Source organism: Zalophus californianus, chromosome 7 (assembly GCF_009762305.2).
Source record: "Zalophus californianus isolate mZalCal1 chromosome 7, mZalCal1.pri.v2, whole genome shotgun sequence".
Lineage (NCBI taxonomy): Eukaryota > Metazoa > Chordata > Mammalia > Carnivora > Otariidae > Zalophus > Zalophus californianus.
The window spans coordinates 126,721,028-126,938,736 of record NC_045601.1 but is presented as its reverse complement, the minus strand read 5'-3'; the positions used below and the strand labels follow the sequence as shown (position 1 = coordinate 126,938,736).

The 217,709-nt window shown below is 47.9% G+C and overlaps 1 protein-coding gene across 13 annotated transcripts; it reads right to left on the bottom strand.

The window, feature by feature from the left end:
* Window positions 1-16,465: 16,465 nt before the first annotated feature.
* On the bottom strand, window positions 16,466-193,304 carry RREB1 (ras responsive element binding protein 1). Of its 13 annotated transcripts, XR_003521361.2 has the most exons (14): window positions 146,502-146,841; window positions 85,663-85,782; window positions 82,190-82,314; window positions 81,347-81,559; window positions 76,275-76,364; window positions 74,838-75,001; window positions 52,793-52,937; window positions 52,108-52,241; window positions 37,809-37,998; window positions 33,873-36,771; window positions 27,143-27,307; window positions 21,296-22,126; window positions 18,662-20,010; window positions 16,466-18,437 (listed from the first exon to the last, which is right to left on the bottom strand). XR_003521361.2 is itself a non-coding variant. In XM_027601651.2 (13 exons), exons 4-13 carry the CDS (start codon window positions 81,515-81,517, stop codon window positions 19,493-19,495), a joined length of 5,307 nt encoding a protein of 1,768 aa, XP_027457452.2. In that variant the 5' UTR covers window positions 81,518-81,559; window positions 82,190-82,314; window positions 85,663-85,782; window positions 193,166-193,304; the 3' UTR covers window positions 16,466-19,492. The 13 variants fall into 13 exon arrangements, 12 of the variants coding, with proteins under 12 accessions (XP_027457452.2, XP_027457454.2, XP_027457448.2 ...); XM_027601651.2 differs by lacking the exon at window positions 146,502-146,841 and adding an exon at window positions 193,166-193,304 and having other exon boundaries at window positions 16,466-20,010; XM_027601653.2 differs by having other exon boundaries at window positions 16,466-20,010; window positions 146,498-146,841.
* Between the last annotated feature and the right edge of the window lie 24,405 nt (window positions 193,305-217,709).

The following is a 217,709-nucleotide window of genomic DNA, read 5'->3' as shown; positions in this document are numbered from 1 at the left end:
GAATCGCAGACTCGTTGTAGGGTCCCGTCCACGCCAGCCGGGCCTGTCGCGGTAATCCTGCGGACTCGCCCTCCGGGGCTGGGGCTGAGAAGGGGCAGGGAGGGAACGGGAGGCTCCAGGAGGAGACGCTCTTTGAGCTGAGCTTTCAAGGACAGAGTGCGGACTTTGGAGAGAAGAGGATGAAGGCAAGAAGGACGTTACAGACCAGGGAGCCAAGCAGATGGTGTTTAAGGAACAGAAGAGAGATGGCAAAGAAGCCGATGAAAGCTGTCCAGCAGAGAGAGGACACAGACATCCACGTGCATAGACAGTCGCACAGAGAAAATGCCTCGCAATCGCCCAGAACATCCCCCACGCCTAACGCAGAATCCCAGGGAGCTGGCCCAGGAATCTGCATTCTGAACCCAGCGCTACAAGTGAATTCAAAGTTTGAGACTCGCCGTCAGGGGGTGGGGGCTGAGCCTCTGCTAAGTGATCAGTTCCGGTGTCAAGTGGCTAATTGTCACACTTGGAGCAGGTCAGAACCCCCCGGAGGGCCCGTTAACACATGGATGGCTAACCCCAGCCTGAGATCCTGGGCCGGCAGGTCTGGGGTGGGGCCTGGGTATTTGCCTTGTTTGGCATATGTTCCCAGATGGGAGATGGGGGTGCTGCTGGACAGCCAGTCTGAAGAGAGACCCCTCTGACACAGTTCCGAGAACTCAGCCAGGCTGAAGGAAACCCACGGGCCCTTCTGAGGCTCTGAGGAGTCAAGACAGTCACGAGATTTGGAGCATTCACATTTGATCAGATGCGTCTTCTTCTTTTTTAGAGAGAGAGAGAAAACACGAGCAGGAGGGGCAGAGGGAGAGAGAGAGGGAATCCCAAGCAGACTCCCCAACTAAGCATGGAGGCCGACGCGGGGCTCGATCTCATGACCTGAGTCGAAATCAAGAGTCAGACACTCAGTAGACTGCGCCACTCAGGCGCCCTTTCAGATGCGCCTTCTTATCTGTACTCCCATCCTCGGTTCCCCTGTGACAGAAACTTGCTTGGGCATGTGACAGACACCCCGGCCTCACTGATGGTGGGGTGAGCCTGAGCAGCCCAACGGTCCCAGCGGGGCATCCTGGGGTCTGGCGCTCAGGGTCATGCCGTCACCCAAGCTGGCCCCGCGGAGGCCCACGGCTCTGAGGCCACCTGGAAGCATTTCCAGGGACCCATGGGATACCTAGATTCCTACGACCAGAAGCGGTTCAAGTTTCCCCAAGGTCCCAGGTAAAATCCCCACGGGCCCCTTGGAAGGGCTGTCGGGAGCAACCGTGTCAAACTGCTTCCTATTAGAGATGCCAAATGCCTTATTGAAGGCCACAGCTCGGGCGATGAGCTTCTCCTTACGACCTCACTGTCCCCCACAGGGCTCCTGCCATTTAAATGGGCACGTAGGCTGTCAGCCTCCATCCCACCGTGAGGCACCCAGAGTTGAAAACTTTATTTAAAAGATTTACTTATTTATTTTGAGAGAGAGTGCATCACGCGTGCATCGTGTGAGCGGGGGTGGGGGGTGGGGGTGGGGGGAAGGCGGGGGAGGAGCAGAAGGAGAGAGAGAATCTCAAGCAGACTCTCCGCTCCTGCAGAGCCTGATGTAGGCTTCATCCCGGGACCCCGAGATCACGACCTGAGCCGAGACCAAGAGTCAGACACTCAACCGACGGCGCCCCTCAGGCGCCCGGAAAACCTCATTTAAATGAACCAATGTTCCCACCCACCCCAAAGAGAGCTCAAGTCACAGGCATCTAGTCCTAGGCCAGGGGAATCTCTGGCTTTTCCAAACAAACACAGAAAAGGAGAACACTTTCTTCATTCTCTGAATTCTAAAAAGATAGGTTTAATGAGAGGTGAGGGAAAGACAGTGTGACAAAGGCAGACCGAGCTTGGCAAACAGAGGGCCATGTGCTCTGTGCTCACCCATGGGGCCCAATCTTGGGAATGTGGGCTTTGTGGTCTCCTGTGGTGACCATCAAGGTAACTATTCTCGCAGGAATGCTGGTAGGAGCCCTCATACTTCTTGAGAACTTAGCGCGTACCTGACCCTCTGCTGCGTGCTTTGCAGGCAGGAGCCCCTCCGCGCCATTTCCTCCCCCCTCCTCAAACCCTGTCACGACCCGCTTGTCGGTGGTGTCAGGCACGCGCAGAGAAGTGATCTAGGGCAGTGTATTTGCCTCCTAGGGCGGCCAAAACAAACACCACAGGCTGAAGTTTCTTTGCTCGCAGCTCTGGAGGCTGGACGTCCAAGATCAAGTGCCATCAGGGCTGGTTTCTCCTGAGGCTTCTCTCCTTGTCTTGCGGGCGACCGCCTTCTCCCTGGGTCCTCTCATGGCCTTCCTTCTGTACACCCTCTCCTTCACGTCCGTGGGTCCAGATTTCCTCTTCTGATAAGGACACCAGTCAGATTGGATTAGGACCCACCCTCAGGGCCTCATTTTACTTCAGCGACCTCTTCCAAGGCCCCGTCACAGTCTGAGGTACAAGGGGATACGAATGAACATACGAATCTGAGGGGGGATGCCATTCAGCTCATGACAGGCAGTATTTCCTTTACCATAATCTTGACTATATATGTGATTAAGAGCTTTGAATAATGTAAGAAGCTCCATCTCTCGAGCTTAAGCTGCCCTTCGTTACCTCACGGTCCAGTTTATTTTATCTTCAGATAAATAGGTCATATCTGCAGCCTCCAGACTCCTGAAAACATGTGAAGCCCCTTCCATTTTAAGAATTCGAAGTAGCTTCCTGGTGAGCCTCTCTCTAGTATCATCAAAAACTGAATTCCGGGCCCAGAATTTCCTGGCGGTCACCACCACTGTGGTGTCAGAATGTGGAGGATCTTGTCCAACACCACTCAGGACACCAGAGACCCATGACTCCCATCGGCAAATGTTCCACGCACACCCGCTGGGCCTCAGGAACCTGCGCCTCCCACGGACAGTTCAGGCGTGGGAAGGAGAAGGGCTCACACCGCCTCCCAAAGAGGTGACGGGAAGTCTGGCAGAGTCTGCGACCAGCAGGAGCTGCCGACAGAGGGACTGCACCCCCAACTGCAATCCCACTCCCCGACACAGGGTCCCTGCTCCCTTTGAGAACATGGAAAACCCTAAAATGAATAGATAATGGAAGATTTTATATAACATGTAGAAAGAGGCATTTAGGTCAGTTTAAAGGAACCATGAGTCCTTTTCTCTATAATCAGAAGTAACATTAAATCCTCCCACCACCGCTCCCCCAGCTCTTTGAAATACCTATGGCTCCCATTGTCCGCACTGGGAAGACTGGATATGGGAGACTGTGGGGTCTATCTCCTTGAAGGCCTTAAGTACTCAAAGAGGCCTGAGGAGTATCATTTTAGGGGGCTTGTACTTATTTGAAGCTCTGTATGCACCTTACATTCTGAGACACAGGCATGTTATACCCATTTTTGAGGTAAGACATCAAGGTCCAGAGGATCCCAATCAAATGCAGGTACCAGGGCTGTTTGGTTCCAAATCCCATAAGCTTTGCACTGTATCTCACTGCAGGATACCCGGAGATGAGTGGGTCCCAGCCTTCTGCACATCAGAAAGTTCCAGGGAGCCTTTAAGATTCCCAGTGTTGGGGCCCCTGGGTGGCTCAGTCCATTGAGCGCCTGTCTTTGGCTCAGGTCATGATCTCAGGGTCCTGTCTGGCTCTGTGCTCAGTGGGGAGCCTGCTTCTCCCTCTCCCTCTCTCACTCACTCTCAAATAAATAAAAAAATCTTTAAAAAGTAAGATTCCCAGTGTTTAGCCCCACCCCCAGGGACTGATTCAACCCGCCTGGGGTGGGTGCCCCGTCACCCAGAGTCTAAACAGTCCCCAGGGAATTCGAATGAGTAGCCAAGGCAGAGAACAACTGCCTTCCAACAAAAGCACGAGGGAACGTCAAAGCTACGAGATGCGCAGTCCATGAGATGAGCGGGAAGTCTTTAACTGAACACTTGCGTGTCTACCCCGCCTGGGGGAAAAACCCCGGTCCTGGCATGGGCCTGCGTGAGAGATGAGGCCAAACCTTCTGTACCCCCTTCCACTGCCCAGACCACACAGCCCCTCAAGACGGCGAATCAGGGCTTGGCTTCCATCTCTGAAAGTACAGCCATGGACTAGCTCACATGTGCAGGGCGCTGGCCTGAATTTTGGAAAGGACACAAAAAAAGAATACTTGTTCCTGTCCTCTTCTTTCTGCCTGGCTGAGGAGGCAGAGGAAAAAAAAAAAAAAAAAGAAAGGGCGTTAAAAAAAAAAAAAAAGGACAAATATATTCCATCATACGATCAGAACCCAGCCAGTGATCTTCCCAGAAAGGCTGAGTAGTCTGGGAGGGCCTCCAGGAGGGGGCGAGCCTGAGGAGCGGAACTCCATTGGAAGTCGTCAGGGAGCGTGGCCATCTAAGGGCGCGGTGGCGCAGGAGACCCGGTGGGTTGGGGTGTCACTCTCGCAGCTCCTGGGGCCATCGGAGGCGTGGGGGGCAGGGAAGCCGCTGGAGGAAGATTCGCTGCGTGTGTACCCACTTTGCTTGGTCGGAGGGTCCCCTCCGGAGGGCCCTCCAGAGCCACGCGCTGGGCCCGAGTGACGGGTGGGGCCTGGGCAGGAAAAGACCGGTGTCGCTCTCAAGGGCCTGGGGAATCTGGGTCTCTCCCTGCCACCTCTTGAATTCCCAGGCGAGCAGATCTGATTACTGGCCTGGCAGGTTCAGCGCCGGACCCTGGATCGGTCAGGGCCAGGGACGCAAGCCAGAACAGGGCCAGGCCCTGGGTATTTGAAGGCAGAGTCAGCATGAGAAAGCCAGCTGCCTCGGGAAGGTCTCCCCGCCCAGGGAGACGGGAAGACCCAGCAGCCTGGGTCACTGCCCCGAGCGCCCCTGTTCCTGGACGCTCGAAGATGGGTAAACGGCCGCGAGACTTGTCTCGGACTGAGCCACATTCTGTGTTGAAAGGTGAAGCAGCATGCTCTGTGCTCACCGGAGTCCCCGTGGATCGGCCCTCCTCCCGGGCCCTGTCACCTGGTCTCCCCAAGGCTGCTCTGCAACCCCCGGCGCGCGCCCCCATTCCCATGCCACCCCTGCCCTCCACTTTGCCCTTTGTAAACACTCTCTGGCTTCCTGGAAACAAGGAGGCCTTCTAACCAGAATTTCTCAACTTCCTCCTCTCCCTGGTGGGGCCAGTGGTCTGCATTTTCCTCTCTCCCTGGGTCCCCATCTGTTCTTTAGAACTAGGTCATCCAGCCTGACTGCGCTTTGAATCCCTTCCCTTTGTCCGTCCTCCTGGGCCTTGGTCAACCACTAGCCACTTTCTTGCCTTATCGGTGACACTAACCCCCCACTGCCCCAAACACAGACCCTTTTCCTTTATCCTTAAGTCTCCCCAGGCCCCTGCCATCCCCTCTGGTGACCCTCTTAGCTCACTGCTTCCCCGGTCCCCAAGCCCCCTGTCTTCACACCTGCATCTCCCCTGGGCCCCAGCTCCCGCCCTGGGGCTTCAGCCTCCACCCACCTCCTGCAGGGTGGTGGGAAGAGGCTGGCTACCAGCCCTCCCCTTCCAGGACTGGGCATGGTCACCCTCCTTCCCATCTTTTAGGCAGTGATATTCTCACCTCTGCTTCTCTGAGCTTCCCTAGTGCTGTGTCTCTTTCTGGGTCTCTCTCCCTCTCTTTCTTCCTGTCCTCGTTTGTGATCCCATTCAGGACCGGAGCTGCAGCTCGTGAATGGGACTCGAATCTCCGTCCGGCTCAGACCAGCCGGGGAGACGAAATCCTGGTTGGCTGGCCCGACTAGCAGCTGGGTCTGCTAAGCTGTCGAATACCAGGGTGAGCTGCGGCCAGGGCCACTGTTGTGGCCACCTTGGGGACCCTCGGTGACAACAAAAGCAACGTGAAGAAAGCAGACCGGGGACAGAATAGGAGACTGCCCTTCGGTGAGTGAATCGGACTCCAGCCCTTGTGAATCTGGATCTGGCCGTGCGTACGGGCACTTGCCCCTAGGCTTTTCAGCGGTGGGGGCTGACGCGGTCCCACTTTTGCGTAAGCTGGTCTCGCTGGATTGTTGTCACTTGCTGTCAAAGTAGGCACCTCAAGCTAGACTGAGGCCACTTGGTCCAGGACCCACCAGGCCGGATCCTCCTCGTCTGGCCTCCCTGGCTTCACTCCTGGCACCGTGTCCTCTGTCTGCCACCTCTGACATGCCGACTCCTCCCCTCTTGAGCATCCCTCGCATGTGGTGCCAGGTTTCATCTCTGCATTGTTTCAGTAATTTCCTCGCTGGCTTCCCTGTCCCGGCTCAACCCTCCGCTCTGCAGCTTGGATGTTTCTAGAGCACAGCCCAGAGACACCAACTGGGATGCACGACGGCCTTCACCAATCTGCCTTTGACCAGAATCTAGGTCCGTTATCCAAACCCCGCTCATTCCTGCATTCATTCCCCGTGTGGTTTATCACTGTCCTCGCTGTGGGTCAGGGAGCCAGTAGCTAGTGGCTACCAGTCAGCCAGTAGCCCACCCCCCTCTGGCGGGCCCCGCAGCCTGCATTCAGGGCTCCCTGCACTGTCCCCGGGCCTCCCTGGCTGCCTCACCCACCTCCACACCCTGTCTGCTGAAAGCCCCCCAAGTGCCAGTCTGTGGGACGTCTGGGTCCCCAGCCAGAAGTGTCCCCCCTGCCTCTGAGCACCCATAGTGCCCTGCGCTCCAGCACCGTTTGACAACACCGTTCTTTTCCGAGGGCCACTTGCCTACATCTTTCCCTCCTAGACTTCTGGAGAGCAGGGTCTGTGTCTCCCTTACCTTGGGATCTCCTGCCAGTACCTGCCCCTCCTGCGTACTCGCAGGTACTTGCTGAGTGAACGAAGGAATGGCCATGCCTGAGCACGATGCCTCCGGAAGTCCAGCTCCCCTCCCCACCCCCATTAAACAAGAAACTTAAAAAAAAAAAAAACAAGACAAGACAATGCCGGGGAGGGAGGGTTGAGTAGGTGGAACGCAGAGGTTTTCTCAGGCAGCGAAACCACCCTGGATGATACCATCACGGTGGGTATGTGTCCTTATACATTCGCCCACACCCACAGAATGCACAACCCCAGGAGCGAGTTTTAGGGTCAACGATGGACTCTGGGTGATGATGACTGGTCAGGTAGGTTCCTCCTCTGTAACAACTTCCAGTTCGGGGGCGCCTGGGTGTTAAGCGTCTGCCTTGGGCTCGGGTCATGATCCCGGGGTCCTGAGATCGAGCCCCGCTTCGGGCTCCCTGCTCGGCGGGAAGCCTGCTTCTCCCTCTCTTGCTGCTCACCCTGCTTGCGTGCTCTCTCCCTCTGACAAATGAATAAATAAAATCTTAAACCAAAAAAAAAAACACCTTCCAGCTCTGGCTGGGTGTGGATGCTGGGGGAGACTGGGAGTGTGGGAACCGAGGGCGTATATGGCAAATCTCTGCACCTTCCTGTTTTGCTGTGAACCTAAAACTGCTCTGAAAAATAGTCTTATTTTAAATTTAGTGATTCATCGTTTACATATAACACCCAGTGTTCGTCATAACAAGTGCCCTCCTTAAAAAAAAAAAAAAATGAAGTCTTAAAAAAAAGATAGCCTATAACAGGGAAATTGGCATGGTGTAATTCAGTTTCAATAAAAAAATTATTTTTTAAAATATCTCCTTTTGTATTTACTCCCATATCCTCCTCCATCCGCTTCTGCTCACACCCTCCCTGGCTTTTGCTTTCACTATTCCTTTCACACTGACAGGGCCCGTCTCTGACTCCGGGGCGAAACCTCCCCTTCTCCCTTCCCTCAGCTCACAGACCAGCCTCACCTCTCCCCTGCAGCATCCAAACTCTGGCAGTCAGCACTTATCTCAGGTGAAGGGAGGCTGGGCTGCCGCCCTCGTACCAGTGAGCCAAGAAAGAAAGGCAGGTGGGAATGATCCAGAAGATTCTGGAAGGATATGGGCAAGGCAGGGGCGGGGCAGTTCTGTTGACTCGTAAGGGCCGCTTGTGGGTCGCAGAGCTGGGTCCACACTGCACAATTCAGAGTTCTGTGCTTTCACCAAGAGCTCGGGGCAGGGCTTGGCACGGACCTCATGTGGTGAGCATGGGAAGGCCAACCCACCATTAGCGCTGGCTTGATGGAGCCTCACTGGTTCTGATCATGAAACTTGATACCACTCTCAGGAGAGCAGCAAATACAACTGTGTGCAGACCAGGACGAGCAACTAAGCCCTGGGCTTGAGGTTAGTGGGGGGATGGCAGGCCCCAGGAACTCCGTGGCCAGGCCTGAGACACCAAGAGGGTGCAGGGACCCATGGAAACACCCAGGCTGGGTTCTGGACCTCCAAGACAAGAGAATGCAGCAGTGTCCCGTTACCAGTAGGGCCACTAGGCAGTACTTAGGAGCTTAGGAGGGGTGACCTCTGGGCTGGGGGTCTGAAGCCAGGGCCGCTTCCTGGGAGCGCATCCAGCCCAGTCACACTGCTCAGTGCTCAGAGTCCAGCGCTCTGAGGCGCCATTTTGAAATTCTTTATGATTTTACCTTTGAACTGGGCTTTGGGAGTGAAGTCCGATGAGACAATGGAGCATGCACTAGGGGCTTGGGGGCTTGGAGGCTTGGCTCATGTGTGGTCCTGCTTTCCTCTGCCTCCTACCTTCCTGGAATGGGGTCTCGGCTGCCTGCCTCCCCCACTTCCCAGGTGGAGGCCTGGGCGCAGATGCAGGAAAGGTCGATGTGTATGCTCCTCCTGCTGGGGTGCTGGGGTGTGCGTGCGGTCTCAGGCGCCTGTGGGGATGGATTCTCCCCTGCCTGACAGTGCGGCCTTAAATAGCAACTAGGAAACACCATGGAGGCGGTGGGCAGGGGAGAAAAGGAAAATGGTCCTTTCCCGCTTCTTGAAGCAGGGCTCTACATTTTCATTTTGCACCAAATCCCCCTTCTCAGCCGCCAGCCCCGGCTGACAAAGAAGCAGGTACCAGAAGACAGGGAGGCCCAAGTTTCCAGGCAGGTGAGTCAGGTGGACGTACCTGTTCCCAGGACACGGCGCCAAGGCCGAACCCTGGTACAGCTTCTTAGCGGTTCCCTTCCTGGGGACTGGGCTATGGCCCCAGGCTGGGCTGGGGTCCCTGTGCCCATTCGGGCCGGTGAGGAGCTACACAGGCTAGAAAAAGAGGCCCATCGGGGGTGCTCGAAGGAAGGTTCCAGCGCATTTCCTAGATTTCAAGAGCGCATATTTGCAGTCTGCCTTAATGTGAGCCTGAGGGGCAGCCAGAGCCTGGGACTGTCTTTGAGTTCTGGAGCCCTGATTTTCAAACTTTCCTAGGCTTCAGAATCCACTGGGGATTTGCTAAAAATGCATATGGCCGGGTCCCACCTCCTGAGATCCTGAACCAGTAGGTCGGACATTGAATTTTTAACGAGCAATCCAGAAATTTCTCCTTAGTGGTTGGGTAATGCGGGTGGGGGGGACCCACACTGAGGTGCCTGGCAGGAGGGAGAAGAAAGCATCCGTCTGTCCGTCTGTCCGTTCGGGAGGGTCTGCCCCAGCAGACACCTCATGGTGCAGAGAATAGGCGTCCCCGCAGAGCCCGGCCCAAAGGGCCCGACCCTGACCCTACGTCCTGGTGGCGTTTGCTTTTCGGTGAAAGAGAGGGAAGAGGTAGAAACGCGCAGAGTGACCGTGAGGACACCGGATGGCACCCACGTCACGTCTGTGTTCCTGCCGTTCGGGGGACACTGCGCACCATCACAGCACCCCACGACAGCCGTGATCTCTCTTAGGGTTTTTCTGGCGGGTGATGGCATCCTAACAAGGCCACCAACGAGCTGGCCGGCCTGGGCAGCTCATTTCAGCCCCTGTCTCGGCTCTGAGACGGCAAGGACTGCTTTTCCTCCCCAGCTCCCTGGGTGTGGGTGACGACGAGGGAGAAAACCACAGGAACACCGCAGTGTGCAAACAGCTGCATAAACGCATCCCGGACGGGAAGGAAAAACAAGTGGGGCCCCCTAAAACGGCAGTATTCAATGAATACAAAGAGTATCTAAGCAGCGAGATGACTGCTTTAATTTTTTCTTCCTATTGTCCTGTGCTCCCCAATTTTTTGCACTGAGCAGCCATTGTTTTGATTTCGAAGCCCCAGCTGGGAGCTGCCCAGGGGGACGCGGACAGGGGGCTGGAGAGCAGCCAGCCGCCGCCCCCCCCCCCCCCCCAGCCTCCTGGGCCCACAGCATCAGTTCCTGCCCCGACAGCCAGGCCGGCTCCAGGCAGGGTAGAGCGAGGAGCAGACGCGTCCCTGCCGCCTTTGGCTGTGGCTTCTTTCCCCTAAAAGTAAAACGGGAAAGGATAGCCCGCTGGTTTCTTAGGACCCTGATATTGGCAGCCTAGAATCCGAGGGGACTGTTCTGTTGTTGCTAAAGAGCAACCTTCAATTTTCAGTTTAAAATAAACCCGGTCGCCCTTCCCGGTTCGCGGCCTCCCGGGGAGTTGCTGGGGGGGGGGGTGGGGGGCGGTGGGCGGACGCAGAGGTGGGGGTTGGTGCTGGGAAAGGAGAGGCCCCGGGCTGCTTGGCGCCCAGGCCGGGAGCGGGGAGCTGGCTGGCCGGGGTATGTAGGAGTCTTCTTGCTTCTTTGGCCCCTTCAAGGAGCCGTGGGCATCCGAGTAGGGCAGAAATGCAGAAACTCCAGAGCAGATTTTGGGGTGGCTTGCGTGTTCAGGCTTATGTGTGACCCCACCACACGGTGGAAGCAGGGACTGGGAGAATTGAGGCCAGAAGGGTCCAGAATCCAAACACTCGAAATCCTATCTGGGCTTCGCCCCCCTCCTCCTGAGATGGTTTCTTGCTTTTGAGCATGAGCCTCCGGCTGTGTCTGCAGTGGCGGGCAGGGCCATCTTCTTGGGGACCCAGCTTCGGGCTCTGGCCAGGCCGCTCACACTTCAGTGTGCACCCAATTCCCCGGGACTCTCGCCGCCAGGCGGAGGCTGACTCCGGGGTCTGTGGGCCCGAGGGGCTCCTTGTTGCGAGGTAGCGAGGGATCGACCTCACCGCAGGTCTGAGGTCCGCACTCTGCCCCCAGCAGGCCTGGGGGGGAGGCAGACCCCAGCCTTCACTGCAGTGGAGGGAAAGCTGTGAGGGGGGCCCTTCCTAAGGTGCTGTGTGGTGTGAAGGAGGAGCTCGAGGTGACTCCCTCCCAGCAACGCCACTGGGGGGACGTCTGCTGCACACCAAGGCCCGGTGGCGTCCCGGGCCACTGTGAGGCCTGCGGCGTGGAGTGGCCCGGTGACTGCACCACAGAACTTTCTGAGCCCATTAGGCTGGTTGGACGAAGTTGGGCCCCCATCGGGCCCCCATGTTTCCCCAGCCCCGGGCAGCAGAGCAGGGTGGCCCAGGGGCAGGTGGGGGGCCCCCAGGACTCTCTCTGGGGCCCTTCCTTTTCCTTCAGTCAAACCTGAGAAGGCCATTGGCTGAGAGAGCAAGAGACGTGCGTGCTCTGGGGCCCTGGGCTGACTTGGGACCCTGGGGACTGAGTGTGTGCAGAGCGGGTCAGGGATCGGGCCTGCCCTCCAGAGAGCTCCTTCCCTGCTTGTCCGCCTCCCCTCCCTCCAGGGAGCCAGCAGGGGCTCGAAGCTCGGTCATCCCCCGCAAAACCCTTGGCAGGCTGCTCCCCGCAACATCTGTGGAATGAAGGTGCCCTGCGGACGTTCCGCCCCCTTGCCTCCCCCGCGAGTGACGCAGCGCTCTTGTGAGGAGCAGCGGTAAGGAGAGGCTCGGATTCTCCTGCTATGCTTACTTGGTGGCAGGTGCCGTTCCGAGCTCTTCTAGTCTGCACGGCAATCCCACGAGGCAGGTCATTATTCTTATCCCCCTCTTAGGGATGGGGAAACTGAGGCACGTGGTCATTCACTAGGCCTAAGAGACAGAGCTGGGATTTGCACACCAGCTGGCTTGCCCTGCGACCCGGCTCTTGGCCATTTCTCTTCCCTGCCTCTCTGACATGGGGCAGACAACTAGCTCTGTCTTTAGGCAGAGGGGTCTGACCTCTGGGACCCCTCCTCCAGGGGCTGGGGGCTTCCCTCCCCCTGCTACCTGGATAAATTCAATGTAGGCAGGCTTGTCCCCCGTCCGAGCTCCCACTTAGCGGGCTCTCGGGACCACGTGTGTTGATGAAATTCTCTCTCAAACATGAGATGTTCTTTCCACTTCTCTGAGGTCCCTAGAGGGGTCACATTCACAGAGACAGTAAAACGGTGGTTGCCAGGGGCTGGGGGAGGGGAGGGGGGAGTTGGGGTTTGATCGGGGACCGTTTCAGTCTGGGAAGATGCAACGTGCTGAGGCGGATGATGGTGGTGTTTGCACGATGATGCGAACGCACTTAATACCCCTGACCCGTGTGCTTGGAAAAGGAGAAGAAAGTACATTTTCTGTTTTGTTTTATCACACACACAGTAACGCGCGCTCTTCTAGCTTGAGATCCGGGGTAAAAGGCAAGTACCCCTTGATGTCATTCCTGGCGGGGGGAGAGGAGACAGCAACAAAGTGCCCTGCTTGGACCCAAATCCTCAAGGCACAGAGGGGCTGATGGTCGCCCCGCGGGTCAGGAGCACCGACCTCAGAGTCAAGTGCGTCAAGGTCAAGCCCAGACAGACCCACTGGGCAGAGCCGGTCAGGGATCGGGCCTGCCCTCCAGAGGGCTCCTTCCCTCCTCCAGGAGTGGCCAAATCAGATAATCAGATACCACAGGAGGGAGCGACCGGCACCAGGGGCGAGCGATGCATTCTCGTGCGTCTGTGACCGCGGACTCAGTCTCTCCCTGGAGAGCCATCAGAACGCGAGGGCATGGCCGTTTGGATTAGTGTCCCCTCGGCCCATCAAAGCTGGTTTTGCTCGGGCAGAGCCACGGGGCTACAGTCAGAGCTTGACATCCTAAGGCCCCCCTCCCCGTTGGGGAACCGGCCCACCGAGGACAGCTGAGGACCCCGCGTCTGGTGCCCCCGCCTTTTGGCACGGCCTCCCGTTCTTTCCTTGCTCAGGATGGCAGCGTGCCCCGCGGGGTACAGGCAGGAAGGGCGCTGGGCCGGGGGAGGGTGAGCGGCGGGTGTCGGGGTGCCGGGGGCGCACCCGGAAATCATGCTGGCCAGGAGGCCGCAGTCTTTTTGGGGACCCACCACAGAAACACCTGTGTGGTCCTGGTCACAGGGATAGGAAAATCTGCTTCCCAGAAATGGGGTGCTTATGCGGGGTGGACGGAAAGAATTAAGGACTTTTTTTCTTTTTTCTTCATTTCCTCTACCAAGGTTAATTTTCAGGACTGAAGCCCCCTCTTTTATTTTTACAATTAATTTTTTAAATTTAATTCCAGTACAGTTAGCATATAATGTATGTTAGTTTCAGGTGTACGACGTGGCGATTCAGTACTTGCGTGCATCAGCCGGTGCCCACCATGACAAGTGGGCTCCTCCATCCTTAGCACCCAGCCCCCACCCACCTCCCCTCTGATAACCACCTGTTTGTTCTCTGGAGTTAAGAGTCTGTGTCTTGGCTTGCCTCTCTCTCTCTTCTTTTTCCTTTGCTCGTTTGTTGTTTCTTAAATTCCACATATGAGTGAAATTGTATGGTATTTGTCTTTCTCTGACTTATTTTGCTTAGTATGATATACTCTCTAGTTCTATCCATTTTGTTTTAAGTGGAAAGCTTTCTTCCTTTCTTATGGCTGAATACTATTCCGATATGTCTTCTTTATCGATTTATCTGTCGATGGACACTTGTGAAGCCTCCTCTTTTAAAAGTGAATGCTGGGGGCGCCTGGGTGGCTCAGTCAGTTAAGCGTCTGTCTTCGGCTTGGGTCACGATCCCAGGGTCTTGAGATCGAGCCCCGCATTGTGATCCCTGCTCAGTGGGGAGCCTTCTTCTCCCTCTCCTTCTGCCCCAGCCCCCACTCATGCTCGCTCACTCTCTCTCAAATAAATGAAATCTTTATTTAAAAAAAGTGAATTCTGAACATCTGGACATCACAGCTAAGCTCTGAGCCCATGTGTTCTGGGTGGACGCTCCAAGCTTTGACTTCTTTGTTAGCTGTTGGATCTGATGGGTCGTGCAATGCTCCCCTCGAAAATATACCCTGACCCCAACCTCTTTTCAATGTTTCCACCTCACCACTCTGCTCCAAGCTGCTACCATGTCTGGCCTACATCAGTGTGACTGCCTCTTGATGGCCACCCTGTGTCCACCCTTGGCCCATCATCCCACAGTCCACATGCCGCCCAAAAGCCCCGCTGCCCTCGTCCCCCGCTGCCCCACCCCCTGCTCATCCCACACCAGTCACAGGGCTTCTGCAGGGCCCGGCAGCCTCCCCCAACGCCTTGCTCTCCAGGGGCCCTACCCAGACACCTGCGTGGGTGACTTTCTTGCTGTTTGCTGTCCTGAGACCTCCCTGGTCACCATCGCCTCCTGGCCCCAACCCCCATGACCTCCTCTTCCCCTCAGACTTGCATTAACTCTGCATCCTCCTCGGCTAGTCTGTGTATTGTCTGCCACTGTTTAAACCCAAGTTCCACACGGAAAGAGATGTTTTGTTCCTGCTGTATTCCCCGTGCCCAGGACAGTGCATACGGTGGCTGCCCAGGAAACAGCTTTGTTGAATAAATGAATAATCAATGTTCACCGGATCCCGGGGAGGGACGGACAGCTAAAACACTCAGGCCTCAGCCACGTTTGGACAGCTACAAAAGTGAAACTGATTTTATTTTATTTTTAAGGATTTTATTTATTTATTTGGAAGAGAGCAATAGAGAGCACAACTGGGGTGGGGGGGGGAGCTGCAGAGAGAGAGGGAGAAGCAGGCTTCCCGCCGAGCAGGGAGCCCGATGCGGGACTCGATCCCAGGACCCTGAGATCATGACCTGAGCCGAAGGCAGACGCCTAACCGACTGAGCCACCCACGCGCCCCTCTGAAACTGATTGTAAACTAAGTTCCTTTCATTCCCCCTTCCAATAGGGAAAGTAAACGTCCAGAAGAGGGTTGAAACACGAGGAGCTGGGCCTCTGGTGACAACAGCCTTTGGTATGTACCTGAGGGCTACCTGTGCTGGACCGGGATTCTCCAAAGACACAACACAAGAGAAAACCCACACCCAACTTTTTCCCTAATGAACAGACTATGGTTAAGTGAAACTCATTATATAAATTTCTGTGGGAGCCAAAAAATAAACTCTGTAAAAAATGTCCAGTCTGCACATGCTAACTCCCTTCCTTTTCCAGAACAGTGGCCTGGAAAACTGGCCACCACCCGGGACATGGGCTTTGTGGGTCTGTGCAGAGATCCAGCCAGCGTGGAGCCGGGAGCCAGGCACGTAAGCCTGGAGCAGGCTCAGCCCCGGGACAGAGATGGGACTGCCACCCTGTGAGGGGACGAGGGCACCAGGGGACGCTGGAGATGCGTGTGCCGTGAGCGCTCCCAAGGGGCCGGAGCGGGCTCTCCAGGGCCACGGTGGAGGCAGCCGTCCAGACACGCTCCTGAAGCAACAGGCGCCAACTCTTGATAAATCCCACCTTTTCACCTCCTATGTGCCTTCTCCCAAAGCAACTCGGACCCAGGGGCTTGTGTTCCACGCACGGCCGTCGGTGGGTGGTAGGTGGAAGCATATCCCACAGGGCCGAGCCCTTGGGTCTGTTCTTGTCGCACTCCCCAGGGGCTGCCCCCTTGTTCTTCACACGGAGCTGGTGCAACCCAAATCCCACTGGGAAAATGACTCCCCCCACGGTGGTGGGGGAGGGGGGGCTGTAAACGCTGCTCATTGGTGGCCAGTGGCACCCAGCCCCCGCGACTGGGGAGGCTTGTCTAGTTATGCTCTGATCATTCCCAAGTTATAAGCAAGTTGTTATTTAATCCAAGTTCAGGACCCCCGGTTAACATTGTGGCCAGTGTCCTGGGGCTGGTGAGGGAGGGCTGTGTGTGCATGGGGCAGGGGGGGCCTCCCAACAGAGGACCCTGGAAGCCTTACAGACTGGAGCACTGTAACTCGTCTTGCCGTGACCTGGCACTTAGACCGACAGCACGGTTGATGCATTTGAAGCCCTGTCTACAGTTACCTCGCCTTGAACCCAGCTTCCTCCGGAGATGCTTTTTGAGTCCTGGCTTAGAAGATTCGGGTATCTGCCCATCTGTAACTTTACAATGCCAGACCGCCCCTCTGCGTGGGTTCTCCCACGCCCAGGGGCAATGCAACCCCTTCTAACCGGTCGGAGGAGGAAAAGGCAGAGTGGACGTCCCAGGAGGCGCTGCCCAGAAAACACAATCCCTGGCTTCGGTGGTGGCTAGAGCAGTAGACTCGTCACCTCCCGAGTTGCGGAGCAGGCATGCGGTCCGCCCACCCCCCCTCCCCATGCTCCTGGACGCCAGCGGCCTGGCCCCTGCGGGCTGAGGTGCGGGGGGCGCGGACAAGCTGGTGGGATGACAGCAAATCACAGGACGGCTGGCTGCCCGGCAATCTTGCCATTTTTAAAATACAACATTTATTGCTTAGATGGTTTGATACAGAACAGCTTTTCTTCTCATTTTGAATTTGGAAGTACTATACAACTGAATACAAAGAGGAACCAAAAGTACCAAAACCAAACTTGTGATTCTGTTCATGTGGCATAAACCGGTTTTGTACATAACACGTAGCAGCAGTTAAGTTCCCTTTAGAAAAATATGAATTCTACACGTTTATTATTGTTTCCTGTTTAATGCATGGGCTGAAATCACTGGGATCAACTTCCTTCTTGAAGAAAGAGAGAACAGAGACAAAGAGGGTGGAAGAAGGTACGATGCATCTTTTCTGAAACTGGCATCTGACTGTCACGTAGCTTCCCCCCGGGCTGTGTGGAAGACAGCCCCGGGGTTTCTATTTTGTGTTCACAGCCAGGAGGTTCATGTAGTGATTGAATCTCAGCATTGTGTCCATAAATCAAAGAGAAAAACAAGAGAAACACTTGCACCTCAAAAAAACTTTTCAGAAGATCCATATATATATATATATGGATATATATATATATATACTATTTTTTTTTTTTTTTGTAAAAGCCCTGAGAGGAGAAAGAGAATCAAACAAAATGTATAGAAACAAATTAGCTGGACATGCAAACTAAACTATGATTCACCCAGAGTTTAAACAAATCACAAATTTCACAGTTTAATATTGGGGGAGGGGGGAGGCAGAACGACAAACAAATAATACATTTCTCAACCTCACTAATAAAATGTGGCAAGACCTTATCGACTACGAGGGTACAGATGGAGGCTAAATAAAGCTTTAAATCAATAGTGATTATGGCAAGCTATGGCCCCTGGCCGCACGGCCGGGCCCATTCCTGCTACATCTCACCACGCGCTAAGTCATGGCTTCTCTCCACAGAGTCGCGACGTTTAATGTGGAGAGCTGCAGAGAAAAACAAAACACAAGATACCCCAAATAATAACAACAAAAATAACAATAACAATCGTCATAAAAAAAAAAAATGAAGGGATGCACGAACTGGTTTTTTAACTAAGCAAACCACACTGGGTATATAAAGTGATAACAGGGGATCATTGGTTCTGATTTGTATTTGTCTAGAGTAAATCAAACCTCGGGTTCAGACATCCCCAATACAGTTAGAAGTCATAGATACCTCAACCTTTTTCCTTTCACATGCAAAGAGATCACGTGTTGTTATCCCAAAAGAATAGAGATCTTCCTTTGAAGTCTGGGCAGTTGGGGTTTTGGCCACAAGAAATCGAGAGATTGGTAAGGAAGTGGGGAGAAAAGGGTCTGTGTGTGTGTCTGTGTTGGTGAGTGTGGGCAGAGGGGGGAGATTCGGCGGGGGGGGGGGGCCGGAAGGGGCTGGGATGCGGGGAGGAGGGGTGGCCAGGGGAAGGCGAGCGAGTCTGGCCGGTGGAGCAGCACGGGAGGCCCCTGGCAGCGCAAGGCTCGGGCGCCCCAGAGGTCTCGGCTGACGGACAGGACGCTGAACGCGAGCTCAGCTACAGTAGGGAAATGTTTCTTGTTGCTGCTGGTGGCTACAGTGAGGGAATTCTATCACCTGCATGGGATGCTCATGGAAAAAAACAAAAAACAAAACCTGCCTTTTCGCACCCAGGGGTTCAGGCTACTTCAGGAACACTAGAAACAGCATGTTTCGCTGCAAACACCAACCCCACGTCACAGGAAGGTAAATACAAATCTGTTTTTCATCTTCCAATCTTGCGTGTGCAGTTTTATCACCAGTAGTAGTAGTACTTCCTCGCTTTGCAAACGACAGTAGCACAGGCGGGTAAGGCTTGGGCCGGGTTTGGCAGGAGGACCGGGGAGGGACAGGTCTCCTCGCTGCCTGGCTTCCTCAGAAGCCCCGGGTGCGTGAACCCTTGCTCTCCCCTCTCTGAGCTGCTCCGGCCCCCGCTGGAATCTGCAGTCGCGGAAGAAAGCTTGTCTAAGTACAGTAGAAGAGCTACCACCCGGGAGGGGGGAGGGGGGCAAGGAAAGCTGCGGGCAGATGCCCACACGGGGACCCGGGGGCAGCCCAGGTCTCCCTGGACAAATATTGCCCATTTGTTTCTGCTGACTGCAGAGACCAGCAAACTGATGAACTAATAATAATAATAATAATAATAATATTAATAATACATATACCAAAAGGGGGGAAATCAGATACAGGACATCTGTGCATGTTCTCCATAGGTTAAAGTTGCCAGCGTTAACTCTTCTCTGGAAGTTAAGAATGGATGTCTCGAAACTTGAACAGTAATAACCATGTCTAACGCTGAAAACACGTACAAGGTTGAAGCTCGAATCTTTCTTGGTTTTGGCTGGCACCAAATTGGAAACCTTCATCAACCACATCCCACCATACCGAGGACCAAATTACAGCTCCGCCATGTAGCAAACAGAACAAGAAAAAGGTCTATTTGAGAAAAAAAAAGAACATCTTATCCATATTTCCTCTGGTAATTTACATGAAATTCACATCATTTTCTTCCAGTTATTGGCTATGGGTATGCAAGGGCATATTTTTTTTTTCCTTCTGTTTCCAGCTCACAGAACATACGTTACTATCACAGATTCGCAAGAACAAGCTCACACACACCAATACAGAAGGTAACATTAATGCTTAAATGAAAAGGTCCTCTCCAAATAATTCATTAAAATATTCGCTTTGTTTTTCAAAAAGTCATTTTGGGGAAACACAACACCCAGGCTGACACCGAAGGACTGGTGAGTACTTAAGGCACTGGAGGTGTGCGTGCCGCATCTCCTGCACAGAGATGTAAGGCTATGGCACCGGGCAAGGCGGCCCCCTCCTGCTCATGTCTCTCTCATTTTCTCTCTCTCTCTCTCACTCCCCGACAGCTGAAGGGCACTGGGGAAACCTCATGAAATATAGATTCAGGACACTCTGCTCTGCTGGCTTTCGTCTGTGTGCTGGGGTGGGGGGGGCGGGGCGGGGAGACACACGACGGGCTGTCATTCCATTCCCAGGAGTGGCGAGGCACCGTCCGCGGCCAGGATAGGGTGGGCGGGCCTCTTGCCTTGCAGCTCTGGCAGGTCCTGCACGACGGCCGCCGGGCTCTCCGGGTCGGGGTCACCCTGAGACGCCTGCTCCTTGGGGCTGCCCGCTGGAGCGGCCTTGGGAGCACTCCTGCCAGCTTCAGCCTGGCCGGCACCCGCCGTCCGCCCTGCCGCCCGCTCCTCCCTGCGGCCAGGCTCCTTGGTGGCGTTGGCCAGGCTCTCCTTCCGGCTCCGGGTGACAGCCACGTGGTTGCTGGCTGGTGGAGCTGAGTCGGCCTCATTTTCCGAGACGGGGTTGTTGCCGCTGTGGGTGGACTCGCTCCCACTGTCCTCCTCACCCCGCTCCTCCTTGTCACTGTCCTTCCCGTGCTGCTTGGCGTGCCTGGCTTTCTGGTGGACGCGCTGATGGCGAACCAGGCTGTGCTTCAGGGTGAAGGTTCGCTCGCAGGTCTGACACTTGTATGGCCTTTCTCCTGGAGCGACGGGAGAAAGACGTCGAGTCTGTTAACAGTAAGGCCATCAGCCTCCAGCTCTCCGTGCTACACGAGAGCAGGAAGTAGCAGGGGCCAGGACCGCTGCCCCTAAACCCCTCCCCCCCCGACTCAGGGGAAACCCTCCTGTTTGTCTGAAGGGGCAAAATAAGGAAGCAGAAATGCAAGGGGCCGGCCTCGGCTTCTCTCTCCCTTCTGTCTCTCCAACTAGGTTGTTCACGTCCTGATGCAGGTACCAGGGTCCCCAGGTGGAAGCCTCACGGACACCCAGACTGGCCCGAAAAGAACCTCAGGGGAGGACAGCAGCTTGCTGTCCTCAAGCCACAAGTCTGCGGCTTGTGCAGGACAGTGGCACCTCCTCAAAGGCACCAGATACTCTGTGTTCGGACACGGAGCAACTGGGCCTTTCCCTCCTGCTCACAAGTACTGGGCTGAGAGCCGCTGAGAGCACCACCTGCCAGGAGCCCTGGAATCTCTCTCTGCTGGGAGCCAAGCTCGGAGTCCTCCGAATCCCCACGCGGCAGGGCGAGGAGCGTGCGGGGACAATGTGTGCACCATGGCTGCCACAGGAGGAACACCGAGACCAAGATGTAGGCCCCAGGCGGGTTTAGTTTTTGGAGGGAGCGGGTGGGACAGGTTTAATCTTTTCGCTTTATGAATACATCCAGGTCTCCTCCTTTCTACCAAGCAATGGCCCCTGCTTCAGGGTTTGTAGGTGGTGAGTTCCAGAAGGGGTTGAGGACATGCGTGGAACATGGCCACCCTGACATGCCCGCGTAGCTCCTGTGCAGTGACATCAGCTGGGCTGCCGCAGAGCCGGGAAAGGCCAAGCCCCTTGCTGTGCGCATGTGCAGCCAGCTTTCCGCCTGCCCCGCTCCCCAGGCCACACCCCCGAGTCCTTCCCAGGCTCACCGCGGGCCCCAAATGCCCAGCCCCCATACGTGCTTCTAGATGCTTCTATGGGACAAGGCAGCCCTCATCCCCGTTCTAGAGCTAGGAAGATGGTGGCTTACAGGGCTGACCAAAATGCTCTCAAAACGCCCACTGCTGAGGGGCCGCCCCGCCGTGACCCTGCCGGGAGCTAGGATGTTCCAACTGCGAAGAGAACCACCGGTTAAACTCCTAGTTCACCCGGCCTCACGGGCCCCCATGCACGCTCAGACCAGGGCCTCGGCCTCACTGCCTGGGGTGTGGGGGACGCGCCTCCTCCAGGCCGCGGTGGCCCAAGGGAGCCCGCGCCAGCGGAGCGGCCCCCCGCGCCCCTTACCTGTGTGGGACCTCATGTGCCGAGTCAGGTCCTGCAGGGACCAGAACCTCTTGTTGCACACGCTGCACACCTTCTTCCTCTTGTCTGCCTTGCTGGCCGCGCTTCTCGGGGAGTCCGTCTTTGGCTTCTTGTCGTCGTCACTCTTCTCCGAGGACTTCTTCTCGGCCACGCTCTCCCCGTCCGAGGCGCCCTCCGCCTCCTCGCCCGGCCTCTCCCCTGACGCCTCCGACGACGACGACGCCACCCCCTCCGCCGGGGGCTCCTCCGAGGGCTGGGCCGGCTTCTCCTCCGGCTCGGGCGCGGGGGCCCCGGTGGGGCCGGGCAGCGGGCCCTCGGCCCCTCCTCCGCTGGCACCCGGGCCGTCCTCCCGGGGCTCCTCGCGGCCGTGGGCCTTCCTGTGGCGGCTCAGGGTCCCCTGGAACTTGAAGCTCTTGCCGCAGACGTCGCAGGCGTGCTTCTGGTCCTGCGGGGAGGGGCCCCCGCTGCCCGCGGCGCCCGCGTCGCCCTCGGCCAGCTTGAAGCCCATCAGCCTGCTGGCGAGGTTGAGGTCCAGGCTCTTGTTGCTGACGGTGTCTTCCTCGGGGCCGTCCGCGTCCTCGTCCCTCTCCTCCACACCGCGCTTGTCCTCACGCTCCGGGCTCTCCCCGGCTCCCTGCTCGGCCCCGTCCCCAGGGGGCGCGGCCGCTGCCCGCGGCACGTCGTCTGCGGGGAGCTCCTCCTGGACCTGGCCAGGCGCAGGGGCGCCCTCGGCCGTCGGCTGCTCTTTCTCGCGGGAGGTGAGGTCCAGCACTTCGCCCCCCGCCGCTGGCGTGTCTGCGTCCGACTGGCTGTCTGCGGGAGCGAGCACAGGGGCACAAGCTGAGGCCCGACGCCACCCAATTCACCCCTTCCAAGAGCCCCACTGGGACTCTCGGCTGGACCCGGCCCCCAAGCCTGTATGCCAAGCCCAGCGAGGATGCCCCTCCCCGCGCCACCCCCATGCCCCCCTTGTTCCCACTCGCATCCCTGGAAGGCCTGGTGAACCTAGGGTTACTTCACGAAAGGCAAAAGGACCCTCCACATACACACAGGTTGGGGTTAAGGGACCAGCTGCTCTCGCAGCTCTGGCCCTTCCCTTCCACTGCCCCCTCCCCCCACCCCGCCCCCATTGGTGCCCTCCACTGCCACACACAGGGATGCTCAGGCCCCAGGAAGGTGTGAGCGACTCAGGGCAGCACAGACAGAAGGATCGGCGAGAGAGGAGAGTTGGTGCATTCCAGAGACTCGCAGCACTAGGGAGGTTGAGGAAGCGGAGCTGTCAAAGTTATTTTTCCAGTGCAAAGAGATTATATAAACATGCAACATACACAGGACCACTCCCGGAACATAGTACCTGATGAGCATCTCACAGAAAATGGCCCCAAGCATGTATTCTGTGCTATGGTACACGCGCTCCCGCCTGCCGGCTAACTCCCAGGTAGAGTTCCGAGGCGGAGAAGGAGATGCATGCACACCTGTAGGCCTCCCTCGCTGCTGTGAGGACCCCACGCAGTGAGTGGAAACATCTCCTAGCTCTTCGTTTGTTCCTACCTGTCCACCCTCCGTAGCAAAACCAAATGTGGAAAGTCTACCAGTTTTTAATGACCTTAATTAAGGGACAGCACCAAGGCAGCACCAACAACGCCGAACTTATCAGGAGCACCGTCTTCTCTCCACTCAGGTTGAATGAGGACTTAACGACTTCTTCATTATGTGCTAAGACCATGAAGCTGTCTGCTGAGACCTATTTAATTATCGATCCAGTGGCCAATTTATTACTACAGGGACTCAGAAATTCCTCCGACAACCAGGCCGACAAAATCCATGGTTTTGTGGCACCCAGGTCAGATGCACCTCCCTCCTTACGCCGGATCTCTGATTACCGTGCCTGAGCCAGTGGATTCTGGCACCTAAGCCGGCCCCTCGAGTATGTGACCAGACATATCACCATGTCCACCTGTGCCCATCAGTCTGAGTCACCTGATCGATTCAGGGAGCTGGTCCTACCCTTGCCATGGCCACACCTGTCTGGGGCTTTTGGCTCACCTAACAACCATCTACACTTCCACTGACATCATTTCATTGGTTTTATTCTGATTGTGCCTTTTAAGACAGGCACTACTTGAGTATCTCAAGAAGTTTCAGAAAGAAACAAATACTTATGGTGTGAATATAAAATGTATCAATAAATGATTTTTATACATTATCCACAAGTTTAAAGGACTCCTGAGATATACACACCAACGTCTAGGCTTTATTCTACAAAAAAACTGTACACTCGTTTTCTTGATTCATCCCAAAAGGGAGCGTCTATTAAATGAATTCTGGTATAAAGTCTTTAAGTATAGAACGCTCAGTTTCTTTAAAAAAAAAAGTCTTGATCTCTGATTACTTCCTATTTGTCCCAGTATATTCTAGGCTGTTTCTCTTCATTACTTAGCTTTATTATTACAGTTTATTATAGCTTTCACCAAAGAACATGGGTTTTCAAGTTCATGGTAGAACATATTTAAGATGATCTTAAAAAAAAAAAGTCGTGATGAATTCTGGAACCAAACCGAAGTAACTATGCTAATCTCAGATTGTTCTCCCTCTTGGGCCCTTCCTTAGTTAGTTAGCGTGGGTGATGGAGAGCTCACCCTAAATCCTGTGAAAGGCCGACTCACTTCCTCTGGTGAGCAAAAGGGGGCTTTGGGTGTGCTCTACCAAACCTCCACTAGGGGGAGTGTTTTAACAGGGCAGCCCGTGCCCTTCAAGTTCTAGCAACTCCAACTGATTTTTATTAAGTGATCCTTGGCAACAGCAGACTTGGCCTCTTCTCATTTCCTGAATATCCAGCTTCTAACACCAGGTCCTATTTTGATCCCCTCCTTCTTCAACCGCCTACACCTTCAAACGCAGGTAGCAGAACAGATGGCTTTTCTAAGCAATGCCACCTACCTTAAGTGGTAATTCTCTGTCCCTACCGGTCCCCTCATTTGTGAGGCTAAACCTAAGAAAACTGCATGAGGAAGCAGGGATCCTGCGTGTACTAGGAGATAATAAACCCACAGCTCCTCCTACAGGGCAAGAGACTTTCATGTCAGCTCGACGATGAAATATCTACTGCTTCCTAGCAATTCCATGTTCCTTAGCTGATGTGACCAACCACCAATCTAAACACCCAATCGGCCTGGCCAAGGGCACAGCTGGTGAGGAAGCTCCTGTCTGAGTTTCGCCTCCCCAGAGCATTTCCTGTGGTGCCGGGCTTCTGGCTGGTAAGGGTGGCCGCCCGTAAGGAGCAGAATAAAACGTCCGTGTTTCTGCTGACTTAGAAAGTCATGTGCAGGCGCCCACAAATACGAAGGCTCCCACAGGCATCACCTGAAGAAGAACCACGAGTATCCCCCAAAGACAAAGTGGGCTAGGGAACCTCTCTGCCCACGAGAAAGTGAACAGAGAGCTTTAGTTCCAGGACCGATGTGCCCCTTTAAGCCAGAGCTGTCCCTGTTAGGATTCCTTGAGTGGGTGGGTGGGTGCGGGGGAAATCGAGGGTGTATTTTCTTTAAAGAACTTATATGATTAAAAAAGTCAGACTTATGTTATAAAACATGTTTAGGGACTTGAAGCTGGGCATATAAACCTAGAAAACCCCTCAAGAACTTCCTTGGTCATTTCCTGTTTTTTTTTTTTTTTTAAGGTCTTCCTCTAAAGCCTCACTTTTAACTTCATGGGAGGGAGCCCCGAAAGCAAGCTTCACCCCACACCCCTGCCATGCTCACTTGGGTTTGCAACTCTCCTTGAAATCACTGAACTCCACCTCCCTGACCCCTTCGTCCCCCCCCCTCTTTCTTACTATGTATGGATTGTGACCACAACGAAACCAAACATTTATTTTCTCTTTGCTGGTTTCACATTACAGCTTTCAGTGAATTTTCTTTTTCCAGAGGCTTTGTCCCTTAAAGAAACCCTACACAACGTCCAGGGCAGGGCAGAGGTAGGGCTCTGACGGGATGTGGCAAAACAGAACTCATGTAACTACAAATTTAAAAAATACACCCAACAATGTAAAATTTGGTGCTGAAGCTAAGATATATAGTCTGATTAGCTTTGGGCCTGCAGGCTCCTACAGCTGTGCCCCCCCCCCCAGCCCCCACCATGGCCGCAGGAGGCCTGGGTTCTGGGCTCACCCACAGGCTCAAGAAGCTGAATGCAAAATGTGCATCTAGCACTTGGTTCTTACTTGCCTGCCATCTTGGGAAACCGGCGGCTCCCCTTGACCTCAATTATCCACTGCTTTCCCTCTTTGGGGACCACTATGGGTAGAATCACATAGCTGCTTTCTCAAACCAGGCTTCGAGAAAATGTTTGGGGCTACCAGGTGACACAGCAGTCAGCTGTTAAACATTAAGAACGATCGTTTGCAGCAAATTCGAGCTCGCCAGCATCGCTGTGGGTTTCCTGGGGATGGAAGAGCTGATCTCTGACTCATGGGGATCCAAGGTTCCGGATCTTTCTCTACCCAAAGATCCCAGCCAATTATGTAGAAATGGAAGCTGCGGGGAGGAGGTGGCAAACTGCCTTACGTTTTTATGCCCTTAGAGGGTTTGATCTTAACCAAAGAGCCTGGGCAGTTCAGGGGCTGGCTTGTTTCACTAGGGCTTGGGGGAAGGCATAGGGAAAAAGCAGAGGGTCTGGATCAATTCCTGTTCCTAGAAATGCTACCCATTCAGATGTGCCCCTCTCCCCCTGTAACTTAGATAACGACAAGGGGGCGGGGGCGGGGGCGGGGGGGGCGGCTCCCAGACAGCAAAGCTTCCCACCCCCACCCACATCTGAGGGAGAGAAGCACAAGCACACAGTTACACCCCTGGACAAACGCCTCTGGGGAGAACCTCTCTGGCTTTGACCAATGGGGGAAATGTAAAGCTTTTGAGATCTGCGGGACTGAATCCACACCTGTTACTAACCCATGGCCAACTAACTAGTCATGTATGTAGGTAACTTGCAGCAGCCAATTTTCTGATCTGTTTGGGGGGGGTGGTGTGGGAAGCACAGAACCCTAGCACTTGGGAGATGCTGGGATGTACTGAATAGAGGACAGGAGTGAATACAGAAGCTGTAAGGGGAAAAAAAAAGGTGGCAGGAGACGCACTGAGCAGCCGTTAATTGCTCTGTAGGGGCTGGAGGAAGGAAGCGCGTATCAGCACATGAGAATAATACCCGGATTCAGGTCAAGCAGAGATGTGATTAAAGAAAGGACATGCAGAGTGCTTTTTCAAACAAGACGAGGTTTTCTACTGGGAAGAGAGTTGCTGAAGGGAAAAACACCCCCTCCCCACACACCCCTCCCCTGTGGAGGGCTGGGCATCAGTACTTCCTGAAATACCCTGACATCGGAGGGAGCCCATCCCTGCTCTGTAGGATGCTGCAGAGGCTGGGCTTTGAGAAAACAACACCCCAAACCAGTGGGGTTTCATATCCTTTTTAGATGTGATCCTACTGAGAGCTGGAGCTGCACCCCCAACCGCATCTCCCACCTCCAGAAGGGCCCCCGCAGCACGAACAGGGGTCTGCTGGGAGGGCCCCAGATCTGCCCTAGCAGCTCAGGAAAGCAATCTAGGAACACTGTCGGTGTTTCCCCAAGCCCCATCCTGCTGCATGCATGCTCCCGGTCCTCGGCAGGGCCCACTTCTACGGACCGCCTGCCGAGTCCGACAGAGAAATGGGAGAGGCAGCTGGCCGCGCTTGCACACACGGCTGGGGTTCGCTACCACGCTAGCAGAGCTCTCTCTCGGAGTTGCCCTCCTCTGTCCCTCTCCTCCTCTCCGTCACCCGGAAGCACACTACCTGTGCTATCATGGGGTCCAACATCACTCTCTTTTGACTGGGGGATAAGCCCGTTTCTTCTCAGGGAACAGTTGGTAACTCCATGTTTGCGCAACTGGTGGCGTTCACAGTTAGATTTGGTAGAAAAGAAGGCATCGCATTTTTGACAAGGGAAGGGTTTCTGACCTGAAGCAGGAAAAAAAATATATATTTATCTGGCTTTCTACTGCAATGAAAAAGAAAGTCGCTTTCCATTCATTCTCCTGGGATAATTGGCATTTGCTTCCCCACCCCTTCCTTTCACACACACACACACACACACACACACACACACACACACACACACACACATTAAAAAAAAATACCGGTAACATCAACAACTCAAATGATATCTTCCCTTATCCTGAGTGAAGTGGGATGCTAAAAGTTAACAGTGAAACCAGGACGTTTAAAACAACAGTATTACAATTAAAAATCTTAATAACAGTAACAAAAAAAAAAGAGCGAGTAAAGGGATTTTGGAGCACAGTAAGGAAACACCTACAGTCTGTCACAGAGAAGCCACCTCTTGGTCATTTCTGGCATGGCAAGGACTTCCGACGCCGGGAAATCAAACCAGCATCTTGAAGCCCGGGACATCCCCGGGAGCCGTTCCCCTCTCCCTGGCCCACGGTGGACCCGAAGCAGAGAAACGCGCCTCCTGTCCGACCCGTTGACAGTCCTACGGTGACCTTTGCCCGTGCTCACTGTGGTCCTAGCGGGCTAGACGGAGGCGGCCTGCTCCTTGCCTTAAAGGTTCTTTGTTCCCCTTGCTCTACGCCCTTGCTAGTAGTACGTAGTGACCCACACAGGCCCGAGTCTGTTAGGGGATCAGGTGCTCTGGGCCCCAGACCTGCCTGTGGAGAGAAGTGGCTGAGCAGGCCTTACCTCCACCCCACTCCACCATGGGGTAACTCCTGAGAGAGGAGTTCTCCGCTCTGCGTTGCCCTGTCTTAACCTTCCATTTTGATCTTTTTTTCCATAAAGACAGTATGTCAAAACGCAGACTAGGCTCCCCTGTAACTTGTCCTGTGTTTGCGTGGCCAGAGGTGCAGGGAAAGCCAGGGCGCGGAGGGAGGGAGGAGGAAAGAGGGGGGGGGCAAGGGAAGGGGTCAGGTGAGCTGGAGCTCTGGAGAGAGAAGGTGGCAGTAAATCATTTACTCCATCACTGGGTTCTTCTGTTCTCTCCCAAGTGCTAAGGTCCCGGTTTCTGGTTTTACAGGGTCACAGACTTTGTGTACTAACAAACGCAACGGCCAAGCTGCAGCCTGGCCTCGTAACCTTGGGACGGCCACAATCAAACGCCCGTGTCAGGAACTGGCTGCAAAGTCAACCAGCACAACGCCCTCGGAACACCAACCCCGGGGGCCCTTCAGCCTGGGGGGCTGGGGGGACGACCCATGGATGCCCCATCTCGTGCAGGTGACCAGCCCAGGCACTCACTGCGAGCGGAACCCCTGGGCCAGGTGCCCGGAGCGGGTGGGGCTCAGCACAAGGAGAAGGGAGCAGGAACACTGTGCACCGCACAACTCCAGGGGGCGCCATTCACACCGAGCACGCTGGGGCATAGCCCAGCACCGCCAGCATCACTGCCCCACTGAGTTCCAGCATCAGCAGCCATCAAAGCGAGGGGCCATCCCTTCCCTGAGCTGCAGGACCCTTTCAGGTGATGCTTCGACATCAGCGGTGGAACTTTCTAAAAATACAGATGCCTGGAACCAGCAAAGACCATGGAATGAGACATCCAGAAGCCCTGTGTGTGTGCTCTTAAGGAGCCCCACATGGGGCCTACAGGATCAAGTGCAGAGCAGAACCCACTGACTGCTTTCAAGTTTCCCTCCACAAAGCTCAGGGAGTGTTTTCTGCTAAGTTATACAAATGACATTAAAAAAAAAAAAACACGCTTTTGCATGAAGACTGGTTGTGCTTCTTTTGTTTTGTCTTTGGCATACGCTTCAAATTATTCTTGCTTTTCACTGAAAACTGAACATAATCTTTCATAAAATTATTTGGTCTTTATTTTAAGTATGAAAAATAACATCTTACCGTCCAAGATCAAATATCATAGCGTCTCTGAGTCAGGCCAGACTGAGAGGGAGAGACCCAGCTGGGAGTGAAACCAGTCAGAAGCTGGAATGATGAGGAACTGTAGGAGTCTTGATTTTAAATAAAACCACCAGTTCCTTACTTCTTCCCATTACATGGTTCACTCTGTGATTTTACAGCTGGGTTTGGGCAGCCAGGCTCACGCCCCACAATGAAGATTCAGATTCTTGTGCTAAATTCAGATGACCCAACGATGTCAGAAGGTTCTCAAAGTGACAACAGGAACCTCTCAAAGATGCCCCTCTCACTGCGAAAGCCTTACACTTACGCATTCACTCAATCGTTTATTTTGACTGCTGTCTGACAAACAAATCTTATATTGTGAAGAGCGGTATGCTCTCTGGAGTACATGGACCCAGAAAAACATGAGCCCCTCCAATATTTTTTTCATCAGACGGGTTTCCCCAAAACTTGTCGACTGGTAATCTACAGGGTAAGTATCACATGGTTTCATTTGTTTGGGTGACTGCCACAAGCCACCGCTCTGGTGGGAGCGTTTCTAAAGGTACCTGTAGCCACAAGGAGTGCCCTTTGCACCAAAGACGGCCTCCCTCCACCTGCAACAGGAGCCGTGAAAACCATCAGCCAGCCAGTTTCCCTCCCAGAGAGCAGGCAGGAAAAGAGAGAAACCCTATACTATGTGACGCTATCTGGCAGGCACGGGGACCATCGGGAGAAGACTGACCAGCAAGAGTAAGTGGGATCCCTCGGCTCCCCATCTGCAGACAGCTTCCTGCTCTCCGCTTGTGACAGAGGTGCATGCAGGGCTGGCTGAGTGAAGATGGCCAAGGCTGCCCCTTCAGAAAGGCAGAAGGAGCCAACCAGCACTGGTGTCCAAAGCACTTTCCGCGCGGAGGCCTGCACATCGTACCGATTTCAACTCACGCGGACTGCCTGTGAGCAGCAGGTGGGACAGGCCGAGTGCAGAGGACCTCAGCCCTGCAGAGAACAGGCGCTAAAACCAACGGGGAGAATCCCAAAGTGTCAGAGCTGGCGGTGGGGAAGGTGGGAGGCTCAGCCATCCCAGGGTCCTGACCCGTTCATTGGAGGAGGAAGGTGAGGAGGAGCAAACACGGGCTGACTGCATTTTCTGTATTCTCTTGTGGCCTCAGGCTTGTGGCCTAAATGAGGGGGAAAAGGGAGGGACAGTGGACTGTCCTCTCCCAAAGGGGCAACGCCACTCAGGCAGAGGAGCCAAGGAACCAGGAACCGTCCCTGCTCCCCAGGACACAGGCTAGAAGGAGAGTGCAAGGAGGGAGCTCAGCCGTGCACAGAGAGCTCACCAGGGAAGATGAAATAGGATGGCAGACGCCAGCTTCCTCCTGAGCCGCGATCCCGAGAACCTGAGCCACGGGGCCCTCGGCCGCAGCAAGCCCCACCGGTCTCCCTAATGCTGCCCCTCCAGGAGACCACGTACGGATGTTACGATCCCTCTGTGCATTTGCTAAGAGGTCAGGAGGAGGCGGACTCTTGAGACACAGATGCGGTTTGCCTAACGGCGATCTAAACCTGCACACCGCTCGAAGCTTTGGGCTGGAACACAGCTAGAGTTTAACACTACTGCCCCCAGCCCCCCAAAAAAGAGGAAAAAAAGAAAGCCTCTTTTCTGTAGAATGCTTTTTCTTTATGGGGCCGTTTCAGAGGCGTGTTTAACTCCGTCTTATTCCAAGGTTTCTGGAGGGAGCATGTCCCAGAAAGCCAGGCAACCAAACACAGCTGGGGGATTCTTCAACAGCAGAGTGTCTACCAGGAAAACATCAGTCTGTGGGAAGAGCGGGTGGGTCAGATGGTTTCCCAGGCTCCGTCCAGCTGGGATACGCGATGAATGGAAAATGTCCTAACACGGCACCAGGCGCAGCCAAGTGCTCTATGAAACTATGCACCAGAGGTGAGGCTGAGACTGTCCCTGCGAGCTGAAGCAGGACGGCAAAGGCAAGGAGCTCACAAAGCCCAGGGGGCACCAGCTTATACAGCGCCTATGCGTGCGGCTAGTACCGTCCCACGGCCCTTAGGGCTGATTACTAGGATTCGGGTCCGTATCTGTGTTCCCCTCCTCTCCAACCCCTTGCCAGTCCTCTGCACCGGAACATGGCAGAACATGTCAGGATGACAGGGGCAGGCACACACTCTCTACGTGTCAGCACAGAAGCAGCCACACACCCTGACCGTGGGGCAGCCGCAGCGAACGTGACCCTGGCTCTGAACTCAGGCTCAACCAACTCATGATCCACCCCCAGGACTACTGGCTGTTACTCATTTCCTTGCTTCAAGATGTGAACAACATCGCCCTCATGGGACAGTCATGAAGACTAGCTCTGGAAGGTCTCTCCACCAACCCTGAGTGCTCCCCTCAAGTCAAGGCCGGCAACCCTCAGCAGGAGGGCATGGCAGTGAGAACACGGTCGGACAGGGTGTCATGGACGGGGCTGCAGCAGACACAGCCACCCAGGGTCTAGGAACGGCTTAGGGAGAAGGTGCAGAACATGTTGATATTTACGCCCACCCTGCCCTACTCCATCTTCGACAGACCTCCCCCATTTTCCTTGCCTGGTTTCAGAAGCTACGAGACTTTAAACTGACTAGGACATTTTGGCATTCAAAAGCCAGGCGACTGAAAGGATGCATTCAGAAGTGGGAGCTTCTGGCAGGCACGTGCAAGACATGGGCACAACCCTGGAAAGGAAATACCAGCCACTCCGGTCCTCCTAGGGAGACTGGTGGTTTGCTAGGAAGAGAAAGTCCAGGAGTAACTGGCCTCACCCTCGGACAATGTGCACGCTCTCTACTAAGCACAGGACTCCCAGCTGCGGGGAGGGTGGTGGGGGTGGCGTCAGGGGCGTGCAGAGAGTAGGGCATGGCAAGAGCCATGCTCCTCGTCAGATCCAGCCATCTGCTTTCTGGAAAGTGGTAACAGAAGTACTCACTTCTCCAAGGGCTCTGCAGCTGACAAGCAAGTGCCCCCCAAAAAAGGGTAGCAAGAGCCTGTTGTGCAGGGCACCTCCTGTTTACGATGCATTTTCTTTTCTGAACTGCTTTCTTCAGAGAACTGTGACTACTTTGTCAGGCTTACAGGATTTCAAATGAAAAGGACAGTGTGAAAATGTAGCATATACTTCACAAATCTAGAAATTCTTTCAGTAGTGGAGTCCTTTGTGGACAGGCGCTCCTGGCTTGCTGCCACCTGAGTCCTGGATTCGAGGCCCCACCAGCCCAGGGAGAACCCCCCCCCCCCCCCCCCCCCCCCCACTTGCTCTCCCCTCCCTGTTTCCCAGGGACTGCTCGGGGACCAACCTCCCTCACTAGTAGAAACAGCCTGCCATGGGCTCTTGGAAGCTTCTGTGATGATCACCCCTTCCGAATGAAGCCTTTCCACCTGGGTACAGAGCGTGGCTCACACCTCATTCCCAGGACCTCCCCCTCGCCAGTCCTAAGCCTTGTAAGCCAGATTTAGCAACTAAAAACACTTCAGTCTGAATTTCAGATAAATAAATGACAATTCAGTATTAGTCTATCCCCACTACTGCATGGAAAAATACCTACACTAAAAGTTATTTGCTTTTTATCTGAAATTTAAATTTAACTAGCATCCAGGATTTTATCTGGTAATCCTGTATCATACAATTCTCTATTGGGTTTTAGGTCCTACCCATTAGTATTCGGGTGGTAATCTCCAAAAGGCTAAGGCTCTCACCCAATTTACCTTCAGTTCAATGATATAAACCCTGTATAAATATTCAGTAAATTAGAATTAAGAGGAGAGTGTATGGTCATGTGACTATGCAAAGTACCTGGCATAAAATTACTTAAAATGTACCCTCTTCAACTTCTCTTTAAAAATCAACATATAGAAACTAACACTTGAAAAATACTTGGGGCTATCTTTTTGGCAATTTAAGTCCAAACATTGGACTTAGAACATGATTATATCTGGGTGTTTCTCCGGAACAGCTGCTGATTTTAGTATAAATAAATTAAAAAAAAAAATTCTACCCACTATTTGTCACTGATTTTCCCCATAATTGGGAAGCTGGGATTGCCTTAGCGAAATGAAAGAGAACTGTGAAATTTGCAATATTCCCTTTAAGGATATATGGAGTCAAAAGAACTTCATGGAACATTCAACATATTAAAAGCTGCTCTGCAGAATGGGGGATGCAGTTTCTCCTGCCAAAGCAGCAAGTCCACCGTGGCCGATCCCTTAATACCAACTTCTACTTTTCCCTCACTGCCTCCTGTGGGTCACCAGGTAATCTTGCTACATCCTGAAGGGATGAGGTGGATGAAAGTCCGTGATCCAACGGGCGCAGGACCCTTCGCACCCCTAAACACCTACATGTAACACCTGCCTGCACCAGCAGCCCTTCGGGGGCCCAGACAGCGGGAACAGGTGATTTTGGTGACAAGGGTGCACAGGGAAGAACTCCCGGCCCCACCAGGCAAGCCCCCTGCTTCTGAGACTGAGGGAGAAGCTGAAAGTGGGGTCGTGGGGAAAGGGTTCTACGCTTCCGAGCCTGCTCCCCGTCCCGCTCCCCGCCCCTCCCCGGGCCAGAAAGGCCACAGGCTCCCCTCCGGGAAGTAGCACTCCTAGCATGGCGGGCCCTCTTACCAGTGTGTGTGAGCATGTGCCTCTGGAGGGAGCTGGCCCAGGGGAAGACCCGGGGGCAGTGGGGACAGTTGATCTTCTGCAGGCAGTTGGCGTAGGAGTTCCGCTTGGCCCTCAGCAGCTTGTCTTCAGGAGGGCTGCCCTGCTCTTCGTCACTGGGCCCGTGGGGGTCCGCGGGGGCTCCGGCCACTTCATCCTGAGCATCATCCTCTGTAGTCTGTAGAAACGGACTGAACTTGTTGGTGTCCGTCGTGGCGAGCATCTTCTCGATGCTGGCAAACTCCCCACTGGAGTCCAGGTCCACCCCACTGCTGCTGGAGCGGGGCCGGCTCCTCATGCCCTTTTTCCGGCCCCTCTTCTTGGACAAGCTCACTGGTCCCTGCTCGGTGGGTGAGGCTGCCTCCGGGCTGTTGGCAGGAGGGGATGGGTCGCTGGATTCTTTTGGGCTGGTGGTGTTGGCGGGGGCGGCGGCAGCCCTGGGGACCGCGCTTCCTAAGCTGTCTGGAGCTGTGCTGTTACTGCCAGTGCTTGTGGGCCCCGGGTCGGCCACCTTAGCTTTCAGCAAGGTGGGGGCCGAGGACACGGATGAGATGATCTGGGCGATGGAGGCCAGTGGGGGCAGCTCTTCGGTCACGGGGGGCTTTGGCAAGAGCAGCGGGGGCTTGGGGCGCAGCGGCCGCAACACCGCTGGGCTGCTGATGAGGGTGGAATTGCCCAAGATGGGGGAGCTGTTGACCAGAGCTGACGAGTAGATGGGGACAGCAAGCTGAACAGAGCCCTGCAGGGGCTGAGCGTGGGCTTCCAGAGTGGTGGCTGTGGAGGCCCCGGGTTTTTCCAGGATCCCGCTGGGCCCCAAGGTCACTGGCAGGGTAGGGCATGGCAGAGGACAGGGAGAGGGCTGCTCGCCTCTCCCTGGTTCCTGCTCAGGCTTCTTGGCTTCGCCGGGAGCAGTCGCATCTTTGTCTCCTTTCCTGAAGTTCTTGGGGATGGACAGGTCAATGGGCTCCATGGAGCAGTCATAGGGCGCCGAGGAGGAGGGGCTCAGGAAGGAGGGGACATTCTCCTGCTTCACCTGGACGAGGGCCAGGCCCTTCTGGGAAAAGTCCAGGGGCTCGTTGAAGTCCACCGTGAAGTTGCTGGCGGGCTCCAACTTGACGGAGACGTGGGGAGGCAGAGGCTGGGGGGGAGCCCCGTGAAGAAAGCCGTTCTGCGGCTCCAGGAAGGGGGCCAGGGGTTTACGTTCGCCAAAGGTCCCGCCACCATCCTCGATCCTCCCCGAAGCCTCGGCAGCCGCGTCGGCGGGGCTCAGGCCATCGGCCGCCAGGACGTAGCTCTCGATGTCGTGCTCGGGCACGTGCAGGTGCTGCTTCAGGATGTGGTGGATGCAGTTGCGCTTGGCCGAGAAGGCGGCGCTGCACTCCTTGCACTCGAAGGGCTTGCGGCCCTTGGGGCAGCCGCCCAGGCCACGGCCGCAGTGCGTGCGCATGTGGATGCGCAGCGCACGGTAGTGCTTCAGGTCCTCGCCGCACAGCCGGCACACCGTGTCCGGGGAGCAGAAGGCGTCCACCATCTCGGCAGCACTGCTGGTCACGTACTCAATGTTCTTCTCGATGTCCTTGCGGGTGGCCTTGAGGTGCTTCTTGCGCAGGTGCCGCTCGCAGTTGGCCTTGACGGTGAAGGGGTAGTGGCAGATCTTGCAGATGTAGGGCCGCTCGCCGCTGTGCGTGCGCAGGTGGCGGATGAGCGCAGCCTTGTCGGCGGCGATGTAGTCGCAGATGTTGCACTGGTAGGGCGAGATGCCCAGGTGGGAGCGCACGTGGGCGCGCAGCACTCCGGAGAAGGCGAACACCTGGTTGCAGAAGCGGCAGGGGTAGAGCACCTTGCGCATGGCTGGCGTCTTCTTGCCGCCGGGCCCGGTCATGATGGCCTTGAGGTCCCCCTCCGTTATCTCCTGCTTGATCTTGGCCTCCATGCTCAGGGGCAGCAGGGCCTCGATGATGCTGTCTTGCTCCAGCTGCGTCTTCATCTCGGCCTGGCCCGGCAGGTCCACCCGCGGCTGCTGCAGGAAGAGCTGCGTGGCGGTGTCTGGCTGGGCTCCGGCCGGGGACGGCAGCAGGTGGGCACTGGAGGCTGCCTCCATGGGGCCTTTGAGGAGCTTCAGGGGCGGCGGGGGGAGGCTGGGGCTGATGCAGCCCGGGGAGGCCTGTTGGGCATTTAGGAGAGGCGGGGGCGTGGACGTGGCCACCACCGTCCGCGGGGTGACCAGGGGCTTTGGCTTCAGAGGGGGCATATGTTTGAAGATGGCCTGCAGAGGGGCAGCAGGGGCCTTGGAGAGAGGCGGAAGACTGATCTGAGGGGGAGCGGAGGCTGCCATCTTCAGAATCTGCTGGATGTCGGCCAGCTCGATGGCCGACTCGCCAGAGATGGGCTTGACCACAATACTACTGTCGGGCTGGATGATGAAGCCCTTCTGGAAGGGCTGCAGGGACAGGTGCTTCATGCTGTCCTTGGTAGCCGGGAGGACCGTGAGAGAGCCGCCCAAGGAAGCAGCTTCGAAAGGAGACAGACTCAGCATGTTGGTGCAGCCGGGGTCCTGAGGTAGCTGACACTTGAGTGTCTGGAGCTGTATTGCTTGGTTGTCATCCGGCAAGGGCTCCTCGGCGGGGGCAGGCCTGGCGTCTTTGGTGTGCTGCAGGCCCAGCAAGGCCAGGAAGACCTTCTGGTCCAGGGCGTCCCCGGGCAGGGTCTTGGCCTGCAGCCTTTCCCGTCCCTGGTCTGTGGCGACGTGGGTCTGCCTGTGCAGGGCGAGCGAGGAGAGCATGGGGAACGCCTTGTCACATGTATCGCAGATGAAACGGTGCTGCTCACTGATGCACCTTCGTAGGTTTGTCTCACACCAGGCCTGCATGGAAGCCGGGTTGGCAAGAGCAAGGGCATAAAGAGGATTTAAAAACAATCACTACCCTGAGATGCAGAAAGTATCTGTTGTATAAGCTGCCCCAGTCCCCAGCCTTGGCCTCCCCCCCTGCTTGCTAATTCCTGTTCTGGACTGAATCAGGAAAACCCCCCAAAGCATCTCAAGTGTCATCTTGCTTGATGAATGACATCAATCCCTAGGGTATCTCCAAGAAGCAATGAAATATGGTTAAGTAACAACAGCACAAAGATAGGATTAATTCTCTTTTTAAAAATGGCGTCCTGGAAAACTAATGGGCTGGGGACTTCCTACCACCAGTGGAGAACTGCCTACCTTCGTTGATTGTGGGAGAAAGGGCATTGCCTGGGAAGGGGCGTGAGGCAGCGCCACCTGGGGGGAGGGTTATGTGAGTGCATACATGTGGGTACATACGTATGTGTGTGTACACCTATGGAATAATTCACTGAACTTCAGGATTCTGTGCCTCAAGAGTTTCCCTGTTGATATCCTCTATCTCAATTTTGAAAAAAAAAATAGTTTCAAATAGTTTTGGCACATGTTTTATAGGCAGAGAACAAATATGGTTCAGGTTAATAATGACCCCAAACATTTTTAATAGAAACTACAACATTGGAAAATATTTACCTGTAATATGAATATTAAAGAAATACTCAAAAAAATACAAATTCAATTCAGATAGGGCTGGCGTAGGGGTGGTGAGCAATTCACAACCTTAAATCCAAACGCCCCAAGAATGGGCAAAAAGCACAGGTAAGCTAGACACATACTCATGTTAATAAGAAATTCAACACAAAATAAAAGCCCGCCTATCCCTCTCAGCTTAATGACCCAATGAAGATTGAAAAGATCAAGCTGAATTTCAAGAGAAAAGGTTGTGATTAAAAAAAAGACAAAACCCAACTGACAACATTTTAAGGAAGGGAAGCCTCAGGGTGAGGGGGTCTAGTCCAATGACGTGGCCCATGGAGGTGGCTGCTGGGTCCACAGGCTGAGCAAAATACCTGAGAAATTCGAGGAAATTTCCTACAGGAGAAGTCAGTGAATCCTAAGTCATGGAAGCCAGCAGGGATGGAAGGGTTGTTCTGAATGAAAGGCCTTCCCATGGAGTCCCTGGGAAGTTGTTTGTGGACAAGTGCGTTGTGGCGCAGCAATCCTCGATGTGTTCGAAAGGTTACGCAGCAAATGTCACATCTGGCAGGAAAAAGGAAGAGGATATAAGGGAGCAGCCAAGTCAGAGTTTCCACTTGTCCAGTAGCGCGCTACACTTTGTTGTTGCTTCAACTGAAATAAAAATGATAGGACATCAAGAAGCCACTCTGTTCGTAGTTAGCACCAAGAAAACTCTTCGTTTAAAAAAAAGTTATATTTTACCAATTTCTGGGTATCCTCATCTTTGCAGACAGAACAGGTGTGTCCAGTAAGTTTAGCCGGGAACCTAAAGCCATGGTTGCAGGCTTACTTTGTCTTACCTGAATTATGCAGCACACAGCGATCATTTCAAAGGTTTTGCTCCCACCCTTGGCTCAATGGATTCTAATTATCATAAATGTTTAAAAGTCAAATAGCACGTATTTACACAGAATCTAGAGCATCCCTGATCTCTAATGGGGATGAAATGATAGTCAAATTTCTCCAAGTGAATTAGTAGCACATGACAGTGACTATGTATTCAATTCTGATATTATTACCATCCGTTATCTGAAAAACAACCGTGGCTCCTAGACTAGGAGCAAGGCATCCTGCAGGGGCACAGAGCTCGCCCTAGTAAGCGGGTGGGTATCCTGACTTTCATCCTACAGATAAAAACACCGAGGCTCAAAAACCTTACGCAACATGGCCGAGGTCACACAGCCAGTACAGAAGGACAGATAGAACATGAAACCCGTTCGCCCTCCCGCCCACACCTGTTACGACGCTGTCACCTTTCCCTTGAAAGACTCCCACGGATGCAGTCCATCTAAAGATCAGCACCCTCCACCTCAGAGATGACCTACACCTTAAGCGTCACACTGGGTCACACAGATGTGAAACAAATGCATTTTATCATTATTATTTACTTATTCTTTTTTAGAGGGGGACAGAGAGAGAGAGAGCGAGTGAGAGGGAGGATGGGGAGCAGATGGAGGATGGGGAGTGGGGGGGGGAGAGAGGGAAAGGAGGGGGTGGAGGGAGAGGGAGAGAGAGAAAATCTTAAGCAGGTTCCACGCCCAGCACAGAGCCTGACGCAGGGCTTGATCTCGCAATCCTGAGATCAGGACCTGAGCTGAAATCGAGACCCAGATGCTTAAGTGACTGAGCCACACACGTGCCCCCAAATGCATTTTATGATGCTTCCTCCACTCTTTTGTACCAGTGTCACCTTCTGGGTCTCCACTGAGAACCATCCTAACGACCATCCGATCATTACGGTATCATCAATAGCCCCTAGACCTGTACTGCATACAGTACCCACGGGAGCCACATGTGGCTATTTAAATTAATTAAAATTTCCTCAGTCACATTACTCTCATTTCAACAGCGGCCTCAGGTAGTGCAGATCTAACACATTTCTAGGTTTCTATGACCGCAGAAAGTTGTTAGACAGGACTGTGGGCCTAGAACCTTTCCAAGTATTTGCATGTACCAACGCATTTGTTTCTCACAAAACCCCTAAAGCAGGTGCTAGTAGTGCTCTACAGGGAAGGAACGTGGGACACCGAGGGGCAGAGCAACCTGCCGGGATTTACACTGCACACACCTTAATGAAAACTTTCTTAGCTCTGAAATTCTTCTCTGTTAATAAAGAGATAATAAATCACCCATGAGGCAGCTGAGCTCATCTTCCTCTCGCGCTGAAACAAAGAAGTACCAAGTACGTGCAACTCTGCTGTCCTTACTGCGCTGTGGCAGGCCATGGCAAGCGAGGTCCTGCTGTATGGCCACCTCTCCTATCTCCAGGGCCACCCCGGCCGCATTTCGCCATCGAGATTCCTGCCATTGTTCCATTAAATTTGGAATACCGGGTTCCCGCGAGCCGCTCAAAACACAAAACTCTGAGGGAACGGTGCTTCGGCTCACCAAGCATGACAAGGGCTCCAGGGAAGGCAGGGTCACAGAGAACCCAGGCTGCCTTTAGGTGCTGACAGTGCTCACGGCCGCGGGCCCACACAGCGCTACTTCTTGCACCCACCCCCCTCCCCCGCAATCCCTCACATGCACACGGCTCATGTTCAGGGGGGCTGGAGGGTGGCCCCCCCAACCACAGGGAACCCTGGCCAAAGCACCCAGAGGACTAGGCCACAAGGAAGCAGCCTGGCTGCAGCTGCTCCAGTGTGCCACGCCGCACATGTGGAGGGGCTGTGACCCCTGGGGCCCCACGGCACCTCTGTCCTGCCGTCCTGGAAATGACGCTTTCCTCTTCTACCGTGGTGACTCCAGTCCCCCCAGACTCAAGTTCAACTGCACACTCCTCGCCGTCACCACCCCCATCACCACCCCAGTGGTCAGCTGGAAGCTCTCCCCTGAGCTGGAGAGAAATGTCTGGACTGGGGACATTTAATGCCGACCAGACGTCGGGTGATAGTAAGAAATCACTGTTACCTACTTAAGTTGTGGTAATATTTTGGTTGTGGTTTTTTTTTTTTTTTGTAAATCCCTTTCCTTTACAGATACGTAATGAAATGTTGGTTAAGTGAAATATGATGCCTGGGACTTGTTTTCAAATTATCTGGGATGGGGGAAGAGATGAAACACCATGGGCTGGGAATTCCTGAAACTGGGAGACGGGTGCATGAGGGTTCATCACACTGTGCTCTCTACTTGTGCGTATGTTTAACATGATCCTAATACATGTAAAAGAGAGAACCACCTAAAGAAGAAAAAAAAAAGAGGGAGAGAAACACCTAATTAAAAATGGCTAATGAGAGTGGGCTGACTTTTCGTCTCTTTTTCTGAGCTTCAACAACAACCAAAGCACTATTTGTGGCACATGCAGGTGGGGGGGGGTTCGATTTATTAAAAACCCCAGAAGAGACTTACACTGAGTCTCACTCTGGCATGGGTGAAGGGAAGGAGCCCATTTCTCCAGCAAACCTATGGGACAATTGGAGCCTCTGGGAAAAAGGTGGAGGGGCTGGGGCGGGAGGGAGGCGCGGGGCCCAGGGCTCAGGAAGGCTCCACAGCTGGGATTTACATGCAGGCAGAGCGAGCCATACTAGGCGGGCTGGGCGGTCAAGCCTGTGGCCTCCATCTGGCGTAGCCCTTTGTGAACTGGAGATGGTTCTGATTTCCTCTCTCCCTGCCTCTTCCCCTCTGTCCAGGCTTGGCCAGAAGCAAGTGAGGCTTGGGAAGCCATGGGAAACGGGAGCTGGTCTGTGCCTTTCCTGGAAGGTGAGAACAAGAGGAGGTAACAAAGTCGAGGGCAGGTGCCAAGGGCTGCCGCTCGTGGGCACTCGGCACCTGACGTCCGCACTTGCTCTTTCCAAATTAAGAGCGAGCACCGACTCCATACATTTTGCGCAGAACATTTGCAGAGTGTTTTAAATTCATCTTCACCCGTGCCGGACACTGTCCTGGATGCTGCGATATCACAACAAATACCTGAACTCATTCATCCTAACAACCCTGTGAGAGCGCTAGTTAAGAGTCAGTGTGTGCGCGATCGATCGCACACAGGGGCTGGCCCTGGCTCCCCGCTCAGCTTTCCCTGTGAAGACTGCAGCAGAGGGACTCACAGTCAAAGTCAGGTAAAGGGCTCGAGTGGGGCGTGCATTAAAAAGAAGTCACGCGTCCGTGAACTATTTTATCTAACCTAAAACGTATACAGTCGATCCTCATTACAGGCAGATTCCGTATCTGTCAATTTGCCGACTTGCTACAATGTACTTGAAAAGCCGTGTCACTACTCGCAGGGCACCTGAGGACCCGCACTGAGAGGGGAAAGAGCTGAGTTGCCCGCCGTGCGCGTTCCCGGCTACAGCCGTTCCGCCGTCTTGCCCCAGCCCCTACTGTAAACAAGTGTTCCTCCCACGGTCCACTTAGTGCCACAGTTCTCGCATTTCTGTGCTCTTTGTGGGTGGTTCCGTGGTCTGAGATGGGCTCCAAGCACAGCGCCAAAGCGCTGCCTCCCATGCGTGAGCTCGAAGAGCTGTGATGTGCCTGATGGTGGAACGTGCATATGTCCCACAAGCTTCGTTCAGGCACGAGTTAACAGTGCTGGGGGCTGGGAGTTCCCGGTCCTCGAGTCGGTGCTATTTATTAAGTACGATTTCTTTAAGCAGAAACAAACATAAAACCAGGGTCTGTTATTGATTAGTTGATGAAAAGGTAAGCAGAGGCTCTCAAGCAACTAACCTTGTGTTTCCTCTAGGAGCCACGGTTTAATATTCACTAATTCTGTGTTGGCTGCAATCTTTGAGAACAGAATGACTGGGAATAACGGTAAGCGACTGCACATTCACTCCCCAAGGGCTTACGCTGGAATCTCACTGCACTGAGAGAAGATCCAGGTCTGGGTCACTGCATGGATCATACTTTTTTTTTTTTTTTTTTTTAAGATTTTTATTTGAGCAAGAGAGCACAAGCAGGGGGAGCAGCAGGCAGAGCGAGAAGCAGACTCCCCGCTGAGCAGGGAGCTCGATGCGGGGCTCGATCCCAGGACCCCAAGATCATCACCTGAGCCGAAGGCAGACACTTAACCAACTGAGGCACCCAGGTGCCCCTGGGAAGAAAAGTTCTCTTATTTTTCTCCTGTACCCTAGAGACCTTTTGAACACCTTTCCTGAGTCTATTGCACAGCCTGTTGGCTATGAATACTCAATGTGAGGGGTGTCACAAGTGGGTTTTCTAAAAGGGAGGACAGGGTCTCATAATATGGCAATTAGAGCTGACTGCAGCGTGAATTTTTAATGACACCGAGTTTTCTTCACTTCTAACAGGTCTATCCGCCCCCTTCCCCCATTCTCTCGATCACCTTCAAGCCCCTCCCGTTTCTGGCATCTAGGACAGTTTCACACATAATAGGTGCTCAGTAAACACAAGGCTGAATTAACCAGCACAAACCACAAGCTCCGTGTCTCCCATGGAAGGCAGCTGGGGAGCGGTGTGGGACACGCTCGGGGACCAGAGACAGTGGGAGAGGAAGTGGAGGTTGTGCAATCTTGGATAACTTATTTCATCTGTATTGTGATTGCCTGCGGGACAAAATTTCCCACACAGGCCTGACACAGGAATCGCTCCCTCCATGACCTTCTAGTATACTATAGCGAGAATGAAGTGACCGGTCCTCAAATCTGTGGACACCTGATATCCCAGGCCTGGGAGAGCTCTTCCCCATCCTCCTCTGAGCCTCTGACTGCTCTCTCCTCTGTAACATGGGGATTGTCAAGAGTTACTGTCAGTGAAAGAGAATAAAATGCCTGGAAAACTGCAAGGTGCTACTCCAAACTTAACCATGACCATATACTGCTGGGAACAAAACCACCAGGAATAGCCCGTTTCCTGGCCATGATAGCAAACATGAAAATGCAGGGAAAATGAATTTTAATTTCAAAAGGATGTGTTCTCTCTCTTCATTCTCAAGAACTTTACCACTGTCCCCACTGCTTCTGTTTAATCCTTGAGACTCATGGGAGAAATGCATGTTCTTCCTGGTCACCCTCTGTCCTGCACCACCTGCTTCCCCCCCACCCACCCCTGCCACCACCCCTGCTCCTGGGGCCACAGCTCAGAAGAGAAGTGCATGCCATCCCAGCCTGCACATGCACTCAGAGCCTTCTAATAAAATTTAAATAAGGCCCAGAGCCACAACTTCACGCCTCTCCAATTCATGGGATTCAATCGATGCGCTCCTATTTCACTTCTGAAAAGATACAGAATGTCATCTCATAAGCTGCTCAAAAGTGGCAGAGGGGGAAAAAACACACAAAAAACCAAAAACAAAACAAAAAAAACCCTGCTTTGAAACCAGAAGCACATTGTGGGGATGGTTAAAAGGAAGAAAATGAAACCCCACAGAAAAACATTGCTTGCCATCTCCCGCTCGGCACCTGTTGGCAGACCTTAAATAAAACCAGTGTGGAAAACCGTCACACAGAAACATTTGGACAGGCCTTTGTCAGCCAGAGACACTCTGGTTCAACCAGCCTTCCCAAGGCCCCAGGAAGAACACTCTGCAACTGTTTCTAAAGAGCTCTTCAGGGACAATGGAGACCATTGTCACTCCGTGGGCAAAGCTGCTCGCTGCGGGCTCTGATCTGCGGGTGTTTGCTAACCTCCCTTGGGCTTGTCAGTCTTCATGAAGACCATAACCATGGGTCGGGTGGGCCCCACAACCCTCCCCTCACATCCCCGGCTTGTGGGATGTCTCCATCCTGCCCTGGACGCCACTCCAGGAACTCACGGACGGTACCACTGCAGAACATGCCGAAGGAGCAGGACTGTACTTTGGAAGTCGTAGGACCGCGGAGCACTGGAGGACGATTTCATCTTGCGTGTGATTTGGACAGTGTGCCAGAGGGAAAGCTTACAAACTCAAGAGATTGCTTTCTGATACCGCAGCAATGCAAGAGGAGGGCAACTTTTCCAAATGGAGAACTTCAATGTCAGTAAGATCAACGCATTTGGGGGAAAGTGTAAGTAGTGAATCCTAGTCACAGGATTTACAGATGCCAATAGAATTCTTCTAAAAACAAAACTTTTTTTCTTTTTACATCACATACTGAAATAAATTACTTAAGGAAAACAAAAACTCATCAGTGGGAAACACTCCAAAGACAAGGTGAGGTTACGTATCAAACAGGGATGAATGCTAATATGGACATTCGGCCCATCCTCAACTTACAAACACACACCTGTGTATGTGTGAACTCCCAAATCACTCTGCTCACAGAAATAGTGTTTCTGGACTCCAAGACAGTTCACCAGAGCCTGGTTCACCCAGAAAACACCTGAATTCCAGCACATGTCAGCAAATGCTTCTATCAGAAAGAAAACTTAATTGAGAATCCTGGAGATCATACCATTCCCCACTCCCCACCATGTGACATCCCAGCCTCCCGCAGGGCTGCTCGGTCATGGTGGCTCCTATTACCGGGGCTGGGGCTCTGCAGTTGTGGTAGGGGTGGGTGGGAAGGCAGGAGGTATAGTTTCGGGGCATGCAGTCAGGGCTGTCCTAACAGCAGAAGGCCGAAGCAGCTGTCTGCAGCTTATCTGCTCCGCGCCCCCCCCGCCCCGCCTCCCTTAGCACCACTTGCACTGTCACCGAAGGGGTATGGGTAGGTGTGAAGCACAGATAGGAGAGGGCCAGGGTGGGGGGTCTTAGGGGAGGGAAATACCTCCCAGCAGTATGCAGGGGGGTGAGCCAAGTTTCCACTGTGGCCCCTGGGGGCTGGAGGGACACACCACGAACACAGAGAGCCTTCAATATATCAACTTTATCCACAGCCCTTCCTGTCCTGCAGAAATTAAGCAAATAAGCAAAATCACACAGCAGACTGGCCCTAGATTTGACGTGGGCTGGCCTGGTAGAGAAGCCCAATTCTCACAGGTGAAGTGACCTGCATGGGTCCCGAAGCCACAGCGCTGTCAGCCTCTGCCTCCAGCTGTCACAGGCCCGTGGACTGTGCGGCACGGGCTGGAAGAAGCCAACTCCAGCAGGTCAAGGAGATAATTCTCCTTCCTTAGCTGAGGGCTCTGTCCTTTCAATTCTCAAAGGACTTGAGTGACAATGAATGATCTTATCCATCCCAGATCCACTAGTCTTAAAAAAGACAAAAGTTAAAATTTTAAAGTCATGAATTGAAGATGGACACCTCCCACAGCGCACCTGTGACAATGAGACAGGGCACCATGATAACAGTTCTTTTATAAGCCATGCCCTTGTGAGAAGATGCTGCATCCTTCTGACTGATTTCTTCAAAGAAAACTATATAACCCTGATCTGGGGTAGAAATGTGATAAATGTGCTCTTACGGTCTGAGCAGTCTGTGTAGGGGGTGAGGGTCCAAGAGGAAGCCTGACACAAAGCCAGCAGTTTGAAGGCTCATAGGAGAGCGAACAGTTACCCTATCAGGAATAACTGTCACCATCCGGGACACCAGCCCTGAAATAAAGAATGTGTCCCCACCAACCAGAGTGGGTTTTCCAAATAGCCTTCCCAAAGTGCCTACGATGGGAAGGAAGCCTACAAACACATCCAAGACTGAGAGTCAAGCCAAGGTAAATTTGAAGGCAAAGTTACTAGCAGTGGGGTTTACCGAAGTGGAGAGCAAGACCACCAAGAAGCTTTAAAACAAAAAACAGAAACCTTGCAGCTAAACGAATTTGGGGATTAGCTCCTCCCAGTGCTCACTACAGTAATACTGTATTCATCTGGTGACCTCAGCTCTCCAGAACAGGAAGAAAACTCTGAAGTCCACAGAAAAGCTTAAGAGCAGGTCGAAGAGATAACCAGCGCCTCCCCACCAGGTGCCTCACCTTTATGGCAATATCACATCCACCATGATGGCAGTTAAGGGGCAGGGGACCTCCATCAAGAAAGGGTTTTTATATAAAGTGTGTGTGTGTGTGTGTGTGTGTGTGTGTGTGTGTGTGTATGTATGTATTTTTTCCCCCTATGCTAAACATATTTAATTTTTGAAAGGCTGCTCTGGCAAATTTCAAACATTAGGAAACATTTCTTTAGAAACTCCAGTTTCCCCAACCATCCAAGGAAAATGATGCGTGGCTCTGCTCTTTAAAGCTAGCCAGTCCCTTCAAGCTTCTAACTATCCAGAGTTCACAGCTGGATTACAAGGATTACAAAATGCGGTAGGTAGGACTCAAACCAAATTTAAATAGTCATTCAGCTTCCCGACCTTTACAAAAGCAGAACTAGATGAAAGGGGTGCTCTATGACAATGAGGACTCAAGGGCAGACTGCTTTCATGTTCTCTTGTCAAATACACAGTACCTGGTAGAAGGCCCTGAATGTGATGCCTCAGTTTCCTTGGAATGGGCTACCCATCCAAGGACTGGACTGCCCCCTTCCTCCTCACCACAGTCCGCAAATGCATTTTCCAGACAGGGAACCAGCCTCGGCTGGCCCGGGGGCCAGGGACACGCTAGGCGGCAGGCTGGGATGGAGCTGGCCGACTTAACTCCCACTCCGTGACGCCCCAGCTCCTTCTCCAACCCAGGGCACATTCTTAATGGCCAGACACTGGACAGTGGCTCACCTGGGAGCCTTCCCTGCCCCTCACATTCTCTGGGCAGCCAGAGGGCCCGGCCCCTGTCATCAGAACCTGGGAGATACCTTGCCGAGAAAGCTGAGCTCACCCTGGCTATTTCCTTGAGATACTGAATTTCTTGCCCATTACAGTGTTTTAATCGAGACACTGACATTCCTTTTTTAAAGGGATTTCATGCTTCATTTTTTCCTGCTCTGTCTCCAGAGGCAAAAAGGGGTAAGTGCAAACAACCTCTCCTCAGAGCCCCACCCGGTTCAGACATTCCTGCCCTGGTGCCCACCCTCCCCACCCTCCCCTCCCATCCCAGCCAGAGAACTGACATCCAACAGCTGCACTAATCTCTCCCAGTTGCTGGGAGCAACAGTGAGGGCCCTGTGACAGGGCTCTGGCCGGTGGCGGGCGGCAGCTTGCCCTCCCCACGCCCAGGAATCTACCAGACTGCACACCGCGTCCCGACACCCTGCCCGGACTGTTCAACCAACCAGTGTGGCGTGAAGTCAGGGCAGATCTGAAGCACTTCACGGCGGGCAGGCTGGGGTGAGCGCAGAAGCTGGTGGCCGCCTTGGCTCTCAATAGCCCGAGTCCCAGAGAGGCCCCTCGGGCAGAGGGGAGAAGGGGCATCCTGACAAAGGTGCCTCCAACTTCCATGGTGGCCTGGCAGGTGGGGGGGCATCTGTCCCCCCTCCCCCGTCAGCCTCCAGCACCATTTCAAACCTGCCTCCACCTGGCCAAGCCACCGACCCCTGAGACTCTTAAATACAAGATGCTGATGACTGTTTTTTTATACTCTTTCCTTACATTTAAGTGTGGGACCAATGCCATGCCATGTGAATTAGTCTGAGGGGCTCCCTGCAGGTGATGGGGGTGCGTACGGGGAGGGTGGTACAGCGAAGGGAGCCAAACATTCCTTGGAACACTCGAGAATCCAGAAGAAGGAAGGTTCTGGCACCTTGCTCCACCACCCGGACGAGGGGGTGGCTTTCAGCCGGGCCTGCACGCCTGTAACAGCATTTACCCTCACCGTGCAGGTGTAGGACAGGCCTACCCCCAGCAGGGAGGGTGTACCTCCCAGAGCTCACTCGTGTTCCCCGAGGACTAATTCCTGACCTAGATTCCAGACAACCTTGCTCAGACGGAGGAGAGCCTCCACCTGGAGGAAACTGTGAAGTACCACCCTGTCCTGTGGAAAACTCAAGGGAAGCTTTACCCTACCCGCTCGGGCTCCCTCTGCTTTGACCACAGGCAACCTGTGCCCTTCCTGGTCCCGAATTTATCCCTTTCGCCTTGTTTTATAACTGCCCATTTCCTTGTTTTCTGACTCGAGGGCCCCATCTCCAACATCACTGTTTTTTTCCTTCAAGTCTGGTCAAGTGCTGGGCACACCATCAGCACTCAATCATTTGGATACATTTTAACTGAAATAATTTAAATCTATTACCCGCCCTTCTTGCATCAAGAAGCCATGCGAGACTGGACAATAACTTTTGCTAAAGGCTGCCCTCAGCAGCAGTGCCAGAGCCACGGTAACCAGACGGTTGTCACCCCTCCAGGCCCAGCCCCCCGCGAGCCTGAGACAAGTCATTCACACCCAAGCCCGGGGGCCTCACACGCCAGGCTGCTTGCTGCCCCGGCGCCCTCCCTGCCGCAGACGGGCTTGTCTGGGCCTGCGCCTGGGTGATGGGCTCTGCACACCTGAACCGTGGCTGGCTCGAACTCAGAAGGGCCGTGATTGTACCCCACACCCCAAACTGCAAAGACTCTGTATGCAGCCAGGAATGCAGAACACATCACTGACAGTTTTTATACCGATTATGTGTTGACACTGTATTTTGGTATTAGTGCTATAATGAGCGAAAAAGCATGATCAATCTCGCCTATTTCTTTTTACTTTTTAAAACGTGACCACTAGAAAATTTAAAACACTCTGTCCATCACATCTGATTCCAAATGCCAGCTCTCCGCCAGCCCCCCTTGTGTAGGGGGCTGTGGATTTACCGCAGGTCATGTCACGGCACAAGCATCGCCCAGCGCTGAGGGCTAGAGCTGCTCCAAGCGTCTCCCTGCCTTCCTTTTGCTCTGCGCTAACATACGCTTCGTGAACTCGAAACAGGAACGGGGAACAGCCTCAGCATTTACACCAGTTTGGACTTCTCTAACACTTTTTATTAAGGGACAACAGGCACCTTGCCAGCTTTGGGGATTGGGGGGTGGGGTGTGTGTCAGGGCAGGAGAGCGAGAAGCCAACAGCTGTTTTGAGTTACAAACTTTCTGTTTAAACTGGTAGCATCCCACTGTGGTTCTGCTGCCGCTGGGGTTTGCAAATGGAGTCGGTGTCTATTTTAGCTCTGGGTTAACAAGCAGTCTCTCCCACCAGCTACTGTCACAGTTCACTGTCCGGCTGGGCCCTGCTGGCTCCTGCCTGCCCCCACGGCCTCTTCTGATAGCAGGCTATTACATGGAACAGCAGAGCAGAGAGGAGAAGAGGGAAATTAACTATGTTCTATAATCAAGTCCCTTTGGTTTCCAGATGCAAGCCCCACCCCACATTGCAACAGCCCCTAGGCAGGGGACGGCTGGCTCACCCCCCACAAAAGATGTGCTGCGGGCACAGCATCCAGGGGCTCCAGTGGGGTGGAAGGCTGCCAAAAGGGGCTGAGTCCCCAGCAGGCTACAAAGCTCCTCCCGGAGACCCCTCACCAGACAGAAGGCACTATTCCTGAGTGGGCAAGGGAATCAGGCTGGACTTGAGGTTCAACTTCCTGGTGCATCTGCCTTGTCACAGCCTTGGGGACATGGTAAGTGAATTACCCACTGAAGTGTGCAGAATGGGACAACCGGCGTCCGATGCACAGCCCATCCCTGCCTCGGCATAGCAAGCCCAGCCTGTCCCTGGGGCAGGTGCTCGTCCGGGAGTCCCCGCTCCAGGGGAGCCCATACCCTCATCCAGGCCACCACGTAAGAAGGGGACACTTGGGCTTCCTCTCTCACTGCTATATGCGGTGTTGTGCAAACGTGTGCACCAGCTGCCCAAAAATCTCTCGCCAGAGTCAAATTATTTTCCCTGTAGGATAGGACTCTCTAGAGGGGGACAAATGGGTTGTTCCTAAGATGGTATTGGATCCTAAAGTATGAAGTGAAATAAAACACACAGTGGAGTTCCAAGATGGGCAGCGCGTTCGCTCTCTGTAGCGCCCGGTCGCGTGGCTGTTTGGAAGGAATGCGGGACAGGGGCTGGGGTCCCACGTGCACTTGCTGGCTCTGCCCATGACTCACCATGTGAAGCCTCACCTCTGTTTGCTTGGGTCCTCAGTTGAGAAAGCTATTTCAATATTCACCACCCACCACAAGCCCACATCCTGGGGATGCTGTGGACGTTCCCGAAACCATGAACGTTCCCGAACCTCTCAGGACTAGAGGGTCTGCAAAAGGAAGAGCCAAGTGCTTTTTCCTGGTGGACAGAAGGCCAGCTGTTAAGAGACCAACCCCTAGACTATAAGGCCTGAAAAGGAACACGGGGATTATGTGGTCCAGCTCCCCTTCAAGGGTCACAGACAGCCGACCGAGGTCCCATATGAGCAGGACTTCTGACCACCAGCCCATACCCTCTCCTACGCAGCCAGTGGGCAATTTCGAGATGGGGTGTTATGAAAAGACATTTTGTAGCACTTAAATGGCTCAGCAGTTTAAACTCTTCATAAATTCTTTCCCCTAACGAAAACTGTCAAGCTGATGTGATGAAGTATAATGTTATCTGACACGGCTTTAAGTTAATGTACGGTGAGGCTTTTCCCTTGACACAAAAGTCTTCAGCTGGCTCAGACCTCTTCACTCCCCAGTCACAACCCAACACGTGTCCTGAGGAAGGAAAGCTGGTCCATACATCCGCAAGTCCAACAGGTATCCAGACTCCTACTCCCAAGCTGCCTCCAGAAAGCCTATGCTGCAGGTGTGCATGTGCTCGGCCCTGCTCTGGGAGAAGCTTCAGCCACGCCTTGCAGGACACGACCTTCCCATCATGTTGCTCCCCTGTGGCACCTGGTTGTTCTAAGTGCTTAAAAACCATGGCAGGAACATTTTAAAAGTGGCAGGTCTGGGGTGCCTGGGTGGCTCAGTCGTTAAGCGTCTCCCTTTGGCTCAGGTCATGATCCCGGGGTCCTGGGATCGAGCCCCGCATGGGGCTCCCTGCTCCGCGGGAAGCCTGCTTCTTCCTCTCCCACTCCCCCTGCTTGTGTTCCCTCTCACTGTGTCTCTCTCTGTCAAATAAATAGAATCTTTTAAAAAAAAAGAAGTGGCAAGTCCACTGCAAACGTCCTAAGCCTGTCTGCATGAAGAACACAGAACTTGCTGCCTGATGAGAAAGTTTTGCGAGAAGATGGGGAAGGAAAGCCGAGGGTGCCCCATCCGCAGCCCCGCCCTGAGCACTGCTGGGGAGTCTGAGCAGCGTCCACCATCTCTGCCTGGATAGGGAAGGCCCAGCAAACCCGGAGCCAGCAACCTAGACCAGCAGAACAATCAGCTCTCAACGTTTGCCTGTGATGGGCATCACATGGGGTCGAGTGTCTCGCACGAAGTAGAACTCTTCTTACCCCAAAAGGTTTTTTTTTTTAGGTTTCTGTGCTACCAGTCCCATCCAGTCGAAACGATGGTGAGTAGCTGGTATGCCCTTCCGTCCCCAACACACACTTGTGCACAGCTAACAATCATCGCTAACAAGCGACACGTCTTGTGTAACAGAAAATGTGCATGCTGCTCGGAAGCCCCCCGTCATGGGAGACGCCCTGTGCACGGGGCACTCAGGGCAACTGCTCTGGGGGCCTCGCCAGCAGCGAAAAGGAAGCACAGCGAACCTCGGTGAGCACATCCTGTGGCTCCGGCCACTTTCCTCCTTCTCCTGCCACTTGTCAGCCTGGCTTCCCCGCATCATCCTCCTTTCTTAGCTGCCTGGCTTGTCACCAAACCCAAGGCGAATTCCTTTAGCTCAGTTTGGAGGACCAGGGGGGTGGGGATTGGGGGGCGGTGAGGATCTGTCCTAAGTCCGAGGACCCAGGAATGAAAAAGAGCTTTCCAGAGGACAGGTGCGTTCCCTTTCTCTTACCTTAGTGGATTATCTGAGTGGGTCTCCATGTGGGTCTCCAATCCATACTTGCAAACAAACTCCTTGAAGCATATGGGGCAGTGAAACACTTCATCGACCTTCTCCAAGTCACCTGACTGCCCATCTTCCACCATCTTGGGGGAAAAGAAAAAAGTGAATTCATGAAGGAGGTCTCCCACACGAGTTTGCTTCAGAAGAGAAGCCAATACTCAATATGGATCTACAGGGAGGCCTCCCTCCTGAGGATTAAGGAGGCCACTGACCAGTCTTTCATCCATGCAACAAATCCTCACCGAATGCTTCCATCCATCCACCTTCAACCCAATCATCCCTTTAATCCACGCTTATGGAGCACCTAGTATCTGACAGGGACAGAGAATAATAGGAGTCCCTAAGACGTAGGAAGCTTCCACTCCAGGTGGAGAAACCAAAAAGCACAGAGCCAATGCAACAAGCCCCTCATTTCATGGGGCTCAGCGAGGGGGGCCCACAGAGATGTGCACACAGGTCCGCTTTCCTGCAGACACCTTGCAAAAACAGTGTGGGGAAAACACAGGTTAAAAGCTTAGGATGGATGCCTGTCAAGTCCCCAGACTGTGAGTATAAAGACTAGAGGTATTTCTGCCAGGAGTCCCGTGGTTAGGCACATCGGCGTGCGGGGGGTTTGGGGGGAGGTGGCGAGAACCTTTTTAGCAGGTGCTGGGTCTTCCTTCTCGGACTCGGCATCATGACTTAGTTTCCTCTTGGAGGACAGCCGCCGGCGCTTCAGTGGGGATGGGGGTGCCGCAGCTGTAGCACTGTTAGGATCCTTCTCATGAATCTTCATATGTCTGGAGAGAACACACATACACACACACACAATGTGATTTGGCAAAAAACTGAGTTGGTTGATTTCTTTTACATTTTTTGTATTATACGTGTAGGTGTTGGTACTTGAATTTTCTTTAAGATAGACGGTAGGATTTATACAGTGATTGCTCTCCTTTTAAAGCCTTCTCTGATCTCCCTGAAGCCCTCCATAAAGCTCTCACAAGCGCTATCCAAAAATGTTGCTCAATGCTTTGCTGTGTTGGAAGACATTCATGAACTTCACTGACACTAACGAGATGAAAAAAACCATCTGATTGCCTCTTCTACTTATTCAGACAAAAGGTACTATTTCAGAACACACGATTCTATAAAGAACTCCCAGATACGGCCGGTTCACATATCAAGTAATCACTCTGCCTTTACCCCCAGAACCCATCTCGCAAATGCCAGCAGTATGTGTTCCTTCTCCTCTGCTTTCGAAGGCATGCTGAGGGTCAAATCTGAGAAGTGCTAACCCAGCAAATGTCTGGAGTGAACCTAAAACGCTTTCCATGTTGTGCATGGTATTACGCGGATTCATAGACAGTGAGGGTAGCTGAGGCAACGGAATGAACAGGTTGCACGTTGTGACCCTGACGGCTGCAGGGTCAGGAACACACGTGTGAGAAAGCATTACATAGAGTCACTCTGCCTGCCCCGAAAAGAAAGCTTTATGGGTGACCTCACTTAGGTGGCCTTACTTTATCAAGTTCTAAGGAAACACCCTAAGAACACGGTCCCAAGGCCCATAAGGAGAGAGAGAGAGAGATTACAGAAAGACAGTCAGTCTCAATTTCCTTCCTTTGTGACATAAAGGGTTTGGTTTTCCTAATGACAATCGTCATCACCATCATCATCTTTGACTGGGGTTAAACTGTGCCAGATGTAGGAAAGAAGTCTCAGCCTTTTAGAAAGAGCTCTTTCACTGGATTATCTCACTGGGGAAGCACTTAGGAATGGGGAAAGACGGTGAGGCTTCCAGAAAGAGTCCCGTCAGACTTCCAGAAAGAAGCGCAGCTCAGTTCAGCTCCTTCTTTAGAGGCCCCCCGGGCCGGGGATGACAAGGCTAAGAAGCCTGCGAACCACAAGCTGGGGCAGAAATTCAGGCGCGTGGGCCAGTGGTGCAAAGAGATGGCTGAGATAAAGCCTTCCCCCGCCAACAACCCTGCCCCATGCTACCCATGGGTGTGTGGGGGTGAGACCCTGGGTGTCTCCTGTTCTGTTCTACATACTTTAGGAGGCGGAGGGCCCCCACACTAGCCCTGACCATCTCTTCCCTGGCCCACAGAATGTCAGCCCAGCCATCCACCAGCACGCTGGATGTGGCCTAGCCCTGGAGGAGATGGGCCTCAGGCCAAACCTCTGTTCTCTGGGTTGGAGGGCTCGGGGTGGGGAGTGCGGGGGCGGGGGGAGGGTCAGTGTGGTGGAGCAGGAAGATCGAAAGGGAGCAAACGCAAAAGAACCACAGACAACCACCATGCCCATGTCCACCTAATTTCTTGCTGAGATTATCCAGATGGATGCTTTATTATTACTTCTTGGTCACCTGAAGCCCCAGGAAAGTTCCTGGGAACCAAGCGCCTCGTTCTAAATATCCCCTTCTATTCCAAGCTAACTGAGATTTAGAGACTACTATCAGTGTTTAGACGAAAAAAGGAAAATGCTAGCAAGTTTCTTTTGATATTTACTGTATCACATATTCCAGTTTTAGAAATGTAAAAAAAAAAAAAAAAATGTTTAAAGCACCTAAGAACTGAGGAAGTACGCAAAGTACTATGGGATGTAAATTAACACCAAACCCTGTCAATAAATCATTCAAAAATTAAGTTAAAGATGAATACCTTCTCTACAGCCGATAGGTGACTCGAGCCCATGAACATGAGGCCACAAATAACCTCAGAGAATACTGGAAATCTGAGACTGACAACCAACCCTAAGCAGCTCACTAGCTCACTTCAAGCTACGCCTTTTCTATCATAGGATCCGCATTTTTACAAAGCGATGCTTTTATTATCTAGTTCTGGAATGTGTGACCGAAGCTGTTTCCACAGAGCAGAGGATGAGGAAGGACAACAGTGAGCACACAGAGAGAACCTGGTGGGAAGTTTACAGATTCTCATTTCTACTCTGCAGACGAGGCCACGCCAAGTGTGGAGAGGCTGACACGCCCGGGGCCTACACGGCCACGACAGACCCAGGTGTGCCCACTGCGGAGCCTGGGCTTTCCCCCCAGGCTGCTTCCTAAGGCCAAGCCTTTGATCTACGTTCTGGAACCTCAGGGCTCCAGCCTGACCTTGGACACTTCCTCTCTGAGTGACTGTAGTCCAAGGCCTAGCACTTGGTACCAAGCTCTAGCCAGACATCAAGAGAATGAAAGAGATCATTCCCCGCCCCCAGTCCTGCCTCTTATTCTGAAAAACTGGGGCTGCCCTTGAGCTGCATCGTTGCTAAAGGCAGGAAAAGAAGACCAGATCAAAGCAGTCTCAAAGGGCTTGGTGGCGAGCTCGTCAACCCACTCCAGTTCTCTGACTGAGGGCTTTGGAGCCTCAGGTTCAAAGCTCCAGCGTGCTCCCTTCTGGGGTTCAATCTCTGGTTGCTGGCCAAGACACAGGGAGTTTCCAATCTCTTCGGCAACATGGTGACCAACAGCTGCAGGCTCATGAACTCAACTCAGTCAAGAGTTCAGCTGCCAGGGTCTGGGAGCCTCAGCCGTTTCTTAAGTTGGATGTGATCTGTAGTTGAGATTCCGTCTAACCTGACCCCTTCCCTTCTTCCCGGGGCTCCAACAGTAGGAGTGACAACATTAACTGTCCACTTCCTCCCGAACGCTCACAGGAAGTGGGGCGTGTCACCAAAATGAGCCAGTAATGGCCTCTTCCTCACAGAGTGTGGCCCAAAGCAGACAGGGGGGCTGGCGGGGAGGGCAATTCTAGGTCTCTTCTTTAGAAGGCTTGGGTCTGTTTTTCTCTCAGGTTTTATTTCAAGGACAAATGCTTCTCGTTTCCATGTACCCTAAGAACCAGTAAACTACGAGCCTCAGAACTGGCAGGGAGTTGAGATGCTAGCCAGCCTCCCCCTCAGCACACCAGACAGATTGGCATTTCATGATGCTTCAACACTTTTCCATTTGCAACGATGCTAAATATTAAAACCATCTTTCCCATGCTGAGCCAAAAATCCCATCCTTCCTTTAAATGTCTATCTGTCCTCGGGGGCAACGTCGAATCAAGTCTACATTCTCTCCTAGACGGCAGCTCTTCAATTAATTCAAGAGGACTACTGTGTTTCTTGAAAGTTTCTCTTCCCCAAACTGGACAACTCCGGCTCCTCCAGCCAGACCCCCGCAGGCTCTGCTCTCAATGCTGCTGAATTATACTGGTCACTCCTAACCTTGGGATGTGCCCCGGTGTGATATCCTTTCTGCCATGCTGGATCAGAAGCAGCAGCAATCTGGGTGTGGCCTGAGGGTGCAAGGCACAGGACCGGGGCGACCACCTCTGCAGGTGGTGTAAACAGAGCTGGGGTTCCCGCGTGTGTGTTCAACAGTGATGTCACACCCTCAGTTCCAACTAAGATCCCCGTGACTTCTTCACTCCAACTGCCATCGAGCCCCATCTCCTCTACTCTACACTTGAGCACTTTCCAACTTTTCATCTGCCAGACTGGCAGGGATGAGAAATGAGCAGAGTTGGTGTGGCTCTCACACTGGTGATGGGAGTAAAAATGGTAATGACCTTTCTGCAATGCGGCTGAGCAACAGGGAGCAGAATTTTAAGTATGTGTGCCCTTTACCCCAGTAATTCCACTTCCAGAAATTTGTCTTGAAGATTAAGAGTTGAACAAATGTGCAAGCATTTACGCACAAGGACTGAGGTACCTTTATAACTCAGGGATGGATAACACTGCAAAAAACACCCGCGACAAAGCATTTTCAACCGGCTGGTCTTAATATTTTAAACTGATACCTCCCTGATTTCCCTCTGGCCCCGCTACCGTGCCTTCTCTACCCCACAGCCAGACTGAGCTTCTAAAACACAGCTCACCTCATACCACTGCCCCGCTCACAGGCCTCTCTGACAGTTCCCTTCCTAGAACTGAATCTGGCCTCGGCCTATTTCTCAGGCCTCATTTGTTGGCGCCCTATCCTGATCTCAAGGCCCTTGCTGACATACTGGTTCTCTCTGGGAGAGAGGACCCAGGGCTGGTACACTTGCTGTTCCTTCTGGCTCGGCTCCTCTACCTCAGGACCCCTAGGGCTGGTGCCGGCCATTCAAGCTCCACGGCAAGTGTCCCACCGCACTCACGCAGAGGCTCCCAAGCCCACCACCCTGCTTTACCTTCCTCACAGAACATACCAGAAACTGAAAATACTGTGTATTTCAATTATTTGTCTCCTCGGCCTCAATCAAAAATAAGTTTCATCACGGCCCTGTCTCTCTCGTTCTCTGCACAGGCCCTTGGTGGCACATACTAGGTAGCGGATAAATATCTGCCAAATGGCTGAATGGCCGGACAGATGAATGCATGAAGGACATGCAGAAAACGTGTCCACTTGCACTATCACTCCAACCATGTCCTCAGCCTCCAAGAAACCTCATAATTAATGCCCTTACTAGGGTTTAATGTGAGCAAACTCGATAGATTGTAAACAGTGCTGTGGTAAAGGCGCTTTAATGAAAAACACCAAAGGATGAAAACTGAGGACCCATGTGAATTTCTCCTGTTATTGGTACGAATCTGTGTTCATGCATTCAAAACTCCACCTACATTCACAGTAAGCTGCTTTTGGCACAAAATTCTAGAATTTTCCTTCAGAGGCATGTCACTTCAATCGTAGAAATCCTACCACACCATGGTCTAAGGAAGGAATGTTATCAGAACTCTTTGAGGATTCAAGTGAAGTTTTCTCCCATTTGTAACACCAGGGCTGGGGGTGGGGCGGGGTGGGGGGGAAGAGGTTTCTATGGTAATGAACAAAAACAAATATTGCAGATGTTTTTTAAAGTAGGAAAAAAAAAATCTAAATTCGAGTATTTTTTAGTACTGATAGGGGCCTGCTTTGAATTTTGGCATGGATGCTGGTTTTCAACTCAAATTTTCCTCTTGTAAATGTAATCCTTTATTTTCTAAAATGTAAAAAGACCCAGTTTAGCTATGGTGGGCTGTTCGTAAGAATACCGAACGCATCACAGCTAAACAAATACATCTTGTACAAGAGCTGAACGCTAATCTAGTAACTCAGCAGAGACAGACCAATTCCTAAGGCATACCCCTTTCTTCCTCCCTGAACTGCCTCACCTCCAGCTCTCCAAATACAGGACCTTTCTGCTCACCTTTCTTCGGTATGTAAGTCTACAGATTTGGAAATGAAGGTAAACTCTTTACCACTCGAGCACTGGCTTGCTCAGAGAAGCAAGTGGGGATTTGGTTAGATGACAAAGCAAATTTGGGTGGGACGATGGTGTAATAAAAAGACCATGTGATGGCAGTGAAGTCTTGCGGGCGATCTTGAGCACTGAGACAGTGTAGATATATTCCAGTTCTACCATTCAGCACCCAGGGAGATACCACAAGTTACCCAGACTACCTCACCTTCAGTTTCCACATGTGTAAAATGGGGACCAAACTGCCAGTCTCAAGCCATGGTCCTCAGACCAGAAGCAATGGCACCAGCCAGGAGCTTGTCACAAACGCCAGTTCCTAGGCCTGCAGACTCAGAGACTCGGGGCCAGGGCCCAGCACCCCAGGTTTCCACAAGCCCTCCAGGTGACACTCATGTGTGCTCAGGTGTGAGAACCGGTAGATCACAGTTCACTTCTTCAACTCTTCATCCTGGTCACAGGTTCGGTGAACCACCTGACAGGAATGTCACCATTTTGGGGATAGAGCATTACACCATTCCCAGGCTCACACTGCATTATACCTGCAGACCGTGTACAAGTTTATCGGGCATAAATACATAACCAAAATAGTGACGAAATTTAACATCCTAAAAATTATTTCGGGGGTCAAATCCTTTGGACAACTCTCAACAAGTTTAAAGGATCACCCACCGGAAGGTGTCCTCGTGGCACGTCTCAAACACCGTTCACGTTCTTCCATAGCTACTTTACCCCATTTACCTGAGAAGGTCAAAGTTCAGGCAAGATCTAGACCCTTCTGGTATATTTGCTAACTTCTGCTTAATTTTTTCATAGGTTTTATTAACCCAGGAGCTGAATAATTTGATCCTCTGAGCGAACAGCATCATAAGGAAGGTCACTCTTTCAGCACATAGGACACAAAACATACACAAACAGAACTCAGCCCTGCTTGGGGGGTGGGGTGTGCGCCAAACTGAAGCCGACAGGCTCCAACAGGTTTCTGCAGCCTGATGATAGATCTATCCCCATTCCTACCGGTGCTCGCTTTGCTTTTCCAACAAAGTCTTGTGATAGCCGAAAGAGGGGATGAATCAGACTAACAAGCATCACTGCTCCACAACCTACATTTTGGGCCAAAGAAAAGTCAGCCTCCAGAAAGATTCCTGTCGGTCTCTGTAACAGATGGCCAGGGCAGGGGTTTGAGGGTGGAGAGCTGTGAGTGATGCCTGCAAGTCCATCCGGGCCTGTGTCAGCACCTGAGGGGCGGGGAGGGCAGTGAAGACAGAGGTGGACGAGGGGCCAGGGAGGGGCTGGTAAGGTTTCAAGCATCCGACTCCCAGGGTGGTTGCACCTCTGAGCTCAGAGCCACCTTCTAGTAATTCGGGTGTTGTTCAGGCTCAGTCATGCCGATCCAGAAGGCAAGTCACACCAGCTGTGCCTGGGTGTGGAGGAAAGTCTGACAGCGATGGATGGAAGCAGCCTCGCTGACTGAAAACAGCACTCTCAGAAAACTCCAGAAGTCAGCCTCCGGTGGGGCATGTGCCTCAGAGAGGTGTTTCCCCACTGTCCTCAGGCTGGCTGTGGGGACACCTACTGCAGGCTGCTCCCAGAGCTCTCAGGATGCTTCTGCTCAAGTGCTCCCATACTGCGTGCACGCGTGCACGCACGCACACACAACACACACCCGCAGCCAGCGACACTCCACGTCCGAGGACGTGGGTGGCGTGACCTGCAGATGCTACAACAGAGGGAGGTTTGCACCTGAGTCCTCATGCGAGCTTTACTCCTCCTGCAGTTGCCTCCGCTCGGGGGCAAAAAGATGAGTGTGCTGACTTCAAAGACCATATCCCCTGTCAGCTTTTCTCCACAAACTCCTCTTCCCCTGCAAGAAGTGGGGAGACGCATCCCAAGGGCACGGAACGTCTCTCCTCCTGTGGACTGCAGCCTGGCACGCCAGTGATGCCGGTGTAGGCATAAATGGGAACAGTATGGAAAGTCAAGGAACCTTAACTGAAAGTAGGAGATACCAGGAGTCCGGGTTCACGTTGCTCATGACAGTTGCCTGTGAAGTTTCTACCTCTCCACTGCTCCTCAGCCCACAGCTGACTCAGGGGTACAGTCCTGGCTGACCCCCATTTCTGCTCTGCTGTCTCTGGGCTCCCCTGCAGTGGTGAAGGCACTTTCTTCTCCATCCTGCTCTCATGCAAAATCCTAGTACAAACACTTCCTCCCGGATGGACAGAGCTGGGTTATGATGCCTAAAGAGTAGGTTTCCCTCGAAGGCCACTATCTCTCCGCCATCCTTCAGGGAGGAGAAAGGCAACCTTCTGGTTACTACAATCCTTTCCCCCTACCTTCCACACTGATACTGGAAGCCGCTGACCTCAGAACAGAATCGAGGTACGACATTCTCCAGTTATTGACGGTTTACTTGGAAAACAGAGGGCCCTTCACGGCTCATTCTAAAGCTCCTTCCCCTAGCATTCAAATACACTGTAGGGGAGCTTGGCAGTTGGCCCATGTCAATAAATATCAACCTTTGCAAAATCCTTATTCTAGACCCTGTTCCTAAACAGGTTCTTTGGATCAGTACACCTTAAACCCCCTTGTACTTTTCCTTTCCTTTGCCTGCCCTTGTTTTGCTAAAATAATTTATTTGTTAGAACATTCTCTATATGTTATTTGGCTCCCTGGATTCCTGTGTATAATACCCACAAAGACACACAGTACATATTTCCATATAAAATCACCGATTCCTAAAAAACAAACAAAAGACCTCAGAGGCTAAATGTGCTGACCTCTCTCTCACCCAGAGAGAACTCTCATTCACGCAGAGCTGAAACTGGCCTGCCTGGGCTGTCCCTGTGTTAAACCAGGAAACGGTAAGTAGAAAGTTACCACTTTCCCACCTGATGGTCCCTTAGATCTTTTAGGGCAGCCACCACGTTGTAATGGACTCTTCCCCTTGTCTGGGCTAACCACCCTCCATTTCTCAACCCTCCTAGACAGCCCAAGGTCCCAATCCCAGGAGAGACTCCCTATCTGCGGCCTTTGGTGATGGAGCCCATCTGAAGTTGACATTCCTGGAGTGCAGCCTGGAGCCATTAGCTCTGAGGGAAGCAATCACCACCCACCCCCACCCCACCCCGCAGATGATGCCTTTCTGCAGCGAACGGCTAAAAATCTACAGTCAAGCCAATCCCCAGTCCTGACCGTCATGGTAGACTTGAAAGGTGGTCACCAGACCCTTCTCTCACTTCAGCCCCGAAGGGAGTTAGCTTTAGCTTTCTTTCTTAAAGATGGTAGCACCTAGCTATTCACATCCGTTTTCTTTTTGCAGAGGAGGAAGAGATGACTATCTCCATAATAAGGCAGTACCAACTCACTGCTGGCTAATCCTCAGCCTCTTCCAAAAGAGGAACAGGAAATGCTTAGGCTGAGCTGTTCACGATGGCCCGCCACATGCCACAGAGGGAAATGGAAGGTGTGGGTGGTGGGTACAGAGAAGGAGCATGGGGAAAAGGCAAGTCACCACCACTATGGGGACACCATATTGTATTCTTCAGGGGCCAGGGGGAAACAGCCGAGAAGGAAAGGGGGACCAAGATCACGTTGTGTCCAATGTGAGAGGGAAAGAAAAGATGAACATAAATGAACCCAAGGAGAACGATCACCTGCAAAACCCAGCTAGGCAAGAGAGCCCCTTCTCCGTGAAGGCATTGGTTCCTGATCACCTTGCATCTCCAATGGGATGAATGTGGTACACACGGGCCTCTGCTTGCCAGAGATGACCCAAAACGCCAAACGACGTGCTGCAAGGGAGAGTGGAACACCGCTCTACTCACAGGAGCCCAGCTTCCAGTAACCTGTGACATCGCACACCTCCATTTTCCCGCCTGTAAAACTGCAACAGTCCTCTCGAGTGAGCTCGGTTATATAAGCACGAAGAGTAAGAATTAAGTGCTGACACTACACACCAATACCTATTATGCAACCAAATCTCTCGTGTAAGGAAATACAAAATCTCTCCTGACTGAAGACCAACAAGCTATCAAACCTAAGCCCCGAAGGCAGCCAAGGAGAAAGGCCCTTTGGCACACACTCATGCCCAGGGCAGGTGAGCGGGGATTCGGTGTGATAAATTCCTATGCTAAGCTGTGCTGCTTGTTCACTTTTTAGTGGGGGGTGGGGTTCGGTGGGAGACAGAATTTGCTGCTAATCACCTTCCTTAACAAATGAGAAAAACGTTGACAGTGAGTGGGCACGTTTCGATGTTTGCTAGCACCGGCTTGTTCAGCCCAAACAGGTTGGACAGGTTGAATATTTAAACAAAGGTGGAAAAATGCAAGGTATAAAGCACGAGGTGCAGAGCTGCAGGTTGAAGTCTGTGATCTAACGATGGCAGGCAGGCCCGCTCTCCTCCCCCCGCTCCCTCCTCACTTTGCTACTTTGATATTATAGAACTAAGTGGGAAGCATGCTCAGGATCTGTTCGTAGCTGTTGGGACATCAGCAGAGGGCAGGGTGGGAGAGGAGCAGGGCACGCGGCGGGGTCCGGAGCAGAGGCGGGCCCTTCGCTCCTCATTCGACCCCCAGCAAACACATACCTTACCTTCGGTGACCTCATCTCTAGCTCTCACAATTGCCAGGCCGTTCAAGTGTGGGCAAGCACGGATGCTCCAGAATTTGATGCCATTCACCACTTTTACCTGGTGCAACTGAGCTTTCAAAATATTTCAAGGAGATAGGTCAAAAATCCCACGGTGCCTGCATTCAAAGGAAACTTCTTTTGCGTCTGCTCAAATCTCCAAAACCAAATACCACCTCTGCCAAAATAGGAGCAAACCTAAATTATGAACATTAGCATCCAGCTGGCTGAACGATGGTGAACTCCTTAATTATGAAGCGGATCATAAATTTAAGAAATGGGGACAAGATAAAAAAGGTTTTCACATCCCCGCACTTGCAGACTTTTGGTCTGCCCTCTTCGGTACAACCGAACTTGACCTGGTCCTCAGGAGAAAAACGCTGACTAAAAAGTGAGCACCAGCCGCGAGTACTTTTTTCAAATATCCTTTCAAAAAAATAAGCTACGCTCATTGTTAAGGGGTATTAGAAAAGAAAAAACAAACACAAAGTAGAAAGGAAAATGTTTTAGAGAATGTCAGTCAAACATAAAACAGGCTTTGCAAGGGACGGTCAATTGAAATGGGTCTACTTTCAGCTTTGCTATTTTCTTAGGTTTTTTACTTTATTTGAAGAATAAAATTCTGTGACAAATCACTCTGGCCTGCAGTGGTAGCCTTCTGCTATTTGCAGATTTCCAAAATGTAAAAGAATTCTGAAAAGAACCACAGACTCTCATCAAGTAGTATAAATGCAAATACACACACACCCCAGAAAAACACCACAAAACAAGCAATCCCCCCCCGCAAAAGAAGGGTTCACATAATCATGGGGATTTGCACAATTCAGAAAAGAAAATTCAGGCCTATGACACACAGCTGGCTCTCCAAAATACCCCTCTCAGACTGTCAGGTTCTTAGATGGCAGCTTGTGGTACCCTCCTAGTTGAAGGTCACAGTCTCTTTTCTTGGTTTGGTAAACACACATGCTTATGAGCATGCAGAAGGAACTGGGGGGGGGGGGGCGGGTTAAGTTTCCTAAGAGAGAAGAGAAAGGAAGGGAACCACAATTTGTCGAACATTTATGTGAGCCAGGGGCTTGGGTATTTATTACAGCATTTAATACTCATGATAACAAACTCGAGAGCAGAACATCGCCCCATTAAAGATGAAGAAACAGAGGTGCTCTCTGCCATTCTGCGGAGCATCCTTTATCGACACCAGCCAGAGAGGAAGGAAGAGCTCTCAGAGGACACACAGAGAGGATGCCTTTATACAAACCACTACTGTATTTAAAATAAAGGCACACAGGTTTCACTTTCAGCTGATGAGATGTAAAGAAAAAGGCTGAGGGCATTTAAATATAATCACACAATAAACTTACCTGCTGAAAGCTTAATAATGCTACCGGGGGAAACTGGGAAGTCAGACAATTTGCTGTGATACATAGATTTGTCAATGTTGACGCTCAAGGGGAAAATCTTGGGCCTCTTAATGATGTGGACTCTCAAAGAAAATGAAAAGCATATTAAGAGGCATGATCAGGGAATGGGGTGTTACATTTATGTGATTTTTTCTTTTCTAGTTAAAAAGAAAAATGTTGCAACCCGGTTCAAGAAAAGCTTTCCAGACTATACTCAAAGCAGGTCTGATTATTTCAGTACCCATAGTACTAAGACAGATGAAAACTGCCTCGATACCCAAGTACTACCATCATGAAACCGCCAGATAGTCACCGAACACCACCAAATGTAAGTGGTCCTGTGTCCAGCACAGATCACACTTCCCATTATGCTGGACTGTGCACACACCATTAAACTCTCCGCAAACCCCTCAACCACCTTTGTAGAGAGCTACACGCATGGTCACAGAACATTTATCATCTTCTAAGTGGGACTGAATGTGTTAAGATTTCTAAACATCCCCTGAAGAGATTTTCTTCTGATTTGTCTTTCCCTCAAGGGAAAGATACTTAATGGTAAATAACGGAAACGTCATTACATAATCATTTTTCCCCCCTTCTTTCCTTCATTTTAGAGAAGGGGGGAGGGGCAGAAAGAGACTCTTAGGCAGGCTCCACGCCCAGCGTGGAGCCCGACACAGGGCTTGATCCCACAACCCCGAGAGATCACAACTTGAGCCAAAATCAAGGGTTGGATGCTCAACTGACTGAGCCACCCAGGTGCCCCATTTCCTACTTTTTAATAGAAAAAAATTTCACATAGTCCTGAGTAGGGTGACCCCCAGATTTTTATCCTACAAATTATTTCTTCCCATGGGACCAGATACCTTTCTTCTTTCATAGGAATAGGTCAGGGAAGTGCACACCTGGTGATTAAGACTTCTTTCAAGATTTGACTAGCTGAACCTCTGAGTGCCCACCTCCACTCTGGAGAAACAGCAAGTCCCAAAACTAGTTCTAGGGTGTCCTCAGAAACTCATTATTACCATGACCGAAGTTCACAGGGCCCTTCCTCTTGCTGGGCTCTGAGGGTAAAGAAGTGACTGTCCCCTTCCAAGACACTGTCCTACCCCTGCTCCTTCTGTCCTTAAATGCTGGCCACCTGTTCAGATACCCAAGTTCACTTGTGCATGCCAAGGGCTGGCTCCGCCTAAGCATCTGAGAGTAGTGTGCTAAATTCAGAGCCTCTGTGGTCTCATTTGTCATGGAGCAGGTCACATTTCTGCGCAGCAAACGTTTTCTTCCAGCATCATGGGAACACATAAGCCTCTGTTCCTGAAGACTGTCCATTATCCAGTGGTATCCTTGGGGTCTATGTCTCCTGTACTTAGCAACAGCAAAAGTCATGCCTGCTGCAGTAGGAAAGCAAGCCGGTGCCAAAACAACTAGATGACGTTCCGGGGATTTCCCTGCCTCATGTTCGTCCTTCCACGCAACAGCCAACAGGACCACATAACCCTGCTCTTTGGAGAATGAATGGCGAAGCCAGTTAGGAAAGCCTGCTCCTGCCAGGGTCTTCAGCGTGTCTGAAACGGAATGCGTACTCCACAGCTCTCTTTGTAGCTTGAAGGTCTATAGTTTGTAAAATCAGGAGCAAAGTGGAAATTAATTTCCTATTTTCCCAAGGCAGTTACGGTCTGGCAAAAGAAAGACACCCATCTCAGAGTAAGATTTCTTCCAAAGGAGATCTGTTTCAATCTACTCTTTCAAATATCATCACTTCTTCATAGCTCTGAAGTCCAGCGCTTTCTGGAAAGTTTTGCAAATTGCAAAGCTCAATGCCCTTTTTCCTACATTGAGCTCTCCCAGCAGGCGTGCTCTGGCTCAGTTTCCCAAGTTTGTTTTGGAAGACAAGCACCGCTCAATCCAAATTTTCAACGTGGGAGCAACTGATAAAGAGTTCTGGGAAGTTAAAAGCTGGAGCCACGGTGATATTTCCGTGATACATGTTTTGCACTTGATGCAGCCTATTATTCTGCCTGGGAACTCGGCTGTGGTCAGAGCAGTTTGGGATGAAGGATTTCCAAACCTCAAAAACACAAGAGTCCGCACACAGGGAAGTGGCAGCTTGAACAACTGTACCAGATCTGGTAACAGATCGAGAAAACCTTTTTGCTTGGGTGCTGAGGGTCCTCTCCTACGACTAAGATAAAGGAAACTCTACAAAAAAGATTTGAGTTGCCTTATAAACAGAGATAACTACTGCATCCTCATGAGATGACTAACGGGCCCAAGGAAAGAGACAGAGTTGCTTCATAAAGTGGGTGGTGACAGAGTACCTCATTGTCAGTTAAGAACCACCTGAAAATGAAAAAGATCTAGTTCCTGGGGTCTGGGTTGCAAGATGTATGCAGCAACAGGAGTGTGGGGCGAAGCCCAGATCCGCCCCCTACAACATGCTGCTCGACAGTAAATACCAGGAAGGCAAGGCTTATCTGGAAGAATGTGCACACCCAGAGATACACATCACCTCTGCACGTGCAGATGTCCTTCAGAGCAGCAGCGCTGAGCAGGAGGCCCAAGGAAGGTGACCTACGTGTTCCTAAGTGACACTGTGTGCCGGACCAGCCTTGCGGAATCAACCCTTGGGGAAATGGCTCTAGAAAGCCACACCACAGGGAATCATGTACTAGCAGGGGAGAAAGGGACGATCAGAACCTGACACGGGCACACAAAGGGAGGGCCTGGAACACGTTGTCAACAAGACAGAATGGGACACGGGGGTGGTGTGCATGCCCAGGACGCACGGGGTCTCTGATCACCCCACCAGTGAGCTCCTGGCTCTCCTTGATCCCAGCCAGGGCCACAGACCTGGGGAAGCAGCAGCAGCGGAAGGAAAATGAGAAAGGAGGAGAAAGAGAAGAACTTCCGTCTTGAGCGGCAAACTCACAGTCAACCGACTTCCTTCCATGCTCTAAAAACCCAGTGAGGATGCAGCTCATTAGAACTTGGGTTTTCACAGTTCTTTTTAAAAAATTCCTGCACATACACGTCCCAGGGCTCTGGCCCCTGATTAATGAAACACAGGTATGTGCTTAGGAGAGATCACAGCTCACCATTCGAGTCTCAGGTTCTGGAACAGATCCACCGGGACAAATAAATCTAACTCCAGGGGCGCCTGTGGCTCAGTCGGTTAAGCGTCTGCCTTCGGCTCAGGGTCCTGGGATCGAGCCCCACGTCGGGCTCCTTGCTCAGCAGGGAGCCTGCTTCTCCTTCTCCCTCTGCCTGCCTCTCTGCCTACTTGTGCTTTCTCTCTCTGTCAAATAAATAAATAAAATCTTAAAAAAAAAAAAATCTCACTCCACTCTCTCCAGCACATTTTTGTATGTGCTTTCACATTTTTATAATTTTTTTTCAAAAGTATAGTTTCACCAAGAAATGGAGGTGGTAATGATTGTAAATGCTTAACAAAAATTGAATGCTCTTTTAAGTCATTATTTGCAATTTTCTGCAGAAAAGGCAAAGTCAGTGTAGTGTGATAAAAGCAAAACTCCTAATGGTTATTCTGATTACCAGATTTAGTATAGTAAAAAGAAAACAAAAGTAAAAGCAACCTCTTGATTTATTTTCTGGTATTACAGGAATGTTTACTTGGTATACTGTCCCTCAGTGGCATATACCATAGTAATCCTGGTGACCGCTGATTTAAGAAACGTTCTCCTAAGTGCTTCGCATGTTTTAATTCATGAATCCCCGCAATGCTGCCACAACACTGGTCAGGTACCACTTCTTTCTACAGATGGAAGTAACCGAGACACAGAGAGGTCAAACAACTTCTTTAGGGTCACATAGCTAGGAGTGGAACACGGCTCACCGATTATCACAAGGGTGCTTTCAGGGCTAACAATACAAACTCAGAAACACCCCCTACCTAGGACATTTCCAAGGTATACTGTTATCCTTCGGAGTGCTTTCACAAAAATTACTGCATTGGGGTACAAGTCCTCAGGGAGGTTTCACTATGCCGTTTTGTGACACGACAGACTAAGAGATCAGAATCAGGACTAGAACTTGGGCCCTCAACAATCAGTCCTTTTTCTCTAAATCAACGTGACTCACAATAAATAAAATCAGTACAAAACCCAAAATTAGCACAAACATCCCTCAGGCGTGCTTTAAAAAAATATATATTTACAATAACAATTTACAAACAACTCCAATATACACTGTTCACAAATAAGAAATGTACCTTAGGATAATATCAAGGGCTGTGGTATAAAAAATTGAAGATCATTTCTAAATCTATCCGTGTATACCTGAACAACACACCATCGTAAATCTAATAAAAAGTTATCCCATGATCACCAAATATAGTGTATTACGCTAGTGAGTTGGCTGCAATAGTTCAACATGGAAAATACAGTTGACCCTTGAATACCATGGGTGTGAACTACGCAGGTCCACTTGTACATAAAACTTTTTTTGATACAGGAAAGTACTGTAAACATATTTTCCTTATGACTTCCTTAATGACAGTTTTTTCTATAGCTTACTTTATTCTAAAAATACAGCATGTAATACATACAACATGTAAGATATATGTTAATCAACATATACGTTTATGTGCTCAGTAAGGTTTCCAGTCAACAGTAGGCTATTAGTTAAATTTTAGGGGAGTCAAAAGCTTTCTGTGATTTTCGACCGCCCAGTAGTCGGTGCCCTTAACCCCTGCATTGTTCAAGGGTCCACTGTAATGCTCTACAGCAACATGGGAATTGTTTTTTGGGGGGAGGGGGTGTGAAAGAGCGCTTTTTTCTAATATACAAAGTGGCATGAGCGCTATATCAATCATTTTGCAGACAGTAGTTAAAGGCATGGTCTCTAAGCCCGAGAGCCAACGTTCAAATCTCGGCCTTCTCTGTTGCTTTGATCCTAAGCAAGTTTCCTCATCTGCAAAATGGGATAATGATTCCACAAACCTTAGAGGCAGAGCACATAAAAATAAAATGGAGGTCAATAAGGAAATAGGAAATGTGAACGACATATAAACTAGCTCAACCTAAAAGCGCCTCTAGAGAACATGCCAACCAACAGCAGCAGAACACACACGGGACGTCCTCCAGGACAGACCATATGCTAGCCCATAAAACGAGTCTCCATAAATTTCAAAGGACTGAAATCATACAAGGTATGTTCTCCAACTACAATGGAATGATATTGGAAATCAACAGCAGCAAGAAATTTGGGAATTCACAAATATGCGGAAACAGCAATATAGTCCAAAATAACCAGCAGGCCAAAGAAGTCACACGGGAAATAAGAAAATACTTTGAGATGAATGAACAAGAAAACACAACGTACAAAAATTTATGGGACTTAAGCAAATGCCTAAAAAGAGATTTATAGCTGTAAACGTCTGTGGTACAAAAGAAGTTCTCAAATCAATATCCTCATCTTCTGCCTTAAAACACTGGAAACAGAACAGCAAACTAACCCTAAAGCAAGTAGAAGGAGGGAAATAATAATGTACAGAGTGGGAAATTAATGAAATAGCAGAAAAGCCAACAGAGGAAAACCTACAAAACCAAAAACTTTTCTTTGAAAGTATCAATAAAATTGACAAGTGTTTAGCTAGACTGCCTGAGGAAAAAAATAAAGAAGACTCAAACGATTAACATCAGGAATGAAAGAGGGGACATTACTACTCACCTTGAGACAGAAAGGACTAGAAGGGGAAACTATGAACAACCTGTAAGCCAACCAATTAGATAATTTATATAAAATGGCCAAATTCCTAGAACAGACACAAATGACTGAAATGAGCTCAATAAGAAACAGAAATATGAAGAGACCTATCACAGGAGACTGAATTAGTACTTAAAAACATCTCAGAAAGAAAAGCCCGGGTGGTTTCGTTGGTGAATTCTACCAAATACATAAAGAATTAACACCAACCAACTCTTCCAAAACACAGAGGTGGACGGACCACTTCCCAACTCACTCTATGAGGCTAGCAGAATTACTCTGGCGTGAAAACCAGACAAGGACTCAGAAGAAAACTACGGACCAGTATCTCTTAGGAAGATAGGCAAACTCTTTAATGAAATACTAGCAAACCATATCTATCAACATCTGAAGGTGATTGTACAATGTGACCAAGTGGGATTCATCCTAGGAATGAGGTTGGTTTAACGTCCAAAACAGAACGGAGGACAGGACCAAACAACCGGACCATCTCGGTAAGTGCCAAAAAAAGCATTCGACACAACCTGACCCCCTTTCTCGATGAAAACACTCAGCAGACTGGGACTAAAAAGAACTTCCTCAAACTGATAAAGGATATTTAGGAAAAAGCCATAACTACCATCATCCCTTAATGAGGGAAGACGGAATGCTTTCTTCTAATATCAGAAATAAGACCAGAGTGTCTGTTCTCTTCGCTTCTATTTAACACTGTGCTAGAAGGGCTGGCCAGGGCTCGCAGGCAGAAAAAAAAATTTAAAAAAGGCATTCAGATTAGTTTCAAAGGAAGAGGCACAACTGTCTCTATTTGCAGACGACATGATCGTGTACGTAGAAAATCCTAAGGAATCCACGAAATAACTGTTAGAATGAATAAACAGGTCAGCAAGGCTGCAGGAAACAAGGTCAACACAAAATAGGAGTTGTATTTCTATATACCAGCAACAAACAATCAAAAAAATAGTTCCACTTCCAATGCCACCCAAAAGAATAAGACATCAGGGAATAAATTATCAAAATAAATATAAAACTTGGGGCACCTGGGTGGCTCAGTTGGTCGAGCACCCAACTCTATTTCAGCTCAGGTCATGATCCCGGGGTCGTGGGATGGAGCCCCACGTCGGGCTCCGTGCTCAGCATGGAGTCTGCCTGAGATTCTCTCTCCTTCTCCTGCCTCTCCGCCGGTTCTATTCTCTCTCTCAAGTAAATAAATCAATCTTTAAAAAGCCTTCTGCCACTCTCCTCTAAATAAATAACTTACACTTTGAAAATGAAAATGATTTAAAACACGCTTGAAAGTAATCCATTAAGATTTAACGGACATAAATGGACAATATCTCACGTTCAAAGATTTTATACTGGTAAGGTGGCAAGAGCCCCAAATTGATTTATGTACTTTATAATCCCTATAATTATACCAGCTGCCTTTCTTGCAGAAATTGACAAGCTGATCCTAAAATTCATATGGAAATGCAAACAACCCAGAGTAGCCAAAACAATCTAGAAAAGGACCTCCGTTGGAGGATTCACACCTCCCAGTTCAAAACTTAGCCAAAAAGCTGTAGTAAGTCAATATAACACGAGGCTGGAGGATGAACATACAGATCAATGGAACAGAATGAGTAGAGAAATTAATCCCTGCATTTACGGTCAATTGAATTTTGAGAAGAATGGCCGGACAATTCAATGGGGGAAAGAAAAGTCTTTTCAACAAAGTGCCGAAGACTGAAGCTGGACCCCTTCCTTACGCGAGACCCAAATGTTAACTCAAAACGGATCATAAACTTAAATGTAAGAACTACAATTATAAAACTCATGGGATTCCACTTCACACCTAATAGGATGGCTGTCATGAAAAAGACAGGCGGGAGCAGGTGTTGGCAAGATGTGGAAACACTCGAACCCTCCTACACTGCTGGTGGGGCTGTAAGATGATGCAGCCGCTTTGGAGAACAGTCTGGCAGGTCCTCAGAATGTTAAACACGGAGTTACCACATGACCCAGCCATTCCACTCTGAAGTATCCACCCAAGAGAAATGAAAACATGTGTCTACACAAAAAGATGGACCAGAACGTTCACAGGAACGTTATGCATAATAGCCAAAGAGTGGAAAGGACTCACATGTCCACCAACTGATGAAAGAGATACGTAAAATATGGTAGATCCATACAATGGACTATTATGTGACAGTAAAAAAGAATGGGGTGCTGATACATGCTACAACACAGATGCATCTTGAAAACATAACGTAAGTAAAGAAACTGGTCACAGAGTAAGACCATGGTGGAGGACAGGCAAATCCAGAACAGGAAGTAGATTAGTGTTTCCCTAGGGCTGGAAGTGGGAAGTAATGAGAAAGGACTGCTTGATGGGTGTGGGGTTTCTTTCTGGGGTGATGAAAATCACTTAACACTGAATGAAGGTCATGATAGCTGCAGAACTATATGCATATACTAAAACCCACTGACCTGGACACTTCAAATGGGTGAAATCTATGGCATATGACCTATGTCTCATAAAGGTGCAAAAAAAACCCCCCAAAGTGTTGAGTCCAGTGCCTGATGCAGAGTACACTGTGGCTTTAGCTATGGTTGTCTGTAAGATGCACTGTCTGCCACCTCACTGTAGAAGGAGCAACTATGTCCTTTACGGATGTGCTGGACACGTGTCCTAGTCAATCACAGACGCTCTCCCAAAATGGACATGTTCCCAATCAGGAGTGACTGGGCCCAAAACCAAAGATGTCTCATGGAGGATCACAAGCAGGGAGTGCTCAGGGCCAGAGCAGCCCCAAGGAGGGTACATCTCACTAATGTGCCCCATTGCCCTCTCCGAGTTGGAGCTCGCCCACGGGGAGTTCCACGGAGCACAAGTCTCAGGAAGAGAAAGCAGCGAAACCACCGAAGAAGGGAATAGGCCATGCCTCCAGGACCAGATTCTGAGAGGGCAAATATGTAAGGGATGAAGGACTTTTTGGAAGGGCAGGGAGGGGGCGCTGAGAGAAGGACCAGGCAAAACAAAACAAAACAAAATGGCAAACAGAAAGTAAAATGAAGGTACTACCGGGCTGATCATGCTGGTTAAAAAAGCAAAAAGCTAGAGTGTAAGATAGGATATTAAACCATGGTGATGGCATTTATTTACTTACTTCTTTGTGCCCCAAAACACTCCGAGGAAGAGGTGAGGGGCAAAGAGGACTGAAATGTATACGCAAAGAAAAAAAAGTAAACTACTTTGTAAAAAAAATCTCGAACATACTGATACCTTTCGTAAAGTCACCCTGTACCTTACTTCCAGGAGTTCAGACTGAGAAATCCACAGGCTTTAGATGATTGCGGCATTACTTAGAAACGCAAACATTAACGATAGATAACATTTACGGAGTGCTTACCGTGGGCCTCGACTGTGTGCAAAACTCATTATCCTCTAACCCTCATCCCTCTCCAATGAAGTGGATACTACTCAAAAATCTCGTTCCAGGGAGGAAGAAAACGAGGCACAAAGGTTAAGTAACTTGCTCAAGAACGGAAAACTTACAAGTGGCAGAGTTGAGATTTGACATGAGGTTCCTAATTCCAAGAGCCTGAGATTTGCCACTATTCCAGTGTGTCCCAGCTATACCCTCAGCGGTTCACAAAACAGTTTTAGGTGGAATAAACTGACCGACCCCATTTTACTATTGCTAGATAGTAAAGTAACTATATAAAGTTTTCTTTTGAAAGGAATATGTTAAAAAAAAAAAAATAGGTTAGTCAAAAAGAAAGCAGCATAACACCTGGAAGGGAATATAGAAAATATAGGGGCGCCTGGGGGGCTCAGATGGTTAAGCATCTGCCTTCGGCTCAGGTCATGGTCCCAGGGTCCTGGAATCGAACCCTACATCGGGCTCCTGGCTCAGCAGGGAGCCTGCTTCTCCCTCTCCCCCTGCTCATGCTTTCTCTATCTCTGTGTCTCAAATGAATAAATAAAATCTTAAAAAAAAAAAAAAAATGGAAAGTCACTTTCCAAGGTGAAAATTTTTGAGTCCCTTTAAAAATCCTCCCTAGAGTCCCAACGTTCTTGAAATGTTTATGGAAAAAATAAAATGAGCATTAAAAAAAAAGTCTTTTTGTTCTAACCCCGCAAAACCTATGTAATTTTTCTATAAAGTATATTTTCTGTTTGTTTGTCCCGCAAAAGTTTAATATGCCCACCACTGAGCTCTCTCTCGCACTTTGGAGTGAGCTGCTTTTTCCCTCAGGAAGTAAATTCCTGGCATTTATCAGATCTTCTTTTTCTTCATTTTATCCTATCTTATCCTGCAGTTCCGAGACCAGGCCACCTAACTATTTATTCAAAGGCCCCAGAAACTTTTTGCAAGGAGAAGGGCTGCAGGGAATCTGGTAGGCATATGCAAACAGTTTTTCAGAGGCAAGGGTTACTATGCTACTCCTTGAGGCTTCCTCTGTATCTGATAAGCTGCCCACCTCTGGCACCCAAACAAAGAAACTCCACCTGGCAGAGAGGGAAGGACTCTGTGTTTCGCCCTGAAGATCCCCAAAGGCCAAAGACCTCGCCCAGGTACTTCTGTTTCCCATGGCTAGACATGTCCAATACACCACAGAGAGCATGCAGGAGCCACCAAAACCATCTCTGACTCCTCCAAAGAGCGCACAGATGCCAAGAGCTCTCAGGCCTTTAGGCAAGTCCCCTGATGGCCTCGAGGTCACTGTGCTTTCTGTCAAGCTCCAGATGGCAGCCCTCACCCACCTGTGCATGTTCCCATTGGTGGTGAATGACTGGCCGCACACGGTACATTTGTACGGCCTCTCGCCAGAGTGCACCAGCATGTGGCGGTCCAGGGAGCTGGCCGAACTCAGCGACTTCCCACAGATGCTGCACGAATGGTCTGCCCCTCCAGTGTCCGTGTTATGCTGGGGAAAGCGATCATCACAGGGGTCACTTAGGAGGATGGGTCAAAACTTGGCTATTATAAAATGCAAAGTCAGAGCTTTTTACAAACAAACAAAACCCCAAACAAAACCAAAACAAGAAAACAGTATGGCTTCTCTGATATTTTCTTCTGTCATTTTAAGTATCTTCCCAAATGTCAAAAATCTGTCAGGAACACGGGCAAACAACTATTTTGTATGATCTTCTTCCTCTTTCGTGTTCCAGTTTTGAAAAACACGTGTGCAAGGCTGAGAGAGAGGTGGAGCCTTTGCAGGTCTTTCTTGGAGAAACACAGAGATTAACTGAGCACATATATTCACAGGAGCAGAAGGACCCTCGACTACGAAGCTACCGTGAAATATGGTCTTCACATTAAGGCCACGTCCATTCTTCTAGTTCGCTGACTCAGTCCTGCTGTCAGAGAAAGAGAACTGAAACCTGCACAGTGTGGAGTTCTGGCCTCTGGAAGATGTTAAAAGAACGAACATTTCTATCCAAACCCAAGTTACTAAATGATGGTATTCCTCAGTACCATGTTATGATTTTAATATTGTCAATCCTTCTCACTCATGTGCAGAATTTAAGAAACAAAACAAATGAGCAAAGGGAACAAAGAGAGAGAGAAAGAGAGAGAGAGACAAACCAAGAAATAGACTCTTAACTCTAGAGAACAAACTGAAGGTTATCAGGGGGAGGTAGGTGGGAAATGGGGAGAATACAGGATGGGGATTAAGGAAATGATGAAAAGAAAAAAATTTAAAAAATTACCCATTCCCACTCCAAATATACATATACATACATTCAATCCTTCATTGTTCTAGATTCAACTATACTTTGTGACGACGCAGCAGGCAAGAGAAGAGAATAAATGTCCTAATATAGAAGCCCAAAGAAATCCCAAATTCCCTATAATGTAAGTTTATAGCCATATAAGGGATAGGGGGCTCCATCTACGATCTCACTGTACTGTGAAGAAACTTGGTTCAAACTGACAAGTCACATATGACAAAAGGTCTTCTGTTGTATGTGGTCAGTTCGCGAGATGTTGGCTGAAGTCTGAAAAGGTATTCTGTGTTGACCTGGGATTCTGGTCAGAGTAACGTGGACACACAAGACTTACTTCATAACTGCCCCTCAAGATGGTTCAAACAGTAAATCTAAATGGAGTAACAGACACAATTCATCTGCTGAGATCAAACTACCCTGTCTTAACGAAGAATGATTTCAAACAGAAAGAGAAAATCGGCAGCAAACCTGACGGATGTGCATGGTTAGCTGGTGCTGTGTAGTGCAAATCTTTTCACACAGGGGACAGTTATAGGAAGACTTCTCCTCTTTCGTTTCCTGAAAAGACATAATACAAGGGAAAATCAAGTTCAATGCAGAGTTAAGCCAGTGTCTCTTGTTTCTGATGTAAGCACCTGTGTCTCAAGAGCCAGAGCAATAAATCAGCTGAGAACATGGGCTCCAGAGCCTGTCTGGGTACGAGCTTGGGTAAGTCACGGTCCTGTCTGCCCTGTTTCCTCAGGTGTCAAATGGGAAAAATAACAGCATCTACCACATTGCCCTGTGATGAGGATTCAATCAATTAACACACACAAAGCACTGGCATAGTGCCTGGTACAGGGTAAATACTCAATAAATATTAGTGTTTTTATCAAACACTATTGCATTAATCATCAGTGAGGACAAAAGAAAAAAAAAAATCAAGGCTCAAATCACAGCAGAGCTAGAAATGGAATACATTTCTCCCCAAGCCCTATCTAGGCGGCTCCAGTCACAATTTTCTACCTGGTCTTGAGTGCCCCAAGCACAGTTTTCCTAACAAAACCCCATCCACCCAACAAGGCAAGGCTTCAGTGCCTAGCTGTGCGGCCAAGAGGCATCAATGGGACCCTCTTACTTGCTGTCTGCACCGGCCTGACACCACTCACAAGTAGTAAGAATAAGAATGCTGGCCTTTTCCAAACCGTGACAGGGAATGACAACCCAAAATAAAGACTTCCACAGGGGGTGACAAAAGAACCAGCTCATGACTTAGTGAGGTGGCTCATTTTATGTTCCCTCAAAACACACGGGACAGGCTTCCTTCAAGCAACAGATTTTTACCTTTGTAAGGAAAGGGATGCGCTCCTTCATCACTAGCCATATGCTATGGGCTCCTCTTTCCAGATAACTCATGAAGAGTCGCCCTCCTCACCCATACGGTCCCTAAGCACCGCAGTCTGTGTGTCCTCATCCCCAAAACCAACAGGATCAAGGCTTGGACACCTGTCCCAGGAATCTGAAATTGAGATGCTTAGAGACTGAGATCAGGGGGTTTCCCACTGATCAGCAGAATCACCCGGGCAGCTTTTCTGAACTAGAATTCTAAACCAGATTCATGACCTGCTGAATCAAATTGGGGGTGGGGGGTTGTACCCCAGAAATCAACTTGTTTCATAAGCTCCCCAGGAGTTGCTCATATGTACCCAGGTTTGGGGGTGACTAAGCTACCACACCTGAACTGGAAGTTCGTGTAGGGGCGCCTGGGAGGTTCAGTCGGTTAAGCGTCTACCTTTGGCTCAGGTGATGATCTGAGGGTCCTGGGATGGAGCCCAGAGTCAGGCTATCCGCTCAGTGGGGAGCCTGCTTCTCCCTCTGCCCCTCCCCCTGCTTGTGGCGCGCTCTCTCTCTCTCTCTCAAATGAATAAATAAAGAAAAAAATCTTTAAAAAAGAAAGAAAGTTCCTGTAGCCCTAGGCCTGGGCTGAGCACTGTGGCAAGCCCAAGCCATGAGAATGCAGCTGGGGAGGACATCAGTCCTCACGCAAGTGCGAGACCAGGGAGCCAGAGAGAGGGGACGGCACCATCTCTAAGGCTGGACCCTTAGGCCTCCTTCAACAGACCTCTTTTTACTTATACTCATTTGAATGAGTTTTTGTTCTTTGCCAATAAAACCCATCCTTGAACACTTAACTATGTGCTCAACTCGACCCGTGGAAATGTCAGGTTTTTCACAACCACTATTACAGATCCCATTTTCTGGATGAGGAAACAGGTACAGAGAGGCAAGCAACATGTCCCAAAGGAGAGAACCGTGAAGTAGCAGACCCAGGAGTCCAACTCAGGCCAGCTATGCCATATAGGCCACTATGCTCTGGAAGGCTGAACAAAAAAAAAAGGATGAACCCCAAGGCATAGACAGGAAACACCCTTGTGGCTGGCTCGTGAGACATGATGAAAATACAAGTCATCCTGAAGACTATAAAAACAAATGGCACCATACGGCAGACGGGGTGGAGCGGATGCATGAGGATGTCTAGGATGGCATCTCCTTGGCCAAGTCTAACAGGCCTCATTTTAAGCGCTACAAATGCTTTTCTCACGGGTGGCACTGGGGCCGAGGATGAGGTATGCTACCAGTTTTTTCGTTCTCAAATTAAAAAAAAAAAGACAGATAGGAGGTCTAAGGAAGTTGATTAACCCAGAGACAGTGGAAAAGCACCACCACAGTCTCATCCAGTCACCCATGCCCTTCCGTCCTCCCAGGGGCATGAGGTGCATGAAGTCACTCGTCCTCGGTCCATCCGACTCCCATCAGAATGGAGCTGGCCAAGAAGCACCAAACAGAAACACCAGAAACAGAAGTATTCACAACAAAAATAAGAGCACTCACTATAATAATGAAGGAGGTCTTGTAGCTGGGCCAAAACGCAGTCTCTGGGGTATTTTTGTTCAATTATTAGATTAGTAATAATATATATTAAAAAAGATTTTTTTAAAGAAAAATTCACTGGTAAGATGTCAATAAATGTTAAAAAGCCAGGCATCGGTGTGGCCAGCCTCCTGAGGCAGCAGATATTTTAAAAAACCATCTTGTGGGGATGCCTGGGTGGCTCAGTTGGTTAAGCATCTGCCTTCGGCTCAGGTCATGATCCCAGAGTCCTGGGATCAAGCCCTGCATCGGGCTCCCTGCTCAGTGGGGAGTCTTCTGCTTCTCCCTCTCCTTGCCGCTCCCCACTCCCCTGTCGTGCTATCTCAAATAAACAAATAAAATCCTAAAAAAACAAAAAAGCAACAAACAGCCACTTTGCGTTCGCTTCGAGGTAGATACTAGACATACTGAGTAGCTCCCTGGACTCTCTGGCACTGAGTCCAGGGTTTATCACGAACCGGAACCCAAACCTTCTCTGAGGCTTGGCAGTGGCACGCAGCAGACCCTAAAGCAGATCTACAGAATCCACAACAGTCTGGGAGAAATAAATCTCTGGACTCAGATTTAATTTTTGCAAACCAGCCCAAGAGAAAAGAGAACAGCCCTGCCGGAGAACTGTGAATCCAGTTCTTGCAGCTGAGCCGGTGGAAGGAGCAGACTTCCTGAGCTGACAGATAAAATTAGCAGCTAATGTGATAACTAACCATTCCATAATGAAACAATCTGGCACCCTTGTCGGCGTCCTGCTGTGGCTAATCTGTCCTGGAACTCAGTGCTAGCGCTGATGGGACTTTGCTCTCCAGGCTCCCGCTCTCAGCCTTCCCCGTCTGCTCACAGGTAAGGATGATGCATTCCCTCTCCCCAACTGTGCTCTGGTGTTTTTAATGCACTGTCTTCCTACAGTCCCTGTGGCCCAAACCTCCCTGTCAAACACTAAGCCAGTGCCCCAAAGGAACCCGGGAGGACATGGGAAGTAGATGAGAAAGGCTCAGGTACACTTGCACCATTTGCCCGCAGAGTCCCCTCCATTTACCATGCAGGGAAGGAGGTGCTACTGGTCATGCTCTGTGGTTCTCCCCACGGTCTCTGAACCACCGGGAAGGGATCAGAGCCTGGACCTGGGTCAACCCAACCTATGCCGGGGAAACTCTGAGCTCGTCACTACCCACGCCACTTTCTCTTGGTCAAACCCAGGAAGGATGAGGAGACAGTGACCTTACATATCTTGTTCATCCCAAAATGCCTGGCACCTGGAGCAGTACCTGGCCAGAAGTATATATTGTGAAATGGGTGGGTGGATGGAAAGATGGACAGATAGATGGATGGACGGACAGTCACATGAGAGTGGAAATAAACCTTTTCTTCCCAGAGCTAGCGCTCCTTCTTGACTCAGGCCACAGTCATACAGGCTGAGTATTTTCTCAGGTACCCATAGGAAGAGAGGCAGGCAGAGACAAGGGAAAAAAGAGAGAAAAAGGTATCAATGCTCCGACCCTACATCATCACTGAACCCTGCCAAGTCTTCAGCTGTGAGGAAGACGTGAGCGAATGGACCCTTCTCCTACGCTGCCAGAGGAATTTTAGGCTGGTATGACTTCCTGGAGGACAGGTTGTGTCAAAAGCCTTGATTAATGTTCTAAGAATTTATAGAAAACCATCATAGATGGTGCTCAGACAATTCTGTCTAAGGACGGTCACTGGAGAATTATTAACAAAATAGAAAATGAATTCACAAAAGCCCAACAGGTTTACTTTCTGGTCCATCCCTGGTAATGGAGACTAACTCGGAAAACTGCCTCTTCCCCCGAGGATTTGGTATAAACCCGTTAAGTTCAACCAAAAATTCAATGTGGAGTCATCAGTTGGGATTACATAAATTCAGGGAAGAAATGAGAACTACTCACCTTCTGCCTTACTCCTTGAGTTTCGCTGAATGTGTTGCTAACAGAAGAGCGACAACTTTTCACATGCCCCAAGGGTACGTTAATCAAAAGATCCATCTTACTTCCCAATGCAGGAAACACGGACTTTTGTTAAGACATTAATTAGTCCTTCCAATCCTGGCCCACCCCCTTCCTCTTTCCCACTCCTCCTGATCCGATGCCCACTAAAAATTCAAGAGGACTAAATCACACCTCAAGGGGAATTTTCTGGAACCAAATTCTGTGCTTTGTCAAGGATGGAAAGTGGAATGGGAGATCCAGGAAAACTAGTACTTATTTGCTACCTAATCTGAAGACAGTTAAAAAAAAAAAAAAATCGAGGAGATGGCTTTGAAAACCCAATTAACCAGCTGTGTAAAGAAACGAACTACATCACAGTAGAGGAGTAAGTCAAGTTCTTTGTCTTGGCCATCACACGAAGAAAGCTTGCAATCGAATCACATTATAGGGCAGAGAATAAGGATGCTTCCACCAATACTGACACCACAGCGGAGAAAATTTTCTCCATGAAAGGAAACTGACATAAGCCCTGAAAAGTTCACTCTCAAAGCCTCTCGGTATGTGTTTAGCTCTGAACACGTCCGAGGTTTTCGCTTAGGAAGCTGGGGCTCAAGCGAACATCCTTCTCCCGCTGTTCTCAGAGACTGAAGCCACCAGATGTCACCAGCTAAGTACACAAAAGCTTACCTGGTTCCTTCTGCCAATCCGATTTGGTCCTGGAGGCTTCGTGGGGGACTTGGTGCTCTGGGGGCTCCCGCCATTCTCGGCGACCTTCCCTACACTCATTACCGCTGACATCATGGTGTTGACGGAAGACAAGTCTGAACCTTCCAAGCCAATGGGCGAACTTGACGTCATTGGGTCAAAGGTTTAAGCTTCTAAGAAGCCTCTGTCATAGAACTGAAAATCGGAAATCGCTGCAGTTGGTCACTGTGAGGTTTAGCGTCTGTCAGAGCCAGGGAGCATGGCCATGGCTACCATAACCGTGAGTCAGGTCAAAACACCTAAAACCCTCCTTCTTCGGTTCAAGCTGACACTCGTGCCCAAAATGACTTAAGCTTTCATGTGAATGAGGTGTTGTCATGCCAGAGACTGATAACCTCGCTTCCTTTCTGAGCGGATGCATGACACAACCCCCGAAACCAGCAGACACAGGTCTCTTGGCTTTTCCTATTCTCTCATTAGGCAGAGCGGGAAAGGCTAACCTAACAATTAGGAAAGCCCGGGGAGCTGACATTTGGCCAGCCCCCTCCTCATAACCCTAACTCATTTACTACTACATGAATGTTCCAGACTTAACTAATGAGGAGGATCATCAGGTCTCACTTAACTCCACTGCTTACAATACGGTGATTTTACCGGGGAGCTCGGAGCCCGAACTGTAGAAGACAACTGAGAAGCCAATCCTATCAGATTTATAACCAAATTTCAATTCAACATAAAAAAGACTGTTGCTTAAAATATACAAGTAGGTAATGCACCTATACCCCAGAAAGTGGACAGAAGAACCCAGCCCCGACTGCCGATTACCTCCATTTTCTGCCCCAACTGATACACTATGAGACTTTCCCCTGCTATAGCTATCATCCACGTGGAGTAGGAAAGGAGTCTGCGTTCGCTTCTTCTTTTTTCTTCTCTCGTATCACTTGTTGACACTGGAAGGGAAGCAAAGGCAAAAAGATTCAGTGAATGTCTTTTTACTTCGGGAAGAAAAAACCGAAACCATGTATTTGTCATAATCTCAGGCCACTCTATTCAGGAGAATACACAAAAGGGAGGCGATTTTAAGTCATCCTTCCAAAACCACATTCTGTGGTTGTTTTTTCAACCTTTAACTGATGTTCCCTACAGGCTGTCACCCTCACTCCCAACAGCCAAAACGATTTTGTGGTATTTTACTTTCTGGGGTTCACCCACACTGAATTTTCCTTCATACCCCATACCCCAGCCCCCACAAGCAATCAGACTCCCTCTTGACCCGCCCCCCCTTCCTGCCTCTACCTAAAACTGACCGAAGATAAGGCAGGAAAGGAACTCACAGAAGTCTCATAGTCTAGAAGGTATTAGGTCAGACCTAAAAAGAAACTTGGTGACGTGAACAGAATGACCAAATGGAACACCATGGCTCATGGACATACAGCCTTTTCTTGTTCCATACCTGACCACGGCTATAGGTATGGCCAGAAATAAGTCTGCAGGTTAAACTACTTCCCTCATTTGATCTGGGAAGATATTCCAGAGCCAGAGCCCTGCCTATAAGCCACATATCCTGTTATCCCACAGCGTGCCTCAACTGGACTTGTAGTCAAAGATCAGGCTCCTTATCTCAGCAGCCAAGTGAAGGCTTAGAAACACCACCAGAAAGAACATGATTTCTTGTGGTTTCCTCCTCCAACTTCAGGGGATGTGACCTAGGATATGACAGATGGTAACACCCAGAGCAGCTACAAATGTGTCCAGCAGCACAGCAGGAAGAACCTGGGGATATAACTTTATTAAGTGATGTTGCCATCAGCTGAGAAGTCTCGAGCTAAAATCTTACCAAAAGAGCCAAAGAGAGTCTCAGGAACAGTACTTTTCTAGCCAAGGGACAAAATGTGCCTTCCTTGTGGATAGACATTTTGAAGATAGGGTGGTAACGGGTTTCCAAATGGTAAGTAAAAGGACTAGCTGCAGAAACATGCAAATGAAGATAACTTGACTGAGCCGTACCCCACACATCTTTCCCACAAAGGGAGAAGAGCTACATCCAAAATGAAAGAAAAAACCAAACGGCTGCCCTGTGACGTTTCGCCATGCAAGGAGGCCATTAAAAAATGTGCTTCAAACTTCCTGTTTTTAACGGTCTTTGAAAATCTGGGAGATTCCTGTCTAGGAAAAACAAGCCCATACATGTAAGCGTGCATACACACACGCACACATGATTTCTTTCTTGCTGCATTTCTAAAAGTATCATCAGTTCCCTAGAACTGTTGTAATCAATCAGCATATAATTATCTGTTTGACTCAAATAAATGGATACCTTCAATCCTAAAACCACCTAGTTCTTTCAAATGTATTTCCTCCATAGTTTTATGTACAGCAAATTATAAAATAGCCGACCATAATTCTTTATTGTAATTATGTCAGTAAAAAGAAAGTTAACCTTTCTAGTGGTTTACAGGAAGAGTTTGGAAGATAATCTTGCTTTTGTCCTAATACTACACTTAGGAAAGAAAAATGTCGTGGTTTACTGAAATCTGGGAATAGGTTAAACACCTCTAGGACTAAATGTAAAATCGTAAGTTGTGAAAATTATACTCTAATTCTATCATTGAGTTGGGAAAGAAAATGGACAGCGAAGACAGAGTCAACATGAAAATTAAAATTATAAATATAAAATCAAAAAATATATTCATATAACAGAGCCAGATTACTAGTAAGAATTTTCATTACCGTCATTATAACATCAGAGATTCTTGCAAACACCCAAGTGTCTTCAATATACGATACCTAACCATAGTCATGGTACTAAACAACATAAGGGCTGAACGTTGCAAAGGCTTATCCCAGTTGGAAAAGAAGAAAAGCCATGCAAACTTGTTTCCCATTTTGTCTGGACAGGAAAACATCTGCTACATTTACTTCCTTCTTGGGGATGGAAGTGTAAAGCATGACACTACCAAGATCATCGACATTTACTTCCTTTACCTAGTTTACATGTAAGTAGCAATATATTTTTTTAATAGAGACTTTTCATCTCTGATCAGAAAGTGCAGTTAGCAAAAAGAACCCGCCAGCTACACTGAAAAGAAGAGCACAGTTATTAGACACATCCCTGAAAAGCTGTTTTCGGAGCAACCCTCCAGCCACAAGGAGCTAAAGGTTTTTACTCCTGTTTGCTCTTCCATCTTATACTTGAGTTCTTTCTCCCTTTGGGAGGATGGAACAGGGAAGAAGGAAAGGACCTAGTGTAAAATAAGGCAGCTCATTGTTGGGGCGCCTGGGTGGCTCAGTCGTTAAGCTAGACGCTTAGCTTTGGCTCAGGTCATGATCACGGGGTCCTGGGATCGAACCCCACATTGGGCACCCTGCTCTGTGGGAAGTCTGCTTCTCCCTCTCCCACTCCCCCTGCTTGTGTTCCTTCTCTCGCTGTGTCTCTGTCAAATAAATAAATTTAAAAAAACTCTTAAAAAAAAAAAAGGTAGCTCATTGTTCCAGATTATGGAAAAAAAAAAAAATCCACCTTAGCATTAAGGCACATCTATCTGTGCACTAATTTAACCAGAGGCCCGTTGGCCAGTGTTAGTTAATTCTATCTACGCTGGACTATACCGGGGCAATAAGCCAAACTAACAAACCTAAAACTTTGAGGTTTGACCTCAGGGATGAAAGAGAAGTTGCACAGCTTAAGGTCCATTTACAAAGCATGTTTTTCTTTATGGATATTAATAGTCTTGGTATCTTCATTCTTTCCTTTGCTCCCTGATACCATCCTACACATCAGCCCCACTACTGGGGGACAGCAAATAACAACAACAATAAAATGATGACAATAAACAAAATAAAAATCACTGGCCCCATTCTAATACAGTGTGCTCCAACTGGAACCAGAGAGGACTGGGAGCCCAGGTAAGTTCCCAAATCATGGATAAGAAAAGAAGTTGTCATCTTCATTGACATGGCCAAGTGGACTTGCCTGGAGTTCCAGTTTTTAACAGAAACAGTCTGAATTTGGTGGTGGGGGGGGCAGGGAACAGGGGTGTCTGAAACACTGCTTCCTGTGAGACCAACACTTGACCCTCTTTGGGATTTCTCATCCCACACTTCAGACCCGCTGGATCAGGAAGGGCTAGCAATTCAGGGCTACAATTTCACTGTGGTTTTGCATCAGAGCCTCAGGAGGATCAGGGGGAAAAGAAAGGGCAACTCAGAGGGAATGTGGGGAAGGGAGGGAAAGGGAAAGGAAGACTCAACACTCGAAGTTACTGTGACTCCAGGGAAGTCAATCAAGTTTAACTGACCTGTTTTCGTCGTCTTATCAAGCTGGCCCTCCTTACTGAGGGGCTGGCGCAGCTGGAGCCCAGACGTGGGCAGGGTCACACATCAAAGCTACCACCTCTGGAGCACAGAGTTGGAGCAACCTGCGCAAATGAGAAAAGGTGACGTGAAGGGGGAGTCAAGACCAGAAATGATCCCGTCTCTGTATCTTTTTCTCCACTTAACACTGGGAGTCACAAGTTAAGGACAACGGAACGTTTCCCATTCCCGCCTGCGTGCATAAGCAAGCTTCCAGCTCCCAGGCAGATTCCTCCCAGAGCTGCTCATCAGCATGTGAGCCAGGGCCACCGGAGTCCAGTGTGCCTCGGACAGACAGGAACCCCCCGAAGCACACCCCACGTGTCGGGTGCATTGGGGCGCCACACTGCATGAGAGCAGCTCGGACCGCTGGCCCCAGGCGGAGCTCTGGGCATCTCAGGGCACGTTACCAGCGCTATGGATGCACTTCCGGTTTCAAGGGCAGCCAAGAAGAAGACAGCACTAAGTGCTATCAACAACGGAGGGGAAAGAAGACAGTTGGAGAGAGTAAACAACATGGAACCAAACAGTCCCTTAATGTGAAGGACAGCTGAGTAGACCTTCTCCCGAGTGACGGGGGAAGTGCCCACGATCGTTCAGAGAGGACCAAGCACGCATCTTCTCCTTTACTGTAGGGAGGATACAGAAAACTTCTCAATTGACACACGCCCCCCCACCAAGGGTTGGAGCAAGTCCGCTCTGGGGGGGCCAAGGGCCTCCAATGCCTGCCCTGGGAGAAAGCTGGCCGTCCTGGAATGCAGTCTTCCCCAGCCTTTCCCAGAGCTGCAGCGTTCAGCCACATTCTCTCCGTTTCTGAAAACGGCATCCCCCTAGCTGAACCGAGGAGTGCCCACGTGGGAGACCGGAGGACGTAAATCAAACCGCCACACAGACAAAGCCTGTCAAGAAACACTTGGCTTGGCCCATTTTCTCATTTTTATCCCCTTTCGGAGCGTCTGGAGGAAAGCTGCTCAATCGGGTCACACGCCCAGTTATCATCTTGAATGTTATGTTACTCGCTTTGTCGGCGCCCAGTTCCGGAGCACCTCGGGCAGGCAAGCCCCCTGCTGGACTGGTGAGCTGGGGGGAGAAAGTGCCACCAACGGAGATTTCCGACGTGTGAACACTACACCTCACTGTCTCAATTCTCCATCTTTTCTCTTTTGCCCTTTCTCCTTTTGCAAGGTTCTTTGGATTTTGAGCCAAGAAACAAGGAGTGACTCATAGGGATAGCCCCTGGAAGGGATGGAGACCCTGTAAGCCTTGAGTAATCCTTGTTACTACCCCAGTAATTCTCAACGGTTTGGTGCGGGCAAGAACCTCCTTAAGGGTCTGATTAAAAAAAAAAAAAAAAAATTATGGACCATTCCACAGGAAAATGCACATACGCTACCTACCCCCAACATTTCCCTTCAGCATCAAGAGTTCAGGGACCCCAGAAACTCATCCTGGAGCTAAGCAGGATAAGAATCCTGTTTTTATTTGACATATAACCCACCTTCCTTTAAACTATGAATCAAGTCAAGCTTATTAAAAGTCCCATGAGGTTTTAGAAATGCACAAAACATCCTTTCAGATCATCCCCGCCCAAACTTAAAGATGCCTAGGGTGAAGTGAAACACTGTGGAAGAAAAAAAAAAAAAAAAAACCCACAAAAAACAAGCCAGATTTCCCTCTGTTGTTATTCATTTCTTAATTCACAGAAAATTTTAAACAATTTTTTAAAAGATTTTATTTATTTGAGAGAGAGAGTGAGAAAGAACATGAGTGGGGGGGAGGGGCGGAAGGAGAGAGAGAGAAGCGGACTCCTCGCTGAGCAGGGAGCCCGACAAGGGGCCAGATCCCAGGACCCTGAAATCATGACTGGCTGAGCCAAAGTCAGACGCTTAACCGAGTGAGCCACCCAGGTGCCCCTCATAGCAAACTGTAATAGGCAGAACGTCTAGAGAGGGACAGCTCCATTGTTATTTTCTAGAAACTACCACAATCACCAAATAAATAAAGTGAATTATAGTTCTATATATAATTATTAAAACCACACATCAGAGAGACGAGTCTCTGGAATTTAAACTTTCCAGAATATAATAACTAAGACTCTCATTAACATTTGAACTTGTTCCCTCCCCTCATTTAAAAAGTCCACCAAGTAATCTCCTCAGTACACACAGGGAACCAGAGTGGGAGAACACCAACTCGACACACTTGACCCTGAAACTTCCATCTTCTGATCTTGGATGGAAAGGATTTGAATATTGAGGATGCCCCGCAATTAAAGCTGAGTAACAAGAGTCACTACCCTGTCTGTTTGGGGTTCTACCAGGTCTGAGGGATTCATAGAACTCAGCAAGTGGAAAAGTACAGCACAGTTCTTGGAAGAAAATTCAAGATACCCCTTACCTCTAGCACCATTGCCTCAGGGGGCTGGGAGGGGGGAGAGAAGAAGAAGGAAAAAGGGGGAAAAAAAAAAAGACCAGGTCAGGAGAGGCTGGGTCCTAGAAGGTGACTCCTGCAGGGCAATGTGAGAAGCACAGCCTGGGAATTTGGAGGGGTGGGTCTTGGGACTCCCCCCGGGAGGATGCTGAACTTCTGAGTTTGCATTCCCACACAGGCTCTGCCCAGATCCAATGGAAGCAGGATGACTGGAGAGGGCAGAGGTCCATCTGTGAGGATGAGGGGGCAGGGAAGGCCAGCCTCCAGCCCCTGGCCCCTGAGGAGATAAGGGACAATGCTATGTAAAGCCAGAAAGAAAAGATTAAGGAGCCTGTCTCCAGGTCCAACGAGATAGCAAAGGGGAGATGAAAGATAAAAAGGAAGATGGTCTAGAAACAAAGCTTCTCAGCTTCTGAAAACCCAAAGGATTCTTCAGTGAAATCTAAAATCTGTCCTAAAGGCCTGCAGGACAGATGGGGGTAAGTTAGATACCTAGGATGACAGCGGAGGCCCGCGGATGCTGTAACAGGGAACTTTACAACACCGGGCCTGGGAGAGCCATGCTGCTGAGCCTAACAGACGGCCACAAATACTTGGGATGGTTGACCCGCTGACTGGAACTGCCTAGTGAACAGTCTAGCTGGCCTGTTCGGGCCAACCCAGGACAGGCTCAGAGAGTCTGAGTTAAGAGGAGTTCAGCGATTAAAGTGCTCTAGCTCCTAGGGAGCTTTACAAGCAGCAAAGACGTCTCTCTTAGAATGGGCTAAGTCAGAAAGGAAAACACTCTTCCCTCAGTCTTAGCTAGGCTGGGGACAAAAGGAACCAGACTAGATGTCGCACCACGGCGATGCCCGTTCTCCCTGGCCTGCAAAGCTCGGGGCAAACCCGTTTCCTCTAACCAGGACGGCCTCGAATATGCTGTGAAGGCTGACAGCTGTGATGGTGGTTCTGAGCTCCAGCAAGCTGATGTGTTTCCTGGCGATGGGCTCCGTCTATGCCTTGCACAGGGTGGCAAGCCAGGCAAGTCACCATTACCCCCTCACTGGCATGGACTTTGGTCGGACGAGGCCTTGGAGTGTCCCATGGAACACTCGAGCGGGCTGGGCTGAACGGGGCACCGTAAGCTGCTCTGGTCAGTTCTGCATCCTCCCTGCCGCGTGAGGTGGGACGGCTAAGACCAGGGATGTGGGCCCTCCCATTGGAGGAGAGGCAGGGAGAGGCCTCCACATCCCTTCTGAGGTCTGCCTCCAAAATATCCCCCCCACCCCCTTTCACCCCCTCAAGACGACAGGAAGTAGTGAGATCCCTCAGGGGCCACTTTGCACACAAAGCCTCCGTCGTTCCCACTGAGAATTCCTGAAGCTCTCTGTTGTAAAACTCTTGACTCTGCAATATTAATACTAACACAACTAATGATGTCGATGGCAGCTACTGAGTTTTGACTGTCACCTGCCACACGTTAAGGGCAGTATCTCACTGAATCCTCCTAGCCACACCCGAGGAGCACTGGTCCCACTGTACAGATGAGGAAACTAAGGTGCAGGGGGGTTAAGCAACCTGTCCCCAAGATCACGGTGGTAGAGAAAAGTGAATCCAGCTTCTAAATGCTGCTCAGTTTCTTCTGGACAAAATCTGCAACCCTGGCACAGGGCTTGGGAGAACAGATGCACTCCCTCAATCACATTTCTCTGACTTGCCACAATCATATTCGGAGTCACTTCTGCCCTTCCAGACTGCTCGGCACCTGGCCTCGCATTTCTGCCTTCTTCTGGGCAGGGAAAGGAGCTCTCTCCTACACCTTCACCTCCACCTTCCCCTCTCTGGCAGGATGCACGGCTGGGCTCCCACCTCAGACTAAAAAGTTCACTGCACAGGGCAAGAGTTTGCAAGCACTCACTGCCCCTTGCTGTGCAAAGGGATGGGGGGTGGGGGCCTCCACATTCTACACCCTTGAATTCTACAAGGAGAAGGAAACTGGAAGGAAGCCACCAGGCTCCGCCTGAAATCCTGAACAGCCCGGTTCTGCCCGAGTGGCTGGATCCAACTGATCCACCAATGTGAGCTCAGAGGCCATCTATGTCCTCTAGGTCATTTCTGCTTCCGTGCAAATAGAAATGCAGGCCTGGAGTGAGAGTTCTGACAGGAAGCCTACACTTTCAGGTCCTGCGGTTCCAACAAGGTGTTTGTGGGCGGGGGGAAGTAGTGAGGCAGGGCAGGAGATGGGGAACACAGAGGGTTGGGAGGGAGTAGGCAGACCTGCACAGAGCAAAAACGAAGTAAACACCATGCGAAGGAAATATCCAGTCAGTGAGAAGTTAACTACTACTGACCCTCCCACACAGGCCACCCAAAGTGTAATCCCCATGTGGTGGCATCACAGACCTTTGCTAGAAATGCAGATTTTCTATATACGTAAGGTCATCATGCTGTACACCTTAAACTTACACAGTACTCATATCAAGGATATTGCAGTAAGACCAAAAGGAAAAAAGAAATACAGATGCTCGGGCCCCACTCCAGAACGACTACGTCAGTCTGTATGTTAGCTCTCAGGGGATTCTGATGCAGCCTTGAGAACCAGCGTTCATCTCTACAGAGAATTCTGGAAGAAGGCTGACACAAAACCAAGGATCTCCCTGAGAAACTTTCCTTCTGTGAGGATCTGGAAGGAGTCACTGTTTTAATCACAGCCCCAGAGCAAAAATCAAGGTTCTAGAAATTCTGATCTCAGTTCTAATTTTAGCTGTATTCACCACTATGAATGAATGAATGAGTGAAAAGACAGGAAGGAAGGAATGTACGGGTGCGTGGTGGGGGTTAATCTATGCAGGGCCTATTTTAGCTGCTCGGGAATGGGGACACGTCAGATGTGAACTTCAGACAAGGCAGGGCCAGCCTGCAGTGCTCCGGAAGCTAAACCACTCAGCCTGGCCTCAGGGAAACTCTGGACCCTTGAAGATTCAACTCTGGACCCTCCAAGCCATCTCTCTAGCAAATGGCATTCGCCAAGCTGTCACTCCCAGGAAGGGTGCTATGGGATGTTCTCCACGGTCAAGCCCTGCAGCCAGGACTTCTGGTGGTCCTGGACACCCCACGGGCCCCGAAATTTCTCTGCTGCTCATGGGCAGTATGAGTGCCCCGAAGGGGGCAGGTGAAAAGAATGGTCAGGGAGGATAGCCCCGAGGGAAGGCAACCCTAAAGCAGCCCTACTGTCCTCAGAACGAGCTCACAGTCTCCTGCAATGTGTCTCTTAATGGGACCCTCGGATGGAGAGGGACAAAGGGAGCCGAGATCATTCCTCCAGCCAAGGGCGGCTGCCCCTCACTGACAGGTTTCAGGTGCCCCCGGTGGATACCAGGAATACCACAGGCTGCGGACCAAGGAAGGTTCACCGCCCTCAGGTAAAGGAACATTTCAGTATTCAGTAAAGTACGGTGAGGGGGCACGGACGGAGAGGAGCGGCTCAGGGGAGTGGCAGGTTCCATGCTGGAAGCAGTTTCTTTCGTAAAAACACAAATCACTTGGACATTTTGATGGTTAGAGGACACAGGCTTTCAGCAGGGAGGCGAGCACTGGCTAGGAAGGCAGGGTTCTTGCTTACCAAACTTAACCGCCGAAGTCAGATTAAATTTACTATTTGAAATACGAACCACTGGAAAGATGGACCGATTTTCTGGAACATGCTAGTTTTTGAAACATTCCGTGGGACGCTACTCTTCTTCCGGTATTTCTCCACAGGGTTCTTGGCTTCTTCAGAGGGAGGAAGTGGGGCAAAGTCCGGCTTCGAAGTTTCTGGGTCAGTCATTAAGACTGTGGAGAAGAGGGCTCCACGCCTTGCCGCTCTTCTCCCGGAGGGAAGCGCGTCTTACTAGCAGGATCCAACTACCGCCAGACTCTCGAAGCCAAGTGACAGCTGCCACGCGGCAGCCATTTGCTCCCCAGTGCCCCGGCCTTCCGGGAGGGGGCCCCGGGGGCTCGCGGGGCACGGCCCCGTCCCTCTCTCTCCAGGTGAGCTGGGCTTTTCCTAAACTGGCCACCGGGATCTGGTATTTCATAATCTTCTTGCCCAACGTAGCAGAAATGTGCCTGGTTCCCTACTCTGCCTGAGGAAGCGGGTGAGAATGAGGTGGGCAGCCAGGGGGGCCTAACTAAGGGAGCACTCAAGCTGGGCAGAGGCTCAGAGGAACCCCTGGGTAGCGTCACCAACCCCTGGGTAGCGTCACCTACCCCCGGGGCACGAGAGGTTCTTCTAGCCTAAGCCAGAAGATGTCTCCCTGCCGGAGACTGAATGAAGCCCCCACCCTACCCCACCCTAAGATCGTGGCCCAGCTGGCTTATCAGGAAAGGGCGGGGAGAGGCCTCCACATCCCACCTTGACTGAGGAATTTAAAAACAGAAGACTATTGCTGTAAGAGAAAACAAGATTTATCTAAGGGTATGTCAGAGGTCCAGTGTACATCCGATTACATGTCTTTCAGAGTACCTCCTTCCCTATTAACTAGGGGGCATTAACCCTTTTTGTAACATAGACTCTACTGGAAAATGTGCTAGGTACTTTACATATATTTAATCCTTCCCCAAACCTTGTAAGGCAATGATGAGGTTATTTGCTAGCTATTAAGCAGCTCCTAAGGGGCAGGGCTGGGATTCTAGCCCAGGGTTGTCAACCCCAAAATTCTTATACCTTCCTCTGCACCACAACGATGATCATGGAAAAACCATTCAGAGAAGGGCCATGAGCACTGGGAAACCAAGTCAGGGGGAAAACAAGAAATGGCTGAAGGAACCGGACATGTTCAGTCCAACCAAGAGAAAGAACGTGAGACACCTTGAAGGCCTTGCACGTGGGGGCGGGGGAAATGCACGTACACTCTTCTCACGTGTCCACCACAGCTCGAACGACATTTGCACAAAGAAGCAGGTCTGGGACCCCATAATCCTTTATACAGAGCTCTGAACAACTAGCGCGGCCCACAGATGGAACGAGGCCCCAATAATGTAACGAGCCTGCTGTCCCTGGAAGTATGCAAGCAAAGGCTGAATAACCACGACTTCAGTTTTGCAGCGGGTGAGAGACCCTATCAGATCATCCTTTTGACTTTCAGATTTCTGTACATGGAAGAGGTGGAGCAACTTTAAGTCCCTGAACCTCAGCTCACATCCGGAAAAGGAAGCTAGCCATACTGCTCTCACGGTACAGAAATCAATCAAGGGAATATGTACTAGGACACTTTGCAGGGGGTACAGCGCCCGCCAACACCAGCTATCTATGGATGTTACGCCGTTTAGCTCCAAACGTCTCAGCTTCCCTAACCCCTGCGCCAACTCCCCCCAACTCCTAGATTCATCCATGGGCTCCCCCCTACCACCAACACTGTCACAGCTGGGGTCAGTTTGAGGATCTTTAAAAATTTCCATTCCAGCCCCCAAGTTTACGGCGGAAAGATACTTCAGCTTATCACGAATGCAATCTCAGTAACAATAAGGGGCAGAGAGAGCAGTGCTCCTGGACTCCTAACGTTGTAGGGAGAGCAGGAAATAAAACCCCTCCAGCTTCATTCAGTTCGTTGCCGAAACAAATCCTGGGCAGCTCTGCATTTGCTTAATCAAGGAAGCTGGCACCGCGGGCTCCCACCGGGCCCTGGCGCACTCTTCCCCAGTTCTTCTGCACCTCTTCCCTCCCAGCTGTGCAACCTGAATGCAGAGCAGCTGACACCCAGCCACTGGCCCCAGACCCTCCTCTGAAGTGGGTCTGGGTGCCTGTAATCACATTTACAGCATGGAGGAGGAGGAGGCTGGAGTAAAGTTCAGTAGCCGTTTGCAGAGAGTTTTAGGCAATATCCTGCAACTCTTTCACAGGCCCTGAGGTTGCGGGGCTGCCCTTTCAGACATGCTTGGGTAAAGGAGCTGCAGAAACAGGATTCTCCACTTTCCCTCCCCCGGAGTAGGGGCTGGATGCACGCTAAGCAACCCCCAGGGCAGATGGGGAACCTCGGATCTGGGCTTCAAATTCCCAGAATTCGGGGCCGTTTCCTGCGGACAGCCCTTATAAAACCAGAATTGCTTTGTGGGAGACGAAAGCGTTGTTCCAAAATGCTTCAAAGAAGGCAGTGGAAGGAAATCACGTCTTTCCTCACCCACTGGAAAAGTGGTCGGCTGTGGTCAACATTTCACAGTGGGTGATCAGACATTACCAACCGTCAGCTGAGAATGACTGTACTGTGCCCAAGCTACCGGGCGCTCCGTGGCCTGCCCCTCTATGCCCTCTAACGGATGACGTTTTCCCCTTACTTTTGCCTCTAAGAAAAGTATTCACCCCTCTATCCATGAAGAAAAACAAATATAAGCAGTTGATAAGTGTTTATCGCCAGCCAACCAGTCAAAAACATTAGCAAATAAGTGGTTTTTCTTTAAGTATGCTGAGCCCAAACCAAGAAGCTACTCGGTGGCAGGATGGGGCGCCAGAACCCCAGCCCCAGCCTTAAGGAGCGGCCCAGCAGAGGCACCTCGGGAGGCCGGCTTCCATGTGGGGAGATGAGCAGGGGTCCTGGAGGAAGTCGGAGCCCCACAGGCCCCCTTGGTGTTCCTGCCTGGGCCGCCAGGAGGGTGATTAGTTCCCGACAACTGCACTCCCTGGGGTGTCTAATTGTGCTGCTGTGGCCCCAGCACAAAGGGCTGAGCCCCACAGCCCAGCGGGCTCCAAAACAAGCATAAAGTGCCCCAAGCACACTGCACACACGGGGCACTGAGCATGCCCAGGCTCTTCAGTGTGGACTCGCACGACAAGCCCCACCCTGACCCCTAGGAACCTGCTGCAAGCCCCTAAACTTCCCTCCCAAAGAGCAGGAAGGACAATCTCAAAGGGGGAGATCAGCACCAGCTGAATGAGCACTCAGCCAGCACCAGCAGTGAGCCTAAGAGGAGATCCAGCGGCGAGAAATCAAAGACACGGTCCTGAATCGTGGGGCCTCGCTGGCAGACTGGGGCACGCAGCGTGCAGGGACATTCTGCACATCTGCTCGGTCCCAGAAGGGCCTGACGCGTCCCTCGAGTCCCCATGGGTGAGACAGCCCCTACAGGGAAAATTTCTGGAGCACAAAGTTTAGAGACCCCAGTGCATGCCCAATTGACTTAAGCAGTATACAGCACAAACATCCCCAGTCAAGTGGGGATTTCAGCTGAAAAAAGACTGGCCTCTACCCATATTTTGGCACAAAATTGTTTGTGTGCTATGAAACCCCGTCCTGTTTCTCGAATAGAGTTCTTCAGCCCACTTGCAGTCATAAAGCTGAGGATCCCTCCGCTCACCCACTTCATTTTACTTGAATGCCTGTGATAAAGGCACCCTCGTGTTGTTCAAAAAGAACATCCCTACTCTTTCCTTTTATCTTCCCTTAACAGTTTGCCATCCAGTGATAGGAGGGGCCTCACCTCCAACAGTCCGCCCTTTTATCTCCCGCTGACCACGCAACAACATGAAGCCAAGGGCTGGATTTCCTGCAGCGCCCTCCGAGGGGCTGTTTGACTTGTTTAAAATATTACTGGCCTCCAGAACCTTGGAACAATGCCTGAGCAACACCTACCCAGCAGCCATTTCAGCTCCAACCTTGAAAGCCTCCGAGTCCAATGTACCAGGACTCCCCGTGCCTCGGTGTGGGAGGCTTACTGCTTCCAAGAAAGAGAACTCACTTTCCAGGCTCACGTATGTATTTGCTTCTTGTCTGCAGCAAATGTAAGAGCCACCTTTGTCAAAAGTCCAGAAACCCGGGCACCTGGGTGGCTCAGTTGGTTAAGCGACTGCCTTCAGCTCAGGTCATGATCCTGGAGTCCCAGGATCGAGTCCCGCATCAGGCTCCCTGCTCAGCGGGAGTCTGCTTCTCCCTCTGACCTTCTTCCCTCTCATGCTCTCTCTCTACCATTCTCTCTCTCTCTCAATAAAAAAAAATCTTTAAAAAAAAAGTCCAGAAACCCTAGGTGTTACTTATGGTAGTTCAAGTTAAACTCTGAATTTACACTGTTAATATTATAATAATTGAGTGGCTTTTAATCCCATCCTTTTGCCACTGGAACAGAGAGCGGTATGTCACGTACTTCCCTGCATAAGCCTGGGATACACAGCACCCCTCGTCTGTAGCATGAGGACAGGCCATGACCTCTAATGTCCTTCCAGGCCTAACTCTGCGTATGAGACTCAGCTCTGCTGGGAGGCATAGGTCCTGGCTCAAAAGCACTTCCACCTGCTGCAGCAGAACGCCATGAGCATTCCTGTGAACGTCCAAGGTTGGCCATGGCAGCAAACTCCCATTTCGTAGCCGACTGAGGCAGTGGTGGGACCGCATGCCACTTATGGGATGGGACAACCAGAAGGAGTTCACCCATCAGAGAGCACACAGGACTCTGACTCCCTGCCATTCGAGGCCGGGGGTTCCACTTTCTTGGCATCACACCAGCATATGTGAGGTTAATGGTTTCAGAGAATGGTAAGATCGGATGTTTCAAATAGTCCACCGGAGTTCCTGGAGTATAGGAAAAGTCTTTACAAAATCAACTAAAAAGAAGAAAAACTTCCTTGCCTAAGTACCCCTTAGCCCCTCACAATCTCCCAGGGAAGGGGGTTAGGGATGCAGGGTCAGGGAGGGAGGCTGTGGAGTGATGACAGTAAGCAAGGCCTGGGGAGACTGGTGGCCAATGAGTGACGGAAGCCAGGCTATACGCTACATTTTCAACACAAATTTCTGTGCCATCACTCCAAGACGGAGCCAGTATTTTTCGGATCTCTCTTTATGAGGCCCGGATAATAAACAAGAGCGTGCTCTTAATAAAGCAGCTCAGCCACGCGGTCCCCATGCAAAATGCAAGAGGTTGCACTCTGTGTGCCCCCCCCCCCCCCACTGCCATGGGGCTCGGCCCTGTCGCTGGCCAGTCGGAGAACAGGTGCCAGCTCCCTGGCTCGGCCCCACGGGCCAAACAGCAGGCGCTCCGCGACGTCCTCCATTTCCTCCCAGCCATGAAGTCAGAACAACCTGTACAGACAAAGAGAAGCGAAAACTTGCGAAACAAGGGCATCCACCCTGCTCACGGAATATGCCCGAGGAAACTTCCTCAGAGACCTTTTCAGATGCTGCATTACGATTCTGGAAAGAAAACGCAGTCCCCCACACCCAGGCTTGCACATGTTCACACAAACCCAATTTCATGCTCTGCCGGACCCGCAACTACAATGCAGAAGTCAAAACAGAACTCCGGAGCGTGGCCCCGGTGGCCTAACAACAGATCTGGAATTGTAACTGACACTTTTCCATAAACTCTTCTAGAGGCCAGTGACATCCTGGCATGTTCCCAATCTGGAAACAGAGTTTTCCTAAGGTGGGGAGGGGAGAAAGGCCTAAGAGATTATACAACCATCTGCTACCTGACTACAGGAAAAATGCTGTTTGCAAGACAGAGATGTGGGGGAAAAAAACCTCTACTGTCTCTTTACTCCTTGTAGTTAACCCCTAACGTTATGCTCTGGCCAAGGCAAGAATAATCTTTTTAGGGTTTCACCCACAAGAAGCTACTGTGATTTTTTTTTTTTTTTTTTTTACCCTATCAGCCGAGATTCATTCAATAGGACTGGAGTTTGGAAGACAAATATGCAAAGTAATTCCAGTTCTACCTGACATAAACATCTCGAAAGTACCGTGCTACTGGTGCGAATCATTTATTCTATACAACCCAAATTTGTAGTCAAATGTGATTATTCGCATTAGGCAAATGCTCCTTTAAATTTTTTTAGCTTGGAGAAAGAGAAAACCAAGGGACGCATTAATCCGTCAAAGTTGCCAGGCTCAGAACTTTCACAGCTTCTCCATTCTTTATCATTTCTATGGCTTCAGCCACCAGACAGGTTTCACTTTAAAAAAAGGAGTCTCCTTAGTCTCCTGGGGTCTGACTTCCAGGCCTACCCCTTGCTGCTTTCCGTGACCTCAAGCCAAAGTCCAGGAGAGTACACAGAAAATGTGGGTTCTCTGCAAAGGGTACATTCATTGTTGAAGATGTTCCATACTCTCTTTGTGCCCTCGATGTAGAGTGAGATTTGGTATCAGTCTGGAAAACCTGAAATAGGCTGGTGGTCATTCTCATATGTTAAGTCTATGAAGCTCCCAAATGTGAGAACCACCAGGAGCTGTATGACAGAGCCCCCGGCCTAGAGATGGAGGAGACAGGGCACAAGGAGATAAATTCCAATCCAAGGGAAAGCGAATCATGAGCCAAGGACTTTAGGGCTGCAAGGTTCCCGAGGCATAAGTCATCAAGTGTGAGGGCAGTAGGGCAAAAGCAAACATAAGCTTAAAGATCTGGCTTTCAGAAGACAGGGCGTCCCAGTAAGAAGGAAATGCATGGAGACCCAGGAGGTCGGGATGGTCCATGGTGTCATGAAAGCACTCGCTGCTACAAGCCTACATTTGCACCCTTCTCGAGCAAAAGGAAAAGCAGACGATTTGCTGAGATACTCACAATGCTGAATGCATTCTTTTCTGAGGTCCAGGTGCCTCCTTTTAAAATGAGACAATAAGGGTAGGAGATGACTGAGACTGGTTATTAATGGTGATTTCTTTTTGGCAAAAGGAAAAAAAAAAAAAAAAAAGGCCATCCCCCGTGTCTACCCGCAAAAGTTTTGCCTTGAGTTTCTGGCCCCTGAAAACAAAACTCTTGGGAGCCATCACACTACATGGACCACTGCATCATTTGACAGGAGTGAAAGTGGAATGGGGGAGAGGGCAAAGATGCGGTGGCAAAACTGTGCTGGTGTCAAAGTTCCATCTACGGGGGATGGGCTTCATCCTGTGGCTATGAGAACCCACTGAAGGTCCACCCCCTCTTTAAAAAAAATCCTGAGATGAAATAATCATCTCCGTATTTTTGAAAGCTCTTGACAGTAGTTTAAGAAACAGATAATTAGAGGCGCGTAACCTGGTCAGGAGGCCACTGCCATACAAGGGACAGACAGGAGGAGCGTGGGATCCAGGAAGACATCACCAAGGGCCGGACCCAGCCGTGGACGGAAGATGAGGACGAGGGAGACGCTGGGCTTCCTGCACTGGCGACAGACAGGGTGGCAAGGCAGTTAACGGAGATGCAGAAAAAATTCCCAGTACAAGGAGAGCATAAAGAGAGCACGGCAGGAAGGGACTGATTCTCCAGTAGCAGGATGAAGAGAAAAGTTCGGCTCCAGAGAAAACCTCGCATGTTCAGAGCCAGGAAAGGAGGAGATGGGGAAAAAAGAAGGTTCTGGAACAGGTGGGAAAGGAGGGCAGGGGGCTGCCAGGCACAGGAAGACGAAACATTCATGCTTGAATGGAATACATAACATATGTAGCCCTTAAATAGAAGTATTCATTGTCAAACTGACTCTGCTAATGAACACTGACATAAGCTGCTGATGTTGGGGGAAGGGCATAAAGAGCCTTAACTCCCAGGTTACAAGTCTACACAAAACTGTACCACATGTAAAACAAGAGAATAACAAAATCCATCCTCCTCTCTCTTTCAAAGAGCCCAGCGTATAAAACTCACATGTTAGATACTGGGAAAAATGTTCTATGGAACTGACAGGATCTAGAACAGTGAAGTCCAGGTGAAAGTTCTCCAACGATGAAAATGGCCTCTGTCTGCACGGCCCAATATGGTAACCGCTAAGCACACGTGGCCACTGAGCGCTTGAACGGAGACTAATGTTAACTAAGGAACTCCGTTTTAAATTTTACTTAAGTTTAATTTAAATTTAAATAGCCACATGTGGCTACCAGCTGTTGTACTGGACAGCGTAGGTTTATGGTATTTTTTTTTTCCTCCAGTAATCTTGGGTTACTAGATTATTGTCCTTCATTTGTTTGCTTCCTGGGGTTTTTAAGCCCTAGAGCAGGAATAATGATGATCTGGTATGGTTTTACCTGCAGGCATGAGAAGGGAGTGAGCTGATCCCAGAAGTAATACACTTTGCTATGAGTTTTCATTCTTCCCGGTATTTATCTGAGTTTCAATGCATAAAGGGAAATCACCCATGAAACCAACAACAGAGGGACATCTCCTAAGCCAGATGGACTTCTCGGTGAGTCATCACCACCCTGCCCCATCCAGCCCAAATCTGCTCAGACCTGGTCCCACCTCCAACACGAAGGTCAATGTGTACAAACATGGGAAAATGGTACAAAATTAGATCAAGTTTAAAAAGCAAGTTAGAGGGACGCCTGGGTGGCTCAGTTGGTTGAGCGACTGCCTTTGGCTCAGGTCATGATCCTGGAGTCCCAGGATCGAGTCCCACATCGGGCTCCCTGCGCGGCGGGGAGTCTGCTTCTCCCTCTGACCCTTCCCCCTCTCATGTGCTCTCTCTCTCTCTCTCTCTCAAATAAATAAATAAAATCTTTAAAAAAATAAAAACTAGGGCGCCTGGGTGGCTCAGTTGGTTAAGCGACTGCCTCCGGCTCAGGTCATGATCCTGGAGTCCCGGGATCGAGTCCCACATCGGGCTCCCTGCTCAGCAGGGAGTCTGCTTCTCCCTCTGACCCTCTTCCCTCTCTTGCTCTCTATCTCTCATTCTCTCTCTCTCAAATAAATAAATAAAATCTTTAAAAAAAATAAATAAAAAATAAAAAAATAAAAACTAAAATAAAAAGCAAGTTAGTACCTTTGAGCATTCTATGTCATGATCGTGTATTTATGGATGAAGTCTGGAAGATGCCACCAGAAATGAGATATGGGTCATGGGAATATGGTGATTTTTTTAAAAGAAAGCTGTAACTTAGTATCATTATAAACTTGATTTTTCTAACTAAAAAATTTTTTTTAAATATGCAAAGAAATAACCAGACAGCATTCCTTCTTAAGATATTAAACTCTTCCGCTGCCTCAATTTATAGATCTTTAGTCATAGCCCAGTGCCTGGAGCACAGTAGGGCCTCTGTTCAGTTCTAAGTAATTGCACGGGCTGATTAAGGGGTGAGATGCTCAGGCTGATAAGCCCTATCCTACAGACAAGTACAAGATTCATACCCTTGAAGGACGCGTGATGGAATGAGCACTGGGCGTTATAAGACACCGATGAATCACTGAATCTTCTGAAACTAATAGTACAGTATCTGTTAACGAAATGGAATTTAAAAAAAAATTTAAAAAGATTCATACCTTAAAACTGTATATAAAATCTGTGGTGTTCGTTTTTGGGGAAGAGTCCATAAATTTGATCCGATTTTCAAATGTTCCTTTTTCTTGTGAAGATGAGATCAGTCATGTAATACATGGCAGTGACTTCATAAAAGTGAGTGCAATCAATCCCCCAAATGATCTCCCAATGCCTACTACAAACATCTATAATTTTAGAACAGAATTCATCCTACGGAAGGGGGGTGGGGGAGAGATCACAGGGATCCCCATTTCTGTCACCGCATTTATGTGGGGTTTTGTTCTGTCCCCCGGCAGTGACTCCAGGAATAGCTCCTGGATCCAAGTTAGTTCCCTGATGCGGACCATTATGTTAAAACTTTCTGAGTGCCTGTTACCACCCCCTCAAGGCCATCAAAGGCACTGAGGAGGTTTTCTGTAAGATCCACGGAGAGGTGTAAATGTGGCCCAAACACTAGCAATTCCTGGGACTCTCAAAGGGGTCCCAGAATAGAGGGTGGTCTCGGGGAGGATGTTTGTGCTGCAATTAACAAAAGGTAATGGCATTAGTGAGCCTTTTAAATAGAAGCCAAGAATTAAAACTGAGTCCCTCTATGCAACAAATAGTCCTTACTTAAATTGCAAGGCATAAATAAAATAAAGTGGCTATAAATGGGAGGATTATATCAACTATAAAATTCAGGAGTCACAACCGGGGGAGTGGGAAAAGTGACTGATGAAACGGTATGGGGCGAACGGGGGCTGGCTTGGTCCTTGTTTCCTCGTGTAGCCTTTGAAGGTGAAAACTAACCAATTTTTCCCCCTGCCCTTCAAGCTATCAGAGGTTAAAACGAAACGAAACAAACTTGTCTGAAAAAATTAACCAATGGGTGATGGCAGCTCCCATCACCCTTCAAGTGATTTGGAGGGAATAATATTCCACCCGAGGCCCTCAAATACTGTGTGATAAAAATGGTTACACCTCAACTGCTAACTATGGTTCTCCCACTAGACTTGGGGTGTGTGTGGGGGGGTGTTCTAGAAGTTCACCGCCTGGCTAAGGGAAAGCAGCAGCGATGAGAAGGTAAGAGAATTAGGTGTTGTCTAGGCCATACTAACTTTAAGTCCAGGGGAAACACTGGCGAGCATGAGCGGAGGGGTGTGAGAGGTGAAAGTGAGGCTGCAAGGAGCCCAGATGCCGAAGGGACCCCCAGGAGCCCCAGGAGCCTCAGGGCCAGGTCCTGCTGGCAGAGGGTGCGTGGGGGTGAGGTGCAGGGAGCTAGGGCAGCGGGGCTGTGGGCTCGGTGTAGGCAGAGAAGATGATGTCAGTTTTCAGAGAACCTGTTGGAACATGGAATGGGACTGCAGGGGAGGGAGGCCTGACTAGAACCGGGAACAAAGGAAACACAGAGGTAGGCAGGCTGAATATACAATAGAGGAGCAGAGGGGGCCGGGGAGTGGGGGTGCCATGGGCTAGATTTCCTGCCGCCCTGGGATGGTGACTGGGAAGAAGGTTTTGGGGGGTGAAGGCGGTTGGGCTAAGTGCTTTTTTAGACAGCTGGAAAGTGAAGAAATGACAGCAATCAGAAGGGCAGGTCTGGGTACTACGGGATGAGCACAGAGGTGAGAATGGGGGGCGGTATGGGCGCACACGGGGTCCGCCCCTTCACAGAGAGGCGGGGCCCGCGCTGAGTGAGGGGAGCAGAGAGGGTCCAGGGTTCCGCCACAGAGACAGGAAAAGGGGCTGGCAAGAATGAGGTCCCCAGGAAGGAGCAGGGTGTGGTGTCCAAATAAATGTGGAAGCAGCAGCCCTGAAGGCACAGGGCCCTTCAGAGCCTGGGAAGATGAAAGATCAGAGAAAGGAACCATTTGAGGGGGTGCTCAAGGACGCGCACAGCTGGAAGAGCTTAATCTTGGGCACACAGTAGGCACTCAAATATTTTACTGATTAGTCATCTCAAGATCTCAAGGAAACAGGCAGGGGGGCATATGCTGTGAGGAGGAGGAAGAGAAAAGGGGAATTGATGGTTTAAGGAGCAAAGGGCCCCAGGGAGCTGGTGGGAGGGAGTGCAGTGGCAGAGATAAATAAAGGCCTCCCCAGCAGCCAGCCCAGCCGCAGGGGACAGCCAGGGACAATGACGCTGAACAGAGCGGGGGGGGGGGGGGGGGGGGGGGGGGGGGGGGGGGGGGGGTGCGGGGGGTGGCGGCTCTCAGTCAGCTTAGGTATTTTACAACCACGTGATCGTGATCTGGAGGTGCTCTGGAGGAAGAATGGGCTCAGGGGACAAACCCCAGCCTCCCACTCAGGGTAAGTCTGGCATCCTGTTTCCCACTCTGGACAGCTGGCTAAAGAGAAGGAAGGAAAACCGTGTTCTTCCAAATGGTGGCATCTTTTATCCCAGCCATTTGAGGCAAGCCTGTCAGGTTTCTCCCAACAGATGCCCAATCCACACACACAGCTGCTCTTCTGAACAGTAAACAAGTGGGATTCTACCTACAAATACCAAGGGCACCAGGTCTCCGTGGGGAGAGAGAACATTTTCTAAACGCTCAACCCAAAATGGCTTTCATGGTTTTTCTCCCCGCCCCCCCCCCCCAGGCTGAACTTCTAACCCAGATGCGCCTCAGTGCGGAATGCAGCTGGGAAATCGCAAGGGACCCACAGAAGTTGAGCCCTCCACCAACACAGGGGTCCCCCCGTCCTTCTCCCAGGGTAAGCTAGTCTGGGCAAATCTGCGCGCAGGGTCCTGTGATTCAATTAGGGTGAGTTCAGTTGCTCTTTTTAGGTCAGTTCTTTCTTCTTTTGTTTAGATCTGACTCAAGATTTACTTCAATTATCTACACCTCTGTTAGAGTACCTAAGCAAACTGAACCATCTAAAGTGAAGGAGAGGGAAAGGAAGGAACAAGGAACGGGCTCTTTAATAAAACCACATATGCAAAACAGCCCCCCCATCTCTGTTCTGTACAGTACCAAACTCCTAGACAAGCAACTGTTTCTCAAAGGAAGATTCTAGACGCTTCAGTCTGAATGTGAAAAACCCCGTGGTTAAGCCCTGGCTTGCAGAAAACTAAAAATTTCAGCAATTCTGGAATGAAATGTTATGTTCAGAGCTATACAAAGCGTAGCAGCTGTTCCCAGCCAACACGAAAACCGAAAGGGGTGATGCTATCTTTATCCTCTACCTAGAGTCAAAGCTGGTACTGGCCTGGGCAGGGCTGCCAAGGAGCCGGCTCGGTTCTAGCCTGCTGAGCACAGGAGACAAAAAAGGCAAGGAAGTGCAGGGGCCAGCAAAGTACACAACAAGACAAACAACAGACCCACCTGGAAGAGAAAATGCAGTTAATCATTAACAACTTTGAAAGGATGCAAGGAAACAGTGCCCGCTTGGGAAGCAGTTCTCAATGACATCTGGAAAATCCTTTTTCATCAGTTCAAAATGCGAAAGATTAGATCCATCTAACTCTTCCCTGAATCTCCCAGGTGGAAGGAGGAGGACCCTTTCATCAGTTTTCTGGGGAAGGAAAAACACGCTTTCCTCTATTAAAACCCAAGTCCCGATCATGAAAATGTAACAGAAAGCTCTTCGGACCACCCCGTGGAGCGAAGCCTCAGAGAAGCATCTCAGAGAGATGATGATGGAAAAGGGCCCGAGGAGAATCTCTCCTACGCCCGAAGCTTATGCAAGGGTTAGCTGGAGAAAATGTTCTCGTGGTGCGACCGGGCTACCTCACTGAGAAGACACTTCCCAGTTGTTGTTCTTGCCCCAACAACCCCGTTCTGTCATTGTCGAGTTTTAAATGGCTGGGCACCTGCTGCCCAGCCATGCATCTCCAGCACTGGCCCATGCTGCCGGCAGCCCGCCACGCGCACAAACCACCAACGACCGAAGCTGCTGCTCAGGGGGCTTCACACTTGTAATGGGAACCGCCACCGACACGCCACACTTCCTGTTAATTCTGACACACTGTCTCCAAGAAAAAGAGAAGAGCCACCGCAGGGCCTGGTGGGTTACCACCCGGAGATCAGCCAGCAGAACTGCAGGGCGGTTAAGGAGTGGACTCACCAGCCACATTTCCTGGGTTCAAATCCCGCCTCTTCCGCTTGCCGGCCGTGGTATGTGGCTTGACCTTGTGACACTGCCCTGAGACGGTTATGGAACCTCCCTCTGCCTCAGTCTCCTCATCTGATGGTTGTTGTGAAGAACGTCTGAGTTCTATCTGCTAAGTGCTTAAACAGGGTCTGTGGACATATCCTGCCAACTCTCTAGGTGCTTGCTATTATCATATAGGCGCTCACCCCTGAGCATAGGTTTACTGCACAAATACACTAACTAGCAAGGCCACATCGGCATGCCAAGGTTGATGCACTAATTATCAGTTCAACAGGTGCCAAAGACATTCCATTCATGCAGGGCAATGGTCCTCAAACTTGAGCATGAACCTACAGAGCTTATTGTCACAGAGGTCTGGGGACCCTCTCTAGAATTTCTGATTCATGAGGTCTGGGGTGGGGCCCAAGTTTCTGCATTTCGAACGAGTTCACAGGTGAGGCTGATGCTGCTACCCTGGGGATCACACTTGGGAGAGCTACCACTCGGAGGCACAGTTAACTTCTTCTGCTCCACGTTTCAGGGCCTAAGCCTTACCTAGTTTATGTATGTGCACAGTAAGCTTTAAGGAGATAAAGTAAGAAAGGAGAGTGGCAAACACGCCTGTAGCAAAGAAGCGTCCCGCTCAGAGAACGGCCATGCACTCATCCATGTTGCCCGGCACCCCTACACCTCTGCGGGGCATGTAGCTGAGCCCATGACAAGTTCTGGCCAATGGGCTGTGAGCCAAGATGCCGCGCATCCCTTCCAGGCTGAAGCTCTTTAATACTGCCGTGTGACCCGAGAGCTCTTGCCTTCCCAGGGCCGCCAGGGCAGCTAGAAGATGAGCGCGGCCTGGATCTGCCAGGAAGCTGCTAGACCTGCGCCAATCTCACATGAACAAGAAATGACGGCTCACGGGTTGAGCCACTGAGATTTTAAGGTTGTTTCATGCTTCAGCACAGCTGAGCCTAACCTAAGACAAATCGTTATGAAAAGAACGTCCACATCTGGCTTAAGTACCACCTATCAAACACAGATGTGAGGTCTTTTATAATAAAGTCAGTTAGCTAGGATTTCTACCTTATTGTCCTTCACTACAATTCATCAAAATAGGGGAGTTTTGTTTTGTTTTGTTTTTTTTAACCTCCCATTTGGGATCTCTTTCTCACTAAATTTAAAAATTCTTCATCGCAACATGATTATGTAACAGTTGCCAACAATTTAGAAAGCTAACTATGCTAACAAGTACTGAAAATGTGGACAGTAAATACACTGGAGGATTCAGATCAAGAGCCCCATGAAACAAATATGCACACACTCACACTCCTGGAATCCCTTGATTCTAAAAGGCAGGCCAAGAGGAAAGGGTTTCAATTTTATTTATTAAATCATGTGTGAACTGATAATGTATTTTGCCCAAATGAAAGATGGTGATCTCTTTAAGGTAAAAGCATCACCATTTAACCACAAAACAACTCTTAAAAGAAAAAAAAAAATCATTTCTAGTCAACCTAGGAAAATGAGCAATTTAACAGGCAAATTAAGGAGCTGCCCACAATATACAACCTTTTGGACAATGTGGAATCAAACATAAAAATTCTCATCTCCTAAAAATGCCAGACACGCACACAACCGAAACAAAGCGTAATCTAGAACTCAACAACGAGAGCTAGAACATTTACGAAATACACAAACTTAAAAAAAAAAATTGGGGAGAGAGAATTTAAAAATGGGTAATAGAATCACATGAGCCCTTCCTGGTCCAAAGAGCAAAAAAAACCAGCACTTCTCTGGAGGGTCCTCTGTGAGGACAAGCTCAGCTGGGTGGGATCTAAAACTGGTCTCAAAGGTGGGGGGACTTCTGGCTAGAATTCTCCCTCACTCTTTCTACAGAGGGCAGGAGAACCACCCCTCTGGGTGTACACACACACACACATTTTAAAACTCATCCTGAAGGAGCTCAGTGGCTCTCTGCTCCCTACTTAGCACAGGCGAGGCCAAGCTGGAGATGAACAGATCCTGCTTCTTCTGGTCTTCTCAAGTTCCCAGGCCCCTAGAGTGCCTCATTCTTGGGGTGTGGCACATTCCATCTCTTTAGGTACTTCCATGTGGCCAAAATGGGGGGTGGGGGGTGGGGGGAGGAGGTAAACACTCATGTAATACATTTGGTCACATATTATAACTCGGCTTTAAAATCAGAGTTGAGGGTGCCTGGGTGGCTCAGTCGGTTAAGCAACTGCCTTCGGCTCAGGTCATGATCCCGGAGTCCTGGGATCGAGTCCCACATCGGGCTCCCGGCTCAGCGGGGAGCCTGCTTCTCCCTCTGACCTTCTCCCCTCTCATGCTGTTTCTCTCTCTCTCTCTCTCAAATAAATAAATAAAATTTAAAAAAAAATAAAATAAAATCAGAGTTGAAAATAATAAAAAGTCCCCAACACTCAAAGCTATTCGGCAAACTGTTGGGTTTTTTGGTGAATGGATTTTTCTTTCTTTTTTCATTTCTTTCAGAAGATATGAAAAAGTCATTTTAAAAAATAAAAACCTGAAAACTTAAACATCCCTTTAAAAAAAAAATTGTATGACACATTACCTTTAAGACATTAGAGAAACTGAGAAAGTCTCACATTGACCCTAAAACGGTTACTTCTTCACTTTTCATTAAGGAGCCAACACTGGGGGACACTCCATTAGGACATCAGAGAGAACAGGAATAACGTGCAGTTTGAGGATAGATGGATTTATTAACAATCACAGAGCTAAAGGAAGTCAGCATCACATCTTGCTAGTACTCTCCTGGAAGACCCCTGGAAACCCCTATTAATTTTGATTTTATGACGTTCCTACCGTGTCCTCAAATCAGAGTTACTGCGTGCACGTCTATGAGAGAAACATAATAGGAACAGCCCCGTTTAGAAAATGAAAGCCATATAAAAGCGATCTCATGTGATTTTTGGAGTCTAACTTGCTCAGTTTCTTTCTTCCACAGTCAGGCTTGAGCTGAGAGAATCAAGCTCCAAGTCAGTTCCTGTGGTGTTTATAAACCTTATGCTGCGTACAGCCAGAAGCCCCTTTCCATTTACTTAAGAGGTTTGTGGCTGCAGACTTCTACACATTGTCCCTGTGTGAGGACATGTGAGTGTTATTTGCTTTTAACAAGATGGTTCTCTCCAGCCTGCCGCCCCAGCCTGGCGGCCACCTCCCCCTCCACACAGGGAACTGCAGGGTGCTCACCAGCAAAGCTGTTCCCCTCTGCTCTCACTGCTGTTGCCTCTCCAGCTTGGCACCCCAAGAAATCTTGGGCTTTACAAATGCGCATCCCTGCAATGTGCAACTTTTATGAGCACCTAGGCCATGACCCAACCCAGTGTTGGCTAAAGGACTCCCAAACCAGCACAGCCCCTGCACCCCGAAGTTCCCTCTCTCCACAGACTCCTCGGCAGGGAAACTGCTGCTTGCTGCTCCTGGGGGCTGGTCTGCTGATCATATGACTGCTCAAATCCCTCCGATAAAAGCAGGCATTGTCCACTTTTCCTTGAAATCTCGAAATCCTGGATAAGACCAGCAATCAAGTTTCATTTCAATCCTCCAACAACCTGAAATCAATTGATCAAATTCTCCTCTTTGGGTCTCACCACTGCGTCCCCCATAAATAACTCAATGTCCAACAAAAGCCATTTTAGTCAGCCAGCTTTTAAAGCAGACACAGCCCCCCCTCCAGCATTTACTTGAAATAAAAGATTAGGATTACGTGAAGGGGAAACACTTTTAAATAAACAATGAGCATTATGGGCTGAGATGCTAGTAACTGCCCAAATTTCTGTGCTCTGGGGGCGTCAGAGTATTAACTGAGAGCTGCCCCCTTCCTTCTTCCGTTCAGCCTCCAGACCCACAGATGAGTTCTGGGAGCCCGTGATTCATGGAGGCTCATTTCAAGGCAACCAGCAGCTGTTCCAATCTAGGCCTGGAGGTTTCCCTCCCTGGTGCCTCCAGCTCCTCAGTCCCAACCTCGCCACAGTTGTCCTTGAGGCCCGCCCACTCAGAGGATGCTGTGAGCACATCATCTCCAACTAAGCCGTGCAGGGAGCTCCGCCTCGCTTCACAGGTTCAATCACACAGAACAAGACACCAGCCCTTCTACCTTGTGCCACACCCCTCCTGCTCGGTCTCCACCCAAAAAGTCAGCACAAAGACCTGCTCCTTGCTTCCGGGGAAGTAATGGCTTTTACTTTTCCATCTGCTGTGAGCAGATCTCACATCCAGAGAACTAATTCTTATTATATGAAGTTCACGTACATGTTATTTCCCTTCCCTGACAGAGTCACAAACGTCTACCCGTAAGAGAATACTTTCCACCTTCAGCGTGGCAATCAGGAAGTATAGTTTCCATGGATACTCAGAAGACCAAGTTACAAAACTAATTACATTTTCAAAGGGAATAATTTCTCTTAGCAAAACAAAACTCACGAAGCCTATCTGATCCAGAAGCAGAAAAGGTTATACCAACCTTACTCATGTTAACTGTACTACAGCAAATCTAAATGCACAAAAGACTTAAATCTACTACTATTAGAAGCTAACTTAAATGCACTTAGGAGTATGATTATTAAAACTTAGGCCCCAGCAACACATCATATACAGATAAAAATCAAAATGCTTGAGAACCATTACAAGGTAATTAGCTGCCCTGGGGGCTTTTGAATCCTGGGATTTCCATGAAAATGTCCCCCAAATTCTTAACAATACCAAGAGAGATTTTTGGTGTACCACCATGGAGTGCCACACAGTAGTCTCCATCTGCAAAATGGCACTACAGAGAGGAAGGAAATTAACAAATAACCTAAAAGACAGAATCATCACTGGCAATTTAGTTTTTCAAATTAGGATTATTCCTCCTGGCCAAAAGAGCCATGCAGACACTGCTCTAGCTGACACGATCATTTCTGAGCACAGACATGAACTATGGAAGAATAATGAATAAAATGAAAGCAGACTCATAAAAACAGACAAAAAGTCATTGGAACTCCTTTTTTACAGAAACTACCAGTCTCCCTGGGTACCTAGGACTTCTCTGGCACACACCAGATAGAGGGTTCTTTTCTTATCATCAGCTTTTAAAAAATCCATGATATTTTCTGTATTATTTCAGCTAAAAATACAGAAGAACACTTCACATTAAGAATACAGATGAATAATTCCATCTTATATATACACCACATTTTCTTCATCCATTGTTCCGGAGATGGACATTTAGGTTGTTTCTCTTACTATTATAAATAACTGCAATAAACATGGAACTGTAACAACAACAAAAAATACAGATGAACAAGCTAGTAATGGTATTTGGGCATCATCTGATTCTGCTAATGCATCGCGCCCCTCCCGCCCCCGCCAACATTTAGGCAAAATAAATACTATTTTAGTACATCCATGAATATACTAGAAGGCTTATCCTAACACTTCATGTTAACTCATAAAGGAGCTGCATATCACTGAGGGGAGCTAGAGGGGGAAGTATTCAGAAATTAATTTTCCATATAAAACTCCTGGGTGTAAATCACTCTGAAGTATCTTTCAAACTTCCCCATCTCCTTAGGCAGAGCATGGTGAATCAACGTTATGATTAATCTAACTTTTTTGGGCGATGACTCAGGATCATTACAGTGAACAACCATTACACAAGGTGTCTTCGGAAACTAGCGTAACATCCCCCCTATTTCATTTCTGCCCCTGTACCGCACGGCCTCAGTCGGCCATGCTTTTTTCTTAACTGAAATTTTCATTGAGATAATCATGGATGCGCACGCAGTTATAAGAAATAACACAGAAGACTCTCCTCTGTTTGCGATGCCCAGTTTCCCCCAAGGGTAACCAGCCATGCTGTTTGAATTCTTCTGCTCATTTGCTGACATCCTTTCTTGGGGCTGTCAATGGGTTTCCTTCTGATGGCTTTTCTCCACCCCCAAGCACCAACTTTGGCCTCTAATTTGCTGTTGACTTGAAAATGGGAGAAAATGGGAGACAAGGTGGTCAGGGCCATATTTACATTAGGAATAAATAATGCTAAGGTGCAGACCTAGAGGATCAACACGATTCAAGGAGAGGAGTGTTAGTACCAAGACTTCTTACACCTGCATGGCTTTGAAAGTTTTATTTTGCATAACCCATTCCCCCACCAACCTTGTTCTCCCTCTCTCACATGCTGAATATTCTGGACTTTAAGAATGCCAAATAAGTGACCTCCACACAAGTGATATACTACTTTTAAGTTGACTGAATACTAGCTAGCTAATCAATTGCTGTTTCCCTCTGGGCAACTGGTACTCTGGAAGAACCTGTGTCTTACTCTGAACATTATCTACCAAGCACTGTTAATAGTTTGAAGTAAATACACACAGCCTTAAAAAATTTTTTTTTAATTTTTTTCTGGACTCACTGATATTTTTAAGGAAGTTTTAATTTATCAGTCACTTGTCCAATTCAATTGTAGAAGCTAAAGGAATAAAGTTCTAAAAAAAGATAGGATAAAGAGCATAATAAATGTGCTTTAGAGACTTCAGTAAATAAGAAAACTGTCACTTTGTTCCTGTACTGCATTAGGAACTTCTCAAACAAAGAGGCTTGATGGAGACAGACAGAAAGGGGCTTATCAGCTTAAGAAACGGGAAGGATGGTACAATTAACTGTCACACAGTCAGATATAATTCACTATGATGAAGCCAATGACAGAAAACAAGGCAAAGAAAGTGCCCATCTTGTCTCTTTATGCAGAATATCCAAATATCCCAGCATGGCAAAACACCTTTCTTTCCAGGGTTATCTATACACGTGGCCGGAGAAGAAAAGCAACAGCCTTTGGGGGAAAGGGGGGGGAAAGAAGGAAAAGAAAAGAAGAGGAAGAGGTATCTTATCTGAACCACAAATGCCTCCCACTGTTCCCTTCCAACAAGCTGAAGGGCTGTGTCCTAGGTATTCCAAGGGGAAAAAACAAACCCACTGCATTTCTTTCTTCTTCCCGGCTCCTCTCTGCTCTGCCCCACAGACCCGGCCCTGCCAAGTGGGAAACGGCTGCCCTGAGGTCTGTGGAGAACTGCGTGCTCTCTGCCCTGGAGATCCGAAGGTGGAACACAGGAGGACAGCGCAGGGAGGATCCGGACAGGAAGCAGGAGGGCTCCACAGCACCTTCTCCGCGGGCCGCCAAGTAACCCGGTACAGGGGAGAGCCCCCCCCCGCGGGCCGCCAAGTAACCCGGTACAGGGGAGAGCCCCCCCCTCCGCGGGCCGCCAAGTAACCCGGTACAGGGGAGAGCCCCCCCCTTCCGCGGGCCGCCAAGTAACCCGGTACAGGGGAGAGCCCCCCCCTCCGCGGGCCGCCAAGTAACCCGGTACAGGGGAGAGCCCCCCCCCCTCCGCGGGCCGCCAAGTAACCCGGTACAGGGGAGAGCCCCCCCCCCCACGGTGTTACAAGATGCTCCAAAAACAAACCGCTGAAGGCCGGCACCCATAAAACACAAAACGTGTGTGGTGTTAAAGATACTAAGGAAAGGCAGGTTTTTGTGCTTAAACAGATGTACAAAGCGAATTCTGTTTCTCATGTGACAGTACAGTTTCTTCAGTGTTCAGGGTGCCAGACACAGGAGGATCAGAAACATGTTTCAAACAGTGTGAAGAAGGAAAAAAAATCCCCCTTCCTCCTCTCTCCAAAAAAGAAAAAGAAAAAGAAAAAGAAAGAGAAAGAAAAGAAAAAAAGAAAGAAAAAGAAGAAAGAAAGAAAGAAAAAGAAGAAAGAAAGGAAAGAAAGGAAAGAAAGGAAAGAAAGAAAGAAAAAGAAAAAGCCACGCCACTCCAGAAATAGCCTGAGCCTGCTTCTAAGTGCCCGGGGATCTGTGCATTAGGAGAGGTTCCCCGGCGATGTGTGTTATAGTGAGCTCAAGCATGACTATATATGGTATGTTTACGGAGGGATTAGATACAAACACCACGCAGAACTTATATCAGACCAGAGCTGGCCTTGCAAGAGCTCGGCTTCTCTGCATTTATGGCCACGAGCGATCCCATCCCCTAAATCCAAGCAAACTTCAGATGCTTCCAGAAGCAATGTCTCATGACTTCCTGGCACTCAGAGCACAGGGTCCCTCCCTCGCTGCCCTCCACATCTCCCACATCTCCATTCCGACCTCACCCCCCCCCCCCCCGGGCCCCATGGTCCCCCACAGGCCGCCCACCCTGCTGTCCCACAGAGGCATAAATGCATACAGAAGAATGTGTCCGCTGAATGGGGCCTATGTTACATGGCGAAGGGCACAGACAAGCGCGCCATCGATTTCTCAAAAAATGGCTGGCATGGCTGAGGCCTCTCCCACAGGCTCCTCATTTCCACAAAGTATTTTCATCACATCAAATGTTCTGCCCCGGAGAGGGAAACCCAGACGCTGATGTGGGGAGGGGTCAGGGCGGGGGGGGGGGAGTAGGGGATAATCTGAAGATGTTTTAAAGTCCTGGGAGAGAAAAGGGAGAACGGGATTGGAACGAGAGAGAGAGAGAGAGAGAGAGAGAGAGAGAGAGAGAGAGAGAGAGAAGAGGGGGGAGAGAGAGGGAGGAAGGCTTCATCACTGGCTTTAACAGTCTTGCCCAACCTGTTCTGCGGTATGTTCTGTTAACTCCTTTCTGGCAAATGGATGCAAACAGCAACCCCTTTCTTTCCTCTTCTTTTCCCCACAGCCATACTGTAATTTAAGGCAGACGTGCAGGGAAAAGTCCCAAAGAAAAAAGCTAAAGCCATTACTGACTGGACTGAAGCCTATAATTTTTATCATACACGGTGACACCTTCACTACCAGCTCCTTGGGCCGTCATCTTCCTGGATACTACCAGCTTTTCAGCCCTCCCCACCTCCTACCCCTCTCCTCTTCCCCTCAAAAATACAAAAGTCGAGGCGGGGTCCTTGACAACCCGTAAGCGGAGGCTGGGGTGAGCTAGGCCCAGATGTCATGCACCTGAACAAAGCCCTATGTAAGAAGGAAGCATCACCTCCTTGGTTTTCCCTCTTCTTGTTTTATGCTTGACACTGGGCATTTACAGGGTTAACAGACAGCCTGCAGACCAGAAATTTACCTGCTTAGCAACAGAAGCATCAGCTAAGCCACACTGGTTGTTTTGACACAGGAAAAGCAGTTTCTACCTGGTGAAAATACCTGGTGATGTTTCAAATGCCATTTTAAGCAACACACATTAATCATAGGAGAGGAGCAGTCAAGAAACCGTGGTACAGGCAGAAAAGTCCAATGAAGTTTACCCAGCTTAAGGGTGCAGGTCAAAATCAAGCCTGAAAACTGCAGGACAGCGTATGGAAAGCGCTCTAAAAGTTAAGAGCAGACTCAGGGTTGACAGAACTGCTTTTGGAAGCAGTAAAACCTGGGCTCACTTTCCCCAGAACTTGTCACTGCTTAGTCTTTACATCAAGGGACCATAAGGACTCTTCCGGTGGGGGACTTAATCTTCACAAAGGGAAAGATCTCCCCCCTCTAAATAGTGAGATGGAAAGGAAAGCATGAGTCTCACAAAAGAGTACACTGTTTCCCTCAAACATGTTTGTAGGTCTCAATTTTAACAAAAACACAAACACGATCCTGGGCCTCCAGAACCTCTTCAAAAGACAACAACTGAACATATTCCTTAAAACCTGAACATCTACTTTAAAATTCAACTACAGAAAGCTTCTTCATTTTCAGCAAATGACTTTCAATTTTGGGAGCTCCAGGATGCAGAGGCTTATAGAGCTGGTTGTTGTAGGATGTTTGCTGTTTTAACAGAAATTTGTCTCCTGAGCCAGAGCAGGGCCTAACAGCAGTCAGAAGTAACAGTTTGGCCCCAGTTGTTAACTATGTAAAGCACAGCAAAAAAATGTCAATACACACTTCTAACTAAAATACAATTCAATAAAATATAAAGGCATAAGATCAATGTATCTATATACACAGTATAACACATATATAATTATAGGGCCAAAGAATCTATATATGTGAGAGAAACAAAGCAAAAATGAAAACTTTAACATTAATGGTATCATTTTTGGATGGGACCCAGTTTCAAGAGGAGAAAAGAACGATAAACAATTATTTGTAAAGATGATATTCCAATACTCCAAAAACCACGTTGGAGAGTTTGTGGTTTTGACAGCTTCTCTTAAATTCTCAATTGAAGGGCGCCTGGGTGGCTCAGTTGGTTAAGCGACTGCCTTCGGCTCAGGTCATGATCCTGGAGTCCCTGGATCGAGTCCCACATCGGCTCCCTGCTCAGCAGGGAGTCTGCTTCTCCCTCTGACCCTCTTCCCTCTCGTGCTCTCTATCTCTCATTCTCTCTCTCTCAAATAAATAAAATCTTTAAAAAAAAAAAATTCTCAATTGAAGACAATTCCTGATGACAAAGAGACTGTGTAAAAAGCTTAAAAAGAAGGAACTAAAATGACCTAGGAAAAACCTAAACTTTCTAACTTCAATGCAATCTAAAATTTCAAGGTGACGTGGTTCTTTGAGATTATTTTTAAAAAAGCATATATGCAAAACCAAGCCACAAAAATAACCTCCTCCTTTAATAAAGTGAAACACTTGCACTTATTCAGTATCCCTATACTAACAGTCTGAGCAAATTAAACCTTATTTCTGAAACTTAGGTAAGTTGGGTCAAAAAAATGGTACTGTGGACAAAATGGTGGTATTTAAAGCAAAAATCGGGCTTACGCAGAAACCAAAAAAAAAAAAAAAAAGAGGAAAGAAAAGAGGGGGGGGAAGGCCGCAGTGATGCACTCTGATCACGGGCAGGGCGGGCTGCAAGTCCAGTTGTATCTAACAGTTGTGCTCCAAACAACAAATGGTGCATTCATGAACTGCGTAAGCAGAAGCTGTTCAGAGGCTGTAAAGTCTGCACATGAAATGATGAGCGGCCGACTCTCCTGTTGTTCCACAGTTAAAAGACTGAAGAAGGATTGAATTCAGTTAGAGGCACAGGCTGTGCCTTCAGCTGTGGCAAAATGGTGAGCAAGAGGATCTAGATAAAAAGTCCCAAAGTACCATTTACTCTCTTCTAAAAAGAGTTGGGCCTAATGATAATTGAGTAAACACCTCTACATAAGATGATCTACCAGAGCTGTGGGGGCGTGGAGGGGGGTGGAGGGAGGATGAGTAGAAACCAGACCGTACATCCTCCTGCACCCTTTTTAAAAGAAAATATTCAGCATCGACAAAATCCACAGCCTCAGACCAAGGGATTAAACGTCCAGAGCCTATTACCTGTGACACTGCCTCTCCGTGGCCTTAACAAAAGAAACATCTGGTACCAGCTACTCAGCATCCTGATAATTGTCAGAGTGCCAAGTTCTTAAAAAATTAATTAGTAGCATTTACACCTGCCAGTGCAGACGGCCTATCAGGGTTCTAACACAGGTACAATACCTGCCTTAATAGGAAACTCAGGGATGCAACAAGCAAGCATCGGATGGGAGAATTTCAAGGTTTATATATCATTTCCTATTTTTATATTTTTTTAAATTCCCAGTGGCTCAAATGTATTCAGTTGTCTCATCAGCCATAAATATAAAAGTAACCTGTTTATAAATACAGTTTTGAATGTTAATTATGAGGGGAATTCATTAGAATCAGCTGGGAAGATATTCGCAAGGCCAAGCCCCAGCCTTACCCCAGACCTCTGACGGGTGAGCCGTGGCATGTGTGTTAGGGAAAAGTTTTCCCTCCGGTTTAAGAATCACTGTGTTGGATGCTGCAGCCCAGGGAAGAGGGATCACCGAGGACAACACGCCAAAAACGAAGACAAGTCTCCAAGTGGAGAGACTGAGCAATGTGAGTCACCAGGTACGGCTCGTGGTGTGGGGGCAGCGAGCCGGCCACTTTGGGTTCTGCCCAGCCACATGACACGAAGGAGCAGGCAGAGCCATGTGCATCACCCACTGTGCCAGCTCAGGGCACACTCAGCAGGGCGCCTTGGCAGCAGGCGGCCTTCACCCATCAGAAGCAAGGCTGATGGTCTCCAAACCACCTGTTGTCGTCAGCGGTCATGCACTTGCAGTACAGAACATCAAGAAACTGCATCCCAGCTGAATGGCCTCATTATCATCGACAGGCTGATTATGAAGGGAGGAGGAGGAGGAGAGAGGGGCTCTCAGGAGAGGGCAGTAACTGAGTTTTAAAACCTGAAGCCACTTGTCCCCTGCTTGCTTGCATTCTGCCCCTCCGCCTCCATTCTCAGAAGGCAGGTCACATTGGAGAGAGAACAGTTGCCCAACACTCAGCGGGAAAGGACAGAAAAGGACCAGGAGCCGTCCTGCTTCCAGGCTCGGCGAACGTTCTCCCCTCTCCTGTCTCCTCCACACGCTCCTTCTCCCAGTTCCAAGGTCCGCTACCTATAATGTCTGCACACCTCCTCTCTGTAAAGACAGGCTGCAGGTAATTTTCGAGCTACATGCTGCTTTCATTTACAAAGAGCCATCAGGTATACCAAGTGTGTTAACGGGGGCTTGTTCTGGGAAGTAAGTAGAAAATGCAAGTGGGCAAGCTCACGCCTATGCATAACTTCTGAAAATTTAAAGCGGTTACAGGCTAAATGGCCTCAAATTAAACAAAAAAAAAAAAGGGGGGGAGGACTTCGCACAGAGAGCACACACTTTCTAACCTCTTCCTGAGAGGAATTCACTTTTCAAAAAACGAGCTCAATTACTACACGGCCTCTTTGAAGGTCTCTGGTTGTTCATTAAATTGCTGCTTGGGCCGTCGCGGGCCGAGGAGAACGCGTCAAGGTCTTCTTGGAAGCGACGCCGGCACCGCCCACCGGGAAGGCCGGGCCGAGCCCCGCCCCCCGCCGGCCGCCCGGCCAATCGGTGCCCGCCGCCCTGACTGACGGCCGCGCGGCCCGCTCACAGGGCCGCCCAGCGCGGGCGCCGAGGTGGGGCGGGCGGCCCGAGAGGGCCCGGGCTGGACCCGCGCCCCCGCCGGGTCACCCCCGCCGGCCCCCGTCTGCTTCCCACTCGCTGCACTCGGCGGGGAAGGGCACGGGCGGGTCCCCCGGGACGACAGCGGACGCGCTTTCAGCCGTGCGAACACCCTTCGGCTTAGACGGCTTCTCCGGCGCACAAAGGCTCGTCCGCCGAGGGAAGGGGCGGCGTGCCCAGGCCGCCTTCCGCCCGCGCGTTCTCCCAGGCCCCTCCCCGGCCCCCAGCCGGCCGCCCACCCGCTCCGCCGCCGCCCGCCGCGGGAGCGCAGCCGACACCCGGCCGCACGAACTCGGGTGTGCGGCCGGCGGGGGGCGGGCGGCTCGGGTGTTCTCCCCGCAGCCCTACCCTGCACGGGGCTCTGCCGTCGCGGTCCGGGCGGACGCAGCGGCGACCGTGCCGCGACGCAGCCGGACACGATGCCCCCGGGGCCAACTTTACTAGGCTGCTTCCATGCACGCTACACTTGAAGGGCCAGGAAGACAATTTTTATTGTCAGTAATTTAAAAAAAACATTCATGTCCTTTAGAAAAGCACAAGTCACGTTCCTGCTTTTGAAAAGGACGCAGGGAAGCAAAAGTTGTATAATATTACATGATTTCTGTAAAGAATATGTTTAGTCTCTATTTGGCAGTATTTCATCCTAGCGCTTGGTTTATGACTTAATGTGCTAACTCCAGGAACGAAACTGGTTATCTATCTGAGGGCAATCAATCCCAAATAATCTTTGAGAAAGGAAAAAAGAAACCCCCATAAAATCGAAAGAGATCTTAAGAATCACCGTGATAAATGTTATAGTACTTCACTGCTGGGACCTTGAAACTTTCATCCTAGAAGGCAGTCCTGAATCAAGCCGAGATTTTTTTCTTTCTTTCTTTTTTTTTTTTAATCAAAGTAAAAACAATGTTTTAAAATCATTTGCCTGCTGTTCAGGGGGAGCATCTGAAGAAATCTGTTTTAACCCTAGTACTAGAAACACTAGGCAAAGTAGCCTCGTCTTAGGCCCACATAACTAGAGGATATTTAAAATATGAAACTGGAGGTCTTCTCCCTAAATTCTCAATAATTTCTAAAAATTCAACATCCATGTGACCTTGGACTCTCTCATTTTCATCTGTCTCTTGCAGTACACTCTCTTTGCTAACCATTCAGCACACTGCAAGTCCTGATAAAAGTAGTTAATGTTTACTGAAACCTGTGCATGAACTGTACTAAACCCGATAGGAGTGAAAAGGCAAAGTTCTGTTAACAGCATCCATGTACAATAAAACAAAAAAAGAGGGGGTGGGGGGACCAAGAAGGGAGGAATCATTTTCTTTTCCTTCTCATTTGTACTAGAAATGTCTCACTGATGAGTAAGTCAATTATATACCACCAAAGATGCTTTTAATCTATTACCTTCTTGGAAAATTTCTGACACAAATAAACTTCAACTATTTAACATTTTTCTTTTCTTTTTTTTTTCTTACAGAACCTAAAAATGAACCCACCTCTTTGTATCTCATATTCTCTTACTTGTTTCTGAAGGCCTACCTACCTGGTCAATAACCAGTTTTTCTTATACTCTTATTCATCTGAATAGCTGCTTATGGATTACACCTAAAGAACTATTTCATGCAAACATAAAGTTAACATTTCCACGGTTATCATCTAAAATATTTTTTCTTCCCTTGACTCTACTTTTCCAAATGTAAAAACAGTTCGTTTCATTTCTTTCTGATCAGACCTTTAATTCTAACATTCTTACCATGACATCTGCTCTAAGGACAGAGTTCAATATCAAAACTTAACTGATCTTTTTTAACTTACTGATAATCTTTTTCTCACATTTCCACGTTATCCCTTTTTTCTCCCATTAACCCAGTTAAAATAATATTTCAACTTACACACATACACACAGACTGTATCCAGAAACAGGATGCTCTCAGGTGTTTAAAGCCAACTTTCTCTCTCCCCCATCCCCCCCTTGCTTAAAGGGCAGCAATAGAACCAGTCACCTTGGAAACAAACATCACCCAGTGTTTGCAGAACAAACAATGGTACCTTTTCAGCCAGTACCAGGCAGGCAGGCCAAAGGGGCAGCGAGCAATTCTGGGCCGGACAGGAGTGTTAACATATTGCATTCATTCAGTGCACGAAAAAGTAGTTCAGGACTGAAAATGAAGTGCTCTCCAACGTGTGAACTTTTGGCTACAAACTACAGACGAAGCAAGTAGGGTTTAAAGTCAAATAAGGCTACCCCTAGTTAGAAAAAAAATCTTTTCATTATTTTTGGAATTGTTTTACATAGCTCATGAATAAGGTAAACTAAACTCTTGTCACTGAGAATTACCTTCTCCAGCAACCAGGAAGAAGTTGCTTAAAATCTTTTCAAAGAGCACATTTCATCTAATTATTCCTACAAAACCAACCTTTTAATATGCCACCATATATTGGTTTTTTTTAAAACGCATACTGCTTGGCACCACGACCCACTAATTAATTTCTAGTATTGACAAAGATCTGGCCATGTGCTAGAAAATTAAATGTCTTTTTTTTTTTTTTTAAAACAAAACGGTGCCAAACAGATCTACAAATCTATAAGGGCCCTGGATAACGTTTTGACCTTGGGAGAACAACAGTTACTAAACTTTCATTTACCGAAGACTGACAAAAGCGAATCATTCGGGGGTAAGCTGAAGTGTTAGAGGAGATTCTGTTGTTACTGCTTTTAAAAAGCTCCACTGCATAGTGAACATGGACAACAAAAAATACACAAGTGTTCTTCAGATCCTCCAGAATGAAATTTTTAAATGTTAAAGTAACAGTTTCCTCCTTATTCTGGGTGTGTGCCGGAGTTTTCCTTCCCACCAATTAAGAGAGAAGGCTGGGCCCAACTGAATTATTTGGACAGGAGTTTGATGTCAGTTAAATACCGCAGTAACTGGCATTTTCTATCACCTCCAGACTAAGGGACAAATGCCTAATTAACATGGACCAACATGCAGCTTAAACTGGAAAAGTGCCTGTCCTTTTTCTTTCTCTTCTTTTTTCTCCGAGATTTAGGTCTTTAACATCCTTGAGTTAAAGTGCACAAAGGGTGTCTAATGCCATCTGACTGAGGTGTAAAAGTCTAATTAACTAATGCTTTTTTTTTTGCGGCGACAGTAAATCAGTGAACATTATTAATCTTCCGGACTGGGCCCTGAGTGAGTGAAGAGGGCTATTGAAAGGGAACTAAACGGTTATACTGGGTGCCCTCGAAAATGAAGAGGAACCCTGCAAGTGATGACTGATAATCCTAAAAACTACTGAGAAATGCTTGAAAATACCACCGCTGGGCGTAGCACCAGGCCCTGGGCTCTTAAAAACCGAAGCTGTGGCCCCGGGGCCCCGGGAGAGGAAGGGGAGGAGTCAGGCAGGCAGCAGAGAGAAGCGCCTCGCCTCCAATCTTCTCCTTCCCGCGAAAGCAGAACCCGAACCTTCCACTCCTCTATTGGATACTGCACCTTTGCAAGGAAATGTTTTTTAGCGGGCCAAGCAAAAATCATTACCTGGAGTAGTCTGGGCAAATGACTCCCACAGTTTGGCCAAGTTAAGGCTAGTTTTCAACGAATCCGTAAAACAGCAGCTCTCTTAGCATTTGGGCCTCTCAGTTTTATTGCCCAGTCAACATCCCCCAAAAATGTACATGCACATCATACTCACATTTGCAAACCATAGAGGTATCGAATGCGATCGCTGAATGCCAAAATGTGAAGAGGAAAAGCCAACAGCCGGACAAGAACGTCTGCACCAGAGCCCGGGCTGCTCGGTCTACACACGGGACACTAACTGCCTGCAGCCCCTCCACCTCTGCTCTGCTTTCCAACTTACTGTGCCCTGCCTGCACCCCATTCTAGAAGGCCCTGCGGCTCCTTCCCTGGTGGCCCAGCGGGCAGCAGGAGGCAAGGCCCCGAGGAAGGCGCTTTCTCTGTCCCCCACCTGCCCTTGCCAAGTCCCAGGCTTGCCCAGAAAGCCCTGGGGACAGGGCTGAGCCCCTCTCATCCCCAAATCCAGAGGAGGGCGGCCATCCAGGGTGATGCCCCCAGCCGCGGGCGGCTTCCTCCCATCTTCTCGAAGACATTTCAAAAAGGGGCAGAATTGGGAAAGGAAGTGAAAGGAGGCCCAGGCGCTACGGTGGCTCTATCTACCCCCCTCCCTAGTATTTCTATCAAGTTTCTGTTTCACTGCCCCTTTGTCTACGGGGTATGGGCACCTTTTTAATGAAATTCTGTGGGAAACACAACAGGTTTGATCAATGACGTGTAGTTACAAGCTACCTGATAATAAAGCACTCTTGACAACATCAGGTTCAGAACTCAATTCATTTTGAATAAAGATACGTATGCTCTGTTCATAGAGTTAAATGTCTTTAGAGACTGTTACTCACTACTTGGTGCACTCTTATGCCTAAAAAATCATCTCTCCTCCTGGTCAAAAAGTAAGATAAGTTGAGAGAAAACATTACTTCTGCATTCCTAAACTGACTATGCATTTGTAACCCCTCCTCAAATAACATCTCTTACGAAAGGCTTAGTTACTATTCTCTCCGTATTGCCAAGTCATTGAAACCTGAAGCAAACTACTTCAATATAAACTCAACTAAAATCCTTACGTTATCATTTACAACTTTTTTTTTTTTTACGATCGTTCCTAACAGCTATAAAACAAAGACAAGAGAAGGTGCTGATGGCAGTCCCCTTTCCAATCCAACCTCTCTTAGAATCAGAATGGTAAAATTGCTTTGGAATTCTGGAAATTATGTTTGGAGGGTTTTTTCCCTGGAAACCTTTGTGAGGTCATTGTTCATCAAAAGTAACCACCGCGTCCTGGGGAAGCCTCACTGTGGCTGCGTGCACCTGTCACTGAATTCAGGCGACTCTAGCCACATGCCACCTCAAGTCCACCTAAGGAAAGTAATTCTTCCTGCCTCCTTTGTAAAAATCCAGTTTTATTATCTGCAGAAAACCCACACCATACAAGTCTTTTCTGGGAAGTCACCAACGCTGCTCTTTCCCAGGCTCAGAGGATGTGGGCTGGTTGTACATCCTCTTTTGCGAAGACACTCCTGAGGATTCCCTGGAGCAACCTGAAAAGGCTATATAAGCTTGAAATGAAGATTCCACTCAACATTTTTTGAAAATGCACAGATAGCACATAAACCTGAAACAATACCTGCTCCTGGCCCTAACTCCTAGAAAAACCTCGGGATGATTTTCCTCCTGATCAGACAGCAACATCAGGAAGGATGCAGCTGCTTCCACCTGCATTTGGGGGGTGAAGCAGGCAAGGACTTTGCTGTCAGAACCCAAGAATAGTGTTTTAAGAGGCGTCACCACTGAACAATTACTAAGCCACTAACACCCTCATTTTAAAGAGAAGAAAACGGAACCTCAGGAGCATGGAGACAGGTTTTTGAGGAAGGTCTCACTCCACTGGCAGGTCCTCCGGATGCTGCTTGGCCTTCAAGAAGCTTTCAGGATATGCAGAATTTCCCTAGTTTTATGGTCCTTCTCCTGGATATGAAAGGACAATGACGTCTAGCCTCACAAAGCCTTCTCTGTTTGCTTCTATTGATTAAAAAGAAAGAAAACACTGCCTGGGAGCATCATTAAGTCACCTCCTAAGCATATGTATGATAAACGAAAGAGATTCTGCCCATTTTACAGATGGAGAAACCGAGGTATACAGTGTCCCCTCTTTCCTTCAACCATAATCAAGCCTGGGCTGGGTGTAGAACCTGACTAGTCACCTAGCCGACAAATCCAGCCCTCTCTCTGATAGATCATCTGAAATTAATTAAAAGGGCTACAGGAGATATGCCATAAGGTCTGCTGAAGTATTTCGGATTCAATTTACTCCTCCAACAACATTCCTTCCTTTGAAATAATGACAACTAGGCTGGGTTGGCACCTCCAGAAGCTTCAGGAGTGAGCAGGTGGAATGAAATGCATCCTCCTAACCTGCCATAGAATGGCCCCCAGATCTTTCACCTACAGTTTTTCCTGGAGTTGGGGACGTGCCCTTCAGGACTGATCGAACTATTAATTTCCTAACCTGAGACCTTAGAGTTATTCATATGTAGGCTCTATCTTCCTCTAGGGCAGGTGCCTCCAGGGAGCTATTTCAGGGGGTCCACTTATTCATATGCTCATCAAGCATCTACAAACCAAGTAAATCATGTATGTACTATTATTTGGTAAGGGTATGAAGATTGTAATTAAGATAAACTAAGAAAAATTCCACGAACCCTGTTGTTTTTAGGAATTTTTTTTTAAGAGTCTCTCTTTTTTTAAGATTTTATTTATTAATTTGAGAGGGGGAGAGGGAGGGAGAGAGAGAGAGAGAGAGAGAGACAGAAGAGAGTGCACAAGCAGGGGGAGACAGAGAGGGAGAAGCAGAGTCCCTGCTGAGCTGGAGTCAATCCCAGGACCCTGAGATCATGACCTGAGCCGAAGGCAGATGCTTACCCATCTGAGCCACCCAGGCGCCCCTGTTTTTTAGGAATTTTTTGTCAGAGCCCGCCAACAGAATCTATAATTAAAATTATGCTTGCTCTAGAAAAAGTTTTTACACTAAAACAGGTCCTTATATTGGAAAAAACTGGGAATAACTGCTCTAAAATATCCAAATAACATGACATCGATGAAAGCAAAATACCCAGTTAAAAATACAACCACAGGTAAATTACATGTCACATCATATGGAACATTCATAATACAATGTCCTATACAGGATGGAAAACATCTTCTTCTCAAGACATTTTGACCCTTTAGAAGGATTTTTTTAACTGCTCATTGTTTTTCTTTTTTTAAAAAAGATTTTATTTATTTATTTGAGATAGAGAGAATGAGAGAGAGAGCACCTGAGAGGGGGGAGGGTCAGAGGGAGAAGCAGACTCCCCGCCAAGCAGGGAGCCCCATGCGGGACTCGATCCAGGGACTCCAGGATCATGACCCAAGCCGAAGGCAGCCGCTTAACCAACTGAACCACCCAGGTGCCCTGCTCAATGTTTTTCATCCTTGGACTAATCTGTTTAGAGTAATGACAAATCAGACACTAATAAAAAAATAAATATACTTTGTTCTGTTTAGTGTTCTCCTCTTTAGAATAAATCAATTTCTGATTAATTTACAGTAAAAATTTTTAATCCCAGATTGGTTTCATTTAACCTAGGAAGATACCCTTCCCTCCTTTCACAAGGTGAATGCCCAGGGAATGCTAAATAATGAAAACATTAGCCTTTGGCCCTCCCACCAAATTATGCCACATCAGAATAATGTGATTTTCATGTCAAAGGATATTTAAATACATCAGCAAATACTGATCATATCACATTAAATCTTTAATAGATTGGTGGTATAAAAGGCATGTGCAAAACTGGGCTTCTTACTGTCCACAAATGTAATGAATCCCATTTTTATGGTATGTGTATGCATCCACATCAGCCATCTAGAAGGACATATACTAAAGTTATTTCTGACTCATGAAAATAAATAATTTTACTTTCTTTTCCTTTGCATTTTACTAGATTTTTCCTTTTTGTTCATTTAGACGTTTCTATGATGACTAGGAGTTAAATGGGCAACAAAATAACACAAATCTAATGGAGAAAATCAATTTTTTAAGATTTAGGAATATTTCCTTTGCAATCTGAGTGACAGGATGCCAGGAAGTTTTATGTTCTTTACACTCCCTCGCATTATTTACAGTAAATACAAACATTTTATAAATGAGAAATGTTTACATAGTACTGTGATTCTGATTCACTGGCTCTTGATCGATCTTCTCACTAACATCTTTAGCAGGAGTAATGGCGGCTCCTACATAAGTGCTCAGACAATCCCACCGAGGACAAATCTCTGGGAGTCCAGACCTGGTGGGGTTGCTGATGTTGTAAAGAACCTAACACGCAAGCCCGAGTTCCCCCCCAGCCCTGCCCCTGTATCTCTCCAGGCCTCAGGTTCCTCACCTGTAAATTAAGGGGGTGCAAGGGAAATAACTGGACAATGATCCCTCAGGCCCCTTCCATCTAGTACAACATTCTGACTGGAAACAAAGCAGACACCAATATAATTGAATCAACTCTTGCTAGTCATAGCCCCTTGCCTGGGATAGATTTAAACTGATTTCACCAATTTTTTTACTTGTTATGGCTTCACAGAGAGTACAGCAGAGCTAGGAACATTCGATTAATAAAATTAAAAGTTTCAGGGGCTAGCAAATTTTCAGCTTTGCTGATGTGCATAGCAACCCTGCCCCAGATGAAGCCATATGCAGAAGAGCGACCGGAAACACAGCAAATGCAAAGCCACTCATCCCATATTTACTCTGTGCCAGATACTGGGTAAGTATTTATAGTGTTTCATATCATGCCCTATGATCCCGTGACATAGATCCGATTACTCCCTAAAATTTTACGTGTGTCAAAAAGATCTGTTAAACAAAAGATCTGTAGTGTGAAGAGCAAAAGTTGTTAACTGTGGTGTGTGCCTAGGGGCAAGTCACACAAATCTCTGCTTCACTGCCTCCCCCTATAATATGCTAACAGAACCCCTGCCTGGTTCATTCATTCATTCGCGGAGTATTGACTGAGCACCCAGACGTGCCAGGCACTGTGGTCGGTGCTTGGCATCATGAATGGAGAAAACGGACACAAAGGACCAAAAAATCCTCATGGAGCTTAGACTCTAGTATAAGGAAAACACAACCTATGTGCCTAAAACTCTAGTGGGGTATGTGATACACACTAGCTCCCTCTCTTTCCCTTTTAGAAATGCAGAGTGTTAGAAAACAAATCCAATAGAGGCGATCAGTTTTAAGTCGGCCCCAAAGGAGGAATTTCTACTTAAATACATAAGAGCAAAGATTAAGAGCACATGTACTGGGCGACACTAGCCGGGGCTCAAATTCTGACTCTGTCACTTAGGGCTGGAGTGACCCCAGGCAAGTGATTTAAATGCTCTCAGCCTCAGCTTCCCCATCTGTAAAATGGAGACAACAATGACCTCACAAGGTCAACACAGATTAAATGAGACAAAGCACCAAAAGCTGGGGAGCGCAGAGCGTCCTGTATACCAAGGGTACCTGGTATGATCAGGACTCTCTCCTCAAACCCCATCTTCTGTACCTGCAAGCTGTGAATAAAGATACCAGCGTGGTGCGGCCGTTGTTGAGGACTATGGAGACAATGCATGAAAACCAGTTACCCCACTGGCAGCACGGGACAACGGTACATATCTGCTTCTTCAAAATGACTAGGGACACAAATGAATGGGAAGGGGGCAAGAATGAATGGCATCCCCACGGCCAGAGCTCAAAGGGGAGGCCACATCCAGGTGGGAGCCAGGAGGAGCACTTTGCTCCGAACACCGGTGCGGAGTGTGTCCCTGGGGGGGGGGGGGGGGCTGTGACAGGGACAGCTCCACCAAAACTGCGTCACGGGGGTGGCATCCGGCGTGTGTGGCTGACACAGGCCCTGGCTCCCGGCTGCCTCTCTTTTAGAGACCTCCAGCCTCACCCGAGGCCTGAAGAGCAAAGGAAAAGCTGGAAAGGGCTTTAGACTTGGCAGGTTGGCCAGGAAGGGTAAAAATGATATGGGGGAATCATCAGTAAAGCTGCACCATCCAGACGGCCTTTCCTCCCCCGAGTCAGGGCAGGTGAGAGCATCCCTCTCAGACAACACCACTTTCCCTCTGTCACCAGGAACCACGGAAGATGGCCAGAGACTGGAAAACCGGGTTGGCGGGGTGGGGTTGGCAGACTGGCTCAGGTCCCGGGGGCCACAGGCACACAGGCATTCACAGTGCTCCGGGCCAGATGCCCACACACCACAGCTCGGGACACCCATGTGCCAAGAAAGCCTTCCGGCCCCACCTTCAGTAAACCAGCGCTAGTAACATACATACCAATATGCCAACATTATAAAGATGATACAGAATTTCAGCGAACAAGCCCTCAAGAGGGACAGAGTAGACCGGAGGAATCTGAAGCGAACCGTTCTAACAAACCAGGTCTCCTGCTGCCCTGGGCACCCTTCCTTCCACCCATCACCCTCCTGAGGGCAGCCCATCTGGAGTTGGTAACTTGGAAGTCAAATATTAAGCCAGAGTATGTGATTCAGCTTTTAAACAAATCTATGGGTGTCAAAATAAAACCTCCCTGTCTGTATACATCATGCCAGCGGCGGTAGGCACTGCAGAGATCCTGTGCACCACTTGGTGCAGCCTGTACCAGTTGACATGGGATGCGCTCTCTGCCTTGGGCCACAAGGGAACAGTGAAGTGAGCCACACAGCCACCCAACACACAGACACGGCCATGCTCCCCCTTCTGAGGATGTCTCCGAAGTCCAGTCCAACCTGTCATTTCTCTGCTCAAAACCTTAGGACTCCCTCCCCCATATGGAAGGAAAGCTCCAATTCTGCCCTGCCCCACCCCACCCCAGATAGCCCCCCAACTCTACCATCTTCCAGTACGTGGTCCTCAACCCCAAATTATCACCCGAAACTCCAAACCCCACCTGCCCTTTCCTGCCTGGACCTCAGCCCACACTTTGGCTTCTTCTGTTGGCCTTCAGCTTTCCGTGGGTACTCGGCCTGGGGTCCACACTGAAGTGCGAATTCCTTTCACAATGTAAACCAAAGGCAAGAACCACCATGCTCCACCATGCCTCAACCTAGTGCCCTACACGCAGGGAGTTGGCTCAATTAGGGATATTTCAGGCAAATTTTGAGGCGTTCAAATATCCTGTTCCGCTCAAATCCAAGCAAACTGTTCAGGAATCAAGACAAATGCATCAAATCAAGGTTCAGAAATGCTGGCTAGGAGCTCTCCAGGTACCAAGGTGTAATGCGATTTTGTGTAACAAATGAATGTCCCTTAAGACGGTGCAGACGGGCCAGGACAGAAAGCTTCCCAGCAGTCGGACATTAGCTGCATGACCTCAGAAACAGGAACACCACTAGGCCTCAGCATCCTGTCCCTAAAAAGAGGGGAATACTACCTCCTCCTCATCCATGGAGGAATGCACGCGACCACCCGGCACAAGGCTCGGGGCTGACCCAGGGCACTCCCTCCGGAACCAGCACTCTGACTGTCACACAAGCACAAGGAAGGTGCCTCCCACCCCGCTCCCCTGCTGATCCCCCAGAGCCCCACTAGAGCGGACCAGCACCCCACTTCCTCCAGCTCACATCTAGTGCAAATGAGAGACCATGTTCAGAAACAAAACCAAACACAGGAGGTGGTCCACAGCTCACAGCATCGTGACCTAGAAAATCAGTTTTAGGTGACAGAAATTATTAACGTTAAGGTCTGTGCTGTGTCCCACCTCCCGAATCGACGGGGCCTCCTCACATTCTTCTCAGCCCTCTTAACTTCCTCAGTCCAGGAGTACTGGCTTTGAAATGTATCAAGCCACACATACAAAATTGGACATGTCCTCCCCAGAGGGCGGAAGACTTTGAAACCTACGAATAAAGGCAATATCGTGTCCTTACTACAGTGAATAAACCACTGATGGTCTTTGGGGCCTGCTATCTGACTTCCACACACACGCGCGCGCGCACGCATGCACAGGCGGTTGGGGGGTGTTAAGCCCTGGGCATCCAGGGCTCCCCTTCCTGGCTGACGTCATCCTCAGACAGGGGGCTGGAATCTGGGCAGGGGGCGGGGAGCAGGAGTGGCAAGCCGCTACCTGTGTGAGTGCGCATGCTCCCGTGAGCAGGAGGACCCCCCTGGTCCACTCTGCTTAGGCGGCTTCCGCCTTAGGAGCAGACAGTTTCCAACAGCGGCTCTCAGCCCCCGAAACCCTCACCCCCAGGTCATCCGGGACTGCACAGTAGCGAGCCCTCAGCCTGCTCCCTCTCCCAGGCTATTCACTCCCAGCTGACAAACTGGTGATTATAGTTACAGCCTCAACAGTCCCCCCTGACTCCCAGGGTCTAGTTCCACTACCTGATAAGCTTAAATAAGCACCTGTGAGTAAAACACAACTGAGGGAGCTGACACATCACTGGCCTGGGTTCTATCTGCTGAAACAGGGACCCCACCACTCTCCGATCCTTTCAGCCTTCAGAGGGCAGCCCGCACCACACCCTGGGCAGAAAAATCTCTCGGAGGGGTGAAAGGGGGTGGGGGCGGGGATAAATTATTCTATTAAACGCGGCACCAAATTCCAAGTTAATTCTGCGCTTCGCAGGACATGTCTCCTCCACTGCCCCTTTCTAAAGGGTTAGCAGTCTTCTTTCTCCGAGACAAGTTGCTCACATCACAGCCCCGCTTCGAAGCATGTGACGGCTCACCACTGCCCACACACCTTAGCCCGTCTATTTTTCCAGAAATCTCATCTCAACACCTGTCTCATGCCTAACTCAGCTCAACACCCCCAACCCTCTCCTCCAGCCACGCTCCACTTCCTGCCCTACCCCGGCCCCAAAGAAACCCCGTACTTCTGTACTCTGGGGGGCTGGGACTGAACACGGTTCTTCTGCCTATAAGTCAGTCCTTCCCCCCCAACCCCCTTGGTTCTCCGCATGGCCAGCCCTTCACATCTGAAGACATCACTTCCTCTTTCCCCCACCACTTCCCACTCCCGGGTGCTCTGCCTGCCCCGGGGCCCCTGCCGGCTGGGATGCACTGGTGAGTGTTAGAGTGTGTTTTACTCATCCTTGCACCCCCAGAGCCTAGTACCCGGGGAAAGTGTCCCAGAAGGGATTCCCATTCCCGAGGCAGGGAAGCTGATGGTGGTATCCTACAGAGGAGAAAAGGTGCACAGAATGCTGGTCTCCCAATCCAGAGTTCTTGTCACTACTCTTCTCCTGAAGCTCAAATTGCCATGGGCAAAATGAGGAGGAGGGTGAGGATGGTAGCAGTAAACAGACGATAGCTCGGTTATAACTGAGCCCGTGGCACACAAGGCTGAAATTTCCTATTTGTTACCAATTTCAAAACAATCCTTCTCCACAGACCCACCGGAAACAGGAAACAAACCATCAAGTGCTCGTTGCAATTCAAGATCTCCCCGTTCCCATAACTTGCTCAGGCACCCCCCAAAAAGGGCAGGATCAATGCACAATGGTGACCTCCATCCCAAAAACATCCAGAGGGAGACAGGACATCCTTCTATCACTGCCCTCCAGTCCACAGGGCTCCCACTGCTTAAAAAGCAAAGCAACAAAAGAACAATACCTCCCAATGGCTGGCTACCTCCCTTCAATATGGACAAATTTTAGGATCAGGTCAATAATTAGATCAACTGCCACACCCACTTCACTAGTTACCACAGATCCCCAGGCCTCTTAGGTCGCTGGTCCTGAACCCCAACACCTTGAAGCAAAATACTGAATTTATATATTAAGTGACAACCCATTATAACAGAAAACAACAAGGGACCTGTTTTCAAGGCACTGGCCCTTGAAATAAAAACCCAAAGCAACACAACTGATTATAGAGCTGACGGTTTCCAGGCTCTTCCAAAGTGGCCCACATACTACTCTTACCTTGAAGCAGAGCTCCAGCACTTTCAGTGAGGTTGAAAGTGGGTGTCCACAAAAAAGAGCCTGAGAGACAGGCACGCACCCCACTATCCACCACATGGAGGACCAGCCGAAGCCCCAAGTCCAAGCCCGGGACTCTTTTCATTTTGGGGGCATCCCTCACCATGTGAAAGACAACCTCCGATCCACTGGAACCTCTCTGCTAGAAACCTGGGGGAAGTTTTATCTTCCAGAAAGGTCTGTTCAGGGCTACACCCCTGGGTCTTTGCTACAGTGCCAGCCCGAGGCTCTGGGGACAGCCACTTCCCTCCAGCTGATCTGTGAACCAACACCACCTCTGCAAGCCTCTCACTCCAGCAATCACACATCTCCCCTCCTGATCTTCCACTGAAGTCATGGTCTATCAAACTCATCTCGTCAAATGCTGGATAACCCACTATTCCCAGAAGCCAGCAACCCTGTCGCATGCCTGTTCTTACACACGCTTCCTCGACGGGCACCAAAGAGCTCTGCACATGGCAGGTTTCAGGGGATATTTACTTGATGGATATATTTTGTCATCATGGGAGGCTGTTGAGCAGTGGCTACAAGCGTGGGTTCTGGACTCAGGCTGCCCAGTTTGATCCCCACTAGCTGGTGGCCACTCTGGGTCTCCATTTCCTCATCCGCAAATGAGGGTAACTGACCTACATCATCAGGTCAAAGAGTCTTTGTGAGGCATGAATGAGATGATCCGTGTCAAGAATTGAGGATAACGGTTACTGTACATGCTCAATAAAGGTTAGATGTTGTCACTGCGGCTCCCAGTACCCACGCTGAGTGTTTTCCCACATGAAAAGCCTAACCATCAAAAAAGGGTGAAAATTAAAAGTGGAAGGACTTGAAATTTTTGTTATCAGATTGGAGTCATCGATTAAGTCTGGCAAGGGCAGAAGAGAAACTGAAAGACTTAACTTCTGGTTTAGCTGATTTAAAGCAAACACAGGCAGGGCCCTGACTAGTGATGTTTCTCACCAAAGGTGGTCTCTAAACACAAATGTGGTCTGCTGAACTTATTTAAATGCACCCGAGGTAGACTCCTCTGTACTATGAATGACCACATCCCAGTTCCTGCTGTCTAAGGGTGCACTGAGCTTTATGCAGCTTTCTGGAGAGACACGAGCTATTAGCAGACCCCCCAGGGATGGCCAGCTATCGGAGCGCTTCCAAACTTCCAGGGACTATCAAGATGACAATGACCTAAAGCTGCCAGGCCGCTCTGATCACATTCTCCAAATATAATGATTCGACCACACTCCCTCCCCCAGACATATACACCGCCCCCCCCCCCCGCTTTTTCTTGAGGATACCACAGCATGGATCGTGAACGCACACCCTCTACTCTCTGGTGGACTGATAAAGAGCAAGCTTCAACCCACACGCCATGATCATCACCCACGTCAACATCGAGCACCACTCAGAAAAGGAAACAAGAACAACAATGAAAATGAGAAGAGGTGTAACCACCTGGGTTCTCGGTGCTTAGGGTGCTTACTGCCATGAAGCGACCACGTGCGCCTGGGACTCACCCACCTCCAAGGCAGAGCGACCACTTCCGTGCAGCACCTATTCCAACGCCACATTCTTCCCAAGACAACAATGGCCCTGCCTTCACAACGAACGGGCATGTCACAGATGGCCTGGAGAACATCCCGCGGCCTGGCCTTCCTTCTAGTGGTGTGAAACTCTCTGAAGAAAGCTCATTAAAATGCCAAAGCATGTATTTCTTTATTAACTTGTTTCACTAACCTCTTCAGGAGCTTTACATAAAATATATTAAACTTTCATCCACTTAATCTTAACACAGCAGATGGTCTAATATAGCCAGAAGGTGGCCACATAGGGGACATTCCAACACCCCAACACCTAGGGAACCTAACACCACCGAGCCCTTCAACGAGGGGCAGCCGGATGCAAATACACAACTGTTTGAAGAAAAATAAATTGCCCAAGAGGTAGTGTGCGTGGTCACCACTGTCTGCAGTTACGGAAGGGTTATCCAAAAGTGAGATTATGTGTGTCTGTCACCAGATATCGGCCACTGGATATACTACTGACAGCTATTTTGGATATCCATCACAAGGCCACTATCTAGTAAGCTGTATTTGCAACAAATTTCTTGTGAGACCCCCCAAATCCACACCTCACCGTGAGGCTTTAAGACTGAGTTGTTTGCATAGTACCTGAAGATTCCAAATTTCAAAAAACCTTGCTTACACCCAGCTTTTAAAGTTTTCAGCATCTCCTGACCAACCTATATCAATTAGAAAGAAGTGGGACAGGGCAAGGTCTTTGTGGAGTTTTCTTTCTCTTTTTTTTTTTTTTAAACCCTAACTGCTTCATCTTATCAAATACAGGGCTGGGATAAAGTGTGGTGTCTGTTCTAATGGGACTGATGGTCGCAGTGATGCTGAAACACCCAAGCTCCTGAGCAAGAGATGGAAAATCATGTTGATCCCAACGTGGGCAAACAACGGCACTATCGGGGACCCCATGGGATGTTAGGGTTACCTTGGTCAGGATCAATACCATAAAAGAGAAGCATCTTTGGGACACGCCAGGGCTCACCTGAGGCTCTGATCAGTCATTTGTATAACGTCAGAGAAAGCATTACCCCAATTTGGGACCACTGCTAATGCTTTCTTGCGAGATCACCTTCAGGGATGGGGTCCCAGCTCACACACAAGGGGATGGCTGTGCGGGCAGGTGAGGCATATAGCGCCCCCCTCAGGAAGCAGGACTTTCCAGCGCAGGAGAAAGTTAAGTGAGGATGGCACTCAGGGACGCAACTCTGAGGGTCATATCATAAGAGGCAGCGTGTCTGCACTCCAGCTTCTAGTTTTTACCAACTCAGTGGAAAACACGTCACTTTCTATCTTGTTCCACAAAGATTTGTTTGTGTTGAGAAAAAAAAAAGTTAATTAACGCAGTAAAAACCCAAAGTCTGCCTGGCGGGGGGAGGAGGGGTGCCGTTGTCAGAGGTGTTCAAACACAGGCTAGACAATCGCTCAGTGGGGACAAGCGCCATTCCTTGTGGCAGGGATTAAATTCTTTCCTTTGACACCCACAGATCTAGTGTAAAGCCCAGTGCACAGTAGATACAACAGCAAGTTTTGTTTACTAAGTGAACTTTGTTTTCACAGATTACCGGTCCAGCAAAATGCTGGAGTTCTGAGACACGCAGGGTGTCAGGTGACCCCTGAGAAAAGAAGAAATACGTTGGAAAATCCGGTCGTGAAGGAGTCCTGACACTCCTAAGTCAAAGGCTCAGGCAGTTTTGAGAGTCCTACCTTGGTTCGCACCCAAAGCCTCCTCCCCCGAGGCCCATGCTCACAAGTCAAACACATCAAGCATCACTAAAACAAGCAGAAACTTAAATGCTCTCAAGATTTCGTTGTAGATCTCATCTGAAAAGCATTCAGAAGCTCGGGCCATCTACAAGAAAATCTGCCATCTCCTTTTGGTATCAGGAAATTAAAAGGAAAGAAGAGGAGGGAAGGAGGAAGCTAGTCGTCTGTTTCCTTTTCTCACTTTTTTTTTTTTTTTAATATAGTTGTACTTTTCATGCTTTTTGCCAGGCCAGGCGTGTATGTTTTACCAATGAAAACAGTACAAGTAAAGATGCTGAAAGTATTAAAGACCGTAAAAATCCCTCTTTAAGGAACAGGGGACATACCATGTTTACAAACCTTGCTTTATCCAGCATGCTAATCTCAGAGAAAGGCACCCCCACTCGCCCACTACAAAAGCCAGAGACCTGGAAGCCATCTCTCCCTCTCCCTCACCATGCTACCCCACCCGGAAGGAGCCAATCCTTCCGGCCACTTAGATCTCTATCAAAGCCTTCCAGGCTCCCCACCTCTACGCCCACCATATCCAAGCTACCGCTGGTTTTCAAAATTTTGAAAAACTAGGCTTCTACGGGATCTTGCAAACGGAAGGCAAAATAGCAGTTTCCTTGTCATCTATTCTCCACTCTGAGCAGGAATAATCTTTGAAAATGCAAATCTCATCGTGCCATTCCTTGGCCTAACACCCTTTAAGTTCCTAAGACAAATTCCAAATACCTGTGGGCTGCAAACAGTGTGCTGAAGCCCCCTACCTGCCTCACTAGGTTGTCATTCATTTCTTCTGTGTCTTTTTTCCCTCCACACACACACACACACACACACACACACACACACGCTGCGTGTCTCTCAATTCAGTGGGCACACAGCCCCTTCCCCTCCAACCTCAGGACCTTTATATAAGCTGTTCTCCAACACACTTTCCTTCCCTCCACCATTCTTCATATATGAGCTCCATGGGATGCCTTCCTTGACCTGCCTCCCAGTATCCTCTATCCTGCCCCCCCCACACACAGAGGCTAAACTTTGTATGTTCCTGTTCTACACTCCACTGTTAGCACTTGGCACAGAAGTACACGACTTAGTGGTTGAATGCGTGTTTTCCAACCTCCATGAAGCTAGCAACTGTCTCTTTCTCCTACAAGCATTCTTGGTGTTTACTGCAGCTTTCACATAGCATATATTCAAATACTAAATAAAAATCATATAAAGATCTGTAAATGTTAAAAAAAATTTAACACTATGAGGTTGGCAAATGTGGGGGTGAAAAACTGTTTTCTGAAAGCAGATGGGGTCTGATACTGACTCCAACATGATATTTTAGGAAAAGGGGCTTGTGAAGCTTTACTGAGTTCTTGAACAACAAATAGGTCTCAGAAACCTTATTGTCATGATTTAAATACAAATTAAGTTTAGAGATGTACAAGGTAAGCCTCTTTTAAATTATACTCAGTTTAAAATTTTAAGAAGAACAGTTTAATCCAATACAGGATTAACTAACCAAGTCATGGGAAACCTGTTTGAGATGTCCACTAAACAGTTTTATATAATTATCCCTCAAAACAACAATTAAAAGCCCTAAAGTGGAAGAGAAATGACTTTTAAGAAATCTGTTTTCCACAGCAGAAAGGAAAATATACAAGCCTCCTCAGAAATACAACAGAGTTAGACTATTAGATCTGAGTGTATCTACTAGATCTGAGCCTAAACTCTAGTTATCAGGTAAGCACAACAGGACTATTTAAAGGTAGGAATATATTTTTAATCAGCTAGGATTTCATCTTGTAAAGGATACCAAGACCTTCCACTATGCAGTTCTAAGAAATTTTTTTAGGTACAAAAGGGTCCATAAGCAAAACCTTTCTCTCTGTGACCCTATCTTTCTGGTATCTCCCCTATTTCTGAAGCTATACATACCTCTTTTAAAAGAAACTTAAACAATTTGAGATGATTTTGTGTATTCAGAGTGGGTTTTTTTTTTTAATAATAAAGGAAGCTCCCCTAAAACAGTGGGAGAGTCTTAGCTCCCACTGTCAACAATGATTTTTTTAATAATAAAGGAAGCTCCCCTAAAACAGTGGGAGTGTCTTACCTCCCCTAAAACAGTGAAATGATCCTCTCTGTAAGTATGATCTATAATCAACTTCTATCAAGTATAGATATTGCACACACGCACACACAAATAAGGCAAAATCTATGCTCTGTAGGTTTCTGGTTTGGTATTTTGTTTTAAATCCAAGGAGTAACGGAAAAAAGAAAAGTTAAATTATACACAGACCAACACTCCTATTAACTCATACCACTAATGAAACAAAAATCTAACTAAGCAGAGAAAATGGGCCCACACGTTGGAGCTCTGAAATGATTTTGGTCTTTGATCTGTGTGCCCATCTCTCCTATTTAATATAAACTTCAAACCGAAAGCCATGAAAAGTGGTTATAATTAGTAAGGGCCCTAGTGAGACAGCTTTTAGTGCAATCAGGCATTAACAAAGATTTTTTTTCTCTTTAATTTCGAGTAAATTAAGCTGAGCAAAGTTTTATTTTAAAATTTCTGTAATTCAAAATTCTTTTCCACCAGCGTGCACTTAACACCAAGTCTCTGCGTGATGGGTGTGCTAAAAACTCAAGTTTACTCTTGTCTCCTTCTCTCAATCTGTACTGATTATTTAGGACTTAGCTACCAAATTATATGTGCTCTTCCTCCAAAAACAGGCTATACTTCTCCAAAAATTCTTGCTTTTGTATTAGAAAATGGATCCAATTGACCTACTATGCAATTCTTGAGCTAGGTACAGAAGGCGGAAAAATAAGAGTCAAAGTCCCTCCCTGCTCCTGAGGTGGGGAAAATATGTCAACAGGTAAATTACGACAGACTGGACAGATGGGGATAAGAGTTACTCTGGATGGAGAAGCAGGTCCTCCCTGCAAGAGGTGGCTTTCTGAGAGTGGTCTCAAAAGAAGATCTAAGACACACTGTTCGCTAGAAGTGAATGGGAAAGCCCAAGTGAACACAAGTGAACACAGAGACGGTCAGAAACCATTTAGTGCGTCAGTGACGCAGAGAAGTGGCAGGAGCTGAAACTAGTAAGACAGTCTGGAAGCTGATGATGAAGGTCCTCCGGTGCCAAGTTGAGGAGTTTGGATTTCTTCCTGTAGACAACAGGGAGCCAAGAGATGTTTTTCAGCAGGCAAACACCATGCACAGCTTGAATTTCTGAGCAGAGTGGAGGATGAGCTGGAGCAGGGAAACATGGGTGGTGGGAAGCTAACTGAGGAGGTGTTTGCAACATGATGAGGACCTGAGGTCAGGGGTCTTACGGAGCCGATACCAGAGTCCCACTGGAGAGGAGTTTCCAGGAGGGTCTGTTCACTGAACTTCAGGACTGAGACAGATACAAGCAAGGACGGCAAAGCGCTTCCTGGCCGGAAGACTGGGTGGACGGTGCATTTCAGACCACCTTCTAGAAGGGAGGGAGGGGACTTTTATTTCTACAAGTTACCTCTGGGGCACCTGCAGGAGAGCTGGGTGACAAAAGGTCCGGGCTTGGGAAAAGCTATAAATGGAGAGAGAGAGGGCAGGGAGCTGCCGGGTTATAGGCTAGAGGAGAGGGCAGAAAACCACTAGAATCCACGGCTCCTGTTACTCGGGACAGGATGGCCAAGGTGGCTTCAGAGCAGGTCCCTGTGCAAAAGCAGCACAAACAGATGTGCACAGATGCTTACTGTCTCCCACGGGTTTAGGATGTAAAAAAAAAAAAAAGCTACCTTCAAGAGCCACGTGTTTATCTAAGGTCAATGGGAGCCCAGGCCATTTTAGGGGCAGTCAGCCCTTCCCTTTCTGGAATTCACTCTCCCTCTCTTCCTGCCTCCTTCTCAGCTCCTCACCTCCTGCCCCTGTGACATAGGCCTTAAGGGGGTGGAGGGGGGAGGACAGGGGACACAGAACAAGGGTAAGGTAAGTGGCACTGTGACTTCAAGATCACTCCTCCTGTCACTATCCTAGACCTTTCTGGGCCTGAGGAAATTCAGTTTCAAGTTCATACACCACATTCTGTTTCTTTAAATCAACCACCTTTTCACATATGTGACATCCAGGAGTCCTGAGAACATAAAAGTAACCACTGTGTCTTCCCCCACGTTCCCTCCCCATCCCTGTCAGCCACCCCTCAAGAGGAGATGTATGGACAGAAGACCGGTTCCCAAACGCTGCCCTGTAAAAAGGGTGGATAGTTATGTAAGAATTTTGCAAAAACTTGACAAAACAAAACAAAGGGAGACTTCTTTTGCACTTACAAGTGCAAAAACATGGACTGTCAAGGGAGTAAAGGCTAATTCAAACACTTGGGGTGGGGGGGGAGAGATACACTCCACATAACTTAAAACACGAGGGAGAACTGGCAGATGACAGCACCAGAGCGAGTTTCCCAATAACTGAAGAAGTGACTCGGAACAGCTTCCCGGTGCCAACGAATCTGGTTTGTTTTAGGAGCAGATGAGTTCTAGAACTTTTATTTACTATGGGGTTTTTAAATATATTTAACGCCACTTAATGTTTGCCCCAACCCTGAATTTTCTGTGAAACCCTGAATGTGCCAACCATGGTATCTTACGGGCACGTAATGGGAGATCACTTGTTTTATGAAATTTCAGATCTACAAAGAGATCATGTGCAATCCACAGAGTACACCCAGGCTACTTGCACACAGGACACGGGCCACGACTACCGTACCTTTAAAGCAGGCTTTGTCAACCTCCACCTACTAACATTCTGGACTGGGTAATTCTTTGTTGTGAGGCCAGCTGGTGCATTGTGGGATGGGTAGCAGCATCCCGGGCCTCTACCCACTGGAGGCCGGTAGCACCCCCCCACCCCTTAGCAGGGCAATCAAAAATGTCTCCAGACATTGCCAAATGCCCCTGGGGGCAAACCGCCAACCCTGACAACCATGTTTTAAAGGGGGAGTCCAAAGCTTACGAGGACATGCCTTGTCCTTAAAATCCACCCCGAAGTGAACTTCATTAAGAAAAATTGACTCGTTCTGTTTGTCTCTCAGCACCCAAAGCAAAGAAAGTGCTGCATTTCCTCAAGTGGAACATAAACCCCTAGGCGAATTTTGCCTCAAGTCCTGGAGTTGTGCACAGTTCTGGAAAGGAAATCCAGAGTGGATACCCACAAAGCTTCCTGAGCTCAAAATACACCACTTTCTTCCATATATAGATTTTGAGTTTCTGGAACATTTATTATCCTTACAACAATTCCAGGAGGTAGAAAACCCACTGGAAAAAAAAAAATGTATAATCACATTCATCAACAGAGATGTGCCAAAGGCTAAAAAGTTGCTTTTTAATTGCCTTGCATCTTCAAATTCAACACAGAATTATTGTGAAAATGATCTGGTCTCATTTAAAACACAGAGAGAGGCACATATTTAATGCTCAGTGTTCTGAGGCTAAGCGGACTTTAAAAAGCAGGTGTCGTATGGAGCTAGGCTGGGATTAGGCTTATTACCAGCCAGAGTGGAAACTGGCACAGCTGTAAAATGGGTTCATATACCCGCCTAACCTTCACTGTTTCTCTTGCTCTGAGGATAAAATCCGAATCTCTGTTCAAGGCCTTCACAAAAGCAGGATGAAGACTGTCAAAGGTACACTCTCATCAAAGCTGAAATTTTAAGTCATTAGGCCACTAAGCCTCAACATTCTTTGGACCATCCGACCCCACTGGCCTCTGAAAAAGGGGGGGAAAAAGAGATACTAAGCAAGCCAGGGGAAAAACAAATAGAGCCATTTAAAAGCTTTATCTAATTACCCCCACTGAGACTTTTTCTCGCTGCAGTCTGGCCGGCTGACAAAGAAATGGGGGTGGGGGGGGTTGTTCCCTGGGCAGTCTCTACCTTATCAGGACCACCCGCCCTCAGGGAGTCTGAAAGGCTTCAGGTGAATCCTGCAAGGGCAGGCAGCACCCAGTCTCCCCAGTCTTGGGGGGACTTTACAGAGGCTTTCAAATTCTCTTAGCATTACTTGCTTGAATCACACTGAGCAAACATCTCCACCCTCTCCCACTTCTGTCTGAAGCACCTATTCAACAGGCCACCACCTTCACTGATGGGCCGATGGGCTCACCTGTACCCTGGAGTACCATCAGAAACAAGATGCACCAGGAACTGGAAGGAACAGCTCCTTGAGCCCTCCCTCCCAGGCTTCCCTTGGTCTCCACCAACCCAAAGGGAGCAGTCTCTGGCTCTACTCCACATTGGCTTCCCTTCAAGCGAACGGAGAACACCCCAAAGGTGACCAGAGACCCCGAGACCGGCACAGTCAGCGACACTGTCCCACAGGGCAGCCCACGTAAAAAGTCTGTCTCCCTGACCGCCCCCCCCCAACCTTCCTTGTTCTGCTACCTCAGTCGTGGTGAAAACACAGCAGATGGTTTTCCTCTTTATTCTGCCTTCTATGGGAGTGGGGAAATTAAAAATAAGTGATGCATTTCAGAAAGCACATCGTGTGCCTCCCTCTGTGTTTCATATGGTACACCTTTTACCTCTGATTTATGGGGAGGCCCCCCAGGGCGTGGAAATCACAATCTGACCCCTGCTTTTTGAAGAGGGCCCTGCCTCTTTCTACTCAAAATCACTAAGTCTGAGAGAGAGAGCGAGAATGAGAACTCATGCACCCTGCCCCCTCCCAAAGAACCCACCCAGTTTCTTAATTATATTTGGATATAAAAAATGTTACTCAACTTTGCTTGTTCAGTAGGTCAGATGTACAGAAGCAACTCTGAGACGGGGAAACCTCTGAGCAGGCTTGCCTTTCAACCAAGAGATGATGCTTCCCAACCATGGCTTTAGTTAAGACTGCAACCATTTTATCTCACTGTACAGCTTCAATATCCTTACAACACCTACTCACAACAGAAATGTTATGTAAATCACACTTTTTATTTTTATTTATTTTTTTTACATTTGGTCACTCTTCCAAAGATACTCCAAATCTAATACAATTATTTTTGAGAAGGTATGAAAAACTGGGCTGAGTAAACTAAGATGGGGAGGTGTAGTCCTATCAAAGCCTAATCTAATCTCAGGCAAGGGGAAGACGACAATTGTCCTGTTATCAGGAGGGACTATACTGCATACTTTCTATTGATACTATATTACATTTCTATCTTTTGAATGCAAATCTGTTTAATAAAGAGTAAAGGAAGACATCACTTTGTGGATGAGCTAGATTTTCCAAAACAAACGAAACAATCTGCTATGAATAAATGAACTAAGGTGATGTTGCGCACGTATATCCTCAGGAAAGGGAGGTTTAACCTGAACACATGGGTATCAGACAAGAAGTCCGCCCAGAGGAGCTGCCATCTGACACCAGAGTTGGTCAGAGAGCATGAACTTCAATTAAAAGACACTTACAAAAGAGAGAGAGATTATTTAAATACGATAACAAAAACAAAACAAACTTAACAGCCTACCTTCCTAGGTCAGAGGACATGGAGGATTCAGAAATTAATTAAATCTAGTAAATAATGTAAAACAGGGAAGGACTCCCTTTCAAAAATGCTTTGGTTAATTTTAGCATCCTTCTGTTTAGCTGCTTAGCAACCCTTATCCTATGACCTTTTAAGCACCACCTACTTTTCAGAAGGATAATGAATAGAAACATCAAAAGGATTCACTTCTGTTTCTAGTGAGCACATTTAACCAATTTTTGTAGAAGTTGTATTATATTAATTATAATTCATATTAATTTTTTAACATCATTAACCAGGAATTTTCCTTTGCTGAAGGTAATAAATGATGTTAACAACTGAGCATAAAGACAGAAAGCAAAGATTCTCAAACTGACCTTTGGAAGTGGATCAACACAGCACTTTAAAATTAAAGAGTAAAAATGCAAGCCACATCATGGCAACTAGCTGTTGCCTGACAAGACAGCAGATAAACCAATAAACAACTCGATCAGATGCCCACTAACAGGGTAGGTTTGTTTTCCTTCTTCAACATTCTATACCTGTGTTGGATGCAAATAAGATCTCAGGAGTCTGCCTGAAGATATCTAAAATAAAAGACCCTTCAATCAAAAGGTCACTTGTTGGATGATGTAAATAGTTAGGAAGGGATGCACCACCTGTGCTAGCTGAGTCAGACCCATCTTCCCCATCACAGAACAAACACTTGTCTGCCATAAGGGCTGAGGCTCTGAATTTCTGATGAGAAACTTTAGTCATCTAGAAAACCCCAGAGAATGATGTGCCATGTACAGTAAGCATCAGCAGCATGTACCATATAACCAGCGAATCCTTTAAAAACAAAACATCGCAAAATGCAACCTGCTTAGCAGTATTTTTAAAAATGATAAAACAGTGCAAGTTCATTAACAACCTAAAATGGAGCACAAGCTAAACAAATAACCAAATCAAAGGGCTCTCCCTTTCTTTTGTAAAAGTGGGGGTGGGTGGGAGAGAAGGTGTTTTTTCACACATTTAAAACCTGATAAAAGACATTCAAATGTTTAATTCATCAGTGTAACCAAAGCTCAAAACACATCAAAGCAGGATCCATCAGCGGGTACCCAGAAAGGTCCCTCCAAAATGCAGAGGTAAAACACAAACAAACAAACAAACAACAACAACAAAAACCCCTAACATTAGTGGCTCACTGTTCCATAAATTTTTGGGAAGACTAATTTCGAACCCATTTCTTCAAAAGTTCTGTGTGACTCTTGAAGGAAGCACAGAACTAAATGTTTAAGAAAAGGGGAAAAAAAAAAAGTTTCTGCCAGGACTCCAGCCTCTAACTTAGACTTCCGGGTTACACTAGGTCTTAGAACCATACCTGCCTACCCGAAAAAGCACCAAGTCTAGAGGATGCTTTTAAGGGCTATGGGGAGGAGAAGAAGAAGAAAAACAACCCTAAAACTAACAAAAACCATTCTTTGCTCTGCAGTTCCCTTTTCTCCACCTTCCACTAAAACTAAACTTATTTCAGAACACACTCATGCGCATGCACAGACCACTTCATGTCTAAAAGAAAAAAAGATCTCAAAAATATGGGATGCACATTAGCAACTCAGCCTTTGCAGAAATCATCTCAAGTCTCCTCTTCGAGACCGAAATACCTCGCTATTTCCAGCATCCCTATCCAACAGACAAACTTTATTTCCATTGACTTTTTAAAAGGCTAGGCTTAAATCTTAACTCTAAAACAAGCACGAGGCTTAATTTTTCTACTGATGAAAACCCTCAGACAGGTTTCTCAGCGTACCAAAAAAAGTTCTATTTTTTATTCACCCTTCTATCTCTCGGCACCACCACCACCACCATCCCCCAAAAAAAGAAGAAGAAAAAACTCCAAAGTGCCCCGAATGTGTGCTGCTGCTGGCTCTGAAGCCGTGTAGAATTTCGTAATGGAATGTGAACTGCTCGTCCGGATCTGGGCTCACGTTCTATCTTCTAACCAGTAAGGAGCGAGGGAGGGCAAATCTGCTGAGCAAGGAGAAATACTTTCCTCCTCTTTTATAACCCATCACGGATGCACCGCGGACGCTGGACTCGAGCTGCACGCGGCGCCTGTCAACCAGCCCGCCCGCTGGCCGGTCCCCGCGACCCCCGGGTCCTCGTGCCTCCTGCGCCCCTCCTCTGCCCGGGGCCACCCCCGCCCCCCCCGTCCCCCCCCCGCCCGAAAAAGAAAGTGGCCCCGCAGAGAAGTGGGCTCCGCCACCGCGTCCCGCACTCACGCGCCTGGCCCGGCCCCGCGAGCGGCCGGGGAGCGAGTCACCACATCCTCGACGCGACCCTCGGCCCCTTCCAGAAAACACGCCGCTTCCCAGGGAGGGGGCCGGCGACGGGAAGGACCTCCCCTGCTCCTTAGCAACCATTAAGGTCGCAGTTTCCTAAGAGACCGCGAGTGGGGAGGGGGCGCCGGGGGCCGGGCCCAAGGCCGGGTGGGGGGGGCGCACTGGGTCCCCTGTCCCTCGACGCCGGCCCTCCCCCCCCACCTCCGCCCCGGCTCCGCGCTGCGGGCCGGGATGGGAGGAGGAAGGGAAGCCCCAGAACTCGGGAAAAATTGGTCCAGCGGGCGGCGGACAAAAGTTTCCGAGCGCGCTCCACAGCTGGGCGGCGAAGCGGGCCCGGCGGCCGGCCCCGCCTCGGATGCTCCCGGCCTCCTTCCTGTGCTCGTGACGGCGCCGGGTGCCGAGGCTCCCCCCCCCCCCCGCGATGCAGGCTCCGCTCCACACCGCTGGCTCCCACGAAAACACGTACACCGCCAACCGAAGGGCAAGGGAACAATACGCGCGGACACGGCTCCGGCCCCCTCCTCCCCCGGTCACCCGGGGGCGGTGGTCGGCGTGACCCCTAGCCTGGAGCCGGGAACGGGGGAGGGCGCAGCGTTGCCCGCGGCCCCCTCCCGGCCGGCGCCGTCCGCCGGGGAGGATCAAAGTCCGCGGAGCAGGGCGCGGCGGATGCTCCCACCGCGCAGCCCCGAGCGGGCACCCCCGAGCGAGCACCCCAGGCGGGCACCCCCGGATACCTTGCGGCGGCGGGCGGGCGCCGTCATCTCCGCGCTTCTCGGCCCGAGAAGGACTCGAAAGTATGTAGGAGAAAAGTTTCCCCTCCCACATGGGGGGGAGGATGTCGGGGGAGAGAGGGCGGAAGATGGAGAGCAGCGCTGGGAAGATGTTTCTGGCCCGCGGTGCGCGCACCATCCGAGTCCCGGCGGTGCTGGTTAAAAATAAATTCCGCGGCGGGCGCTGCGGCGCGGGTCGGGCCGGATTCCTGCGCTCGGACGGCTAATATGGATGCGCATCAGGTCCTGGCGGCGGGGCGCTGCGGCGGCCGCGGCGGCTCGCGCTGGGAGCTGGTTGGCAGAGCCGGCAGCTCGGGAAGGGGAAAAGGAGCGGAGGAAGGGGAGGAGGAGGAGGAGGAGGAGGGGGAGGAGGGGAGGAGGAGGAGGAGCGGCCCGGCGCGCAGCCCGAGGGGAGAGGGCTGCCCAGCTCATCCCCGGCCGGCCCCACCGCCCCGAGCGCACGTAGCGCGGCGTGGGGCGCTCGGGTCCTCGGCTCCGGGAAACGCCGAGTTTAAAAAGTACAACGCGCTCTGCACACTTCACCCTCCCCATCCCCAAAAGTTCTTTAAAAGGTCGCTCCCGCTCAGCCCTAGACATCTCGCTGCCACCCGAGTACCGGGAGCCAGAACCCCGGGCGCGTACTTACGGCCCGGCAGGGCTCTTGGCTCCCAGGCATGATGCAGTGGGCACCGGTGGGCTTCAGGGAGAGAAAGAGGAGAGATGCAAACTTGTTCCGGAAAAGGAATCAAAATGGCGTTTCTGGATGTGCAAAGTTCATCAACTCCGCAGTCACTTCCCCTCCTCCTCTTCTCCCACAGGGAGGGAGGTGGGCGAGGAGCTGGCGACCCCGGCACCCCAGCCGTCGTCCCGGCCCCCGCCTCGGCCCCCCGCCCCGCTTCCTCGTCCGCACGCTCGGAGACTCGCTCTCCCCCTCTCACCCTGATAAGTAGACACATCACGTGTTGCTCCTGCGAGTCTCCTGGGGACGTGTTACTGAGCGGCGGCGGCGGCGGCGGCTCGGGCTGGGGGGTGGGGGGGCCCGCGGTACCCGCGGGTCCCCACCGCCGCCCCCGCCCCGATTTTAGCGGGGCGACCGCAGTGTCCATCCTGGGATGGATGGAGGTGGAGGCCCCCACCCCACCCCCCACCGCAGCCCCAGGTTTGCCCCCACGCCCTCCGCAGGCGCCCCGGGCCAGGGGAGGGCCAGGCCGCCCCAGGGGAAGGGTCTCGGCCGCCGCAGCTGAGCGCGATCGCGATCAGCCCAGCGCTCGCCGGCCGGCCACCCTCTTGGACCACCGCGCCCCCTCCCCTCCAGCCCCTCACTTGCGGGCAACTCCCCGCCCCCGGCTTTCCATCACTTCACTCCAGGGTTTGTTTCACTATTTTAACGGAGGAGACTGCGAGGCAGCGGTGCCCGGGAGGCGCGAGAGGGGCGCCCCGGAGGCTGGGGGGTGGGGGTGGGGGTGGGGGCGTGGGGGTCGGGTTCCCTGGCCCGGCACCGCCCCGCCCGGTCTCGGAGGCAAACGGGAGGGTGAGCCCCACCCGCGCCGTTCCCTCTCCACGCGGTCCTCGCTCTGCATCCAGGTGGGGCGAGTAGATGATGGGGCAGGAGATTAAGGAACCAGCGCTTCACCCCGCCCCCAACTTAGGGCTGTTTCTCTCCCAGGGCCCGGTCCTTCTAGCTCTGGGGCTGCCGCCCGGGAGGGAGCGTGTTCTCCGTCCAACAAATTCAAAGCTCACTCGCCTTTTGTCACCTTCCCTTCCCCACACTCCACACCTGATGCTTAAGCGGGGGTTGCTTCGCCCCCAAGGGGCTGAGGATGGCACAGGCTCCTACCGCCCCTGTGTCCCCACCCCGCGACGGCACTGCTGATGCTGTGTCATCCACGTCGCCCTCCGAGGCACCAGGGAAGCCACACGCAATATCTCTTTCTTTCAGAGGGCTCCTGTTTCAACTCTGAAACGCAGGGGCCCTCCTTGGAGCTGCCTGTTCTCCATCCCCAAGGCGACTGCCACCAGCTTCGGCGTGGCTTAGGCGGCCCAAGTTATCACGGAGCCCCAGAGAAACCAGGCCCGGACTGCTCTTCCTCCAACAAGCAGCTGACATGTTTCCCACTGTTAATACTTTTCCTACCGGGGTTCGGCGAGGGGCCTTTGGAAACATCTTTAGACAGATAGGGGATGATTGTGGTTTTGGAAAATAAACACCACCCTACTCCCCCAGTTTCTGAGGATAAATGTGCCTCTTAAATAGTTGTAGAGAATACTGCGGTAGAATTAAGCGTTGGAGAGGAGTTAGTAAGATGATGTTATAGGTACAGAAAGCTAGCTACTCTCTACTATGACCTTTGACCCTGGCTCTACCACACCAGCTTTGCCCTACAAAGTTGTAAGTGCAATCACGGCCCTCTAATTTGTGGCCATCCACAAGGGACCTTCCACAGGACCAGTGGCACTCTGGTTTTCAGGGCTACAGATAGGAAGAAGTGTCTATGTAGGTATGGATGAAATGAATGGATTCTGGCCAAGATAGAACTTTATAGAACCAAGCAAAAGCAGTTGGACCATTACCTCTGACGGGAGATAAGTAACCTAAACCACTGCCCAAGAGGGAACCGATTCAGCTGCTTATTTCTCTGCCGTCCGGAATCACCAACATTAAGTTTTCAGAACCTGTTAGTTTTCCCAGGGTTGACTGTTTACTGAGGAAAACTAGTCAGAGAAACTTCAGCACTTGCATTTTCCTACGCCTCCCCGCCACTCCCACCCCATGTCCCCAAGTGTGTTATCAAGTGCTTTTGTGAAGGCAGGCCTGCCCAAGGAGGGAATGGGCAGGTCTCTAAGCAGGAGTAATAGTTCACATGCTCACCACAGAATTGGTGGCTGGAGTTTCTGAGTTGTAACATGGTCCGGGCAGAAGGCAAAAGAAGGGCCAGGTAGGGAATGCTAGTTTATTTAATAGCCTTGCCTTGATATTCAAGAATTATCAGCCATTCCTGGTCTCCCTGGCAAGTGGTAGGTTTAGAATAGGAACAACATCAGAGTTGGAATTTTGCTTGTAATTTTAGCTTATTCTGTAAAATTCATTGAAACTTGCAAAGCTACATGAATTTTTATGACCACCTTTATAATGTCATCCAGATAATACTGGCAACTAAAAAGAGAGAAAACCGTTTAGAAGTAACTTTTAAAAAACTGAATTCTAGGGGTGCCTGGCTGGCTGGCTCAGTCGGTAGAGCATGTGACTCTTGATCTCAGGATCATGAGTTCAAGCTGCACATCAGGCATGGAGTCCTACTTTAAAAAATAAATACATAAATAAATAAAAATTGAATTCTAATGATACAGGGCTCTGTGTTCATCTTTTTTAGCTAATTAGTAAGCTTGGGAGTCAAATGAGTTGTTCGAAGTTCTGTTTGTTCATACTCAATATAAATATCATTTATCTGACAAACATTTATTGGACATCTAATAGGTTAAAAGAGTCATGCAATCCAAACCAGAGAGAAATGCCTCTGCACACCCACTCAGGATGGCTAGAATCAAAAAGACAAATACTAACAAGTATTGACAAGGATGTGGAGAAATTGAAACCCTCATACATTGCCAGTGGGAATGTAAAATAGTGCAGCCACTTTTAAAAACAGTCTGGCAGTTCCTGAGAATGCTAAACATAGCGTTGCCATATGATCCAGCCATTCCACTTCTAGGTACATACACAAGAAATGAAAACATATGTCCACACAAGAACTTGTACACAAATATTCAAAGTGGAAACAACCCGAATAACCATCAGTTGATGAGTTACTAAACAAAATGCGGTATATCCATACACGGAGTATTAGTCAAAAGGAATGAAGCAGTGACACATGCTACATATCATCAATGTTGAAAACATACTAAAGAAGCCAGACCCAAAAGGACAAATATTGGGCGCCTGGGTGGCTCAGTTGGTTAAGCGTCTGCCTTCGGCTCAGGTCATGATCCTGGAGTCCCGGGATCGAGTCCCACATCGGGCTCCCTGCTCAGCAGGGAGCCTGCTTCTCCCTCTGACCCTCTTCCCTCTCGTGCCCTCTACCTCTCATTCTCTCTCTCTCAAATAAATAAATAAAATCTTAAAAAAAAGGACAAATATTATAGGATTCTGTTTATATGAAATATCCAGAAGAGGCCAATCTATAGAAATAGAAAAGTAGATTAATGGTTTGCCTAGGGTTGACAATTTAGGGAGATACAGGGATTGACTATTAATGTGTATGGAGTTTCTTTCTGGGGTAATGAAAATATTCTAAAATTGATAGTGGTGATGGTTGCACACTCTGAATATACTAAAAACACTGAACTGTACACTTCAAATGGGTGATTTGTATGGTAGGTAAGTTATAGTTCAATCAAGCTGATATGTATATACATCAAGAAATTGTGCTAGGTTCTCTAGCAGAGAAGTGATACAAAAATGGATAATTTATATCCATGCCTTAAAAGAATTTATAGTCTAATATCTGCATCCACATGAAGTAATCATGAAATGCAGACCAACGTATTAAAAACCATTAAATCGGCTGCAAGATTCAGGGGTTCAGAGAAAAGAGATCACTTCTAATAAGAGCCATCAAGAAAAGCTCCGTGGGAAAGAAAGCCAATGGAGCTGAGCCATGGAGAACAGCTAGAAATTTTGTAGATGAAGACTGGGATTAGAATCAGCAGATGCAAAGGCATGATTGTAGCAAGTCATGGGTCCTGTTCACAGACCAGGATGGAATCTAGTATGGCCGGATTATGACATATACAGGAATATGCAGGTGACACGACCAAAAGGTAAACAAGTTGAGGCTCTACCACAAAGAATTCTGAATACCATCCATGGAAAACCTCAGGTATGAGGGCCTGAACTAGGGGAGCGGTGGAGAGACTGGAGGACAGAAGATCAGGAACCACTTCAGAGGGAGACCAGAAGAGCACCTGGTGGACCAGGGATGGGGGTGTAAAGGAGTGAGGGCCCAGAGGATGCCCGGCGCTTAGCCAGGGTGGATGCGGGAATGAATGACAGAATGAGAGAGGCAGAGGTAGAAGCCCATTCGAGGTGGAAGATGACTGAGTAGGTGATACTGAGCTTGAGGTGGAAATAAATGGAAAACGCTGTGCTGCTATGCCAGGGGAGAGAATCAAGAAGAAAAAGGACTGGAGCAGGCTGCTGGATGAGGTGACTTTCGTGGAATCTCACAAGATGTGTAAGGTGTCCCCCAGGCAGAGATGAGGGGGCAGGGTACTCCAGGCACAGGGAGCAGTGAGTAGTAAGCACAAGGGCACAGAGGCGGAAAACAAGGTCAGTTTCCTGAACTGCAAATACCTCACTCTGTGGCTGGAGCAGAGGGAGGAGGGGAGGCAGCAAGAGATGGAGCTGGAGAAACAGCCAGTGGGCCAGACCGCTCAGAGCTCTGTGCACCTCCCAGCTGACTTGGACTTTATCCAATGGTGAGGGCCTGAAAGGCTTAAGGGAGGAAGGTAGACCAAGCCTCCCTCGTGGGACTGTGGAGAAGGGTCTGGAAGATTCGAGACAGGAAGGCTAGTTAGGGATTAACAGAAGAACCCGTCTAAGAAATAATGAGGACCTAGGAAGCCCTGGCTGGAGAGGTAGGGAAGAACGGATCTCCTGGAAATATAATTAGGATGTAGAATCCATAGAACTTGACCAATTCGACAGGAGAGAAAGGAAAACAATCCCTCTGGAGCCCTGACCCGAGGGTGTGGCACCAAATGAAGGGAAACCACCGCGGCAGCCTAGGGTTAGAGCAAAAACAGTGGGGCAGGTGGAGGGATGGTCATTCCAGAGATGGAATCCACTGGGCTTGGGCCCGACTGGGTGTGGTGTGAGGAGAAGAAGGGAGAATTAAAGAAGGCTGCTTCCCTGGGCTCAGGTTTGGTCCCGGGATGGGTAGGGGGTCCATTCACCAGCAGTGTGAGTGTTGAGGAGAGGCGGGTGGTATGTGGGAGATGCGAGGAGGCTGGAGCCAGGGCGAAGGCCCGGAGGGACATCTCAGGGACAGAGACGATGGGCAGGAAGAGCTAGAAGCTGAACCCAGGGGAATGCCTGCAGTTAACTGGGTGACCAGGGAGTGACCAGCAGTCTTTTTCCCCTGAAGGAGCAAAACAGCCAAGGAAGTGGGTGGGGGCTGTCAAGGAAAAAGATGGTCGACGGTGTTCAAATGCAGAGAAATCAAGGCAAAGGGCCCCCAAAGGAGTGAGGTCTCTGAAGGTGAGTTGACTAGAGAGTGGGAGGCAGGGCCAGCACACAAGGGTTCCAGAGCCCCTGGAAGAGGAAGTGAAAGCCCGGCTCAGTTGAGAAGTTAGGTGATGAACGGAAGGGAGAGAAAAGAGCCACAGCTGCAGGGGGATGAGCCGCTGTATGTCCCGAACACCTCCTAGGTGCCAGGCACGGGTCTAAAGTCCTTGTGTGGATTATCTGGCTTCCCCCCTCTGCCCACCCGCCCGCCCGGGAGGCGCTGTTATCACCCCTCTTCTGCAACTGACAAAACTGAAGCCCAGTCCCAACGTCACACGGCTGGCGGGGCTGAGACCCACCCCACACCACCTGACCCCAGAACCCGCTCTTCTACTGCGCTTGTCACTCAATTCAGAATTAAGTGGTGTGCTAATTTAAAAATGCCTACTTGGTTGGACTCCATCTCAATAAAATGCTCTTGATTGGGGTTGCGCAGAACCACTGTCCGTGAGGTTGTTTGTACAAGGATTCAACTAGCAAGATAAGTGAATGTACAGCTTAAGTTTTGCTAATTTGGTTTATAACCACCACCACCCCCCTTCACATGAACCTAAAATACAAACTCTTTCTGCTCTCCAAGTATTATGTTCTGTATGTACGACTACATTCTAAAGCTGTAGCCAGATATTGTGTATACCCAGGACGCTGAAGATGCTCTCGCAGAGTCCACACTCTTATGGTCTATACCACTGGTTCTCAGTTCGGGTGATTCTGACTCTCCCCCCGCCCTGCGGGATGTTCAGCAATGGCTGGAGACATTTTTAGTTGTCACAAGTTGGGGGAAGGGCACCACTAATATCTATGGGTAGAGGCCAGGAATAGTGCTTAGCATCCTACAAGGCACAGGACGGGGCGCCTGGGTGGCTCAGTTGGTTAAGCGTCTGCCTTCGGCTCAGGTCATGATCCCAGGGTCCTGGGACCAAGCCTCACGTCAGGCTCCCTGCTCCGCGGGGAGTCTGCTTCTCCCTCTCCCACTCCCCCTGCTTGGTGTTCCCTCTCTCGCTGTGTCTCTATCTGTCAAATAAATAAACAAAATATTAAAAAAAAAAAAAAGAAAAGAAAATGATCTCTAGGAATATCAGCATCCAGGAAGGAGGTTTCAGAATGGGTAAACCACCGGGACCGCGGATGCCGTCGGGGGAGGAATGTGGATCCAGAGAGGGAGAGAACACGGATACATGAAGAAGAAAATAGCTTTTGAAGGAAGGTGTGCGTCTGTCTACGGCAGGGAGATCAGCCTTGGAGGAAAAGTGGGGTACTTCCTATTCTATGACAGGAGGAAAAAGAACAAGAATAGTAGGAACATACTGAGAAATACTGGTGGGAAGCGGGCAAGTTGTGGGACTTCACATCTGATGGTTTTTTTTTTTAAGATTTTATTTATTTCTTTGACAGAGAGAGACACAGCGAGAGAGAGAACACAAGCAGGGGGAGTGGGGGAGGGAGAGGCAGGCCTCCCGCCGAGCAGGGAGCCCGATGCGGGGCTCGATCCCAGGACCCTGGGACCATGACCTGAGCCGAAGGCAGACGCTTAATGACTGAGCCACCCAGGCGCCCCCACATCTGATGGTTTTGAATATGGAAAAGTAGCAGAACCAGAGAGTGAGGGGAGCAGCGTGGCGCTGAGGCTTAAGGAGAGAAGAAATGTAGGAGTTGGTGGCAGAAAAATTCTGCTGTTTTAGCTTCAATGCCATGGAGCCACAGAAGAGAGAAAACATATGGTAGGGATTACAGACAGTTGGAAACTGACATGAGTAAAATCCATCACAAGGCGGATGACACTGAAGGGGCTGAGCCCGAGAGCCAGGATGGTCAGGGCCATGGAGATGCGGAGGAAAAGCAGGCTGGGTGGCTGGGAGCGAGAGCAAGGTGCAAGGGACAAGCAGGGCCGCGACCGGGGAAGCAGAGAGGCGCTCAGGGGAGGAAGAGACTGGAACGATTCTCGTGAGGCAGCGCAGAAGTTGCAACCGTGGGCTGAGGACATGGCGAAAGCTATGAAGAAGGGGCGGGACTCGAGTCCGTGACATGAATGGTCAAGGATGGTCAGAGGAAAAATGTGGAGTTGGTCCCTCAGGCGCTCTTGAGGGAAGGGTGTCTGAGAGGTCAGTAGGTGACCGGCACAGAGAAGCGGCAGGCATGAACAGACAGCACCCATGTCAGAGGAGGTCTTGTGGGCTAAACTGTGTCTCCCCAAGTTCAGATGGTGAAATCCTAGCCCCCAATACCTCAGAATGTGCCTGTATTTGGAGACTGGGCCTTTACTGAAGTAATGAAGGTTAAATGAGGTCATAGGAATGGGCCCTGATCCAATAGGGCTGATGTCCTTGTAAAAAGAGATTAGGACACAGATACACAGAGGGAAGACCGTGTGGGGTCACACGGAGAAGGCGTCATCTAAGTGCCAAGGAGAGAGGCCTCGGGAGAAACCAACCTTGATGGCGCCTTGATCTCCAACTTCTGGCCTCCAGACCTGTGAGGAATTCATTTCTGTTGTTTAAGCCCCCAGCCCATGGTACTTTGTTAGGGCAGCCTGAGCTGACTGCTGCAGGAAGGAAGGATGTGAAAACATGGTGAGCCTCATGTGGAAGGGACAGTGGAAAGCATGTTCGTAGACTCCACAGCCTCCCCTGTGAGTGGGAGAACTAGTCTTTTTTTTTTTTTTTTTTAAGATTTTATTTATTTATTTGACAGAGAGAGACACAGCAGGAGAGGGAACATAAGTAGGGGGAGTGGGAAAGGGAGAAGCAGGCTTCCCGCAGAGCAGGGAGCCCGATGCGGGGCTCCATCCCAGGACCCTGGGATCATGACCTGAGCCGAAGGCAGACGCTTAACGACCGAGCCACCCAGGCGCCCCGGGAGAACTAGTCTTGAGGAAAGGCTTTCAAAGGAAGTGATATCTCTGAAGACAAACCAAGCGTCCATGGAGATGCAGAGGGAGGGTAAGTACTGTGGAGAAATCTGTCTTAGAACAAGGGGATCGGTGTCCTCAGTGGATTGCACACTTCTTGAAAGTGGGGCCTAGTCCCTCAAATGATTTCTCCACCCCCGTGCTAGCCCAGGGACTGCCACATTGCAGGTGCCAAATGAATCTGCTTTGCAAAGTGTGCAGAGGTGGAGGGGTGGGGATGAACTTGAAAGGGTTGGGGGCATAGGGGAAGCTGCTTTGCCCAGGGGTGGCGGAGAAGCCAGGAAGGGGTTTGCCCAGGGGAGGCAAATACAGCAGGCTGAGAGGCAGGTGGAGAGAGATGTCCTTTAGAATTTCCAAATCCCCTTACTAAGGCAGCCCATTGAACGCTCCCTCTCAGATAAGCAGGGCAGAGTCATCGGGATGGGCTACTGAAAACACCTTTACTCAACTGCTGTTAGCCTAAATACGTTAATACTTTAGCTACTCAGATAACTCGAGGAATGCGTTATTTCTGGTGGCTGACAGTTTTCCCTTTAAAATGTGAACCATTTGGAGTAGAGTTTGTTTCTAAAATGTATTATGTACTGCTTGCTTTTTCTCCCTTTTCTAAAAAAAAAAAAAATCGGACAACTAAGATGGGAACAAAATGATAGTATCGTAAACTTCAAATATGATATTGGATTGTTGTACAAAGATAACTTTTTATAAACAAAATTTGTGCTAGGCCACCAAGTGATCATATCCTCAAGAAACTATTCATCCTTGAGGTATGTAATAGCTATTTCCTAGCATACCCTGAGACTCCACAGTAAATTCCAATTTGAGTTTCTGTCTGCTTTTTGTTATTTTCCCTCCCTCCTTATCTGGCTATCCCTGTCCCTTCCTTCTGAACTCAGTGTGCCTGCCAACAGCAAACTCCTAGTCCCTTTCTTAATTGATCGTTTCTAATCCACAGTGGTTAGGAAACTGCATCACCAACACTGTTAAGAAATGTGTCAAAAGTAAGCCTGAGGACCATCACCTCCTTTTGCTGCCCAGTAGCCGAAACTTGCTTATTTCCTGATGATCATTTGGGTTTTAGATTGATGAGTTCTTAGCATATTCCTAAATTATAAAAGTTGTTTTAAAGATATCAGCATAGGGGCACCTGGGTAGCTCGGCAGGCTAAGCATCTCACTCTTGGTTTCGGCCCAGGTCATGATCTCGTGGTCCTGGGATCAAGCCCCACATCGGGCTCTGCACTCATTGTGGGGTCTGCTTGAGATTCTCTCTCCCTCTCCCTCTGCCCTTCCTAGCTTGTGCTCTCTCTCTCTCAAAAAAAAATTAATAAAAAAAAAGATATCAGCATATAGGGAAGGATAAATAACTCTTCTAAGCCAACTTGCCCTCCATGATGAAAGTTCATTGCTTACTAGAATTTTAAAATGATGGAACCTCAGGGGATACAAAAGGGCCAGCTGTCCCTCCTTCCGCCTTCAGACAAGATGGCAGGTATTAGAAGAATTGCTTTCCTTTCATTGGATGAATAGTCTTTCTTTGCCTTTTAAGACATGTACTTATGATTCAATATTTGTTTCTCTGTGGGAGAGAGCTCTTCAATCACGAGCCAGAGTATAAATAAGTGAAATAAATACTTCTTCAATAAGTAATGTGTCTGTGTACCTGTATGTTCAATTGAGAATGCACAAACCAAGGTAAAATGTCTGCAGTTTCTCTTAAGCAGACCCCCGAATGGCACGTTAAGTAGAGACCACTGACAGTGCTTTAGTATTCCCAATGGCTCTGTCTACCTTGCCCGGCCACTGGTCAGCTTGCTCACAGGATAGGTCCCCACGTTCCCAGGTCCAAGGAACAGACTGGAGTTTTCAACTGTATGAAGGGCTGAAGAAATTGCAGAAAATCACTGGACTAGATAGCTGTGAAAAATCCTGCCCATTTGTAACCTGAGAACAACAATGCGTGTATCCTAATGGACAGAAAACTCTCTTTTCCTCAGGAAGAAAGAAAGTCCTAGCCAGTGCCTCTGTGTCATTTCACAGTGAAGGGGGAATTGGGATGATTTTACCTGCTGCTTCTGACTTCTATAAGGCAACGGACTTAGCAATTTCAGGCACTTTACCATGCATACCTTAGGTAAATAATGGAGTACATGCTCAAAAAATCAGGTATTCCAAAGTATGTAGACTGATTTGATGTGACTTCTCCATGTGACTAAAGAAACTTGACATTCATTTACTCATTCATTCAACAATGGGTAGGCAATGATAATGTTCTAGGCTCTATATACAACAGTAAACAAAGCATGCAAGATATCTCTGTCCTAATGAGTCACATAGGTTAAAGATGTGTTATGTTTTAAACAACGAACTATCATGAAAATCTTTTTTTTTTTTTTAAAGATTTTATTTATTTATTTGAGAGAGAGAGAATGAGAGATAGAGAGCACAAGAGCGAAGATGGTCAAAGGGAGAAGCAGACTCCCTGCCAAGCAGGGAGCCCGATGCGGGACTTGATCCTGGGATTCCAGGATCATGACCTGAGCCGAAGGCAGTCGCTTAACCAACTGAGCCACCCAGGCGCCCTATCATGAAAATCTTAACAGGTATACTACAAGTTGCTTCCTCAGCAGGAACTTTTATAACAAAGCCAGTGTATGCCTCTGTTGCGGGCTGAATTGTGTCCCCCCCCCACCCCACCCCAATTTATATGTTGAAGTCTTAGCCCCCAGGACATCAGAAGGTGACTGGGGAATCATTATGTGACATGTAATCATGTTACCTTACAGGGGCAATTAAGGAAAGATGATGAGATCATTTAGGTGGGCCCTGAATATGGCTGGTGTCCCTATAAGAAAAGAGAAGACACACACACACACACACACACACACACACACACAAGCCTGTGTGAAGACACAGGGGGAAAGACAGCCATCTGAAAGCCAAGGAGAGAGGCCTCAGAAGAAACTAACCCTGCCCACCCCCCGATCTTGAACTTTTAGCCTCCAGAACTGTGAGAAAATAAGTGCCCGTTGTCTAAGCCACCCATTCCGGAGGAGTTTGTTACGGCAGCCCTAGTAGGCTAATATAGCCTCCAAAGCCTAAACCTTATATCTGCCCAAGTGTTGGGACTATCTGTGAGTTAGAACAATTTCACCAGAACTGTAAGCTAGGAGGTTGGGGTACAAGCGCCTATGTGTAGACCCAATGGAATGAGAAGACCTTAAAGGTGCAAACAGTATTAGAGGATATTACGGGAAGACAAATTTGTGATAATCCTAAAAGTGAAGCCAATTGGAAAGCAATCTGTTTAAAAATCTAAAATCAACTTCTAAAACCCTCCCACATCCATGAAACAAATACTTCACACCTTTTTAAATGACCCTGCAGAAGAATACTTAATTTCATGTTAAAAGTTCGCGATGTATTTTTTTAAGTGAAAAAAACAAACCTGGCTACAAATAGGGAGTCCTATTTTCGTAAACAACAATGAAAATTTTTACTCACATTTAAGTTGAAAAAGACAGAAGGGATGGACAGCAAAAAGTTAAAACGGTGCTTATTTCTAAGTAGAGGGAATATTTTATCTTTTGCCATTCTGCTTATCTCTGTTTTCTTTTCTCTACAATAAACATGGAATGATTTTAAGGGGAAAAAAATTAAATAGTACCATTGAATCCATTACATGAAATGACTGTCTTTGATGTCATAGATATCTCTACCAAACTCAAGGATTTGAAGCAATCATCTACGGCATATCCTAGACAACATAAGTAGTTCACATCTTACAACATACAGCTCTTCGCACATCAAATCCATTCCTCTTCCTTTTTTTTTTTAAGATTTTATTTATTTATTTGAGAGAGAGAGAATGAGAGACAGAGAGCACGAGAGGGGGGAGGGTCAGAGGGAGAAGCAGGCTCCCCGCTGAGCAGGGAGCCGGATGCGGGCCTCGATCCCCGGACTCCAGGATCATGACCTGAGCCGAAGGCAGTCGCCCAACCATCTGAGCCACCCAGGCGCCCTCCATTCCTCTTCCTCACCATTTCTCTTTATGCTATAATTCCACCAGTTCTTCCTATTTCCTATGGATGACAGCCATAATGTAGTGTATCAGATCATGGTTGGTTCCTAAATTGAAATCCAAGTTTCAGTTTTTGGCTAAAAGAAGAGTGTTTCTTTCTCCTCAAGTTTCTTAGAAATGGGATTTTCTAAGGCGAAATGAGAACTGCAAATATCCTCGGAAGCAGCAGATTACGGAGGAAAGAGCATGCACTGGGACATGAGACAGCGCTGGGTCCTATCCTCCCCAGGTCTACTACTTACCGGCTGCTGGTAGTTCAGGTGTGTCTAACTCTGGCAAACTTCAGTTCCTCCAACTATAAAGCAGATGTGATAACCATCTGGGCACTGTCATGAGGATTAAAAAAGATAACATGCATAAAGCATCCAAAAAAGGAATCTGGACCATGGTAGGTGTGCAGTAAACTACAGCTCTTATTATACATATAAAACTTTGATGCTTAATATTTACATTTTGCAATCAAACACATATATCTTAATCCAATAAAAGTATTAAGGTTATATCAAATTCCCTATGTAATCTTTTTCCAACTCTTCTTTTTTTTAAGATTGAGTTATTTATTTTAAAGAGAGAAAGTGTACACACGAGCGGGAGAGGCAGAGGGAGAGGGAGACAGAACCTCAAAGAGACTCCACACCGAGCATTGAGCCAGACCAGGGCTCGATCTCAAGACCCTGAGCTCATGACCTGAGCTGAAACCAAGAGTCAGATGCTTAACTGACTGCACCACCCACTTGACCCCCATGTAATCTTAAAACAAAAACAAACAGAATAGTGCCACACCAAGGTCATTATTTCTTAACTGCTATGTGATAATCAACCATTTATGAGTATGTATATATAGATGGGCTTATATATGTGTGCATGTGTATGCATAGAAAATGCTCATAAAGTAAAGTTGCTCAGAATAGTTTTTAATGTTACTTAAATTACATCATGGTGACGACGGACAAGATAAAGCTGTTATAACTGAAATACTGAGTTGGAAATCTTCTGCAGTCATTAGAAAAATGGCTTATTTTATAGAAAGGGACAGACTTGAGTGATGTGACTCTATGATTGGTCAAGTTGGTCCTGTTATTTCAGATGACTCTGGGATATGCTGAATTTTCATACAATTACTTCATCAGAGAACCAGAGGCACACGGAGAGTACAAAACACATCCAACCCAAAGAGCTAGTAGGTGGTAGAGACAGGTTTGGAATCCAAGTCCTCTGTCTATGGCTCGAGTTCTCTCTATTGCACTGTAGAGAATGAGAGGAAAACTTATATTTTGGGTAGGCTATAAGTCTGTAGTTACACACAGAACCAAACTTGCAATTAGAAAAAAATTAGGAGGGAGAGGGGATGTATGCATACAGATACTAAACATGCAATAAATCCAGAATGCACACAACGTGCATGTACAATACACTACACTCTAGTACCAACGCGGTGGTATATTATCAATGGAATCAAATGGAAAACTTAGAAGTATCTGGTCTCTGATAAAGATGGCACTTCAAATCACTGAAGGAGAAAGACAGATCAGTCATTATAGTTGAACAACTGAAAGGGAAAGAGATTCACACCAAATACCAACTTCCCACTAACTTTACACCAAAAGCAAAAGTTCATTCCAAATGGATCAAAGAATTAAATGTAAAATATAAAATCTTAAAAGAACCAGAAGAAAAATAGGTAAATATTAATCTGATCTTTGAGGGTGCAGAAGGGGTTTTTTAGGGAGAAGGAATAAACCATAAAGGAAAAGATATGCATTTTCAATCACCTACCAATTTAAGTTTAAATACATTTAAAAAAAAAAAAAACCCACTATAGGCCAAACTGAAAGGGAAATTACAGGCTAGGAAAAAAAAGCATATTTACAGGCAGAGTTGGTTAAGAGCCTTAATATAATAAAAGCTACACTTTATTGAGTCTTTATTAGGTGTAAGACATGCTAAGCTCTCTGCACACAATATCTCGCCATAATCTTATAAGGGAGATACAATTAGTTCCACCTTTAAAATAAAAAAATGGAGACATGGAGTGGCCAAGAAGTATCAGGCCCAAGGACTCATAGCTAGTAAGAAGCAGAACAGAGATGTGGATGTAGAGCTCTTTCTGAGTTCCAAGCTTTTCCTCTTAATTTTTATACACTATAGGCTCTTCTAAGTCAATACCAAAAGCACACCTCCACTACAAAATGGGCAAAGGATATGGAGAAGCAATACACAAAAGAAAACATATAAATACTTAATGAACACATTTTTCATGTTCAACATCAGTAGTACTACAAGAAATGCAAATTAAAACATGCAGTGAGATTTTTTTCTCTATCAGATTAGCAAAAAATATTTTAAAATGTCAACATCTAATTTTGGCGAAGCTGAGGAGAAAAGACATGTGTTGTTGTGACAATGATACTGTTTTCGATCACCTTAAACAGAAATTAGAAATTTTAAGTATTTTGTTCTTAAGAATGGTTCAGCCAGCCATTCCACGTCCCCCCCAAAAAAAATTCTAGAAATTTTGCTAAAGAGATATACACAAAGATATTTGTATAAGGACGGTTGTCATTAGATTATTGTCATTATAAAAAACTGGAAACAAGCTAAAAGTCTACTAATAGGACTTTGGTACATGAATGGTAAAACATTCACATGATGGAGTAACATGTTAACCATTAGCAATCATGAAGTATAAAGCTACTTAAAGCTACTTGGGAAATGTACAAAATGTAGTGTGTGAAAAACAAATCTTACAAAACTGTATGTGCTTTTATTTGTTTGTTTGTTTGTTTGTTTGTTTGTTTAGAGAGGCAGTGGGAAAGAGAGAGAATCTTAAGCATACTCCATGCCCAGCACAGAGCCCAATGTGGGGCTCCATCTCCCGACCCTAAGATCATGATCTGAGCCAAAATCAAGAGTTGGATGCTTAACTGACTGAACCACCCTGTATGTGCTATTTTTAAGTTTTGTTTTTCTGCTTGTCTACATATTTCAAAATTTTTTAGAATGACTATATATTAATTCAATACTTGGAACATTTAAATTTTAAGTAGAAACCTTATTTTAAGTTGGTTTAAATATGGTTTCTACTTAAAATTTAAATGTTCCAAGTATTGGTAAATTAAGGAATTCAAGGGTGCCTGGGTGGCTCAGTTGGTTAAGCGACTGCCTTCGGCTCAGGTCATGATCCTGGAGTCCCTGGATCGAGTCCCACATCGGGCTCCCTGCTCAGCATGGAGTCTGCTTCTCCCTCTGACCCTCCCCCCTCTCATGTGCTCTCTCTCTTTCATTCTCTCTCTCAAATAAATAAATAAAATCTTGAAAAAAAATAGGAATTCAAAATCAGAATCAAAGATTATAAGGTTCCTGTGAAACCCAAACTGGATATAAAAGCAAGATACACATTTGTAATATATAAAGAAACTGGTGGTTAGGCCACTAAAATGAAGATTCACACCCCCCCCCCACACACACACACACACATGCCTTACCCCCAAGGGGCTTAATTGGTTTTCAGTATTCAAATCCATAGGAGGACTCATAAAGATCTCATGCAGAGACAACTATTTTTAGAGGAAATAATAACCTGTATATTCAAGATAGAATTGATCTTTAATTTCTTTTTCCTCTTAGGTAACACTAATATTGTAACTTGTAAATAAAGTTGCTCAAATTGTATGAATCTTCCAAGCTAACTGATTTCTAATTTAAAAACACTTAAAAAGTAAGAATTGAAATATACTTGTTCAATATATGAAGAGTATCCATTTCAAACAATAGCCAACATTATGCTTGATTGTGAAAAACTAAAGAAATTCCTTTAAAAATAAGAATAAAAAACCCAGACAGAAAAAAATTACGTAGTATTGTTCTGCAAGTTTTTCTGGCCAATGCAGTAAGACAAGAAATGATAAAGAGATTTAAATATCAGAAAAAAAAGTTAATATTATTATCATTACTTATAGATTGTATCACTGTGAAACTAGAAAACCCCCAAAAAATGAATGGAAAACTATATTCAATATTCAAGAGAAATCCAATCATGGCAGCTATCATTTGTTGAATTCCTATTTGTCTAACAGTGCAGCACTGTTTTCCCAGAGTTATGTATCTGGAGGAAGTAGAACTGGAGCAGTGCCTGGCTGGCTCAGTTGGTTAAGCATCCGACTCTTGGATTCAGCTCAGGTCATGATCTCAGGGTCATGAGACTGAGCCCCATGTTGGGCTCCGCACTCAGTGGGAGTCTGCTTGAATAGTCTCTCCCTCTGCCCCTTCCCCCCAGCACCCTCCCCAAATAAATAAGTAAATCTTAAAAAACAAAAAAGAATTAGAACTGGGATTCACACCCAAGTCTGTGTGTGTGTGTTTTAAGATTTTATTTTTAAGTAATCTCTATACCCAACATGGAACTTGAACTCACAACCTCGAGATCAAGAGCTGTATGCTCCATCAACTGAGCCAGCCAGGCACCCCTGGTGTTCTTTTCAATAGGTTATTCCTTTGCTCCATAAAGTGCATAGTTATGCACAAGCACTCACTTACACACACACACACTGAAAGCAATAACCCTCACAACAGTACAATTTAAAAAACCCCCATTCACAAAAAAATCAAAAAGGTTTGGAAAAAAATCCACCTAGACATAATTTGTGTGTGCGTGTATACATTATACATGTGAATGAAGTAAAGAGAGATGAAGCAAGATTTAGATAGGAAAGCTAAAATTTAATTTTCAAAATGTACATTCTAGGGGAGCCTGGGTGGCTCAGTTGGTTGAGCGACTGCCTTCGGCTCGGGTCGTGGTCCCGGGGTCCTGGGATCGGGCCCCGCATCGGGCTCCCTGCTCGGCGGGAGGCCTGCCTCTCCCTCTCCCACTCCCCCTGCTTGTGTTCCCTCTCTCGCTGTCTCTCTCTCTGTCAAACAAATAAATAAAATCTTTAAAAAAATGTACATTCTAAATTAATTTTTATGTTAAATGCAATTCCAATCAAAACTCCAACTGGATAACATATTTTATAGGGAGAAATGTAACAAAAGAGTTCCCACATGCAACTAAAAGAAAGAAAAAGGTGAGAATAGTAAAGAAAATTTTACTAAAATACTACAGGGAAAAGGGATACTAGTTATTAAAAAATTACGTCTGTTCACTTACTGGAAGTCAGTTTATGATAAAGGAAACACCTCTAGTCATTAGAGAAGGAAATAATTATTCAGAATTAGTTATTGTTGGAATACTCATTACCAATTTGGGGGTAAATATCAAGGTAAATTCTTACCTCACACCATACACCCAAATAAACTCCTTATGGATTAATAAAATCTAAATAGAGATGTATTTTTAAAACAGAAATATAAGGGAAAAACAAAATTTGTCACGGCACCTGGGTGGTGCAGTTGGTTAAGCATCTGACTCTTGGTTTCGGCTCAGGTTGTGATCTCAGGGTCACGAGATCGAATCCTGAGTCAGGTTCCATGCTCACGTGGATTTTGCTTCCGATTCTGTCTCCCTCTCCCTCTACCCCTCCCATTTGTGCCCTTTCTCTCAAATAAATCTTAAAAAACAAAATCTATCCTATTCCTGGAGAGAAAAAAAAATGTATCATACCACTAGAGGAGAAATAAATTTTAAAACTTGATGCAAATAAGGAATAGACATACATAAAATTCAAAATTAAAGGGACATTAAAAAAAAAGACCATAAATAACTTGACCACCTCGAAGTATCAACCATCTCTATATCAAACATAAAAAAGCAAAAAAACTGGAAAAAAGACATTTGTAGCAAAAATTACAAAAGAAATATAAATTTAGTAAAGTAGTTAATTTTTCTCTATTAAAGTAGAAAAAAATATGCCCAAAGTTCCAGGATATAATGAAATGAGTGGATATACTTTCATATGCTGTATCACTTAAGGCATTATAAATGGGCACAACCCTTTTGGAAAGCTTTATTTACATACTTTATATACATAGCATTACAATTATGTGTTTTTAAAAAAAATAAAAAAGGACTGGAAAGAAATTTATCAAAATGATAAAGAACTAACATCAGAGGGATGGGAATGGGTTTTATTTGGGTCTTGCATTTTTCCATTTATGCTGGACAACTAAATGCTTTGTGGTAAGTGTCTTCTTAAAAGCAGCAGGAGGAGTTGTATGCTTTTGTAAAACTAAAAAAAAATCTGTCAGTGGTGAGTTAGTGTCCCAAGGAAGCACACCCCTCAGCAACCTGGTCAAATTAAGTGCCTTTTCTCCTGCCCACGTGCTTGGGAGAAAGATCTCGAAGGAATCCCAACCCGCCCCAAGCAGCTATAACCTCCTTTCTCCAGGATGGAGAGCCAGTCAGATCAGGGTGAGTCAGATCACACATCTCTTACCTGCAGTTGCCTAAAAGCCTCAAAGCTCAGCTATAGAGCAAAGCAGAGCAAGTGCTTAGGTTTGTAGAGTCCAGGCAACAAAAGGGGTAAGGAGCCTTCTCCTCATGCCTCGTTCCATTCCACAGAAACACATGAGGAGGGTTCAGCTGTGCACACCACCGAACACCAACATTAAAATGACCATTGTCTAAAAACCACCATAAGGTACCACCCGAGACCCATTAGTATCCAAAAACCAGAAAACGGGGCGCCTGGGTGGCTCAGTCAGTTAAGCATCTGCCTTTGGCTCAGGTCATGATTCCAGGGTCCTGGGATCCAGCCCTGCATCGGGCTCCTTGCTCAGCAGGGAGTCTGCTTCTCCCTCTTCCTCTGCCCCACTTTGTGCTCTCTGTCAAATAAATCAACAAAATCTTAAAACACACACACACACACACACAGAGAGAGAACCAGAAAACACGTGTTGGTGAGGATGTGGAGAAAATGGAGCCCTCGAGCACTGCTGGTGGGAATGTAAAATAGTCCCCGTGGAAAACAGTATGGCAGTTCCTCAGAAAATTAAAAATAGAATTGCCCTATGATCCAGCAATTCCACTTCTGCATATAGACCCAAAAGAATTGAAAGTGGGGCCTCAAACTTAGCTGCATACCCGTTATTCACAATAGGCCAAAGGTGGGAGCAGCGCGCACAGACGCTGAATGGGTAAACAAACAATGGAATATTATTCAGTCTTAACAATGAAGGAAACATTGGCACAGGCTACAGCACGGAGGAACCTTGAGGACATTACGCCTAGTGAAATGAACCAGTCCCAAAAGGACAAACACTGTAGGATTCTACTTGTAGGAAGTCCCTAGAGTTGCCAAATTCATTGGGATAGAAGTAGAAGGGTGGTAGCCCAGGGGCTGGGGTGGGGGAAATGGGGAGTTAGTGTTTCATGGGTGCAGAGTTTCAGTCTGGGAAGATGAAAACGTTCTAGAAATGGACAGTGGTGACAGCTGCACAACTGTGTGAATGTACTTAATGCCACTGACCACTTAAACATGGTTAAAATGGTAAATTTTATGTAATCTGTATTATACCACTATATATACGTGTGTGTGTGTGTGTGTGAGAGAGAGAGAGAGAGAGAGAGAGAGAGAGAAAGAGAGAGAGAGAGACCACTGCCACATGAATGCTAAAGTCACCAGTCACGTTCACGGTATATTTTCTTAAAAGATGCAGATTGTTCCTAGGAATGTCCGGGTGACACAAAATGCACCTGTGGCTGGATAAACAGAATGTACACTGAGCCACAGCCAGTTCTAGGCAACTGAGAGCAGGGTCATGCTTGCTTCTTAGGCATCGCATGACTCAAATCAAAGAAGAACATGGCACCCCACAGGAAACTGAGCACTGGAACCATAAAACAACGCAGAGCAATTTCCTTATCGGCATCTCCTCAACTGAGAATATGTTACAAAAGTAATTTACAAAGGGCAAAGTTCTCCACCACAGCACCCCTGGGCTCGTGTATCGCCCACAGAGTTCTTTCATGTTGCATAGACAATAGTTGAGGGGCTCTTCTGGGAAGTTGCAAAGGATGATACCATGTCATAAATTTGAGGCTAACATGAGGGTGGCCGAGAGGTCTGCTCTGAGTACTTGCTTTGACAGTCTGAGCTCCAGTTTCAGGGATTATTTTGAGAACTCAATTTAGCTATAGTCAAACATGTCAATTTGTAACTTGCCTAAATAAGTCACCTGTCCCTAAGCTGGGGTCCTGAAGCACCATTCAACTCCACTGGCATTGTTTGCTGTACAAAGATATAAGCACACTTTTCTTTTTAAAACCTGGTCCAATGGCTCTCTGAAGCTGTCTTTAGTCTTTTAAAGACTCTTTGGCCACCTACTGGATTTTTTCAGCTCAAGAGCTGGGCAGAAAAAGAGCAACTTACTGCCCTTGTTCAAAGGAAAGCGAGTTACAGACTAGAAGCTAGACAGACTTTATTATTCAGAACCCACGGGGATTTGCAGGATAATAGTTCAGACACAGTCTGTTACTACCCTCCTCTCAAGGAAAAAGCCAATTATTTCCCCCTACCTAAAGAGTTTAGCAGGAGTGTGAAACGTAAAAGCTTCTATGACATCTTTATCCCGGGCACAAGGAAAGAAAAAAAAAATAAAAGGTGGCAAAATTCAAATAGTTTTGCTTATTTTTGCTAAGATACCAGGAGGAAAAAAAAGGTTTAAATGACCTGTCAGTTTTTTCACATATAGAAAAGGATTATCAGCTACTTTCACTTTCTAACGAACAGCTCTCATCTCCTAAATGAGTTCTCTGTAAGGCGTTTAATTTAAACCGAAGTCATTTTGATTAATAGAGAAAGAGATGGGGTTTTTTTAATATCTTTTTTTTTTTTTAAAGCATGAGCATTCTGTTAGATGTGACCCTTGAGATCAGAGAGCAAAGCTAGAAAAAAATGGAAGTTACGACTCATTCAGGAAGAGCGCACTGAAAGTGAAAGATTCATTGATGAGCCTCTAGCTCTCAGGCGGTGGTGGTGGAGAAGTTCAAGGTGGGAGCTGAGAAAGGCAGGGCTGAGGGGAAGTGGTGGGGCAGCTGGGCTGGAGGGTGTGCTGGGAACCTGCATGCTGTTCCAGCACCCTTGCTCACGGTTGCGTATCACAGGGTCCCCAAAACTGTGATTTCTCAAAAACGGTCGAGGTTTGAGAGGTCCTGGTAGTTAGAGACTGTGCCTCGGGGGGCGGGGGGGGCGGTGCTGATCCCCACAGGAGTGCTGCCTCTCAGGAGACGGCAACGAGAACATACGTGTGCGCGTGGGAAGGATCTCAGGGCCTCCTGTGACACATCTCTCCAGACTCACGATACTCATCTACATAGGAGGAAGCCGATTCAGAGAGCTGATGTGACTTGCCAAGGTCCAGAGCCACGTAAGCCTGGGACTCGGGTTTGGGACTCCTGATTCCCAGCGTCCAGTGTCTTCTCACTACTTGAAATCTGAAGGCATCCATCAGACGGGGGCTTGACAAGGCCACATTGACGCTGTGGGCAAGCACCACCAGTGTCTGCAATGTCATCAGGAGGCGTGGCGTTGGTACAGATTCCTGGAACCCTGCCAAGCTCTCCAGTTGTCTGGTGGCAGGCCATCCAGGAGGAAGAGAAAGCAGGGAAAGAGAGAAAAGCATGGACATGGCCAGCAGCCTAGGGCGAAAACCCACCAGGATGACAGCTGCCTCAGCGGGCGTGTCCCTGGGGGCTTCTCATCTGCCCTGGGCCTTTCCCTCGGCTCTCTGGCGGCTCAAGTAGCCTGAAGCACTGCTTTTACCTGCCTCTCTGTTCTCTGTCCCTGCCACTGTCCCAAGCAGCTAAGGATATCCCCACGGACATGGTCTCCCTTGGTTTTATCGATACCAATTGTAGGGAGTTTCGGAGCCACAAAAACCTGCCCTGCAAATAGGTTTGGACCACGAAGTTGGATACAAACCAAAGTGCACACGTACCAAGAGCCCTGACTCCATCTTTTGCCAAGGGGTTTGCCTACACAATCTCTTCTGACCCTTGCCATGACCCTTGGAGACAGATATAGGCTCCCCTTTTGTAGAAGGGACATTTAGAGGGGTTAGAACTGTCCAAGGTCAGAGCGACCCTGTGTCACGCCCATGTGCAGGCTTCACCACCACTGTTCCAGAAATCACACCCGTGAGGGCCCCGCCGACCCGCCTGACCCCTCCTCGAAATAAGGATGCTGACTCTCTTCAAAGGGGCTGTGATTAAAACAGACCAACAAATCTCACTTGCTTTGTTCGGACAACTCTGAATGCTCCAGTCCACCCTCCCTGTCAGCGAGCGTCACCTCGAGGACAGGAAGGAACAGGGCTGCCGAAACGCCAGGTGGAAGGCAAGTTTCCTGAGATGGTAGAGGGGTAGTCAGTTACCCCCTTGCTGGCTGAAAACTCACCTCGTTGTTAAGTCTCCTCCTGGAATTGCTACTCCTGCTGTCCCCAAATGCAAAGCAGGACACTGGATTGGGCAAAGCTGGGGAAGGGCCCTTATTTAAACTGTGATCAAAAGAGTGACAGATGGTAAGGAGGACTTTGGGATGAAAGGGGGAAAAAAAAACCTGTTCTGAGCACAGACATACTGTTTTCCTGCCTGTCCCATGCACACACCAAATTTCGCCAAGCTACCAGGACTAAGGTTAGGGAGCGGTCGGGAAGCTGGGCGAGCGCTTTTGCAAGCAGTTCCGGTGCTCTGAAGAGCAGCCACTGGAAGGAGGGATGAAGGAAGATGTGGCATCCATGCAGTGAGAGAACTCTGCTGGCCAGCTAACTACAGCAAGCAGTTTTTCCACTGAAGGAACCATCCAGAGGAAACTGGTAAGCTGGAACGTTTGGAACTCAGATGTATGACTGAGTCATACATAGATGTATGACTCTATGTATGCAGAGTCTACCATCACCAGCTGCCTCCTCATGCTTCATCAGCTGTACTTGCAATGGGGGTTTCAAACGACAGAACATGAGTGGAGCTAGTATGGAACTCCAAAATCTGGAGAGCAGAGGCCCTCATTCCATCCTGAAAGGAAGATCAATTGTAGGTGTGTAGGCGTGGGTGCTCTCCATTTAGAAGGGACTGGTTTCCAGTTTCTGAGCCTCCTGAAAAGAGTCCAGAGTTGTGCACAGGGTTTAGGCTGCTTTCCTGAGAGGTTGATACACCAAGCAGTCCCTACTCTGGGCTCTGATCACAAGTCACAATGTCTTTCTGGAGGCTGATGGAGAAAGTTCTGTGCAGGGGTGCAAGGGGGAGGGGAGGTAGTGTACCAGCTTAGAGAAGGCACCTCTGGAACCAGAAATACCTACCCGTGGCAGATGCCAAGAAAACCCCAAGTTGCTGAAAATTACTGGCTTTGAATATAAAGGCGCTCCTAGATGGGGCCCACAGCACCTATCAGGCTCCTACGGACCCAGAAGGGTCACCGCTAGGAGATGCTTTCATGATAATCTCACCTGGCCAAGAAAGAAGCGATTTGAAATCTTAACTGGCTGTGGCAGAAAGATGGTACAAGAACACAGGCCTTGTCATGCTTGCTTTATTGGTGGCCAGGACCCGGTGGGTGGGCTCTCCTGGTTAACCAAGGTTCCACGCTGGTTGAAACTGCTTTGTAGATAACGATCAGTCAGATTTACCTGACTGCTTTTGTGATGGAAGGTTCCCAGTGTGGATGTGAAGGTTTCTTCACCACGGCTCTCCCCACGTGTGCGAGAACATGGTTCAAAAGATACACTGCAACAGTAGGCAAGACCGGCCCGTCAACGGGATCTGCGATTGCTCAAGGGCAAGTCCATAGTTTCCTTAAGAGAAAGACTACATACAACAAAGATGCTATACACACACACAAATCCTCGTTGTCTCCCTTATTAGCTAAACAACTTAGACAAATTATCTAATCTCTCTGAGGTTCAATTTCTTCACTTAAAAGACATATAACATTAGATACTATCCAGGATTGCTATAAAATGTAATGCCCGCAAGTATTGAGCACAGAGCCTTGCCCATGGTGAACAGTGGTATTCATCAGCTCATAAGGCCACTTTCTACCAATTCCAGGGTCACAGCTGTATACCAACTGTATATGTTGGTCTCCTATATACTGAAAATTGCTTAATGATTCTGATTTCTTGACACATATCTTTATACATTGTATTTATTTATTTATTTATTTTTTATTAAGATTTTATTTATTTATTTGACAGAAAGAGACAGCGAGAGCGGGAACACAAGCAGGGGGAGTGGGAGAGGGAGAAGCAGGCTTCCCGCGGAGCAGGGAGCCCGATGTGGGACTCGATCGATCAGGACCTGAGCCGAAGGCAGACGCTTAACGACTGAGACACCCAGGCGCCCCATTGTATTTATTTCTATGAGAGAGCACGAGCAGGGGTAGAGGCTGAGAGAGAGAGAGAGAGAGAGAGAGAGAGAGAGAGAGAGAGAAGCAGACAGGATCATGACCTGAGCCCAAGGCAGATGTTTAACTGACTGAGCCACCCAGGTGCCCCTCTTGATACATTTCTATTAGAAATAAATTCCATGAGGGCAGACACCTTGTTTGTTTTATTAACTGCCATAATCCCCATGCTAACTAAATATCTGTTGTATGAACACACTGATAAACAAAGTGGAGATGCCAAAACTGTTTGGAACAATTCCGTGTATTCATTTGCAGGTTTACAGCGATGTACAGGAGCATTTCTTAGATCCTAGGGACCACACTGCCCTGCGTCCCATTATTAGTGCATGATGCGAGCAAAGTCTATGGCAAACAATGTCTAATGTGGGGGTTCTCAACTTTGGTTTCAGGACTCCTTTAAGCACTTACAATTACTGATGACCCCAGGGAGCTTTTGCTTATGTAGATTATATCTTTCAGGATGTTCCATACTAGAAATTAAAACAGAATAAATTAAATGTGTTATCTAAAATAACGATAAACCTATCACACGTTAACATAAACAGCATACGTTTATGAAAAATAACTATATTTTCAAAACAAAATTTAATGAGAGGAGTACACTGCTTTACATTTTTGCAAATCTCTTTTAATGCCTGGCTTTACAGATGACTGGATTCTCTGCAGTCTGTGTGCTACGACCCATCACGTATCCTCTGGGTAAGTTGAGGGAAAAAGAGTAAAAAAAAGCAAATCCTATTATTGCCATAAAAATAGTTTTGACCTCCTAGACCCATCGAAAAGATAATCAGGGATTCCCAGGGTTCTCCAAGCCAGACTTTGAGGCCCACTGCTTGACCAATGATAACAAGAAGACACCATGTTAGCTTCTACTATTAGGGGTGTTTTTATTTTACAAACATCTGAATTTCAAATTTTAAAACCCAACCCCATTTTAAATCATTATAGATAGATAGATAGATAGATAGATAGATAGATAGATAGATAGATAGATAGATATTCAGCTGGAATCTGCCAGACACTGTAACTACCCAATATAAAACAAGGATGCACGTGCCTGTGTGTGTGTGTGTGCATAAGATACAACTTTCCATGCAGGGAGGCTGCAAACCCAACATGTCCAAAACTGACCTCTTTATCCTACCCCAAACCTGCTCCTCAGGGGTGAGGGTACTCCAAGTTTTCCAATGAAGATGTTTTTCACCTCCCCAGAGTCAAGTCCTTTATGACATACTATCTTTCAGATTGCACTTTAGTGGGGAAAGTACACTTTGCTTCTCCTAACCTCACTTCCTAAAAAGCATGCTTCTTCCTTAGAGTCTTTTTTTTTTAAAGATTTTATTTATTTATTTGGCAGAGAGAGACAGCCAGAGAGAGAACACAAGCAGGGGGAGTGGGACAGAGAGAAGCAGGCTTCCCGCAGAGCAGGGAGCCCGATGCGGGACTCCATCCCAGGACCCTGGGATCATGACCTGAGCCGAAGGCAGATGCTTAACAACTGAGCCACCCAGGTGCCCCCTTCCTTAGAGTCTTCTTTAGAAGAATAGTTGAAAATTCTTCTTCCCCCATCCAGCCTAAACACAGAATCCCCATTTACCACGCCACTGCTTGATGGATTTAGAACCTTCATAAATGGATTTATCAGTTACATGTAATCAGCCTATATTAATTTTGATTGTATCATTGAAATACACTCAAGGATAGAATTTCATCCATTGATGGTTATTTATAAAACAATTTTTACTAAATTAGGCCTTGGCTTCGTGCCACCTGCATATGGCCAGGCAGAGCCTAAGACACAGCATTATAAATCAGATAATTTTATTTATTACAGGGAATCTTACCACTTTCCATCAAGTCGTCTTTGTGAAGATCGATAGAAAGTAGGTCTTGGTGCCAAGACAAAAACTGTTTCTCTTGCACAGATGGTTTGCTTTCTTATTATAAGCACCCTTTAAATCTTATTACTAATCATTTCCCTTATTTGCTCTGACCGCTAGGAAGCTCAAAGCCAACTCTGAAGCCCACACCTAGCAAACCATCTGGATTTCAGGACACAACACGTACATTTCTACTTGAGCTTTGATTCACTTACTTATTTAAATACTGTTGTCCTATGTGTATGTCTATAATCCCTTTTGAGGATAGAGCCGGGCATACAAAAATAAGTAGATAGGGTGAAGCTTTAATCTACTTCAAGCCAAGTTTCTGAGATGAGCCCTTGAAGAGAACCGGCCAAAAGCAGTTGTGGCCCATATTATCATGTACATTTCCAGAACCATAGGAGCTGTTACTTAATATTACAAAGTTTCCATTACCACTCCTCTAAACCACTTTGAGGGGGCTCATTTGCAGAAGCTGTCCTGGAACCAAGGGACAGGAAGAAGAAGCAGGAACATATCAGGTCAGTTACATATATATCATCTTTTCTCTTCATAAATACCTATGAAATGCTATTAACAGTTGAGAAAACTGAGGCTCAAAAAGGTGAAATAATTTGCCTAAAGTTACATGAATAGAAATGATGAAGCCAGATGATGAAACCAGGCCTGTGGTATTCAAAAGCTCTGGGGGTATGTTCATTTTGTGAAAATTCAGGGAGTTATACATTTATGATGTGTACCCTTTTCTGTGTGGATGTTACACTTCAATAGAATGTTAGTTAACAAGGAGGAAAAAGGCAACAGGGCTCTTCCATCTCTCAGTGTAAGTCAACGTGACAAAACTCATATGGAGAAGAGCAGGAGACAGTCATAGTTAGAGGTATGGGCTGTGATGTTACTGCCTTACCTATTCAACACTGATGGCATTATTTTTAATGAATGAAATAGTAAATTTAACGAATGTATGCTTTATGAGGTCTCTCCAACCATGGGCCATTCTCCAAGGACAATGTGCCAGAGGTATGGTCTAAGTGACAGCCCATGCCAGTGGCCTGAGGCTGCCACAGTAAGGCAGGAAGCCTAAAATAGATGAAAAAGTCATAATGGTGATAACAATATGTGTCTCTTCTTTGGTTCTCTTTTCGGTAGGCTTTCTTCTTCTCCATTGAAAACATGTACAAACACATAGAATATCCATTAAGTTTCCACTTTGCTGGAGAGTAAGCTCTCTGACAGGCCTGGCAGTATTTTAGAAGAGTCCTATCATCTACCATTGTATATTATGAAACGTAAAATAACTTTATCACTAGCCTAAATAATACAGAGTAAGGATAGTAAATCTGCCTTTATAAAGCAAGCCCTGGGGCACCTGAGTGGCTCAGCTGGTTAAGCGTCAGACTCTTGGTTTCAGCTCAGGTCCATCATCTCAGGGTCCTGGGATCGAGCCCCGCATCAGGCTCCCCACTCATCAGAGAGTCTGCTTGAGATTCTCTCTCCCTCTGGCCCTCCCTCTGTTTATGTGTTCTCTCTCTCTCTCTCTCTCTCTCTCAAATAAATAAATAAAATCTTTTAAAAAAGAGAGAAAAAGAAAAAGAAAGCCCTACCAGGGCACCTGGGTGGCTCAATGGGTTGAACATCCAACTCTTGATTTCAGCTCAGGCCCTGATCTCAGGATTGTGAGTTCAAGCCTCACTTTGGGCTCCACTCTGGGCGTGGAGCCTACTTAAAAGAAGAAGAAAAAAAAAAAAAGCCCTACTATATGAATCATTTTGAGGTTAAAATCCTTATGGCTTATCATGTCATGATTCATCTTGATTAGGGCAGTGCCCTGATCAGCACAAAATCAGATGAAAAGAGTAGAAGGAAGGGACTGTGCTGCGTGTCAGGAACCGGGTCCTGGTCTTGCCACTAACTAGTCACATTAAACAAGTCACTGAAAATGTAGGATTGTCCTTCCCTTTTCAGTAAGATGGAACAACTGAGCTAGATGATTTCTAAGGTTTCTTCATGACCAAACACTCCACAATTCTGAAGTGGCTCGGAAATAAGTATACTGAATTCCCACAGGCATATGGCACATTAACAGACATTAACCACCCTCTCATGAAAATTACAGAGCCCAATTAGGGCAAGGGAAGCCACCCCACTTCTGCAGGACAGTAAGCAAATGGAGTGCTTATGGGCAAAGCTTTGATGTTCCTTTAAAACACATCTGGGCTTCCTCCAGTCCCTAGACATCTGTCAATCCTGTTATAGGCCATGAACCTGGCCATGATAATAGCTCTGAAGGATTCTTACCTGACTCAAAGGCCTGGCAAGGACAAAAGAACCAGGGTACAAAATGGGGAGGCTAAGCAAATGATGAACAACATTAGAAGCCTTTGAAAAGATCTCTTCAAACCCCCAAGTGATCTTAGTGACTGGGCTGTACGGATTATTATCAGATGGACAGCATCTCTAGAAAACAGAAAAATCCTGGGCACCTGGGTGGCTCAGATGGTTAAGTGTCTGCCTTCGGCTCAGGTCGTGATCCCAGAGTCCTGGGATCGAGTCCCGCATCGGGCTCCCTGCTCCTTGGGAGCCTGCTTCTCCCTCTGCCTCTCTCTCTCTCATGAATAAATAAATAAAATCTTTAAAAAAAAATAGAAAACAGAAAAATCCTATTTGATTATATAGTTAAAAGCAGAAAATCCAGTGGCTCAAAGCGAAGTTCTGGAGAGAGGTAGACATTATCTTCTTTCTCACAACAAGGATGCAGAGGCTGTATGACCACAGGCAAGTGTCCTTAGGTCTTTAAGTCTTAGTTTCCTCTTCAATTGATTATTAATAGAAGTTAAAGAGGGTTCTTGTGAGGAATAAATGGGAGAATATACACAAAACACTCGGCATAGAGCCTGGTGCAAGGGGAGAGCTCAACAGCTCCTCCACCCCACCCCAAAATCCTCTTATCTCCACATGGGCACCTGCTAAGAAGTCACTAGTCTGTCTGATATACCAGTTTCCTGTACATGCCTTCCTTTTGTAGAATCTCTGCCCCAAGCTCTGGGGACGCTAAATGCCCAGTAAGGACTTGCTAAAGGAATGAATAATGTATAAGGCACATAACACAATACCAAGACACAATTATGATCCAAGTGGACCCTCCGGGCCCATTTCTGTTGGGAGACCAGTTCATTTTGTAATTACCTAAAGTCAGGATTTTGTTTTTAGGATCCATAAAGACAAGGACCATTCTGAGTCAGCTGTCTGACTCAGGGCAAGTTATTTAACCTCTAAATGCCTCAGTTTCCCCTTCCATAAAATGGGCCTAATAATAGTAGTCTACTCACAGGATTGAACATGAAGTGCCCAACACGTGGCACTTACTAGGCATTAGCTACATTACATCAAACCTCCTGAATGATGAATTTTTCCATTAAGTGATGTGTGAGCAATGAAAACGAAAGCCTATCTGTTTCCAGGTCCTGTGTGACTGTCAGTACCACCAGGGAATCTTTGAAAATATTCAAGTCCCTGCCTCCTCCTCCACCCCTGCCTCTTGTCTTACTCCCTTGGTGTAGGTCAGGCCCAGGAATCTGAATTTTCAATGAATCCCCTGAGGGAGTCCCAGCAGATGGTCACTGAACTGGCAAATACTGGCTGGAACATGCAGAAGAAACCAGATCAAATGTTGGGTGATTCCCCTCTCCCTCCAAGAGACGGATTTATGGTTTGGGTAAAAACCATTAAGAATACATTGGTTTTTTCTTTGGTTTCACTTTGAGTTTCTGCCTCCTGTGATGCAAAATGAAATCATAGGAAGGCACACAGCGTGGGTCCTCACCTCCCACGTGAGGTGGAGTACCATATGACCAGAAAGCTTAGAATTGAAACACAAGTCAAGGGGAACCTATACATATATATATATATATATATATATGTATAGGTTCCTATATTTACGTCCTTTCTTGCTTTTTTAAAAACCTTGTAACTCCATTGAGACATGTGTGACACATGGACACGTGGAAAAGAAACAATGTCAGTTACCGGCCAGAGGAATCTTACTTAACCCTGGATTCGAATCAGTGTATGAAGTTGTGACTCTAATCTCATCTTTACAGTACTCAATTTAGGGAGAAATAAGAGCACTGGAAATAAAACATAACAGGGTCTCAAGCACACTGTGGGGGGCCTATAAGAAAGGATTGACATATAATGATCTCAGAAATTTAAAAGAAATAATGAACAGAAAGCAGCCTAATATACAGGATAAAATTAACCAGACTGCCAAAACTCTCAGACAGGTTTCAGCAACAGAAGTCAATGGGATAACAACAGTTTAAAATTATGCAAAATGGATAAAATGTTCAATCCCATGAGACCAGAGTAGTAATTGTGATGGACAATCAACCCAATGGAAGCACCCATATTTCCTGCCTGCTCTTAGCAGTATCTTACGCAGCACAAGCACTTAATATTAACCAAAGATGATCATAATCAGCTCATAAAAGATACTAAAAAAAAACATAAAAATATTGTACACCCTCCAAAAAGCTTTAAAAATACCATTTATCATAGCACCAAAAATTTTAGGGTTCCTAGGAATATATATCATATATATTTCTGCATGTATATGTAGTAATATGTTTGATATATGTCAAATATAGTTTTATAAAGAAAATTACAAAACTTTCTTGGGACACTGAAAAGGATATAGACATAGAGAAATCAGTGTCTGTGCACTTATATAATGTGTACTATGTGCTTTACACATGTTATATGCAACACATTTAGTCATTTAATTCCTCTCAAATATCCGATAAGGTAGGTACTCTTATGATCCCTATTAACAAATAAGGAAATGGAGCTACATCAAGGTTAAATACATTCTCCAGGGTGATGTGGCCAAGGAAGAGCAGAGCCAGGATCTGAGCCCCAGGAAGTTGGGCACCCTCCTTTTGAAGACTCTGTACACTGCGTTTCAATGTGGTGGACTCCCCCATTGTAAACATGTCACTTCTCCCCAAACTGGTCCACAGATTCCGTGCAGTCCTAACAAAAACTCCAACAAGTCCTGTTAGGGAATTTGTGCTGCTTCTAAAATTTACCTAGAAGGGCGAAGAGCCAAGAACACCAAGACAGGCTTGAAGAAGAACAAGGTGGAAGAACATGCCCTCCCAAACATCCTGACTCACTCTAGGCTGGGATAATGAAGACAGTGCAGGGTCAGATCAAGCATTGACAGAGACCAATGGAAGAGAATAGGGAACACAGAAACTGATTACTAAGGTCTATTGCACAAACAGCCACTGATATATGACACAGGTAGTATAAGTCGTGGTTGGGCAACCAAATAATCATTTACACAAAAAATGAAAATAGACCCCTACCTTACAACATTTGCAAAACCCGCTTCACATAAACAAAATACAATAAAATCACATGTGAAAGGCAACACTACAAAGAATAAAAGAAAATATCTTCATGAACTGAAGATAGGGAAGAATTTCTTAAACAAGATGCAAAAGTATCAATTGATAATCCAACAATATTGAAATTAAACAGCCTGTGTGCCTCCAAAGGCATCATAAACTAAGAGGAAAAAGAAAAGTCACAAAGTGGTCAGATATTTGCATATAATCGACAAAATATTCCTATCAGAATATATAAAGGAGTCCTACAAATCGGCAACAAATCAGTAAGAAAAAAGACAATCCACAGAAAAACGGGCAAAAAGTTTAAAACACCCAAGGAAAAAGGGTAGCCAAACAGCCAAGAGATCTTATGAATCAGGGAAAAGCAAATTAAAACCACAATGAGACCTCATTTCCTATTCACCAGATTGGCAAAAATTGAAAAGTCTAGCAATACCGAGTTTTGGTGAAGATGTGGAGAAATAAGAACTCTCATTCACTGTTACAGGGAGTCCAAACTGGAACAACCACCTTGGAAAACTGTTTGGAATTAGAGCGGAAAGTGAAAAATCCAAACACCCTACAATCCAACAACCCACCTCTCCTTTGCACCCTGGAAAACCTTTTGTATAACGGGATTAGGAGATTTACACACATACAAGAATGTTCTCGACAGCCTTTTTCATAAGACTCAGAAGCTGGAAGCACTTCCAATGTCCATCAAGAGTAGAGAAACGCATCGTCGTTGTACACAGGAATGCCAAACAATTAAAATGAAGGAATCACAGCTCTAGACCTCAACGTGGCTAAATCATGCAAGCATATTGTTAATAAAACGAACAAGTAAAAAGTAATACACGCCAAACACTTGCAAAACTAAGTGATAGCGTTTAAGGAGACCTACATAATTGTAAATTTCCCATGGAGGGAAGAGGAAGGTGGTTTTGAAGCAGATTTCTTTTTTTTTATTTTTTTAAGATTTATTTATTTGGGTGCCTGGGTGGTTCAGATGGTTAAGTGTCTGCCTTCAGCTCAGGTCATGATCCCAGGGTCCTGGGATCGAGTCCCGCATCGGGCTCCCTGCTCCTTGGGAGCCTGCTTCTCCCTCTGCTTCTCTCTCTCTCTCTCTCCCTCTGTCTTAATAAATAAAATCTTTAAAAGAGCAAAACAAAACAAAAGATTTATTTATTTATTTGAGAGAGAGCACGCACACAGGGTGAGGAGGGGCAGGAGACGGGGAGAATCTCAAGCTGACTCCCCACTGAGGGTGGAGTCCAACTGGGGGCCATCTCCAGACCCTGAGATCATGACCTGAGCCAAAAATCAAGAGTTGGATGCTTAAGCAACTGAGCCACCCAGGCACCCTCTGAAGTAGATCTCTAAGGCAGTGTTCTATTTCTTAGTCTGAGTGGGGGTTACGTATGCCACGTGTTCATTATTCTTTAAACCACATATATCTATTCTCTACACTATTCTGCATGTATACCGTATTTCATAATTTCTGATTATCCTCTTAAGCGCGATTCATCTTCCTTAAAAGGAAAGAGGCTTGCTTTTCAAAAAGAAAAGCACACCACATACTTTCAAACCACAACATTCAAAGATATATTTCAGATGATAATCCAGCAAAGAGAGCAAGAGTGTTCAATTACATGGAACCCTAAATAAAAGTGACAATGAGGTCACCAAAATCTGATTTTACTACCATTTTTATACAAGTGAGAAGACGAAAGCCTGGTTATTCACATGGATGTTGGGTTGCATTATCCGCTGGGGGGATTACCATAAAAATAATTAGAAAAGAGGTAAGAAATGCAGAGCAGAACAAATCCTTGATGATGCTTGAGTCACATTTTAAAGCCAAGCTCCAAGATTGATATAGAGCAACACAACAGTACTTTTCAACACTTCTTTTATATTTCTTCATCTTTTGCCTTAAAACAGAATTAAGAGCCCTTACCCAAACCTAAGACTTCCCACTCTGATGGCAACTAAGTACAGAGCTATACAGAAAGTACAGTATATTTCCCCAAATGTCTCAACTCACACTCGGACAGCAAATGGATTTCTGCTCTGCCCGAGTTTTCTGAAAATGGCTCTGCATTTGTTTTTACTGGGAGGCCACTTAAATCTTACCCACTTGTTTAGCTGCAAGGATTGAAACAAAATGTTTGCTGGCAAAACAAACACTGGTTTTAAAATTCTCCACTTGGGCTGCTGGATAAAACACTTGTTTACTGAAACAAATGTTTTATTTGGAAAACACCTGCCAGTGTGGACATTTTCCAAAAAATACACCATGGTGTGCTAGGGTGGTGATGTCTCACCCTCGATAGAAGCTGGCATTTTAGGGTAACCTCACAAAGGAGGCTACCCTCAGAGAAGAGAAGCACAATGGGAAAACCAATCTGTTCAAAAAAAAAAAAAAAAATCAACCCCTAAGGCCTAAAATGTTCTTGGGTCATTAAATAGGCTAGTTCAATCCCCTCAAAGTTAATCTCTTTATAATCAAGGTTTATGAATGAAATAATAAAATAATAATAATAATAATGGAGCCAAGCCTCTTTAGATTTATTCTATGCCTTCTGGCTCTCCTATGTGACCTGGCATGAAAGACCATTTCTATCTCTTAATAAGATACACTAGAACCCTGAAAGGCACTTGTGATGAGCACCAGGTGTTTACAATCACTAAATTTAGTGTTTGTAAACACAATACAATTTAGTGGTGAAGCACTAAACTGTACACCTGAAACTAATATTACATTGTCTGTGAACTCCTTGAAATTTAAATAAAAACGTAAAAAAAAAAAAGAAATGCCATTATTAACCGCAAAATAGGATTGAGCATAAGGCATGTCTAACTTGAAACCCATCCAAGGAGATTTACTTTCTTAGGTAACAGGGGAACATCCTGAAGGATAGCCTTGGGACCCTGTGGTAACTTTCATATGAAGGCTCCAGTAAACACTTTGACCAATTAAGACTCTCACCGATAAAAGCTCAAGAATTTTTATCAGTGGTTTCCTGCTAATGCCAGGCAATGAGAAATAGAACGGATCATTGTTATAGACCATAATAATGGCCTCCAAACTGTTTAAAAGTACATCCCCCATCTTAAAAAACATTTTGCATATATCCAAGTATATGCACATTTTATGTATCATCTATATACTACTATTAGACCACATAAAACATATACAAAAATGGACAATGCAAAGGACTTAACAGACATTTCTGCAAAGAAGACGTACAGCTGACCAATGAGCACATGAAAAGATGCTCAACATCATTAGTCATCAGGGAAATGAAAATCAAAGCCACAAGATACTTCACATCCACTAGGGTGGCTATAATATGAAAAAAAAAAGGGCTACAAAGATGTGGAGACTAGAACCCTCCTACGCTGTTCGTGGGAAAGTGAAATTGGTGTAGCCACTGTGGAAAACAGTCTGGTGGTTCCTCAAACCATGTTAAGCTTGGAGTTTCCACATGTGTAATTCTCCCCCCAGGTATCTACCCAAAGAACTGAAAACAGAGATTTGAACTGATACCTGTATGCCCCTGTTCAGAACAGCGTTATTCAAAATAGCCAGAGCGTGGAAACAACCCAGATGTCCATCAACAGATGGGTAAACAGAACGTGGTCTACGTAGATGATGGAATATTACTCAGCCATATAAAGGAATGAAGAACCGACACATGCTACAACATGGATGAACTCTGAAAACATAAGCCAAACTCAAAAGGACACACAGTAGTCCCCCCTTATCTGTGGGGGATGCGTTTCCAAGAACCCCAGTGGATGCCTAAGACCACAGATAGTACTGAACCCTACATATACTATGTTTTTCCTATTCATCCATATCTATGATAAAGTTTAATTTATAAACTTTAACACGGCAAGACATTAACAAGCAAGAGATTAACAATAATAAAAAAATAGAACAACTGAAAGAATATTCTGTAATAAAAGTTATGTGAATGTGGTCTCTCTCTCAAAATGTCTTACTATATACTCTACTCACCCTGCTTCCTCTTGGATTGGTATGAGATGATAAAATGCCTATGTAATGAGAGGAAGTGAGGTGCATGACGTAGGTGCTGTGATGAAGCGTCAGGCTGCTACTGACCTCTGAGCATACCTCAGAAGGAGGATCATTTGCTTCTGGACCACGGTTGACCACAGTTAACTGGAAGCACAGAAAGCGAAACCATGCGTAAGGGGAGGACTACCATATACTGACACAAAATATCTAGAATGGCCATAAAAGACAGAAAGTAGAGTAGAGGGTGAAGTGGGACTTGGGAAGTTACCGCCTAATGGCTAGGGGGTTTCTCTTTGGGGTGATGAAAAATTTTGGAGGGGCGCCTGGGTGGCTCAGTCGTTAAGCGTCTGCCTTCGGCTCAGGTCATGATCCCAGGGTCCTGGGATCGAGTCCCACATCGGGCTCCCTGCTCAGCGGGAGACCTGCTTCTCCCTCTCCCACTCCCCCTGCTTGTGTTCCTGCTCTCGCTGTGTCTCTCTCTGTCAAATAAATAAATAAAATCTTTAAAAAAAAAAAAAAGAAAAATTTTGGAAATGGACAGTGGTGATGGTTGTACAACACGGTGAATGTAACTCATGCCACCAAACCGTATGCTTAGAAAGGATTACAACAGCACATTTTATGTGACATCTACTTTACCTCAATTTTAACAAATTGAAAAATATAAGGTGAGCTAGGGCGCCTGGGTGGCTCAGTTGGTTAAGCAACTGCCTTCGGCTCAGGTCATGATCCTGGAGTCCCTGGATCGAGTCCCGCATCGGGCTCCCCGCTCAGCGGGGAGTCTGCTTCTCCCTCTGACCCTCTTCCTTCTCGTGCTCTGTATTTCTCATTCTCTCTCTCTCAAATAAATAAATAAAATCTTTAAAAAAAAAATATATATAAGGTGAGCTAAAACAGAGCTTTGAATATTTTCTTCTCACACTGTAATGGGTCATTCTGCACACAATGGGGCCTGGTGGCACGAGGGGGAGGGGGCCTCCAAAGCCAAGCCCCGAATTAGTGAACTGTGTTGGGTATGGGGTAGAGGAAATATTGAGGAGATAATAGGGTCTGAGTTTTGGAAAGGACTACAACTCAGAAAGACTTTTATTTTTCATCCCAAAGGAAAGAGAGCCCCTTTCTGTAACCTTTCCCTAGAACTGAATACAGATCATCTGCAAATTCTTGCCCTACCTCATGCCACAGACCCGGATATCTGAATCACTGCAAAACACCAGGAAAACCCTCTTCACTTCTATTACCGAGTGTTCGTTAGAATGCAGCGTACTCCCTGTAAGGGCTGAGGTACTGCCTTACAAAACAGACCGTGTGCTTTTTCAATCATTTTATGGTCTTAGGTAAGACCCAAGTCCAACTTAAAATATTCCTTTTCAAAGCTGTTTTCAAAGTCATTTTCATCACTTTTCCCCCCTCAGGCTCACGAGCATCAATCATGGGGAAAAGTGACAGGAAATAGTAAAAAGATTAACAGCTCAACATCCAGAAGCACCCATGCCGCCTATGCGGAAAGTGTCAAATATGAGGCTGGCCGAGGACCAAGGTAATCAAAAGTAAAATACACATGACTTTGAGGGCTAAGCTGACATTTCAGGGGGCAGAAGGCTCTGTTAAACACAGAAATGACAAAGCAAAGGGGCATGGCTATTGAACAGTATCTTTCTGTACTAACACGCAGTATTAGAAATTTCCTGCACTTATTATCACAGAATTTCACTGTAGAATAGGCTCGTGTAGATTGTGGGATTGTTCAATCTTAAAAGCTGGAGTATTTTTCTAGTAAAATGTAAGAACCCAGCTTTAAAAGAAAAGTCAGGGGTGCCTGGGTGGCTCAGTCGGTTGTGTCTGCCTTTGGCTCAGATCATGATCCCAGGGTTCTGGAATCAAGCCCAACATTGGGCTTCCTGCTCAGTGAGGAGTCTGCTTCTCCCTCTGCCCCTCCCCCCCATGCTCTCTCTCTCTCTCTCTCTCTCTCTCTAATAAACGAAATCTTTTTAAAAAAAATAAATAAAAGTCAAAATTGAAATACATGAGACTCCCAGGACCACCTGAACTTGTATTTTCTATAGATTTGTGAATCTCTTTTGGCAATTAGTTGAAACCCATGCCTACGCTGTGCTGGGAAAAACAAACATCTCCTAAAACTGCAATATGGAACAGTTGATTTGGAGCACCTGAGTGGCTCAGTCGGTTAAGCGTCCGCCTTCAGCTCAGGTCATGATCCCAGGGTCCTGGGATTGAGTCCTGCATCAGGCTCCCTGCTCAGCTGGGAGCCTGCTTCTCCTTCTGCCGGCTGCTCTCTTTCTCTCGGACAAATAAATAAATAAAATCTTTAAAAAAAAAAAGAAAAAAAACAGTTGTTCAAAGATCTATATAAAGCCTGCTTCTAAACAGAATTCAGTAAATTATTCTGGGTGCATGTGTGTGTGCTATCACATAGGACTGTGAATATGTAGGTATTCCAAGTTCTTGGTGAAATTCTAAACTGTCTATGCCTGGCATTGTTATCAATGGAAACCTTTCCATTGGTAATTAAGTTCCTACCATGAAATCTTGCCTTTTAAATTATGAATCCTCCAAACTAAGAGAAATATACATATCATAAATTTCCGATTTAAAAGCATTCAGTTTTACGAAAGCACGAATTCGAAAAGACATATGCACTCCTATGTTTATTTATTTATTTTTAAATATCTATTCAGTTAGAGAGAGAGAGAATGCACAAGTAGGGGGGAGGGGCAGAGGGAGAGGGAGAAAGAGAAGCCCAAGGAGACTCCATGGTAAGTGTGGAGCCTGGGGAGGGGCTTGATCCCCACACCCCGAGATCACCACCTGAGCCTCAATCAACAGTCGGATGCTTAACCAACTGAGCCACCCAGGTGCCCCTTACCCGTATATTTATTGAAGCATTATTTACAACAGCCAAGCTATGGAAGCAACCTAAGTGTCCACTGACAGATGAATGGATAAAGAAGATGTGGTAGCTTGCATTGGTGGTTCAGTGGTAGAATTCTCAAGAAGAGGCGTTACATACGTACAGTGGAATATTAGCCATAAAACAGAACGAGCTCTTTCCATTTGCAACAACATGGATGGACCTAGAGGATACTATGCTAATGATACTATGAAACAAGTCAGACAGGGAAAGATAAATACCATTTGATTTTACGTCTATGTGAAATAAAACAAATGAGCAAACAAACAAACAGAGTGATGAATACAGAGAACAAACTGATGGTTGCTGGGGGAGGGGGCGCGGGTGACCAAAAAACGTGAAGAGGTACAAACTTCCAGTTATAAAAAAAAAAAGGTCAGGGGGATGAAAGTACAGAATGAGGAATATTGTCAATAATACTGTAATAATGAAAATAATAATAATATTGTGATAATGTTGCATGGTGACAGATGATAATTACACTTACCACAGTGAGCACAGTATGATGTATAGAATTGTCTAATCACTATGTTGTACACCGGAAGCAAATATCATATTGTATGTCAACTATATTTAAATTTTTTAAAAATGTTTTTTAAAAAGGTGTTCAGTTTTAGTTCCAACGCTGATACTGGTTCAAACTCTTTTCTAAGGGCCTTCTCACATGCTATATTAAAAAAAAGTTGCCAAACTGGTTTTAACACATCTTCTCAGGACTGATAAGCAAAAGTTGACTAAAGCAGTCTTGAATAAGATAAACTCAGAATGATTCTGTAAGTTTTCTCAAATTTAGCAGCACTTTTTAAATGGGTTGTTCAATAAGCTATAAATTTCCAAAGCCACGAGAGGTAAGTGAAGGCATTTCTCCTTTGGTAGAATGTGAACACACCACTTCTCTTCAACTGCACCTGACATCCTGTTGGAGTGACTAGCTCCAAACCTGTTTTGTGGGTATTATGAATGACTGAGTACAAACAGTCAAGGGTTGTGAAAATAAATTTTCTAATGTTAAAAAAAAAAGTGAACTGTAATAGATTTCAGTTGACCAAGAACTCTGACAAACAGCAATAATACCTCCAATCTTTCTTGTGTATCTTACTCAACTATTTAACCTTAAAAATTGTTTTACTTCATGACGTGATCCTTTACATGATAATAAATTCACAGGTTCTTGCTCATTTTGAATTTTTTTGGTTGTTGATACCCCTATTTTCCTAAATCGTTAAGATTTCACTAGAAAAAAATAGGATAAAAGCAGCAGATATGACCTACCCCTCCATGTGCATCAAGAGCATATTTCTACAGGGTATACACAAACTCTGCAAACTCTAAGCAAGTGTGTAAATTAAATTCTGTAAGTTCACATTTGACTGAGCATCTTCTCTCCTTCTACTCTTAGAACTTCAAGAAAACTTCAAAATCAGTATCAAGGTGCCAGCACTATTTCTGGCATCTTAAAGAAATCTCAAGCATAAAATTGCCTTTTTCCTCTGCACTAATTAACTTCGCAATTAGCTGCTATGAAAAGCTGTCCCCAGGCAAGCCCATCCTACAAGCACCTTCTCTCAGGAGGGCATCTGAACACTCTAAGCCTGCGCTAATACCATTCTCTCTCATTCATAGTTTTGTGTGTAACCTGGGATTCATTTTCTGACATTTTTAGAAGAGTCCCTTACATTGTAAATGAGTTTAAAAACCTAGATTCTAGTGCCTAGCAACAGTACTAAATGTACACTTAAGAAATGGTAAATTTTATGTGATGTGTATTTTACCACAATTTCAAAAAACAAAACAAAACAAAACCCCACACCCAGATTCTATCATCTTTTTTTTTTTTTTAAGATTTTATTTCTTTATTTGACAGAGAGAGACACAGCCAGAGAGGGAACACAAGCAGGGGGAGTGGGAGAGGGAGCAGCAGGCTTCCTGCTGAGCAGGGAGCCTGATGCGGGGCTCGATCCCAGGACCCTGGGACCATGACCTGAGCCAAAGGCAGATGCTTAATGACGGAGCCACCCAGGCACCCCTAGATTCTATCATCTTTTACTGTTCTTCAGTGGAGATTAAAAAAAAAAAAAAAAGGCTCGGGACGCCCGTCATAACATCAGAAGGTGAATCTGTCTCTTGATAGCTTATAAACGAGAAAGGAAAAGGCAGGGCCAATGATAATCTGTAACCAGATAATAATTCGTAGCACCAGGTTAATTGAAAGTTGGCTGTGACGGAATGTTTGCTACTGCTCAATGGGACAGACGTTTGTTTTTCTGAAAAGAAAGAAAGAAACAGATCCTTGGATAGACAGGTATTCTTTGAAAAAGGTGTTAATAGTCATCGCATTTTAGAAAACCAGCCCTAAATTTCTGACTACTCGTTTCTCAACTGGAGGACCTGTGGTGTGTGGAGCCGACAGCTTCCCCAGCCTCACCTCTGACTCTTCCCTTGGAGAGGATCAGCCAAATAGTCTCCTCCTGAGAAGACTGCCAAATACCACACCCTGGGTCTGCGTCTCCAAAGGTACAGGAAGTGGTCTGCCCAGGGCCTGCCTTATTGCATCATCTCCAACAGGCTTGGATGGATGGAATGTGAGTCACTCAGCACCATACACTGCGCGTCAACCCAAATCCCCTTCCTACCTAGCAAGGCAGAGGACTTCTGACACATCCATCCCTGCTTCCAACCGGTGCTAAATTTGGAAAGCAGCAGGTCATCTGGATAAAAACAACTTCCAGCCCTGCCTATCAATGACTGTCCATTAGAAACAAAAGCAAAAGGACAGGCTGAAACAGACACACTCAAAGGAAGACCTTAGAACTCTTGCTCTCCCAAGGGGGGCACAGGAGGCTCGGGGAGAAGGTCTCAGAACTGGTAGAACAAACTGGCTAAGGCACTGGCTCTCCCAAGGACTCCATACCAGAGTGGCCTGGAAAGCTCATTAAGAATACGGAATTGTTAGCTCAGGAGATTGTGATTTGGTGCCCATGGGGCGGGACCCCTTAATCTGATGAGCCAGGTTCAGGAGCCATCCAGTGGAACCACTTGGGCTAGAACAGGGCTGGATCAGTAGATGGGCTCTAGCTAGAGCCCCAGGAATGACCACTTTGTTGTGCTTTCTGAGGAAGGAGGAGAATTTTGAAAAATCATATATATGTGTTTATGTGTTTTTTATACACATAAAAAATTATATTTTTATACACATAAAAAAATTCTAATTGTGAATGTTCCTTTCAACACTGGTCCTTTCACCACCAAGTTCAAACTGAGGAGTTCATTCCACACCTCTGGCCAATAATCACCTACTTCTATGTGGATGACTCACATCTCCACCTCCAGCCAAGATCATCCATTTTCCCTGAACCCAGCTGCCAATCACAGCTTCAAATTCCATTTCTCAAATCAACTCTTCAATTCACCTTGAACTCTGGCTTCCTGTTCCAATTTCTGCTCATAGTACCACCTTCTCACAGCTTCTAGATTTAAATTCTTATCCACTGCCCTCCACATCCACATACTATAAAATATTATCAGTTTTCCTTTTATAACAACTCACAAAGCATTGCCTTCCAACCAATTCCCTTCGATACTATACTTGCCCAGCCCCCTTGGATCCCTGCAATAGCCACACATGGTCCCTAAACCCCCACTCCAATCTAACTCACAAGATCAACCTTCCCCAAATGCAACTGTGACCATGCATTTCCCTTACTCAAAATCCTGTCATAATTCCCCATTACCTGCAGATAAAGTCCTTCCACCAACCTTGGACAGGCATTCATGGCCCCTAACTGGTCTGTCCCTAACCTACCAGTCAAACGACAAATTTCACATTTGATCCCTCTCCTGTAGCAAAGCTGATCTATTCAAATTCCCCTAATGTTTCCTGTGACTTCCTGCCTCTTGGCTTATCTCATTTCTACCACTTTTTCTTCCTAGCTATAAAAATCATCTACATCCTTGAAGTTCAAGTTCTACCAACTCCCTCTGGAGAACTTCCTGATGGCTGCCACCTGACAGTTACCCTTCCCAGAACACACCCAGCACCCTGCAACATCTGAGCCCTTCCTAAGTAAGGGTGTGACCTCTCCCTTTCACTGTCCCTCACACCCTCTGCTCTCTGACCCCCTGGAAGCTCCCGGGGCCCTTTAAGACTGAACTCTCACTGATAGTCAATCACATACTGGCTGGCTGGGTTGCCAGACCTCTCCCTACAAAAAGCAAACCTTCTTTCTTACAGAGAGAAGCAATTTAGTTTCACTGCTAACATTTTAGAAAACAGAAGAAGAAAAAGATGTTTATTTTTATTATTTTTTAAAGATTTTGTTTATTTGACAGAGAGAGAGAGGGAAAAGCAGGCTGAGCAGGCAGTCTGATGCAGAGCTCAGTCCCTGGACCCTGGGATCATGACCTGAGCTGAAGGCAGACACTTAACTGACTGAGCCATCCCGGCGCCCCGAAAAAAAAAAGTTTAATTTCTCATTCCATTTCTCAATTCCTGGTACCTTTCATCTATGAATCCATCTCTTCTTAGACATATACACATATATTTTTAACTCCTGAACAGTTAAACTTCTTGATTTGTCATCTAGCTGTAGCCCCCAACTCAACCACAGATTTGACTCTTTTAGGAACATGAATATGCTTCTCTGTAATCTCCACAATGCTCCATGCAGTTCTATACACAAAGTAGTTGGTGAAAGTGTTTAAAGCATATGTTCATTCAAAAAAAAATTTGGGGGGGGTGGCAGTGAGTACGTGGTTACAAATGCATGGCCCAAAATTATCTCTGTGAGAAAGTGCTACACATAGATGATTTCTTGAAAAGTGCCCCAAAATTTATGTAACAAATGTTTTAAATACACAAGGACAATTCACCACACTAAGATCCTATTGTTAATCCATTTTTAACAGATATTCATTCCTTCATTTAATTTGCTTTATAAATCTTCATTTAATTTGCTTCGCAACTAAAATGAAGACCACCCTACATATAAATGTTTCATGAACTCAGATGAAATTTGGGGAGTAGGGGAATAGGGAAGTGTGCCACTTCATTTTTTTTTTTTTTAAGATTTTATTTATTTGAGAGAGAGGGACAGAGATCCTGAGAGACAGAATGAGCGGGGAGGAGAGGGAGAAGCAGAATCCCAGTGAGCAGGGAGCCCGATGCGGGGCCCCATCCCAGGACCCTGGGATCATGACCTGAGCCGAAGGCAGACACTTAACCGACTGAGCCACCCAGGCGCCCTGCCACTTCATTTTTTACTTAAATTTTCAATTCATTTCTATAGCAACAATTCTGGTTTGAAGCAAGGTTTTAAAGTCTAATTATCTCACACAGAAGGAAACCATGCTCCTTAACAAAGTGACAAAATCTAAGATCATGAAAGGGTTCATTTTTTTTTCAAGTTTCCAGAAAACTATGTGTAACTCTCCCCTTTACATTCAGAATGCAAGAGAATTCGATGTAGGGGATCTGTCAGCTTCCAGTGTAGTTGGTCTACAGTTTAGGCCAACACTGTAAGTGAGAATGAAGACTTTCACCAGTTGAACTGAAGATCCTCTATCTAGAAAGTAATGTGAAAAGTCCAAGTCTCCCAACCAAAAGAAGACCAACTATTATTATTGATTATTATTCCCATTTTACTAGTGAGACACCTCAGTGAAGTTAAAAAAAAAATAATAATAACCTGGGGAATGGTTAGGTGTCCAGCAAAGTTTTCACTACAAAATAACCTCTTCTTTTACATATTTAGAATATGATTCAATTTACAAAAATTACCAGTTTTGCTTTCTATGAATATACACTCTTTAACGCAGAGTACATCTCATTTTGGGTTACTTTATCTAGTGTTGCCTTGGAAACAGAAATTTACATTAATTCCTAAGTCAGCTTTTCAGATAACTCTTAAGATCTCTTTAGAGGATAACACACCCCTGTTTCACTTCTGAATAAAACCCCAGCTGCTGCACATTTCTTCTGAGTTTGTGGCCTTATGGTTCTTTGGGCCTTGCTTCTACAGCCCTGTCCCATCCTCTGTGACTAAGGTCCCCTGAACAAAACCAGAAGGAAAAATGGGATAAAACTCAGGAAGGGTGCTCAAGAAGAGCTTTGAGCTGCCTAGTCCATAACGCTAAGACTTCTTTTTGCAGTCTTTTCTCTTATTATGATTTTTTCCCCTTGACTCTGCCTGTGTCACCAGCATTCAAACCCAAAGCCCATCACCTTTAAATCTGGATTCCTCCCTCGCCTAGTCACACGCTTGGGGTGTGAGGTGCCACTGTGCTCAGGAGGGAACTCTCACTGCTTCTGCTTTGAGAAGGGCTGGGTTTTGGGGTTTTTTTCTTCTTCTCCTTTTAAGAAAGGCCTTTTCATGTTTGCTTCTCAAGCCTTCCCCAAATACAAAACTGTCACTGTCCCCTAGTCCTTCCAACTCTAGGGTATCAGCTTCAAACCTCTGTTAAAAACTTTGGTAAATTTATGGCCGCCGGGGCCTGCACTTGGGAGACTCCAACTCCAACGCAAAAACGTCTCATTTATGTTCTTTGAAACAGCAAAAAACAAACACGAAACGGGGCAAAACCTCACCTCCTCCCCAGCTTTCCTTTCACGTCTTGGTTCAGTAATAAGAAAAGTTAATCCACCCCCTAGTGCCACCGCAGCCTCCTCGTCCTGGTCAGGCTCACCTAGAACATTCATGGCATCATTGCATCCAAGCCAAACTCGGTTACTGAGGCAACTAAGTTTTTCTTCCCAAAGGGTCACAGGGAAACACATCCCTCGGGATCCCCTGGTAACCATCCACCGATAATGCTGGGGAACCACAACAGCAAAAGACTGGCTTTCCAAGGCTGGCGCTGGCCGCCTTTGCCGGCAACGGGCGGGAGGGGGGATTCTGCGTGGGGGTGCGCAGCGTCCAGTTACATTCCTGACCCACTTTCGCATCCCTCCTTCCCCCTCCTGCTCCTCCTCCTCCCGGGCAGGCCGCGAGGGCACCGGCGCTCGACAGAGCCACCCGCGAGCCCTCCCTAAGCCGCCGCTGGCGGGGTGCACCCGGCGTCAGGCTCTGCGGGGGACCCAGAGGGAGCCCGCCCCCACCCCCGGCTTCCCCTGCGCGGCCCCTCCCCGGTCACATGGGCTCGCGAGCACCTGTTGGCGACCTCAGCCCCTAGCGGAGCCCCTCCCGTCGCCCAGGCGAAGCCCCCTGCGGCAGGGGATGCGAACGCTGCGCGCTGCACGCTCCGCAAACCCCGCCGGGGTCCGCGAGGGCGAGGGGGCGGGTGGGCGACGCCGGCCCAGCAGCTCAGCTTTGCAAAGTGCAAAAGCACCACGGCCGCGCGGCGACTGGGTGGAGGGGCACCTACCCCTCCCTCCTCCCCGCCTACCCCCCCACCCCCGGCCGAGTGGGGAGGTGGGGTGCGCCCGCCCCCAGCCCGACTCCGCTGGAAACCTGGGCTCCTCGCGGGCGCCGGGAGGGGATGCTGCCGAGTCCGGGCCGGGGCCGCCGGGGCGAGGGCAGGTAGCGGGTGGTGACGGGTGGGTGTGTGTTCCGAGCCACCGAGTCCAGGAAGGGGGCGGGAAGCTGCCGTCTCAGCTGCAACTTCTGAGCGTGCAAAGCAACTCAGCAACTTTGCCTGCGCCGCGCCCCTCCCCCGCGCCGCCGGGCCGGGCCGGGGGCTGCGCTGCGCTCGGGAGCCCCGGCGCCGGGCCCGCTGGGGAACAGACCTGGGGTGCGGGCGAGCGCGGGGGGTGGCGGGCCGGGGCTGCAGAGGTGGCACAGCTGCCCGGGGGGTGGGACTGGGGGTGCGCCTCTGCGCGCCCCGGGGCTTGGAAACGACGCGCGGCCCCCGCGCCTCACCCCCGCCCTCCTGCGGCCCCCGCCGGGCCGGGCCCGTGCCCGCTGCCGGGCTCCGCTCGAGGAAGGGGCGGAGGATGGCGGCGGAGCCATGGAAACTGCAGGGTGGATAAATAAGGAGAGGGCCGCGCGAGGCCGTTCCCCGGGCTGCCAGCATCTCGGCGGCGGATGCGGCGCCCTGAGAAGCGCGGCCGAGCCCGCACAAGTACCCCCGCGCCCAGCGGCTCCCGGCTGGGCCAGGGGGGCGCCGCCGCGGGAGGCAGGCCCGGGCCCGGGGGGAGGTGCGGGGCGGAGGCGGGTGTGAAGGTGACCCGGGCCTCCCGGGGTCATGGGTTGTTTGTTCCGGCCCGAAGGACGGCGCGAGGCCCTGGCCGGTCCTGCCAGCCCGGAGAGCCGGGGCAAGCCCCCAGATCCGCGGCCAGAAAGATGGATTCGCGCAGTTCAGCCATTCCGAAGCATCCGAGGGGCCGAACTTTGGCGTGCGGGGTTAGATGGGGAACCTGGGCCAGCCTGGGGAGGGACCCGCTGTCCCCGAAGTCTTGCCCCCCACCCCTCAGCGGTTGGATTGGCAAGATGGAGAAGGATGTGAGCGGGTGGCTTGGGCCAGGCCTGTGCACTGATGGCAGGGGGGAGCCTGAGGGGCCCCCGGCCATCCACCGCACCCTTTCCCTGGAAGCAGATTTATGAGTCCCTCCAACCTTCCCCCAGCACTCACATACTTCATCTGACTCACTGTAGAGTTACTGATGCTTTACGCCCTAGCCTAGCCTGTAAAGGGCTAGAGATTTTAATGGTGGTGGTGTGAAGTTGAGTCACTTCAGGGTGTGGGGTTCTGCAGAGGTAAATGGGTTACTTCAAGTGAAAGTAAACTACGTGTGTGGAGAAGCCCGGCAACAGGCTGAATGATTTAATTACATGCCATCCTAATTTAAAGAGATTTACATGCTCATTGAGGACAGCGGGACAGTTACATGCTGATCTGGACCTAGCAATTTTTAACTGAACAAGGTCTGGTTCACACTTAAAACGGGTGACCAGTATTTCCTTTTTTTTTTTTAACTTCAAAATTCTTATTTCTTTTACTTCTTAATAGGAAAGAATAGTCTTTTACCTGCTTCCTCTGAAATAATTGTGAAAGCTCTAGGCTAGAGCACAGTTGTCCAGAGCATTGTTTCAGAGAACACTAGATCCTCAGTAGGCGGTAGGTGATCTCCGACAAAAGGTCCTGTGGTCCTGTTACCACATCTCATCTATCCCAAGATGCATGTTTTTTAAATTTTAACATCTCTGATGTCATATTTGATGACATCTTAGCTTTGAGTCCTAGTTTTCTTTCTTAGTGGTACATGGAATAAGGAAGTTTGAGAAATGCTGATATAAACAAGTTTGTTATACAACAAAGAAATGCAACAAGTATCTTTATAGCAAGACTTTCCAGAATCTTCTGTGTACTAAGGTGTTTCTGAATCGCCAGGAAGTTGTTGTATGCAAACTTTCTAAGTGTGTCTGTCCAGTCACTGGTTTTTGTGAGCATGATTGTTCAGGATTAGTATTCCTTTCAGGAAATCCTGCTCTAGCAGTTGCACCAGATTTGAACACAGTTAAGGAAAATGTTCACATTTCAAAATAGTGCCTGAGTGTGATCAGGGGTCATGAAATGATAAACTAAATTGAGTGTCTTTACACAAAAGGGAGAGACCGTTTGAGGAAATATTCACAGCTGTTCACATTCGGCTCTATTAGAAACTGAATCAGGATCGTTTTTAGGGAACTAGTCCCAGTGAACATTCCATTCATCAGAAAATTCATGTATCTGATATATACTATTGCAGTTACACTACCTCCTGTATTATTTTGATTTGGAGAAGTTGATAAAAATGCTTTATTAGACTGGCACTAAGCTACTCCAAAGAATGACCCAAAACTCAGTATAGAAAAATAAAAATGGTGGTGAGTGTATAGACGTATACTCTAAAAAAGCAGGAGGGGTAGCTGGGTGGCTCAGTGGGTTACATGTCTGCTTAGGCTCAGATCATGATCTCAGGATTGTAAGATCAAGCCCGGCATTAGGCTCCACCCTGGGCGTGGAGCCTGCTTAAGATTCTCTCTCCCTCTACCTCTCCCCCCCACCCCGCCTCCCTGTGTGTGCGCGCGTGCGCGTGCTCTCTCTCTCTCTCAAACATAAAACAGGAGAAGAAGCAAGCAAGCATATAAAAATTTCCAAAGAGAGATGAAATTTAGCAAAAAAAAAAAAAAGCTCTCATTCATCTCTTACCAAAGGTCATAGGCAAGGTCGGATTTTTATAAGTGAATAAAATATTCAATATTCACTGTATCAGGGTGTGTATCAAGTACCTACCGGGTTCTAGACACTACACTAGGCTTTGACGATAGGAAGTCAAACCTGAGAACATCCTGCTCCGTAGAAGTTTGCGACCGGTAGGTGAGGCAGGTAAGTATAATAAATTGTGATACAATATGACATTGAGGCTTAGAAAGGTTAACGACTTACCCAAGGGAACTCAAGTCAGGATTTGACTGGTCTGATGATTTCAAATACCCTGCTCTCATCTCTAATAGATCTGCTCCCATCTTCGTAGATAACATCATGAAGATATAGTACTTGAAATTAATTAAACATAAATCAAACATATCGAGCCTCAAGAGCCAGAAAGAAATGGAGAGATGACCCAGGCCGACCCCCTTCATTTTACAGGTGTGGAAACTGAGACACAGAGAAAAAAATGGATTTGCTCAAGGTTATACAGTTATCTAATGACTGAATTAAGATTAGAATCAAGGTTTGTTGACTCTCAGCTCTTTGCACTATAAAGTGCCTGCCCTACGGTAAGAGACAGGGAGGAAAGCCTCAGCAGACTCTGTTTCTGCTGTGGAGCTGTGTGGGCCCATCTCAGTAAAGGCCTAGGGCAATTGTGGAATTGGTGATACAATGCCCCATGACTAAGCACTTATTTAAAGAAATATTTCTAAGAGGAACTGCAAGGGGATTTCAGCTGAGTTCCTTAAAAACAACCACGATCCTTAAAAGTTGAAGATAGATTTGATAAAAAATAAATATGGGACATTTGGGGGAAATTTGAATACTACATATTAGAGACTATTAAGGAATCATTGTCACTGGTTGAAGTAGATGTGCAGTGCTGTTTTTGAAAAGTAATTTTCATGACTTTAACATATCTAGTGAAATACTTGCACTGAAATTATATGGTGTCTGGTACTAAAATAATCCAGCTTTTTTTCTTCCGGGGGGTGTGGGGAATGAAGATTGTAAATGAGATGAGTTGCCATACACCAAAACTAGGAGGAGGTATGTGAGAGTTTGTTATACTATTATCTCTACTTTTGCACATTCCCAGGGAAAAAAGTCTCTTCATAGTGTTGAAATACATTTTTGTTGGAAGTTTCAGAAAGTTATTTTTTCCTACCAGTTGAGTCAAGGTCAGGGAGAAGTGTAATCAGTAATTTTAATTGCTGACATTTGCATAGGCTAGCACCTTATAATTTACAAATTGTATTCATACCAACACAGACCTTTCCTCACTCTCCTGGATTAGTTTAGGTCTGAAGTTGAAGGCAAAGGGTCTCAATTGTGTTTTCTACAGAACAATGCCTGAAGCCCTGTCTGAAAATTAAATTTTCTTAGCACTTTTAAATGGTAGTAAAAATCCAGAGGATTTCCAGGTATACTGAAGGCAGGCACATGCTGAGCTTGATTCTGCCTTGCAAGAAGAGTTTTTTCCCCCCTTCATTTTAGGTACACACAAGGGGATGTGTTGTGATTTATCTCAGCTAGCTAACACTCTTACTACAGAATATTAAGCCAATCCCAAAGCCACATTATCATGGAATCTATAGTAGTATTAAGGGCCTCTTTGTGGCTAAGAAGTATTGGTGTGTTACTGTTTTTATTATAAGATTTATAGAGCTGGTTTATAATACTGTATTCTTAATTGTATGGGTAATATATTTAAAACACATGTGGTAGCTATAGTTCTGGTTCTATTTTTAAGTGACTTTGGGGTTTTTTCCCCCCCCTCTTTCTATTCATATAAGGTATACCTGCATCTGGAAACTATCAAAATATCACAAAGACAACACCAGGAATATGGTTAATTAAAGGGATAGACACCATGGAGGTTATAAGCAAGATCATTATCATTCAATAAATATTTTATTGGCAATACTTATTGTTTTGTAGGGAGCTGGGAAACTGTAACATGGGTGGGATTTCCAAGCACATAGAAATGAAACTAGTTTCCAAATGAGAATAACTGCTTACGGTCAGATGTTTAGGGGAAAGCAGTTTTCTCTCACCTTGTTTAAATTGCAGAAAACACTTTCAGGATGTGTTGAGCATCCCTTCCTGCCTTCCCATCATGTTTGTGCTCTGGATCTGTGGCCCCAGTTAGTGGCTGAATACGCCCTCGGGGACACTGAGTTATTGCAAATGGTCAGAGATGCTTTATGTGCATCAACAATTTCTGTAGATTGAATAATAAAATGACTGGCATAGAAATGTACCTGGTCCAAATGTATGTGTTTGTCATTCACAAATAACTGCAAATGCATTGAAAAGCTTTTCTAAATTTATACTATCACTCTGTTCTTCTGTATCTTTTACATCAGTGAGTACTAAAAATATAGCTACTTTCTTACATAGGATGGGGGGCCAAAAGCCCAAGAACCAGCTCTCTAGGTGAGGTGAGAAGCTCTTGTTCATACATTTGGTAAAGCAAATTCTCTCTCTTTTTAGGCTTATTCTATGAAGCACATAATAATTTCTTTGTTTCATTATATAGTATATGCCATAGGAGACAGAATGGTGCCAGGGATAATTCAATGCACTCATGGATTTGTTTTATCATTTGGCTCTCAGAACTGGAAGTTCTAGGCATACCTTCTTTGCCACTTTTTTTTACTTAATGTATTCACTTTGGTGCTCCAAGCCAAGAGGACTTTTCCCAAACTATGCACACTATCAGACCTGACATATCCAGGATAGAGATCTCTGCAGGAACTTTTTACCATAATGGAAACTTAAAATTGGGTGAACCTTGTCAGAAGTGCAAATCTTGTTCAGAATGTCTCAGAAAGCTCTTAATATGGAGTAAATTTTTATTCTCTACTTGCTCTCTATACACTCTCCCTTTGGCAGGGTATTTTTTTTAAGGGACGTTAGTCTTGGATTATTACAGCAAGCAAGCAAGCAGATGGCATCATTGCTAAGTGGGGTTCGGGGTGAAGGATGACACTGAGCTCCCAAATTATAATTGGAAGTGGGATTAGTTGGAAGAGTCGCGTTTATTGACAAATCCTCTTCATTTTATTTGTTCTCCAATAATTATTTGCTGCTGATTAAGCCCTTATTCTGCACCTGGCATGTTATGCTAATCTTCACAACAACCCTATGAGGTGAATACTCTTATTCTTCCATTCGACGGACAAGGAATATGATGCTGAAAGAGGTTACATATTCATGCAGCCGGGGCGCCTGGGTGGCTCAGTTGGTTAAGCGACTGCCTTCGGCTCAGGTCATGATCCTGGAGTCCTGGGATCGTGTCCCACATCGGGCTCCCTGCTCAGCAGGGAGTCTGCTTCCCCTCTGACCCTCTTCCCTCTCATGCTCTCTATCTCTCATTCTCTCTCTCTCAAATAAAAAAAAAAAAAAGATTAAAAAAAAAAAAACATATTCATGCAGCCGGTAAGCAATAGAATGAGGATTTGAACCTAGGCCTGACTCTAAATCTCCACCAGCAGAGACTACTCACTCACTCTTCAGAGAGGAGCTTGAACTCCTGTGGGGCCTCCTCATGAGCTCTAGGGTCTAATGACTTAAGCACCTGCCTATTCTTATCTTTGCAAAGGCAAGAATTGTGTAAACTGAACCAAAATAATGACAGCCGTTTCCTTAGACCATCCATCATTAGTCACTTTTTCCTTTATCGCTTCCCAGCGAGTACTAGGTTAGTAAGTGGCTTAACTGTTACCAAGATCATCCGCACATTCAACACACAGATGGCACTGGGCTGGTTATGACTTAACCTAATTATTCCGGCCTTTCTAACTTTTCCCTTATAAAGATAGTCATCAAAAAAAGGGGAGATTTTGAAAGATTTATTTCTTACTAACTTAAAGAAGAGGGGAAATTATTTTTTGAGGCAAATGAGTCCTAGCTTTCCTATAGAAAGGGAGATTATTTATTATTTGTCTAAGTAGAAGTTAATTAAGAGGATATTGCCCACAATAGCTATGAAGTCAGTAATGACATATGGAAGCTGAAAAATCTCACTGTTGGACACATATGGTGGCTAAAAAAAAATGGGACATCTTCTTGGTTTGGCTTCACTGCTGGCCTCTCTTGAGTGCTTGGATCTGGATTCACTCTCACCTCTAAACTCTTTTTAGGACCTCCAGCCATGTTGCCATCAACTGAGGGCTTACCTGTTTATCTTCCTCAGTGCCCCTCTCATTTTGAGATGGAAGGAGATGAAGCCTTTCCAATCACCCCTCCTTAAAATCTAAGAGCATCGTCTGCCAGAAATAAACACTTTCCCTCTCTTTTACTAGGAAGACAAAACCAAATGTAGGCAGTCAGATGGGCTGATACCTTAAAATATCTCCCAGGCACTACATAAATCCTCACCACTCCCTTGGTACAGAAGTAAGAGGGAGCCACTTATATTTGAGAGTTGGGAGGAAGGGGCATGTGTCAGCAAGGCCTGAAACAGTGGTTTCTGGGTTCAATGCCGTGAGGTGGCATGCAGAGAGCACGTGCTAAGGGGCAGGTAGCAAGCCCCGAGGCTTGCCGTGGTCCATGGGGGAGAGGACAGCGAGAAGACTAGAACACTGCCTCCCAAAGCAGCTAACACCCCCCAGTGAGACCAGGGACACTTTGTGGAAATAGCTGAAAATATAGTGTGACGTTAGACCCTAAGAACTGGTCCCCTGCCAGTGGCAAAGAGAGAAAGCCCATGTTTCCCATATGTGAACCCAAGACGATGATCAGGGCCTTCGCACACCCGGGACCTGTTACACCTGGGGACCTGTTACACCTGTCTGCAGGGGATTCTGACTCTCAGCCCTGCCTTTGGGGAAGAGTTCAGCTTCATCCTGTTTGCCCTCTTGCCTGAATCACAAAGAAATCCAAGTAAAAAGATGTGTCTATGTTTTTTCCCCCGAAGTTGGTTGATTTAGGTTACAGTTGCAGTTTACACTATGCCTCTAAGTTTTCTGTTGAAGGAAAAGCAATATTTCAAACCACGAAGTCAGCTGTTGAGATGGTTTCCTCTTACTGTTGCTCTTGACCAGATGAGGCCGGTTAAACCTTTGTCAGCCGAACGCTGATTTGGGAACACTACCCCTGTCCCAGGTAGCGGGCTCAGATGGGTCTCAAAATAGACCTGGCACACATGGCTGACGAGATCCCAGTGGGCAAAAGGTAATGTTACACCATCTATGATATAACTTCTAGAATAATCACTGCTGTCCCTTTGCTTCGGAATCTAGCTCCAGTGCGTTACAAAACAGAAAGTGCTCAAACAGTTGGGGGTGCAGTGAGTGTGTATTTCCCTTGAAGAAGTGGGTTCAACTTCTACTCCTCTTCAGAGCCTTATAAGAAGCAATTACAGCCTTTCTCTTTGCTTTCTTTTCCTTTTTTTCGCTTTAGAGGGACAGATCGCCAAACAAACTTTCTGGTGGCCGTTAAGGACAAAATCCTTGGCTGAAGCACATGCCAGGGTTTTACAATGCGTGGCACACACGGGAAGCTTTTGGCACACCCTCGGGCACAATTGGGTCCTGGGGCTCTGGGGACAGAGAGTGCTGCTAATCTGTGCAGCCCGCTGCTTTAGTATGGTGTGCGGCGGCGGCGGCGGTGGCGCCCATTTAAGGAGCACCAAGTCAGGACAGTGGGTCCATGGATGGTCCAGGCTGAGCAACGCTGGGAAAGGAAGGGGAAAGCTCCATCTTGGAAGAAAAAGTTTCGGTCTCTGCCGACCTGGGCGCCTGTTGTCAGGTATCTTGCCCCGCCCCAGGATGACCTGAACCTCCTTTGCCTTCTCTCCTGGAAAGTTGCCTCTAGAAGGGAATACACTTATATTTAGAGAGGAAGCCAGGAACTGAGGAGTCATAGCCCCGGCTTCCTGGTCAGGCTGCTGACTCACACAGCCATCCTTCGGGCCATTTCCTTCATCTCCCTACCTCAGTTTCGCAGTTAAGTGAAAGATGAAAATGGAATTCCCCTAGAGGCATTGGGAACACCTAATTAATGTTTATGTTTCTCTGAGATAACTGGGATTGAGAGGTCCTATTACGGCAAAACATCATTACGTGAAAGATTACATCTTCTTGTCAACTCTAGGCGTCCGCTGAAGCACTAGCCTTCAGAATCACTGGGCCATGGTTCCCACTACCCCACTCTGGGACATGCCCTCCCTCTCTCCTTCCATTCTTTTCCACGTTGACTTTGGGTTGTGTCACTTGCCTGACATTCTGTTAGTAAAGGGAGGGAGACTTTAACTTCTCTTGGCTCATTCCACAGCCTGGTGGCCCATAAGTGTCTGCCAACAAGGGCTGACTGGGAGGGGGGGAGAGAGAGAGAGAGAGAGAGAGAGAGAGAGAGAGAGAGAGGGATAGGATGCTGCAAACTGCAGCCCTTTCAGATGCAGTCCTCCATGTTCTTTTAAGGAATTTCGGCTGTCCCTTTGTGCTTGATTTTCTTTTCTCCTTTCAAAGTGTTGACTTCATTGTTTGGCTAGGGTGAATACATCACTTCCTCTTTGGGGGGTCTGTGTTTTGTCTCCTGCTGGGTCTGAAATGTCATTTGCTGGGTTTTGCTAGATTATGTTGGGGGTTTGTTTGTTTTTTGGTGTTCCCAAATCGTCACTGTTTCACCGGACCCTTGCCACGGCTACCTCCTGATTAATGATGTGATAGAAACTTGCAGCTCCTCGGCACAGATATGCATTTGTCTGTAACTGCTCTCTTGGTTCTGTTGCCTACAAAGGGAGTTCCCCTGCAAGGGCAAAAAACCAACAAAACCCCACACTGCTGTTATCTTTTCTTCCTGCTGTGCGGTCAGGTTGCTCTGTTGCTTTGCTCATTATCTGAACTTTGTTGAAGAGTGGATCTCCATGCCTCTCATCCAGAATATGGGGCAAGCCCCAGATCTTTTCCTCTTCACACTTGCCAGCCTTTCTGTGACTTGTCATATATGACTTTTTCCATTCCTGGAAGCAGTGTTTCTCTACTCCCATAAGCACATTTTAGTAGATACACTTGGAATTTATTAACTCATTCCACAAGCATTATTTACTTACCACCATGTGCCAGGCACACGGGACGCTGGGTGTGTGATAGGAATCGTGAGACTGAGTTCCTGTTCTTGGAGAGCAGTGTGTGGGCAGGGCAGGGTGGTGGAGGTGCAGGTGGTAATGGGGAGGGTGAGAATGACCTGTAGGCTCGTAAGTTGCAATGCAAAAAGAAGGATTTCTGAGGGTGCCTGGGATCTTGCACAAATAACCTACAGTAGGTTAGTGCAGACTCCCCTAGCTCTCCATTGGACTTAGGAAGAATTGGAGCCATTCTGCCAATCCAATGTGGGGTACCTGCTTGGAATGGGATTTTGGGGGTGATACTGGTGGCTAAGAAGCTCCCCTTTTATCCATAAAGAAAGAAGGACCTTTCTAATATATTTAAGACTATTAATATTACTTTATAGATCCCAAATGAGCATCACTGAGGTTGATGTGCTTGCCAAGGTCATCAGCAATGTCCTCGTCACTGTATTCAAGGGGCACATCTCAGTTCTTTTTTTTTTTTTAAAGATTTTATTTATTTATTTGAGACAGAGAGAATGAGAGAGAGAGCACATGAGAGGGGGGAGGGTCAGAGGGAGAAGCAGACTCTCTGCCGAGCAGGGAGCCCGATGTGGACTCGATCCAGGGACTCTAGGATCATGACCTGAGCCGAAGGCAGTCGCTTAACCAACTGAGCCACCCAAGCGCCCTATCTCAGTTCTTATTATGTGACTTTCGGCATAATTTGCTGCTGACTGCCATCTTTTGAATGAATCTAGTCTCTTGGTTACCTGGTTTCCTTCCTATCTCTTTGTGGTATGCTTTCTCTTTCCGTGTTGGTGCTCTCCAAAGATAGATTCTCTTGCCCTAGGCACTCTCATTTTCAAAGAAATCACTCATTATTAGGGCTTCAGTTATTGGCTTGATGTGAATGGCTCCCAAGTATCTGTCTCCAGACCAGCTCTTTTGTCTATGGTTTGGAACCTAGCTAGCTTGTGGGGCTCACAGTAACCTCAAACCCAAAAAGTCTAACACTGAACTTGTCCTCTTTACCCCAGACCCTCTTCTTGCATCCTCTCTCTGTGAAGGCTACCATGGGCCATCCACCCATTTGCCCCAGCCGGGAGACTTGGCATCATCCTTGAGTCTTCCTTGTCCCACTTTCACCACAGCTCTTCCTTCAGTAAGGACTGTTGTCTCTCACTCTACAGTTGCTTGGATCTTCTACGTTTTCCGATGTCATCACTGCCACCATTCTCATTTGCCGGCTGCCTGCAGTAACTGCTCTTCCCTGCGGGGATTCTTGCTCCTGCCAGTCCATTCTCAGCCAAGCAGCTAGAGCGAATTTCCTCAAATGCAAATCTGGTGATGTGACTCCCCTACGTAAAGCTCTTCAATGTTTGCTACTGCTCTTAGGATAAAATGTAAATGCTTTAACATGGCTTGTAAGACCCTATATGATCTGGCCCCAGCTTTTGCTACATTCCCTCACTTTACACTCATAATTCTCCAACTTAACTTGCTATGTCTTGTCTATATAGTCTTTATGACATGCTAATCCATCTGCTTGGACTATTCTCCCATGTCCTCAGATACTTTTAATTGGTGCTATGGGCTGAATTGTGTTCCCCAAACCACATGCTAAATTCCTAACCCCTAATACTTCAGAATGTGAGCTTATTTGGAGACCAGGTCTTAACAGAGGTAGTCAAGTTAAACTTAGGTCATTGGGATGGGCCCTAATCCAATATGACTAGTGTCCTTATACAAAGGGGAAATTTGGACACAGAGTTGTGTAAGAGAAGATGATGTGAAGATACACGGGGAGGAGGTGGCCATCTATAAGCCAAGGAGAAAGGCCTGGAACAGATCCCTACCTCACAGCCTCACAACCTCATAGCCTCACAACTCTGCCGACACCTTGATCTCAGACTTACAGGCTCCAGAACCGAGAAAGGATAAATTCCCATTGTTTGAGCCACCCACTCTGTGGTACTTGGTTATGGTAGCCCTAACAGACTAATATATCTGGATAATTCCTGCTTATCTTTTGGTCTAAAGCTTGGGTATCACTTAGCTGTGACCTCCTAGACTGGGCTGGATGACCCTCTTCTGTGCTTCCTTGAATCTCCTGCTCATCAGCACCACATTCTTTCTATGAGAGCATGTGTCACTCTGTATTAATTGTTTTTTGTCTGTGCTTCCTAATAGGTTGAGTTCCATGAGGGCGGGACAGACATACCTTACATATCATTGTATCTTCAAAGCCTTGCACCTAGTAGGGTAGAGTCCTGTATTAGGTATGCATTGCTACACAACAAATGACCCCACAACTTAATGGCTTAAGACAACAAACACTGTTTTTAAAGATTTTATTTTTATTTATTCAAGGGAGAGAGAGAGAGAGCAGGGGAAGGGGAGGAGCAGAGGGAGAGGGACAAGCAAACTCTGTGCTGAGCACGGAGTCCAATGCAGGGATCGATCCAAGGACCCTGCGATCATGACCTGAGTTGGACACTTAACCAACTGAGCCACCCAAGTGCCCTAAGGCAACAAACATTTATTATGTTATAGTTTTTTGTGGGTTGGGAATTCTGGAATAGCTTAGCTGGGTGCTTTTCTTGTGAGGTCGCAGGCCAGATGTCACCCAGTCATCTGAAGGCTTGACTGGGTAGAAGCTCTTCTTCCATGATGGCTCCCTTCCATGGCCATTGGCGGGAAGCCTTTGCTACTCACCCCATGTGAACTTCCCCAGATGCCTGTTTGGGTACCTCATGGCATGGCAGCCGATTTCCCTCTGAGAAGGTAATTCAAGAGAAAGAGCAAGGAAACTGCTATGGCTTGTGTGTCCTAATCTCAGGAGCGCCATTATTTCAGCTATAGTGGCTGCATCGTATTCATTAGAAGTGATTAAATATAGTCACACTTAATGGGAGGGGAATTAGTCTCCATTCTCTGAAGGGAAGAGCATCAGAGAATTTATGGACATACTTTAAAACCACCACAGGACTTATTGAATAAATGAAAACATTTTGAATAAATGCACCAACATAAGCCTTTCCCATTTATTGATTCAGCTAGCTCTTTCCTGGGCACCAATTCCTGTGGGACTTGCCCTGGGTAGAAGAAGGCTGAAAACAGATGTGGTACTGGTGCTTCATCCCTCAAACATGCGTGTGACAAAGACCGAGGGCCACTCTACCCCAAGAGTCCTGTCGTTGCTTCTCTAAGACTACCCCAACTCCTGGCTCGCTTCACCCACCTCCCCTGTTTCTCTCCCATTACCCTTGAGCTTTTAATACCAGCTCTTTGTCCTTTTTCTTTTCTAATGTGTATTTTGGAGCCCTTTTCATGATTATTTATCCCATGTCTCCATAGATCATCAGCTCTTGGGAGACAAAGCTGGAGTATCTTTAGTATAGACTTGTGCTCATCGGTCACTGAATAAGCATTAGCCGACTGTGTAGGTGCAATCTATCATGCATGAGTGTGTGCCCCTTGTATATCATGCACGAGCAGGTGCACTTATGAGTAGCTTTGGCTTATACAGCACAAGGGACTGCTGCAGCTCTCATTGCTAGGAAAGTCGAGAAACCCCCCATGGTCTTTCTCCCACACCCACTCCTGTTCCTCAGGCCCTGTGTGAGGTGTCAGAACCTTGACTTCATGCTTTGGAAGGTTGCCAACCTCTAACATAGCCCCTTGTTGTTGTTGTTTAAGATTTTATTTATTTGTTTGAGATACGGAGAGAGAGAGAGCGCCTGAGGGGGGGAAGGGGCAGAGGGAGAGAGCGAAGCAGAACCCCCCATTGAGCAGGGAGCCCAATGCGGGGCTCAATCCGAGAACCCTGGGATCATGACCTGAGCTGAAGGCCGGTGCTTAACCAACTGAGCCACCCAAGCGCCCCTAATATAGCCCTTCCTACCTTTTTTTCCCATTAAAAATTTTTTAATGTTACTATTTCTAATAATCCAGAAAATTGAATTTTTTTCTCTGTTGCTGCATGTAATGGCAAGTTAAATACCATTAAAAATTTTTTGCCAGTTAAGATATTTGCAAAGAGGAAGTTTTTGAAAAGTCTTTCAAAGGATATATTAACAAAAAATGGGAACAACATTGGTGTAGCTAATACCTGACATTTATTGAGTGCTTATTATTTTCCAGTTGCTAATTTAAAAAATGTCAGTGTTTTATCTCACTTATTTCTCAGAGCAGCTCTAATATGATCCTCACATAATAGATGAGAAAAATAATGTGCAGAGAGGTGAAGTTACTTGCCCACTCCTGTACAGCTAATAAATATGCATATCTGATTCAATGCAGGCGCTTTGACTCAAAGTCTATCCTCATCACCTTTATGGTACACTTTTTCCCTGAGTCTTTTCTTTTTTTTTTTTTTAGTTTAAAATTTTAAATTAATTTGACTATAGCTGACACACAATGTTACATTATTTTCAGGTGCACAACAGAGCCATTCAGCATCTCTATACCGTACTGTGCTCACCCCAAGTGTAGCTCCCATCTGTCATGATACAAAGTTATTGCATTATCACGACTACGTTCTCTATGTAGGACCTTTTATTCCTGTGACATATTCAGCCATAACTGGAAGCCTGTATCTCCATTCCCCCTCACCTATTTTGCCCATCCCTCGTTCCACTTCTACTTTTTAACCCTCCTTTGCAAAGATTGCCTCATTTCCTTCCCCAGCACTCCCGAAGACTCAGGGAAGTCCAACTTGAGTTTCTGGAAAATCAGAATGGAAGGGCTAGAAACTATCAGTAGAACAAACATCGTGTGGCCGAGCATTTTCAAACTCTCCTCCATTTTACTCAATGTCGTAGAACAAGCTAGTGTTAAGTAACAAGCAGGACTTGAGGCCAGGTCAGTCTCCTGAGTCCTATCCTGTGCTCTGTCCCTCCCAGTCAACACGGATACATTAGAACTTAGCGGGTAAGAATATGGGTCCTGGGACATGAAAAAGTGCTCAACATCACTCAGCATCAAGGAAATACAAATCAAAACCACAATGAGATACCACATCACACCTGTCAGAATGGCTACAATTAGCAAGTCAGGAAACAACAGATGTTGGCAAGGATGTGGAGAAAGGGGAACCCTCCTACGCTGTTGGTGGGAATGCAAGCTGGTGCAGCCACTCTGGAAAACAGTATGGACGTTCCTCAAAAAGTTGAAAATAGAGCTACCCTATGACCCAGGAATTGCACTACTGGGTATTTACCCCAAAGATACAAATGTAGGGATCCAAAGGGGTACGTGCACCCCAATGTTTATAGCAGCCATGTCCACAATAGCCAAACTGTGGAAAGAGCCAAGATGTCCATTGACAGATAAATGGATAAAGAAGATGTGGTATATATATACAACAGAATATTACGCAGCCATCAAAAAATGAAATCTTGCCATTTGCAACGATGTGGATGGAACTAGAGGCTATTATGCTGAGTGAAATAAGTCAATCAGAGAAAGACATGTATCATATGATCTCACTGGTATGTGGAATTTGAGGAACAAGTCAGAGGATCATAGGGGAAGAGAGGAAAAAATGAAACAAGATGAAACCAGAGAGGGAGACAAACCATAAGGGACTCTTAGTCTCAGGAAACAAACTGAGGGTTGTTGGAGTGGAGGGGGGTGGGAGGGATGGACCTTGGGGAGGGTATGTGCTATGGTGAGCGCTGTGAATTGTGTAAGACTGATGAATCACAGACCTGCACCCCTGAAACAAATAATACATTATATGTTAATAATTAAAAATTAAAATAAAAAAAAAGAATATGAGTCCTGAGGGCGCCTGGGTGGCTCAGCTAGTTAAGCTCTGCCTTCGGCTCAGGTCATGGTCCCAGGGTCCTGGGATCGAGCCCCGCATCGGGCTCCCTGCTCTGCGGGGAGCCTGCTTTTCCCTCTCCCACTCCCCCTGCTTGTGTTCCCTCTCTCGCTGTGTCTCTCTCTCTGCCAAATAAATAAATAAAATCTTTAAAAAAAATAAAAAATTTAAAAAAAGAATATGGGTCCTGTAGGAAGACTGTGTGCAGCGTGTTGTGCTGTCACCTCCTAAACACTGTAGGCCTCAGCAGATCGTCTGTAAAATGGGAATAATAATGGTACCAACCTCATAGGATCGTTGTGAGGCCTAAATTAAACAGTCCACATAGGGTTTGGCATATGATAAGTGCTTCAGTAAATATTAGCAATTTTTACACCACCCTCGCCTATATTTTACTGGGTGTGGGGGAGGCAAATAGAAAAGATTCATTAGCCATGTCAGCGAGGATCTGCTTTTCCTCAGTTTTGTATCCTGAATCAGCAACTCCAAATGTTTGTTTGTTTTCTTGTATAATACGGGTTTTTTTTGTTTGTTTGTTTCCTGGAAGTATAAAGCTTGCAAGGAGCCATTCTGACAGTTTGAGATTAAGGTGTGTGTGTGTATAGTGTGTCCTACTTACTTGATATTCTGCAGAAAGTTCCTTCCTGTCAGCTTTCAGTAATGAGATGTGTTGGGGGAGCTGTTCTATGAAGATGGGCTGATGGGAGGCTCCTGGCCCATACCTAAGACAACTGAGAGAGAGGGAGACAGAGAGAGACAAAGAGAGGTGGATTCTTTTCGATTTTGCCTGACACTGGCAAAGAACTTAGGCTAGGCTGGGACAGAGATTGGATATTTGTTGCATGAGTCATGGAGAGTGAAAGGTGAAAGAATGGGGCATGCTCTCCTTAACTATTTGGATAAGGAGAGAAAGGAGAATTTTTCTAGGTGGGTATCAGCATCTGAGGAGAGAACCACAAAATAAGTCAACAATTTCCGAAATTTCTGAAGTTTCATTGCCACATTGCTTTCTGTTTAATTAATGACTCTGTCTCTGCCATTATCTTCTTAAAATTGAGGCCAATTAAGAATAATTTTATTTGAGGGGCGCCTGGGTGGTTCAGTCGCTTAAGCGTCTGACTTTTGATCTAAGCTGTGGTCTTGATCTCAGGGTCGTGAGTTCAGGCCCCCATGTTGGGCTCTGCATTGGGTGGGGAGCCTAGTTAAAAAAGAAAAAGAAAAAAAGGTGATGGAAGAATCATTTTATCTGAGGATAGAACTAGATTACAATTCCCTGAGATGATGACTGAAATACAGAGATTTATTTAAAGGAGACACAGGAATCTCTGGGCAACTTTCTTTGCATGTGTTGTCTCCCTTGGGGCTGAGGTAGGCATCCCCACTGACTCACCTGTCACCCTGCAGACCTGATGTTCTTTCTTGTGCTTCATGATTTTCTGAAGCCTTGGTGGTCCCCCCGCGCCACCCCCCCGCTTCTAAATATTCCAAAGGGAAAATTTCCCTTAGAAAATAAAGTAGTTCTTTTATTTTGCAGGAATGGAATCCAACTTTCTACCTAAGCCCAGTACTGAAACAGGTAGCGAAAATTTCCTTTGATTCTCTTATCCGTGCTCAGATAACTGAAGACAGAAACTTCAGATAAGGTCCCAGGCAGCAAATGGATTATTTGTGGCATAGATTGAGTCAAAGGAGGAGCTTGAATGGCTTTATTTAATTCCAATTCCACCTTTATTTTTACCAAGGAAATTTAGAGATGGAGCAAGGGGGGCGGAGACACTGCTTTGTTTTTCTGCTTTTAATGTGCTGAAATGCTCTTTTTCCCTCTCCTTCCCCTTTATCACTTGGCAGGGACGTTTCTTTTGCAATCCTGGGTAGCCTCACCATTGCCGATGCCTCCCGATGTATGCTGCACACCCTTCGTCCAATAAGGGCAGTAAAAGCAGGGCTCATGTTCTTGAAAACCCCCACGTGCTCACTAAGGAGGAGTTCTTATTTTGAAAGTTCCTTTGCATAACCTCAGTTGTGTTTTCTTAGCTTTTGCCTTCATTTTGTGAATTCTGGGTCTAGATGCCGAATGAAGGCAACAATGGAGAATAATGGATTTTAAGAGAGGAACAGCATGATCCAGTGCCTAGAATTTGGGCTGGGGGACCTGGCACGTGGTGCCCATTAAATATTTGAAGTGACTTGGGTATGACAACTCCCCTGACCTGCCTGTCCTTACTGGAGGGTCTGGGGTGGGGGGCTGGGGGGAGGGGTCCTCAGCAGTTTGCTTGGCACGAGCTCATTGCATACCCTCAAGCCAAGGAGGACAAGAATGCAGAACCAGGCAGGAGCAGAGGAAACTGCTCAGGAAATACGGGCCTCCAGGGCTTAGAATCCAGGGCCAGGATTCCAACTCTTGGCCTTCACCGACAGGCGGTATCAAGCACAAGAGGGCTATTTGCTGGGTGCAGGGGCGTAGGAAGGGGATATTTTTTTAACATTAATAGGTGCAGAAATGTGGACTGCCTCAGACACAAGGCCCTCGTGGAAACCCATCAATAGTGTTTCAAGCGCCTCAATCCGTATGGCATGTTAGACTTGCCTTGCAAGGTCCCTCCTTTCCAGAAATAGATGACAAGCCTGTGGTTCCCAAGTACCAGAGAAAGGCAGGGAAATGAAATCGGAGCACACAAGGACAAGTGTGGAGGAATGACACCTTGATAGATGCACACAGGAGTTGTGCACATTTTACATAAGAGTGGGCTATTTTTACAAAAGCAAAGAAACTTGTGGTACTTGAGAATCTTTAAGGAGGCATCTTGTTAACTTTTCAGTAATTTCTTCACTGTCAGCTTTGTGTTTGTGTGTTTGTTTTCCCCCAGAAGAACTCATCTTTTTTAGGGTGTGTTCATTCACTGGTTATGACTAAAACGCTTCATAAGAAAATTTCCGTAAGTGGAGAGGTGGAAAGATCATCTATCTGCCTTAGAACCATGTAGACCAGAGTTAGAGTCGTTTATACTAGCCATGTGATGTTTGACATATTTCCTTGGCACCTGGGACCCTTGGGTCCCTATTTTTTTAAAAGGCATGTGTTATTTGTTTATATTTAAGATTGGTCTCACGGGGCACCTGGGTGGCTCAGTCAGTTAAGTATCTGCCTTCGGCTCAGGTGATGATCCCAGGGTCCTGGGTTCGAGCCCCGCGTCGGGCTCCCCGCTCTGCGGGAGTCGGCTTCTCCCTCTGCCCCTCCCCCGGCTCACGCTCTCCCTCTCCCTCTCTCTCTCTCGCTCACTCACTCTCAAATAAATAAATAAAATATTTAAAAAAAGATTGGCCTGTAAAGCTCATTCCCTAATTTTGAAATGGAACCAACAATCTCCTTTTCAAGATTGTCATTGTGCATCAATGGTGAATACAAGGACGGCGAGTGGCACCAACAGATTCTTAGCGGATCTCAGTTCTCTTTCTCTTTCTGTTCATTGTACCCGACTGCAGGTGTGCCCCACTGTACACAATAAAGGGCTGCACACACACTGGTTTTCATTTAAGGACTTTAGACTAACTCTCTAAGGAACTACCAGTGACTTACATGGCAGAGAAAAACCAAATTCATAAAACCTGCAACTTCTTCTCTTCATATATATTTTATCTACCACATGGCAAGACTTGCAGAGAAACGAATGAAAACAACAGAGGCTCTGCCATCAAAAGCCCTTGGTCTGTTAGATTGAGCCATATGAAATTGTCATTCCTGTAGCGACAAACACAGTGGACTGCCGGCAGTTTCATATGGTTTGACCTGGTGGGAGGAGACAGGAGGGAGATGTTTCTAGCTGGGGACTGGGGAGGCTTACTAGAGGGATGGCTGCCCACCAAGGCAGAAGGTCCTCTGGATTTCTGGCTCTACCCTTTTCTTCCTTCCTTCCTTCCTTCCTTCCTTCCTTCCTTCCTTCCTTCCTTCCTTCCTTCCTTCCTTCCTTCCTTCCTTCCTTCCTTCCTTTCTTCCTTCCTTCCTTCCTTCCTTCCTTCCTTCCTTCCTCCTTCCTTCCTTCCTTCCTTCCTTCCTTCTTTTTCTTTCTTTCTTCCTTCCTTCCTTCCTTCCTTCCTTCCTTCCTTCCTTCCTTTTATTTGAGAGAGAGAGAGAATGAGCAGGGGAGGGGCAGAGCAGAGGGAGAAGCAGGCTCCCTCCCCACTGAGCAGGGAGCCCGATGCGGGACTAGATCCCAGGAACCTGGGATCACGACCTGAGCCAAAGGCAGACGCTTAACCGACTGAGCCACCCAGGTGCCCCGCTCTACCTTTTTCTTGCTTCCGGCTCTCAGCATTGCAGCCTAGCCCTTGGGGTGGGATACTCAGCCATGTGGGCATTGACCATTGGTCATCTGTCCAGCTGGTGTAGGCTCCTCCTCCCTCTGACTATCTTGGGAAAACAAGACTCCTGATTGGACTGGGCCCCAGAACCCCTTCCTCAAGGTCACCCATTTGGGTATGTGGAGTACCATTTTAGGAGCAGAGGACACTACTGTGTTTGCCAAGGTGGCCGTGGGGGGATTGGGTTTTGGCCTGTGATCCAGCTGGGTGGCTGTTGCTGGGCCCTGTCCTGGAATGGGCGCTATGGGGGTCCCTCTCTGATCTCTTACTCAGAGCAGGGTCTGCTCTCAGGGCCCTTCCTGCCTGGTGAGATGCCCTGCCCTTTGCACTGGGCCTCCTCCCTTCTCACTACACTTTCCATTGCCTGTTGCCACACTTGCCACGACTATCTTCTTCCTCCTGAGTGGGACTCCCTGCACACCCCCCCCCCCCACCACCAACAGCGAGTCTGCCTCTCCAGGAGCCCTGCCTAGGGAGTGCAGCCCTCCCTGCTGGAAGGGTGCCAGCCGGCTGCATTGAGCCTCATCAGCCCAGGCCACCCCCAAACAGGACACCCGTAGAAGAGTAATGGAGATACGAGAGAGGCAGAGCTGTCGTCCTTCCATTCACCCATCGCTAGGTTACAGGCCTCGTCTCTGGGCTGGTTGCCATGGGGAGGAGCTCACAGTCTGGTAGGGAAGCTTGGTCTGTGAGCAAACGTCCGGTACAGGACGCTGAGTGCTAGGAGACAGATGCACACAGAGGAGGGGATGGCTGATGGACAGACACAGAAAGGCGAAGCTCCTAGAAGGGGAAACTGGAGTCTGGGAAGGGAGTTCATTTGTTGTTTCTTGAAGCCCACATTGGTTGGGCCTCTACGTTGTGCCAGGCAGAGTACCAGGCACTGGGGCGATGCGGTGATAAGGTCCTGCCTTTGTGGAGTGGAGTGTCTGTTGGGGGAGACAGTTATCAATCAAATAAGCACAACAATAAATAAATACTTACAAACTGTGGGAAGAATGAGGGAGCATGAAGAGAGCTTGTCACAGGGCACCTGGCTGCTCTGGGGGCTGGAGAAGCATTGGGGCCAGGAGAGTGTCATTTGACTTGAGTTTTGAACAATGGACCTGAGGTGGCCGGTGAGATGGGCAACGACGACATCTGGGGCAGAAGTGCGCCGGTGGGGGCTCAGAGCACAGCCGCATGGGTGCAGAAGGGCCGGGATAAGGATTTGTTGAGGCTTTATCCTAAGAACGACGGGACTCCAAGGTCAGGCTTTAAGCCAGAGGGCAGGGTGGGTGCAAGGCTGGTGACAGGATCAGATTTGATTTTGAAAAGGCCTCGCTGGCAGCAGAATAGAGGATTATGGAGAACAAGTATAGAGGCAGGAAATCAGTATTTATTTATTTACACAGAATGGGATCCTATTGTATGTATTGTTCTGTAACTTGTTTTTTTTTTTCTTTTTTTTTTTTTTTTTAACTTATGTCACACTGATCTGTCTCATTCAACTGAACAATGCAGCCAGCCCAGTATTTTGTAGTACAGGTGGATAGGCTATGTCATGATGCATAGTTTATTTCTAAATTGTTTCTAAGCTTTCATTTTCACACACTACCGGCAGGCGTGTCCTTGAACCTGGGTGTGGCAGGTGGAATGCTGAGATCGTCCCAAGGTTACCACCCCTGTTGCACTAGCCCTGTTGGTAACCCCGCCCCCGGAGTGTGGGCAAGACCCAAGAAGAGGATGGGCTAGAACTCCGGTGATTGACCTAATGGATTTGGAATATTCTGGGCGGGCCTGTTTAAACAGAGGACCCCTGAAAAGGGGATCTCTGAAGGGAGAGATTTGAAATGTGAAGGTGCTGTTGGAGGGTCTCGTGGGAAGGTCACATGACCCCCGCCCCCTCCCCCAGACCTGAGAATGACCTCTACTTGTTGGGAGTGGGTCATCTCCGACAGCGAGGGAGAAAACAGGACCTCCCTCCTACAATTGCAAGGAAATGAGGTCCGTTTACACCCCGAGGGAGGCTGGAAGCAGATCTTGCCTGAGTTGAACCTCCGGATGAAAACACAGGGGGACACATCTTGACTTCAGCCTTGTGAGATCCAGGGCCAAGGACCCAACGAAAATATACCTGACCCCTGGCCCTCAGAAACTGTGAGATAACAATTTTGTGCTGCTTTAACTTGTCTAGTTGGTAGTAACTTGTCGGGCTCAACTGCAAACCAGTATCATGACTATTTGAATGCATTTCCCAGTATTTATTAAATAGCTTTTTTTGAAAAAAAAATTTTTTTTAAAGATTTTATTTATTTATTCATAAGAGACAGAGAGAGAGAGAGAGAGAGAGAGAGATTGGGCGGCAGAGGGACAAGCAGGCTCCCCGCCGGGCAGGGAGCCCGATGCGGGACTCGATCGCAGGACCCTGGGATCATGACCTGAGCCGAAGGCAGACGCTTAACCATCCGAGCCACCCAGGCGCCCGAAAAAAAAATTTTTTTTAAAGATTTTATTTGTTTATTTGACAGAGAGAGAGACAGCGAGAGAGGGAACACAAGCAGGGGGAGTGGGAGAGGGAGAAGCAGGCCAACTTGCAAGGGTGACAGTTTCTTCACCTCTTCCCCAACACTTGTAATTTCCCATTTTTTAAAATTATGGCAATCCTAGTGGGACTGAAGTGGGATAAAATTGGGATTTCGATTTACATTTTATGGTGTTGAGCACTGACCATTTGTCCATCTTTGGAGAAATGTACGTTCAGATCCTGCGCCCATTTTTCCACTGGGTTATTTATCTTTTCATTGTTGCATTCCATTGCTTTCTTAAGGAAGAATTTCTTGCCAATTGTGTTAGGTTTCACTGCCACTATCCCAGTTATTTAGACCAGCACTGTCTGATCGAAATACAATGCTATACGGGCGCCTGGGTGGCTCAGTTGTTTAAGCGACTGCCTTCGGCTCAGGTCATGATCCTGGAGTCCCTGGATCGAGTCCCGCATCAGGCTCCCTGCTCGGCGGGGAGTCTGCTTCTCCCTCGGACCCTCCCCCCTCTCATGCTCTCTCTCTCTATCTCATTCTCTCTCTCAAATAAATAAATAAAATCTTAAAAAAAATAAAATATAAAAAAAGAAATACAATGCTATATAATCTATATGTAATCTAAAGTTTTCTCGTAGCCACAATAAAAACAGGAAAAAGAAACATGAAATTTATTTTAATGATAGGTTTTATTTGACAAGATATGTTATTTAACCCAAAACATCCAGAGTAGTATCATTTCTTATGTGTACACTATACCAAAATTAATTCCATTCTTTTTTTCTTTGTAGAAAGACTTTTAAGGGTATATTTTTACATTTACAGCACATCTCAATTTATTATTTTATTTTATCTTCTTTTTAAAAGATTTTATTTATTTACTTGACAGAGAGAGAGACAACGCAAGAGAAGGAACACAAGCAGGGAGAGTGGGAGAGGGAGAAGCAGGCTTCCCGCGGAGCAGGGAGCCCGATGCGGGGCTCGATCCCAGGACCCTGCGACCATGACCTGAGCCAAAGGCAGACGTGCTTAACGACTGAGCCACCCAGGCACCCCAGCACATCTCAGTTTAGAATGGTAATAAGCCAAGTAGGTGCTCAATAGCTTCAGGTGGCTATTGTCCACCACGTTGGATGGTACATACTCAGATTGTATGTTTACAATAGTAAACAGTATTGTTTTGTTTGCTGTTGTTTCTTATATTCCACATTTTCATCTCTGCTGGTCATATTTTGGGATAGGAAGCTGAGGAAATTCAAATCTAGTGGCCTTTTTACTCTGAGCAGCCTAAGGCCAGTTTTAGAGATGGCTTTTGGGCCTTGAGGGCGCACACAGAGAAAATCAAGGACCACTGCAGACGGGAAGGCAGAAACCAGCTGTCCGTCCCTTGCAATGGTCTAGCTGAAAGATCGCTGTCATGAGGAAGGCGGTCATGGAAGAGGAAAGGAGGAGATATATTCCAAAGACAGGGAGGAAATAACACAGAAGGGCCTTGCTTGGCCAATAGGGTGTGGAGAACGGGAGAGGGGGAGGCGTTGAGAATGACTCAGGACTCTAGTCAAGGTGAGCAGGGGCTGTGCTTTCTAGGAGAACTTCAGAAGAAGGAAAGGGTCTGGGGAAGATGGTAAGCAGTTTGACCCCATTGAGTCTGGGATGCCGGTGTGACATCTAATGGAGCAGCAGGCTGGACGCGTGGGTGTGGAGCTCAGCGGGCAGATGGAACCACAGAAGAGGCTTTGGGACTTCTCCACAGAGAAGTGATAGCTGGAGAGAGCCACATGGGTGGGGCTGCCAAGGGAAGGGATGGCCAGTCCTTCGAGAAACTGTAGGGAGTACGAGGAGGAAGAAGAAGAAAGAAGCAGGACAGCAATCTGAAAAGGAGCAGCCAAAGGAGAAGTAGGAAAATCAGGGTAGCTAGAGTTGGAAGAGGAAAGTGGCGATCTGTGCGAGATGCCGTAAGAACGTTAATCACACAGTGGGTTGGTGCTCTTATACTTCACCCACGGAATCTGGAGGAGAAAACCATTGTTTCATGTGTAAGACTGTGAAGATTACCAATGCATTTCAATAACTTGGAAAGACAGTGAGCATTTTGC

Coding starts and splice junctions, on each gene's coding strand:
- RREB1 (XM_027601651.2), bottom strand. CDS start 81,517: ATGACGTCAAGTTCGCCCATTGGCTTGGAAGGTTCAGACTTGTCTTCC. Junction 37,999..52,107: donor CACTCAGATAATCCACTAAG/GTAAGAGAAAGG, acceptor TTTTCCTGCCAG/ATGTGACATTTGCTGCGTAA. Junction 22,127..27,142: donor TGGACCCCATGATAGCACAG/GTAGTGTGCTTC, acceptor TCGCTCCCGCAG/ACAGCCAGTCGGACGCAGAC.